Genomic DNA, 288,358 nt, shown 5'->3' on the forward strand with positions numbered 1-288,358 from the left:
AATCCCATCTCTGTTTGAGGAAAATGTCAAACCCCATGGGGATACCCAGTAATATGAAGACTGTGCCATGACTCATGATCCCATTAACACTATCTTGGCTGTAGCAGTAGTGAGAAGGAGTTTGATATAGGAAATGAACAGGGGGCCAAGGCCCGCCGTATCATAGCTAGAGTCTGAATGGTGAAGTCCCATTCAAGTCTATCATATGCTTTGTCAAAGTCAACTTTTAGAAAGCATGTCTTGTTTTGTTCCTCTGGCATACTCACATCCCTCCCAGATATTGATGATGGCTTCAAGAAGATGTCTGCCCTTTATGAATCCTTTCTGCTTTGGGAGCATCCACTTGGCCATTCTATTCTTAACTCTCATAGCTAGTGCTTTAGCAAATATTTTATAGCTACAGTTAAGCATAGTGAGAGGTCTCTAATTTCTTAGCTCAACCTTATCTCCTTCCTTATATGAGTAGGTAGATTCTCATTTTTTACACTCTCTTGCCATAACAGTAGGAGGTAGGAACCAACAGTGGGCCAAATTTTTTTGTAGAATTCAATTGGTAGTCCATCCTCTCCTAGTGTTTTACCATTTGCCATCACCTTGATAGCTTCAAAGAGTTCATCTATAGACAGAGGTTTTTCCAGGTACTTGTTATCAAAGCTGAGTACAGTGTTCTTTCTAGCTTCCTTGCAAAGTTCCCTGGCCTTGATCACTTCAGTGTCTACTTGTATATGGTGGAAGATAGTAAATTATGAAAGTGGAGTTGGATGAGGTCAATGTTTTCCTTAGTAGAGAGAGCAAAAGAGTTGTCAGCTTTTCTAAGAAGGGGAATCTCTTCATTAGACCTTTTCCTTCTAATAAGTTTGACGTCCTCTTTGGTAGGTCTTTCAGCTTTACCAGCCCACCAATCCCTGAAGTATATTTTGGAATCATTCAGAAGAATCTATTCTTGAATTCTAAGCTCATTTCTTTTAATAACCAAGTCTATGAATCCCCTTGTCTGGCTAAGGTCTCCAAGGAAAAACAAAGTTAGTAATTCATCCCCATGTCCACTAGACTTAGGTCTTCTTTCAAATCCTCCCACAGAGTCTATTCCCTGCCTCTGATTACTGTTCCTTTACCCGTCCATCTGTCAGTGGAACTTTCCACCATGTTAAAACCCCCCACCACAAAACATTTATTTCCTGCAAGAAGTAGTGATTCCCAACTCGCAATTCTTTCCTATGTACTGTTAGGGGCATATAAGGAAACCAAAGTGAAAGACTGACCATGCATAATGCATTTAAGCATAATCCATCTGTTCTGTGTATCCAGTTCAACACCTAGTATTCCATGAGCATAGTTACAGAGTATTCCAATTGCTACTCCACCCTTTCCCTCCTCATGCTGAGTGAAGAACCATTTCCTTCTCTTGTCAATAGCTATAAGTCTCTTCTCCAAAGAGGGTCTAGAGATTTTAACTTCTTATAAAGTAAGGAAAGTAGGGGAAAGAGTGTTGGTTCTCAGCCAATAAGCTAACTCTTCTCCTCTGCCGGGTCAATAAGTCCTCTGACATTGAGGAAAAGGATGGCTATTGGTTTACTTGACATTCTTCTTGGTTCCCTTTCTGGCCCTAGGATTGGAGCTGTTGATCTAGGGGGAAGCACTTTTACCTTGAGAGAGCTTTCTCTTGCTTTGCACCTAAGTAAAAGCCTTACCTTGATTCACAGTATCCTTTTCCATATCTGTGACAAGGTCTTGTTCAACTTCTAGGTCTTCCTCACTGATCTTGGTAGAGGTCATCTCATCATCTCTATTAATGTCCTCTTTAAAATCCTTTGACCAACCTGGCTCTATTTGAGAATCCAGATCCAAATTCTGATTTTTCTTTATCCACTCTTCAGTTTCACTCTCTGCCAGGGTATCAAATGCATTGTTAAGTGCTAAAGTGTCATCTAGCTTCCCTTTGCCTTTGTCAAGAGAGAGCACGGGCTTAGTAGGGTCTTCCTTCTGGAGAAGGATTTTTTCAGGAGTAGCTGGGACCTTGGGGATCCATCTTTCAGTTTGTTTACTATTGATAAGTGTTGGAGGATCCTTGGGTTTAGCTTTGGCTCTCCTCTATGGGAAGTTTTTAACTACATGGCTTGAGAGTCCACAAAGGAAGCACGAGTTTGGGAGATTTTTATAGAGAAGGGGCTGCTCCCTTTACACACTACCATTCCTTTTCACCATTACCAATGTGCTGGGCAGGTCCTCAACAATGTCCATTTTGATACAAACCTGAGGACTAGCTCTAGGATTAATGAAAATTTCCTTCTCAACTCCAGCTCTCTCTCCCAAACCACTGCACAGAGAGGCTATTTGGTTGCATAGGGAGAGGGGGAGATCTGAGAGCTCAACCCACACAGGGGTAATGGTGGACCTAGGTAGTCAGGATTGAAGTTTTGCTTCCACTTCTCTAAGTAGAGAGGTTGGTGTCTGATAGTCCACAGAGTACAGTTGAGAGTCATGGGAGACTCAAAGAGGAAGACAAAAAAACCTTTCCTCAGAAATCTAACATTGGTAACACTGATACCTTGTCTTACCCAGTTTGTTCTCACCCAACTCTCAATAAAAGCTAAAGGAGCCATGTGTCCTGGAAGGAATCCTATCAAAGCATGGGTGCAAAGCCATTCAATAGAATCAGATAGAAGATCTTCATTGATGAAGGTGGCAATTTGCTTACCTCTTTAAGTTTTTTGGCTCTCACCAATAGTAGCCTCTTGAAGATTTTTAGCTCTCACCAACAGTAGTCTCTTTCTCTTCAACAGGTTTGGAGGTGTTATCGGGGACCTATGGGTCATCATTTTCCTTCTCGCGGTGAACTTGCTTTTCAGTTCCTTCTTTTTTTCTCCCATGCAACCAGTCATTCCCGCTTCGGGGGTCTCTTTGGTTTGCGTTTGCGCTTGGAGATCCTCTAGCTCCTTTACTTCCTTTTCCGACTCCAACAGTTCCCTTTCCTCTTTCACCTCTTTCGCCTCACTCGAGTTCTTGAGTTCTCCATTGGGGATCTCTAGTGTAGCTTTGGAGCGGGACTATCACGTCCTTCCTTGTCTTCTCGTCTTCAATCCGTCTAGGATTGGCAAAGCGAGAAGTAGTCTCCTTTCTCGCTGGGAGGGAGAAGAACCCTCCTCTAGCCTTCTGCGCTGTTGCCGCGTAAGATACCGTGGCTCCCCCTCTCCCAACTCTAAAAGCTGACGGGGAGCATCCATCTCTGTACTATGGTGCTAGAGTTTCTTTCAAGTTGGAAGATACTCTGCCTTGCCTAAGGGCCCCTGTGCCACTTTTCAACGTCGACTGGCGGCGTTCAACTGCGAGTGTTCTCTCCTTGGGAAGTTCAAGGAACGCGTCTTCAAAAGTCACATCAGCAAACCACTTTGGATGGGATCGAAGATCCTATCGACTCAGGCCATCACTTCTGTTTGCTACTTCCATGTCATCATCATTGTCTTTTCCCAGATCATTTCCAATGTCGGATCCAAGTGGTAGGCGGGGGGATCTAGCCTGAATGCTCCCATCCTCGTCTCCTTCACCGTCGTCTATCTCCATTTTCGAGTCGTTATTACATTTGCATATTCACACCTCTTTGTGATTACAAGTGTGGATTTGAGCACATGCATAGGCTGAATTCAAAAGAGGAAGTAGGTGCCCACAATGGTGCGTTCTTGTAGCTGCAACACCAGGATGAGGGGTGCACTGCACCAGAATCTGTATTAACTGTTGGAACAAGTGGGATGGATTGGAATTCACACATCATGACATGAGCTTTGCCATTGTTCATGTCACAGGCTCACAAAATGTGGAATTTATAGCACTACCAAATTTGCAATGGGAATCCTGATGTGGGTGGGCTTTTTGTGTTGGTCAGCACAGCTGATGGCACCAGGATATGAAAGTCTTTACAGTGTGATGTTTGTAATTGGGGGGTGGATTGGGGTGGTGTACCGATTGAAGGTTGACAAGCTTGTTTCTGTGGGCTGCAGGTGGCAGCATTGACACGGCGCCAGTATAGAATGGGATTTGGAAAGTAGTGCTATATTATACATCCTGAGAGACTACAATGTGATAATTAGAGGGGTTAACAACATAGATCCACACGATGTTATTAATATTTTGTAAAATACTAAAAGACAGTACAGATTTGATGATAGTAGATTCATCTGCAATATCTAAATTGCAAGGAAATGCCATCCAATGCACGTTGATGAAAAGTACGAATTTCTGACCTAGCATCATAATTGCAAACCAAGTATGTGCTGCCTTTAATTTGTGAGAGCCTCTCCACAAATCTTTCAGCCAAACTAGATCAATGATACCAGTGTTCACAATCATCGCCCCCAAAGAACTGTTTTCATGCAGAAAGGAAATTTGACACGCATTCCTTACATTCCTCTGAAGGCTAAGGGCAAAGTCAACTATGATGTCGACTATGTTGAGGACTAGCACTAGGGAGCAAAGCTGATCAAATATGGTACACTGTACATGGTCCTGCTCTCAATTTCCACATATTTATGTTTGCCAAGGGAAATTTGAGTTCCGATTTGAACTTCAACTGCACAGTGCCACAACACGGCATCCCTACAGAACTTAATCAGATATTGCAGTTCCCTCTGCTTCCATTAAAAATACATTTTGTCCAAAGTTCTTTCCTTCCTAAGAGGAGTCTCATGAGAAAAATTTTACAACACATGTGAAGCACTTCCACAAACTGTCCTCGTAAACCCTGTTCAAACATCACAGAATTCAAAGTCAATTTACAGGAAGCATCCTGCCTAAAAAATACTGTTACTGAACAATGAACTTAATGATACAAAATTACCTCTTTGAGAACTGGGCTTCTTTGCGTGAGAAAACTTCATTTTGCAGCCACGAAGATCAATAATGTAGCTCATCACTGGATTAAAGCCTTGCATAGTCCACCTACTATTCAAATAATAGCAAAGGCTCCAGTCAAAGAGTGTAAGAGGGACTTGACTCATGCCGAAGTGTTCACAGGCACGCATTTTGTCTACTCGTCATTTTTTGATACGCAATGGCCATTGCTAGTTTGACAAAGAAAACTGCTGCAGGACAAACTGCACTGCCCTTAAGAGTATCGTTTGTAATAGAGTGTCCCCAATAACTGTTGGCTTTTCAAATCCTTTGAATTGTTTGAGATTGATTCAAAGACTTTGAATTGTTTGAGATTGAAAAGTAACTCAGAAATTGTACAGTTGTATACATCCATCATCAGATGCAGTTGCCAAGTTAGCAGCTATTCCAGTCCTATTACTGGAGAAAGAGATACTATTGATGGCTCCATTGTGATCTTGAATGGGAGAACAGTCTGAGATTGACAAATTGCCATATGCCTTTCCACCATTACCTGGCCTTTCAAAATCAACAGGGCAGAAGTGTAGGCCACCAATTGCACTGTCAAAAATAAGACCCCTGATCAGATTAAAAGCTTTCATAACTTGTTTTTGTGTGAAAAAGACTTTGAGAGTTTCAATAAAATATGTTGCCACTTCAAACAGGTGAGAGGGAAAAAATTGGAAATCACCTTCATGGACCCAAGTTTTTGATCGTGAGGTTATAAAATAATGAAGACTCATTATGACTGTAATCTTGCAAGCACATGCATGCATGCGCGCGCGCACACTTTTTTTTTTGGGGTGAAATCTTTGATTGATTATATTATATGAGTAGCAACCTCAAAATAAGGTGCTACAATTACATTAACTGAAAATTTCAGTATATGCCAAAAAGACCTCATGATCTATGCAGCGGGTCTGCAAGCAATCAAAGAAAGATTGCTGCAGAGAACGCCTAAAAAAGCCAAACAAAGAGAAAGTAGGATCACCAAACACTTTACAATTCCTATATGTCCATAAAGTCCATAGTGCCCAATAGCGAACCCAAACGAAGAAAAGATGAAACTCCGGTCTAGATGGATGAAACCCAAATAGCTAGAAGAACTTCCCAAACGGAACAGATGGGAATCTCCCTCGCAGGCGCTGTGGAAGCATATCAAAAAACTCACGAGAGCACGGACAATGCCATAACAAGTGAGGCATAGTCTCCGAAGAAGCATAACATCTGTGACCAAGTGCGGGAGCAATGTGTCGATGAGCTAATAGCTGTCCAGATGGAAACACTCCCAAAAGAACTCACCAAAAGAAAATCTATTGCCGAAGCGCTACTTTATAGGCCCAAAGTTGCTGTAATCTTTTCCTCCACTACTTGGCTGGGTGATGCATTCGCCAAACAGAATCACCTCTCTCTGAACCCAAGGTTGAGGCAAAAGGATTTTATACAATGCAGGTACAATAATCTGAGATAGCCTCAAAGGACGAGAAGAGGACCCTAGAGAAGTCAAAGTCCAATCTTCCAGCTGGTCCTGGAATTCCAAAGGAGGAATCGAAACAAAAGGCGGAAGCATAGAAGTAATTTTTTGCCACAAAGGACGATAATGAGAGCCCAATCCATATGTAGTGGATGCTAGAGAAAAGGGGAGCACAGTACCAACATCATCTATAACATCAACAACCGAGGTGATGCCTTTAAACGAGACAAAGTAGGAACGTCGAGGTTCCTGTAAAGCCAAGGGAGCCTGAAAGACTTTCGACCAGTGAATGCTTTCAGCTCTCAAAGAATTCCCAAGCAAAGATTGCCGTCCATTCCATTCCAGATGAGAAAGAGCATGCTTCTAGTCAAGAAGCAAGCGGAAGACAAAAAGGGCAGCCAGGCAAAGTGCCATCAATACAACCAAAAAAGATATTCCAGTGATCGAGTTGCCAATGACCAAATGCAGAAATACTGATATGAGTGACCAAAGTCCTAATCATAAGAGCTCAAGAAATTACAGCAACATTTTCCCCCTGTGGGCAAGAATATGCACATGAATATCCATGATGTTCAATCCACCATGCATCTTGGGAGAACAAATGTGATGCATCGAAAGCAGCCTGAGACTTTTTCTGCCGTGTTTGGATCGCCAGAAGATTTCCATAAAGACAGACATGAAAGATGTAAGATCTGCCTTAGTGAACATGATCAATGGCAAGTAAAATTGAATATATGCCACAAGGATGGACTGCACTATTCGAAGACGAACGTGCAAAGGCCAAGTTGCCAGTTTCCAATACTCAAGCTTTTTCCGAAGCTTAGCCAAAACCCAATCAGTTTGTTGTCGGCGAGTGAGTTCCCACCCCAAAGGGTAACCAAGATGAACAACAAACTGAGTGGGTGGAATAATATCCCTGGGCCATAATAGACTATGTTAGTCTTTGGAATGCAAAGGGAGCAGCTTAGACTTTTGAAAATTAACATGAAGACTAGCTACCAAACCATAAACAGAGAGGGCCTGCATCAAGGCACCAAGATCATGGGGTGTATTCTTCGGGGCAAAGAAAGAATCATCAGCATATGCTTGAGCAACCATGCTGCGATTAGCATCCAATTCAACCATTTCAGCTTACACTAGCATCCGTGGAGCTCGGGAAGGGCATTGTGAAGCCATGTGCCCAAATTGCTTGCATTCAAAGCAAGCACCTGCAAACAGCCCCTACTTGAGCTTGTAAAAGGCACTCCCCATGGAAACATTATTCACAGTAACCGAATATGAAGCTGGAGTGGGATGATCCGTATCCCACAAAATGCGGAAGCGAATCGAATTTCCATTGAGTCACGGTCGACATACCATCTTACCGAGGGAAGCTGCAATTTTAGGTAGAAGAGAAGACAAGCATTGAGGAAAATCCACAACTTCTACCCAAATAGGGCAACGATGCCGAATCAATGCCTGATAATCCCGGGTGGGAGACTAGGACAGGACATGGACCATCTGCTGGCCATAGAAGAGAGGAGAGTGCTCCAGCAAAACCTGACGGTGCTCCTCATCAGCCATGATGATCTCAAAAAAGCCCCTCACTGCATAATGAACTTTTTTGACATAAGAACCACCCAGGGTTCGAGTCAACCAATTCCCAACATCTGCTGCAGCAAGCATCCGTCCTGGGAAGAAAATTATAATGGCATGCTTTGCATACTCCTTAATTGGATCAAATATATCATCCACTTCCACCATAATGCCAGTGGTGGGAAGTGGATCTTTCCAACCTTTGCGGGTGTCTTCAAACCCTTCATGCACAACCTCATAAACAAGCTGAGCCTCGGCAGAGTCATGAAGGGAATCATCTGAATCCATCACTTGTTTTTGTTTCTTGTTGGAAACCGACTTGTCTTTGTGAAAGGTTTTCTTATAGGAATAATCCGCCATTTGAGTTAAGGAAAAGGCTTGGAAGCAGCTACGCTTTACAAGGAGGAAAGCACAACAGGTACAAAAATGTACGGATTTTTCCTGGCTCGAGGGCGTCAAACTGAGGGAGAAACAAGCAGCTGCAGCGTGGGAGCACGAGGGCTAGCACGGGATCTCTCTCACACCCTGAGAACAATGGTGTTGGGGTTGAATCCAAAACTTCTTTATTAGATAGATAGATAGATAGATAGATAGAGAGAGAGAGAGAGAGAGAGAGAGAGGTTGGGATGGGCTGCCCAATGAGCTTTTCACTAAGTATGTTGATGAATTGAAGGCCCTCTTACATTTATTTTTCAGGAGGTTGAATACAAGTATCATGCCTATGCATTGGCAGATTGGGCTTGTGCGTTTATTGCCTAAAGTCCCTTCCCCAATTAATCTACGTCAATGGAGACCACTCACATTGATGGGGACAATGTACAAGATCCTTACAAAAGTCTTGGCCAATAGGTTACGGCACTTTCTTTCTACTTTGATTCATCACAAGCAATATGGATTTATTAAAGTTAGGAACATTTTGCAGAACAGATTGGAATTGATTATACACCGGCTTCACAGCAAGAGGTCGTTACGCTCAAATGGATATTGAAAAGGATTATGATTGCGTTAGTTGGTCTTTTCTTTCATAGCTTATGCAAGCTATTGGATTTGGGCGGATTTGGGCCTCGCGTGTCGTCTTTGATTTATAATATTAACCAACATGCAATGGCTAGGCTTATGAGTAATAGTGGGGTCACTAAGGCCATTCATTTGATGCGATCAGTCAGGCAGGGATGCCCCCTTAGTCCCCTCTTGTTTGCTATTATAATTTATTACAGATCCAATCTTATCTAGACAGGATAGGCTAGTAGAGGATGGTGTAGGGAAAGGATAGGCTAGTAGAGGATGGTGAAGGGAAGGGCTTACACTCCCTAATGGACAGCAAATGATAAACCAAGCCTTGGCAAATGATTCGTTCATGTTACTGACGGCTCAAAGAGATAGTGTTCAAGAGGCTATGGCTGTTTGGGATACGTTTGCACTTGCTTCAGGCCTATGCATTAATCTGAAAAAATCTGCTTTGATAAGCTGTATCGAGACTGATTTGCTCAGTTTGGGATGGAATGGGCAGGTCATATGAAGGGTCTGTAGGGCTATCCGATTGGAGTTGATGTTGATTCATGAGCTTTGCTAGCATGAATTTTCTGCCAGAATTCATGACAAGTTGCGTATTGGAAATCTCAGGGTTGACCTATGCATGTTCCGCTCAAAGTGGCACTATCCATTATCATTAATATTATCTCTTTTTTCTTGCCTTTATGATTAGCATGATCTCTTTTTTCCTGCCTTTATTGCCAAAGCTTTGCATCAGATACAGCAGCCCGTTAGGCTTATGCTATGGAGAAAAGCTAACAATAAGCCAGGGTAGACATGGATTTCTTGGGAACATGTGATTGCTCCTAAGAGGAGCAAGGGTGCGGGAGTATCAGATGTTCAATTACATATGGTCACTAGGAGATGGCCTTCACTCCAAGGTATGTGTGGATCTCGAGATCCATGGGTTGAATGGCTAAGGCATGATGGTACAAGGCGGGATGTAGTAAATGGTTCTCAACAGGTTTGGGTGCTTCACCTCTCCTTTCTCATTTGATAATCTCATGGATACTAAATGGAAGCCCTCTGATCAGTGGTTGCGATTCAAATCTATGGCACGTGAGGTGCTGGCTACTTCCCGACTTCTGTAGTGGCCTGACAAATAGAGCTATACTGCCTTGCAAAGTCTACACCTACACAGCCCTGATCTTTTATTAGTCAATACATAGTGCATGCCACAGTTTTTTATTGCCTGCCTTTTGAGAAAATACAAGATCTTTTGTTGGTGGCTCCCTTACCAAAGATGCTGACTTGAACTGTTGGTAGCTGACATGGAATGCTATCAAACTGGTAGTTCAGGTTTTTGGGATCCCAAAAGGAACCATAAGCTCCTTAGTGTAGCTTTTTGGGACCAAGCTCCGCTGGCATTGACACTTTTTGAAATCAGCTATATCACTGAGTAGGAAGCTTGGCTTTTAATAGCAATAAGATTCTTTTCCATGACCAAAAAAACAAAGTATGTAGATTGGGTGTCACATTTGTATATTGGTCCAAGGCCTTCCACCACTTGGTACCTCTCTTCCAGCTGAACAAGAGGCAACTGATAGGAAGGAATGCCTTGTTACTCAATGAGTAGTGGATCTTCTACAAACTTTCTTAATCTCTAGATGGTATCCAACCTTTTCTTACAATTTAGCATTGTCTGAAGGGAATTCGGGACTGACATTGGTAAAATTATGTCATCACAGCTTTGTACTTCTAGAGTCTTCCGGGGTTTGGGGGTATGGTGACCCTTTGTTGCTTTTATTTCCTGGATTCTTACCTTCAGGTATTGCTATTTCCACCTGACCTGGAAAGCATTTATCCTAGGAGGGTCTGACCTTACAACTTTGGAGCCATCCATCTTATTTCCACGTTCAGGCATGCTCGGAGAGAATGACAAAAGTTTTGTTCCCTCTCACTTGGGCTTTCTCTTTTTGAGGATCAATTTGATGTCTTGGATCATCACTAATCAGATAGAGAAGTCTTCCAAGCATCAGCTCAACGCGTGTAGAATTTGCTTTCTAGACACATTAAATTGCTCTCTACACATGTTGTTTTGTGGAGTCTGGACACCTATGAGATTCCCTTCTTATCTAGGAAAACAAATTGCCAGTAAAGAGTAGGCATTGCTGCTGAGGGTTTGCTTGGTAATATGATGCAAAAAAAATTCAAACAGGCAAATGGTACCAGAGGGGTATATGCATCTCAAGGGCTTCAAGTTGGTGCTCTAAGGTCATCTATGAGGGTGTCATCAATAATGATAGAGCAAATTGTGTAATTATCAAACTTATGAAGAAATCTCTTACTGATTTGTTAGTAATGCTCTAGTCTTTGTCAGTTAATCACGATAATTGTTGCTTGAGATGAATATGATCTCAATATGCACGAATTCTCAAAGATAAGCTCACATATCTAAATGACATATCTTCCAAGTTTCATTGCTAGAAGAGACACCCTAGCTTGTCATCTAATACCAGCCAAAGGCAGCCATAGAGTTCATGTCCCACGGGCATGGTGAGGGTCATGTTAAGCCTAGAGAAGAAAGAGCAAGGATACGCCATACTAAGAGGTTAGTCACCACCAAGGGGACTATCTGACAAATCCTCAATTTGATAACTCCTTTGCAAAGAAGGCCTCAAGAATCCTAACATTGTCAGAACGATGAGGAGTATGGCTGAAAGATAGCGAGAACCACCGGACACTCGCCGGAAGGCAATACAAACAATGCCTCCTCTATCTACAGCTCAATCATCAACATAGAATCTATCAATCTATGCATGGATGGGCCTCAAATGTCTCCTATTTGACGAGGAAAGAAATAGTGATGGTCACAAGCATGGAATGCATCAATCAATCCAAGAATCTTTGCCTCCAAACTGAAAAATCAATCCATTACAGGAAGCTCTCTCAAGAGAATGAATGCCACCTTACCTTCTCCCTCCTTCATCTGTGGGCAACTCCACCATGTTGAAGTCACCTACAATGATCCAAGAATTAGCTATAGAGGCCCAAGAGAGAAACCCTTTCTAGAACCTGATTTTGTTTCTCTTGTCCTTGGGAGCATAGATTTAAGAAAACCAATCTTACACCTCTATCAGTTTGTGCTCCTAGATAAAAAGAATATCAATGGGTCGTCCCGAAACACCTGGATGAAGCTGATTACAGAGGAACTAGTAGACCCTAGAATTTCTAGTGGAAGAAGCCTGAAATTGATTCCTTCGACTAGTAGTGGAAGCACCTAACCCATGTGTACCTGATCTCTTGGTATATGTAAGGGGAGGACAATCCATTGGAGAGAGTAATAATTTGCTGCTGGAGCCCAACAAAACATGATGAAGACCTAACACATCCACTCTTTAAAAACAAGGGAAGGGGATGCAAAGGACGAAGCAAAACATCTGTAAAGTCTCCACAATCAGCAAGGGAGTAAAAGCATTACGCTGCACAAGCTGAAAGGGGGTGACCACCCTTTGTGTGAAGGCCACAACGGTAGGAGTGGCCACCATGTCATGCAAATTAGAAGTCTCTACCTTGGTAGGAATATCAGTGGCCCTACTCCTAAAGCTAAGGCCAAGAGAGGTCCTCCACCTAAGGGAAGCACCTGCTGTGCGAAGGGAGAAAGAGGCTGCTGCTGAGGCTGAGATGATTGTGACCGGCCACACTCAAGGGGATCTTGGTCTACTCGACCTGCAACTGTAGACTGGCCATGCCCCACTAACACACACCTCTCCCATGGAGGTGCACGAGCAATAGGAAAACCTTATTGACATTCTTCTGGCCTCTTTTTCTTCTTCGAGAATCTTCGGCAAAGTGCCCAAAGAGTCTAAAAATGCGGGACTCATCCTGTCATCTCTAAATCTCAACACTTGCCTAAAAAGGGAGCCGTCTAGATACTGAAGCTCTATATGGTCAAGACTATAGTATTTAATTTTAGAATCTTATTATCTATACATGTTGATCCATGTTTGCCTCTAGGGGCTCAACCATAGAAGCAATTCTTATTTCATGGCATTGGCTCCCATTTCGAAATCCACCACAAGACTATTCATCGAAATAAGGAAATTCAAAAATAGAAATTTGTCTAGAACCTCATCTATCTCTGAGGAAAAACTTGTCAAAGCAGTAGAACTGATATAACATTAATGAGCACATGTGCAAGTCTTGGATAAGGAGGAGAAGAAACACGTGGGCCCCAATAGCCAAATTCTTTGATGCATTGGATGGACAAGCTAGAGTTTCAATTTGTGCAGCCCCAGGTAGAATATTCATGATTATTTCTATCTTAGCATATCTCACCATTTATGCTCTTAGGATAGTAATTCAAAGAGTAAGATTGATGATAGAAGTTGAGTACACTGGATGATACTACTAAAGGTGTACTTGTTTTGATCTAGCTACATTTACAAGACTGGGGATACCATATTTGCGTTGCACAATTGATTATAGATTCTGCCAAAAGTATGATTTTATGTAGCTAGACCCTCACTAGTGGCAAAAGGTCCATCAAATAGTCCTAGTTGAGCTTGGAGCATCCCCACTATGGCTTGATGCAGAATTCCAAGTTATCACGTACCTAACCACGTCAAAGACTATGGCCCTTGTACCACAGAGTCCCGTGAGGGCTTCTGCAGACGTTAATATATCTTTCTCTATTTGTTGCTTCTTTATGTATAAAAAATGTGCAATTTCTTATGCTCATCTTTGCATGCTCTCAGAAGTACAAGATTGGATAGATGCACTATTGCTACATGTGAAACTGTGTAGAGAATTCTTTGTCACATACCTCCCAGCCAAAATGACTTCGCTAGTTGCTTCGACGCACTTGAGTGAGGTGCCACACTCGTAAGTAGCCAAGAGTGAGCCAGCTTGTCGAATCTGCATTATGGAAAATAATCAACAAAGGTATCTGACAAAGTTTCAAGTATATTCATAAGAATCTTACATGTGCTGTATAAGTACATGCATGCACAAATGCATACATATCTCGACTTAAATTTAGGTGCACAAGTGCTAACTTTTTATGTATTTTTGGATTAAATGTGGGCTTAATCATTGTGAAAGTTTACGCATCAAGATGTGTGAGTTTTGCACATAGGAAAAACAGCCAGCTTTGCTAGATATGTCATCATGTAAACAAATCTAACCACTTTGCCCTTTGATGCAAAGCTGCAAATTGATTTATACAAGCTGGAATGATTAACTACTCCCTTAATAACCAAAAATCATTTTTTGCAAATATTATTTTCAATCATATGAACATGGAAAAGAGGAACTAGTGAGAATCATCAGTTTTTCATAAAAAGGTCGAAACCATTAAGTTAGCACCAATTAAGGTCATGATTGGCAGAGTACTTGGGATATTTTATTGGTGCATACATGCTATGTACATACTGTATGCTTGGATATAGAGGGCTGTTGAGAAGATGACTTGGCATCTTTAAAGGATGGATGCAACTTAAGTACAATCTCCTTGTATGGTGATATGAAGTAGAAGGATGAGCAGCCTGTAACATGAATGGCATCTCCCCGCAATGAAGAATAGTCTTCCATGAGCATTGTTGTGAATCTCTTCTCCCATTGTACGTTCAGTTTGGTATCAGAGCTGGTTTACTGATGGGGCAGAAATTACTGGAGTACGAGAAACGACGGTTTGATTTACAGCAGGAGGAAGGCTTCCTTAGCTAGTGCAACTTTGCATTTCTCTATTTATGATTTGAAGTTTGCGTTGCAAGCAACTGCACCTGTCAAACTGGCGAGGTTTTGTGCTCTATTGACAGAAAGGGAAGCTTGTGTAAAGACTTTGAAAGAACTTGGTTCTGTCACATTCTTGAAAGTCATCTTCGCAGTGGCCTTAGCCTGTATCTTACTTTTGGTTTCACCGTTTTGAGCACCCCCCTCCAAAATAACAGGCTTGTTAATTGCCATGACTAGTGTTGCAATCCCATAAGTCTTTGCAGAGATGTTTTGAGGGTCTAAACCTCAATGTTGAGGTGTTGCAAACGTTAGACCCTCAATGTTGAGGTAGTGCAAAGGTTAGACCCTCAAAACATCTCTGCAATGTTGGGGTATTGCAATAGCGCTTTGAGGCATGAAAGTGTTGACACTAGAGGTTTGAATGCCCGGTTTATGATTGGATATTGCCTAAACAGTAAATGCATGTTGAAGGATGCATATGAGGGTGTGAATGCCCACTATTCAAAGTGTTTGATGCTAAAAGAATGGAACAATTTTCAGATTTAAAAACCATAACAAGTGCAAATTTGGGATGTTTTTTAGGAAATTTGATGCCCTGGCATACAAAAGTGATAATTGCTACTCTTGCATAGTTAAACGCTTGACTTGATGCCCACAAGTGGCTTGGTGGATGCCAAAAAATTGATGCTCTTGAATGCCAAAAAATAGGGCAAGTTTATACACTTGTTGCAATTCAGATTTGGATGCTATATTCCTCACATGAAGTGAGTGGAAATTGGTGAGCAGAAAATTGGTTGCCAACACTTTGGGTGTTGTTGAATTGCATTTGGAAGCAATTATATGCATAAAGCTTGGGAATCAAGCATGAATGAAACCTCTCAAGTTATACAAATTGTGGGTGAGAAACTCACCAAAGACAACGATAGTGTTTGGTCTTATCACATTGAAAATTTCCCCATGGGCAAAGGATTATGGTGCTTGATTATGGGAGAAGATGAATGGCCCGAATTGCCATGGGAGGATCCATCGGATGAGGATAAATTGCCATATAGGACTTGGGTTGGAAAGTCAAGAAAGTTGTTGCATTAAATATCAATATGCATTTCAGAAACTCATTCCACATATCAAGAAGGCCAATACTCCAAAAGAAGCTTGAGATATAATTCAAAAAATGTATGGTACAACCACCGAAGCAAGGAAAAGCAAAGACTCCATGGAATGTGAAAAGGTAATAGAAGTATTACAGATTATATTACATAAATTCGGCAAATCACAAAGGATTTGGCTTCTATTAATTGCACAATTTGGAGGATGATGACTTGGTATCCATCACCTTAAATGGATTGGGGCCTCTTTGGACACATCTATGTCCGTGAGAGGTACTATGCCTAATTTTGAAGAGCTGGTTTCTTTATGCATGAGGGAAGAAGTAAAGCTTGGACTAAAGGGTCAAGTTGTAGGCCATCTCCTCCCGGTCGTAATGATGCCCTATGGGCCTTGGTATGTGCCTTGTAGGCATAGTTATAGGCACTTTAGTGTTTTAGTGCCTTTTATGCCACATAGGACATTTAGTCCAACGTGACACCTAGGACACTTAGTCCTAGGGTCTATCTTCATGTACTTTGTACTTTCATTTCTTCTATTCTAGTTGACGTGACAGCCTTCAGCTTCTACTCATGTGCTTGCTCCCATGCTCACCTCACCTATAGTGGTATCAGAGCGGGCATTACTCACTCCCCCAGCAGTCTCCAGCCTCCTTGAGCCCCTCCATTGCTCTTTGGGAGCTAGTCACTTGCTGGTCGACTGTTTCAACAGCTCGTTTTTGGGTTCGTGAGCAGTTCTAGGGACTTCCAGGAGCTTTTCATTGCGGTAACTTGGCTTCTCCAGCTTTCCCTTGATAGGCGACTTCACAGGCAGCTATTTACAGCACTTCGAAGATCTCCATCAGCTGGTTTAGGCCTTGTACGGCTGTCTTTTCACCTCAGATCACTTCTACAGCAAGCGTCTTAAAATCGCCACCTGTCTAGTGCACTCTCCAGGGTTCTCCAGCAGCTACATCTTCAGTTCGAAGCCTTTTTGAGGCAGTTCCAGCCACCTTGTAGCTGCTCCTTCATCTCGACTTGCTGCTGCTGCCCTTCTAGAGACTCTATTTACATTCTAGGTACCTCTCCTAGCTAGACGACTAGCTGGATACACTTTTCCAGCTCGCAATCTGCCCAAAGCTCTACTTCGTGGCACTTCCACGTGACAAATCATAATCTACAGCAGGTGTCTACTCCATGCGAGCTCTCTAGGAACCTCTCTCGGGTTGTCCAGTCTGTTCTCAACAAGATCTGCTAAGTTTCAGCCCCCCTTTGCTGAACCTACTGCATTTTGACAGTTTTTGACTGTCAAACCCTAATTTCCAACAGGAAAATTTAGGGCAACTGAAATCCTTCCAAAAATTGAAGTTTTCAGTCAAATTCAAGTTCAGGACTGTCACATTGTGCCACATCATCACTCAGCGTTTGCAAATTTGGGATCTACCAATGGGTGTATCAGATGCTGAAAATAATCTTTGTAACAGCCTTACATTATTTCATGAAATCCATTGTATGTGCACACTGGCCAAGTATATCTAGCAAACAAATCCCACACATCCATGATCATCTACTTCAAAGAGCTCTCTTGGCATGGTTCTCACCGTTCCTTTACACCATCTTTGCATGGTGGTGGTGTAGGGATATATACAATGATTTGGTGGTGTAGGATAGACTAGGACTTAGTTTATTTCAGAGTTTTTGTGTGCTCTAGTACTTGGACTATATATACCAAGTACTTGTACTTAATTTGGTTGAACATTTCAATTGGAGTTCACTACAATTGAAATGTTCAACCATCTTTGCATGGTGGTGGTGTAGGGATATATACAATGATTTGGTGGTGTAGGATAGACTAGGACTTAGTTTATTTCAGAGTTTTTGTGTGCTCTAGTACTTGGACTATATATACCAAGTACTTGTACTTAATTTGGTTGAACATTTCAATTGGAGTTCACTTCTTGTTCTCTTGTGTTCACAACTCTTCTCGTGTTTGGAGCTCAATTTCAGCTGGTAACTCTGTTTCTATACCTTGCTGTACATATTTTCAGTCTATTTGCTCTCTCTATCTTTGCATTTGAGCAAGAAAAGGCACCGTGTTGCCTTGAGGCCCTGTGGTGCCTCCTGAAAATATCTATTGTTGGCTTATAGGTATTTGGGACAGCAAGATATATTTTTGCAGTTGAAAGCCTTGAGGCTATTCTTTGGTCACTTTGTCAATGCATTTCTACTTGTACTCTTTGCAATGGTTGGGAACAATCATGATTTATTTGGCATTCTTCCTGAAGATGATAAGTTGGATGGCACCAACTATCCAATGTGGTCTTATCTCATGAAACATATTCTTGTTGCAAGGCACTTTTGGAATATTGTTTCTGGGGTTGATCTAAGGCCAGCCAATGCTACGGTGGCTATCCCTATTACTGGTCCCTCTGCAGAGGGTACCCCTCCTGATGCTTTAGACCCCTGTTGCTGCTCCTCCAACTCAGGAACAAAGAAGATGGGATGCAAGAGATGCAAATGCACATTCCTGTATTGCTTTGTCATGCAAGAGAATCATTATTCCACACATCCAGTCATGCAGGACAGCAAAGGATGCATGGGGAAAATTGGCTTCTCTTTATCAGATTCACAATGAGGCACGTGTTGCATATTTAAGAAGGCAATTGCAGGAAGTCAGTATGAACGAAGGTGACTCTATGGATGCATATGTGACAAAGGTCAAAGACCTCATGGAACAACTTGCCAATATTGATGAGGTGATGGCCAATTCTCAGCTTGTCAGTACCACATTGAATGGGCTGCCTGATACATATCAGGGGTTTACTACAACCCTTCGATTAGTCGCCATGGGTAATCAAAACCACTACTCTTTTGATCAGCTAGTCACTTTGCTTTTGCAGGAAGAGCAAAGTCGTGCTAATAGGCAAGCTACTATTCCTGATCATGCATTTGCTTCAAAGCAGATAGGAAAAGGCAAGGCTTCAAAGCCTATGGGCCAGCCTAAATATGCACCTAACAGTGGCAATTCATCCAATGCATCTAAAAATACAGCAGATAAGTCAAAGAAGAAAAGATGCAACTATTGTCACAAGGCAGGGCATGAAATTCCAGAATGCAGGAAGCACACTGCTTCGGAGAAAAAGAAAGCAGGATTGACAGTTAATGCCTCACATGCAATTCAATCTCACGGGCCAGCAGATGCCTCACATGCACATGCTCTCCAGGATGATTGGGCATGGGCTGTCCATTGCTCCTTTGATCCCTCCCAAGTTGATGCATTCTTTACTGCTAATGATGCTCAGTCTTGGTATTTTGAAAGTGGTGCTTCCAAGCACGTCACATCTTGCAGACAGTTGTTTCATTCCTTAGCTAATGCACCTCGAGGGAGGACTGTCACATGTGCTAATAATGCTTCCTATGCTGTAAAAGGAATTGGAGATGTGCAACTCACATCCATTTCAAGCCATCCTGTCACTTTGACAAATGTTCTTTTTGTGCCTGGAATTGAAGTCAACTTTGATTTCAATTTCAGCAATTGCCACTTCAGGTTTCAGAGTCATTTTTTATGGATATAGATGTCTTATATATGATCTTCGTGATGACAATGCCATAGTCCTCACTGGCACTTTGAAAAAGGGGCTTTATCACCTTGATGATCACTCAGTTGCACTCTCTATTGAAGCATTTGCTATTTCAGATTCACAGCTTGCTAAAACTCATCTTTGGCATGAGAGAATGGGTCATCTCAATTATAGAGCTCTTGCTAAGTTACATTCATAGGGCATGGCAAATGATGTACCTCAAACTCACAGTTTCCAAACGTGTGTGAGGGTTATCTTTTGGATAACATGCATTGGTTTCCTTTTCAAAAGAATTGTCCAAAATTCTCACAAAGGAAATTGCAGCTAGTGCACATGATGTCTGTGGCCCAATGAGGACAAATGCCATTGGAGGGTACAAATATTTCATGACTCTAATTGATGACTTCACAAGATATTGCTGGGTATATGCTTTAAAAGCCAAATCTGAAGTATTCTAATGCTTTCAGAGTTGGCTAAATATGGTTGAGAATGAATCAGGATGCAAGCTTGTCACCCTCAACACGAATAGGAGGGGAGAGTATATGTCAAAGGAGCTTGATGCATTTTTGTCTTCACGGGGCATTGTTCACTCATGCACACTACTCCTTACACTCCTTAGCATAATCTTGTTCCTAAAAGGAAGAGCAGGTTCACTATGGAGATGGCCAGATGCATGCTTAAGGCCAAGTCCTTGCCCAATAAATTTTGACTTGATGCAGTGATGTGTGCCAACTATGTGCTGAATAGATCACCTACAAGGGCATTGAGGACTGTTACACCTTATGAAGCATTCACTTTCACATATAAGAGTTTTTGGGTCTCTTGCATATGTTCATGTACCATCTCATTTGAGACATAAGCTTGATGATAAGGCAATCCAATGCATATTTATTGGTTACAGCCAGGAGAGCAGAGGGTATCGGTTGTATCAACCAAATACTGGGAAAATTATTGTGAGTAGAGATGTAATCTTTGCTGAACATTCGGCTTCTCCTCTTGTGGACTGCAAAGCTAAGCCAGAAGTTAACATGTTCGATGCCTTTGACTCTTGGTTACCTCTGCTTCCCTTAGAGGGAGACTTTGACCAGCAACATGAGCCTCCTACAGGCCCTCCAACAAGCAATGATCAGCCCACACCCCATGCTGATTTGCAGGTTTCTCTTCCAGCACAAAATGATCCCACTATTCATGATGCAGTGATTGAAGAAAGAGCTGTCAATAGACAGCAAAGACAAGTTCCCAGATGGCTTCTTGACACATTGAGGGACAGCAAACAAGATCAACCTCTTGCTGCCCGGACAAGATCAAGGAATAGACAGATGCATGGTCATTTTCTTGAGTTTGCACTCCTTGCTAAAACTTGCAATGAAGAGCCTTTGTGCCATAAAGATGCTTTTGACAGCAAAGAGTGGATGGATGCAATGAGAGCTGAGCTAGAATCTATTGCCAATAATGACACATGGAAATTAGTAGATCTCCCTCCTCACAAGCATGCCATTGGTACCCGGTAGGGTCTACAAATTAAAAAGGAAATCTGATCGCAGCATAGATCGACACAAAGCCCGTCTTGTTGCAAAAGGGTATGTCCAACAACAAGCATAGTTAGGGGAAACGGAAACGGGGAACGGAAACGTTTCGGGATTTCTGGGAGGGCTGAAACGGGGAAACGCCACGTTAGCAAGGGAGGGGAGTAGATGATGATGGAGGACTGAAGCAGGCTGCAGGAGAGAAAGGAGAGGAAAGGAGTGAATGGGGCTGAAGGAGGGCTGGAAAACCTTGAGGATGGAGAGAGTATGAGGCTGAAGGAGTGGAAGGAGCCTGGAGACCAAAATCAAAAGCAAAAAGACAAAAAATGTGATTTTGGAGACCTAGCAGCCTGTGTTGTCTGAAACGGCACGTTTCAGGGCTTTGAAACGCGTTTCAGACTGGCTGAAACGTTTCAGCCAGCCGTTTCAGGGTCCTGAAACGTTTCAGACCCTGAAACGCGTTTCAGGAAACGGGGCTTCTCTGAAACGGCGTTTCAGGCCTGGCTAGGCTCTGAAACGCGTTTCAGCGTAACTGTGACAACAAGGCATTATGTCCAACAACAAGGCATTGACTTTGAGGAGACCTTTGCTCCCACTTCCAGGATTACTACTATTAGATGTGTTATTGCCATTGCAGCCCATCACCATTGGCAAGTGCACCAGCTTGACATCAAGACCTGCCTTTCTTCATGGGGATCTGTAGGAAGAAGTTTATGTGACACAACCTCCTGGCTTTGAGGTTGTTGGCTGTGAAAACAAGGTATGCCGGATGAGAAAATCCCTTTATGGTTTGAAGTAGGTACCCAGGGCATGGTATGCCAAAATTCATGCACACTTACTGTCCCTTGGTTTTCAAAATAGCCCCACAGAGCCCACTCTTTATGTCTGTGGGAGTGGATCTGATTTTTTAGTGCTGATTTTATATGTGGATGACATGCTGATCACGGGCCCTGATAGTCAGCATATTGCAGCTTTCAAGGCTGATTTGCAGCAAGCTTTTGAAATGTCAGACATGGGACAGCTGCACTATTATCTAGGCATTCAATTTGCTCATGTTGAGGGGGTATCATGATGTCCCAGTCCAAGTATATTGGACAGCTCCTTGATCGTTTTCAGTTTGAGGATTGCAATCCAATCTCTACTCCAGTGGACCATGGCTTCAAATTTTCAGCTCATGATGGGAGCCCACCATGTGATATCACTCTTTACCAGCAGGCTATTGGATGTCTGATTTACTTATGCCACACCAGACCTGACTTATAGTATGCAGTATCCCAGCTCAGCCGGTTCATGCACATGCCCAGTTCACACCATTGGCAGGCAGTGAAGAGAGTCTTCAGATATCTTAGAGGCACTCAGGATTTAGCCCTCTTCTATGGTGATCAGGGTTCACTTACCATGCATGCTTACACGGATAGTGACTAGGCAGGTTGTTCCGACACCAGTGTCACATACCGGCAACTGTTTTTGGCTTGGCAGTTCATGTATCTCTTGGCTCAGCAAGAAGCAACCCACGGTTTCACATCCAGCTGTGAGGTTGAGTACAGGGCAGTAGAGTATGTTTGGCTTTGACAGTTACTTACAAATCTTGGAATTCGCCATACATCCTCCACTATGGTCTACACTCGCAGTCAGAGTGCTTTGGCCATTGCGCGTAATCCAGTGTTTCATGCGCGTACGAAGCACATTGAAGTTCACTATCATTATGTTCGAGAGCGGTTGTCAACAGGAGACATAGAGTTGTCCTACCTTCCCACACAGGACAACATAGCAAATATGTTTACAAAGGCACTTCCTCGTCCCAACTTCAAAGTCTTTCGACAGGCTTTACACTTGGTTCCCTTTGTTACAAGATCTGACATACCTTGTACATTCATAGGTGGCTATATCCTTTTGAATGAACATGTGCCACCATGACCAGAAGATACCAAGTATTCTAAGACGTTTCCAAAATACTTCAGCCCATACCATGGAGGGGGTTTGTAGGCCATCTCCTCCCGGTCATAGTGATGCCCTATGAGCCCTGGTATGTGCCTTGTAGGCATAGTTATAGGCACTTTAGTATTTTAGTGCCTTTTATGCCACATAGGAGATTTAGTCCTATGTGACACCTAGGACACTTAGTCCTAGGGTCTATCTTCATGTACTTTGTACTTTCATTTCTTCTATTCTAGTTGACGTGACATCCTTCAGCTTCTACTCGTGTACTTGCTCCCACGCTTACCACACCTACACTAGTCGTGGAAGAGAGAATTTATTCTACCATATGGGAGGTAGAAGTGATTTAAGAGGGCGGAGTGGACCCTCAAGAGGCTGTGGGAGGGGTCCATATGCTCATGAACACAATAGAGACATAAATGATTATGCGCCAAGAGGCCGTGGTTACATGCAAAGAGGAAGGGAGAGAGCCCCAAACTGTGGTAGAGGAAGGGCCAGCCATGTGCAACAAGCTGAAAATTGCCATTTTTGTGGAAAATGTGGTCATTTTGAGACAGATTGCTATGCCAAGCGAAATTCCAACCGTAGAGGCAGTGGTGGAAGGCATCAATATAACAATTATGTTGGCCAAAGGGAGTATGATTATGAGCAAAGGCATGGAGCTCATTTATTTAGCATGTTATGGACAACATATCAGCCCCATCACAAAGTGATGATTGTGAAGAACTAGACTTCTGAAGAATGCAAATGTGTGCAATGTATGCAGAATTTGAATGCCAATTGGCCTTCCAATGGGGAAGAGTGCCCTCGTGAGAGTACTTCGACCTACATGCAAGGTGGAAGAGATAAGGCAGATGAATGCAATGTGGTAGAGAAAATGCTACGTGAGATTCACAATGAAGGGTGATACCCTTTCATTAATGTCCCTTGAGATCACTCAAGTTCCATCTTCCCATTTACACCTATCCTTATCCTATGACCCATGCACCTACCATTCAATGCACTCTAATGCACCCTTCCCTTTCCTATTGCCCCTAGGACCTAGACACGTGTGTGCACATCTTTATTACTAATCATTGGCCAATGTTACATAGTTTGGCGGTACTATTTACACCGCTTGATTGATCATAAATACAAACATATAACTGCACCACCAAATTCACGCCTAACAATAATAAGGTTCTAATGACTATTAATTAACTAAATAATCATTTCTCTTGTCATGACACTCCCTCCTGCTTGAATGAGCAGAAGTCCTCCTCTGGATTATTGCTTGTCTCTTCCTCTTACGTGCACTTTCTCTTGTTACTTCTGCAATTGGATCACCTCTTTATAATCTGCAAGTATTTGTGGAAAATTTGTAAAGAACTCTTCTTCCATCCATTTTGCATCACTAGCTGGCCGGTTTTTAAACTTCAGTGAATACATATATCTCTTCTTTCCATGAGTACTCTTCTCTTTATGGTACACAGTCTGTTCTGGAGTAAGAACTTCAGTCCCATCTTCAAGTTCACGTTCTTCTTGATGCTGAGTATCCAAAAACGCAGAAGTATCGCCATGTATCTCTTCAAATTGGTCACATGAAAGATATTCTTCATATGCTAATGGGCAGGTAATTTCAGCTCATACGCTTTGGATCCTTGTTCTGGATGTAAAGCTGCTGAAATCTGAAATGGACCATAAAACTTCGGTGCTAACTTGACATGTTTTGTACTTCCTCTCACTGACTAGATTCTTCTTTTACCAATCTTTAGTAAAACCCGATCTGTAGGCCATCCTCTGGTGGTTCTAGTGATGCCCTATAGGCCATGGTATGTGCCTTGTAGGCATTAATAAAGACACTTATAGTGTTAGTGTCTTTTAGGCCACATAGGACACTTAGTCCTAGGTCTAGGTACTTGTACCTTGTACTCCTTTGTTTTTGGTTTATCTAAGTTTGACGTGACGGGTGTTCTTCTGCGACCCTTTGCTACCTGTACTCTCTCTCTCTCATTCGACCCTTCAATGGTATTTGTTGTCAATTGACAGCTCCTTCAATGACTGCATCATGAATAGCGGTATCAGAGGCAGGATCTTCTTCCTACGCACCCTTTTCGTACAAATCGTACTAGTTGCCCGGACACCTGCTGTATTGTGCTGTACCTGCTCCATCATTCAATAGGTCTGCTATCCTGCGCCATTTCTCCGTACAGTCCGTACAATAGTACGGACGTCCGTACAGACATGTACGAATACCGTACATTTCTTGCAGCAGCTGTTCCAAGGACTTCCAGGAGTTTTTCATCGGCGACTTCACAAGGGTCTGTCCGCACCACTTTGCAGATCTCCATCAGCTAGTTTAGGCCTTGTATGGCTGTCTTTTCACTTCAGGCTACTTCTACAGCAGATCGCGATCTGTCTAGGACACTCTTCAGGATTTCCAGCAGCTACATCGTTAGCTCAAAGCCTTTTGAGGCAGTTCCAGCCATCTTGTAGCTGCTCCTTCACCTCGACTTGCTGCTGCTGCTCTGCTGGAGACTCTATCTCCATCGCAGGTACTTCTACTGGCTAGGCGACCAGCTGGATACAAATTTTCAGCTCGCAATCTGCACTAGGCTCTATTCCGAGGCACCTCCAAGTGGCGAATGCTCATCTACAGCAGGCGCCTACTCCACGCGAGTTATTTAGGAGCCTCTCTAGAGTTGTCCAATTTGCTCTCTATAGGATCCTACAGCCTCCCCTTTGCTGAACCTACTGCATTGTGACAGTATTTGACTGTCAAACCCTAATTTCCAACATAAAAATTTAGGGCTTTTGACATCTGGACCTTCAACCTGTCAATACAATATTTTGGACAAGGTTTTCCAAAAATTGAAGTTTTCAGTTAATTTCAGGTTCAGGACTGTCACATTGTGCCACGTCATCACTCAGGTCAACAAAATTTGGGGCTTTTGTGTTGGGAGCTCAATTTCAGCTGGTGTTTGGGAAAGTAAATCATACTTTTGCAGTTTAAAGCCTTGAGGCTATACATTGGGTCACATTTGCAAAAAATTCAGCAAAATTTGGGGCTTTTCTGTATTTGCCCTCTTTTTGGCCTATTTGCCCTCAATAAATTTGGGGCTTTTGCCAGATTTACTGTTTTTGCAGTGAACATTGCCTGCCACAGTCACATTTGGGTCAGATCTGCATTTGCCCTTTGATTTGGGTCAGAAATTTGCAGATATTTGCTGTCATTTTTGGACAGCCAGATTTTTGCAGTGATAGCCTTGAGGCTTTTGGGTTTTCAGGTCTTTTTCAGGGTATCACATTTGCTATGGCTGGGAACAATCAAGATTTACTTGGAGTTCTTCGTGAAGATGATAAGTTGGATGGCACCAACTATCTGATGTGGTCTTATCTCATGAAACATATTCTTGTTGCAAAGCATCTGTGGAATATTGTTTCTGGGGCTGATCTGAGGCCAGCCACTGCTACAGTGGTTGCCTCTACTGCTGGTCCTTCTGCAGGGGATACTACTCCTGATGCCTCTTCCTCTAGCACTCCTGCTGCTGCTCTTCCAACTCAAGAACAGTCAAGATGGGACGCAAGAGATGCAAATGCACATTCATGCATTGCTTTATCATGCAAGAGAATCATTATTCCACACATCCGGTCTTGCAGGACAGCAAAGATGCTTGGGATAAATTGGCTTCTCTCTATTAGATTCGCAATGAAGCTTGTGTTGCATATTTGAGAAGGCAATTACAGGAAGTCAATATGAATGAAGGTGAGTCTATGGATGCATACCTAACAAAGGTCAAGGACCTCATGGAACAGCTTGCCAACATTGATGAGGTGGTGCCAAATTCACAGCTTGTCAGTACCACATTGAATGGACTGCCAGATACATATCAAGGGTTTGCTACAACCCTTCGATTAGTGGCCATAGGTAATCCAAACCACTATTCTTTTGATCAACTAGTGACTTTGCTTTTGTAGGAAGAGCAAAGTAGAGCTAATAGACAAGCCATTATTCCTGATCATGCATTTGCTTCACAGCAGACAGGAAGAGGCAAGGCTTCCAAGCCTATGGGCAAGCCAAAATCTGCGCATAACAGCTGCAATTCCTTCCATGCATCTAAAAATACAGCAGATAAGTCAAAGAAGAAAAGATGCAACTATTGTCGCAAGCTTGGACATGACATTTCAGAATGCAGGAAGCGCATTGCTTCGGAGAAAAAGAAAGCAGGATTGACAGTTAATGCCTCACATGCTATTGAAACCCATGAGCCAGAAGATGCTTCACATGCACATGCTCTTCAGGATGATTGGGCATGGGCTGTCCATTGCTCATTTGATCCCTCCAAAGCTGATGCATTCTTTACTGCTAATGATGCTCAATCCTGGTACTTTGATAGTGGTGCTTCCAAGCATGTCACATCTTGCAGAAAGTTGTTTCACTCTTTAGCTGATGCACCTCGAGGGGGGACTGTCACATGTGCTAATAATGCTTCATATAACTGTAAAAGGAACAGGAGATGTGCAGCTCACATCTATTTCAAGTCATCCTGTCACTTTGACAAATGTTCTCTTTGTGCCTGGAAATAAGTCAACCTGATCTCAATTTCAGCAATTGCTAGTTGAGGTTTCATAGTGATTTTTGATGGCTACGGATGCCTAGTTTATGATCTTCGTGATGACAATGCCATAGTTCTCACTGGCACTTTGCAAAAGGGGCTTTATCACCTTGATCATCACTCAGCTGTACTTTCTATTGAAGCATTTGCTATTTCAGATTCACAGCTTGCTGAAACTCATCTTTGGCATGAGAGAATGGGCCATCTCAATTATAGAGCTCTTGCAAAGCTACATTCACAAACGATGGCAAATGATGTACCTCAAACTCACATAGTTTCCAAACATGTGTGTGAGAGTTGTCTTTTGGGTAAGATGCATCGATTTCCTTTTCAAAAGAATTGTCCAAAACTCTCACAAAGGAAATTGCAGCTAGTGCACAGTGATGTCTGTGGCCCAATGAGGACAAATGCCATTAAGGGGTACAAGTATTTCATGACTCTCATTGATGATTTCACAAGATATTGCCGGATATATCCTTTAAAAGCCAAATCTGAAGTTTTCCTATGCTTTCAGAGATGGCTAAATATGGTTAAGAATGAATCAGGATGCAAGCTTGTCACCCTCAACACAGATAGGGGGGGAGAGTATATGTCAAAGGAGTTTGATGCATTTCTGTCTTCATGGGGCATTATTCACTCATGTACTACTCCTTACACTCCTCAGCAGAATCTTGTTTCTCAAAAGAAAAAACAAGTCCACAATGGAGATGGCCAGATGCATGCTTAAGGCCAAGTCTTTGCTCAATAAATTTTGGCTTGATGCAGTAATGTGTGCCAACTATGTGCTGAATAGATCACCTACACGGGCATTGAAGACTGTTACACCTTATGAAGCATGGAAAGACAAGAAGCCTTCACTTTCACACATGAGAGTTTTTGGGTCTCTTGCATATGTTCATGTACCATCTCAGCTGAGACATAAGCTTGATGACAAGGCAATCAAATGCATATTTATTGGTTACAGCCAAGAGAGTAGAGGGTATCGGTTATATCAACCAAATACTAGGAAGATTATTGTCAGTAGAGATGTAATCTTTGCTGAACATTCAGCTTCTCCTCTTGTGGACTGCAAAGCAAAGCCAGATGTTTACATGTTTGATGCCTTTGAATCTTGGTTACCTCTGCTATCATTAGAAGAGGATCTTGACCAGCAACATGAGCCTCCTGCAGGCCCTCCACTAAGCAATAATCAGCCACAACCTCATGCTGATTTGCAGGTTTCTCTTCCGGCACAAAATGATCCCACTATTCATGATGCAGTCATTGAAGAAAGAGCTGTCAATAGACAGCAAATGCAAGTTCCCAGATGGCTTCTTGATACATTGAGGGACAACAAACAAGATCAGCCTTTTGCTGCCCAGACAAGATCAGGGAATAGACAGCATGGTCACTTTCTTGAGTTTGCACTCCTTGCTACAGCTTGCAATGAAGAGCCTCTGTGCCATAAAGATGCTTTTGACAGCAAAGAGTGGATGGATGCAATGAGAGCTCAGTTAGAATCTATTGCCAAAAATGACACATGGGAATTAGTAGATCTCCCTCCTGGCAAGCATGCCATTGGAGCTCGGTGGGTCTACAAATTAAAAAGGAAATCTGATGGCAGCATAGATCGATACAAAGCCCGTCTTGTTGCAAAAGGGTATGCCCAACGACAAGGCATTGACTTTGAGGAGACATTTGCTCCCACATCCAGGATTACTACCATTAGATGTGTCATTGCCATTGTAGCCCATCATCATTGGCAAGTGCACCAGCTTGACATCAAAACTGCTTTTCTTCATGGGGATCTGCAGGAAGAAGTCTATGTCACACAACCTCCTGGCTTTGAGGTTGTTAATTCTGAAAATAAGGTATGCCGGTTTAGAAAAGCCCTTTATGGTTTGAAGCAGGCACCCAGGGCATGGTATGCCAAAATTCATGCACACTTACTATCCCTTGGTTTTCAGAATAGTCCCACAGAACCCACTCTTTATGTCAGTGGGAGTGGATTTGATTTTTTAGTGCTGATTTTATATGTGGATGATATGCTCATCACGGGCCCAGATACTCAACAAATTGCAGCTTTCAAGGCTGATTTGCAGCAGATTTTTGACATGTCAGACATGGGACGGCTCCATTATTATTTGGGCATTCAGTTTGCTCATGTTGAGGGGGGTATCATGATGTCTCAGTCCAAGTATATTGGACAGCTCCTTGAACGTTTTCAGTTTGAGGATTGCAAGCCAAACAGTGGACCCTGGCTTCAAATTCTCAGCTCATGATGGGAGCCCACCATGCGATATCACTCTTTATCATCAGGCTGTTGAATGCCTTATTTATTTATGTCACACCAGACCTAACTTGCAGTATGCAGTATCTCAGCTCAGTAGATTCATGCACATGCCCAGTTCACAGCATTGGCAGGCAGTGAAGAGAGTCTTCAGATATCTCTGAGGCACTCAGGATTTAGCCCTCTTCTATGGTGATCAGGGTTCACTTACCATGCATGCTTACACGGATAGTGACCGGGCAGGATGTTCCGACACCAAAGTGTCACATACTGGCAATTGTTTCTTGCTTGGCAATTAATGTATCTCTTGGCTCAGCAAGAAGCAACCAACAATTGCCACGTCTAGCTGTGAGGCCGAGTACAGGGCAGCTTTCACCGCTGCAGTAGAGTGTGTTTGGCTTTGACAGTTACTTAACAGATCTTGGTATTCGCCAGACATCCTCCACTATTGTCTACACTGACAGCCAGAGTGCTTTGGCCATTGCGCGTAACCCAGTGTTTCATGCGCGTACCAAGCATATTGAAGTTCACTATCATTATGTTCAGGAGCGGTTGTCAGCAGGAGACATAGAGTTGTCCTATCTTCCCACGGAGGACAACATAGCAGATATGTTTACAAAGGCACTTCCTTGTCCCAAGTTCGAAGTCTTTCGACAGGCTTTACACTTGGTTCCCTTTGTTACATGATCTGACATCCCTTGTACATTCATAGGTGGCTATTTCCTTTTGGATGAACATGTGCCACCATGACTAGAAAATACCAGGTATTCTGAGACATTTCCAGAGTACTTCAGTCCATCCCATGGAGGGGGGTTTGTAGGCCATCCTTTGGTGGTTCTAGTGATGCCCTATAGGCCATGGTATGTGCCTTGTAGGCATAAATAAAGACACTTATAGTGTTAGTGTCTTTTAGGCCACATAGGACACTTAGTCCTATGTGACACCTAGGACACTTAGTCCTAGGTCTAGGTACTTGTACCTTGTACTCCTTTGTTTTTGGTTTATCTAAGTTTGACGTGACGGGTGTTCTTTTGCGACCCTTTGCTACCTGCACTCTCTCTCTCTCATTCGACCCTTCTAGATCATCCTCCTTGTAATAAACTTCTTTTCTTTTCTTATTGGTTGCCTTGGATTGTTGAACCTAGGCCTTCTTAATATGTTCTTTTACATGCTCAATAACCTGTGACATATCCTCAGCAAACTAGTCAGCAGCAAAAATTCGCTTCCCCAGGTGTGTTATTGGAGTGGGTAAACATTGCCCATCTATAATTCCAAATGGGGCTTTCTTGAAAGATAATCACGTGTCATCTCATGAGGATCTCGAGACTTTGTAGCCTAGAGCTGCTCCTCTCCCCGTGAGCTCTGCTGCCCCCCTCCCCCCTCTCCTCTCTCAGCCAGCCCCTTCTCCCTCTCCCTCACCCTCGCTGCCCCCCGTCTCCCTCCCCTCGCCAGCCCCCTCTCTCTCTCTCCCTCTCTCCTCCTCTCCCTCTCTCCTTGCCAGCCCCCTCTCCCTCCTCCCTCACCCTCCCGCTCCCCTTCCTCCTTCCCGCCCTCCCTCTCCTTCACCCGCCAGCCCCCCCGCCCCCCTCCTCCACCCCTGCCCTCTCCCTATTGGAGATAAGTGCACACTAAGTGTACTATTTCCTAGTCTACAATAGTCTAAGTCTAGTCTTTATGTCTTGAGTATGTGCCATGTGGCACTTCTACAATTATCCCATAAGCACTCTTGTTTTATGTCTTGTACTTTGGCCCATATATTCAATGGGTCACATCATTGTAATCCATCAGTCTAGCTTGTGTCTTGTCTACACTCTTCTCAAGGTATTTCTTGTCTTTCAGTCTTGTTATTTCATTTCTAGTTTCTAGTTCTAGTTCTTGCTTCCATATTCCAACATGATACCCGCAAATAAGCTAGCAAAAAGTTGTAGGGCCAAGAAGGTGGAGACAGCAGAAGGAATAAGTGGAGGAGAGGGAGCTGTCAAGGTAGGCTGAGTGGCTAAGGGTGGGACGAGGCAGTGAGCATGAGTGATCCAGGGACACGTCACTAGCAGCACTTGCAACGCTAGAGACAGATACTTAGCTCATGACAATAAAAGTAAGAGACTTTACCATGCAATCTTGTCCTAGTCATGATATCAAGCACAAAAGTTCATTTCTGTGCATTTGATGATTTTGCAAAGACCTGAGCTAAGTCCTTGTAACACCAATATCCCAAGATTACAATGAAGTATATGGTGCAAAAAATGGTATTAGAAAAAGACAACTCAAATTAGATGTCAAACTCATTTGCTAGCCCTAAAGATGCCTACAAGCTCCAAAAATAGAAAAGGATCACAAAATGGAACTATGAGGAAATAATATTACATACTAAGGATATGTTCTGATTACAAATAACGTGGTGTCATTCAAAGGATTATTTGAAATCGCACGTCTTGGTCAGGCGAATGATGGTATCAAATCGAGATACAATATCTATTTTGGGGAATTCTCTTTAGGCACAATTAAGTTCAGAATGCAACAAAAGGTAATAAGAAGCCTTACATCCAACAAATGGACATTGCCCTCTGCAGATGCCACTACAAGTTTTGTGCCGTCTGTAATAAGTCGAATGCCAACAACAGGCCCCTTAATTACACCATATTGCCATAGCATTGAGTTCGGATTTCGGAGATCCCAAGCAATAACAGTACCTATTAGTAAAACAAGCATACAGAAAATGAGAAGTCAAAGGTAATATAAATAAACTGGTGCTGCTTATGACATTTTGTTACACTAGTACAAATACATAAAATTTAATTGAATATTAAATTTGTTCTTAAAAGGTCTATGAGACAGGGGTGTCCTGTTGCTCCTCTACTTTTTGCAATTGCTGCAAACTCTGTGGGGTGGCTTCTATAGCATCAGAGCCAAGAAGGAAAGGTAAAAGGCATTGAGCTACCCTCTAGCAAACACCTTATATGCCAACAGTTTGTTGGATGATACAAATTTAACCCTCAAGAATGATACCTAGGATATCAAAGAGGCTATGGAGTCCTTGATATATTTTGTAAAGCTTCTGGCTCAATCACACTAAAACTGGATATGCAACTCTCAAAGGGGAGGAACAGGCTTTTTTGGAAGAGATGGGATGCCAAAGAATCAAACATTGTAGGCTTGGGGCAGCTGGGCAAACAAAAGCTTAGCATGTTTCAAGTGTTAAGAAGAGAAAACATACAAATTTGATCGATTGAGAAAAGTGACTCTACCAATGCAAGGTATAAATTTAAAAAGCGAGAAAGCAGTTCACCATATGCTTCACTAGGTACTGAAAAAGGCCCATGCTCCAAGTGTTCAACATACGTCATAGAGAAAACATATACCAGAGCCAATTAAGATTTGGCCTTTTAAGAAGAGGGATTTTCAAATGGCTCCAAACAATTAACAAACATAAATATTATAACGTTGTGAGAACCATGTAAAACTCACCATCTTCTTCACCTGAGACAACAAGGTAGCCATCCTGCTCAACATCAAGTGACAAAACAGCCCCATCATGTTCAAGAAATTGCCCTTCAGGTATACAGGCTGCCATTGGAACAAGATCATGTTGATGTAGCCTTCCCATTGGCAGAAGCAGACGCTATTCCGTTTGTAATTGATATAAACTACATTTAAAACGTGAACATAACTGACATACCAGATTCACTATTGGTCGTGCCAAGACCAAAGCCTGTAGACCAGCCACCTCTGCCTTCTTCCATGGTCCAAATTTTAACAGTCGCATCCCATGACGCTGTGATCAGCCTTTGAAAGCTATGATCAACTATTTTCACACATGACACAGTCTCTTCATGCACTCGAATCTGCACTTAATGGAAAACCTGAGTGATTTGCAATCATTACCATGAACTTTTAGCAGCATGCTTCCCATTTGTTTGGTCCCTCAATGGAATAATTTTAGTTAAAAACTTTTACCTTCCCGAGTGCCCGGCCATAGTCCACAGAGTAAGCGTACAAGCAATTATCATATGAGCCTGCTAACACTATCTGCACACGTTAAACACAATAAGACTGAGGTCTTCATTGGGAAACCTCACGCTCTATACACTGAGATCAGAAACGCAAGGAACTTATCTTCTTAAAACATACCGGATACTTATCACAGCTTCCAGCAAGTGTGAGAGCTGATAGAGGCAAATTCCCCAACTTTGTTGCACGTATTTGGGAGCCTTCGTTAACAGAGTAGACCTATGAAGGCACCATCACAATGGTAATGTTCATATTTTCTGATTTCAAAGAAATAAACAGGTCTTTTAAACACTCCAAAGAACTTCCATACCAAAAAAGGAAAGCTAGTTCATTATAGATTCATATTAATCCTACAAAATGACTTAGGACTTACAGGATAGAGACTATTCCATGAAATTCCATGGAGAGCATTCGTCTATTGTGAACCTACCTACAACTCAACGCACTCGATAGTATATACAAAATGGTAATTGAAGATTCAGATCAGCCCTTAACTCTACGATGCAAAACAAAAGAACCGAAGTATGTATGTCAAAATAGGACAAAAATGGATTGGCATAGAGATTATATGATGTTTGCTTGATTTATGCACCCATGGTGTTACACAATGTAGCCTTATATAGCAGCCTCTTGTGAGCTACGATTGCCTCTATTGCAAAGAAAGCTGCTTGGGTAGCAGTCCCTAGATTCTAATTTTTCTGGGAGAAATCCATCATAATAAATATGAGTTATCATACCTTGATGAAGCCATCCTGACCTGCAGAGTACAAGGTTAAGGATTCTGAGGCATTTTCTTCAGAAAGAAGTACTGCATTCACTGGACCTCTGTGGATCCTTAATGAGTGTGATTTGGATAAGCGTTCTCTGAATGTCCAGGATCGGGGAGACCTGTTACCTACACATCTTTTATCCTGATGCAAATAATGAGAGTAAGACTCACTGCCTTCTACAGCTACTTGAGTTGCCAGATTTTCAGGCATTGTAGATAAACCCCCTGCAGCTAGCCCTCCTGCTAAAACCATGCTCATCTCAAATTCCTGATGCAGGTCGACAACTTCTCTGCTGGGCTTCCAGTCACTACCTTTGACTTCAGTCCCGGGACTTGGAGACCACTTATCCCAGGAATTATATTCTGACATTGCACTTGTAAGCCTCATGAGCCTTTGCTCTTCTGTGTTCCTTGCACTTGCAATCCTCAGAAATTTTTGCTCTTCTACTGCCTCTACGTTTGCCTGCCTCATATATTTTTGATGTACATCCCGTGTTTCAACTCCTCCCCCACTTTCGACAGCTTCTGATAACCATGGTGTTTGGTCTGGGAGATTAGACAAATTGACACTTGGAGCGTTAACCACCCTATTTGGACCAGCCACTCCATCCATTTGAGAATCTGCCTTAAGACATGATGTAGATGGACTTTGGACTTGCGCTGAGTTGAGTACATGTTCCATCCTGTTATCTTGAGCTGAAATTACAGACATAATCTGTGATAAAAACTGTGGGTTCACACCTCTAAATATGCCTTTGTGCGAGATTCCATTGGATTCTCTAGCAACTTTGTTGCGTCTTGTATTTCCTCTCGACCTTTGTGGGTGTGGTTTGGAGAAAAGCTGCCTTGGCACCTGACCAAATTCATGTATCTGGAAAGAAAAGAAAAGAGAAGAGCACATGAGCATTATTATATTAGGTAAAATAATAACATTTCAGTTGGACGCTTGAAGCAACACTCTGTTGTAATTGCAAAAGCTGTCAACATGGAAAGTCAAGGAGTTTCATTTCATGGGCAGCTACATTTATTTTGAAAAATCCAATCTTAAAATTCTCAATACGATGGCAAACTGAAAAACATTGAAAAGATGGGAGAGAGCTTTGGACCATGGCCTCTGGACCATTAGGAATCAACCTCTATATTTAGAAGGTGGTCACCTAACTTCTCTCCTGACAATCAGAGATAAACTAAGACTCCTGTATGGGTGGAATCAGCTGCCAGCTCTTTGTAGTAGGTCCGGCAAAGTTACAGTAAAGCTGAGACCTTTAATTTCACATTGGACTGCAAGGCTAGACTACTACTTCTCTGATTCTATGTATTTTCGGCATTCAGAGATATCTCCGAAGTATTACCACAGTTGTGCTTGAGTTTCCTAGAAGGCTTTGTCATTTTTACATTACATTTATGATGGGTAGCAAAGGTCCTGATCACCTGAAATAGAGACATTTTGATTAGCATGGCTTTGCTCTTCCTGCAACAATAAAGCAGCCAACTGATCAAAGCTGTCATGGTTGGGATGACCATGGCCATGGTTGCAAGCCCTTGATATGAGTACGGAAGTCCAAAAATCAGTATAATCAGACTATCTGGCACAACCTCATGAATGTTGTCCAATCGCTCTTTAAAGGCCTTGATCTCTGCCAAATAGGCATCCATGCTTTCCTCCTCATCCATCTTCAAGGCATCTAACTGCTTCCCCAAGTATGCAACCTGTGCTTCATTGTGTATTTGATACAAAGGGGCTAACATATCCCAAGCATCCTTTGTAATCCTGCAAGACCTGATGTGGGGGATTATCATCCTCTGAACTGACAATGCAATTAAGACGTGAGCCTGAGCATCTTTGCCATCCTATTTGGACTATTTCTGAGAGGCACTAGGGCAGCAGTGACAAAAGATGAGGAGTCGATAACATTACCACCACCCGTAATGATGGGTAGGTGCCTATTACAGAGGTCTCAACCCAAAAGCTGCAATGATATCTTGGCTACAAATACATGAGACATCATGTATGACCACATCAGTAGTTGGTGCCATCAAGCTTGCCAAAGAGGCCACTGTTTGTATCGCGGCCAAGGCACAAATTCGAAAACCCAAAGAAATATGACTGAATCAAATGATTGCACTAAGGTAAGTGCAAATGTTTGATTCTGACCACACAAGGTCAATAGATTGCACAAAACTAGCGCTTTGGCCTCAATCGTACGAAAGATGCGTCAATTGTACGGACGTGTAGGAATGACATGCATGTATTGAAGCCGTGTAGGTACAAGCGTGTATAGACGACGATGGCTGTATGGATGATTCCGTACGTTGTACGGACGGATGGCGCAACTTTGTACGAGAGGTGTCTGGCGCTGATGCAAATTGTACAACGCTGACCTACAAATAAACGACACACGTACGCCTTAATGCAAAGACAAAAGCCCCAATATGCAGAGGGAAAATTTGCAAAAAAAAGGCCAAGGCAGGCCTAACTTCTTTACAAAAAAGCTTGCATAGCAAGTGCAGCAGATGCAACAAGATTTAGGACTGAGATTCCTATGCACCGAAACTGACTGTAGGAAAAATTCCACTCCGAGTAAAAGTGACTGCACAATTCCTTCCATAAGGATCCAAACTGAAGAACACAATGCTGAACTGCCTCGACCAGTCTGAGCAGTAAACAGAGCTGAAATCTACCTCAAAACAGAGGCTTCAACCCCAAAACTGAGATAACCGGTATCAAAATAGTGCAAAATGAACTTCTACAGATAGCTTCCCCACAAAATTACATAAAAAAGGGCTTCGAAATGGAGCAGTGCAGCTCTGAAATGCACAGGAGCAGGTGTCTCCTAGTAGACGCCTTCCAAAAGGTGATTTGCTGGCTGTTAGAGCTCCAAAACAGCAAGTGTTCCCCCCCCTTCAAGGGCTACACGAGTCCCTCCTGCACCCCGCACCACCTCTTGCCCACAATGGGTTCCAGTCGCGGTTAGGCCCTCTACTTCAGGTCACACATCCACCGCTTCGGAGGCTACCCCCTTGGAGCCTTGGGAGGAGACTAGTGTTCAGGAGCCTTGTTCGACTCCAACCCAGGATCATGCTATACGTTCCTCAGCAGCCCAGGTTGTTGGCGCCTCATCCGCAGCACTTCTTGGTCAGGACTCAGTACAGGTGCCTCCTTCTGTGGATAGAGGGAAGAGGGTCTTACATTCTATCCTTGCTTCGGTAGGAATCCTTTGCACCCCCTCCCCAGGACTGGCTCAGCGAAACTCCTTTTTCGCTCTGGAGAACTTCTCTGACCCCCCAGATGATGATTCTGTACCTTCCACTTTCGGAGAGCCAGTTATCGGCATCCCTCTTGAGAGATCTTTCTCTCTCTCACCTGTGGACTTTCCTCCCCTTGGACCTCGTGTGTATGACAGGAGGTCAGCTCCGGTGGAGGGTTCTTTTTCCGCCACCAGGTTGGGTAAGGTATTCCAACCCACTTCCTCCCGCCGATGAGGATAGCCAGTTGGAATATATAGGGATTGGGCAGCATCCCTCATCGCCGTCGCAGATAGCTAATCAGGAATCAGCCCCATCCAGGTGTTTTAGGTGGTTCCCTAGACATGCTTTTTCTTCAGGAACACAAACTGGATGTCAAAGATTACTCCAAGTCAAGTAAGCTACTTTCAGGCCGGACTTTTTGGCTTCCTGCCTTGGGAACCGGAGGAGGTACATGCATATCAGTTTCAGATTCTATTCTCCCTCTAATCATTGGACACGGTACCATTACCCCCTCCAAGGCCCAGTGGGTTTTACTTCTGATTGATGGACGTAAGGTTGGTTTCCTCAACCTCTATGCTCCGAACAACAGAGGGGACCGCGTTCTATTTTGAAAAGAGTTGCTCTCGTGGGCTGACATTGCAGATTCGTGGATTATTGGAGGTGACTTCAACATGGTTGAGGCACCTTCTAATAAACAAGGAGGCAGAGAAGGTGGTATTCATTCCCTCAAGAGAGCAGCTTGGGATGCCTTCTCGTTCAAGTTCAGTGGCAGAGATGTTTGGTCAGAGGATGCATTTCATGTTCAGTGTCAGTCACTTTTGTTTTCATGGTCGAACCATAGGGTGCAGATGCCTACCCATGCCCAGATTGACAGATTCTATGTGGATGATTGGGCTCTTGATAGAGGGGGGACAGTTTGCATTGCACCTGGTGTTTCCACTTCTGACCATTTTCCATTAGTTTTTTCCATCTCATAGCCCATCAAAGAGGACGGTCTCACAGTATCAGGATCCCCGATGCCTTACACACGGATGAGACCCTCACAGAGGCAGTCTTGGAGATCTGGGTTTCTCAGATGCAGGGGGGGTGGCCGGTCCCTCACATGTGGCCACAGCACTTGCCAGTATCAGCGACTTTTCACTCCATTGCTAGTGCTCGGCGAGGTGAGATACTTAGGCAGGAGATTGGTATCCGCCGGCAGTTGGCAGCCTTGCAGAGGGAGGAGCAGAAATGACCATCTGATGCTTGAGTACAGGAGCGCCTTGCTACGGCAAGGGCTCACTTGCAGACATTGCTTGATCAGAGAGCAGAGTATGCCTTCCATGTAGGGGAGTCCTATTGGATACAAATGGGAGGGAGAGTCAATAAACACTTTTTCTCTACACTTGGTCCCAGACATAGTAGAGAGAGTGTCACGCAGCTTATTGACTCTGACAGCATTTTGCAGTCTCATCCGGATACCATCATGCACTTAGCAACAACTTTCTATGCCTCCCTTCTTTTCGCAAATCCTGACACACAAGCCAGAGATGTGGCTAGAGATCAGATTTGGCAAAGTTTACCTGTGTTGGTCACACTAGAGATGATATGCTCACTTGATGCACGTTTTACCAACACAGAATTCAAGAGTGCTATCTCCATCCTTCATAAGGGCAAATGCCTTGGTTCCGATGGTCTTACTCCTTTTTTTACAGCCTTTTGAGATATGATAGGTGATCATATTACTTCAGCCCTACAGGGCATTTGGGAATCGGGTGAGATGGTTGACTCACTAATCGAGGGACTCATACACCTTATCCCAAAAGGTGGCAACAAGAATTTTGTATCCCATTGGAGACCCATCACTCTTTTGGGCACTCTGTACAAAATCCTGGCCAAGGAGATCAGCATCCGGTTGCAGCCCCTTCTTCCAAACCTTATCCATGATACTCAAACATGCTTTCTGCATGGCAGGAGCATATTTGATAATATATTTTCCTTTTGGGAAGCCAGAGAGTGGGCTATGTAGAGCGGGCAGAGGATGGCAGTTCTACTCCTCGACAGCTGCGGGGGCACACATCAATTGGCATAAATCCTTTGGCTTTTGGATCAGTGATGAGGATACTCCAGGCTGGGAAGTTGACATTGGCTTTTCTTGGATTCAGAGGGGTGTTCATGTCAGGTATTTGGGATACCAGGTAGGATTGGGCATCTCTCCAGCACAGCAGTTTGCCCCAGTATTAGAAAGTATAAGGAAAAAGCTCCTTTTTTGGAGCTCAGCCAAACTCGACCTTGCCTCTAGAGTTGTGGTAGTGAACCAGGTTCTCTTGGCCACCGCCTGGTTTGTGTGTTCTTGCTGGTGCCGGTCAAGGGATTGCATCACTCAACTCATTAGACTAGTCATGAATTTTCTTTGGAGTGGACTTGATGGCACGGCAGATGTTGCAGCGAGGGTGGCTTGGGAGACCATTATTCTCCCTACATGGGAAGGGGGACTTAATATGATTGACCCGGACTTGCAGTGCAGGGCATTGCTTTGTAAGGTGGTGGTGAGGGGACTCATGCCTGGGCAGGAACCTTGGAAGGATTTCTTTTTTGGACGCTGCTTGCACACCTACCTTAGGAGATGATTGAGTGGACAGCCCTCGCTGGATTTTTTCTTCCGCCTCTCTCAAGTCTCCTGCCTCTCCTCTCATGACTGCCATCCTCAAAGCTTGGGGGAGCTTCAGGAACACTCTTCGAAGGGTTCCGCCCTCTACCCTTGAAGAGATTGATAGGCACCCGATCATTTGGAACGATAGTATACTTGATGAGCATGGCAAACCTCTGGGCACTTCCCATTATATGCAGTGGTCTGGATGGGAGAGAGGCCCCGCCTACACAGTAGGCACTTGGAAGGCTTTTATCAAGCTACCTGAGGATCAGAGACTACAGTCCGTGAGTCACCTCAAAGGGGTAGCACGCAGGATTCAGCAGATAGATGCAGCCATCCCGATGGAATGGACAGTTCAGGTGCCTATTACTTCCACCACTTGGATGGGAGCTTTTTCAAGGACATCAGTTCCTCTACAGGTGATCGCTCTTCGAGGTTTCGGGGAAGATGCTTTGGTCTTTGACGTTGGGAATCGAGGTATACTCTCTAGATCCACAATATTCTTCTAGAGGTTGCCTTTCAGCCTGTCAAGATTGCTGGTTTTGTGAACCACGGAGCGGGCTTGCAGTGGTACTTAGACCCCGACCCTCTGCTCTTGGCCCTAGGATCCTGGAGGTTGTGGTTATATGAAGGTGCACCTATCAGGTGCTTGCAGTGGGACCCAGGAGAGTGGGAGTGGATAGATCATGGGTACCAAGAGAGGGGGATTCCCTTCTTTTGTTTCACGGTTGGTAATGCCAGGAGATTTCAGCTAAGCAGTAGAGGTTGGATTCCCTCCAGAGCCCCCCATTGGCATAGCTTCTTCATCACCGCAGATTTGCGTAGGAATTTCTGGAGGAGGCTCTGGAAATCCCTCAGAAATAGAAAGATCACTCTTTTCTTTTGGCTTTCTATTCATGGAGGGATTGCAGTGAACCTATGGAGATCACGATTTGGGGCTGATCCCACTTGCCCTCATCATCATTCTACAGAGGAGTCAGTGCGACATTGCCTTTGGGACTGCAATCAAGCGAGAATTGTTTGGAAAGGAGTTGCTCGGATACTCAGCATTTTTCATACTTCCCCTTTCTTCATGACTTGGGGCTCGGTCGCATGGTTATCCCTTACTGGGCCCCAAGTGTTTTATGAAGGTGAGCCTTCTTCTTGGGCACTCTCGATCCGCCGACAGGAGATAGAGCCCTGCTCTCTTCAGGATGTACCACATACTCCTTTCAGGGCTTCACATGTTTCAGTGGTCACCTCTTAGGAGATTTTGGCTAGCATTTCTTCTTGGCACATTTGGAGAGCCAGATGCACAGAGGCCTTGGATGACACCCAGATACACCCATCACAGGTGTTCACTGGTATTTGGAGTGACATGGTTCACACTTCGATAGCCATATAGGCTAGCATGCAGGGCCCTTCACGGGCAGCCTCTTCTAGGAGGACTGTATTTCTTTGAGTTTGGAGGGGTTCTCCCTTTTTCTCGGACGTTGCTACCGGATTGAGATGGCACTATCAGCCCCAATCCTTTCTTTTTGGCTCTTGAGCTTTTCATGCATTGCATGGTGTATCCTGAATTCCCGTATGGAGCTTGCTCTAACGGTTTTCTTTAATACTTAATAGAAGTCTCATTTTTGCAAAAAAACAAAAACAAAACAGCAAGTGTTGAGCTTAGAAATGGTCCACCTACAGTCAAACAGCATAGAAACTGTTCAAGGCTGCTCCAGAAAAGGTCGCACAGCAAGAAACAGCTCAAATCTGCTCGAAAAGAAGCCGTACAGAAAAGAAACAGCTAAGGCTGTTCCAGAATCCAGAGAAGCCGTACAGCAAAAAGGCATCTCCAGGAGGAAGAAAAGAAGCTGAGGGTGGCGGCTGCAGAAAGGAAGCTGAGGGTTAATTGTGTATGTGCAGAAAGGCACCTCCAGGAGGAAGAAAGGAAGCTGAGGGTCGTGGCTGCAGAAAGGAAATGACTCGTCTTTGTGCAGAAAGGGAGTCGAGGGTGGCACAGCAGGTCGACAGGGGGTGCAGCTCCAACTTTCACATGACAAGAGAGCTTCAAACAGGTTGAGAAGCACAGTGGAGGGCTGAAATATTGCTTTGGTACTATAGGGCTGTGTGGAGGCAGTGGAGTAGAAATGCGAAGCAAGGAAGCAAGAGTTGAACCTGGACTGAAGTGTATTTCTGTATAAGTGAAACTGGAGTGAGCCTTCATAAGGCTAGCCCTAAATCTTGACTAGGCAACCCATGGGGCAATCCATGTTATAATGAACTAATAGGACTAGAACTAACTAGTACTAGCCTACAACACCATACCAGGGGCTCGACCTAACAAACATTATGCCACTCAGTCCCTCCCATTATCAAGTAGGACATGGTTCACACCCTCATGGCCGCAATTCAGAGCTCAATGCACACCACAATGGCCATGAGAGATTCCTTCATGAGAGTGGGACCCATGGTCTTTCTTCACATATACATCACACGATCTTCATGGGATTTGCACCCTCCAGCTTAGTTATAATAGCCTCTGTTGAAGGCATAGCCCTTCCACCCACCGGAACACTAACCATGGGATAGGTTAAATACACCTCTGGTAAGAGGGAGTCATTAGAACAAGGTAGTGGGGATCATTTTTAACTGAAGGGACAGTTGTAATCGTCCCTAACAGCACTCCTTAGTGGCCTGATCCACCACATAATGTTTTTTACTAGGACTCTTACATTTTGTAACTTATTGTTGCCTTACAACAGTCGGACTGATATCGGATCCCTATAAAAACTTGTATCAGCTCCTGTTGAGTGTTTGAGTTGTTAGAGTTGATGTACTCTCTGTCAAAACATAATATACAAGAAGCATACTACTTTTTGCATTTTTACATCTTGTGATAGTCTTTTATAGTCCGACTATACTCCGACTGCTGGCATCTTGTTGTCAGGAGTGGAGATGTGCTTGTGTTTTTCACTTGTCTGAAGACACTCTGAACACTATTAGCGATCCTGTAAGCGTTCCTATCCCGAATTGTCGGTTTTCACTAAACACACAACAACAACCACTGTCAATTACGACGTGAAACAACAAACAGAGAGACATCCAAACAACAACTCTAAAAAACATCAAGCGCACAATTGTGTCGTAGGATCGCACATGTGTATACAAAGCCGACGAATATGCCCACGATTACAAACGGCATTAGAAACCGCATACGGTAGCAAATGTCGAAAAATATAGGAAAATCTATACTAGTGAATACACTAGTAGAGGAGGATCTCTAAACGGTACTTCAACATACGTGCATATCCGTATTAAAAGCACTACTCCGCCAAGGAGCACTTGGAGTAGATTGTATGTAAGTTGTCATTCAGCGGAACTATAGGAGCCATGGTTTGAATCCAGCAAGCGCATCAACAATCAAAAGACAGCTGACAGTCGAACTCCTGTTAGAAAAGCGATGTACGGCAACAACATCAACAACGCACCAAAACAAGCACAGTACATCACAATCGGCAAAGAAGATCACATCATCAATATTACACTTCCAATGTCAGGACAGCATGCAAAGCTTAGCTGACAACAGCTCATTTCCACCACCCGGTAAGCTGCTGTAATCCTCCATCTCCTTTTCCTTTCATGGAACAACTAGCTCATGTCGAATAGCTTCGGAGAGGAAACGTCGCCTCGCCATATTGGTATAGCATATTTTACACGAAATAGAGCTCGGGTAGAGGCTGCTTCTTACACAGATGATCCAGAGGATATCTTTCACGACCCTTATTATATTCCTAGTGGGACAAGTTCCTCTGATAATTCCGTACATAGCCAGGAAGTGCATGAAGCAAAAACTGAGCTAGAAAGATTGATGCTCTCCACTCCAACACAGGAATTACTCCAAAGGACACTTGCCACTAATATTGCAGGCAGTGTCTTTGTGACTGCAAGGAAGCAATTGAATTTCAACCCTCTCCCACCACCTCCAAAGAAGAAGAAAAAGAAGTCTGTCAAAGTTCAAGCTCAAGCTCAACCTCAGCACAAAATGCAGAACCCATTAGTCAAAGCTGCAAAGTTTACTTGCAAGAAAGGTCAAGATCCTGACAGCCATGTTCGGCAATTTGAGACAAGGTGGACAGCTAGTGGATTTGGACAACTGCCAGATGAGACCAAGAAAGAGCAATTTGCTGCCACATTCAATGGTAAAGCATTGAATTGGTTTATGTAGTATGGTATTGCACATTTTAACACTTATGATGAATTAAAGATTGCTTTCCTAAGCCGTTTTCGAAAAGAGAGAACACCAGAGGACATTTTGAAAAAACTGAGAACAATGAAACAAAAAGATCTCATGGTTGAGGACTATTCACAGATGTTTAGAAATCTCAACAGAAGACTAACAACAAATCAAAGACCTACCCAAGAGCACCTAGGAGACTATTTCTGCAAAGGATTAAACAAGAAGTTGAGAACTGAAGTAGCTGGCAGGGACCAACTGGGAGGAGCAAATGACTTTAATAATATGGTGGAAGCTGCCCAGAGAGCAGAGAGAAGGCTTGGTACAGCATCAAAATCCAAGAAGACCAAAAAGAAACGCCATTCAAATTCAGAGACAGACTCAGAAACAGACACGAATAGTGAAGCAGAGAAAGATACAGATGAGGAAGATGACTCATCAAAATATGATGAGGATGATAAGGAATAATCAAAGAAAAAGAAGAAAGACAAAAAGCAAAAGCTGAAAGAAAAATCCACAGCAAAAAAGACAACATAGAAAATCTCCAAGTTGGAAAAGATGATTAAAGACCAACTACAAAGCTTAAAGCCACCCCCACAACAACAAAACGTTCCATGCGAATTCTGCAAAAAGGACAATCACGATAAAGAAAGATGCTGATACAACCCCAATTACAAAGGCAGAGTACCACCTTACATTCAGCAACAATAGAATCAAGCACCAGCAATACCTGCTAATCAAATAGCAGTAGCAAGACCACCACAACAAAGATATCAAAATGCAGCTCCAAGAAGGCCAAATCAACAACCATGGGGGAACCAGCAGCAAAGGCAAATGCAAGATCAAGCCTGCACCTACTGTGGTATGGATGGCCATAGGCAAGGCCCACCCTGAGAGCTTTGGTGCAAGCACACGGAAGAGAGAGGTATACCCATCATTCAATATGACGGAAGAAATAATCAAAATCATCAGCAACAACCTCCTCCAGGAGTACATATGGTCTATCTCGAGCCCATCCATCAGGAGTACAACCACAACAATCAATGCCACCAAAGAAATGTTCAGGCTTTGGCGGTTACAAGATCGAAGAATACAAAGCCACTACCTGGGCTAGCAGATGCCCCAAGGGAAACAGCCAGGCCAATGAACTGGCCAAATCAAACTGAGACAAGAAACTATTAAAATTATTATTATATTCTAGCAGTGACCAATGTAATGTAATAAGTAGGTTAGGGGCACTTTTCCCTCATTAGAGGTTTTTTCCCCTAGCCACAATTAGTTCACTAACTATGGTTAGTGAAGGATAAGGTTTTGTCACTTAGACAAAACCTTTCCCTCTTGTTGTATTCAGTCACTTCATCTATTGCAATCTGACGTTCAGCTCTCTTGCTCTCTCACTCTCTCTTTGTCTAACATTTGGTACCAGAGCTTCCGGCCTAGCTCCTGGCTCCCAGCTCCCAGCCCGTTACACCCAGCCTGAGCTACAGTTCGCTCACCTTGCTCACCTTGATTATCTCCGTACAATCTGTACGGACGATTCCATACAACCACAGTTGATTGTTCCGTACAGTGGAATCCGTCATACATCCAGCGCCAATCTGCTCGTCCGTACATTTTGCGTGAAGCCCATCCGTACAAGGGCTGTCATCCGTACACTACAGTACAACGCCTTTACATCTGTATGTGCATTGTCTTTTGAACAGTGCTGCTAGGTACAGGTACCTACGTCATACCTTCGCCGTACAATAGCTGTACCGTACTAGTAGTACCAGCTCAACGCCGTACGTATCTACATCAGCTTCAACACCGTACAAATCTGTAGTCCGTACAACTATTCGATGTCTGTACTTGTTTCGTACATGATTATCGATCAATATACAAATTCAAATCAGCAGATACCACAGTCCAACACAGATCCGACTGCTGCAGAACAAAACAAGGTCGGAAACCACTTGGATCAAATTTTCACAGAAAAAAATACAACAGCCAATTATGGATTAGCCTACCCTCTCCTCCAAGTCCCCCTCAACTCCCTCAACATCCATCAGGACTCCGTACTCTACAGTTGCAGCCATGACACCCTCTCCATATGCACGGAATTACCTCCTCGAGCAACAGGATAAGATTTTTTATCTACAGCAGGCAGTGAGAGAGCTACTATTGGAGCTGGCAGAAGTAAAGAAAGGGCCTGGTCAGCAGGCAGTAATTGATGAGGCTGTAAAAACTTGTAAGGATTCCCCCCCTACCCCGCAGCTAGTCTCTATACTCAAAGATCTTGTTCACACTGAAGTACAAACTGCTAAGAAGAAAGTGATTGTGGAAGTGGACAACAAAGCAAGTAAGTCTGATATTCAAGCAGAGATTAAGAAACACGAAGCTAGATGTGATAATGCGCTGAAGGTACAAAGAGGAGGACACATATAGTGAAATATTGACAAAGATTAAAGCAAGCTTGCCCAACCTTGAATGGGTGAATGATGATGTGCAATATGATGACAACTCCAAGCCAGCTTGTATTTTGCACGATAGAGGTCATGCAATCCTTACACTGAAGTCAGAAGATATGCGGATCAAGCTTCTTCAACAATCTTACAAGTTGAAGGGTATGGATAGCAAAGGAGCTTACACAAGCTCAACTCAAGATTAAGGCAACTGAATTAACTAAAGTCAGGGCTGCCAAAAAGGATGGAAAATGGGCAGTTTACCGTGAAGGCATAGCACTAATCAGAGAGTTTAAATCAAAACCAAAGGACTCTCAGTCTTAAACTGATGTATGGCTGTTTACTATTCCAGAATATCATGTAGGTACTTTAAATAATATGGGTTGCTTTTTGCACTCCTTGGGAGCTGCCATGTGCCCTCCCTAAAGCAGATGTACTAGAGGGTTTCTTGCTGTTGTAGGTCATCTTCTCCACGTTCTAGTGATGCCCTATGGGCCCTGGTATGTGCCTTGTAGGCATAGTTATAGGCACTCTAGTGTTTTAGTGCCTTTTATGCCACATAGGACATTTAGTCCTATGTGGCACCTAGGACACTTAGTCCTAGGGTCTACCTTTCAAGTACCTTGTACTTTCTTTTCTCTAGTACAATTGACTTGACGGCTTATCACTCTTGAATCTTGTGCTTGCTCCCACGCTCACCACACCTTCAGTAGTATCAGAGCAAGTCTTGCATTTGTCTTCCAGCTCTCCTCAGCCCCGAGTCCTCCATTGCTCATAGGGAGTCTGCTGCCCTGCTGGTCATCACATTTCCAGCCTGTTCGAGCCTCTTCAGCTGCTGTCCAAGGCTTCCAGAGCCTTTTTGTCGCCATAACCTGCCTCATTGCTGCTTCCCAGCTGAGGCGACTGCTTCTAGGTCCTGCTGCAATCTTTTCGAGGTCTCCTACAGCACCCGTCGCCATCTGTCACCATTTTTGTGCTGCAGATCACTTCAACCAGCCTCAGATCCAGGCGCCCAGCTCCCGCAACCTCTCCAGAGCCATCCGCATGACGCCGGCGTCCTGCTGTCGCGACCTGTTGTCCAGAACCCTCCACAAGAGACATTTGCAGCCACGCACACATTTCGAGGCGTCTAAGGGCTGTTCCAGCTCTGCTCCAGCCGCCTTTTGCACTTCAACTTGCTGCAGCAGCTCCATGGTCTGTCATATTCTACCTACAGAGGTCTTTTGGGTCTCAGCCTTCAGTTCAGGGGACCAAAAGCTGATTTACAAGAAACATTTGCTGTCTTTTACTGTTTTCTGACAGTATTTGACTGTCAAACCCTAATTTCCAACAGGAAAATTTAGGGCTTTTGACATTTGGACCTTCAACTTGTCATATACAACATTTTGGACAAGGTTGACAACTGAAATCCTTCCAAAAATTGAAGTTTTCAGTCAAATTCAGGTTCAGGACTGCCACATTGTGCCACGTCATCACTCTTTTATCATTTTAGCAAGAAAAGGCACCGTGTTGCCTTGAGGACCAGTGCAGCCTCCTGGAAATATCTGTTGTTGGCTCACAAGTATTTGGGACAATAAGACATATTTTTCCAGTTTAAAGCCTTGCAGCTATCCTTCGGTCACTTGGTCAGTGCATTTTTACTTGTACTATTTGCAATGGGTGGTAACAATCATGATCTATTTGGCATTCTTCGTGAAGATGATAAGTTGGATGGCACCAACTATCCGATGTGGTCTTATCTCATGAAACACATTCTTGTTGCAAGGCATTTTTGGAATATTCTTTATGGGATTGATCTGAGGCCAGCCAATGCTAAAGTGGCTCCCCCTATTGCTGGTCCCTCTGCAAAGGTTACTCCTCCAGATACCTTATCCTCTAGCACCCCTGCTGCTGCTCCTCCAACTCAGGAACAATCAAGATCGGATGCAAGAGATGCAAATGCACATTCCTGTATTGCTTTATCATGTAAGAGAATCATTATTCCACACATCCGGTCTTGATGGACAGGAAAGGATGCTTGGAACAAATTGGCTTCCCTTTATCAGATTCGCAATGAGGCACGTGTTGCATATTTAAGAAGGCAATTGCAAGAAGTCAGTATGAATGAAGGTGACTCTATGGATGCATACCTGACAAAGGTCAAGGACCTCATTTAACAACTTGCCAATATTGATGAGGTGGTGCCAAATTCTCAGCTTGTCAGTACCACATTGAATGCACTACCAAATACATATCAAGGGTTTGCTACAACCCTTCGATTAGTGGCCATGGGTAATCCAGACTACTACTCTTTTGATCAGCTAGTCACTTTGCCTTTGCAAGAAGAGCAAAGTCATGCTAATAGACAAGCTAATATTCCTGATCATGCATTTGCTTCACAGCAGACAGGAAGAGGCAAGGCTTCCAAGCCTATGGGCAAACCTAAATATGGGTCTAACAGAGGCAATTCCTCCAATGCATCTAAAAATACATCAGATAAGTCAAAGAAGAAAAGATGCAACTATTGTCGCAAGTCTGGGCATGAAATTTCAGAATGCAGGAAGCGCATTGCTTCGGAGACAAAGAAAGCAGGATTGACAGTTAATGCCTCACCAGAGTGTCACATACCGGCAATTGTTTTTTGCTTGGCAGTTCATGTATCTCTTGGCTCAACAATAAGCAACCAACAATTGCCACGTCTAGCTGTGAAGCTGAGTATAGGGCAGCCTTCACTGCTACAGTAGAGTGTGTTTGGCTTCGACAGACTTACAGATCTTGGTATTCGCTAGACATCCTCCACTATGGTCTACACTGATAGCCAGAGTGCCTTGGCCATTTCGCGTAACCCAGTGTTTCATGCGTGTACCAAGCACATTAAAGTTCACTATCATTATGTTCGAGAGCGGTTGTCAGCAGGAGACATAGAGTTGTCCTACCTTCCCACAGAGAACAACATAGCAGATATGTTTACAAAGGCACTTCCTCGTCCCAAGTTCGAAGTCTTCCGACAGGCTTTACACTTGGTTCCCTTTGTTACATGATCTGACATACCTTGTACATTCATAGGTGGCTATATCCTTTTGGATGAACATGTGCCACCCTGACCAGAAAATACTAGGTATTCTGAGACATTTCCAGAATACTTCAACCCATACCATGGAGGGGGGTTTGTAGGTCATCTTCTCCTAGTTCTAGTGATGCCCTATGGGCCCTGGTATGTGCCTTGTAGGCATAGTTATAGGCACTCTAGTGTTTTAGTGCCTTTTATGCCACATAGGACATTTAGTCCTATGTGACACCTAGGACACTTAGTCCTAGGGTCTACCTTTCAAGTACCTTGTACTTTCTTTTCTCTAGTACAGTTGACGTGGCGGTTTATCACTCTTGAATCTTGTGCTTGCTCCCACGCTCACCGCACCTTCAGCTGTCCCATAGACCTTTTGGTCTCCAGTGGACGTTAATAGACTTTCTTTCTTTCTTTCTTCACTCCAATCACATCTGGTCTATGACAAGCACCTCTTAGTGGTGGCAGAAAAGATTGCAGCACATTTAAGCTTCAAAACTCCCCCTTCAACAAAAGTTTTTCTTATGCTGAGTTTTTCTTGGGGTTCTTCCATTTGGACAGACCTTGCCTCGTTGTCATATTGCTACTGCCACTTGTCGACAATGTTTGTCCACAAAATTTGAGTCTAAGAAGGGCAAAGGTAACACGACAAACAAGTATATAGAGTAAAACTCTAGCCGCAAAGCAAGCACACTTTCAACAATTACCATCTTATTTTACACATGCAATGAATGAAGTATGTATTTTTACCATTACTAACCTTTCCTTTCACCTCAACGTCTATAGTTTCCTCAATCATCTCTTTACATTTTTAAGCTTATATGTTTAGGCTAAAAATGTGAGACTTCTCTTTTTTAAGTTAATCTTTAGACCTAACTGAGACTGCAAAACAAGCATATACTCCTTGTATATTCCTCATAAGTTGGTTGCCATTTGGATATCCTGTGCATCAAGCTGATTGAAAGCTTTATGTTCTGACTTAAAATATGCCACAGGAATCATGTCTCTTGAGCAAAGATGTTGACGAGAATCTTTAAACGATGCAACAAGAGGAACAATTTGAAAGAGATACAATAGAGGAACAATTTTAAAACAACATTTAGCAGTACAAAAAAATGCTATGGAGAGCAAAGAAGCTACCTGAGCCTCCAGACTAGCACGTTGGACAGGGTCAACAATCTCTTCTAGGTCTACAGATCCCTCATAGGTGAGATGATGAAAAACATTATCTGCCGCTAGGGCTGCCTGAAACCATCACGACGACATCAACAAATAAATTTGCAACACCACATACATATATACTAAGTAGTTGAGCATTGAAATAGCTCCATCCCATGCATTCATCTATGGATTCCACCCCCTGCTCATCAAAGCAAGCAACGTTTCTAATATTGAAGTCACCTACAAGGGGAAACCAAATATGCCAGTACATTAATACAGCATCCTCACATCAACATAAAAAGCAATAAGGGTTATAGACCACTATTCTTAATATGGAAAACCTAAACAGATTAGTCGTTATAATAATAGACTTCAAGAGATAATGTGTGCAGAGAGCATAATCCAACCATTGTAACCTAGATTTAATGTAGTGCATTCTGCACAAACTCATTACATGTTCTAGAATTTTTTGGTTCACACAATACAATACCCAGTGGCATAGATTGATATGCCCTTACATAACACTGTCAAAGTTAGACTAATCCATCAAAACTAACCAAAATTTCCGGATTTTGGAAAACAAAAATTTTACTTTTATGTTACAACGTGATATCAGATAACCAATGATCATAAACACCTGAGAGGCATACATAGACCTTCATAAGACTAGACTATATCCAATCTTACAAATTGTATATTTTTAATAGAACAAGCAAAAGAACAAAGGAAAGAAGGGAATTTGTAAGCGACTCTAGACAAAATTATGAGTACATGAGAAAAATTAAAAATAATAATAACTTAGTAAGCAAAGCTACACTTACGTTCTCATCAGTACCCAAGCATAAGATGCCATCTGGGTTTTGAAAGATTCTGGAATCTCTTGAGTAAACCCAGTACTGACTAAGCTTTGGAAGCCCAACCAAACAACAAAAACTTGGAGCAAAAAGAAAGAAACAAAGTAGAAGTAAGAATTTGTAACATCCATCTAGGGACTGTTCTAGCTTCCTGTGAAGCAGGTCTCTTCTCCATAGTTACCAGGGAATGGGAACATTTCAGTAACGTCTGACATTAGAACGAGAACTATTATGACCCAAAGGTCATAGCAGGAGCTGGCATTAGCATTGGAACCTTTAAAAGGGGTCAATTAGAACACCTGGCGTATAGGTTAGATCCAAGCTTTGGGCCGCTTAAAAGGGATTAGTTCAAACACCCAATGTATGGGTGCCCTTAAGGTAGGGACACCCTTGGGTAAGTCTATAAATATGAGCTGTCGCTCATTTACAGGGATCCCTTGGGATGGACTCCTTGGGATACCAAGACCTTGGGCATGCCTATGCCTAGTCTAGCCAAACACGTGGATTGGTGCACTCCTGTGGTATGGGATGCAGGGGTTGTAATCATGGACATGCCATAGTGCTAGGCTAACCTTAGGCTTGGAGGGTGATTTATACTGGATCTGTGGTTGGATGGTGAGCCTGTCAGCTCCCTTCTATGGTCTTTCTAATCTATGATTGTTTTGCAGGTCTTAACATCAGAGTAGAACCTGGATTACACCCAGGCATGGGCCTAGCTAACCCTCACCTTGGGTACTCATTTCAGTTGGTATCAGAGCCCCTCTGTTGCCATAAAAAATAGTGGCAACCTTCGTTTGCATAAGATCTTGTCTTTGTGAGATTCATAGCTCATCCGTGGAGGCTTGTCCCCCTGGATGCAGCGTTTAGAAGCTGATTGTGGAGGTTTTGATTTGGTACAAAATAGTACAAATACCTCTTTGCTTCAAATCATGGATTCGATGTAATTACAAATTCGTATATAGGAATGAGAATAGCAATTTGAGTTTTTTGAAGGGAGCCAGATGGTGAAGTAAATTTGTGAGTGGTATTCACAGTTCAATGCGACTCCCGTATTTTACGTGTGACTGCCTTGAGCCTCTGGGGTCCAAGGGTCTGGCCATGGGGCGAGACTTGGGAAATTAAAATTCCTAGTGGGCCCTTGGAAATAGTGAATGTGTGCCTAGTTACTAGGCAATTAATTCCTAGGGCCAAAGTGTGCAACATGGGAGCCCACTAGGAATTAATGGAATTTAATGCAACAAATGGGTCACATGCAGGCAATGGTTGCACAATTAATTTGCGGCAATTAATGGAATTCAGCTCATGCCAAGCAATCATAATATTTCTCAAGGACATGTATAAGGTGAAATTGAGGACATGTATGAGGTGAAATAGTGATGCGAGGATTTGTGACCTTTGTAAATCATGTAGATGGTTGAGGGGGATTCAGTTCAAAAGCACATCATTAAGATGGAGGTGGTGAGGGATCAACTCTCAACATTGGTTAGACGATGGATTCGGCAAGAATGGCTAGGCTCTTGCTTGGCATGCTCCCGAGAGATACAAGAGTTTCGTCACAACTGTGCTTGCAGGGCTTGCTTCTATAGGAGAGAGCTTGGGAAAAGAAGTATGACGGATCCGGTGCAAGGCCTTCAATGTCAAAACCAATGATGTATATAAAGACAACATCAAATTTGGTAACCAGTGAAGAACTTTTCTTGGTGTCATCTCCATCTCTTACAGAAGTAAAGTATGCATACCTTGGTGTTTCAGTAGCTCCACCCTTACTGTGATTTGTATCAGGTTTTCTTTCAGTCTCATAGACCCATCGGTCTTCCGAAGACTCTAATAAAATTTCTTTCTTTTTTTCTTTTTCTGATATTGAAAGGTGGTCTAGTGAAGGTGAAGGACATCAAGGAATGCTTAGATTGTCCTGAGTCGTGATCATGAAACAAAGCTCTACATCATGCATATTGGATGAGGAGGATTCAGTTCAAGAGCACCTCAATAAGATGAAGGTGATAAGAGATCACCTCTGTGGAGTTGGTCAAAAGACGGATTCAACATGGATGGCTAGGCTCTTGCTTGGCATGCTTCCGAGTAACTACAAGGGTTTCATTACAAGCATGCTTTTAGGGCAGCGGTCGGTACCAATCACTTCTGAAGAACTAGTGCCCCTTATTCTACAAGAAGAAACTCAAAAAAAGAAATTCGACGGATCTAGTGACAAGGCCTTCCTTGCAAAAGGTAAAGGAGAGAAGGGTAAGAAGGCAAGCCTAGCAGCGACAAAGACTCAAAAGGAACTGGGATTGGGAATGTTTCTACTGTGAGAAGCTAGGTCACATAGAGAAGGAATGCAGAAAGAAGAAGGCAGTCCAACACTGAAATGAAGGCGCCAAGCCCAAGGAGGGGCCAAAATCAGATTCAGTGAACATGGTGAAAGAGTAGCTCTTTCTGGTCTTACTGAGCACTGCTCAGCTCACACAATGAGTGAGAACAGTGATGGCTGGTATGCGGACAGCAGAGTCTCCAAACACATGGCCAACAACAAGAATAGGTTCTACAACCTACACCTCCGGATTCACATGCGACCATTCAGGACAACAGAAAGTGCTCAGTGGAAGGAATGGGGAGCATTCCGTTCACTACAGATTCAGGTGAAGAAAAGGTACTCACTAGTTTTCTTTACCTTCCAAATCTATGCAAGGATCTTGTATCTGTCAGCCAGATGACAAAGAACAAGATGAAGGCTGAGTTTGATAATGGAAGAGTGCCGATCTGTTCAAAGGAAATCGGAAAAGTACTGGCAAGAGGAACATAGGAGCATGGGTTGTACAAGATTACGGCATTGATGCTCAAGCAGATACATGCAATTCAAAATTGTGGACTGAAACTTAAGTAGAAGATACAACACGTAGAGAAGAAAATAGCTCAATATATTTATCGGAAAAATGCTCAAGGATGAGCCAAGTACACCAAGCCAAGGTGCTGGGCAAAGTAGCAGTCAAGAACAGCGAGATCTACAAAGGATAATATCTGCTACATTCTACACAATCTGCAGGGCCTTCAGAGGCTTCAGTAACTGCATTAGAATGGCCTGAAGTACCCGCCTATTTATAGTTTATGAAGGTGGCCTGGACCCTGCCAAATCAATCAATCCAGTCTGCTGTAAACACCCAATTGGTCTACTGGATCTGTCCCGACTGGTTTGCTGGACCTATCCCGATTGATCTCGTGGAGAACCTGACCTGAAACTACTGGATCTTGTTGCTGTTGTAGGCGCCTATTGCCTGGGTCATGGCAGTTAGCCACATGTCATCGCAGTTATTTCAGCTCCTTTTCACCAAATGTTCTCTGTCCTTTAAACTTACTGCCGACTAGGCAACTGTTCAGTCCAGGTAAGCCTATCTCCTATAGTGCCGTGACCCAAGGCCTTGTCTCCCTCATTTGAGAGCTCAAAGGTGCGTTGATGACACTCCAACATCGTCTGGATGCTTAGGTACTCAGCATGTGCTTGCATGCAATGCATGCTATTTCTAGCGCATGCAATGCTTGCGCTTGTAGCTTCTTCCTAGAAGCTTTTTGGTCGGCCAAAACCAACCAGAATAGCAGCTTGTTGCTTTGTTGAACGGTCATGCCTTCCCTCACCAGAACATCAGCTCCCTGACTGAACTGTAGTGCCTGACCTGCACGTCCAAATCTTTCTAGCTCAAGACAGGTTTTTTCAGCCCACAATTTCTGTTCAAGCAGGCAAGATATCATGGCAGCCCTCAGCTCACGTCCTCGTGACAGACCCCCCTCTTGAAAGAAGGCAAACGTTCTTGATTGCCTGCAAACCAAAACAAAAAGAAATAGTAGCAATGGAAAAATCAAAAGCAAATGAAATAACCAAAGCTGAAATAGAAACAGACCAACCAAACCTGAAAAGATAGCGTACCAATACCGCCAATAGGTCAACCAACAATGAATATGTATCTGTAGAGCCTAGGTGACACATACATAATACATTGCACATAAGATGCATCGAAACCAAGTGGCTAGCACACCAATCATAGAGGCCCTCACAGCGAAGATACTGTCAACAACCAATACCTCGGGTGAAACAAAATGCAACTACCAAGTGTCCTCTAGCATACATGAGAGGGCCTGTACAACAAGAATGGAAGCGCTAACTCCCCCTGTGCATCAGGTAATGCTATAGACACCTGGCGCTCTGCTGAACCTGAATAAAAACCACGCAAAGTAGGCTCCAACTGAAAAGCCTCAAGATAAAGCTGTAACACCTGAGGAGTATCTACCAACTCGTCCTCCTCCATCCACTTCACATGTAATGATGAATAATTACAAAATTTCACCAAATAGCGTCGTACAACTTTACCTTTTACCTTCCTTTTCCTATGTGCTAGGATTTGCTCGGGTACAAGGATCTTATCCAAGTCTTCCACCTTTGGCTGGATCTCTGAAGGCAAACCCGTAGGCACATCACCTTGAAAAGGCTTGAGGAGACTCACATGGAAAGCATTGTGAATCTTCCAATGATCAGGTAACTGTAAGCGAAATGCTACATCATTAATCTACTAAGTTACCTTGAAAGGCCCATAGTACCTCATACTTAGCTTAGGGGATAGCCGAGTACAACCCCGTGTACTTTTCAGCCTTGCTTTCTGAAAACGCAGCAAGACATAATCACCTTCCTTGATGACAATGTCACGCCTGTGCTTGTCTGCTGCATTTTTCTGCTTCTCTCGTGACTTCTACAATGTTTGCTTCACCTTCAAATAAGCTATGTCCAAGCTCTCCACGTACTTATCAGCCTAAAAAATCTGATCTTTTGTCTGCAAGATGGGTGGAATCTTACGTCAGCCTTCCACTATCTCAAATGGAGCTTTACCTATGAAGGAATGTACCGTGTTATTATAAGCATACTCCACCAATTGTAAAAACTTATCCCACTGTGACTGGTGCTCCGAAACATAGCATTTCAGCAAATCTAGAGCTGTGGAATTAGCCTCCTCCGATTGCCCATCAGTCTGTGGATGAAAAGCAAAAGAAAATAGGAGAGTATTGCCCATATTCTCAAAAATTCCCCGCCAAAACAAGCTAGTCATGCGCAGGTCTCTATCACTCACAATGGACTTTGGCATACCATGATACTTGAATATATTCTGCATAAATAACTTCGTCATATGATCTGCCCCAATCTTCTTCCGTACACCAATGAAGTGTGCCTGCTTTTTGAAGCGATCAATGATCATCCATATTCCATCATTACCTGTAGGTGTCCTCGGCAAATCAAAAATAAAATGCATGGCTATGCTCTCCCATGGTCCATCGGGTATGGGCAAAGGATGTAACAGTCCAAGAGTCTTCCTGCGATCATACTTTGCCTTCTCACAGGTTAGGCATGTGCGAACATACTCATCAACATCGTGACGCAGCGTAGGCCAATAAAAGAAATGCTCCACTGCCTTAACTGTAGCATCAATACCTCCATGTCCTGCATACGGAGGATCATGTCATTCTCTCATGACCTTCTGCCTTAGCTACTTAGTTACACACAACCTGCCATGCATCATCATAAACCCATCCTTAAGCACATAATGCTCGTGCCTTTGTCCATTAATAAGTTGGTCATATATTTAAGCAAATTGCTCATCTTCCGCATAGTAATCCTTCATTACATCCAACTCATTGTGATAAGCAATTGTCACAGCTGAAACTTGTGGCTTCCTGGACAAAGCATCTGCTACCACATTCTTCTTGCCCTCAACATGTACAATCTAAAAATGAAACATTGACAAGAAGTTCGCCCACCTCATGTGCATCTCGAAGAGCTTAGATTGCGTCAAGAAGTAGTGCAAAGACTGATGATCCGTCTGTACTGTAAAATCAGCTCCCAATAGATAATGCTTCCAAGTGGATAAAGCATGAAGTACAGCGAACATCTCCTTCTCATAAATCTGTAAATGCAAATCAGCTGCCTGTAAAATGCGACTGTCATAGGCTACAGGATGCCCATCCTGAGTGAGAACAGCTCCAATACCATTTTTACCGCAAGCATCCGCATGCACATGAAAAGACTTCCTCAAGTCTAGTAAAATCAGCACCGGATCTATTGTAAGCTTGCGCTTCAACACCTCAAAAGGAAAGGTCTCTCCTTCTTGGAAAGCGCATGCATAGGAGCTGCAATTTTTGCAAAGTGATGGATAAAACGACGGTAGTAGGAACACAAACCCAAGAAACTACGAACCTCGTGCAAATTCTTTGGCTGTGGCCAACTCCATATTGCTTCCACTTTAGCTGGATCCATACGAACCCCATCCTTGGAAACAATATGCCCCAAAAAATGAATCTCAACCATGACAAACTCACTCTTCTTGGGGTTTATGAGCAACCTCTGCCTCCTGAGCTCAGCGAACACAATTGCGAGATGCTCCCGATGCACCTCCTCATCTTTCGAAAATACAATCATGTCATCAAGAATGTACCCACGAAGGCTCCGTGGTCTCGAAAGATCCTGTCCATCATACGATTGAAGGTGGTGCGAGCATTAGTAAGTCCGAAAGGCATAACCAAAAACTCATACAACCCAAAAGAAATCCTGAACGTCGTCTTATGCACATCCTCTAGACGTATGCGAACTTGATGGTACCCACTCTTCAAATCAATGCGGCTGAAAACAGCTCCCCCCTTCAACCTATCTAGAATATCATCTATCCAGGGTATAGGGAAGTGGTTCTTACTAGTGATCTTATTCAAGGCGTGGTAATCAATACACATATGCCAAGAACCATCCTTCTTCTGAACCAACAGAATTGGAGAGCAATAAGGCGATGAACTTGGCTGAATCAGCCCCTTCTCCAAAAGTTCATTTACCTGACTCATGATCTCCTCCTGCTACGCCGCACTAACTCTGTAAGGTGGTCTATTGGGTGGACTACTGCCAGGTATGATGTCAATCCCATGGTCCTCTGGCCTTTCTAATGGAAGCTCACTAGACAACTCATTAGAAAAGCAATCTGAAAACTCAGTTAGAAAAACAGCCCTTTGCTTTTCCAAACGGGAAACAGTATGCTCTTCATTTACAGGGGGTATCTCTGTAGCAAAAACCATGTACGCAAAAACATGACTTTTCATTACATAATTAATGGCAAAGCCGTTACGGCTGGGATAGACTCCCCTTTTAATTTTGCGTCATTTACATGGGTCTTCCCCTTATGCAAAACTGTAATTTTCCTCTTCTTGGCTTCGATCACCGCATCCCAACGATGCATCCATGGCATACCCAACAAAATGTCACAACCTACAATTGGCATAATATAAAAGTCTTCGCTGTCCACAAAAGACTGGATATGTAAGTGTAACTTCCCTATGATAGGTGTGACAGGAGTGGTGAACTCAAGGTTAGCCATGCCGGCTTCACAACTCGGTCCCATCTCCTCAGCTCGAATGCCCAATCTCGCTGCCATCTCGAGAGAAATAAAATTGGCCTTTGCACCTAGATCAAAGAAAACAAGAGCCGTTTGGTCCCGAACCTTACCCCAAGCTCTGCATAACTCAGTTTCCTCACCTTGAGGCTGCTCACTGATCACATCAGGCATCAACCCAGCCATGGTCTTCTGTTTCTTCCCCTTCTGATCGCCTTTGCTTGCCTCAGCCTTCTCCTCATTCCACTTTGGGAAATCCCGAGACACATGACCGGGTTCTTTGCATTTGAAACACTTCTTTTCCTCATAGAGAGTTCTCTGCTCCTCTGGACTCAAATATGTGGATGCCTTTTTATTGTTTTGTCGCCTCCCTGCAACAAACGCAGCCTTCTGATGATTGGCCTTCTTCTCTATTTTGGAAAATCAAAACCCTGCTTTCTTATTTGTGTCATCTTTCTTAGCTTCCTACTTTTGTCCACCTTTGAACCCTGAAGTCCTCCCTTGCATCAAAGCATATGCCATGCTAGCATTCTCGATTAGCTAAGACATATTGGAGACTTGAGTCTTCATGCAGTAGTCTCTCAACTCCTTAGGCAGCCCGCAACAATATTTCTCAACTTGCTCAGTGAAGGGAACAAGCTGGTAGGAGCTAACAAGCAACAAAGCCGCCCAAAACATTCTGTTATACTCCTCTAAATTGCGGCAATTAATGGAATTCAGCTCATGCCAAGCAGTCATAATATCAACTTCAAAAGTCATGGTAAGCCATGCAGCCGAAAACACCTGCTTGAAACCTACCCACGTGTTTGGTGCATTGTTTTGCATAAGCATAGTGGTCCACCACTAAAGTGCATTCCCCTTTAGAAACTTGCAGCCCGGCATACCTTGGATGACTCTGTGAAATTCCCTCCTGTGTAGGCTGCATCGAACTGCTGCAAAAAGGTCGAGGCCTTAAGTTTGTCCTACACCCCACTGAATGTCTCAAATTTCACGGCTGCACCTACCTCTTTAAAGTCCTTCAACTTCCCTTGAGGTGCCAAATAGTCATAAATAGGTGCCTGGGCAAAAGGGACAGCAGCACTCACTCTATCCCCCATGCTACCAGCATTAGGAACAGCTGTACTATTCAGACCAGCACCCGAATTTTGCATATTTCCCAAAGCAAGGTTACATGTTGCTGCATTAGGCATACATGTTTGCATCCCTGGGGCTGCTCCAACATTTGCATACATCATGTTCTGTCCCATGGGCTGTAAACTAGGCTGAAACCCAACTGTTTGACTAGCAGGCATACCCGAAAATTGGGCTTGTGAACTGACCATAGCTTGAAACACTGAACCACCACCAAAATACTAGCTGAACCGGGTTTGCCAAAACTCCTTGCTGTCCGGAAACCATGGACTGAAAATTATTACCTTGAGTCGGCCCCGGAATCGTATTAGATTGTTGCTGACCATAGGGGATTTGAGAGGGCTGATCCTGAACACGTGGTCGCTTGTTAGCTTCAACATCCCTATCCCCATCATCAGGCTTCCTTTTCTTCGGCTGCACATCTGAGTTCATCATCTTCTGGAAGCGAGGATCCTGTGTGAACTGTGTGAAAACACTCATGAAACTCAGCATCTGTGCCTTGAATAGTTCCACATCCTCCTCATCCATCCGATCATCCTGATGCTCTGCAACATGCCTAGTCTCCTCTCTTGCACCTTGGTCACCACCAAGGGATTGAGACATCTGCTCTTCCTTCTCAGTAAGGCTCACGGATCTCTCCCTGTGTGACATATTTACAGCTGTCTTCTTCACCTAGTCTGTTGGACTTGCACCAAGCCAACCATAGGCTCCCCTCTTGAAGAAGTTAGATGGATCCCGGCAATGGAACCACTGAAACCAGCCTCAACAACGTAAAGGGTGGTAGGATCCACTTAATTACAGCATACACAGTAAATTGACAATCAATGAAACCGGCCTCTAATCACTCAGAGGGCAGTGGAACTAAACCTTTAGCATATATCACAACCATAAACCATTGCATGATCACCATTTGGCATTTACCCATTTGTTCACAAACAAAACCACTGAAAAAGGGATGGAGGCTAGAATGCCCCTGCTCAACAAACATAGACAAGTGCACCCGATTGGCCCCAAACACCGTGGCGCCCCTTTCGGTATTTCTTTATATTTCACAGTGAAATGATTACAAGTTGCATCTGGGAGACCTTCCTTGCAACTGAGCACGCAGCCCCAATTCACTAAGCCTTCGCAAGGCTTTCAAGCATAGAACACCATCACATAAGTGCACTTAACCCATAGGATCAACCCAAAGGCATTCTCTTTTTCGAGTGCAATTCCATTGGTTGTCCAGATGCAATCACACTGCACCCCAGCTGCACTCTCTTTGAGTGGTTTCCAGATGGCATTCACAAAGCTTTTCAAAGCTCCAAAATAAAATCAGCAAAGTACCCAACCAAAGAATGACTCATGTAGCACTGCCTGGGCACCTGTGAGCCAAGAAAGAGGCGGCACATGAGGCCAACCAATAGCTTATGGCAAAAAGAAATTGCAGTAGCAAAATCACAACTCACCAAGCCCTGAAAACTCGAACCAAGTCCTCAATCACCAAGAGGACATAGTAGCCAATGCCCAATTGCATTCTCAGCCAAAGAGGAGTGCAAAGGCATGAAGAAAGAGCATTTACAAGAGCCGACCAGCAAGAATTCCACTGAAAAATGCGAAAAGAAGCACTTCTATCGCGAAGAAGTGGGAGTTCTTGGGCTCAAAAGAAGCGTGCTTCAGAGAGGAATGCATTGAGAAGGTTTTGGAGAAGTTTCATCGCTGGAAAGTCCTCCAAATTTGAGAAAAACCAGTCAACCAGCGTGTGGGACCTCTCGAAATTCGACATAAAGCTGTAGCTCTGCAAGAGGAGAGGCCCAGGAGGCGGTAGAAGCAAAAAGGTCCAGAAAAAGCCACTTTTGCAAATTCGACCAACAAAAGAAGTGCTCAGCTCTGCCCGTTCTACCAAACGCACGGAGGGAAAAGCATATCACTACGAAGGGGAGGCAGAGGGGAAGCCATCGGGCCAAACGGAAGTCAAGGAATCCAAACGAGTGAGGAGTTACGAATAAAAACGGAATTCAGCTGAAGGAGGCTCAAAAACCAGTCCAAAATCTCAACAAAGGGAGAAGATGAGAGAGAAAACCACACATGTGAAGTTTAGAAGACCCAAGAAGGTCCAGGAATGGCAAAGAAGCATGTAGAAGGCACTAGAGCCACCTGGAACTCTAAGGGGGCCACTGAAGGTACATGGCCCTCTAGGGGGCCCATTAAAAATGCCACATCATCATTTCCCAACAACCACTCTTTTAATTCCTTGGAATGCCTTTGGGCCTAGGGATTAATTACGCTTATGTGCTAGGCACCATGCCACGTTTAATTACACATTATTAAGCCCACACTTGGACTTTTAAAACCAAAGTTGTCACGGTCTTGTAGTATATTAAAGTACTTAGAATTTCACGCCCCCGTGACAAAATATGCACCACAAAACAAATCATAGAGGAGCTAGAGCGCTCCTACTCAAAAACAAGGACACCGATTGGCCCCAAATGTTGGCGCCCCTTGCGGTATTTATTTGAAGCCAAGCAGCTGATTACAAAGGTCTCTAGGAAGCTGCAACACAGGCAAACCAACGCCTGCAGACTCCCTGTCCAGCCCACCCTGTAATTCCCTGCTCAACTTCAAACGGTGAACGGCATCCAGTCACTAGACAATCATGTAACCTCATCCAATCAAAGCATGCAACAGAGACCCCAATAGCATCCACTCTCCGAACCACTCCTGCAATCGCACAACCAAGTACCCAATCAGCTAAACACGGCTGAACCACTGCAAGATTAAGCCCTCAACAGCTGAACTCTGGTGCAAGCAAACAACCAAGCACTTCCCAACGGGTTGCTTCAATTTATAGCCTCCCTGGCCACTGCCCAACAACATAAATCAACCCTTCTTCGCGAGGAGAGAAACCCAAACGCAATAACTAGCCAGCAACCAATCCGGGAATGGCAAAAGCAGGCAAAGACAAGCCTTCTTCTACCCAAAATCCACAGAAGAAAGGTCACCCTGGCTGAAAAACCCTAGATCCTACGGAGATGAGCTGATTCTGCTCTGGCACAGTCCCAAAAGCAGCTTAGAAGCGAACACCCACACCTGGAAAGTTACCAAAATCAGCTGGCACAGCCCGGAAGCCTCTAGAGATCAGATCGCAATCTTCCTGCACAGCCTAGACAGCCTAGAAACAGATCGCAATTTCCATGGGACAGCCTGGACAACCTGGAAACTCCTGAAAACAGATCGCAATCTCTATAGTAGTCCGAAAATACCTAGAAACAGCACCAGAACAGGACACAGTCACCTAGCACAGCGCGAAGGACTTGGAAACAGAATCGCAATTTGCAGCAGACACCCTGGCAAAAATCGCAATCTGCAACAGGCTCTGAATTTGGTGCATTTTCCTCTAGCAGGCTCCAGAAGCTCATGGTAATATGCAATTTTGCTCTAGCAGTACCTAGCAGGCTCTGGCAGCTCTCAACTGATGATCTGGGTCCTTCAGGGATTGATTTGGCCAATTGAACCCAAAATAAGAGCTCTGGGCCCTTTTTGTAGTCATATGCTAAAAATAGCAGTTTTTAAATTGCACCACTCTTTTGGCCCGCCTATTGCACACTTTGGTCTTAGGAATTAATTGCCTAGTAACTAGGCGCACATTCACTATTTCCAAGGGCCCACTAGGAATTTTAATTCCCCAAGTCCCGCCCCATGGCCGGACCCTCGTGCCCTAGAGGCTCAAGGCAGTCACGCATGAAATACGGGAGTCACAAATCAAAAGTCCCATAATTTCACGTCCTCATGAAAGAAATGGTGTTGACTGGTTACTGGTTAGTTTTACTACCGTTTGATTTATTGAAGGCCAGTTTTAGTTTACCTCAGAGCCTTTCGATGCCTACAGTAGGAAGAAGGGCATAGCCCTACAGTGACAAAGTGCCACAATCACTCCAATGGGTCATGCATCCGGTCTGGTGAGCATGTAAGGAAGGTTTCCTAATGTGATCTATGCCTATGTACACTAATGAGTCTGGCGTGTCTCTAACTCTAGCTCGGGTCCTCGCGATCGCAGCCGCCACCTCCGTGAGTCTTGCTAGTTGGTGCTATCTAGCTGGAAAAACTCAGTGGTCATGCTCTGAGTGGAGTCTGGTTGTGTGTCCTGATCTCCCCTATGTCCCTTGAGCAACCCTCCTTGTGTCGTACAGCCGCATGAAGTGAAGGCTGCCAAGCAAGAAGCTGGGTAGGGATCTGAAATCATCTTTGGAAAGGCAATGATACCGACCTTTGATCTCATAGTACGCAGGGTATCTGAAAGAGAAATGCTCCTCTCGATCTCCGAGGAATTGCACAAGGCATAGATGTGACCTCTTTGGGTATGCCCTCCGTCCAAACACTCTCAATACGAAGATGGTGTGATGAGCCCTGGAATTGCCCAATTGAAATCCTCATGCAGTGGGGGAGGTGGATCTGCGTGTATCTTGGTGGGTCGATGAAGCCCTCCGTTGGAATCCGTACGCAGTGTAGGAGATCCTCTCGGATGACCTAGGATGACCTAGTTCTCCGTTAACCAAGTTGGTGTAGGAGATCTGCGTGTATCTCCTACACCAACTTGGTTATCCTCTCGGATAACCTAGGATGACCTAGTTCTCAATGTAGGAGATCTGCGTGTATCTTGGTGGGTCGATGAAGCCCTCCGTTAACCAAGTCCTAAATGTATGTAATTGTAGGAGATCCTCTCGGATGACCTAGTTCACCTCGTGTGAACGGGATAAGGGGAGCCTCAATTCGATACTGAAGGTAGTAAGCCTATATATGTGTAGCCCCAAAATTTCAAAAATTTGCTTGTACATGCATACAAAAACCTCTTGTCACTCTCGGTTGCTAGTGCCATGGAGGACGATAAGGCCAACAAGGAAGCCCTGCGGTGCAAGATCCATACAACCTAATGCGGAAGAGAGATGTGATGACCTGAAATGGTGCATCGAGTTGTGGTGGGGACACTCTGAATTCAGCCAAAACTATCTGATGTGGGATTGAAGGCTTACTGCGAATCATCCATGAAAGCCTGAGAACCTGAAGCCTCCCACTTTGTCTTTGATAGATTTGGCCCTTGAGGGCTGCCATACATACCTGCTAGTTGGACCAAAGAGTCAGAAAGTTTTGGTCTGAGGGTCCTAGAAGTGAGAATGAAAGCTCGCCCCGACTTTGGCCACTGCGGCATACTCCCTGCTCAATGAAGCCTGTCATGAGGACGTGAATTTATGGGAATTTTGATATGCAACTCCCATAATTTATGTGTGACTGCCTTGGGCCTTTGTGTCGTGGAAGTCTGGCCACGTGTGCCGGACTTGGGGAATTAAAATTCCTAGTGGGCCCTTGGAAATTGTAAATGTGTAGGCTAATTACTAGGCAATTAATTCCTAGGGTGAGTGTGTCCAACAGAGGGGCAAAAGAGTGGTGCAATGAAAAATTGGCATTTTTGGCACGGGACTCTAAAATCAGCACACGACACCTTTTTGGCATGCAGGAGGCCATAAAGCAAGCAATAAAGTCGATTTAGCTTTCAGGGCTGTTTTCTGGACCACAGAAGAACAGGGGAAGGCAAGTCACATGTTGGAAAAGTGCTTCAGGGCTACTCTATCACATTGCCTTGCTGATTTTTGACTACCAGGGCAGTTTGTGGGCTGCTAGAAGCTCAAAAACGAAATTCGTTTTTGTGCCAAGAGCCTCCAGATCAGTTCGTTTTGTGCTGCTTTTCGGGTTGCATGCAGGCTGCAGGAAGCAAGACGATTTGATTTTTGGCTGATTTCTGTCACCTGCTGCTGATTTTGAGCCTTTTCCAGGTGGGTCAACCTGTTCTGTGTTGCCTTCGGGCTGTTCCAGGGTTGAATCATCAGCTCCTTGCTGGATTCAGGGTTAAATCATCATTTCCATGGGTTGGTTATTGCGTTTGGTATTGTTTCCAAGCACGGAAAGGATGATTTATGCTGTTGAGCAGTGGCCAGGGTGGCTACAGATTGGGACAAACTGTTTTGGAAGGGTTTCCTTGGTTGGTTGTGCCAGAGTCGGTTGTCCTTGTCTTTTTTGCAACTGTTTAGCCGTGCTTGGCTGGTTGGGCACTTGGTTGTGCAGGTGTAGAGGACAGAGAGAGTTTATGCCTTTGGGATCTGTTGCACACTTGGTCAAAAGGAAGGATGTGTGATTGCCTATTGATTGATTGCATATTCGCCATATAAAGTTGGGCAGGAATTGCAGGGTGTGTAGGATATTGGGAAGTGTGTGGGCAGTGGTTTGCCTATGTGCAGCTTTCAAGAGACCTTGTTATCAGCCTCTTGACTTTAGATGAATATTAAAGAAATACTGCAAGGGACGGGCCCAAATCGATGTCTTTGTTGTTTAGTAGGAGCGCTCTTGCTCCTTGTGATTTAATCTGTGGTGATTAATAATTTGATTATTTAATGTGTATGCTGTGGTTAAAGTGGATTCTACCACCCTTTGATTAGTGAAAGTTGGTTGCAGAGCCTCTACCGCTGATTGCATCGTAAAGATCGGGCCAGAGAACAGGACCCCTAGGTATGTGTAGGATGCAACTACCTCCTCTAGCAACCCATCCAAGGTAAAGTGCTCTCTGTGCATGGCTGCCCCGGATGTGTTGCTCTTGGCACTGTGTCAAAAGCCTTGCAAAAGTCCACAAAGCAACAATACACTCTTTGTCTCCGTGCCCTAGCCTCCTCGATGATCCCTTGAGTTTAAGTATATGATCCATGGTCCTGTGATCGGGAAGCCTGCCTATCCCATGGCTCTGAATCCCCGAAGCTCTCTGTCAAGTTCTGATACATAGACCTTGGACATAACACGTGCAATCATAATGGTCCCATAAATTTTTGGGCTCATGGGATCTCCTGTCTTGTGTAGGGTGAGATGGTGTTAAGGATCCCAGTGTGTGGGAAGCCTGTGCAAACCTCTTTCATTGGAGAGGTTTGCTAATATCGGGGCCAAGGTATCTATCCCGTATGCAATGAATTTAATGCGTATGCCCTCATGATCTTTCGCTAGGCCGTCGTGAAGCTTCTAATCTATGTGTTTGACACCACCAACTGTGAAAAGCGTGCATGAAGTGGGGCATGGTACATGTGAGAGATCAGGTGCTGGCTATTTAGGGACATCATATAGTGTGCGTGCGTAGGAGTGCCAGGTTGTGGTGTTCGTGAGAGGGGTGGGGCTCTCTACTCAAGGAACCTCCGCTAGAGGTCTTTAGAGTTGTTACTAAACAATATGTTTATTAACAACTCCGCGCTTCCGGTGGACAAAAGCCTGCTTCTTTCGGCAAACTAGACGACGCCTCACCTGGAAGATGATGCTTGGATTTGAATAGGAATTGTCGACGTAAAGCCTCACACTCGTCATCGTACCAACTATTGTAGGGTCCTGAACTGAGGGGTGGAGGATGCATGGATCGAGTGGTGTATGGGAAAGTGTGTAGGGCAGCCTCATGGAGAGATCTTGTGATCAAGCTCCATTTGTCTAAGAGCGGTATGTGGTCGATGTCTCAAAGGAGGTCGGAGAAGAGTGCGGAGTACGCAGGTCTTAGTTTGTGGTCAAAGTGTATGTCATGGTATGTATTGTGTGTAAGTGGTGTCGTAGTGTGTGATGTGGGCAATGGTGTGGCAATACTAACAAACAGACAGGTGCGATCTGCTCCTAGAGGTAGTGGTGAGATGAAAAAGTTAGTAATATGTGAAGTGAAGGCAAGAGATCCCATGAGATAGTCGACTACGCCGGACACCCCCCCCCCCGCATGTGGAAAACAAGTGTACCCACCCGAGGAGGGCCAGGGACTTGGGCATTATAGATGATAAGATCATGTATCCTGCCCATGTCTAGTAGTGCATGTCCATAGGATGTGACTGGGGCCTGTCTGTCCGGGATCGAAAAATGAAGCCATGTAGATGGAAGGAACAGGGCTAATGAAAAGGTTGAAAGGAGAGGGTGAAAAGAGGAGAGTTCCAGCGAGGTCTATGAGAAGAATAACGAAATAGAAAAAGTACACAGATAGCAACGCGAGTTGCTGAGCAAAGTTGCCGAGGATGACAAATTGTAGGCAAGCAAGGGACTCTCGCAAATGGATGAGTAGGAGCAACACTGATAGTGTATGAGCAGCAAAGAAGGGCTGATGAATTTCTCCTATAATTGGCCAAAAAATCTCTAAATTTGGTCCAAAAGTAGCATTGGGAAAAATAGTAATGAAGAATGGCCGCCAACTAGTGAGACGTACAGAAGAGAATATCTGCCACATTCTACACAATCTACGGGGCCTTCAGAGGCGTCAGTAAATGCATTAGAATGGCTAGAAATACCCGCCTATGTATAGGTTATGAAGGTCGCGTGGATCATGCCAAATCAGGCGAGCGGGTTGTTGTAAACATTCAATTGGTCTGTTGGATCTGGCCGTCTGGTCTGCTAGAGAAGCCGACCTGGAACTACTAGATCTTGTTGCTGTTGGAGGTGCCTACTACTTGGGTTGTAAATGGTCTTGGTAGTGCACCATACTACTGTAAGTCTTGCTTTGTGCTGCACAAACTGCCACGTGTGATTGAGCTGTTCCAGATCCTTCTCCAAATGTTCTCAATCCTTCAAACTTACTATAGACTATGCGCAACTGTTTAGTCCAGATAAGCCTACCTCCTACAGTGCCCTGACCCTTGGTTCTCATTTGGGAGCTCACAGGTGGGTCAGTGACACTCCAACACCCCTTCTTTATGACTCCACTATGGGCCAATGCCCATGCTGATGAGATGCTCCAATTGCTCTCTAGGAAGAGAGTTGGTAAAAATATCGATGATGCTCTCCATTGGACAATAAAGCAGCTCCACAACCTCATCCTTGATCAGCTCCCGAATGAGGTGATATTGAACATCGATATGCTTCATACAAGCATGGAACATCGGGTTCTTTGCAATCACCATGCAACTGATGTTGTCGCACGAGATCACCGTCATCTCTTCCTGAAGAACTCCCTTGTCCTCTAGTATGCATTTGAGCCAAACGGAATCGCATGCTACCAAACAAGCTGCCTTGTATTATGTCTTTGTAGAGGATAGTGCAATTGTAGGTTGCTTCTTGCTTAGCCAAGATATGGCACCCTCTGCAAACATGAAGTAGTAACCTGAAGTTGAGCACCGTGTATCCCAATCCCCAGCCCAATCCGAAGCATAGAAACCTCCAAGCTTGCTACTGGAGCAATATCTGATTCCATAGGTAGTTGTGCCTTTAAGGTACCTTAGAACACTGGAACTTGCCTTCATGTAATCCTCCCTTGGTTTGGTTGAGAACTGATAGAGTACTCCAACTGCAAAAGCTATGTCAAGCTTAATATTAGTTAATTTCAGCAAACTACCAACTATTCTATGGTATACCGCTGCATCTACCAAGTGAGATGTGTTGTCATTGCTCAGCTTGGTCTTGGCCTCCATTGGTGTTGGTGCTTCTTTACAATCCTGCATTTAAAATCTTATCAGCACCTCCTAATAGTATCTATCTTGAGAACTGAGAATGTTGTCATTCTTTTGCCAAACTTCAATGCCAAGGAAATAATGAAGAAGTCCCAAATCTATCATTTCGGACCCCTGCATCAAGAGTCCTTTCACTTCCTGCAACTTCCTTATGTGATCACTTGTGATAATTAAATCATCTACATACAGGATTATGATCATGGTCTTACCTCCTTTTAGAGGTTAGGTTTAGATGGACTACGAGATAATCCAATCTCATGGAAGTAGTCATTGACCTTCTCATACCATGCAGTTGGGGCTTGTTTCAGCCTGTATAATGCCGTGCGAAGTCTGCACACCTTATTCCCATTACTTGGATGTCGAAACCCTTCCGGCAATATGTACTTCTACTTGAAGTTCACCATTTAAGAAATCTTCACATCCATCTGAAAAATAGGCGGGCTGCCAAAGATATCACCATCCGAATGGTTCTTATCTCTCCATAGTCAACTCCGTCTGCCTATGCATATCCTTTGACAACAGCTCTTGCCTTGTACTTATCCAAAGTGCCATCCGATTTGTACTTGGCGTAGTAGACCCACTTGGTTTCAATAATCTTGGGTCTATTAACAACATCCCAATTGTGCTTCTTTAAAATGGCATCCATCTCTGCTTTCATAGCAGCCTGCCACTCTAGGACTCCCTTTGCTTCTTCGAAGGTTTTTGGTTCCACGATCTTCTAGATTTGAACCATCAAAGCATAGTTCAGGTAGGGTCTTTTCTTTGAGACCTCCTTACATCCAAAATGCTCTCTAGAATACTTGTAACGCCCGATCCTCCAAGGTCTTCATATAACACGTTGGTAACTTTCCTTTCCTTTGTCGGGGTTGGTCTTGTTGGTTTGGGTGTCTTAGATTCTTATCTCTGATTCTTCAGCTTCTAGAACCTTTGTCTCCTTTTCTTGTGTGATAGCAAGTCTCGGTGTCTGAAGAACACCCGAAGCTTTTGTTGAAGCTCTTCGTGGCTTTGAATCTTTTTCTCACCACTAGCTTCTTCGTTTCTGGGTCTTACATCTGATATGCCATTGATTCTTCACTGTGCCAAATGAAAATACACCTCTTGCTTGTTTGCTTTGTTTGCATGCACATATGCATTAGAAACGAAAACCTTTAAATGAGAAATTACAAGCTTCTCACCCCAAAAAGGTTTGGGATGCTTCCCTCAATCTTAGCATACATAAGCCCATTTCAGGGATTTTCTGGTTCTTCCTTTCAAACACCCCATTGTGTTGGGATGTGTGTCCACCAAAAAAAACTATTAGTATCATTCCGTACGACCGTCCGCACAGTGCGTCAGAATGTACAATTGTGCGGATTTCCGTACAGTTCCATACTTGGGCATCCATACAGTTCCGTACCAACCGTACCATTCCGTACCCTCCGACGCAGACATTGCAGCAAATCTGTAATTTTGTTGTGACATTTGGGGCTTTTGCATTCGGGCTACGATTTTGCAGGTAGATTGCAGATTTACAGACAATTCGGGGCATTCCTCCATTTTTGGCTTAGTTTTGCTCTACAAATTGGGGCTTTTGGGTCCATTGCAGGCAGATTGCACAATCTTTCCAATTTGCATTGAATTTGGCAAGAAATTGCAGGCCCGTTGATCACATTTGCAAATTAGAGCTTATTTTGGGGCTATTTCAGATTTGGACAGCAAGTCCTATTTTTTGCAGTTGCAAGCCTTGAGCCTCTCTTTTGGGTCACTTTGTAAGCGCTTTTTGACTTGTCCCATTTGCAATGGTTGGCAACAATCATGATTTATTTGGCATTCTTCGTGAAGATGATAAGTTCGATGGCACCAACTATCCGATGTGGACTCATCTCATGAAACATATTCTTGTTGCAAGGCATTTTTGGAACATTGCTTCTGGGGTTGATTTGAGGCCAGCCAATGCTACAGTGGCTTCCCCTACTCCTGGTCCCTTTGCAAATGCTACAGTGGCTTCCCCTACTCCTGGTCCCTTTGCAAAGGGTACTCCTCCTGATGCTTTATCCTCTAGCACCCTTGTCGATGCTCCTCCAACTCAGGAACAAACAAGATGGGATGCAAGAGAAGCAAATGCCCATTCCTGTATTGCCTTGTCATGCAAGAGAATCATTATTCCACACATCCAGTCTTGCAGGACAGCAAAGGATGCTTGGGACAAATTGGCTTCTCTTTATCAGATTCGCAATGAGACACGTGTTGCATATTTAACAAGGCGATTACAGGAAGTCAGCATGAATGAAGGTGACTCTATGGATGCATACTTGACAAAGGTCAAGGACCTCATGGAACAACTTGCCAATAGCGATGAGGTGGTGCCAAATTCTCAGCTTGTCAGTACCACATTGAATGGGCTGCCAAATACATATCAAGGGTTTGCTACAACCCTTCGACTAAAGGCCATGGGTAATCCAGACCACTACTCCTTTGATCAGTTAGTCACTTTGCTTTTGCAGGAAGAGCAAAGTCGTCCTAATAGGCAAGCTACTATTCCTCATCATGCATTTGCTTCACAGCAGACATGAAAAGGCAAGGCTTCGAAGCCTATGGACTAAATATGCGCCTAAGAGTGGCAATTCCTCCAATGCATCTCAAAATACAGCAGCAGATAAGTCAAAGAAGAAAAGATGCAACTATTGTCGCACACCAGAGCTTGAAATTTTAGAATGCAGTAAGCGCATTGCTTTGGAGAAAAAGAAAGCACGATTGACAATCAATGCCTCACATGCAATTGAATCCCATGAGCCAGCAGATGCCTCACATGCACATGCTATCCAGGATGATTGGGCATGGGCTGTCCATTGCTCTTTTGATCCCTCCAAAGTTGATGCATTCTTTACTGCTAATGATGCTCAATCTTTGTATTTTGATAGTGGTGCTTCTAAGCACATCACTTCTTGAAGACAGGTGTTTCATTCCTTAGCTAATGCACCTCGAGGGGGGACTGTCACATGTGCTAATAATGCTTCCTATGCTGTAAAAGGAATTGGAGATGTGCAGCTCACATCCATTTCAAGCCATCCTGTCACTTTGACAAAATGTTCTTTTTGTGCCTCGAATTGAAGTCAACTTGATTTCAATTCCAGCAATTGTCACTTCAGGTTTCAGAGTGATATTTGATGGATACAGATGCTTAGTATATGATCTTCGTGATGACAATGCCATAGTTCTCACTGGCACTTTGCAAAAGGGGCTTTATCACCTTGATCATCACTCAGCTGCACTTTCTATTGAAGCATTTGCTATTTCAGATTCACAGCTTACTGAAACTCATCTTTGGCATGAGAGAATTGGTCATCTCAATTATAGAGCTCTTGCCAAGTTACATTCACAGGGCATGGCAAATGATGTACCTCAAACTCACACAATTTCCAAACATGTGTGTGAGGGTTGTCTTTGTCTCATGACTCTAATTGATGACTTCACAAGATATTACTGGGTATATGCTTTAAAAGCCAAATTTGAACTGTTCTCATGCTTTCGTAGGTGGCTGGATATGGTTGAGAATGAATCAGGATGCAAGCTTGTCTCACACTCAACACAGATAGGGGGGAAGAGTATATGTCAAAGGCGTTTGATGCATTTTTGTCTTCATGAGGCATTGTTCACTCATGCACACTACTCCTTACACTCCTCAGCATAATCCTATTCTTGAAAGGAAGAACAGGTCCACTATGGAGATGGCCAGATGCATGCTTAAGGCCAAGTCCTTGACCAATAAATTTTGGCTTGATGCAGTGATGTGTGCCAACTATGTGCTGAATAGATCACCTACAAGGGCATTGAGGACTGTTTCACCTTATGAAGCATGGAAAGGCAAGAATCCTTCACTTTCACACATGAGAGTTTTTGGGTCTCTGGCATATGTTCATGTACCATCTCAGCTGAGACATAAGCTTGATGATAAGGTAATCAAATGCATATTTATTGGTTATAGCCAGGAGAGTAGAGGGTATCGATTATACCAACCAAATACTAGAAAGATTATTGTCAGTAGAGATGTAATCTTTGCGGAACATTCAACTTCTCCCCTTGTGGACTGCAAAGCTAAGCCAGAAGTTGACATGTTTGATGCCTTTGACTCTTGGTTACCTCTGCTTCCCTCAGAGGGGGAGTTTGACCAGCAACATGAACCTTCTGTAGGCCAAGCAATGATCAGCCAGCACCCCATGGTGATTTGCAGGTTCCTCTTCCAGCACAAAATGATCCCACTATTCATGATGCAGTGATTGAAGAAAGAGCTGACAATAGACAGCAAAGGCAAGTTCCCAGATGGCTTCTTGACACATTGCGGGAGAGCAAACAAGATCAACCTCTTGCTGCCCGAACAAGATCAGGGAATAGACAGCATGGTCACTTTCTTGAGTTTGCACTCCTTGCTACAGCTTGCAATGAAGAGCCTTTGTGCCATAAAGATGCTTTTGACAGCAAAGAGTGGATGGATGCAATGAGAGCTAAGCTACAATCTATTGCCGAAAATGACACATGGGAATTAGTAGATCTCCCTCCCGGCAAGCATGCCATTGGTACCCGGTGGGTCTACAAATTAAAAAGGAAATCTGATGGCAGCATAGATCAACACAAAGCCCATCTTGTTGCAAAAGGGTATGCCCAACAACAAGGCATTGACTTTGAGGAGACCTTTGCTCCCACCTCCACGATTACTACTATTAGATGTGTCATTGCCATTGCAACCCATCACCATTGGCAAGTGCACCAGCTTGACATCAAGATTGCCTTTCTTCATGGGGATCTGCAGGAAGAAGTTTATGTGACACAACCTCCTGGCTTCGAGGTTGTTGGCTCTGAAAACAAGGTATGCCGGATGAGAGAAGCCCTTTATGGTTTGAAGCAGGCACCCCGGGCATAGTATGCTAACATTCATGCACACTTACTGTCCCTTGGTTTTAGGAATAGCCCCACAGAGCCCACTCTTTATGTCCATGGATCCGATTTTTCAGTGCTGATTTTATATGTGGATGACATGCTGATCATGGGCCCTGATACTCAGCATATTGCAGCTTTCAAAGCTGATTTGCAGCAAGCTTTTGAAATGTCAGACATGGGACAGCTGCACTATTATTTGGGCATTCAGTTTGCTCATGTTAAGGGGGGTATCATGATGTCACAGTCCAAGTATATTGGACAGCTCCTTGATCGTTTTCAGTTTGAGGATTGCAAGCCAATCTCTACTCCAGTGGACCCTAGCTTCAAATTTTCAGCTCATGATGCGAGCCCACCATGTGATATCACTCTTTACCAGCAGGCTGTTGGATGTCTCATTTACTTATGCCACACCAGACTTGACTTACAATATGCAGTATCCCAGCTCAACACGTTCATGCACATGCCCAGTTCACAACATTGGCAAGCATTGAAGACAGTCTTCAGATATCTCAAAGGCACTTAGGATTTAGCCCTCTTCTATGGTGATCACGGTTCACTTACCATGCATGCTTACACGGATAGTGACTGGGCAGGTTGTTCCGACACCAGAGTGTCACATACCGGCAACTGTTTTTGCTTGGCAGTTCATGTATCTCTTGGCTCGGCAAGAAGCAACCAACAGTTGCCACATCCAGCTGTGAGGCTCAGTACAGGGCAGCCTTCACCGCTACAGTAGAGTGTGTCTGGCTTCGACAATTACTTACAGATCTTGGTATTCGTCAGACATCCTCCACTATGGTCTACACTGACAGCCAGCGTGCTTTGGCCATTGCACGTAATCCAATGTTTCATGCGCGTACCAAGCACATTGAAGTTCACTATCATTATGTTTGAGAGCGGTTGTCAGCAGGAGACATAGAGTTGTCCTACCTTCCCACAGAGGACAACACAGCAAATATGTTTACAAAGACACTTCCTCGTCCCAAGTTCGAAGTCTTTTGACAAGCTTTACACTTGGTTCCCTTTGTTACATGATCTGGCATACCTTGTACACTCATAGGTGGCTATATCCTTTTAGATGAACATGTGCCACCATGACCAAAAAATACCAGGTATTCTGAGACGTTTCCAGAATACTTCAGCCCATACCATGGAGGGGTCTTTGTAGGCCATCTTCTCCCAGTCATATCGATGCCCTCTGGACCTTGGTATGTGCCATGTAGCTTTAGTTATTGGCACCTAGTACTTTTAGTGTCTTATGACACCTAGTACTAGTGGTACCACTAGGACACTAGGTCCTAGGGTTCTCTTTCATAGTACTTTGTTCTTTCATATTCTACTAGTTGATGTGACGACTTCCACTTCTTGCTCCACTCTTGTGCATCCTTTTGCTTCCGTGAGCTTACAATAGATCATTTTTTGTCTTTTGAAGATTTTTAATAAACTTTCTTTCTTTCTTTTTTCACAAATGCCTATGGAGCGGGTGCAACATAACGAATCTCCCCGTCCTCGATCACCTCTACTAGAAACATCGGTGACTCAGAATATGGCTCATATCGATTATATGAGCCAGATGGTTACTTATTTGCAACCACAACAACACTATCTATAGCAAATTGTGATGCCCTCTGTGCCACAAGGGCATCCACTGTATCCTCTTGATTCGTTTATTGAGGAAAAGAAGGAAATGAAGTTGGAGTATGTGCGCTCCTAGCTTAATCATTGGGATGTGCACTTTTCTTTGGTCAACTATTCGAAAGTTCATCATGTTATTGCTGTTGAGGCTTGCTTGCTTGATAATGCAAGTATCTAGTTACATGATTTAAAGAGGATATGGGAAGCCCCTCTTCTGAGGTTAAAGTGCAGGTCACAGAGATATTTTCGAAGGAGAACTCGAAGGCTTGTTATGATGGGTAAAAACTTTGGAAGTGTAAAACAATGAATTTATTTTATTGTAGTCCAACTTTGTCCCTTTTTCTGACCAGGTATGGTGATTATTTCATTATCGTGGTCTCCCACGAGATCATCAAAATGATGTCCGCTGTAACAAACTTACGTCCTTGGAGGATAGACTTTGCTTCACGAAGATCTACGTGATACCATCACATCGCATGTGACAAAGGTGCACTTGGTGGTTCGTCAGAGGGTGGTTTTAAAGGCCACCACCAAAAGAGGAATAACCGAGCCTGCACCAACTCTACTCCTGCTATGAATATTCCTCGAAAGTAGGAGCAAAAAGATTCAGGAAAGGACAAAAAGTAACTCTTGTGCTTCTAATGTCACAAGGCGAGTCACGTGGCCAAGGATTGTGTCTTTCTGGTCCCCAAGAAATGAGGTAAAGGTAAAGCAGTTCATGCGGATGAAGTTTCTATGCCAAGTATGTCTACTGAAATTTCCAGCATTGATCTGTTACTTCTACATGAATTGTTAGTTCTGACTTTTTTTCCTTGACATTTGGACCACGGTCTTATACTTATGCACAAGTCCATAAAAAGATGTCAAGTGAATGTCTCTTTGATTATGCAAGTACTCTAAATTTATTGACGTGTTGCGTGCAGGAATTGAACCTACCTATGGTGGGCACTCTTATGTGGTTATATTTTCCCAAGGGGGCTCTAAAGTTTGGAATTGTAGTATACCTACGGCTGCTTTGCAGATCCAATAATATGAGACAATATTTCTTTTTCATATTTCACACATGAATCCCATAGATATATTGTTTGGCAAAGAGTTGACTTCCCAACGGAACTCTCATGTGGATTATGTGGGCCAGATTATTACTGAGGAAGTAAACAATCACAATATGCCTTTGACTAATAATTTAAATTTCCATTCCAAAAGACACAATATTAAAAATACATTTTCCTTCAATTCCACCAACCTATAGGGCATGGGCATGCACAACAAAAGAACATAATGAGAGGGCGTCTTGCGCAATGGAAGTTCGAACAATCAGAAAATTGCATAAGATTTGCTACCTTGTTCAATGTGCCATTCGAGCTTCTTTGTATTTCCAAAACAAAAGGTTTACCGTATAATATCAAAAAAATGTTTTATGTGGATACCAAATAGGCCATATCCATATCATAATTTTTGCACTATACAAATATCGAAAGTAACTAAGATATCGTACCTCACCACGTTGTTTAAAACCAAAGATAAGATCAATCCACAAATGCAGGTTCTTTGAAACATGCTCACACTCCAATGCCTCCAAGTGTTTTGTGATAAAGTCATCAGGACTCTGGGCCCTTCGAAAACCATAAACAATTGTAGAAAAGATATTTTAGGTGCATTCTCTTTTGTTTCTGAAAATCAGAGCGTTGTAAAAGCATAAGACTGATACAATGTATATATGCTTCTGAAAAACACAAAAAATAGTTCATTTATCAAGACTGCAATCTCTATCCTTACTGTGTTAGCAGAAATACTTCAATCACACACCATGATTTGTCATTCGTTATGGTTGAAATGCACCCCCTAATGTAGAAAGAGGCGTGAAGCCATATTCCAAGTTGCTATTGTTCATTCAAACACAAAAAAGACGTTTTATTTCAAAGAGATAAGTGTAAGGGCACTCCCGACTGTGGGTATTCTCTATCTCATATTCAAAGCAAAGCCTTTATTGAATCAAGCTCCAATCAAAAGAGCTATCCTTGCAGAATTTTTTACTTATTAAATGAAGAACTCAATACAACATCAATAAACAACAGATACTTAAATGGAAAATTCCCAAGAATGAGAGGGGGAAGTGTGCACACACACCTGCAAACCTATGCATGCACACACATGGGCAGAAAATGTACCAATGTTTACAAAAGTCAAACTCAGTCATTTCATTTGCGACTAAGAACTTTCTTGAAGCACCTCTCTAAAAGGACAAATAAATTTAAGCCAAATCCAATATTCCAAGGAGATTGAGGAATAGAATTTATTGAAACCTAATTGTACGTACAATGTTAAAATGAATACGGCTAAAGCACCAATATAAATGTTAACACTACTTAGAGAAGAGACTGAATTACAGTGACATATTTAAGTACCGGTGACACATGCATGTAATTTATTAAGTCTTCAAAAGCCCAAAGCTAAGGGAGGGCCATTAAAGCAGGTATCCTGCTATATCGACGAACAAAGAGGGATTTAAGCTGTTATCCACCCAGCCGCGACTCACTAGAGTGCTCCCTTAATTCCATCTCATTCATTTGTGGAGCCTCTCTCCAGAAGTCTCCCTTGCACCCAACACTTGCCAGGTGGCAATTAACTTGGTGCCATGTGTCCCTCAAAGGAATTTGCCATTTAGGCCCTCTTATGGACTCCCCTTTGAACATCTCATTAATGCCTAGGCTTAACATAAACCGAGATCTAAACAATAGAAGCCCCCAACTAATTGCAAGTGTTGTCAAGCCCTCTGATTTCCCATTCACCATAACCGGGCCTTAGGCCTCTAAGATTATGGCTAACATAACATTCCCTTCCCCTTAAGAATGGTTTACGTCCTCGAAAACAAAATTGGGAAACCTCCTTTGGAGATTTCTTACCCTTTCCCAAGTTAAACTCACTCTATCTTTCCACTTAACCAGACATTCTTGCCATATTGTATGTCGTGTTCTTTTTTCTTATCTATCTAAAATTCTTTCTGGTTCATGTGGTAAAACAGCAGGTTCAATTAGTTCAACTAAGACTTCATTTCCAATGAGATTGTCATCCTCTCCAAACTTTCTTTTTAGCTTGGAAAACTAGATGTACTCCTCATCCCTCGGGTAAGGCTAATTTGAAAGCAAGTTCTCCATTTCTCTTAAGTATTATAGAGGTCCACAATACCGAGGAGACAACTTTGGACATTTACCGGTCTTTAGGGATTCTGAAGATGTACCCTGAGATGGACTTTCTCATTTTCTTCAAACTCCAACCTTCTACGGTGGGGGGTTTCCATAACTTCTTGCTCTATCTTGAGCCCTTCTGATGCTATCTTTAGCTAACTTAAGCATTTAATTCGTATCCTCAAGAAAATATTTGGATGCTTGAACCTTCTCTTTTTTGAGTCCCACTGCAATAGGGCTCTAGGTTGAAATCCATACATCATTATGAATGGACTAAAAGCTGGAGCTGAATGCTTAGCACTGTTATATGCGAATTCTAATATGGGCAAATACTGTTCCCAATTAGTTTCCGTTCACTTACATATACTCGAAGCATAACCTCAATGACCTGATTGACCCTTTTAGTTTGACCATCACTCTATGGATGATCCATGGTGCTCATATTCAAAGAAGTTTCCAACCTCATAAACACAGAATGGCTATTAAATTTGCTATCCCGATTACCGACTGGTAACCCATACAATTTATAAATATGCTCCACAAATAGCCTTGCTGATTCTAGAGTTTTAACCTCTTCATTGGTTGGAATAAAGTCAGCCATATTGGTCAACCGATCCGCAATTACCCACACAGAGTCGTGCCCCCCTATATCCTAGGTAATCCAACAACAAAATCCATGGAGATGCTTTCCCATTTGCCAGATGGAATCTCCAATGGAGGTAGGAGACCTCCTATCTTAAGGTGTTCCACCTTATTGACCTGGCATTTTTGGCGCTTCAACACATAATCTTGGACGTCCTTATCTATTCCAGGCCGAAAGAATTGCCTTCTCAGAAGCACATACGTCTTCTGAATTCCCGAGTGTCCAGCACTCAAACTATTATGGCAGTCGAAAAAAATTTGACGCCTATGATCTGGGATGCATATTCTACCCTTGTAGAGCAAGTAGCCATCTTCAATAGTATAGTTTTCCATTTGAGTCCTTTATCACCAACCTATGGTGTGTCACCATTTTCATGTGACTCCTCAGTGCAAGCTCCTCGATTAGTTAGATTCCTCTTCAGAATTGCTTTCCATATTTTAGAAAAGTGAGGATCAAACTCACATTTGCCTTTTAAGGACTCTAGGAAATCATTTTGGACTTGAGGAGAAATCAATTCATTAACAATTGGCATTTGGCTTAGGAAGTCTAACTGGCATTTGGCTTAGGGAGTCTGCTACCATATTTAACTTCCCCTTCTGACAATTGAATATCAAACTCTTGCATTATTTCAGCCCACCTAGCTTTTCTTTCTTTAAGCTCCGACTGATTGCGAATCCACTTAATGCTTTCTTGATAAAAAATGATCTCGAATTTGGCACCATACAATAAGTGCCTCCGTTTCTTCAAAGCATAGACTATGGCATACAGTTCCTTCTCATATGCTGAGTGATTCTGTTGGGCACGGTCTAACTTTTTACTTTCACAAGCCATCGATCGACCCTTTCGTAAAAGTACCGCCCCAACAGCAAAGTCACTGGCATCTCTTTTAACCACGAATGCTTCATTGGGATCCACTACCTTTAAGACAGGAGCAAATGCTATCTCCTGAGTGGAAGAAACATGTGATTATCCTCTGAATGGGTTTCAACAGGCCAACTTTGCACAAAAAGGAAATGTATGCCTTTGTACACATGTTGCTTGTCCTCTCAAAAAAGGGAGATTTGGATGGCTACATGTGTCAAGGACACTGCCTTGTGATCCCCTCCAGTGAGACCAAAAGGCCCCTTTGTCAAAACAAGAACCACCACCTGCGAGTAGCGGGAAGAATGGGAAACGAATAATAAGGTGAAAAGGAGGGAGAAAAAAAGGGGAGAAAAGGGGTTGGAGGGGGAGGGGATGCCATGAAGGACATCAAGGCCTTTAAGGGGCTCGGATGAGCAGCCCTAGGGACTATGAAAGGGCTAGGAGGGGACGGCCTGTTCAAAGCCTGCCCTCACCCCAAAAAAAGGGGGTGCAAAGGGCAGACCTAAGGCTGGCGAAATAGAGCAAGGGGGGGGCAGGAAGGTAGGACAGCGGCGAAAGAGGTTGGGGTGGCTGAATAAGGTGGAGGGCTAGCCAGGGCTGGTGCAAACAGTGGTGGAAGGCAGCAAAAATAGGAAGCTCTAGCACAGCTGCAAGTCAGCCCAAAACGGGTTGTGACCTACCCAGGCTGGGGTCGTGAAGAAAGGGGGTGGCAAGGGAATAGCAAAAAGACAGAGGTATGGAGAGGGAAGGAGGATGACGGCGAGGCAGGCTTGCAGGTTGGGAGGTGAGTAGGGAGAAGCTACCTTCATCTCTCTCTCATTTTCTTACTTTTTATGAAGTGCTGCTTTGTGTTCCCTTCATTTACATAATTTAGGAGCCCCCCTAGCCCTTTTGGGGCTCAAAGATAAAACCAAAGCTGAGCACAGCAAAGCAAAGGACTGGTGGGTTGGAAATAGCAAGTAAATAGGCTAAAGATTCAATAAAGACTTCTTCTCTATTCTTGGCGGAGGCATGGCAGAGTCCTTTTGGATTCACATGGGAAGAAGAGCCAATAAACACTTCTTCACTACTCTTGGCCGAGGCATGGTAGAGAAATTGTTTCTCAGCTTAATGACTCTGACAGGGTTTTGTAGACAAATCCTAATGCCGTCTTGCGTATAGCTAAAGATTTTTATGCCTCCATTCTTTCAACAAATCCTGACACACCTTCCAGAGATGATGCTAGATATAGAGTTTGGTAGGGTATTCCAGCATTGGTGAAACTAGACATGAGAGTCTTATTTGATGCACCTTTCACCAATCCGGAATTTAGCATTCCACTTCTTGCCCTTCACAAGGGCATATGCAAGGGATTAGATGGATTGACACCTTCATTTTTTATTGCTTTTTGGGACATGATTGGGCACCATGTTACCTCAGCCCTGTAGGGCGTTTGTGCAAAAAATGATCTCCCAATGGAGGTCCATAAATCTTTTGGGGAACTTTTACAGCTTATGGCTAAATCTATCAGTCTGCATTTGCAGCCCATTCTTACAGATCTCATTCATGATACGCAAACGGGGCTTCATGCATGGCAAAATCTTTTTTATGATATCTTATCATGTTCGGAGGCTTCACATTGGGGTATGTGAAAATGCCAGTGGCTTGCCATTCTACTCCTGCATTTCGAGAAAGCTTATGACTAAGTAGATTGGGATTTGTGGAGGGTAACCCTCTACGCGTTGCATTCTCTAATGCTTGGATCAGAGGGGTTCCTCTTTGTAGAGATCAGCCATAGTGCTTATCAGAGGAAACATGGGAGAAAGAAAGAAAGAAAGAAATTTTATTAGAGTCTTCGGAAGACCGATGGGTCTATGAGACTGAAAGAAAACTTGATACACATCACAGTAAGGGTGGAGCTACTGAAACGAGCATCATCATCCGTGATGAACCCTAAGTCTGATCATACATAATCAAATACATCTGGATGTAACAATGAAAAGAAAAGAAAAGGACTAGAACGGGGTGGAATCCTCCGTATGTCATGTCGCCCTGGCTAGTGCATAGCCGGTGATGGGACGCTGACGCCCGTCAAGGTGTGCCGTGCGTCTCGGTCTCTTGGACGAGGCTCGACACAAGACCAGAGCCACCGTGACTCCCATGGGACGTATCCCGGGTCTAAACAATGACAGGAGGTCCCCCAGAGTGATCTGTGTCCCCCCTCGATGTCTCTTGTGTCGTGCTGTGGTCGTCGGGTCGGGGTCTCTGTCATGTCTGCGGCTAGATACTCGACGATCAATGTCACTCGATGGGAAGAACTCTGTGATCCTGCTCTGAGAGGTGTCTGATGATGTGGCCAAGCCTCGTCACCTGAGTAAGTACTCTCTCTGTCGGACCCCCTCGTGAATGAAGGCCGTGAGGCATCTCTGATCTAGGTAGGCGAGGAATCTGGAAAGGAGCCCGGAGCCATCTTTGAAGAGGCAGTGGTAGCAACCTCGGATCTCGTAGTACACTGGGCACCTGAAAATAAAATGCTCCTCCGACTCAACCTCCTGAAAGTCGCACAATATGCATAAGCGATGCTCTCTAGGAATCCCCTCTACTCTGCCGCTCTCTATGCGAAGGAGGTGTGATGATACCCGAAACTGTCTGATGGAGATCTGTAGTGAGTGAGGCATATGAAGCTCAGTGTACCCCGGTGGTGTGATGAATCCATCCTCCAAAATACAAGAGAGATTTCAGATTTCTACACCCTTCGCACGCGATGCCCTCTTGCCCTCTTCTTGTATTTATTTGTGGCTGAAGCAATGAGCATATTTTGAGATCTCAAGCAGACATTATTGGGCCTCTAAGACTTTCCTTGAGACGGGATGAGGAGCTCTTGGATAGTGAGTTGGCTGATGACACTGGGGCTTTTTGGCATGCCAGTCCAAAGAATCTCACTTCTTTCAAAGCAAACTTGAATTTATTTTGCTCTGCAATAGATGCACATATTAATTGGAGTGAGGAGCTCTTGGATAGTGAGTTGGCTGATGATATTAGTGCTTTTTGGGATGCCACTCCAAAGAATCTCACTTCTTTTAGAGCAAATTTGAATTTATTTTGCTCTGCAGTAGATGCATCAGTTTTACTTGAAATCAGAGGGGTTCTTTCTAGCAAACACTTGGGCTGCCAGGTCAATGTGGGCATCTCTTCTTTGCAGCAATTTGCTCCTGTGTTAGAGAGTATCAAGAGAAAACTCCTCTTTTGGAGTTCATCCAACCTTGATGTAACAAATCCTAGATTTACTATATTTAGAAATGTGCTAAGGAACAGAAAGGAGACTGAAAAAGCAGAGAACAAGGAATAATTGTATTGCTTGAATGTCTGTAGGGTATCCGTTGTGTGTCATCCATACAATTGGGCCTCTCTTATATAGAGAGTGAAGAGTCACACATGAAAAGGTGTGTACTTTAAAGTGTGTGTGCATGAAGAGGTGTGTACCCCTTGTGAAGGGTGTGACCCTTGATGAGAGGGTACATTACAATAGGAATGTCTCTTCAATAGAATGTCTCTTGTGAAGGGTTGTGCCTCATAGGAAGTGTCCCATCGAAAGGGCAAGGGTTGTGCCTCATAGGAAGTGTCCCGTCGAAAGGGCATACCCTTCCACAAGTGTCCATTCATCAAACCATCCATAAGTCTAGAAATAGAGAAAGGAATACGTCACAGATCGTGACATCCCCTCCCACTCAAAATAAGACCCTGGTGGAGATAATGAACTGATGTAGAAAATATCACTGTAAATTCTGAAAATACTGCTGTAAAATGTCAGGGTACTGCTGTAAGTCTTCATCAGATTGCCAAGTAGCGTCGGAGTCGTCCAGATCTCGAGCGTTCACGACTGGTTGAGTAAAGATATACTTTAGAGAGTGATGGTCTGTCTTAGCCACCGAGTCGTCGGCTCCCATGAGATAATGTTTCCAAGAGCGATAAGCATGTACAACGGCAAGAAACTCCTTATCATAAACCGGGTATCGGGTTTGGATATCGGAATGTTTATGGCTGTCAAAAGCAATAACTCTGCCTTCTTGCATCAAGACTGCTCCTGTAGCGATGTCGGAAGCGTCGGTCATGACCTCAAATGGAAGGTTTGGGTCAGCAATAGCCATAACTGGTGTGGTAGTGAGTGCTTGCTTGAGTTGTTGGAAACTATACTCTGTTTCGGGAAGCCACTGAAAAACTGCTGTGCTTTTCAATAATTCGGACATAGGAGCTGCGATTTCGGAAAACTGATAGACCTTTGTATGGTAGAAGTTTGCCAATTTGAGAAAAGAGCGGACATCATGAAAATTCTTAGGAGTAGGCCAGTTTCTGATTACCTCGATCTTCTTGGGATCCACAGAGATGCCTTGAGCGGAAATAACATGTCCCAAATATTCGAGTTGGGTCTTGAAGAACTTACTCTTCTCAATGTTGATGTAGAGAGAATTTGCGTGGAGAACTTCAAAAACTTGGTGAAGATGTTGTTTGTGCTCATGTAGGGATCTGCTGAAAACGAGGATGTCATCGAGGTAAACGATGACGAACTTATCGAGGAAAGACCTGAAGATGTCGTTCATGAGTGTCATGAATGTGGCCGGGGCATTGTTTAACCCAAAGGGCATGACCAAACATTCATAGTATCCATACTTTGTTCGAAAAGCTGTCTTGTACTCATTGCCTTCTCGTATGCAAATTTGATGATAACCTGAACGAAGATCAATCTTTGAGAATTGTGTTGCATGTAGAAGTTGATCGAAGAGGTCATCGATGCAAGGCAATGGATACTTGTTTTTGATAGTGAGCTTGTTGAGGGCTCGGTAGTCGATGCAGAGGCGCATTGACTTATTCTTTTTTTTCCACAAGTAGTACAGGAGATCCAAAAAGGCTGCGACTGGGCCGAATGTGACCTTTGTCGAGTAGTTCGGTGACCTGTCTTTGGATTTCTTCATTTTGAGTGTAAGAAACCCGATAAGGAGATTTCGACGGTGGATTACTGCCGGGAATAAGTTCAATTGGGTGATCCACTGGTCGTCGAGGTGGTAACTGCTTTGGCAATTCCTGTGGAAAAATATCCACGTAGGGCTGGAAAAAAGATTGGTTGAGGTATTCAGGAGGATCCTTTGTTGGTGTCTCCTCTACTGCCGTAACCAACAGAAGTGAAGTCTTTACTTGACGTTTACGAACCCACTTCTTTACTTGTAGGACAGAGGCAACTGGGATTGAAGGAGAGTCCCTAGAACCAGTTAGCTAGATAAGTTTTCCCTGGTGGACAAACTGGATAGTATGGCTGCGAAAACTGATTGATGGATCATAGTCGTAGAGCCACTGTTGTCCGAGTATGACATCGTACCGAGAAAGAGGCATGATGTCGAAGTTCAACTTGTCCGTATAATGTTGGATGCGACAAGACAAGTTTTTGATCCTGGTGTTGCACAAGAAAGTAGTTCCATTTGCGAGTTCAATCTGATAATCCATGAGACTAGGACTGGTGGTCAACCGAAGTTTGTCGACCATAGAACTAGCTAGGAAATTATGAGAGCAGCCACTGTCGATGAGGATAGTGACCGTTGTTCCACGAATCGATCCTTGAACACAAAGTACTTGAGTGGCCAGGGAAGGTTTGGGGTTGCTGGCAAGGCTCAGGTGGATGGTATTCGCCATTCGAACAGCTTTGCCTTTCTTGTCTTGTGCTGGGGTAGCATGTTCTGTCTGGGAAGTGCTAGGTTCCATATTGGAATTTTGCTTTGGTCGCTTGGGACAATCGAACCATCTATGGTCGCCTGTACAGATGGTACAAAGTCCTTTTGTGCTGGAGTTGTTCTTCTTGTCAGTGGCCGCACCTTTATGTTGGGGATGTCGGTAATGACTTTGTGAAGAAGAAGAGGCGCGATCCTTGGAGGAGTCCTTCTGTTGGAATCCAGCATATGATTTCTAAGTCTTCTGGGGATCTTGAGACTGTCGCTGACCTTGATTACCGGAGTTTTTTCGAAACCTGGTGTTATCTTGAGGGCGAGCACCTTTGGCCATAGTAGAGTTATGTGTGCAATTAGCACTCTGCTTCCCTGTGTTTTGGAAATCTGTAATGCGCTCTGCGTAAGCAATAGCGCCAGCTGTGGTGGTGATGTTTGCTTTAAGGATGGCAAAAGTGTGTTAACATGGGAACGTTTTGAACACGTGCTCCGTAAGCAGTTCATACCTGCCAATGCGGACTTCCAAGCACGTTCAAAACTCCGACAGTTGGAGCAAACGGGCTCCCTGTCTTCCTACATCTCTCAGTTCACCACATTGGTGTTGGAGATTGATGATTTAACTGAGGATGATCGCCTTCATGCTTTCATATCAGGCCTAAATCCCTCGTTACGCATTGATGTGAAGAAGATTCGGGCTGCTCCCTGAGGTCATGTTAGAGGGGGCAGGCGAGGCAGGATGGAACCACCCGTGGAAGTCTGGTAAAGGAGGTCCTGTCTGAGGTAACACTGGTGATGCCGAAAGTGGTGTTACTGCTCGTGAGAGTACATGAGTAGGTTGCAGAGTCCACGGATCTGAGAAAGGATAAGGAGCTGCTGTCGGAAGTGGAGGATATCCAGGAGAAGGGGTGCCTTCAGAGTGTAAATACTGTCTTGGAGAAGGTACAACCTGTATAGGAGGATATCTGGGAGCTGAAGGAGGTGGAGAGTACCCTGGAGATGCCGAAGGTGAGGGGTAAAATTCTCTCCAAAGATGGACAGCAAACTCTTGAGGAATATCGGGTTCTGGGTATCTTCGTGTCTCGTGGAACACAACCTGGACTGTGCTGAGGAAGTAATGTAACTGAGGTGCCTCACGCAGAAGATATAGGATGTGGTCCAAATCACTAGGAGGGCACGTGACACAGAAGACCCACGATGCAAAAGCTCCGAAATGGGCTGGTTGTGCAATCTGAACACGATATTGTGTGGTAGATGATGCCTGAGGTGTCCTTGAATTGCCGGGTGAATTACCAGGGGTTTCCATGCTTTAAGGGAGCGTCTTTCATTTGCTGTAATTTGATAATGACAAGAGAATCCTTAAAAGCAGAATGGAAAGGCTCCACCTGGCAATGATTTAATCTACCAAATTGTTGCGTAGAAGAGGCCTGCAGATTTCTGTCCGGAGGTCCATGTTGCAATGGGTGGCGAGGAGCAGATCTGGGCTTTTAATAGGCTGTCTTCATCGCGATAGGAGGCTGAAACTGCTGCTGATCTGGCAGGAAAATGTAGCGAACCAAGGAGAGCAGGCTATCAATGGCACAACAGGCTGCAGGTACCCGATTCTGGATCGCAATAGGGGCTGGCACACCAAGCTGCTGCTGTCATGGGAGATTGGCGAAACAAAAAAAGGGATGCGGGCTGTCAATGGCGAAAATCTGGTTGCAGGCTGTTTTGCGACCGAATGGCTGGCTGGCGCTGTGCTCACGCTGTAGGCTGGAAGGGAAACAGGGCTGCAAAACTAGCGGGGCTGCAAATCGCAAGGTGGCTGGCAGCAAAATAGGCGAGGGGCTGGCAGCGAAAATGGCGCGGCTGGCAGCGAGATGGCGCGTGAAGGCTGGCAGCGAACCTGCGCGGGCTGGCAGCGAAATGGCGAGGGCTGAGGGCAGATCCTGCGTGGGCTGACAGCGAAATGGCGAGGGCTGAGGGCAGCTCCTACGTGCAAATCCGTATGATGGAGGTGGGCCTGCATGCAAATTCGTATGGACGTCAAAGGGTGCATCCCTTTTTCGTTGGTGGCTGCCTAGGTTGGGTGGTTGCCCAAAAATTAAATGGTAGCTAGGGTAAACCTAAGGTTTGGGGCTGGGTTTTCCATTTTAACCCCTCTAGGTACCCTTTTATAGGTGCTTGGTGCCTAAAAGGTGTGCCTATTCGAAGGGGTGTGACCCTTGGAATAGGTGCACCTTTTCATGAAGGGGTGTGTCCCTGTTTTTAAAAGGGGTGTCCCTACATGAATAGGTGTGTCCTTTTTGTCCACGATGGGGTGTGTCCCTTGGGTGAGGAATCGAGACTCTTCATCAAAAGGTGTGTCCGATGGTGGAAAAGGTGCATCCCTTGGTTTTGGGACAGCCCAAGCACCTGAAAAGACACGATTTTTGTCGTGTCCATTCACATCAACTCGTGATGTGTGGGAGATGGAGAGGCCATAGATGACTTTAGGCAACGTTGGCGCGAAAAATTTTTATGCTCATCCTCTCCATCTCTTCCATGCACAATGTGCACGGGTATCCTTCTAGCTGAAAAGATGTATCAGATCGGCGCTAGAAGGTGGGGGGCATTTCCTACACGCAGGAGCGAATTTTGCTCTGATACCACTGTAAGAAATCCTAGATTTACTATATTTAGAAATGTGCTAAGGAACAGAAAGGAGACTGAAAAAGCAGAGAACAAGGAATAATTGTATTGCTTGAATGTCTGTAGGGTATCCGTTGTGTGTCATCCATACAATTGGGCCTCTCTTATATAGAGAGTGAAGAGTCACACATGAAAAGGTGTGTACTCCAAAGTGTGTGTGCATGAAGAGGTGTGTACCCCTTGTGAAGGGTGTGACCCTTGATGAGAGGGTACATTACAATAGGAATGTCTCTTCAATAGAATGTCTCTTGTGAAGGGTTGTGCCTCATAGGAAGTGTCCCATCGAAAGGGCAAGGGTTGTGCCTCATAGGAAGTGTCCCGTTGAAAGGGCATACCCTTCCACAAGTGTCCATTCATCAAACCATCCATAAGTCTAGAAATAGAGAAAGGAATACGTCACAGATCGTGACACTTGACCTTGCTTCCAAGGTAGTGATGGTCAACCACATACTGCTGGCCATGATATGGTTTGTTTTCTTGTTAGTGCCATTCTAGGGATTGCATCACTTAGCTCAAAAGGCCTATAAGCAATTTTCTATGGAGTAGACTACATGGTTGGCACACACCAGAGCTAAGGTGGCTTTAAAGACCTTGATTCTTCCCACACAGGAAGGAGGACTTAATATAATGGATCCATCCTTGCAAAGCATAGCCTTCGTATGCAAGGTGGTGGTCAGAGGGTTTTTGCTAGGACAGGAACCTTCAAAGGATTTTTTCATTCAATGCATGCAGTCTTGTTTTCCTTACACAAGTGGAGATTGGATGGATAGGTGGATCTTTACCTCAGCCCATCTCAGGGCGCCCTCCTACCCTTTTATGACTACCATCCAAAAGCTTGGGCCAGCTTTAGGAGTACTTTTCAGAGAGTTCCTCCTTCCTCTCGAAAGGAGATTGATAGGCATCCCATCATTGGAATGATGGTATATTGATTATCATGGCACACCACTTTGTACTTCTCATTACGTGTTGTGAATAGATGGGGGAGAGGTCCCGCTTCCTCTATGGGTTTCTTGGAAGTATTTCAAAAAACCTTCCAGATGGGCATAGACTCCAATTACTAAGCCACCTCATAGGAAGTGCAAGGAGAATTCAGTAGATTGATGCAGCCATACCATTGGATTCGGTTCATGGAAATGACAGGCCTCCGTTTCGGTCTACTTGGCTTGAGGCCTTTACGAGATCAAGCATCCCACTTCAAGTTCTAGAACTACAATGATCGAACGGGAATGCCTCGGTCTTTGAAGTTCATTCTGGGAGCACGTTGTCCAAGTCTACGGATGTTTTTCTTATGGATATTGCATTTCAGCTTGTCAAGGTTATAGGTCACGTCCAGCAATGTTTTTATGGCTTCAAGATGGTATCTAGACCCTATATACCTAGATGAGTCCAAGCACATGTCCAAACTCTTCCTCTAAAAACACTACATAGTGTAGTTTCAATCTCATGATGGTCACTCATAAGGTTGAAAACCATAAACTCCATCACGCATAGCAAGGACTAGCTACTATGACATCCCCACTGACGTCATCAGCGCCCAACAATGCGTGTAGACCATAGTATAAACATATGCTCTCACACATACAAATCCACACACCCACTTTTTTTTTTGGGTGAAATCTTTGATTGATTATATTATATAAGTAGCAACCTCAAAATAAGGTGCTACAATTCCATCAACTGAAAATTTCAGTATATGCCAAAAAGACCTCATGATCTATGTAGCGAGTCTGCAAGCAATCAAAGAAAGATTGCTGCAGAGAACCCCTAAAAAAACCAAACAGTGAGAAAGTAGGATCACCAAAGACTTTACAATTCCTATATGTCCATAAAGTCCATAGTGCCCAGTAGCGAACCCAAACAAAGAAAAGATGCAACTCCGGTCTGGATGGATGAAACCCAAATAGCCAGAAGAACTTCCCAAATGATGGATGAAACCCAAATAGCCAGAAGAACTTCCCAAAGGAACAAATGGGAATCTCGCTCGCAGGCGCTGTCAAAGCAGATCAAAAAACTCACGAGAGCACGGACAATGCCAAAACAAGTGAGGCACAATCTCCGAAGAAGTAAAACATCTGTGGCAAAGTGTAGAAGCAATGTGTCGATGAGCTAATAGCTGTCCAGATGGAAACACTCCCAAAAGAACTCGCCAAAAGAAAACCTATTGCCAAAGCGGTACTTTATAGGCCCAAAGTTGCTGTAATCTCTTCCTCCACCACTTCGCTGGGCGATGCATTCGCCAAACAGAATCACCTCTCTAAAACCCAAGGTTGAGGCAAAAGGATTTTATACCATGCACGTACAATAATCTGAGATAGCCTCAAAGGACGAGAAGAGGACCCTAGAGAAGTCAAAGTCCAATCTTCCAACTGGTCTTGGAGTTCCAAAGGAGGAATCTGAACAAAAGGCGAAAGCATAGAAGTAATTTGTCGCCACAAAGGACGATAATGAGAGCCCAATCCATATGTAGTGGCTGCTAGAGAAAAGGGGAGCACAGTACCAACATCATCTATAACATCAGCAACCGAGGTAATGCCTTTAAACGAGACAAAGTAGGAACGTCGAGGTTCCTATAAAGCCAAGGGAGGCTGAAAGATTTTCGACGAGTGAATGCTTTCAGCTCTCAAAGAATTCCCAAGCAAAGATTGCCATCCATTCCATTCCAAATGAGAAAGAACATGCTTCCACACACCCACACATACTTGAGCATCCATTTATACGAACTCTTCATATTGAGTTTATGTAGCCACTTCGGAGGTGAAGGGCAGACTCAGCCATGACAAAGGCTAGTACTAAAGGAGAAGGCTAATCTAGACCCTAACCCAGATCACATTCCATTGGGTACATGGAGGATTTGGCTCTATGAGAATGCCCCCATAAAATACTTACTGTGGGACTCCTAGAGTGGGAATGAGCTTCGGTAGTAATGCCAGGAAGCTTTAGCTCAGCCTTAGAGGCTGGAAGCCCACCAGGGCTCCTCATTAGGAGAATTTTCAGATTCCTGCCGACTGGTAGAAATCCTTTGGCAAGAGACTCTAAAAAACCCTCAGGAAGAGGAAAATCGCTCTTTTCCTTTGGCTTTCTATAGGGATTGCAGTGAACCATTGGAGCCTGGAGGTCCATGTTTGGGGCAAACTCTACTTGTATTCATTGCCTCTCTACTGAGCATTCTGTTCAACATTGCTTATGAAAACAAAACATTGCTTTTGGGGATTGCTAGTTTATTGAGCATCTTTTCAAAATGTACAATGAAATACCATGGAGGTAGCTTGACATTCCCCACTGCCTCGCCACCTTGTCTTACTCCAAGTTTCAAGCCCTCCCTACAAAATCGACAAGGGGTAAGATATAATTTACAGTGCAAATAACATTTTAAAAAAGCAATAGCAGGAAACAGTACAACAATACAAATGCATCCAAGTGAGCCTACAGAGACTTCAAAAAGACCAAGGCATTTTCTAATGTTCTACCATTTTTCGCATGTTTCTCTTCTTTCCATGCATTGTCCCTTCTTTTAACCTTCCCTCTAAAAATTTCTCAATAGCTCCCCTCATTCTTTTGTCCTGATATCAGGCTTAAAAAGTCACCTAGATATATAAAAATCCAGCTCACTAAACTCGACACTTTATTTACTACCATTAGGCAAAACAAAAACCTCTGGCCAGAATGGCAATAAACTGTGAAGGCAAGATCTTTCAATGAGAGAGTAATATATTACTTCTTAAAACAAAAAGTACACAATAGGGAGGGCTACAATACGGCATCCCATACCTAAGTGAGACTCCCAATGACCAGTTACAACTTGAAAGAACCTTGTTCAGTCAAAATGTGCACCTTAACCTTTTACCCTTTTTCTGTACACATGGTATGGTAGCTTCAAAACCATAGAAATAGTTCAATGGATGCTGCATTGATGCTCAAGAATCCATACATATCTACAATTACCAACATACCAGCTTAAAGGTGCAATTTATATCAATGGCTGCCATAACAGTGACTGATACTTTGTTGTGCCTATGTGATGCAGTATGCAAGTGCTTATTGTTGTAGGCTTGAGTCCTGCCCACTTTCTCTGGGCTCTTTGTGCATCAAAGATCTACACACGTCTTTTCTCCCCTCTTTTAAACTTGTCTGTATGGTTTTTAGGCACATCGCAGTGTGCAGTGTGCGATGTGAAGAATATTGTGCATGTGCTATGCATTGTGCAAGAGCCCACTGTTGTGGATTGTGATTTACGATCATACATTCCAGTTCCCCCCTACCCCCTTGTTGAGTCTCCACTGCGCTTCAGACAAGTATACATTGAAATGTCCATTGCAATTTGTGCACTACCACTGCCAATCCAGTCACATTTTGAGTTTTGACTCTCAAAGAGTTGAATTACAAAGCTGTTGGCACCTGGGCCCATAAATTGAAAACAAAATTACAAAGTCAAATACGAAACCTTTTTTCTCAGAAAACAGCTTGCAAGTTAGAACTTGAAAGCTGCAAAATATGTGATTTTGTCCCCACGTCAAGGCTAGTACTAGTTACTAAGTTAGAACAGCTTACAAGTTAGAAATTGCAAGCTGCAAAATATGAAACTTGAAAGTGATTCTGTCCCCACGTCAAAGCTAGTAACTAGTTACTAAATAGCTGGAGCCCGGTAGCTAGTAGGTAGCATCTAATACTAGAACAAGCTGCAGCATGCAACCCTAGGACCTGGAGAGCAGCAAACGTCACAAGATTGGAGAGAGAGCTGTTGCTTTCAATGCAGGAGGTACGGATGCCATCGCAAAAGTACAAGCATCAAAACGGGCATGAAAAAAGAGGCGAATCTGCATAGCTTAAGACTTTAGGGTCTTTTCAAAACGTCAATTTTTTTTTAACGTGGGGTTTTTCAAACGTTTTCAAATTTTCCAACTTGTGCATGCAAAGCAAAGTTTGATTGAAGTTTCCAAACGCGTTTGATAGTAACTATGCTTGTGGCTAGATGTGCAAGGATTGCATCTCTTGTAGAGAGCAAGTGCAGAGATGAATGCACAACTCATGGTGGGCAGGTTGGTGTAGTTTGAAGATCTTACAATCTACTAAGACAGGCCAACCTTTTGTATGACCAGTTGCTGTCATTGTGAAACCATTTCTTACAAAGAGCCTCCTCCCTCATTAACTCAGCTTTATGGTTATCTCATCACTAAGGAAGTCAAAAGGTAGAGTAAGAAGTTAGGAAATTGGGATGATATTGCCTATATGGCTAATATTAGAAAGCAAAACTAGAAACCCCGATTCAGCCCCAAACCAAAGCACAACTTCGCTTCCCAATATCATCATGATACCAAGATCAGCATGATTAGAATGACACCAAGAAGAACGGACCCTACTATTATTGTGAAAAAGCTTGGCTATTTTGCATCCGAATGTAGGAGTAAAGAGGCAGACATTGCTAAAAGTGGGTCTAAACCTAGTGGTGAAGGTTCAGCCCTTTATCCAAGGTAAGCGGTCAGCCAAGTGGATATCCTTGTGTTTTCTATTGTACCCTTCATTGGGGGGCTGTATTTTGCTTGGTGTCCATGTCACTATGGATTTTAGAATGTCGTTTTCTCTCTTAAAAACTTGGTAGTAAAGACTCCACTAGTGTAGCCACATGCCATATTGGTAACGCTGAGAAAGCTTTACCTATCTCTGAGCCAAATAGGCCTAATCAAGTAGATGGTTTGTGGACCACTGACTCAGGACCTCAGTCATTTCACTCTACATAAAGAACAGTTTTCCCATCTTGAGAAAAGTGAAAATGACCATGTTGAACTAGGAGACTGGGATTTCTGTCATACCAAGCTTGATAAGGTGTAACCACTTTCAATGTCTTGGTGGGACAGCGATTCAGCACATCATTGACGCATAAATGCTTGCATCCAAAAATTTGTGTAGCATCTCATTTGCTTTAACCATGCATCTAGCCATCTCCATGCTTCCATCCAAAATTTGTGTGGCAACCCCTTCGCTTTAACCATGCATCTAGCCATCTCCATAATTGACCGATATTTACGTTCAGCCACACAATTTTGCTTTCAAGTGTAACAAAGCCATTTTGGGCTCACTTTATCCAAAATTATCTACATCCCTTACTTTTTACAAAGCCACTTTGGGCTTGCTTTACCCAAAAATGGTTTATGTCTTCCACCATAAATATTGGCCTAGGTTTTACAATATCAATAAAATACAACATTGGCTCATGGCCATATAATATGCACCATGCGACACCTCAATCGGCACCCTCACACTAACTCCAATCCTCATCATTAGTTCCATCACCTGTACTCGCCGCCAATTACATTAGTTGTTAACAATGAATTGGACAAATCACTGAATCAATCAATCCCAATATAATTGCACTCAAATGGCAAATAATAGGTTAGTTAGGCGTCCACAACTAAACCATGCAAAGCATCCACTGGGACCCTCGCCGCGTCCAGTGCGCTCCTACCGAATACTCTGCCATAGTCAATACGACTAAAAATAAAATAAAATCCATAGCAAGAAATATCGGAAATACAATTCCGTAACAGAAAAATTTGCAACTGCCATGCCCAACTCCCTTGCAATTCTCTTTGGACACTTAGAGATGTGGCTGACCTGGCTTTGTGTAAACATGGCATTTGCCCTTTTTTGTCAAGTTATTTCTATCCTTCTTGTCCATTTCAGACAATTGTCCTGCATCATGCTTTAGCTAAAACCAAAAAACTTGGCTTCTCTTTGTACTTAGCGGCAAATGCTTACTTCCTGCTTCTCCACCACGCATACTAGCTGAAATTTTTTCCCATGTCTGCTTCTCATGAAATAGAAGTCCCACAAGCTCTTGAAGGCGAGTGGGTTTGGATTACCCCTCAGGGACAGATTGAACGATGTATGAAAAGACAAATATGACTCCGGGCAAGGAGTTCAACGTAGTGTAGACAAGCTGAGATCTGGAATAGCTTTATCAATATTCAGGAGTTGTCTCCTGAGATTGAGTCCCCTTCATGCATCCTTACTGAATCAAGTTCCCATTTCCAAAATGAGACCTTGCCTCACTACAGGCTTGGTACATTGCTTCCAAAGTGTTCCATACAATCTTAGAAGTTTTGCAGCACTTCATATGAGGTATAATGAACCTCTTCACTAAAAGTGCAATTAAAGACAAAGCCTCTGCATCTCGGGCATCCCATCTTCTCTGATCCGGTGTTGGTTAAGCCACTGCTTGGCTCAGAGCTTGCTGCCCACCACAGCCAGCACCTCAACCAGCTCCTTGTTGTGGAGGATTGCCAAGAGCTATAGCTCCAAAGAACGCATCATCACCTATCACAAAATCCCAAAGTCCCTTTCCAAATCAAAAGATTCATAATCATAAAGCTCCAAAAAGAATAGTTGTTGCCATGCAACTTATCCTCTTGAGCAAGGACTCCAAATAGTTGTTGCCATCCAACTTATCCTCTTGAGTGAGGACTCCAAATACATCACTGACATTTTGAGCCATCTCAAATATATGCCCTCCAAAAAGTAACTTGCTGTGAATTAAATTGCATCAAAAAAAATTCCCTGCTCCACAAGCCAATGCTTGGCCAAAGTCTTGCACAATCTGGCTGAAATCTGACGTGCTTGCAAATAAAAATGCTCTTGGCACGAGGGCCAAAAAATGCAAGCAATGGAGCCTAAAAGTCCCAGATTTCTGAGGGCAAAAGACACTCCAAATGCAAGTAGAATCAGGTTAAGCTCAGCAGGAAAGTTGCGCTTGTAAAATCCAAAAAAAACAGCATTATCCTCCTCCAAAGCAGCTCTAGAACAAGTTGAAATGTTCAGATAGCAGCAGATGTTGCTTCTAGAAACATGAGGCAGCCTACTTAAAAGCCTTTAAAAAGTCCGAAACCCTCAAAACTGATTTGAACAGATTCAAACCCTAAAAACGGATCCATAATTACTCCAAAACAAGTTTCCTTCCCTGTCCAGGTACAATTGCAGCAGGTAGAACTGCTCTTAAATAGCATAGAAATGACTGCAGCAGGTGGCAGAGCGGCGCAGGACAGGACAGGTCTGTACAGCTGCTACACAGCCGTACAGCAATCTAACTGCAAGAAACAGCTCCAGGAGCTGTAAAACAGCCGCAGCAGTAGAAACACCTCGAAAATAGCAGAACTGAAGACTCTTCACAAAATAAGGTATGGCCTGAAGTAGAGCAGCCCTAAGAGCCCTCCCAATGCCAAAACTGAAGGTAGCTGACTGAAAACGAGTTCTCTAGAAGGGTTTCTCACAATGGAACTGAGGGTTTTTGCGATATAAATGCTTCCCAAGGACGGGGAAGGCACAGGGTTGCGAGAGACAACCTGTTTTGATACCAATTTTGCAAGCTAAAATAGATCACCTAAGCATATTTGGTTGCGCAGCTTATGCTCGCATTCCTAACTCCAATAAAAAGAAACTTGATAATACATCAATTGAAGGGACATTTGTTGACTATAGTAATGATCACAAAGCCTAGAACATCATCACTAGTAGGGATACAATCTTTGAATCGATTATACTTCAAACAACAAGATACGTCCTTTTTATCCCTATCATTGATCAAGTTGTAGAGAGAGAAACCACATGTTGCTAAAAAACCTCTCATAAGATATTGGTGAGGTTAAATGTCATGTGCACGGATTGGTACCTGACATGTACTCGGTACACAAGACTAGCTCAGGTAGCCTGGGGAGGCTTAGGACTAGGCACGCTTGATTCTCGGGTTGAGTGGCAAGGGTATGAACCAATTAGAGGTCTTCGCTATTTTTGGCGCATGGGGCCCGAGTCTATATAAGGGGCCCAGAGGTTCAATTCTCGAGGAGCCGATGGGAGCAAGTCTCATTCCCAAGTGCTAGGTCTGATCCTGGATTGCGGACGTGCACTTGCATCATAGCGTAGCCCAAGGCCCAGCAACAGATCCCAGGCTTCACAGTGCCACCTGGTGGTATGGGACACCAGGCTGGTTAGGATCTAGTTGGGAGTTCGTGCTAGTAGCTCAACTCGTGGCTCGGAGGGGACATCTCCTGATTTGGGATCGTATCCCGTACGTGTCATGGTTGGGTAGTGAGCAGCCTGCTCAGTTTCCTCATGTTTGGTGTGTTCTTGTGTTTGCTTGCAAATCAGAGGTTTCAGGAGTGCTGGAGTCCTATCAGTTGGTATCAAAGCCAACTTCTGAGGTAGGAACTTCTGTTACGAGAAATATGGACGAATTTTTCTCCAGGTATGCCTCAATTTCAAAATTCATGTTCATTGAGAGAGAGGATGAACTCGAGGCTGATAAGGGGGGTTAGGTGAGAGAGAGTGAGAGGTGTAGCTTGGAGAGAGTGGAGAGGATTGTAGGGGAGGCATGAGAGGAGCCGCTAGGCAAGCGATGGGCTAAGGGGAACCCCACGGGATCCCATGTACGGTCGACGCTGCGCAGAGGTTAGGTGACGCCATGCAGGAGAGTGTCGAGGGGTGCGCCATAGACTGGAGCAGGATCGCGGCCAGGCTGCTGTTTCGGGGAGGCTGGACGCTAAAAAAAGCACCATCCCTCCAAGTTTAGGAGGGTGGGCTTTCTTAGAAAGCTTAGCTTTCTAAAAGCTGTACATTCCATGTTAAAGCCTCGCGAAACCACAATTCTGCCCCAACTCATGCTTGTGCGCATGAGAAGACCCCTCCACACCCCTATTGCGGATTTCGTCACTTGGGTACGGCCTGCAGCAGACATCCGTACGGCACAGCCAGCAACGGGAGTATCCGGGTTCACAGACTCGAGCTAATCGTCAGCTTCGCACCTCTTTCATCGGCCAGCCTCTCTTCTCTTTTGTCACCTCCTATCTGGACAGCTTTCCTTTTGCACACCTATGGCAATGCATAAGCGGAGGGCTTTGGCTTCACTTCGCACCCGATCACACCAGCTGCAAATTGAAATAGGAGGATGGAAAGACATGCCAAGAGAGAGCAGAATATGCCAATTATGTGACCAAGGTATGCCAGAAACAGAAGAACACATGGTAATGATATGCCCTTACTATGCACACATTAGGAAAAAGTTCAGCTCTCTTCTTGAGGGACATAACAGACTAGGCCGATTTTTGGTCTTCGGAGGATGATAATATATTCTTCTTCTTCTTCTTCTCCTCCTAGCTCCGATCCCACCTGTTACTTCTCTTCTCTAAGTTTACTCCCTTCATCAGAACAGATTTCAGATTTATCTGATTCCGTAGACCCCATGCTCACTATGGGTGATGAGGATATGAACTACCAAGCAGACGATCACCCTCTACAATAATTTGATTACGAAGACAGCCTTCAGTGAATTCACCACTGCTCTCGATGAAAAGTTCGAGCGAGTTAATACGAATCAAACAGGGTTGACACAGCAACTCCAAGGGATTTAGACTAACTCTCACTTTTGACTAGCACTGTTCACGCACTCACGCATGTGGATGCTTTGGCTTCAGTGTTAGGTCCGAATATCATTCCAGATCCTTTTCCCGGAGATCAGAAGTCTCGTACCAAGGAGGTGGTTGACACTTCGTTGCACAAGTGGCAAGTACACTTCCAGTTTCACCCTCACCCAGATGACAAGAAGATGCAGCTTGCAACAGGGTATATGTCAACAAAGGCTTTATTGTGGTGGAAGGAACTCCGACCCAAGCCTATAACATGGATAGAATTCGAAGAGGTCTTCAGGAAAAAGAGTTTCTGAAGGAGGAGGAAGATTACGATATCGTAGGCAAGCTCAAGGCCCTCGATATGTCCAAGCTGACTAGAGCTACAAAGATGGATCCAATGACCTTGTTAGGTTTCTTTGTGGATAGTTTGCCTGACTCGTACAAGCTACATATCAAGAATAACAAGTGTACCACTTTGCAAGAGGCCATGAATTATGTGTGCATCTATGATGATACCATGGCCAACACAAAGGGAACCACCATTGCCCACACGAGTGGGAAGAACAAGAGGAAGTTCTTCCAGTCTACCACTGGTACCGGGAGTCGAAGTCTCTAGACAACGCCTCCAAGAAGAACTCGACTCAGACGAAGAATGTGCATGCCCGTTTCCTCCGCACATTGAAGTTAAAGAAAGAAGGGCGTTGCTTCATATGCGAGGAGCGGGGCCACACTAGGAATGATTGTCCTAAGTGCAAGAACGAAATGCAAGCGCCGGGACCGAAGCTCCATGCGGGTCCAGGTACCAAAGGCAAGGGAGCTAATCAAGTTTCGATGACATGTATTTCTGTAGATGTCATTACCTGCCCACTTTCTTGTAATTGCACTTTTAATAATTCGTTATTTGGTTCCCATGACCTTTTCTGAGTTTATGGAGAAGTAAGGGACCAAAGAGTTCACACTCTGTTTGACCCAAGCAGCTCTCACAATTTTGTTAGTTGCAATTTTGTGCAGAGGATGGGGCTGTCCATGATACCTAGCGATCACACCTACGAGGTGCAGCTTCCAGCTGAGAAGCGGTTTTGGGATCGCAAGATTGAAGCACTTTCTATCCAGATTCAAGACTACACAGCTACTCTTACGTGCTATGTCATGCACTTGGAACATGTGGACTTGTTAATCGGAATAGAGTGGTTTAAAACATACAATATTCGGATTGGATGGAAAAAGCATACACTCTCTTTTTTGAATAAGGACACCCAATTTTGTATTCAATGTGATAATATTCCCTCTTCTTAGGGCCCTATTGTATCTACGATGCAGCTTCGGAATATATTAAACACTTCTCATTATGATGTGTATCAGTGTGTTTTGATTCCGCTTTCTTCATTTGTTGTCTCTGTTAATAACAAAAATGATTTATGCGTGTTTGAACACCGTGAATTGAGAACGTTGTTGAATGATTTCATGGATGTATTCCCTGCTCAACTGCCGGAAGGTTTACCTCCAGAACGGGCAGTAGATCATCGCATAGATTTAGTACCTGGGGCTCAACCTATTAGTGTTCCACCTTATAGGATGAGCCACCTTGAGGAGGATGAGTTAGCTTCACAGCTACAAGATTATCTGAATATGGGCTATATTCGCCCAAGTAAATCACCTTGGGGAGCACCTGTCCTCTTAAGAAAGAAGAAAGATAATTCGGGGAGAATGTGTATAAGATTATAAACGATTGAATAAAGTGACAATTAAGAATCGATACCCTCTTCCTCCTTCCGATGATTTGATAGACCGTTTGGCTAGAGCGAAGTATTTCACTAAGATTGATTTGCATACAAGTTATCACCAAATCCGTATCTATGCTAGACACATAGATAGAACCGCATTCCGAACTAGGTATGGCCACTACGAGTTTCTCGTTTTACCTTTTGGTTTGACCAATGCTCTGAGGATCACATTGGACACCTCCGGATTGTCTTAGTTATTCTAAGACAGCATAAGCTCTTTTATTGGCCTAAGATGCGTGCATTTATTGAAAACTATGTGGTAGGTTGCCGGGTTTGTCAGGTTACTAAGGCAGAACGCCTTAGAAGCGCGGGTCTATTACAGCCATTGCAAATCCCGGGTAATAAATGGAAAAGTATTTCCATGGATTTTATTACCGGATTGCCTAGAACGCGCAAGGGTCATGACTCCATTTGGGTCATAGTGGACCGACTCACAAAAATGGCTAGATTCTTACCTACTAGAACAACCATCTCAACTGTTCAGGTGGCTCACAAGTTTGTGGACCACTTGTTTAAGCTATATGGTTTGCTGTCTAACATAGTCAGCGACGACAGGGATTCAAAGTTTACAAGTAGCTTCTGGATACTTGTTTTTGAGAAGTTGGAAACTACTCGAAGTATGAGTTCCTCAGATTATGCACAATCTGATGGCAGTACAGAGAAGGTCAACCAATTAATTGAAGATATGCTTCGGGCATATGTTTCTAAGAGACAGTCTTCATGGGAAGATTATCTACCTATGATAGAATTTGCTTATAACAGTGCAAAGCATTCGAGTACTGGTTGCAATCTTTTTATGCTTATGTACCGGTTTCAACCTAAGTCACCAGTTATGGTTGGGTTAAAGGGAATCAACGATGCTGCAAAGACATTCTTACAAGACATGCAAGAAATGTTGCAGTTTGCCAAGGAGTCTATTAGAAGTGCCCAAGATCGGGACATATTTTATGCTAATAAACATCGTTCACCTAGAGAGTTCACTGAAGGAACGATGGTATATTTGCGTATTCCCAAGGAATCCAAGAGCCTAAGTACTGGTTTGGTTCCGAAGTTATCCCCCAGATACTGTGGTCCGTTCAAGGTTATTAAAAGAATTGGACCAGTTGAATATAAACTAGAATTGCCTCCTGATGTTAAAGTACATCTAGTATTTCATGTCAGTAGACTGAAAGAGTTACTGGGTGCAGATGATCAACTTGTTTCTCCTCAAGAAATAATAGAAGTTACAGATTTGACTTTTATTCCACACGAACCTGAGAGTATTATTGAATTTCGTGAAAGACAGATTCGTAATAGAACTATCACGGAATACAAGATCAAGTGGAAGGATCATGTTGAGGAGGATGCAACATGGGAGACATTAGAGAACCTCCAGAGGACATTCCCGGGTTTTTTAACGAACTTAGGAGTGAGTTCTTAGAGGAGGGGAAGTATGTCATGTGCACGGATTAGTATCTAACGTGTACTAGGTACACAAGACTAGCTCAGGTAGCCTGGGGAGACTTAGGGCTAGGCACGCTTGATTCTCGGGTTGAGTGGCAAGGGTACGAACTAGTTAGAGATCTTCGTTATTTTTTGTGCATGGGGCTCGAGTCTATATAAGGTACCCAGAGGTTCAGTTCTTGGGGAGCCGATGGGAGCAAGTCTCGTTCCCAGGTGCTAGGTCTGATCTTGGATTGATTCGCCGACGTGCACCTGCATCATAGCATAGCCCAAGGCCCAACAACAGATCCGAGGCTTCATAGCGCCACCTGGTGGTATGGGACACCACGCTGGTTAGGATCGGGTTGGGAGTTCATGCCAGTAGCTCAACTCATGGCTCGAAGGGGACATCTCCTGATTCGGGATCGTATCCCGTAGATGTCATGGTTGGGTGGTGAGCAGCCTGCTCAATTTCCTCACGTTTGGTGTGTTCTTGTGTTTGCTTGCAGATCAGAGGTTTCAGGAGCGCTAGGGTCACGTCATTAAACCTAAGTAAAGAATTTTGCCTAGAGATGGTATTATGAAACCATGAAGGTCAAGCGATTGATTGACCATCTACAAGTGAGAAAGGACTTAAAAGATGTAATAGTGTCCAAAGGGCACCTGATAGGCTCAATGTGAGTCATGCATTGATGATCACTATCAAAGTATGACTGAGCCAAAAAGATATGAGACAATCACTAGAGCGCCAAAACCATGAAAGAAGGTAATGTTTTCACAAGGAATGCATGAGACAGCTTCACCAACTGGTCCGCAACTTCCTTTTGGTAGAATCATATGGCTAGATGGCTTGGCAAACTGTCGTTCTTCCATAGTTCCTGGAAAGACTGGCATCATTTGATCTAGAGATGCAAACTAGCCCTCTTGAGCAAGCACACGTGTGAGGCCTCACCCCCATGCTTGGAGCCTTGGAAGATCCTACTCCAACTTGGTCTATTTAGGAACACCCCGAAGACGGGGCAGACTTAGCAACCTTCTCACAAATGGACTTTTTCAAAAGACCCCCTCATTTGGAAGAGTTTCCTAATGATTCGGAGATTGATGAGGCTGCAACGCCGCCTTCACACGTGTCTTAAGTAGACACAAGATACAAGATGAAGTGACATCAGCTATGTGCTCAAGACAGCATCTCTAGATCCACAAATCTCTCCATAGATTTCTCCATCACACAAATCATGTCATCAATCATACCTACCATCTACACACCTAGTGGTCACACATGGACAAGCACGCGCACACATGTTTGCCTTAACTAAACCTATCAAGGTTTGCCCTTCCAACATCTTTCCCAAACTAGTCCATGCATTGAACTGAAGAGAACATGCTCAGCATAGTTTTCATGTTTATCGTTCCTCCGAATCCTAGTTAGGGATTGTAAGTAGAGACACCTTTGCTTCAGCTTGCTCTCCTTGAAGTTGGAAGGAAAATACACTCCCCTCAATCTAAAGAGCAAATAGACAAGCACCCACTCATACAACACCCTAAGATAAAAGACTAGGACTAGTTAATCAGACTAGGACCGGTTAATCATGGATGCTAGGATGTACACTTGGTGGCCACACCCACGTCTTGGAGGGCACACTTTCTAGATAGAGGCGAATTCTCTTGCTTAGTGAGAGCTTAGTGAGAGTAGAGAGAGTCCTACGCCAGGAGATCCACGATGCCACAACACCTTCTAGGCAACCCCCCTCGAGCTTTCTAGACGACAATGCTTTGGCAACTATAGCCAGCATCAAAACCTGATGTATTGGTAGTTACGGCCTTGGGACGAGGGACAATGCACTCGGCCTACAAGCACAAAGGGTCCAAAAAGACCATGGAGTATTGTCAACATTTCTACAAAACTTAGCTTATAAGCAATCCCCCAACGAATAAGTGATTTATTGGTTGTATAGTCCATCACATTGGCTGTTCGCACATACTACTCAATTACCATAGGTAGTGAGTCAGAACCCTAAGAAGCACATTGCAAAGCAGCTAATCGCTCCTTCTTGTCAAGAGTTGATCTTGTATAAATGCTGAGCACATGCAAGATAGTACAGCAATGACTGAGGCAATCTATGGAAGAAAAACACGGTCTATAAGATCATTAATGTTGCTCCTTGAATGGCTTTGGCTAAAAACACACTATATAGCAGGTGATTCTGCACCAGTATCACTTCATCAGAGAGCACCACAAAGGGTATGTATGGACCTGATCCATGATTGGCATGAACTATTACACACATGGAACGGTTTCAAGCACACAATAATGACCAGGCATCAGGTTAGCTCGCGTTATTCCAACAGAATTGAACAATTGGCAAACTAAGTGATCAATGCCAAAACGAGGCAGAGGGTCTGGATTTCAGTAAAATCTTTGGGTTATGCTCAAAAGCTGTAAGCTTGACGCAACTCAACTAGAGAGGACATGAGACATGCACAAAAGAATTGAAAAGAAATGTCTAATTGGTCATCCCTTAAATAAATAACTCAGTCCATCATGAAGTTCATGTGAAACTCTGATCCACTATGACAAGTTAGATAATTTGACAGCATACAACTAGCCATTTTTCCAGTACATGCTACTTTCAAAATACTAAGACAAACAAAGACGTCCTGAAACTCATAATATCAATCACCTTCGCCAAGAAAATATACTTTCAGGAAGAGAGCTTTGTCACAAGAGGATGTGGACTTCATACCTCATAACAAGGAAGTCACCCAGAAGAGTAAAAAACTCAGGAATCAGCTCCTTCAGATCTGCAGCGTTAGTCATGACACTTTCCCACGAGTCCATGATACTGACAAATAAGCGATCAGGATCATCAAAACGCCCATTCTGCCAAAAAAAATTGCCATATTCATAAATATTGGCTGTCAACTAGTCATTAGGGTATGTATAAGAATTTTGTACAGATCTATTTCTCTAGCTGGCATTGCCAAAATACTTGCATATATGTGTTCCAAAGAATAAACCAGACTACCACGCAGATGCAGCCGAGTGGGTGGCAGCAAAGAGAGCTAGAAAAGTAAGGAATCAAGCATGAGAATGAAAGACTTGCACACACACATAATTAAACTAAAATTGTGGGCAAAAGATCAGGGGTGACAAAGTAATAAAGGAACGCAACTAGAAGCATCAAAGCCAGTCCAAAGGAAGGCAACCAAAACAAAAGAAAGAAAGTTTATTAAAAGTCTTTTGAACAAATCCTCCATGTATCAGATGGCTTCATGGATGAAAGCAGCAAGGCATCTCTGATCTCGGTAGGACAAGAAACTCGATAGTGGTTCAAAACCATCTCTGAAGAGACAATGATGGCGACCTCGGATCTCATAGTACGCATGGCATTTGAAAGCGAAATGTTTCTCCAACTCGATCACTTGCTGACCACATAAAGTGAGGATGCGACCCTCTTTGGGTATGCCCTCAACCCGTCCAATCTCAATGTAGAGTCAATGTGATGAAACGCAGAACTACCCAATCGATATCCTCATCTCGGGCCAGCAAGCTTATTATCACAGCCTATAAATGTAATTACACGCCAGCAAAAAGAGGCCACCAAGGGCCCTGATATTCCAATTCAATCAAGAAGACCTCTTCAAAAGAAAGCACAAGTGCCTATACCTCCACCAAGCCATGAGCAGCCAAGCTCATCCGCATTAGCTCCCGATCCTCAAATAAAAGAGATCCGTGTGTATCTTGGTGGATCAATGAAGCCCTCTGCTAAAATATGCAAGCAGTGGTCTTTGTTACAAGTAGCTCAGCTTCACAGGAAGCTCGAGAGGTGCTAACTAGGTCCTGAATTAGGGATTAAGAACAATTACTTTCAAAGGTTCTTGAAGGAGAGAGGGATTATGCATCAATGTACAACACCATATACACCTTAGCAAAATGGAGTTGCTAAGTGAAAAACTAAGTCTCTGATGGAAATGGCTAGATGCATCATCAAAGGGAACATGTTGCCACACAAATTCTGGATTGAGGTGCAGCACATATTTTGAACAGATGCCAAACCAAGGCCATGACAATTGTGAATCCCTTTGAGGCTTGCTATAACAGAAAACCCAAGGTTGATTACCTCCAGGTGTTTGGCTGCACACCCTATGCACATGAGAAGCAAGCTGGATGATAAGGCCATTAAGTGCATTTTTGTTGGCTACAGCAGTGATAGCAAAGCTTACAGTCTCTATAATCCTAAGATAAGAAGGATTTGTGTCAATAGAGATGTGATTTTTACAGAAAACTTAGATTAGTGCATGACTGAGTTTGATAGACAGCTCTCAGGATGTGTTTAAAGGGATGCTTCCACTAGCAATTGAAGCCACTTCACAGCAGCAGTAGAAGATTACAATATTCAGCTTTGTTTCAGCTGTACATAAACTGTAAATATGCTTTCACAAATCAAATGTTTGACACTTAAAGTACAGGGTTTGTGTGATGCTAGAAAATGGAAATTAGTATGGGTGTATCTCAATCATTTACAGCCTGACATAGTCGCATTACAAGAGCATAATCAGCATATGTATGCGGATCAACATGGTCATTTTTCTGGCTATGACATTTTCTATGCTGGACAGCACTCCTTTTCAAGAGTAGCTTTTTTGGTGAAGCATGAACTTCTGCACCCCAATCCTCTCACAGTAGAGGTTTGATTTGGGATGACATGCAGCGCTATCCCTCGAGACAACATGCTTTTCTCTGTGGTGATTTCAATAATGCCCCTCAGCCGGGAGACAATACATCTAGTCGTACTCAAATGCTAGCTTCTAAGAGGCATCATTGGTCACAATTATTATTTCAATTCAGTTTTGTTGATCTGCGGAAGGAATCACGTCCTTCACTGCCAGGCTTCACTTCTCAGCACAATACACGATCTTCTTATCAGACTAGACTGGATAGGCACATCTTTATGTCAGGCTAGATACTCTGCTTGCAAACCAGTGATCATAGAAAAATCATTAAATGGGAAACAAAAGCACGACAAAGGGATTTCCTAGATAAAGGTTGTTCTTCAAAAGAAATTTTTAAAAGTCTGCACTACAAGAGATAGTCTACAAATATTTGCAGGGCCCTTACGCCAAATGGTATTTGGACTTCCTCTCCTGCTCAACTTGCTGCAGCTTGTGTTGCTCACTTTTCTAGGCAATTTGGGAATGCATATCTTCCTTCACAAGAAGTTCTTGCAACACAGAATCAATTGTTGCAGCATGTTTCTCCCATTGTCTCTCCTGCACAAGATTTCGAGCTAGAAAGTCCTTTCACGGAAAGATAATTATTGGATGCAGTAAAATCATGTGGCAGATGGAAATCTTCAGGATGGAATCGCCTTATAGTTGAATTCTTTCTTGCATACTCGGATATCCTTAAGTCAACTTTGTTACATATGATTAACTTTGCTTGGGAAAAGCAGCACATGCCAGATTCTTGGAAAAAAAGGCTTGTAAAACTTCTTTGCAAGAAGCAAATATGTGAATCATTGGCTGATTGGAGACCTATTGCTCTTATGCCTGTTATTTACAAGATCATCACTAAAATGGTGGTTGATCGTATTAAAGGGTATTTACATGATGGCCTTCATCCTGCGCAATATGGTTTTGTTCCTCGCAGACATATCACTGATAATATTGCAAATGCCTACGTTGGAATAGAATATGCCAAATACACTCAACAGGATGTCTTATTACTACAAGTTGACATTGCCAAAGCATTTGACACAATTCAATGGGATTTTATATCGCAAACCATGCAGGCATTGGATTTTGGATAGAAATTGTAGCAGATCATTTATTAGCTTTACAGTGACAGCAAAGCCGCTTCCATGCTGTCTAGGGATATCTCTGAAGCATGGACTCTTCGATGTTCCGTTCGTCAGGGCTGTCCGCTTAATGCACTTTTATATGCCATAGCCACACATCCCCTGCTTCAATACATGGATCATCTGGTAGCAACCGACATGCTTCATGGCTTGGAAATTTAAGGAAGCAGTGCTTTGATTGCTCAAGCTCATGCAGATGATCATTTTTTACACCTCAGAATACAAAGCAGGATCTCTTTTTCTTGATGCAAACATTATCTTTATATGGTTTAGCTGCCGGTCTTCATGTAAATTTTCAAAAATCTAAGTTGTTGCCATTGCATTCAAAAGACTAGCATAGTGTTCTACGGCCAGGGGAAATTGTTCAACCCACTCGATTGGTTCATCACCTTGGTTATCCTCTGGGTTGGACGATTACTCGTTGTCAACAAGCTGACTGGATACTTGCAAAACTGAAGAAAAAGCTTGAGTATTGGAAGTTGGCAACTTGGCCTCTGCACGTCCGGTTACGGATTGTCCAATCTATTTCGGTGGCTTATATTCAATTCTACTTGCCTCTCATTCTGTTCAGCAAAGCAGATCTTACATTTTTTATGTCCACTGTTGTAGAAATTTTCTGGCGTTCAAAACATGGTAAGAAGAGCTTGAGATTACTTTCGGCACAACATCTCTGTTCGCCAAAAATGGATGGAGGAATGAATATTCTAAACATTCAAGTCCATATTCGTTCCCACAAGGGGAAAATGATGCTGCACTTTTTAGAGGGCTTTCAGCCTTGGGCTGCTATGATATGTCACCTGCTTTTACAACTCATCACTCCTACTTTTGGACACTGGCAGCTTTCACAATGGGATTTTCTTTTGGGTTGTGTTTTTGGCAAGATCAAAGGTTGTCCTTTGGTCTCAAATATGTTACTAGATTGGAAGCATGTCCTCTCCCATTTAAAATGGCATGGTCGGGATTCATTGCAGGGAAATTCTCTCAGAGCTGAGAGCATACATTGGTCAAAGGCTTTTCCCCTTGCATTGGCATTGCAGGAGCCTAGACGGTCATATTTCCTCAGTTTGAAAGGTATCCATTCAGTTCCAAATGTCATTCACGATAATGGAACTATCCTTTCTCTCCCTCTGGCTGCTGCAAAATTTGGTTTTGTATTGCATTACCGTCCCATGTGGCAAACTATTACTGGCATGCTCCAGTCTTTTCAACCAGTTCCGCCATTAGAGCTTGAAACCATCTCCAGGATTGGACTCTGTCTTCACCAGGGTCATCTTGCCGTCCTTTGAGGCTGTTACATATCACTGTCTCTTCTTATATAAAGTACTTTTACCTTCGCCATGGGTTTCTCAAACGGCCAATCAGCTTTGGCAAATGAATCGTCCTACAAAGTAATGGCAGAAGAGAAGAGATTGAGACAGATTTGGAATTCAAAAATTCCCCTCCGACAATAGGTTTTTACCCTCCTAGACTACTCTCATATGGTCATCTTAAGCAAGGCTTCGCCTTACCAAAAGAGCATCCTTTGTATGGCATGTCCACAACTGAGGGGTAAAACTATCACAACTAAGCATGATTTGTGTATTGCCCAAGGATTTTCCCAATGAGTGTGATTCGTTAGCAAGAATAAGTGCATTCTAGCATGGTGGTATAATGCAGCTTCTATGAATCCATGTGTCTATGAGGCCAAATGAGGAGAGGCAGTGCTGCCAGCAGTTGAATAGTTGGTTGCTAGATACGGATTAATAGGTCACAGAGAGTATGAAAATGGCCTGACGAGGTTGCAAAGAGATATCTCAACAAACCTGTGTCTTCACTAAAGCAGCATGGGTTACTTCTAAGAGTCAACCCTGGTGAAGCAAATTTTGTTTATACAAATAAATCCATAAGTGAAAATGTGTATAGATTACAAACTATTGTTTGCATGGCCAATGCGAATTCTCTGCACACATGCATGTATGGCAACAGCATTTCCCATTTTAAAATCCTTGATTCCAAATATACAAAGAGCCTACCTGAAGTCTGAGCATGTGTGCTGGAGCAGTACGAACAAGCCAGTAAAGGACATACCTAAAGCAGATCACACCAAAATAATCTGATGACTGTACTTGTAATTATTATAGCCTGTGTTTGAAACTGACTCGCATATGATCGCTAAAGGGGCATTTGGACAAACAAGGAAGTAAACATTAAGCATCATACCCAGGAGTAGAATAATGAGTTCCGTACAGAAATGGAGGATCTGGACCACCTTCTTCCTGCATCTGCACATTCCACAGATATGCTTTGCCTTATGTATTCCATGAAAAGAACATTGTTTTCAACTCAAAACACATAAACATGCCTTTAAATGATCTCTTCACCTGCAAATAACGTTCTTTGAAGGTGGAGAGACGCCCAGGATTCAAGGCTCCAATAGGCTGACATATTTCAAACCATAGAATTCAGTCTAGCAAGAGCAGAAATCGTAACAGGTTCGACAACATAGTAATGCCTCAGCTGGAAACAACAAGTGCAAAGTGAAAGGACAGCAAAATTTTCAGCAAAATTATTTTACCATAAGTATAAAGTGCTTATTGTTTTGACCACCCATGTCCTACCGAAAATGAGCACTACTGTAGATATTCTCACCAAGATCGAGCCACTAGATAAATAGATCTCCAAAAACTACTGGCCCAACACAGCTAGGGAAATAGTATAGCCCTAGCACGCCCAATAAGTTCCTCTATTTCCCTTGGCACCAGACATGATCTTTACAATTGCACCTCACTATGTATTTCCACCCCAACCCAAGGTGGTGGCTACTTCCTCTTCAGCCATACCTGCATGAGCGTAGGGTGAGGAATAGGGTGAGCCTGGCCTAGTTCTTTTCAATATCTAATCTGGCTTCCCACACTACACCATAGTATCCATGCAAAAGTAGGGGACCTGATACGTACAATTTCTAATCTCTCTGGTTTTCGTTGATTCACTGGCTAGCTCACAGGCGATGGCATCCGTTTTTCCTCCCAGCCTCTCTTGTGGATTGCATGCAACACAAAGATACGTAATTTCATTCCTTCATGCTTATCCACAAGCCCACAATTCCCTAGATGGTTCCCTCCTGCCACATGTCAACATTTCAGACTTTTAGCTTGGTACACCATTTACCCCTCTCTTGGGGCACAATTAAAACATTTTCCCCTTGGCATTCTCACACATTTAGGTGCACCTAGGAATGAGCACTTAAAACCACCTAGTCGATGCCAATACACCCTCACCTAGGACCTTGGCAGTTACTTCCCTTGACCATTTTATTTACGCACATAAAATATTACAAAAGTCGGTCATCTAAGGGAAAATGCCCACCGATCTTTTCGAGGTCATGCTATCTCAGCTAGAGCATAACATTCCTTCCCTCTTCAAGCATCAGCGTCCTCGATGATGAAATCTAGGAACACTCTCCATAGCTGGTATACGGATTCCTAGGTAGCTTCCGATAGAGGTAGACCATGCCATGCAACCAACACCGTGGGTATCTTCCGATTGCGCACTTGCATTGTTCCTCGGTCCAGGATTCTTGTTGGTTTGCGTCTTGCATTATCCTCTATCTCCTGAAACAAAACAACACCTTCAATTAGTGAGTCACCAATATGCAAAAATTTCTTTAAACGAGAAACATGAAACACTGGATGCACCTTACACCCCGGTGGTAATTCTAATTTATAGGCTACCTTGCCTATTCTTTTTAGAATTAACCATGGCCCACAATATCGAGGTGATAACTTAGCACACTCTCCTGTAGTCAAAGACTTAGAGTGCGAAGGAACTCTGAGAAAAACTTTTTCTCCTTCCTTAAATTCTCTAGCGGATCGGTTTTCATCCGCATACGCCTTAGCTCTATCCATAGCTTGGCGAATGTTAGTTCTCGCAAGTGCTAGCATCTCCCGCATCTGAGCCACAAAGTTCACGGCACTAGGAACTTTCTGAGGTATTCCAACTATAGTTGGATTCGCCGGCCTATAACCATAGTTTAGCTCAAACGGACTGAACCCTGTGGAGGAATGTTTTCTATCATTGTAGGCAAACTCTAACAATGGCAACCACTTGTCCCATGTATGTTGCCTCAATGACACATATGCTCTAAGCATATCCTCTAAAATTTGGTTGATTCTTTCCGTCTGACCATCCGTTTCTGGGTGATCCCCACTACTCATTCCCAACTCAGTCCTTAGTGTCTCAAATACCGCAGTCCAAAAATGACCTGTAAATTTGACATCTCTGTCTGACACTATGGATTTGGGTAATCCATGCAAACGAAATATGTCTAATAAACAAATCCGCCACTTGCGGGGCACTAACAGACTCTCTAGTTGCAATGAAGTGAGCCATCTTGGTAAGACGATCAACCACCACAAGGATAGAATCATATCCACCTTGTGTCGTAGGCAGCCCTACAATAAAGTCCATGGAAATGCTCTCCCACTTACTTAGTGGTATCTCCAAGGGCTGTAAAAGTCCGGGTGGCTTCACCCGCTCTGCCTTACTTACCTGACATGAAAAACGTGTCACATATTCATGAATATGCTTTTTCATCTTTGGCCAAAAGAAATCTCGCTTCACGAGATCATATGTCTTCTCGACTCCTGGATGTCCCGCACATGGACTATCATGGCATTGCCGAATGACTCTCTGCCTGAGATCATTCTGACTAGGTACTACTACCTTGCCATTTCTTTTCAGCATACCATCCCTTATGGCATATCTTGCATAAGTTTGGCCTTTTTTGGATGCCAGGTCATCCTTTTTCCCGGGTTTTAACATATGAGCCTTAGGCCATAGACTCTGAACAAACTCGTCCACCTTTTGAGTTTCTCTAATCTCGATCATTAGAGCACTCTCTAATACCGTGAAACTCATGTTATGCATAATGCGTGACAACGCATCAGCAACATTATTATCCTTCCCTCTTCGGTACCGAATCGTCAAATTAAACTCCTGCATGAGTTCTGCCCACCTAGCTTGGCGGCCTCTCAAGTCAAGCTGTTTACAAAAATGTTTCAGAGTATCATGATCAACATCCACATAACACTCTGATCCATACAAATAATATCTCCATGTTTTCAAAGCATGGACAACAGCATACAACTCTAATTCATGAGTTGGCCAATTTCATTGAGAGGGAGAAAGCTTCTTGCTTTCAAAGGCTACTGGCCTTCCCTCTTGGAGGAGAACTGCTCCTACCGCAATGCCACTTGCATCGGTTTCAAGGAACAACGATTTCTGGGGATCAACTATTTTTAACACCGGTCCTGTGACCACAGCTTGTTTTATGGTGTTAAAACTTTCTTGTTGATTCTGTCCCCATATAAAAGGTACTTTATCTGAGGTCAGATCAGTCAATGGCGATACTATTTCAGAATATCCTTTGACATGCCTTGGATAAAATTGGACAAATCCCAAGAATGATCGCAAAGCGGTCAAACTCTGAGGGATTGGCCAAGTCAATCTCGCAGCCACTTTCTTTGGATCCATTTCTACCCCCTCTGGAGTAATTATGAATCCTAAATATTCAAGTCTAACCATATACAGTATAGTTTTCTTCTTATTTACATAAAGACTGGCTTTCCTCAAAGTACTGAACACTATTCTTAAGTGTTCATGATGCTCAGTAACACTTTTACTGAATACCAGAATATCGTCAATAAAATGTACTACAAACTTTCCGATATACGGACGTAGTAAATCGTTCATAAGCATGACGAATGTAGCTGGAGCATTGGTAAGTCCAAAGGGCATTACCAAAAACTCATAATGACCAAACCTGCTTCTAAAAGCGATTTTATGCACATCCTCGGCTCTAATACGGATCTGATGGTAGCCACACTTAAAATCTATCTTACTGAAAATTACGGCCCCATGTAATGCATCTAGCAAATCATCGATCCGAGCCATCGGATACCTGTGCTTAATAGTGATATTATTCAATGCTTTGTAATCTATACAGAGACAAAAAGTATCATCTTTCTTCTTCTTTAATATCACTGGCGAAGCAAAAGGTGAAAAACTGGCTTGAATCTGCCCCAGCTTGAGGTATTCTTACAGTTGTCTTCGCACCTCAGCTTCTTCTGTAAAGCTTAATCTATAGGGAGGTCTATTTACAGGTTCTGCCCCCGGGATAAGCTCAATTTTATGCTGAACATTCCGCTCTGGAGGTAACCCATAAGGTAGCTCATCCCTAAAACAATCAGAGAACTTCTCCGATATCTCTTTAGCCAACTCGGCCATTTCCCCATCTTGGATAGCCTCAATGCTAGCCGATGCATCATCAATCGACTCTACCGATGCTATACACAGACACAGAAACTCTTTCGAAGTCTTCCGAATTTCCATTGCTGAAATCAATGGTCCTCGAGGTAAATCCTTTTCACCTCGCAAAACATATTCTACCCCGTTCATCTTGAACTGGTAAATATGCTTTTTCCAATCAATGGCTGGATTTTTCCAAAAATGCCAAGCCATGCCTAGGGCTATATCTGCGTGAGCTAGCCTGGTCAATTCAAAGTCGAGCTTCTCAACATAGTCCTATATTCGAAGTTCCAACTGGATAACCCTTTGGTCCCATACTTCAGTTGAACTTCCGTCCGTCATCCTGACCGTATAAGCATAGTCAGACGAAGTAGTTTTCAACTTGAGCCTCCTAATAAGCTTCGAGTTACTTACATTGTGCGTTGACGCTGAGTCAATCACATCATGATTGGCTACTTGCCCTTTCATTTTAATCAACTCGGGCTCATCGAAAACCGTATACCCCGTTGCTGCGGGCTTTGAAAGGATGTTATCAGGTGCACCGCTAACTAACTTAGTAACAGAAACACTTAACAACACAGGTACTAACCTCAAAGAAGGTCCCGCCAATTGCATCTGCATATGTTCTGCATTGGGACTCTCTTGCATTTCCGCGTCGCATTCAGATATTATCATATTGGCCATGCGACGGTCTTTGTTTAGTGGACAATCTTTCCACTGATGTGCACCGCTTACTAACTTAGTAATAGACACACTTAACAACACAGGTACTAACCTCTGAGAAGGTCCCGCCAATTGCATCTGCATATGTTCCGCATTGGGACTCTCCTGCATTTCCGCGTCGCATTCAGATATTATCATATTGGCCGTGCGACGGTCTTTGTTTAGTGGACAATCTTTCCACTGATGTCGCTGAAGGCAGCCGAAGCACAGTCCTTCTTTCCTAGCTTTTTCTTTTTACTCAAGGGTCAACGAGGACTTTGACCAAGCCCAGGCTGCCATTGGAGTTACTTTTCTTTTCACCCCAACGGTGGTACTTGTCTTTGCTTGTCCCTCAACCGGCTTCACCTGCTTGGTTTGGCCACTTGGCTACGAGACATTTGCCTTTGAAGTCCATTTCCTCTGAAATTCCCCTTTTCTCCGATACTCATGCTGAGTCCCTGCCTGCACAAACCCACTAGGTCTGCCTCTGGCATCCTCATAGTTCAGGGCTACTGCAATAGATTCATCTAATGTAGTCACATATTTAGCCCGAACTTCCATCTTAATCTTGTCGTTCAGTCCATAGATATAGTCTTTCAACTGAACCGACATAGGGAGAGGGTCTATTATTTTCATAACACATTCCCTGAACTTGTCAGTATACTCTACCACCGACAAATTCCTCTAGCGAAGGTTTCTATAAGCATCCCAAGCTCACGACTCTTCGTCAGGTGGAAGAAAGTGTTTCTTGAATTCAGCCTTAAACCCTTCCCAGGTGGTAGGGACAACCTGATCTTTCTGTTGCTTTATCCAACACCTATCCGCTGCCTCAATAAACAGGTGAGTAGTCTCGCGGATTTTCTTTAGATCAGATCTGATTTCACAAATGGCGAAGGCTTCTTCCCACTTGTGTAACCAAACCTCGATCACATCAGAACTGGGCTCGGTCACCCGACCAACGTACTTTTCCGGTCTATAGTTGGCAATATTAGGTACCTTGACCTTCGCATGTTCTGATGAGTGTATACTGGGCTCTGGCTCTGCTGGAGCCTTGCCCTTTTCATTTCTAGATGGTCTAGCCGACAAGGCTTGCACCATCTCTCTAATTTCATTTTGACTAGCATTCACTTGAAGCTGCTGGTTCATGATCTGTTGTAAAGCATCTTCTAATACAGAAATCCTACCCACCAGAGTAGGCGTTGTGTGATGGTACACTTCTTGCGTAGATCGCGCTCTAGATTCACCAGGATTTACCCTGGAATCTTGTCCCTCTGCCTCCATTCTTTCAAAAGGAAAATAGATTTTGTTTTTTCACTTCAAATTCCCCTTTGCTGTACAGGAATAATAAACTGCAAATTGAAAATTTGTATAGAAGGGAAAAGAACTGCTCCCTGGAAGCTCCACGTAGCTCGAATTTGGACGCCCTTCTTTCTCAGACGTAGTCGATGTTATTTGAACCCACGCAGTTGACCGAATATCAGAAAGCTACTGTTCTGTAGGTAATCGTACCAGCCTGGTCTCTGTTTCGAAATCAGTCTCAACCCAAGGGCTAGTTACGTGACCACTGGTGTTGACTCTAGCTCGCCCACGTTCACGACTAAGGCATAAAGACCTGAGCTCTAAAGCTTCTTTTTTTTTTCCCAAGCTAGTAAAGTATATTACATCAGCGCCGGTCGTATGCCTAGCTTTGGAATTGAAATTGCAGCGGTCTCAAGTGTAACTGCCATTTCCAATGACATAATCGATATGTTTGTGAGCGAGTCTTCCTCCCCTTCACCAAATTCTCATAAACAGACTGAGAACGTCAAAGCTTGCGCATCTGGTAACTATGACGTCGATGTAGCCCACGTAATTGAAAGGCCTATAATAAATCTCGACCTACTTATGCGCAACGTTCACAGTCATAGCTCTCCAAGGTCAGACAATAAAAGCCGAGCGACAACCTCGCTATTAGAATTTAACGTAGCTTGCTTTTGTGCAACGTTCGTCCACCTTCATCCCTCCTTTTCCGATAACCAGCGCTCTGATACCAAATGATACGTACAATTTCTAATCTCTTTGGTTTTTGTTGATTCACTTGCTAGCTCACAGGCGATGGCATCCGTTTTTCCTCCCAGCCTCTCTTGTGGATTGCATGCAACACAAAGATACGTAATTTCATTCCTTCATGCTTATCCACAAGCCCACAATTCCCTAGATGGTTCCCTCCTGCCACATGTCAATATTTTAGACCTTTAGCTTGGTACACCATTTACCCCTCTCTTGGGGCACAATTAAAACATTTTCCCCTTGGCATTCTCACACATTTAGGTGCACCTAGGCCTGAGCACTCAGAACCACCTAGTCAATGCCAATACACCCTCACCTAGGACATTGGCAGTTACTTCCCTTGACCATTTTATTTACGCACATAAAATATTACAAAAGTCGGTCATCTAAGGGAAAATGCCCACCGATCTTTCCGAGGTCATGCTATCTCGGCTAGAGCATAACAGGACCCAATGGATCTAAAATTACTACTGAACAATGACCATTCGCCACGCAATGGCGAAACTATGTGGGGCAGTAAAGGAGACTTTTATATCTGTATATGAAAGAGAGATACCGGACAGGTCAAATTCTGTCGTTACCACTCTAAGGTGGCTCACATATTCTGATCCTTAAGAAGAAAGAAAGAAAGAAAGAAAGAAAGAAATTTTATTAGAGTCTTCGGAAGACCGATGGGTCTATGAGACTGAAAGAAAACCTGATACAAATCACAATAAGGATGGAGCTACTGAAACGAGCATCATCACCTGTGCTGAACCCTAAGTCTGATCATACATAATCAAATACATCTAGATGTAACAATGAAAAGAAAAGAAAAGGACTAGAGCGGAGCGGAATCCTCCGTATGTCATGTCGCACTGACTGGTGCATAGCCGGTGATGGGACGCTGGCGCCCATCAAGGTGTGCCGTGCGTCTCGATCTCCTCGACGAGGCTCGACACAAGACCAGAGCCACCGTGACTCCCATGGGACGTATCCCGGGTCTAAACAATGACAGGAGGTCCCCCAGAGTGATCTGTGTCCCCCCTCGATGTCTCGTGTGTCGTGCTGCGGTCATCGGGTCAGGGTCTCTGTCAAGTCTGCGGCTAGAGGCTGGACTAGAGGAAACACCATCTCACAAAGCATGCCATAGTGTCTTGGACTTTTATGAGAAATTCGATGAACGATACCCTATGTTGACGAGCTCAGCAGACTTCAGGAATCAGGAGCTAATCACAAGGAAATCCATTTGGCAAAGTGGCTCTATATGAAGTGTCTTGAGATGTGTATGCATAGCAAGGGGATAGACGGAGGAGAGAGTTAGCATCATTGGAGTCACACAAGAGTCAGGAGTGTGCTTCATTGCCCACCTTGTTCTCCATTCTTATTGATAACTGTTTCGCTTTGTGGATCATTCAAAGGAGAGAGGTCACCCTAGCTCAGTCACTAATTCTGATTTTGCTATATGCAGATGATATGGTTCTCCTTTCATCTGGCATTGAAAGGCATATAAGTGCAATGCAATGCCCTTCTATCACTAGAAAACGATTAGGAACTAACTGGAGGAGAATGCCATATTGCTTCCTTTTGTGCATCCACCGGAGATCGTACAATAAGGCTCATCTTTCCTATTATCACAAAACATGCCTTGAAAGAGCACAAAAACTAATAAGGGTATTTGTAGCAAGGAAGAAGGATTGCTCAAAAAACGCTTTGCTATTAAAAAAACAAAACCTTGGAGAGGTCTCGGAATGTCTCTTGCTCTTTCAAGTCAAGAACTTGTGACTTGTAATCTTTCAAGATCCATGGCATAATTGGCCATTGAGTCAAATCGCAGAAAGTTCGCCCCGCTGCCAAATTGAGATAGATCAAATAGTCATAATTTGAGACATGCCCCTCCTGCATCAAAACATCCAAACAAAATTACATTTTATAAATTTTATGAATGCTTGTAAAGCGTTTACAATGTAAGGCTGCAAGGCAGGAACAATACAGAAAACTTCATAGCCATTTATTGGTCTCATCTTGCATTTAATTTATTGCTATTCTGCCTTAGTTTGTATTTACTATGGTACATTAAAATCAACTAGGCATACTGTCTATTGATCTCTTGTATTCTTAATACCAAACTAAAATGAATTGAGCTAAGTAGAATTTTGAGGAAAACAAGATGTCGATTGACCGCAACCACCTCTGAAATAGATCATACAGAAAATGACAACTTTGTATCTTCACGCAAACATCATTGTTATTGTTCATGAGTGAGCACACCCTTAAGATGATGCAGTCACAGCAATAATATAATTAACAGCAGTCACAGACACCAAAACCAAATGTGATCATTGCAATTTTCCTAATTCTGATTTGACAAAGCAAAATCTTTCATGAATATGGACTACACTTGTGATCATTACGAAGAAGGAATCAGAAACCTGACTGTGATCTCCGGCTACACCAACTGTATGATATGACTCTTCAGACACCATCGATATCAGATAGAGTGCATCCTGATGTGCCAGTGTGAGCAATAGTCCTACCTATGTATCAGGTCATTTTGCCCAGCTTAAGCACAGTCATTACATCAAACACCTAAAAAGGATTAGTTAGTGCATGCATAGCGGACATTCAAGTGAGAGCTAGGATTTTCCCTGGTTACAGGATAAGAGTAGGCATGTCATGCAAAGGGATGTCAGTGAACAATTGCTTTAAAGTACCATCTAAACATAGATTATGGTTGACTATACGTAAGCAAGTATGAGTCATTAGTTATAGCAGCGATCGGTTTGAGCTTGAACAAACCCCAGAGCATGATCAACTTGACCTTTCATGGTATATATGTAGGTATGAAAGAAATAAATAGCACAAGTGTGAGCAAACAGAATGCAAAACTGATGTATAGCTGACAGGAGGTGAGCATCCAAGAGTGGAGGTGATGCACGTACAAAACTATCCAAAAAATAGGACTGAAACCCTAAAACGGAATTCTGTGTCCAACCCTAGTGGAAGCCTCTTAACCAATAGGAATGATGTACCAACCATCTCATTGATTCTTGATCAAATATTTTATATTTTCTTTAAGCCTAAAGATTCTTCCACTTTACAACCTTATCTCCTGTGAATCCCTTTATAAAGATATTTCCTGAATTGTCCTCAAAAGAACAATACACCCATTATATCTTCCCACTCTGCAGGCTTTCTCTGATGAATGCTAATGGACCTCAAATTTGCTTAGTCCAGAGATGTAGGCAAGGTTCGTAAACATAGCTATACAACTGACTGCTGTACATACTAAGCACAGCATGCTCCTATTTTTCACCAAAATCCTCCCAGAATAACAAATCCATATACATTCCGAAGCTACTGCAGTAACTGCCATGTACTCAATCTCACTAAACAGAAATAACAAGTGTGAATAGCCCTTTGCTGCACCAAGAATCCAAGAGTGAAACAATGTCCTGAAGTGGCATCCCTGCTCCACACAAACCAATGTGTGTGGATTAATAGATCCCTGCAGAGGGGGTGTTCTGGCTCAGTGGCTGAGAGAAAATTCCTTATCTCCGACTTTTATTGCAGTTCAGGAAGTAAAATGCACCAATAATGATCTTGAGACTAAGCTTAAGGTGACAAGAGAAGGACTTGGTTCTTCACTGAGCATGAGGCAGGCAGGGGGGGTACTGCTATTGGTGTAATCAGAAACATGAAGGAAGGAAGGACGCATGAGTGGTGAACAAAACCCTTAAAGTTGGGCATTGTTATTACTATATGCACTTGCCTAGGTAAGAGCCACCACACGGTTGATAGTCACATCTACCTCCAGCCTAAACGTGAGATTTTGCAAATGCGGGGTTAAGATTTGAAGATTGCATGCTCTTGAAAACTTTGCAACTCAATTTTGTCATAAATGCTTATGGGTCTCTCTTTCATATTACAATGGGAGCTTGGATTCTTTAAACTGAACCAGACCCACGTATCTTGGTGCTCCAGCAAACTATCAACAAGGAACCCATGACCACCTGAGTCACTGCCATGGTGGACATCGACGACACTTCCACATATGCACCAGCAGAAGGCGTGCATCAATACTGCATAAGACAAGCCTAACACCATATGATGGGTCAAGTCTTAAGTCATCCCGAAAGCATTTTTGCTACAGCCACGTTAAGACAGAGGCCTTTCTCTGCAGAGCTACCCCAAAAGTGTCAATCTATACAACGTATGTGTGCATCATCTTGTATTGCCAAAGAATCATCCTGCTCAGGGATCTGCTACTTATATTCGCCTCTCCTCTCTTGCAGTGTGCTGGCCATATGTGCCTGAATAACTCAACTATAGAGCAATTGCACATGTGTCTGGCTCACCTGTAAAAGCACTGTCGTCAAATCGCATGAGCCTTAACCCCTACAGAAGGAGGTGTATCCAAGTGGGAAGGCATTCCAACATGACCTTGATGCACAGTAGATCTTTTGCAGATCTGAAAAACAATTATAAAATCAAAAAAGCATGCAGATATGAAAACAAGCGAACGTGTCTTGCACCTTGTACTGCTGTACGGCCTGATCTATGGCTGTAAGGATTGGCTAAAGTACCTCCTCCACAGTATGGATTGGTAATCCCTTTCCTACTTGACTCTGTTGGAGCTTAAACATGTCCCAAACCTAAATCTGATACCATGAATGAAAGGAACTTGCTTCCTCAGCAAAGCCCTAAACTCAGCGGAAGCATACATTGCCTAGGATCACACACAAAACATTAGATCCTATTGAATAAACCACGCACAGATCTGTAGGATTAGACCGCCAGATAGATAGCCAAATTTTGTGAAAAACAAGGTCCAAAATAGGACAACAGCCCTAAACACAAAAGGAGCCTCTCACAGACGATATCCTGGACAGCAAGGTGCTGTTCAACTGATGTCAATGCTACTTTACTGCTTCTTCTTCCTCCAGCATTCCTCACTATTAGAGGGGTATGTGGCTCTGGAAGGAAGCCCTGAGTCACTTGGTTGCTCTGCTGGATCTGCCTCAAATGAGACCCTAGGTTTCCATTTTATAGGGAGAGATCCCCTGATATGTTGGCCGACTGGAGGCCCTAAATCTGACCAACTGGCCTTCTTCTTGGGCTGACTGGAACAGCCACGTGTCATATTGGGAGATATCCCATAGACATTGTGACTTTCTAGAGTCTAGTGGCACACTATATAGTGTTGTACTTGTCTATTGTCTATTACATTACTCAACATCAAGCTTTATATCATGTGAGTATTTTGGTTATGATTGCCTAGCACTTGTTCTTTCATTTGCTTTCCCTTTTGCCTTTCCATTATGCTTTCCATGTTTCCATTCTGTTCCTAGTTAGCTCCATGCCTCTTCATATGGTATCAGAGCCTTCCTTCCTAGCCCTTCCCTTCCTCCTTGCTTCTCCATGAGGTAGAGGGTGGCCGGAAAGAGAAGCTACCCTCTCTTCTCTTGGAGGAGCTCCCCTTCCCTTCCCCCTTCTTCCTTTGCCTCTCCATCTTGAGCTCTTCTCCTCCAATGTTGTCTTCTCCAACTTGATCTTCTGCCACCTCTCTTCCCTTTCCTTGGTGAGCGCTTCTCCTTCCTTCAGCTACAAAGACATCTTGGAGTGGTGTTGTTCACAACTTTGTGTCTTCAGGAAAGTTGTAGAGGACCTTAAGTACTACAATTTTCATTTTTACATCATTGCAATCCGAGTTTTCTATGAAAAGATATAGCTCCTGCAAAAAGTGATGAAAATTATTCCTGCGTGCAGATTTTATTCTTGAGCTCACGAGATGATAGTTTCCAGCCTACTATCACTATCTTGATCTCCACCTCCATCTTTTGCTGCCCTAGTTGATGCCCATGAAGCTAAGCTGAGCTGCCCATGCTATGCTGATCCATCTACCCTTTCCGCTCAGCAAAAGGCCCGCTATCTTCTGCAAATAGTTCGTCTGTGCTCTCTGCCCACCATCTAGCAACCCACGCAGCTCCTGCTGTCCACGCTGCCTCTATCTTCTCTGCCCGTCACTTGATGTGAACTCTTGACATTACATTGCGGTGACTCCTTCACGTGACTACTCCAAACTTTGGTGAAGACTTCCCGAGCTAGATGTGAGTTCTCCGATACTACTTCGACACACTCCACTAGAGTGATCTCTCTTATTAGTGCATTACATCGAGCTTGTGTAGACCACTCTACATCAACAAGTGCCTTCTTCAACATTGCTTATTCGATCGGTGCCTGAGGTACTTCACATTGATTGACTTCCCGATTGGTCGTGGCACTTGAGGCTTCTACTTCGACATTGGTGACTCTCTTTCCGGCATTTTGAGAGTCATCATGTGAGTGCTCCATGTAGCTACCCCATGGACTTCACCGACGCATATTTTGGGGCATTCCTACCTAGCGCTTCATCGACATCGTCATCGACTCGCAGGGATGTGCACACATGTGCAGTGGCTACTTGGATGACATCTCTTATCATAAGAGATCTATTTTTTTTTTTTACTACATGCTTGATGTTATTTTGGGGTCCTCTGCCCTGGGTAGTCCCCCTAAAATGATATGTATTGAGTGGTTGGTTTTCATTGAGTCTAAAGGTCCTCTGCCTTGGATAGTCCTCCTAAAAAGATGTATTAGTTTCCTATTTTGGTGTGTGCCTTCCTAACATGCCCTGTTATAAAGCCAAGGGGAGATGTACTGTGGGAGCCATGTATTGGCTTTGATAGGTTTAGAGGGGGATGTATTGTGGAAGCCATGTATTGGCTTTGATAGGTCTCGTTATCAGGCCCGGTCGAGTTCCAGGATGTTGGTGTATTCCTAGACCTATGAGCTGGTCATGTAGCCATGCTATAACGTGAGCCTCTGAGCATGTTGAGTCTCAAGCCATGAGAGTGCTTGGATCAACCTCTGAACACGCTCAAACTTTAGCCTCTGAGTTACATAGGGTGCACAGTTTGATGACCGTCATTGTCATGTTCTGTTCTTGGTTCCATTCCAATAGTCCTTCACCTTAGTCCGCCATTGTCATGTTCTGTTCTTGGTCTGTTCTTGGTTCCATTCCAGTAGTCTCTCACCTTGCCTTCATGGGGGGGTGTTGGAATATGAAGCCAAAGTGAGTCTAAAATAAGTATTTTAGGTGGTCTAGGTGTGGTTTTATAGTCTAGTGAGTCCTAGACATGCCACGTGTCATATTGGGAGATATCGCATAGACATTGTGACTTTCTAGAGTCTAGTGGCACACTATATAGTGTTATACTTGTCTATTGTCTATTACCTCAGTCAACATCAAGCTTTATATCATGTGAGTATTTTGGTTATGATTGCCTAGCACTTGTTCTTTCATTTGCTTTCCCTTTTGCCTTTCCATTATGCTTTCCATATTTCCATTCTATTCCTAGTTAGCTCCACGTTTCTTCACAGCCTTGTGCCCATAGTTGGCCCCCTTGATGCCAGCCCATCTGTCCTTGCCTTAGGCCCATGGATAGCCCCATACATGGGCATACTCCATGGCAGTCCCTTGTGGTCTGCTTGGGCTGACTGCAACCTAATCCAACAACGATATGTGCTATGCTTCCCCTATGCCAGCATGTCATCTTCCCACATGGCATGCCATAATTGCCCCTACATGGCAGCCATGATGCTGCCCACCACCAGATCTGCCCACATGGAATGGTGACTTTTGCCCATGTGGCAATCCTCTAAATCCCTTGCCTTCTTGAGCTGTCACTCCTCCATGTCCTCATGTGGGGGCTCACAGCTGCCCAATCCGAACTACCCCCAAGTACTATTAGGCCTAGCCCTACTAACTTAACTGCCCATTTACTTAGCCTAGTTGTGACCTTTATTTCAGACTGCATTTTCAGCCGCACTACCCAACATTATGGCAGCCTTTAATATGCATATTAATATTGACCCACACAGACAGCAGAGTAACTGAACTTTCTCAGATGATAGATATTTCGCCTCATCATCAGGAGCAAGCCACCACCTGATCATAGACAAGTTTCTAATCAATACAATTGCAATGAAATTTAACAATTCACATCTTGCTCCATACAGCTTCTTTCATTCCCCCCTCTTTTATCTAGAGTCCCCATCAGTCATGAAAGGTACAAAGAGGTTAGTGTTACTCCTTCAACATCCAGTTTGTACTTATTTTCTATAGAACATCAATATATCTGAACTGCGTTGTTGGTGTTGGGCTTGACATACTAAACATTGTTTTCAAACTAGAATATGGTCTGCCAAGTTGGCGGCCTGTTTCACACATACCACTGATAGCAACCCAACCATTTGTTGAGCATTCTCACAGATACATATACTGCGCGATCTTAGTAAATCACTTGCAAATTTTAAGGACAAGATACCATCACATTATTTATTGTACAGAATGTACTCTACTCAGGTAAAAAACAAGTCTCTACACCAAGCACGTTAGCGAAAAGCTTGTACTGCTTCTCAAACTCTGCATTACAAGCTTATATGTCTACATTGGATTTTGATTTTAGAGACTATACAGTGCTGCTACACATCAAGTTTCGGATGCAAAGTGTGCACCACATATTATCCTATCCCTTTTGGTGTCAATAACACTCTGCCCAAGGCTTCATTGACTTTCCCTTTCCTTATATACCTAGATAAATCCAGGAACATTCCCAAACTCATCCTCTAAAAACACAACATAGTGCAGTTTCAATCTCATGATAGTCTCTCACAAGGTTGAAAACCATAAACTCCATCACGCATAGCAGGGACTAGCTACTATGACATCCCCACTAACGTCATCAGTGCCCAACAGTGGGTGTAGACCATAGTATAAAAATATGCTCTCACACATACAAAACCACACACCCACACATACTTGAGCATCCATTTATACAAAGTCTACGTACTGAGTTTCTGTCGGCACTCCGGATGTGAAGGGCAGACTCAGCCATGACGAAGGCTAGCACTAAAGGAGAAGGCTAATTAGAAGGTAGTCCAAAATCTCTTCATTCAAGCTACGACTGCTTGTGAAGTCTAAACGTTTTCATTTTAGTCTCTCCCAAACGAGCATCTAAATCTAGCTGATAGGGCAACACACCATTTAATATAAAAAGAATTATCGCAATACCAACAGGCCGCAACTTTTTCCTCTTTCCTTATATGAGAAGTTTCCTTTTTGCAGCCCCTATCAAAGCTTTCTGAGCGTTAAATCTAAGCATAACAAACAAGATTCACACATGATCTTCCTATGCTGGCCAATAAAACTGTCATATACTTCTACCCAGGACAATTGTTGGGCACAGCTTACCAGCACTGGACAGCCACACAAAAATGAGATTTGCACTACATACTGAGAACTGGATTATGTAAGATACTGTCTTTGCACTACATACTGAGAACTGGATTATGTAAGATACTGTCTTCTTGTTTTCCTTTGTCTTTGCAAGACTTTCCACTACATGAGGAGAGTCAAGACATGAATCCACTTGCCTTATCATGCTTCCACATTATGATTATTGAAGCTTTGATTGAGGAACAGCATACATCATTAGCACCTTCATGAGTAACCCATAAGAGGAGGACAACCATATAATGACAGACGCAGAGAAACCAGAATTGAAGCAACAGAATGAGCAGCAATTATTCCACGCACTTTGTTTTTTGGACAATTGGCATGCATGCATGCTGAAATTTCCATTTTGAGTGACAAGCCTACTGTGGTATACCACTGCTACACCATCACACGAGCCATGTGATGTGCGTGGTGCTTGTGCAGGCGAGAATGAAGGAGATGGAAATGTATCTGCTTGTGCAGATAGATTGTGCATTTGTGGTGCAGGCGAGTATGTGGGAGATGGAAATTGGTCTGCGCGTACGGTAGGGGGCACAAATGGAGAAGCAAAAGATGTGATGAAATGTGGTTGTGCATGTGGTGGGAGATGTGGACCGGGAGGAGCAACTTCTTCTAGGTATGGAAGATCTTGGAAAAAAGGGATATGGGGAAAGACATGTTGTGGTCGATGCACTAGTGCAAACGCGTGGCGTGGCTGCAGAGGTGATTGCGACTGCGTTGGGTGGAATGTGGCATGTGACTGGGGACGTGGGTGCATTGGTTTGTGGTTGCAGTGGATGCAATGCGGCATGTGACTGGGGGCGTGGGTGCATTGGTGCTTGTGGTTGCGGCTGTGCTTGGGGGCATGGGTGCATTGATGGAAAGGAGGTCGAGGTAGCTGCACATGTCAGGCACAACTACATGGTGATGAAAATCGTCTATGGAAGATCTTTAAAAGTCAGGGAACGTGAGGAGACTCCAACAAACCAAAGCCCCTGGGCATCCTTGGCAAAAAATTTATTGTCTAGAACTCATCACAGTGACAAAAGGAGAAACTTATGCACTCAAGCCCAGATAAAAGAACAAAATTACAAGGAAAAAGCACAAGATAATACCTGCCATGCATGCATGACACGTTCCAACCATGGACTATCTGCCTCCACAAGAGATCCTATAGCAGCTGTCATGCTCGTGTCACCCTGCTTGTTTGCCCCCACCAAGAGGACCCTGGTCAGAAAAAATCTGAAGGCATGAGGAGCAAGAGACCAGAAACTCAGAGCCTACACAGCATTGCCTCTGCAATTTCTGAATCTTACTTAAATCTAAAGCCACCGCTCCAGTATGAAAAGACCTTTTGATCTAGAAGTCAAAAGCTTACCCCAAGCTGTTTCAGCAACTCTGATGCAGCAAGATCTCTTTGTTCAACTGTTCCAAAGGTAAAGAATGCACTTCCACCATCCGCAAGCCCACTACCAGGTGTGTTTCTTGAGACCAGATCGAGCTCCGTGAAAAAGATTTCTAATCCAGTGTGCCTAAGTACATGGCGCCTTCTAGCAACAGCAACAACGGAGTTCAGTGGTTGCGATCGCACTGGGCTATCATTGTTCAGATTGTGCAATGGCTGCAGAAAAGCAAGTACTCCATTAGCTTTAGCTGTAAAAATGCATTATTAAGGACCCTGTTCCCAGGTATAAGCTTGTGCTTCCTAATAATAGGAAACCCAAGCTAAAGATAGTCAACATCTCAATAAAATTATCTATCTAAAAAAGGTAACACAGCCCTGCATAACAAAGTTTTCCAGAAGTTCGATAGAAAAACCCTCTTTCTTCCTCCTTTTCTCAACCCAAAATCCAGAATCCTTTATTTAAGATGTCGAATCCTGCTACAATTTGTCTATCCAACCAATTGTGGAACTCGTAATCTTGCCATCAAGGAGTAAGATCATGACCTAGCCTAGAACAAGCACCTCCATTTCCATACTACTGCTCTTGTTTGAAATGTCAAACCTAACTCTTTCTTTCCCTAATGCAGTAACCAAAAGTCAAATTTTAATAAGCTAGATAGATAATCGAAAACAGTTCTTTGAATTGCATGAGCAACAGTTGCAATGAGTTTTGAGCCTGTCCTGAGTTTTAGTGCCTATAATCCATTTTCTGTGACACTTGTGTAGGTCTCCAAGTAAGAGTCAAGACATACCATCTACCTATAAGATATACCAGTATGTGCAAAACATTCATTGCCAAATCTTAGCAAACCTGTGCAGGAACTTGTAGACTTCTCTCATATTCATGCCATTGGAATATAAGGGTCAATGGCCCACATGTGAGCCCCCATATGAGGAGAACAAATGAGCTTGACACCTACAGCATGATGGGTACATGATATTGGTTCCACATTGTTACATCGACCATAATCAAGGAAGCCTATGGTATGGTTATGGTGAGGCAGGAAACCAAGAGGACTCAACAGCGTCTACCAAGGTGGGATGTTAGCATGATATTAGTGTAAAGAGCTATGGTCAAGAATTAATCCCTAGGCCTGGGCACTAATTACAGGGTGGCTCATGTGGCTGTCCCAAACCTAAAGCAAGAAGTGTAACAGCGTGCTACCCATGTGACAGCCTGCTTGCTGCCCACATGGCAGCTCCATTCCATCCCCCTACATGCACCCATGTGCGAAATGACAACAAGAAGTTGGCTCTACTTTCAATTAACCTCCCAGCCTCGGATTCCACGATCAGCTCGCATTGCCATATCCTTTCTTACTCCGTGAGATCTCTTTTCTATTTTGACCGCCTTCCATCAAGAGCTCCACTTCCAAAATCCTCCCCTGAACCCAGCTTCTCCATCTGGGGCCTTCATTGGGTGCCATGTGTCTTTTCAATCAAGTGGCCCTTTCAGCCTTATGCACCCAGATCTGACAAAGGGCCGGCAATTGGCCCTCGATTAGGGCACATGGGCCGGGGTAATGCCTAGCCAAAAGGCGCCACCAGTGGGAGTTTTACAGGCTCCAAGAAGAGGTTGGTCTGCCAGAATGGATACTAAGGTCGACCTGCAACAGCAGGGTCAGGGCCCACAAAAGGGTTACTGGTAGGGGCTGTTGAAAAGGTCGCAGTAACCCGGTCTATGGCTAGAAGATGCCTAAGTATGGTTAGCAAATGGAGGGTCGATCACCAGGTCTGGTCAGCTGAATTTAAGGCCTAGTCAGGTATGTTGTTAAACGACGTAAAGTTTATATTTTTAAAATAATGCCATAATAGCGTCGCTATAAGCAAGTTACATCGCAAAACAACGCCTATAGCAACATAAACACTTGCATTACAAACCCAAGACCTGGTAGCGACACATTAGCTAGCAAGTCGATTCAAGGCTTCCGTCATAGTACAGGCCCCTGTAGCATCGAACACAGATGTCAACAGGGCTAGGCTGGTGGAAAATCGATGCTCTCTTCCTGACACCTAGAACTAGATGCTCAACATGTGAGGTCCCCCATATGAGGAGAAGTCAGATAACAATAAAATAAGTGATGATAGACTCATCCGTCTCTAGTTGAGGTGTGGACAGTGCAGATAGTCATGCAATGCTTGGATTTCCCAAGCATTGATGGGTCTCCAAAGGGTAGATAAGCATTATGACAGGATGCTGAACATCAAAACAACCATCTGTCACCCTGTCAGGTTTGTTGATCATGTGGCATGCAGCTCTGCGAGCAACGTGGTGGCAGGTGTATCCATTGCTGATGTGGCAGTTGGCTATGCTGAAATGGCAATTGAAAGATGATGTGGTCGGCTGTTATTATGTGGTGGACAGTTGTGATAACATGGCAATCAATTCTGCAACCAAGTGTACACTTGGCAGGTCAGCCATGTTGAGATGGCTGTCAGCCCTGCATCATGTTGGTTGACTTACTAGCCCTCCATGGGCTTCACAAGTGAGGGCTGTATCGTCCTCTCTATACCATACAACACTTGTGTGCACTAGTGAGTGACCAACACTATCCTGCCTTAGGAAGGATCTTTGGAAGCTACTAACATCTAGTAGGGAGAGCATGGCTAGTTGTGTTGTGGAGCTTTCAGCTTGTTTGGGCAGCATCTATTTAGATAATCCTTGTTCATCTTCATCCTCTGCATGTGTGTGTGCTTGACTTGCATTATATCCCTTCCACTACTATGCATATGTGCATGGTGCATCCTCTCACATGGTATCCAAGCCAAGTGTGTTCACTAGAGAGGCCTTGAGAAGGGTGTCTACGAGTAGATGAGTGGAATTGACTTAAATTCCTAGTTCTACTCACAAGTGATGCATCTATTTCGGCTGATCCACGTGAGCCACGTCTTCAAGAGCTGAGACCAAAATAAAACTAGATACAATGAAAGCTAAGGGTTGGGGCCACTAAACAAGCACCCATACACAAGGCAAATTTCTATGACAAGAAAACGAATACCTTGCACTGATGCTGCGAGAAACAAAGCTTATCAAAAGCCTTCTGAAGAACAAAGGTTTTATGAGACTAAAAGAAGATGATACAATGAACTGAGGGGTGGAGCCTCTAAGTGGGCATCAACACCCATGACGAAATAAGAAAAACTCCATAATCACAACAATGCCAATACATAGAGAGAACTCTCGAAGCTCATGGAGAGGATGGGGGGTTGGTGGCACTATGGTGATGGAAACTGACCGGATGTCAAGCCAAAAGGCGGTCAGTGATCTGCGAGGCTGCTGTGGCGGCATAAAACCTGTGATGGAGCGTTGGCAGCTGCCAACGTGACCTGGTTTCACCTAGTGTATCAAAGAGCCACCCCTTCGTCGGGGGATCCAAAAAGTGTGCCTAGAAACACTCTCTCTAGTCGAGCTAGAGCCCCCTGCCCTCGTGTGAGTCATGCCCGAGCTGCGTGTGTCATCGTGAAGACACGCCCCGCAAAAACTGCTCCAAGATAGGTATATGACTATACTATCTCCATTGGCTCCCCTTGGTATGTGAAACTATGCCGCTGAAGTACTACTCGTGATGTGTTGAAGATCATGACCTTGGCCTTGCCAAGGTTGACCGTCAAGTCTCTCTCAATACAAAACACATCTAGAGCCTCAAGATGTCACTATAGGCTTGCCGCAAAAGAGGAGATGAGAACTAAGTCATCCGCATTTAGTAATATCCGTATCATCAAATTTGCAAGCCAAGACCCCTCTCCTCCTAGGAGGTCAATGAACATTGTAATCTCATCAATGTAGAGCCCAAAGAGTATCAGAGAGAGGGGGCATCCTTGCTTCACTCCGATCGTGCTCTCAATCCAATCTAGCAAACTGCCAGGCGACCCTCCCTCTTACAGACTCATATAAGCTCATCACACCCCATATCATGACTCCCAATATCTACATCTCTTAAAGTCTCCGAATCAGGCGGGCTCGTGGAACTATGTCAAAAGCCTTTTAAAAGTCTACGAAGCAATCGTAGACTTTCTGGCATCTGGATCTCGCCTCCTCAATGACTACCGGTAAAGTGAAGATGTAGACGAGGATGCTACATTGCCGTTGAAAACCCCCTGTCCTAGTTCCCGCTGCCCATGTGCCTCACTATAGGAGCTGATCTCTTGCTTTAGCACCGATCCATATATCTTGGCCAATGCATGGCCTATCATGAGTGTGTGGTCATTCCCCATATCCACAAGGTCCCCTCCCTTGTGTATCATTACAATAGTAGTTGTGCTCCAGGCACGAGAAAAGCGCATGATTAAACATCTATGCTAGGATCGAAGCTAGGATCTCATGCCAATCTACAAAGTATTCCGTCCTCAATCCCTCATGATCCATAGCTTTCCGTGGAACGGACGTAGTGCAACACGTACATTCTATGCAGTGAACAAAGAGGATGTGGTGGACCTAGGTAAGGAGGCCAAGTCCGGCACATTAGGACATCATAGAGTGAAAAAGCATATGTGTGCCAGACCCGTGGTGGGATTCAATTGCATGGGAGGCATTGACTGTCAATCCTGCTTTCTTTTTCTCCAAAGCAATGCGCTTCCTACACTCTGAAATTTCATGCCTTGGCTTGCGACAATAGTTGCATCTTTTCTTCTTTGACTTATCTGCTGTATTTTAAGATGCATTGGAGGAATTGCCACTGTTAGGCGCATATTTAGGCTTGCCCATAGGCTTGGAAGCCTTGCCTTTTCCTGAATGCTGGGAAGCAAATGCATGATGAGGAATAGTAGCTTGCCTATTAGCACAACTTTGCTCTTCCTGCAAAAGCAAAGTGACTTAACTGATCAAAGGAGTAGTGGTCTGATTACCCATGGCCACTAGTCGAAGGTTTGTAGCAAACCCTTGATATGTATCTAGCAGCCCATTCAATGTGGTACTGACAAGCTGAGAATTTGGCACCATCTCATCAATATTGGCAAGTTGTTCCATGAGGCCCTTGACCTTTGTCAAGTATGCATCCATAGAGTCACCTTCCTTCATGCTGACTTCCTGCAAATGCCTTCTTAAATATGCAACACGTGCCTCATTGCGAATCTAATAAAGAGAAGCCAATTTGTCCCAAGCATCCTTTGCTGTCCTACATGATGGGATGTGTGGAATAATGATTCTCTTGCATGATAAAGCAATACGGGAATGTGCATTTGCATCTCTTGCATCCCATCTTGTTTGTTCCTGAGTTGGAGGAGCAGCAACAGGGGTGCTAGAGAATAAAGAGGAGTACCCTCTGCAGAGGGACCAGCAGTAGGGGCAGCCGCTGTAGCATTGGTTGGCCTTAGATCAACCCCAAAAACAATGTTCCAAAAATGCCTTGCAACAAGAATATGTTTCATGAGATAAGACCACATCGGATAGTTGGTGCCATCCAACTTATCTTCACGAAGAATGCCAAATAAATCATGATTGTTAAATGGGATACCCTGAAAAGAAAAGACCTGAAAACACAAAAGCAAGGCTATCACTGCAAAGAGCTGGCTGTCCAAAAATGACAGCAAATGTCTGCAAGTGAATGTCCTGCAAATTTCCAGCCCAAATCAAAGGGCAAATGCAAATTTGACCCAAATGTGACTGTATCAAGTAATGACCACTGCAAAAATCAGCAAATTTGGCAAAAGCCCCAAATGTAATGAGGGCAAAAAAGCCAAAAAGAGGGCAAATACAGAAAAGCCCCAAATTTTGCTGAGATTTTGCAAATGTGACCCAATTGTCTTGCAATCTGACCCAATGTCCTGCAAATGTGACCCAATATCTTGCAATCTGAACAAGAAATTGCAATCCAAATCCCAAAGCTCCAATGTCTTGCAAGAAATTGCAACCAAAAGAAGGGAAATGAACTCAAAACCCCAAATTTGCCAATGTCTTGCAAAAGCCCCAAAACTGCAAATTTCTGTAGATGACAGCAGTGAGACCCAAAATGGGTTGTAGCAAGCAAGAACCTGGTTCACAGCCAATGCCAAAACAGCCGGAATGGCTGTAGGCAATCTATTGGCAGATTCGCACGTGCGGAGCTTGTACGGAACACCTGCAGATGGCGCGGAGCAGGTACAAGCTGTACGGACAACTAATCTACGGGTACACCTGTACGAAATGATGTACGAAGCAAGTACGCCTGTACGGGGCAGGTACGCCTGTACAGAGCAAGTACGGCTGTACGGATGGCGCGGGACTGCGAGCAGATGCGACAGGCAGTTGGCAGAAGGCACGAAGCTGTACGAAGAGGCGCATGACCTGTACGGACTGTACAGATGGCACGCGACTCGAGCTATTGATGGTTGGGAGCAATGCAGGTTCGGGAGTAGGGGAGCAGGTCCTCTGATACCACTGTAGGTGCGTGGAAGTGGAAGCAAGCACAAGAGTCGAAGCAAAGAGCTGAAAGCTGTCACATCAACTAGAATAGTGGAAAATGAACGTACAAAGTACATGAAAGAGACCCTAAGACTAAGTGTCCCAGGTGTCACATAGGACTAAATGTCCTATGTGGCATAAAAGGCACTAAAGCACTAACGTGCCTCTAACTATGCCTACAAGGCACATACCAGGGCCCATAGGGCATCAATACGACCGGGAGAAGATGGCCTACAAAGGGTACAATCCTCCAGACGTCACTTGCCTGAACATGAGCCTTCCCTCGAGTACAATCCTTCAGACGTGGAAGCTAATTCTCCCGAGCAATGAACCAAGTCGTCCTTGAGCAAGGTCCTTGCCTTCAAGCTCCACTTCCATTGAACTTCCATCAAATGTCCAATACCATGTTAGAAAATGAAAATCCCACCAGAGGTATCCCGCAGTGGAAAACTAATAGATGAGCCCAAGAATTACACACGGAAGTGTTTCACTATGGAATCAAACTTCATTAACTGTGTGTACTTCACAACCATAGATGTGTGTGCAGGCCAATGATTAGATTGTGCATCCATGACAAATATAGAAGCAACACTTATATATTTCTGTCCATCCACAAACTAGACACAATACAAAAGGGCATGCAGAGTCCCAACAGTGACCAAACCTGGTCCTCTGATGTTAACAAAATGTCCTCCTACTATTTGCCCGCCGGCACCTCTAGATCTCTGAGCTAGCGTGCTCCTCTGAGCTTAAGTAGACTCTCTGTCCAGTGATCCCTTTCACTTGCTGTCCGGATAGCCAGCCTAGGTGGGCAGCTCTTGCTGAGCTAAGTCTGCAGGTCTTCAGCCTAATTCACCTCCTGGATAAGGCCCAACTATTGCTGCTTTTGCTGCTCCTTCCTGCTCCTCAAAGGTTGCTCCAAGTGATCCCAATGGAGGCCCCTACTCGCCGACCCAGTACCAGCCTATAAAACCCCCTTGGGGGGCACACATTTTGAGGGCTGGCTGGCCCAGCCTAGCCACATGGCAGGCTGCCACTGGCCCAGGCCTGACCCACCCTAAACCGACCCCCAAACATGTCCTTTTCCTGCCCAAGCTTGCCACGATTGAGGAACCTTCCTGCTGCTGCATTTCCACATCCATCTGGACCTCTTCCATGCACCAGAACAGCTCCAATCAGATCCGTACAGGCTGATGAAGGCTGCCGTACACTTGCTGACATCACCCCCGCCTCTTCGCAGCTGTTCTCTGCTGGATTCTTTGCACAATCTGGTCCTCTCCAACCACTGACAGCCACATCGCAAATTGCCTATGTTCTGCCCTCCAAGAGTGACCCCAACTGCCAGGTCCATCCACTCTCTCTCCGCTGCTCACATGGCAGCCCCATGACCATCCTATTGTCCTATGGTCCACCCCCCTGATGCACTCCTCATTTGCGGGCTCACAGGTGGGGAGGTGACCAACCCTAAACCAACAGGGTCTCACTGCAACCTCTGTGAGGATAATGTCATGTGCAGTACATCTCTTCCCTTGGACAACATCATTACCTGTAGCCTCTCGAAACTAGTCCATTCGTCCTCTCTAAGATCTACTGGCCAAACATATAGGCCTGCTGGTCAGGGACTAGGGAATCAAGGAGGAGAGATCTCGTGTGTATGTCAAATGTGTCTGGAAACACTGTCTCTGCATGCTCTCCAGTCAACCATGCCTTTGTTGCCGATTTCATGGTAAACTTGGGGCATCTGAAAATGCACCCCAAGTATACACAATGATTTGACTATCTCAACCAGCTCCCTCCAAGTGTGAAAGCCTCGCATTCAAGCTGAGCTTCATTATTACAGATCATAACCTTGGTTTTAACCTTCCTGTCTCTACTCTCACAAAAGGCCTACAAAGCTATCAACATCAGTACTACATCAAGTACATATAGCAAGATAGGTATGACAGTCTGTGCCAGGATCAAACCTCAACCATCTAGTGTGTCCACAAAAAAAGCTAACTCATGGATGTGAAGACCAAAGTATCGGAGTAATATATTAACATGTCCATCTAGTGCAAGTCCTAGCCTTTGGTACCATGTTAGATCACACAGCAGAAAATGAACTACTAACAACATCACAGCTGAAAACTCTAGATTCTACTCGGGATGTACGCACATACATGTAAATGTAAATCACCCTCAGATCTGGAATAGACAGCAAGATATGACAACAAATACTTGAATAAGAATGTCCAAGAGAGGACCCAAAATGTATTACAAAATGGTGCACTCACAAACCAAACTGCGTGAAAAGCAGGGTACTGCCCACCAGTGCTGGATCTGAGGCCACATAGTGTTGCTCTAATCCACTGCTCTCTCCTTTTGCTGCACACCTCTGTTGAGGACTTCAATGGCTATGGGAGGAGCCCAAAACTCTGTCAGCTCCCCTTCGACACGTCTTGTCATCTGCTCACTACCTGAGTCTGTTAAGGTCTGCTACTGCTGGTGCCTTGCTGCACCCTGCTGATGCCTCTGGTCCACTTCCTCTATTGCCTGGTGTGCACTCTGATGGCTGGATATGGACTGACTGCTGCTGCCTTATCCTGCTCCTTCTAGAGCCATGGAATGCACTCCTGAAGGGCTGTATTGCAGCCTGCAGTGCACTCTGCAAGTATCACTGCCCCCAACAATGGGGCCCTTATATGAGGGCTGGTAGCCCCCTGATCAGGCCGACTGGTCTGTTGCCCAACCAACCCAGTCTGTGGACTGGCCCACTGGGTCTGCTGGCTGGCCGACGACTCGTCAACCAAACCATCCCTTGGGGGTCTATAAACCCCCTACTGCATGGGTCTTTGCCCACTCATGCAACCCACACATAGGGCTGTATTGCAGCCTGCGGTGCACTCTGCAAGTATCACTGCCCCCAACAACGGGGCCCTTATATAAGGGCCAGTAGCCCCTTGATCTGGCCGACTGGTCTGTTGCCCAACCAACCCAGTCTGTGGACTGGCCAACTGGCTCTGCTGGCCGGTCAAGGACTCGCCAACCACACCAGCCCTGAAAAATGTCCATCTAGAAACTCTTCCAATCTCCATATCAATGCTCCCTGTGAGCAATCCTCAGGTTTGGACCCTGGGTCTTCCAAAGTCATCTTTGTACTCTCCTCATGCTCTCTTGTCTCCGACAAGAAGTTTTGACAGAGTCTGCTTCGTAAATATCCAGAATTGTGCAGCTAGAACTCTTTGGGAAGGCTTCTTTGACAACCATCTTTGTCAGCTCTGTGTCCTCCAAGAAGTCCAAGTCCCATACTCAGTCATCATGCAGAAGGCATCGCATGCCTCTACTCTAAAGCTAGCCCCTCTAGATGCATGGTGGGTCTCTTCCTGTTTAGAACTCCACACCAGCCATGGATTCCATAGAATCTTGCTGAAATCATAAAAGAATAATGAGAATACATATCTTGGATGTATATCATCATGTTGTTCCCTACTATTGCAAAAAAGCACAGCACACTTCCTAAATGCCATCCTGCTGTGATTTTGGAGCCATGCAACAGTCTTGGTCATTCTAAACTTCAAATCTGCACTTTGTGTGTACACATTGCACAATGCACATGCATCTTTCCCCTCAGTATCGACCGCCTCATCCTCCTTCACAATCTTTGCTCTGAGTGACAAACGCTGTCCTCTACACAAGAAAAAGAATTAGTCCATAAGCACTCAATGCTTGACACTCTTACGGTCATCTCCCTATCTGCAAATGCTGGCTTTCAGGTGCTTAGGGAAACCACCAAAAACAACTCCTCTTTTCACTGCATTGGCTGTTGGTTTGTCCTTTTGGGACTGGTCCTCCTTCCTCTTTTGTTGATCATGTTGGAATGGTCACCTCCCCATCTGTAAGCCCCCATATGAGGAGAGCATGGGGGAGGTGGACCTAAGGATGTTAGACTGCCACATGGGCAGAGAATGGGGCTGCCACATGGGCAGCACATGATCCGTCATGTGGACAGCACAAGAGACCTTGTGCAGGTGAGATGGCGGGGGCATGTAGCCCTAGATCTAGCCTGGCAAAAGGGAACCTCAGAGCAGGTGTCCGACCTGCAACAGGGCCCTGTCAAGGGCCCGCCTTTTTAATCCCGCACGTACGTACCGACGATTAGCGCACCACGCAAGCTAAACATCGGCGCTTAATCATTGGAATAAGGCCCGTGTGTAGTAGTGGTAGAGAGTGGTTAGGGTATAGGAGTTTTTTATACAATATAAATAGTATAAGACATAAGACCTTCAAACCACATTCCCTCTTCCTTATTTTTGTTGCATACACAACATAGAAAATATTCAATTCTCTACCATTTTGTCTTTATAAAGAAAGAAAGATGGATTCTTTGTCAGTTTTATCAATAAAAATGATAATATTGAATACTCCCACGTGTAACGTCCACTCTACTAATTGTGATATGTAGTATTCTATGAATGATATTTGTCATATCATTGCTTGGTATTTCATCAATGAATAGAAGCTGACATCAGCAGGGTATGGCCCCACTGTACAGGGCTGTACGGAGGCCTACTGGATAGAGGACAGCACTGTTGGTGTCCTGACAACAGGCGGGATCTACAGTAGGCAAAGGCGCCTGCATGGCAGGGCCTTTGGACCTTGTATGGAGCCTGCAACAGGTCGGGAACAGGGCCAGCAGGTGAGCAGAGAACCTGGGCCTATGGCAGCAGGCTGCCACATGGCCAGGCGGGTCTGAAGAAAAGCCCCAACCAGATCGGTTTTACAGACTTGGGGGGGGGGGGGCAGACTGGTCAGCCCTACTGGTTGGTCCATTTCAGGGCCCCTTGGGCCTACAAAAAGGAGGCATTTGGCCTCATAATATATCATCTTCTGGAGCAGCAAAACACCAGCAGTCAGGAGCAGCAGGAGACCTACTCCTGGAGCCTATTCCCGGAGGACCAGGAGAGAAGGAAGAGCTGCAGACTGAGCTTGGAGGACTGCCTACCTAGGCTGAAATTCAAGGCAGCAAGGTTGAGAAGAACACTATAGACAGAGAGTCTACATTTGCTCGAGGTGGAGCACGCGGGCTTAGAGATCTAGAAGTGCTTGACATCTAGTAGGAGAACCTTTTGGTATTGTATCCTGTCCTACTTTGTGGACAGACAGAAATATAAAGTGTTGCTTCTATATTTGTTTCTGAGCATTGTCTATTTACTGGCTTGCACATCTATGCACATTAAGTTAAGAAGTCTGTGATTCCACACCCCATACCACACTGTGTGAGGTCGTGGGCAATACTAACAGTCTTCCGCTGTGCGTACCCCTCTGTTGGGTAGTTTCTAATAGATCAGCCATCTTCAATCTGCAATATTTTGCTATGTATCCAGGCCTGTCAAAGTAGAAGCATTTTCTTTCTTTCTTCTTGAACAGTCACCATCAGTCTTGGGCTTACCTTGTCCAAGTTCACCCGTGTTTGCCTTTCCTTTGCTTCACGCAAAAAAATCCTTGTCTTGCATGTTGTCGTCCCTGTACTTCTCTGTTGCATGAGCATCGGACCTAGCTCCTCAAAACTAATTGGCTTGGATCACTCTACACTGGTTAGCATCATGACCAAACCTTTGGACCTCTTGGGAAGCATATTTAGTACTAACAATGCAAGTTGATTTGTGTCGGCCTTCTGACCTACAGCTGCTAGCTGATCTTTGACAACCTTGACTTTAATGAAATGCTCACTAGCCAAATCTCCCTCCTCCATCTTTCATTGCAAACAAATGATTCTGAAGCGTAAGAATTTGACCAGTTTTTTTGTCTCGTACAAGTCTTTAAGTATGGTCTAAGCCTCCCCCGAAGTATTTGCCAACTTAATGTGAGGAATCACTGCATCTAACATTGTGGTACTGATCAAAGGTAACACCTCTGCATCCTTCTCCTCCCATTCTTGCACATCTTCTAGGTCAACTTTCTTTACTACCTACCGACGGCATCCACTAGATCCTCCAGTTTCAGCTCTTTGCCGTGGCTACCTTCCAAATCTATTTAGCCACATGGTGGGTCCTTATCTTCACTTTCTGGATCAAGTAGTCACTCCCATCCAGCTTACCATTATCCCAAAAGTTGGGTAACACCTTTTCCTTTTCTTTAAAGGCAACAGAGAGTTGACTTCTATTTCACTCCTATGTTGTCGAGATGTGAGTCCTTAGAGCTCAATCACCTTTCTTGGCTCTTACATCTCTGAACTGTGAGCTGGCTCTGATACCATGTTGGTGTAATTTCTGAACATGTACATCTAGCTCAAGTTATAACCTTCGGTACCATATTAGAGCACGCAGTGGAAAAGTAAATTGCTCACAAGGTCACACCAGAGAACTCTAGATCCTACTCAGGATGTGCACACATCTGTGGGAGAAAATAGCATGCTACGATGTACATGTCCGTGGTCTATGGTCTCAGAGCCAGATCTACATGTATCGACCATGATCATCTATACCAATAGCTACAATCTATGCCTAGATATAGGAGCGAAAAAGGATTGCTACTCTTCCAAACCCTCGTACCCCTCCATCCGAATGGGTCTCTGGTCAGTATGAGATTTGTGCCCCAAAAAATCTCGGCAAATTTGCTTGGCAAAGCCCATAATGTCCCATTTCCATTCCAAAGGCAAGTGACAAAACGCAATGGTGGTTCCACAGGCTCCATAACCCAATTTGGAAGAGGGGTTGGTTTCCTTATCCTAGATAATGACCCTCTGGCCACTTTTCTTTCTCCGTGGCTTGCATGCCTTCTTTCCTTTGCTCGATTTGCGTAAGTGTAAGGTACTCATTGATGTTGTAAACATTGGTACCATTTAGGTTGGCTCAGACATCATGTCTCATTTGAGCATATCGCTAGATGCATCCAGGAACATGCCCAAACTCAGCCTCTAAATATTACAACACATAGTACAGTTCCAATCTCATGATAGTCACTCATAAGGTTAAAACCATAAACTCCATCACCCATAGCGGGACTAGCTACTATGACATCCCAATTGATGTCACATGCACCCCTGCACTTGGGTGCAAGGTGACACACTGGCTACATCGACAAGTGCATTATAGTTCCCAGATAGGAGATTTTGTCGTCTGTTGTGACCACTTTGTGAGCCCTTGTCCAAGGACAATCAGGCACAAGCTACGTAGGTCAGTCTCTTAGCCTTCGGTCAAGTCAGTAAGTCGGTTCTTGTTCACTAGTACCCACTGGAGAACAGTAGTGTTTCCATCTTATAGTTTAGGTCTTAGCCTAGGTTAGGAGTCCCTTTAGGGTCCCCAAAGGCTGGACAGGTAAGCAGGGAAGGCAGCCTGCAAAGGCTGCCCAAAAACTCCCCTGGCAAATGAGCCAGGGAGGGCTTTTTATAGGCTGGTTGTAAGCCACAACCAGTCTGTAAAACAGACCGACTCAGTCAGCTGTTTACAGACTGAGTTGGCTCAGTCCAGCCCTATAAAAGGGCCCCTTGGCCGCCCTTTTTCCTCATTCAGTGCTCCTGCCTTCAGCTCTCCTACAAGCTCACTCCAGCCTCCTTGTGCAGCCCCTGAGATCCTCAGTTCTGGCCCTGCTCTAGCCTCAGTCCCTTGGCCATCAGTTCAGCCTGATCTGAAGGTGTCCACGCAGCACAACAGTCGGAGTCTTGGACCAGCAAACGGAGAGAGGTTTGGACACTTTCTCCTCACTTCTTAGCTCTAGTTTCTCAGTCATATCTCAGCTCTCTCTCAGTATCTATTACTCTCAGCTATCACTCTCTCACTCACGCAATAACCCTGCATTTCCGGTAGACAGCACAAGCCTCTCCCTTGCCTTGCAAAAGTGTCCTACATCGCCAGTGTGGACAGCATCAAGGTCTCCGTATTGGTCGGCATTGCCTCTCAGATCTTTGGGTCTGCTATACGTGTGCACAGTGAGCTCTTCAGAAGCGCGTTCCGTGCTCTCTCAAAGAGTGTTCTTTGTATTTCTCAGTTCTCCAAGAATAAAGTAAATTCTCCCCTGATTGGGGGAGGGGGCCCTCAGTGGGTACAAGGACCCAATCGGTTGTCGACTCTACTCTCTCTCTACCCTCATCTCCTTTCTCTCTCTATGGTAAACAACGCTCATTACTCGCTAAAGGTTTAAAGAAGGTCTTGCTGTGAATTACACGATCAGATTACCGTTACATGTTACATTGGTATTAGAGCTTCGGTCTGTATCCAGCTTGACTACCGCGAGTGTATGGTTGTGTTGAGATCTGGAAAGGACACACAATCAAGCGCCATGGAAGGGTCAAGAAAAGATTTCAACCTCGAAGACTTTGAAGAGGAGAAAGACTACCAACAAGATGCGCTTCCGCCAAATGCTCAAGAAGTGATGGTGAACCTTCTAGAGCAGATCGGGTCCTGCTGCAGCAACTCAAAGAACATTCATCCCAACTGGAAGAAAGCAAAAGAAAGCTGGACCAGACAAAACAACGTCTGGAGAAAAAAGAAGTAGAAAAGCCGCTAGAAGAAAGAGAAACCACAGATTTTGAAAAACTGCACTTGTTGATGCATGAGGAACGCAAAAATGAGAAGGCACTGCGACGCGCAAAGCTCGCCCAGGCAGAGAGGCAACAAAAGCTAGACCGAGAGGCGATGCTTCTCCAACACAAACAGATGTTAGCCGCTATGTAGGCAAGTTTGAGTGTAGCGGCCCTCTCTCCCACAGCTTCGCCATCGACAAAGGTAACACCACTCACTCGGTCCACTCCAAATTTTGTTAGGTATGATGGTAAGTGTGACCATTCAGCAATTTTACAATTTATTCATCAGTTTGTAGCTCATTTTCCGTTAGCACGGATTCAAGATGAGCAAGATAAAGATGTTTGGGCAACGTTTGTGGCTGACCTCAAATCCCGTTTTCTCCCACCCCAATATATGCTTAACCTCGAGGATGAGTTTGCTCGTCTCTCCCAGAATGGTTTGCTTGTGTTGTCATACAGTAACAAGGTCATCACGCTGACGCAACAGTTGGGTGTGACGGAGAGCGCCAAAATAAAGCAATTCATTCGAGGATTGGACACGAGCATATGTTTTACCATTCGGAACTTCGACCAGCCACATTACGAGCGGGCGCTAACTCTCGCACAAAATCAGGAGATGATGCTGAACGGGAAAAAGCCCAAGCAGGTCCAAAAAGATTCCAAAACCCCCCAACAGTCAAATAACACAGCCGGTAAGGATCAGAAAAAGGACAATCAGTTCCAAAAGAAAGACGGCCAGGCTTCTGGTCAAAAGGAGGAGTCCAAGCCAAAGATGACCCCGGATGAGAAGGCTAAAGCGGGTATTACAAGAGGCTATCTACCGCCCGACGAGCAGAAGCGGTACCACCAAGAACATCGCTGCTTTCATTGCCACCACATCGTTGGGCATGGCAAGAAGGATTGTCCGAAGTGGCTTACCGAAAAGGCTGCGAAAGAAGACCATCCCCTTCTTTCGTTACACGGTCAGTAATGCCAGGAGATTTCAGCTCAATAGTAGAGGCTGGAGACCCTCCAGAGTTCCTCATTGGGAGACTTTTGGTATTACTGCGGATCAGCAGAGGTACTTCTGGAGGAGGCTCTGGAAATCCCACAGGAATAGAAAGATCACTATCTTCTTTTGGCTTTCTATTCATGGAGGGATTGCAGTGAACCTTTGGAGGTCCAGATTCGGAGCCGACCCTACTTGCCCTCATTGCCTTTCTGCTTCGGAGTCTATTCAGCATTGCTTATGGGATTGCAGATAGGCGAGATTGATTTGGATGGGGATAGCCAGGATCTTCAGTCACTTTGCCCATTCCCCACTTTTTATGACTTGGGGCTCGGTGGCTTGGCTTTCTCTTACAGGACCTCAGGTTTTCTATGAGGGACTTGACTCCTCTCGGGCCATTTCGGTTCGACGTCATCGGGTTGAGTTCTGCTCGTTGGATGTGATTCCACACCGTCCTTTTACAGCTGTACATGCCTCTGTGGATACTTCTTGGGAGATTATAGCGAGCATAGCAGCCTGGCATATCTGGAGAGCCAGATGCACAGAGGCTATGGAGGGTACTCAGGTTCACCCCTCGCACACATTGGCTAGTATCTGGACAGACATCGTACACACTCTGATGGCCGTATGGACGGGTATGCAAGGGGACTCCCGTGCAGCCTCAGCTAGGAGGGCTTCTTTCTTCAGGGAATGGAAGGATTCTCCTTTCTTCTCTGAATCTACTACAGGGTTGAGATGGCACTTTCAGCCTCAGCCTTGGTTTCTTTCCACCTCACTCTGAGGGGTTTTTTATTATCCTCATGATTTCATGATGTATTCCGCTTTGAGCTTGCTCTCGCGGGTTTTTGTTCTTACTTAATAGAAGTCTTTTTCATGAAAAAAAAAAAAAGGCTGCGAAAGCACCTACTTCGTCCGTCACCAATGTATTGGCTCTTCTAGTCCCGCCTCCATCCTCAGCTACGAATGCCGTATTCCCTGCTTTGAACGCCGTTCCCACGGTGGTCTTTCAAGGTAAGAAGGAGGGCGACTTCTCAGATCAAAAGAAGGTGCTCATTCAAGCGTACGGCACAGCTAACGGGCATCAGTTTATTGTCATGTTCGATATGGGGAGTTCAGATTTTGCCATCTCCCCTCACCTTGCCAAGACAGTGGGGCGCACCTTGGTGCCTCACGAGCTTGCAGTGGACGGGTTCACGCCTAGCTTGCGCATACACATCACGCATAAGGCCATCCAGTTCACTTTTTCAATTTAGAAGGCCATGTTTACGCAAGATTTTATATTGACTTGTTTGATGGGGTGTGACATGATCCTCAGGATTCAGTGGTTCCGTGAGCATGTTCTGACGCCTGATTGGCGGCAAGACACCTTCACGATTGTGGAAGGTTTACCTGAGCCTGACGTGACACCCAGTGATCGGAGCATACCAGGGATTCCATTAATCTCTCATATTCAAGCAGGTCGTGCCACCCGCAAGGGTGCCATGTGTGCACTTGTCTATGTCCAGTGCCAAATCACTGCAGTTCCAACCGCTCCTCCAATGGGGCAAGCAATGGTGGATCTACTCCAAGAGTTCAAAGACATCATGCTCCGGGACGATCTGCCACCCCAGCTGCCTCCCAACCGACCGGAAAACCATCGCATCAATCTACTCCCAGACTCGACATCTCCAAGTAAGTTCCCTTATCGACTTTCAAAGTCTATGGAGGGGGAGTTAGAGCATCAATTGTCTCAATTACTGCGCGCAGGGTTTATTAGACCTTCTTCTTCGCCTTTTGTTGCACCCATTCTATTTGTGACAAAGAAGGATAAGTCCGCACGACTATGTGTCGACTACAGAGCACTCAACAAGCTTACGGTAAGCAACAAGTTTCCTATGCCCTGCATCAAGTATATCTTGGAAAGACTCAATGGTGCAAGATTTTTAGATTGACGTCAAGAGTGGCTATCATCAAGTCCAGATTTTTGAAGCTGACATCCCAAAGACAGCTTTCTGAACTGAGCGAGCTCATTACGAGTTCGTCGTCATGCCCTTTGGTCTAAAGAATGCACCACCAACATTCATCAAGATGATGTCCCGGGTATTCGCAAAGTATATTGGGAAGTGCATGTTCATCTTTCTCGATGATATCCTTATCTTTTCCGCGATAGCCGAGCAGCATCTTAAGGACGTGCGATGTGCCCTACAGTTATTACGTGATAACCAACTATATCTCAACGCAAAGAAAAGTGAATTTGGATTACTGAAAATTCAGTATTTGAGCTACATCATTAGTGCTCAAGGGATTCGATTGGACCCTGAGAAGATCCAAGCTATCACAAGTTGGGCTATCCCCACGACGGCCCAAGAGATCCGATCCTTTGTGGGTTTGTGTCAAGCATACAGCTCGCACACGAAGGGTTTCTTAACATATGCAACCCCTCTTACAGATTTACTCAAGGGGGTAAAGACACGCAAACAAAAAGTTCAAGTCACAGGCAAAGCTTTGCAGGCCTTCCACAACTTGCAACGGTTGGCCACGACAGCACCAGTTATGAAGATTGCCTCTTGGGATGATCCATTTCTGGTAATCATAGACGTTAGCAATGTCACCATAGGAGCAGTTTTACAGCAAGAGGATAGACCCATGGCATACTACAGCAAAAAGTTTAACGATGCCGAAAAGAACTATTCAGTGTATGATAGAGAGCTCCTCGGTGTCATCCAGGCATTAAAACATTGGAAGCCTTTCCTATACGGATGGACTTTCACGGTGAAGACAGATCACCAAGCCCTTAAGTGGCTTCAGACAATGCCTAGTACGCAATAGAGTGATCCGTAGCAACGGTGGAGTCACATATTCCAGCAATTTGGGAAAATGATCGAGTACGTTCCCAGCAAAAACAACACCGTTGCAGACGATCTCAATCGGAAAGGTTTCATTCAGACCATTGAGCACGCCAATGTGCTCGAAATCAAAGGAAAGGATCTTGATAGCATGAAGGCACAGTACCCGGAGTCAGCAGAGTTTGGCACACAGTTCTAGTTAGCTACGACGCTTGCTCTAGGCCATTACTCATTAGAGAACGGTTGGCTTTTCTATAAGAAAAGGTTATGTGTACTCAAAGACAAACAGCAGTTGCTTCTTCATGATGCCCATGACGCCCTTACCGGTGGTCACAAAGGTATCAACGGGACTTTGGAGAAGTTAAAGCTCTATTTCTATTGGCCAAAGATGCGGAAGGGCGTATACGGCTATGTGCAGAATTGTCAAATATGCCAAAAGGTCAAGGCTTCCCACAAGAAAGTGGCAAGCTTACTTATGCCATTGCCAATCCCCGACGGTCCTTTCCAAGACATAGGTATGGATTTCGTGGGACCACTTCCAGCATCCGCAGGTACGCATAATACTCAATGTCTTACTATTGTTTGTCGCTTTAGTAAATATTGTATGCTCATTCCCTGCAAACAAACAGCCAGCGCTGAAGATGTAGCTCGTTTGTTTATCAAGTATTGGTATCCCATTGGAGGGTTGCCAAAGACCATCACATCCAATAGGGACTCCAAGTTTACGTCTAACTTTTGGCGAGCCTTGTTTGATAATTTTGGTTCTAAACTGCAGATGTCTAGCGCTTTCCATCCGCAATCGAACGGCGGGCAGCCGAGGGGCCCTTTTATAGGGCTGGACTGAGCCAACTCAGTTTGTAAACAGCCGACTGAGTCGGTCTGTTTTACAGACTGGTTGGCCTACAACCAGCCTATAAAAAGCCCTCCTTGGCTCATTTGCCAGGGGAGTTTTTGGGCAGCCTTTGCAGGCTGCCTTCCTTACTTACCTGTCCAGCCTTTGGGGACCCTAAAGGGACTCCTAACCTAGGCTAAGACCTAAACTATAAGATGGAAACACTTAACCTACTGTTCTCCAGTGGGTACTAGTGAACAAGAACTGACTTACTGACTTGTCCTAAGGCTGAGAGACTAACCTATGTAGCTTGTGCCTGACTGCTGTCCCTGGACAAGGGCTCACAAAGGGGTCACAGGATACGACAAAATCTCCTATTTGGGAACTATAATGCACTTGTCGATGTAGCCAGTGTGTCACCTTGCACCCAAGTGCGGGGGTGCATGTGACATTCCATCCTTATTAACTTGGCGGTAGGTTCATTGCTTCCAAGTAGTCCGCCAATATCTGGGGAAACTCTTGGAAAAAATCTTCGTCCAACCACAGTGCTTCATGGGTACCTCGATCACGGAACTTGGTGTAAAACTCACGGATCCTGCGTCCTGACCCATGCTTGAATTTATGAAGAAGGATCTATTCTTGCTGCAAAACTTCGGCTTCATCAAGAACTTTAGGTTGTTGCTCGTCGGAAATCTCTGAAAAAGGAGGTCCAAAATATGGCTTCAACCAAGCTACATGGAACACGTTGTGCATAGTCCAACTGTCTGGTAGGCGTAACTTCATTGAGACATCGTTGATCTTTTGAATAATAGGGAATGGTCCGAAGCTCCTGAAGGACAGCTTAGGGCATTGCTTGCCCACCTGCTTCAATCGTTGCTTGATAATCTGTAAATACACCCATTGACCCTCTTTATAATGGACATCTCGTCTGGATTTATTAGCTTGGCATGTATACGATGCTTAAGCTTTGGCGATGTGGCTTTTCACGGACTCCGTAATCTCTGCCATGGATTCGGTGGTTTTGTTGGCTTCAAGAGATGGAGACACCATCCGGGTGAGGAGTGAGGTAAATCGCCATCCAAACGCTGCTTCATAAGGTGTGTGACCAATACTCGAAGAAAAGGTATCATTTAGAATGGCCTGCACAAGTGGAAGAAACTGCTCCCACTTTCCCTGAGCATCATGACAATATGATTTCAAAATATCAACCTCATTCAGTGCTCCTGCCTTCAGCTCTCCTACAAGCTCCACTCCAGCCTCCTTGTGCAGCCCCTGAGATCCTCAGTTCTGGCCCTGCTCTAGCCTCATTCCCTTGGCCATCAGTTCAGCCTGATCTGAAGGTGTCCACGCAGCACAACAGTCGAAGTCTTGGACCAGCAAACGGAGAGAGGTTTGGACACTGTCTCCTCAGCTTTTCTCAGTTTTCTTTACAGGCTACACAGCCTACTTCTTAGCTCTAGTTTCTCAGTCATATCTCAGCTCTCTCTCAGTATCCATTACTCTCAGCTATCACACTCTCACTCACGCAATAACCCTGCATTTCCGGTAGACAGCACAAGCCTCTCCCTTGCCTTGCGGTGTGGACAGCAGCAAGGTCTCGGTATTGGTCGGCGTTGCCTCTCAGATCTTTGGGTCTGCTATATGTGTGCACAGTGAGCTCTTTAGAAGCGCATTCCGTGCTCTCTCGAAGAGTGTTCTTTGTATTTCTCAGTTCTCCAAGTATAAAGCGAATTCTCCCTTGATTGGGGAAGGGGGCCCTCAGTGGGTATAGGGACCCAATTGGTTGTCGACTCTACTCTCTCTCTACCCTCATCTCCTTTCTCTCTCTATGGTAAACAACGCTCATTCCTCGCTAAAGGTTTAAAGAAGGTCTTGCTGTGAATTACATGATCAAATTTTTGAAAACTTGCTTTGATCTAAAAGTCCTAATTTTACTCATTTGCCCAAAATATTATTAACAAATTTAAAAAAAATCAAAGAAAATATTACATTATTACACAAACACTCTACATAGATCCAAATTATCAAGAAGAATTATAGTGTCCAAAGGTATTGTATTACTAGAAAATATTTACAACCATCTTTGCACAAAATTGCTTCTGACAACCAAGATTGGTGTCCATAGTCAAAACAATAGCAAAAAGTCACTAAATCATACACCAAACTATCTATGGCCCTAAGTAGTGGCTAGCTGCATGTCTTTTGTCATGATCATAACCCTCTTGGCATGGATTGCGCACAAGTTTGTGTCCTCAAGAAGGTTGCATGTTACAACTGAGGTCATCAACGCCCAACAGTAGGTGTAGACCATGGTATATAGTATATACACATGCTCTAACAGATACAATCCACACACCCGCACATACTTGAGCATCCATTTCTACAAAGGTCTTTGTACTGAGTTTCCGTCGGCACTCCAGAGGTGAAGGGAAGACTCAACCGTGACAAAGGCTAGCACTAAAGGAGAAGGCTAATCAAAAAGAGTCCACATTCTCTTCATTTTCATTTGAGCATCTTTGAATTTGACATTTTTCCCTACCCTCCATGCATTTTGAATTTGGGTTCTGACAAACCCAAATTTGGCATTTAAAACATCTTTCATTGTACTTAACAAGCTGATTGCATCCGCTTTTGCCCAATCATTTTTAGGTTTGAGGCTTTGTTCCTTCTTCTATTTTCCTCCTCAAAAATGTCCTAGATTACCCATTGGGGTTTGTGTCCATTTACCCCACCCGACCAAGTCTTGGCCTCTTTGGTACGCTTTTCCATTTTGGCCTCCATTTTCTTGAAATCCTCCATCTAAGCGAAAAATTCTTAGAAAACATAATTGACAGAGCAACATACCACTTAGGGTAGAAAGAATTTATTGCAATATCAGTAGGCTATGCCATGCCTATAATGCTTGCTTGTTTCTCTTATGCCATGCCTATGATGAATTCTTGATTGATGCTAATACATGATGTAAATCTTACTTACAATGCTAGCATTATTAGGAAAACAACCACGCTTGGTTTAGGTCTTGTTATAGACCATCAAGTACACGGATTGCATACAAGCCCTACCCACTAGGCAAATTACACAACTTGGGTGTGGGCAAATCTGTAAATACATATGGAAGATACACAGGATAAGATAATGTACATATAAACTATAGAGCCATAGGTTAGGTTCAAAAGAACCTTATAAAACGACTCCTAGAGATCTTAATGTAAAGTGGTAGAGTTCATCTATAAGTGTACACTGGTCAAATCAGTCTTACATTGTGATAAGAAAAAACTTAGATATTTACAATGCAAGTTCTCAAGACAAATGAACACGACAATCATGTCATCGTGTGCTTAAGTACAAGTGTTAAACACATTTAAAAAATAGTAAACCCTAATGTCACTAAGCAAAATTTGCTCTCTAGATAACCTAGACATTAAAACCTCCCGTCCAACTTTCCAAAGCTCAGTTTCACATGGCTGAGAATCGTGACTTGCTCCTAGAGCTCTAATGCTTGCTCTCATCCATCCTAAATCCTCTTCAACGCTCCCTACATGTAAAATTGCAGCTTCTACTTGCTATGACAACCTTGCTACTTCATGATTTCAGCTTGAATAGCATGTCGAAATTGTACAATTGCAGCCACCTCAAACCATCTTCAAGGACAAGTTAGACCTCTCTAGTCCCCCCAATTTCAGGTTTCTATTATGTTCTTCACCTCTAGCTTCACCCAGCCCTCTGAAATCATCACTTGGATGCTTCTGGGCACAAATAGCAATTGATATCTACTCCTGACCATATTACCAGGGAACACCGTTCTGTCTTCCAGAATGCCTGATTTTTTCTTCTTTATTTTGGGGCGGCCGCAGGGGCGAAAGGGGGGGGGGAACGTTTCCTGATATGTTAGGGATACTAGAAAATGGCTTCTCATTGTTGGAGTTTGTATATTGACCTCCTATCTGTAAGCCCCACATGAGGAGAGCATGGGGGTGAGCCAAGAAGTGATGTGGCTGCCACACGGGCAGCACTTTGACTGCCATATCGACGGCATACACAGAGCAAATTGTGAAAGCATGGAGCTGCCACATGGGCTGCCATGTGGGCAGCACAAAGTAGAGCTTACCTGGCAGAACAAGAGCTCCTTAGAGGCCTGGAGCTGTACAGATATGCGATTCAGTGCACCTGCAGCAGTACGGTGGGATGTTGGGCAGATTTGGGAGCCTGGACCAAGGCATGTGGAGCACGGGACACTGACTCATGTGTACGGATTGACTGCGCCACTGTACGGAGCAGTACGGAGGGGTGCAGGGTATTGTACGGGGCATGGACAGGTGTCCCAAGGCTGGAACAGAGTCTGGACAGAGGCAGAACAGCAGGGCCATGAGGGCGACTGTTTGGAGAGGTAATAGACCAGGTAAAAGGGCCTGGATCAGGTTGCAGTATGAGCATGACTGCCTGGGCCAAGTGGCCGCCTGCCACATGGCCAGGTAGGACCTGCAAAACCTCAGAAAAGGTGCCCCCACTAGGTTGGTTTACAGACCACGTGGGTCAGTTTATGAGGCTGGTGGGTCGGCCTAAATCACCTACTAGGTCAGGCCAGTTTTGGGGGATCTCAGCCCCTAATAAAGGGGAGCCCCTGAGGCTCATCGACTAGAGGAGCAGTTGAGGAGCAGATTGGAGCAGGACACAGCCAGCCAGAAGGGCTTCCACAAGACCGAGGAACTGCAGACAAAGAGCTCACATGAGGCTGCAAACCTAGGCTGACAGTCAGGGCAGTAAGGTGTAGGGATTAAGGCATGGAGACTAAAGTCTTTAGAAGCTCTATGAGGAGCATGCAAGCTTAGGGATCTAGAAGCGCCAAGGACATAGTAGGACAACATTTTGGTAAGGATAGAGGACCACACTCTTGTGGGACTCTAGACTCTTTTGTATTGTGTCCATTGGATGTAAATATATCTTTCTGTTGGTTCTGTATCTCTCCTGAGCATTGCCTATTTACTGGCTTGCACATATGGATGTTGAGTACACAAAGTAAAGAAGTTTTGGATTCCGTAGTTAAACACTTCTGTGTGAATTTCTGGGCTCTCTATCAGTCTTCTGCTGCAGGCACCCTCTGTCTGGTTAATTTCTAACACTCATATAATAGGGAAGCATTTATTTATCCATGTACACGAAGCATAGACTGTGAAACATTTCAAAGGTGTATTTTTCAAAGTTGTAGAGCTGAAATGGAAAGTTCAAAGCTGTAAAAAGTTAGATCCTTTCATGTTCTAGTATAGTTTTATGTCATATGATTGACAGGTCGTACGACGTCTCGTATGACATGTCATATGACATGTCCGGTTCTCGTTCCCCCTTCCCAAAATGTTTCCGTTGCGACATCCGATGTCCTAGAACGTTCCCGTTCCCTCCTGACCCTGTTTCTTCAAATTGCAACCACCTACTTGCCAGCTGGACGTTTCTATATCGGATTGCAATCTTGTAGACATTATTAAGATAAAATCGCAATTATTTGCACTTGACAAACTTTAAATTGTGATCATTTGGAGGGACACGGGACTCCCCTAACCAAATTACAGTTCGGTGGAGGGCACCATGTATTATGGGGTTGAAATAAGGATTAGGCAATGGGATAGAGTCTAAGACGGAAGCCACCAAGCTCTCAAGTATGGACTAATGGAGAACAAAACATCATGATGAACGAGCTAATATGAGAACAAGAATAAATTCTCAAGCCTAGAAAAACATTACTAAACATTAGAAGTCCCTATATAGATCGCAAGAGAGGAACCAAGAAAGAGAAGAAGCCATTGATGTTTGCCTCTTGAGAAAAGCAGTCAAGGAACAAAGAAAGTATCGAGGATCCCATGATAACCCCAGAGCACTTCAATAGCCTCAAAAACAGGAGTAACACTATTTGATCCAAATTATTATTTTGTGTGTGTTCAAGCTATCTACTATGAAAGGATTTTCATGTTGTGGCCCCCTTTACACCTTCATTATTGCCGTTTTCAGCTCTAACCTGCCCCTCTCTTCTCTCTTTCAGCTCCCCTTTCCTTCACTTGCCTCTCAACCACTGGCCTGTGACATTGCCAGCTCTTACGGCCTATCCCTTCTCCATTTTGGACCATTCCTCTCCCACTCTCTTCCCTCATCTTGATTTAATCACTTATTATGTGTACAAGTGTAGACTTTGCACTGCAGTTTGTCTATGTGTGCGCAAGTAAGCACGTGTATGTGTGTGAACAAAGCGAGAAAGAAAGAAAGTTTATTAAAGTCTTCGGAAGACCACTGGGTCTATGAGACTGTGAAAATCCTGATACAACGAGCTGTGGTAGTGGACCTACTAAACGAGCATCCATACCAATGCAAAATGCAAAAATGCAGAATGGCAATACTAATTCCTAAGTACAACATAGTCATGTCGATGGTCGACTATATATCAATCTCCGTATCATCATCCATATCATCATCATCATCGGCAACAACAAGATATCAGGATGGATGAGGCAGTGGAGGCATGAAGTCGGCAATAGAGTGTTGTCGGCCACTCAAAGGTGCGGTCCTAGCACGTCTCATGGTCGTAGCTCTGCGTCTGACCAAGGCTACTGTGACCCCCGTCGGTCGGGCTCCCACTCTAAACAAGGAGGGGATGTCCCCAAGTGTGATCTTTGTGTCGACCCTCTGTCTGAGCTGTCAGGTCACACGCTCTGAGTCACGATCATGTCGAGGCCTCGTCTCGTGGGGGTCCATGTGATCTAGCTAAAAAAACTCCGTGATAGAGCTCTAAGAGGGATCAGCCAAGGAAGAAGTCTGCTCTTGTCTCCGTGCTCGGAGTATCCTCTCGCGGTGTCTAAGTGCCTCATGAATGAAACCTGCCAAACACCGCTATTCTGGATAGGAGAGGAAACAGGCCAAAATCCCATAACTATCCCTGAAGAGGCAGTGGAAACGCCCTCGGATCTCATAGTACACGGGACACCTGAAGATTAAATGCTCCTCTGTCTCAACCTCCTGCATGTCACACAGTGTGCATATGCGTCTCTCCCTAAGTAGTCGCTCTGCTCTGCCGCTCTTATGCGAAGTCTGTGTGAAGAGACCCGAAACTGCCCAAGAGAGATCCTCAGTGAGGGGGGTAGGTGAATCTGCGTGTATCCTGGTGGGTCAATGAAACCCTCTACTGTGATATGTAAGAAGTGATCTCTGTAGAAGCTAAGCTTCACTGGGAGTTCACTTGTCCCAACTAGGTCCGAAATGTGTGTAGCTGTAGTAAATCCTCATGGATAACCTAGTTGACCTCGTGTGATAGGAGGGGAGAAAATGGAGCATCCATGCTGTACTGGAAGGGAGGTAGTCTATCCATGTAGAGCCCCAGTCGCTCAAACCATCTCTCTGTATGTGCAAACCAGCACCTCTGGTCTCCTCCTGCTGCAAGTGCCATAGAAGAGGATAGAGCTATCCATGGTAGCCTGCTATGCCTCTATAATCCCCATATTCCCTAACTCGGTATAGTTTCGTGCTGACCTGAAATGCAACATCTAGCTGTAAAGGGGGTGATCCAAACTCAGTCTGAATGATCTGGTGAGGAACAGATGACTTACCACGAATCATCTGTGACAACATGAGAACCTGTAGCCGCTCCACACGGGCCCACTCTGTATCCGACAAGTCTGGCCCCCAACAAGGGCTGCCGTACATCCCCGCTGGGCGAACCAAGGAGTCAAAAAGCAACCCCTTGGTGCATGGATCCTGAAAGTGCAAGCAAAAGCACTGCCTCTCTAGTCTATTAAAGAAAGAAAGAAAGAAAGAAAGAAAGTTTATTAAGGTCTTTGAAAGACTGAAGGGTTTATGAGACTGAAAAAAACCAGATACAATGAGAAAAACCTGAATAGGTGGGGCCACTAAGCGAGAATACACACCCAAGATAAATACTAATATCTGAAAACCCATGAACAACAAAGATAGATATACAGCGTGATATCACTGTGACAATCCTCTATATGCTATCTGAGAGCAACCAGCTGAGAATGGACAGAGGGTCTCAACGGGCGGAGGCCGGCCTCACAACTCGCTGTGTGATAAGACCCATGATGGAGAACTGTTGATAATTGAACTGCAGTCATCTTTTTACGATGACTGGTATCCCCATTCTGTGATGATGATATCACCTCTCCATGGTGATGGTACATCATCTTTATGATGATGTTGGTAAGTCAGGTCTAATGTATGTGGCGAATTCCATTTCATGAAATCATGGATCTTGGGAGTTTTTGGGCAAGCCCACAACCTTTTATAGAGTATGTGTGCTCCTAGATACCCTCCAAAGTTGGTTTGAAATGTAGACACTTTATTCCACTTCATCTAGTGCAGGTATACAAGATTTGGGGCTAATCAGAGATCTATAGCCTAGTTATTCGCCCTAAAGTCCAGGTCACATAGAACCTACAATCGTTTGAGTATTGTCTCTTGCAATTCAGCACGTATTCCTCGCCTTTACATCTGCACGCTTTATAAAAGGCTTCCTTTTTTGGCATGTCTTGACAGCTTGAACACCTTTGCATTCTGCCAGTTACTAGCAGTGAGACATTGATGCATAAGGTAAACATGTCCGATATCTTTAAGGCTTCTACTATCTTCAATGCAAAGCATACCACCTCTTCTCTATTAGGTACCTTCTGTTAGCTTTGCCTCAGTTTCATGGCATTGGATTTGAAACTAGATATTCATGAGGTACAAAAAGAGACATGAGAAGCTCCAGGAACAAAATCCAAGGCCTCCTTGTTGCAAATAATGTACCTTCTTTTATTCTTCTTTTTTGGAGCAATCTACCTTAGGAGTATATCTTAAAAATTACGATGTCACAATGCTGAAGCTGTGTATAGCCTTTACATAAGTTTTTTTCCATCTCTGGCCGGTTGTGTAGCATCTGTTTTTACCTCACTTTTCAGACATATCACAGACGCACTCATATCTGTTACCTGCAGCTATATCACACTCAGCTAGCTGAAACTTAAGCCTTATCCACAAAAGACTCACTGACAAAGATCTAGGAGACGTCAAACAAATAAGGTTTCTTGTTTGTTCCTCTTCTAACAACCTGTGCTTTCTTGAAGTAAGAACTTCGCAATTATGCTTGATATTAAACCATGACTTGCTTTGCAGCAAAACAAGGAAATTAAGAGACAGATACACATAGTAAAAAGAATTACCTGAAAATAAAGACGAGTCTGGGTTAGCACCAGCCTGCCAGGTTCTCGAACAAGAGGCGTAACCTGAGAGACCAACAGACTTGATCATGAACAGCCTTTACCTCTGATACTTTAATTCGCAAGTGACAAAAAAACATATTTTGTAAGTATAGGTACTCCCGTTTAAGAGAGCAAAGTGTACTAGGATATCCATTGTATTACCGTCTTCTGCTCAAGGAACAAATTTGCTATCAAAAGCCTTAGATATATGAGTCCAGTGACGAGAGATTCTAAACAATGGTGGCACATTCATACAGTGTGTCCATTTGTGCTAACTGTTACATCATGGATGTCTTATGCAAACTAGTATATTATGTCACTCTTGCCTTCTCTTTTAAACTGCTTGGAATCATAAGTCTCTCAGATAGTCTGCAGTTTTCAAAATTCCTTTGAGAGAAAGTACGGGAAAAGAGGGGATCCAAAGAATGTGCTCCATTCAGACTCTGGCCGACTTCCTTCAAGGTTGACAAAACCCTTTGGCAGCTATTAAGTAAAATTTCAACATCAAAACATACAGTGTCTTCAACATGTTGAATGATCATGTTAGGATGTCTTCCAAGAAAGCTCGTTGGGGCAGCAGCTCGATAACTCAAGTCATATCTATGCATGGCCTTCAAAGCCAAAATGAAGCTAGCCTGCTCCGAGATTTTTCTTGAGCAGTAAATGCCAACATAGTGAATAAAACTTGATAAATAGCAAAACAAGAATATTAACCCCTGATACTTACCTTAGACGTGAACTAATAATTATCCTGGACAGAGATGGCCTGTTCTATGGGTCAAAATGGAAAGCAGTACCAACAAATTTAGAGTCTACACCAAACACAGGGCAACACCACCCCGCACAAAGGACAACCACAGGCCCCTCACCGTGAGTGGTCGGTCTCACCAGAGTAATAGTAGCTCTTCAATCTTCGACCAGAGGTGGTGCCTCAGGACACAAGGCAAGTTCTGTTGACAAAGGTTCAGGCAGCTTCAAAGAGATCCCTCCCTCCTCTGTCCTACTTTTCTAGTCACCGCCCCAAAGCTCCACTCACTTCTTCACCATACCTGGCCGACCTTACATGTAGCCAACGGATAAATGGAGGTTGGTGCACCGAGCATACACTCTTTTAGAAGGCAGTTTAGGTAGTTATTTGGATTTGTAATCGGCAGGGAAGAGAACAAGAGCGCAGTGTTTTGAGCTCTCTTCCTCTGACATGAGTTGATAGGTTAGGGAGTGTTCATTACAAGCCGACTTGGGGGCTACCATTACTTTTCTACCTTTGTGGATGACTTCGCCAGGTTTGCTTGGATATATGGCATGAAGGCCAAATCGGATGTGTTCCCATGCTTCAGATATTGGCTTGCCATGGCTGAAAATGAATCAGCGCACAAGCTCCTTACTCTACGCACTGACAGAGGGGGAGAGTACATGTCCCATGAATTTTCTGATTTTTTGGCTCGGGGTATTATTCATGTACAGTGCCTTATACTCCGCAGCAGATCGGGTTGGCAGAGAGGAAAAACCGGTCAGAGATGGAAATGGGCAAGTGCATGCTCAAAGGGAAGTCTTTGCCAAATAAGTTTTGGCTGGATGCTGTCATGTGCTCCAACTATGTGCTCAATCGGGCACCCACAAAAGCATTTAAGACTATCACACCTTACGAGGCATGGCATGGTCGCAAACCTAAAATTTCTCATATGTGGGTGTTCGGGTCATTGGCTATGCTTATGTGCCATCTCAGCTGAGGCACAAGCTTGGAGACAAAGCTGTAAAATGCATATTCATTGGTTACAGCGCAGAGAGCAAGGGATACAGGTTGTAACACGGGCAAGGTCATTGTCAGTAGGGATGTTACATTCGCTGAAAATGTGCCTTTACCTTGGCTGGAATGCCAAAAAAAAGCCTATTGTTGATGCCTTAGATATCTTTGATACATGTTTCCTCTCTTTCAGTCGCCCACAGATCCAAAGCAGCCAGTGCAGACTGTTGTGCGATACACTTCTAGCAGTGCACATCCTCCACCAATAGCTCCTACTCAGCCTGATATGCCTTCAATCGATGATCATGCTATTGAACAGGCAGCTGCACAGGAGTGTGCTGTCATTAAACAGCAAAAATCAGTCCCAAGATGGCTTCTAGACACCCTCCAGGACAGCAAACAAGCTGAGCCTCTGCCAGCCCGCACGAGAGGTGCGCATAAACAAATGCATAGCAACTATTTGGCTGTAGCTTTGGTTGCTACTGGTTGCAATGAGGAACCTTTATGTCACAAGGATGCCTTTGACAGCAAGGAATGGATGGATGCCATGAAGGCTGAGCTTGAATCCATTCATACAAACAAACTTGGGAGTTGTGTGACTTGTTAGAAACAAGTGTGCCATAGGCACAAAGTGGGTCTACAAGGTGAAAAGGAAAGCTGATGGCAGTGTTGACCGCCTCAACGTTCCCATGCCCCAGGACCCACCTCCTCCGGGAGTACGTTCCTTCCCATCCATACCTGTTGCACCGATGAATGCATGCCGTGGCACATCCGTTCCAATGCCCATACCAGCAACTACGTGGATACCACCACCAAGGCTAGGCTTAAGGCCAGCCCTACGTCCCGTTAGGCCCACAGCAACACCACCCCCGCCAGTCGCTCAAACAGTGTTAACTGACGAGGCAATGCACATCTTGGTGAATGCCCTAGAAAGGGGTGCCACACCACCTCCACCCGCCCTAGTGCTTCCCGCAAGGATTGCGAATCCCTCAAGGAGCCGACCCATAGCAATCTCCAAGTTAATGACCAAGTTCCTTGGAGAAGGAGACCCGGTCTCCCACATGGAGCGCTTTGAGCAAACCTCCTTTGTCACTACGCTCCCCAAAGTCAAAGCAATGGAATGGAGGCTTAACTGTTGAAGCCTTGGATACCTTGAGATGCATGCCATGCTTTCTCGAGCTGGGATTTGTTCAATTTGTAAAGTTTATGTCAATACTTGCCCTGGGTTCCTTCATTCTCTCATAGTTGTCCATCTTTTATTAATATGACATATGGTGTTTCCCCATAATGTTTGCATAAGCTCCCAATGCCACTTTCTTGTCATGGAGTAATAAGAGGAATGGGCTTCTCTCCATCCTATCTCTCACTACTCGTGTTTATTAAAAGGGTTGGGAGAGTGTTCTATCAATATTACCAAGCGGCACAAAGCTACTGAATAAAAGATGCCAACTTTCAATAATTTGTTCCCGCCCGCTTGGTTGCAAAGGGATATGCACAGCAGCACGGTCTTTGACTTTGAGGAAACCTTTGCTCCCACCTCACGCATTACTACTATCAAGTGTGTTATTGCTATGGCATCTCATCGGCATTGGGAGGTTCATCAGCTGGACATCAAGACTAGCTTCCTTTATGGTGATCTTCAAGAAGAGGTCTATGTCACTCAGCCACCTGGTTTTGAACAATTGGGTTTTGAAAACATGGTTTTCCGGCTTAGAAAAGCCCTCTATGGATTGAAGCAGGCACCCGGGGCATGGTATGCAAAGATACATGCATTTTTGACAGCTCGTGGCTTTCAGAACAGCCCAACCGAGGCCACTCTTTATGTCTGAAAGAGTGCATCAGAATTTTTAATTCTGATTTTATATGTGGATGACATACTTTCACTGGGCCAGATATGGAACAAATTGTAGATTTCAAGGCTAATTTACAGCAGTTTTTTGCCATGACAGATATGAGCCGGTTGCACTATTATTTGGGCTTACAATTTGCATATGATGAGGGGGGTATAATGATGAGTCAGTCCAAGTATATTGGACAGCTCCTTGATTGCTTCTAGTTCGAGGATTGCAAGCCAGTTTCTACTCCATTGGAGCCTGGCTTTCAATTCTCCTCCAAGGATGGAAGTCCGCCATTTGATGCATCCCTTTATCGGCACGCTGTTAGATGCCTTATATACCTTTGTCATACCCGGCCTGATCTTCAATATGCCATTTCCAAGCTCAGCAGGTACATGCACAAGCCTAGTACGCAGCATTGGCAAGCAGTGAAGCAGGTCTTTCGAAACTTGAAGGCCACAAAGCATTTAGGTTTATTATATGGTTCAAAGGCCCCACTTGTTTTGCATGCATTTACGGACAGCGACTAGGCACGATGTTATATCACTAGGGTGTCACACAGCGGCAACTATTTTATGCTTGCAGCTTCATGCATCTCTTGGTTCAGCAAGAAGCAGCCTACAGTTGCCACATCCAGTTGTGAAGCTGAGTACAGAGCAGCTTTCACAACTACAGTAGAGTGCGTTTGGCTTCGCAAGTTGCTTGCAGATCTTGATATCATTCAGCCCAACTCTACTACGATCTACACCGACAGCCAAAGTGCTTTGGCAGTTGCTAGAAACCCAGTGTTTCCTGTGCGCACAAAGCATATTGAGGTCCACTATCACTATGTTCGAGAGCAACTGTCTGGTGGAGACATCCAGTTGTCCTATGTTACCACCGAGGACAACTTGGCAGATCTCTTCACAAAGCCTTTACCAAGTTTGAAGCATTTTGACATGCTTTACACTTGGATCCTTTTATTACGTGAGGGATTACTCTGTACTTATCATAAGCTGCTATATCCCTATGGGACGAATATGTGCAGCCATATGTCGTTTCCAGGTATTCCTGAGATATTTCCAGGATAATTCAGCCATACCATGGAGGGGGGTTTGTTAGCACTTAGCCCTGGTATGAACCTTGTAGGTCAGGTCAACTCTATGAGTTGACTTCATTGGTCAACCATATGGTTGACTTGGGGGCCATATAGGCCACCCTTTGTATTTCCCTCTTATCCATTTGAGCAGTACCACGTTTTGCTCCAGCTTGTTGTTTGCTTCTTGCACTCCACTCCCATTTCATTGCTTCCTACACCCAACAACTTGCATGATATGTGGTGGTTCCATCATAGAATTTACTTGTTCCATACTCCAAGAGATGCATTCTTGTCCAATGGCTGTTATAATTAATCATCCCCTACTTGTAGGTCCCCATATGAGGAGGGCATCAGGGCAAGACTAGGATAGATAACATGCCCACAATCGGCTACATAGAAATAGGTTTGGCCTTAAGGGAGCACGGGCCAATCTAGGGTTGTGCAAGTATGGACTGTTTTGGAGCCCTTGCATCGGCTGTTTTGCCAAGTAGATTGAGGAAGATTGACTATAGAATGGGGCCTCTTGCTTGATGCAATATATGCTCTCCAATGTATATGCCATTTGTATATCCCACTCCCGTCTTATGCTTACGCAATTGAGGTCTTTCACCACATTCCATGGAGTCCCCTTCTATTTTGTCCCTGGCACCCACATGTTTTACTCTCCAATCAGGGTCGTCTCTCTCAACCCACTATACATGCACAAGCTAGGTTGGGATATCTCCATGTAAGCAGAACGATACAATGCCTACGATCGGGTGCAAGATACTTAGTTGAGAGGGGACCTGATTTGAGCCCATCCTTGACCCGACCAGGGTCAGCATATGGCCCAATCCAGATTGGTAGATCTGAGGTCTGCTCGGCAGTCAACGACATGTTGGTGACTTTCCTGGTGGAGGCCCAAATGACATCGAGACCGATTGTTTTGATAGCAGAGGCGAGACCAAGAGGGCTCGTCGGAGTCCAACCAGAGGTTGATCACAGACCTCTTCCACCCTGGTGACACGATGCAGTCAAGACCCAAAGAGCATGACATGACAGACTTGCCCTCGAGTTAACTCATACATGAGGATTCCAAGTATCTCCTCTTTACTATTCAGCTTGGGGAGATATACTACTGCAGTCATGGTGGCACTTGCCAGCAGACGAGCTGTCTCTCTAAGACTACAGAGGGGAGAGAGGAGCCCAGACTCATCAGGTTGAGCATAAGGCATTCTACTATTAATTTCCTTCCATTTCACTACTATTCTTCCCGTTTCACTAATTAATAGAGGATTTATTTATCTTTTGCTTTAGCTACTTTAAACTATCCCGTAGCAGGGATTATAGTGGTTTTTCCACCTTGTATTAGATAGGATTCTTGCACTTGCAATTTAAATCTGCAATTCTGGCACTGTCCACAACTTGGAATCACGCTTCAGAAACCTCCAGCTCTACACTTTACTTTCTCTTACATACCCCTTTGTGCGTGCAACCCTCATGCTCTTCCTATCCACATTGACTTTCCCTTCTGACATTATATGTATGCTACAACCACCACTCACATTATCATAGTCAGCTAACGAGAGGACACACAATCTAAGTCAAGTTCAGTACCTCCCCTGTCCATTTCATTAGTTTGCTAATCGATTTCATATTTGTATATATCTAGATGATGAATCCAGGAACATTCCCAAACTCATCCTCTAAAAACACAACATAGTGCAGTTTCAATCTCATGATAGTCACTCACAAGGTTGAAAACCATAAACTCCATCATGCATAGCAGGGACTAGCTACTATGACATCCCCACTGACGTCATCAGCGCCCAACAGTGGGTGTAGACCATAGTATAAAAATATGCTCTCACAATCAAAAGGTAGTCCAAAATCTCGCAACTTGGATGAAAACTTCACAAGGTGAAATTTGCATGTCCGCTAATACGGCAAAAGCATATACCTAGATGAATCCAGGAACATTCCCAAACTCATCCTCTAAAAACACAACATAGTGCAGTTTCAATCTCATGATAGTCACTCACAAGGTTGAAAACCATAAACTCCATCATGCATAGCAGGGACTAGCTACTATGACATCCCCACTGACGTCATCAGCGCCCAACAGTGGGTGTAGACCATAGTATAAAAATATGCTCTCACACATACAAATCCACACACCCACACATACTTGAGCATCCATTTATACAAAGTCTTCGTACTGAGTTTCTGTCGGCACTCCGGAGGTGAAGGGCAGACTCAGCCATGATGAAGGCTAGCACTGAAGGAGAAGGCTAATCAAAAGGTAGTCCAAAATCTCTTCATTCAAGCTACTTGTTTTCATGTTTAGCCTCTAGTTTTAAACTGGAAGCATGGATTCTTTAGTATAAGCAAGGTGGAGGTTCAATCTCACTTTTACAATCGTGTGTCAATATCCAACTTATGCCCAAAGATCCTGCAATACAAGATTAAGAATAAAAAGATCGTGGGCGTCCAAGGTAGCTAACCTGCGCAGCAGCACAATCAAGAAGGATCCCCTCATTTAAATCAGCAAGACGACTAGTGTCAAATCGTCCTTGAGCCTCTTTCTGTGCCATGGAATTGCGAAGAACCATATCTCTCTCAGCTGGTGGCAAAAGATTGACAGATAGAAGAGACTGGGCCTGCAAAAGAAACTGACCATGCAATATCCAAAGCATTTAGAATTACCCACATAAGAATCAAGAAGTTGCCAACTAAATAAACAACAAAAATGCACCAGAAAATCAGAAAGCCTCCAGATCCTATTGAAAAGATACAATTCCTTGTTGTTTGATTCTGTGCATCTAATTTACACATTATAAAAACTGCAATGACTGATTTCAATGAGAAAAGCAGGACATGTGCACTATCTACAACATAATCTGAGACATTTGATTTCGAAAGTTAACAAGAGGACTTCGAGAGAACAGTGCATATTATTTGTGAGCTTGCCACGGAGGTCTGAAACTGTTGATGAAGGAAGGACTACATAAACAATGCAAATTAGATTACGTGAGTGATAGGAAAGGGTAACAAGAGACTAGGCGATGGCATTGAGATAATGCAAATCAAAAGAGGAAATTAGGATAGAAGTAAAGGTAAGCATTTAAGCTTACCTGCTGTACGGGTGCAAATTCCAAAGAAAACCACCACTTGCTTTCCTGCTTCTCAAAGACATAAGGGGCATCAGAACCGCCTTCCTTCATTTTCACATACAAAGTGGTCTCTAACATAAAACCTTCTTGTCTTCTACTCCATTTGCTGTTTGCAGGACTTGGTGACATAGGTGGCTCAGAGACACCCTCAATTTTCTTCACCTTGTTAAATGGAAACATAACGATCGGTGCACTTATATTGTCAGGCTCAAAGAAAATTGACTTTGAACACAAACGAAGATGACCCTTAAGTCTGAGGTGCTGCCGAGACTGAAGTTGCATGCCCGACCGACATATTGCCATCCAGTCCTGTATGTAAAATTCTCCTTCATCTAATAGAAGATACGAAAATCGTTTGTTGGGCTTCCCCATCTCTCAACATCAATCGGAATCCTTGCCCATAAATATAACTGTCAACTTGCCTGCACTTCAATGAAGCTTTAAAAATTCATCCCCCGACACGTCAAGGCAAGTCGGAAATTCACTGCCACACTGAACAGAGTGTGGAAATGCCTTTAGCCATTTCAAGCTATTGATTTTTCTTCTTCATTCAACTCGGTGCGCACCAAAAGGAACGTTGAAATAGCTGAGTATCGCATTACTCTCTGGGCATGGGCACGACTCCTTTGACTTTGAAATTAAACTTAGCAACTTGAGGTTACGGACTCTTAATATGAAACGACTGAAATTTTCTCTTCATTCAACCCGGTGCGCACTTTCAGAAAGCGTCGAAAAGCAGTATGAAGTGGAGAGCTGTGTCTCGACCAGCGCCTGATGCGAAGCTGACAAACTTCCTAAGCTGAACACCCAAGAGGATCCTCCCAATTTACAAGCCGGACTTCCGATCGAGTAGATGCGCATAGCAAAGCTCCCGAAGACTGTGATTCCACGAACATCTGTGAGCTTAGATTGAGCCAAAGAATTCAATTGACATACCCGACGCATCTCATCGTGCGTAAATCATCACGGAGTAAAGCGCAAATCGTCCTGAAAACCGAGTCTTGACGCAGCCAAGTTAGATGATGATCTGAATCGGAATCGAAAGGACTAAACATTTGTGGACAGCAAAATGCAATGCGGTCCTTTTGGTTGTCCAAACTTACTGATCAAAAAAGAGAAATTCTGGAGATGTAGCAATTGGCAATCAGGGGAAAAAGCAAGAGATCTACCTGAGTTTGAAGGAGAAAATGAAGGTGTCTTTGAAAATTAATCTCTTCTTTTGTGAATGATATCAAGGTCTAAAAGTGAATCATATCACTCACTAAATAAGTTTCACCAAACAAAAGTGAATGATATGATATCAAGGCAAATTGGTTGGGGAGGCTCATTTGTAGCTAATCCATCCCATCCAACCACCACTTTTTATCTCGTATCTTTTTCCCACTTCTTACTCAAATTGCATAAACCTCACATTGCAGTCACATCATAGAGTGGGAATCGGGTGTCGATTGTGTGATGTGCCTCACTCTTGATTATATCTGCTAATTTGTGACCAACTAAAATAATTAAATGTGAACATCTTGTCAAAATGCACAATAAATAATAGTTGAATGCATATTCACTTATCAAATCATGCAAGCATAGAAAATAATAGTTGTATGCATATTTACTTATCAAATTACGCAAGCATTTTTTATGCTTGCATATGTACTTATCAAATTGTGCAAGCTAAATTATAACTAAGAAATGACACAATAGTTTTGAAAAGCAAAAATACTTTTAAAATAGAATGACAAAATCATCGCCACCCTTGCATCCATTGTAGTGTGAATCGTCATTACACAAAAATCATGATTTAAGAGCATACCCAAGTAAGTACACTAGCCTCTCTATGTACAATCTTTAATATATTTTTCATATTTACTGATTGCCTCATTATTGAATGCTTGGGACTTGTTATTATTGCCCTCCATCATGCCTTCGTGATGGTTGTGAGAGGCCTTTTCTTTTTCTTAAATTCTGAACACTTACACAGTCCGTTTTTGTTATGTTGCACTCACAATTTAACCTGCTTGGTTGCATGCGTGATATTAATTTTTTTGGCAAGGGATGAACTCGATTTGTTGTATGAATAACCAAAATCCTCTAAAAAATAAAGTTCAAGTGTATAAGTATACTCTAAGAGACTCCATGCTTCAAATCCTTCAAAGAAAACAACGCCAGGTACTGTAAGGTAGGTATGAGTCTTATGGGTTTTTTATTTTATGGGAATTGCATTACAAGGAAAATAATGGTGACTAGCTAGTAAGTTATGACGAAATGAAATTAAAGGTAATAGGCATGAACAATAATGTAATATTTACACAAGTAAGAGGCAAATTGAGAACATCCTCAAGGGAAAACTTCAATAGCAAAGATGAGAAAAACCAATTGGATCACACTCTCATAAACTTCAAAGCATAAAGATTTCGTGATTCTTGTGGTTAAAATTTTAAAAACCCTATCTGTATCCAACTAGAAAGCACTTCAATATAAATATGAAGATGCAAGTACACAAACGGCCTTGGTTATAAAAATATAGCTTAGTAGCATTAGGATGCATGAAGGTAAGACTATAAGATAACATCTAAGCCAAGTTTAAATTTTGGATTAGCTATCCATGCACAATAAGAAGATTCAAAATTAACAAATAGTTGATCTTCTTCTTAATAAACAACTTGTGGGGCAATCACGATGCTCTCATATCCCACTTCAACCTAACTTCATGGTTATCTCATTATCAAGGAAGCAAAAGATAAAGTCAAAAAAATAAATAGCAAGGACCACACATCTTTATTAGCAAAAAACAAAAACAATATTTAAAACACCGATATAGTCATTAATCAAATAAACATGGTAATTCTAAATGTCATCACAATGATAAGGATAGTCATGATCATAAATAACCCAAGAACAAGGGCGTAAAAAGGGTCTTTGATTTTACAATGGGAAGCTTAGCTATTTTGCCTTTGAATGTATGAAAGAAAAGGTGAATGAAGTGGTAAAGCTATAGCAAACCTTACAACACCACAAAGCTAAAAAAAGGAAACACCTTGGCTCTTCAAAACCAAATTAGTCTTATACATTTGATGAGTCAAGTATTGTTTGACTCAAAGGATTCTAGTCATTTCATTCCTCATAAAGAATTCTTATCGCACCTTCAAAAGATAGCAAAGAGGTCCTGCTGCACGAAAGTTTTGGCCACTCAAATCGACGAAGCCTAAGTCCTAAAAAGGTTTACCTTGTCTTCAACATAAGAAGATGATTTGCAAAGGACATATCATTTGAAAAAATATCCATCTAAGTTTTCCAAAGAAAGCTTGAAGATGAAAAGTATCTTTGAATCGACACATTATGACCTTTGTGGTTCATGAAATTTAGATCCATAGATGGGCATATTTCTTGAACAAAAAATCTAATAACCTTATGCATGTTAGGAGCTTGTTGCCATGGTTGAAAACCAAACAAGAAAATGAGTCAAGACTCTTAAATCTAAGACAATAAGAAAATATGAATCCATAGAATTCATTTAATTTTGTAATAAAAGGGAACTTGTAGATAGCGTACTTCATAACCAAAGTGCAAATAAAGCTACCCTAAATAAAATTAACGAAGAGACGTGATTATGTCTACATAGATGCCAACATGAATAAAATGGATATTTTTGGCTATAGTGATGATCAAAGCTTACATGATTTGGAATCTTCAAGCATTAGACATTATCACAAGTAGGTATGTGATTTTTTTAAAGGAGGTACTATTAGGAGATACATAATTCTTTCCTATCTAGAGAAAAGCAAAATGAACCCATTATGGCTAAAGAACCTTTGTCTATAGCCAATGAAGAAGAGCCTTAGTAAAATAATTTGTCTAGATGGTTTTAGGAAACTCTTTAAAAAGGGCAAATTATGCATGATAATCCATTAGCGAGGATGGACTTAGGAGATCTATTAATAGGGGCTGCGAAGGACATTTGATAGGCTCAATACAATAATGATGACATAAAAGATATATATAAGTCTAGAAAATATGAGGAAGCCAAACATAACCCCAAGTGCCATGCGGCCATGAAAGAGGAGTATGATGCCAGGATATTAAAAAAGGACTTTGAAACTAGTTGACTTACACTAAGTAGAACTTCCATTAGAAACGAATGGGTCAGTTGCATTAAAGCCAAGATGAGACGTTTGCACCTATATCCAACATAATACAATTAGAATGATCGTGTCTCTTTCATTTCAATAGCCTCTCCATCAGATAGGATGTTAAAATCATAGTCCTTAATGGTAATGTAAAGAGTAAGTCTATATGGACTACCTACATGGTAATCTAAAGAGTAAGTCTATAAGGATGTTAAAATCATAGTCCTTAATGGTAATCTAAAGTGTAAGTCTATATGGACTACCTACATGGGTTTCAGGTAAAAGGAAGGAAAATAAGGTCTATAAGTTGATGTACAATTTGTATCATCATCATGATTAGGTTAAGGACCTTGAATTGATATCAATCCTGGAGTACAAATTCTAGCTAATGAAGTTTAAAACATCGACAAGGAATGTACACAATAGCATTGAAAGTCAAAGCTGGCTATGTGAGGATAAAAAGTCATGTAATGGGAGCTTAAGCTTCTACCAGGTGATCATATGGGAACAATGAGTGATAGGGTAGGTGATAGAATCCTAGTGGACACTTTTATCATATGGGAACAATGAGTCATAAGGTGGGTGATAGAATTCTACTGGACACTCTTATCATTTCTCCTTCTTCTTACATTGTAGATATTATGAGAGAGTTATCTCTGCAATAACTCAAAAATATTAGCCAATGGTTTAGAGAGGTATAATTCAAGCTTCGTCCCCTACCTCACTTGCCTTTGTTAGAACCAAGATTCCAACTTGCTTTAGGCAGTGCAACGTGGCTAACAAGTGGTCATATTGTGCAATCTTTATAAGCAGAAGTCTAGCCATGCAAGTGGCCCCTAGCAATCTTGATGGGTCTTCTTCAATGCCTCATTTTTGTGTCAAAGTAGGTGGTCAAAGCTCTAGAGGTACCAAAGCTAACATGGGAACGAAAGTTATTGTAAGCACGAATAGACAGGTGATCCCAAAGGAAATGTGGTCTCCCAAATTCAAGACCAAATGTAAAATAGCAATGGAAGAGAGAGACTCAAATCTCCCATATTGACTTTTACCATTTATGCAACCTTGATAGAAAGAGCACCTCCTGGCAGCCACAACGTAGGTCGTGGAACTAGGGAGCACAAGGGAGACTCTAAGTATCAAGGCAGATCCCAACTAAGAAGCCATATGGGTTTTGAGACAACAAGTAGAAGAATAGGAGCTAATCATTAAAATCAAGGAACTTTTCACCCGAAGGAGGTGATGCAATACTACTTTAATTATTTGCTTTTGGGTAACAAAAGTCATCATCTTGATCCAAACAAAACAATAACTTACAAGTAGAAGAATAGGAGCTAATCATTAAAATCAAGGACCTTTTCACCCGAAGGAGGTGATGCAATACTACTTTAATTATTTGCTTTTGGGTAACAAAAGTCATCATCTTGATCCAAACAAAACAATAACTTACTAGCACTATAAAAGATCCATTGTCGTGCGAGAGAAACACCAAGAGGTCATATTCTAAGCCTTGCCCTTTTGCCCTCTATGGCATAATTTTTGTATCTCCTTCTTGAGCTGAGTGAGCTAATCATTAGGGGTGCATGCTGTTGGTGTCACCCACCACAAGGGAGACTCTTCTGTAGATACAATGTGAGCATTCTCCACTCGAGTGTCCATTTCTTAGGGTTGCTCAATTAAGGCCATTTGACAAATTTTCTCTTGGATCTTTCATCGGTTGGCAAGTGATAGCTCTCTCATGACCAACCCTATGATGAATATTGCACCTAGATCAGAAAGTAGACAATATAAAAGAACTTTGACTCTCATAACGAAATAATGCCCATGGCTCCGCTAGACTCATCTTGAGCAAATCAATATCTTACATAATGAGGCCATAGAAATTAATGCTCAGAATGTCCTCAAGAAACCTTCCTTGATATCCCTTCAATTGACGATGTGTCCAGCCATGATTGGATTGTACCACTTGTCATACTTCCTCCAAGGTGGAGGGAAAGAGTATAGGATAATTGTCCTCCCATTCCACTCCCTTATATTGGCATGTATACAAGAACCTTCAAAATTGATCATCAACATCCTCTTGCTACCTCTCACAATCTTGTTCACCTTCCTCACCTCTCGTACTGCCTCCACCTTCCTCACCTCTCATCTCCCCTAAGTCCCCTCCCCTTGCACAACCTCAAGTATTCATTACTCCTTTGTGTCCCCTTTCACCACCCATGAATCCACTTTCTTAGCTTTTTGTAAGGGTCGCTATCAAGGCATCCAAATCCAAAGGGGCTTTGATAGAGGATGTATTATAAGAGGAGGGTGAATGAGATAGAGAGGCCACCAAAAGAGAGAGAACCTTTCTTGGTTATTCCCAAGGTCTTCATCTAGATATTCATACCTTCTCCCAAGGGACTCACCATGATCTTGGGCTTACACTAAAGAATCACTTGCACATTTGTGAGGGGAAAAACACCAACTCATAGGACAAAGTCCCACTACAAAATTTTGGTGGAGCAATAATCCACTTTGTCAGTCTCTTGGTTGTATTTCCTTCTATTTTGCCCTCTCTTGGCATAATTCTTGTATCTCCTTGAGCTAAGTGAGCTCATCATTTAGGGGTGGATGCCACTGGGCTGCCCACCATGAGGGAGACTCTTGTTAAGGTACAATGCAAACAGTCTCCACTTGGGTGTCCATTTCTTGTCATTTGTCAAGTGTGGCCGTTTGGATAGAGAGATAGGTAGGGTTCTCTTGGTGACAATAGTATGTCAAATTAATTTGAGTGACCACTTAACTACTATCAACATACCTAAATACCACACAACCCATGCAATCAACATATCCAAGACTTTGCAGCGCATTCCTATGTATCCACATGATTATCCACAAGAAGGAACACATGCAACACATGGAAGTCAACATAGAGGAAATGAAAGAGAAGTTAATATTCAAGAACTCTGCTATAAGAAGATACAAGTCCATAGGTTGCATCGAGCATTTCTTGTACTAGTGCTTTTTGGATGCACATAGAAGTTTGTAAGCCTTGAACTCTACTCCCTCGTTCCCAACCAACCAAGAGCATGAGATCACAAGCACCACTTCCTACAACCTCTCAATACCACTTCATGAACTCTTGCTCCAATATGTAAGTCAATTGGATTGATTGATTGATTCCTACTTCCTCTCCCACACACCTTATCAAAGCAAAGGGTTGTGTTTCCCATGCCCACTCCTCCATGGAAATTGGGTTCTTGTTCTTGAAATAATGGAGAGTGGACAAGCTAATAGCTGATGGATGTTAACACATGGCATCAGGTGGCACCCAATGTGTGCATACAAAAATGTAGCTCCTAAATATTACATGAGCCAAACAAATGGAGATGAACTTTGAATGAACTAAAAAATCAAATGAGTGATGCTTATAAAAAGGAGGAGCCCTCCTAACCCAAGTAAAGTGATCTTGGTATAGATTTTAGGTATAAAGAATAGTACTTGGTATAAGGAATCTTGTGAATAATTCCCACCAGCATATATTTTGTTTTTATTTGCCTAGCTGATGTAAAAGAATATCAATATTTGTTGTGGGTTCTCTAGGAAACATCTTTATATAAGGCAAGAATTAGGGCTACAATGAAAAGGCATGCTTGAGATGAACAATTTTTATGCACTATAGAAGGGATTGTAACATGCATTCCATATCTACACAACTATGTTAGAATATGAAATGAACTAGGAAAGATTGATATACATGGATATTTAGACAAATGGAAGGTGGGGATTTACCTAGTCACTGATAACTCATAACATTTGTTGCTTGATGAAAGGATCTATCATGTATGTAATGGGTACCCAAAACACATCTTGCAAGACGACAACATTACATCAGTATTATTACTAAGCACTGGGTTGGGGTGCATCACAACCTCTTGCTTGTCTCGATAGATTTTGTCAAACTAAGCAATAGGTTGCGACTTTCCCAACCTGTTGCTCAAGCAGCAGGTTGGGATGCAACACAACTATTGCTCAAATTGACAAAATATATTGATTTAAGCAAGAGGTTGTGATACACCACAACGTGTTGCTAAAGTCCCAACTTGTTGCTCAAGCAAGAGGTTGGGATGCAACACAACCAATTGCTTCAAATCAATATATTTTACAAAATATACTTGTGGTTTAAGGTTTAGGACCTAGGGTTTAGCTAACGATTCTAGGATTTTAGGCTTTAGGATCTAGGGTTTAGAATTTAGGGTTTATGATATAGAGTTTAGAGTTTAGGGTCTAGAGTCTTGGGTCTAGGGTCTAGGGTCTAAGATTTAGGATCTAGGACATGCTTGAAATAGAGAATGTAGAAAATAGTTGAAAACATGAATAGAATGGGCCTCTAGGTTGAAATCCATACATCATCATGAATGGACTAAATTTGTTAGCTGAATGCTTGGCACTTTTATACACAAATTCTAATATGGGCAAATATTGTTCCCAATTAGTTTTACTTTTACTTACACATTCTCAAAGCATATCCTCAATGGCATGATTGACCCTTTTAGTTTGATCATCACTTTGTGGATCCACGGTGCTCATATTCAAAGTAGTTTCCAACCTCATAAACATAACCCTCCAAAAATGACTATTAAATTTGCTATCCTGGAATATAACAATACTAGCTAGTAACCCATAGAGACTATAGATACGATGCACAAATATCCTTGCTAATTTTGGAGTTTTAACCTCTCCATTGGATATATTAAAGTGAGCCATATTGGTCAGCCAACCCACCCACACACCTCTGTGTTTGAGGTAATTCAACAATAAAATCCATGAAAATACTTTCTAATTTTATAGATGGGATCTCCAAGGGATGTAGGAGACCTCCTACCTGAATGCGTTCAATTTGAATGTAGGAGACATCCTACTTGAATGTGTTCAACCTTATTGACCTCGCATTTTTGGCACTTCAAGAGATAATCTTGGACATTCCAAGCCAAAATAATTGTCTGTTTAGAAGTGCATACATCTTTTGAATTCCTGCATGTCCAGCATTCGGACTATCATGATGCTTATATAGAATGTGGTGCCTCATTATTATTAAGGCACATACTCTACCCTTAGAGCAAGTAGCCATACTCAATGCTATATTATTTTCACTTGACTCCTTTATCACAAACTTATGCTGTGTCACCTTCCAAGTGACTCCTCTGTGAAAGCCCCTTAATTTTTTGGATCCCTCCTCATACTTTATTTCCATATTTTAGAAAAGTGAGGATAAAACTCATATTTTCCTTTCAAGGACTCTAGCAAATAATTTTGGAATTGACTAAAACTCAATTCATTAACCATTGGAATTTGGCTTAGGGAATCTAGTACCAAATGAAACTTTCCCTTTCGATATGCCAATTGGATATTAGACTCTTGCATTATTTTAGCCCAGCTAGATTTTATTCCTTTAAGCTATGGCTGATTGCAAATCCACTTAATACTTTCTTGATAAAAAATGATCTCAAATTTGGCACCATACAAATAGTGCCTCTACTTCTTTAAAGCCTAAACTATAACATATAGTTCCTTCTCATATGCCGAGTAATTCTATTGGGCACAATCTAACTTCTTGCTTTCAAATGCCAGTGTTTGACCTTTTGTAAAAGTACCACACCAACACCAAATCACTGGCATCTGTGTTGACCACGAATTGTTAATTGGGATCCACTACCTTTAAGACAGGAGCTAATGCTATAGCTACTTTTGACTTTTCAAAACTCTTTGTTGGAGGTTCACCCCATGTTAAGGTATTTCCCCTTAAGCTGATCCGTCATCGGAACAACAATCTTAGCATAATCTTGGATGACACTCCTATAAAATCTATACAATGAATCCCTTACTCAGATATAATGTGTCCCAAGTACTTCACTTCTTTTGAAAATAATTCACACTTTGATTCTTTACAAAAAAAAGGACCATTTTCCTCAATTTTTCATATGTTCTAAACTCATTTTACTATATATAAGGATATCATTTAAGAATACTACATCAAATTTTCCTAAATGTGTCCTCAAGACACTGTTCATAAGTGTCATTAAAGCTGCTAGAAAATTTGTTAAACCAAATGACATTACTTGGAGCTCACCATGCCCGTACTTATTAACGAAATAATGTCTTAGGGGCATCCTCTTCTCTAATTTGTATTTGGTGATATCCCAATTCTAGTAAAATATTTTTCCCCCTTGAAATTGATCAAAGGGATCATCAATGTGAGGCATAGGATATTTATTTTGATTATTCAAAGCTAGGTTATCTATGCATAATCACATGGTATCATCTTTTTTCTTTAATAGTAAAGCTAGTGAAGACCAAGGTGAGATACTTGGTTGAGTTTCGTCCCTTCCTAAAATATTTAGCTAATTGTCTTTTGACCTCATAGTCTTTCATTTTTCTAAGTCTATATGGTGGTTTATGCACAGGGGTAGATCTAGGAATTCTATCTATCTTATGATCTACTTGTCTCTCAAGGGCCAAACCATCAAGCAGATTAGATAGGAAAACATCTATAAATTTAACCATTTAATCATTGAAAGAAGATCTACACTTTTTAACAATATAAATATAAAATTTACTTGTTTCAGATGTAGAAGAAATAACATCACCAACTAAAGTAAGCTTGTAGTAGAGATATACATCGCATTCTTGTTGGTGTAGAAGTTATTCCAATTCCACCAAACAAATAAGGGAAGAATTGGGTAATCATATTCCCTTGAATGTGGAAGACTCTACCATCTTTTTAAAAAATTATGGAGTTATGTAAACAACTCCGTTGCAAGCTATGCCCAAGACTATATAACCATTCTCAACCACGAACAACATCTATTCTATCAAGATGCATAATTTGAGTTAACCAATTTGCTAACAATATGCCACTACTAGTTAGTGATGCCATTTGATTGATAGTGGCAAGTCCATAGAGCTAGGATTGTGTATTGGAACCAAATAGGTCCAAGTTGATTTTGTAAAGAATGAGGAAAGAGAGTGGTATAAAGAGATTAGGGTTGTTCCTCCTTTCAAAAGGTGACATGTATAAGAGGCCAAGTGATTGCCTTTGGTCTTCATTGTTGGATGCAAAAGTTTGGAATACAAGCTCCCTCTTCTCTTCCAAGAGTGTTTTTGGGTGTTCTCTTGTTTCCTTTGTAGTTCCTTTGTGTTTGCCACTCCATCCCCATTCATTCTCCTCTTCTTATTCCCTTCTCTCTCTCTTCTCCCCTCTCCCCTTTCCCTCCTTCTCTCATGGAAACACATCAAAAAAATCTGAGAGCCGCTTGAGTGACACTTGCAGACGACTCGTGCTTTGCATTGCTCTCACAAGGAGTAGCTCAGAGTGGAGGATCCATCAACATTCCTTCAAGATCCCCATGACATGTGAGTCACCATTGAGACTACACAACTTTGGCGTTGTTGCTAGGGAGTTCAAGGTATGCTTTTGCATCGCACTTGCTTTCTCTCATCATCTACCCATTGCTCATTACTTCAAGCTTAACTTGGAGCTTTGCTAGTGGAGTTGTAGGAGAGGAATGAGTGGAGAGGTGTGAATTTAGGAAGAGAAAAGAAGAAATTGCCATTTTCTTTATAGAAAGCTTTTTGGATCATTTGAAGCTTGGTTTTTATGTTTTTTAGTATTTTAAGTTGGTAGGAAGATAGTTTGGAAGATTGCTAAGGAGTGTATGGTGTCAAAGCTCACAAAATACAACAAATAATGAGGAATCATGCTGAAGATAGAAGTGGTTTTAAGTGTTGATAGTCACCTCTTCAAGAAATCTCTCATTTTGCATTCAAACGTTGTTTTTCTTTCTTGTTTTTTGCATTGAGTAGGTAGACTAGGTAGTATAGCATCCCCTATCACAAAAAGACCTGAACATAACTTCAAAATCATAAAAAATCATCAAAAACTATTTGGGAAAACTACGAGTTTCTATCCCCACACCACCCATCACCATAGGTCGGTATCCCACTGGCCCATTGCCTTTGATCCTATCCTATCGAGACTGACATGTGTCAACTACCAAACCCACCTACAAAATGTATGGTTTGATAGGAGGGTTGATCCGCTGCTATAGCCATATCCCCCCGAACAAATTTATGGTCTGAGAGGAGGGTTGACTCCGTGTTATAGTTGTATCCCTCTGACCAGTGCCATTCGTCTATCCCACCAATGGGAGCCATATTGATCATCCCGCCAACCTGCTATCCCTTTGAGTACTTGCTTCAGCTCTATTCCACTAGGTCGGTGCCTTATCTCTATCTCGTTGAGTTGGTGCTTTAACGCTATCCTGTCAGATCATTGCTTTAACTCTATCCCACTAGGTCATTGCTTTAACTCTATCTCGCCGAGTCGTTGCCTTGACTCTATCCTGTTGGGTTGTTGCTTTAACTCTATCTCGTCGGGTCGTTGCTTTAGCTCTATCTTGCGGTCCAAAGGGATAGCTATGGGAACACAAAAATTAGGAAAAAGCAGGGATATAAGTGTAATCTAGCTCCTGAACGTAGGGACCTCGAGCATCAGGAAGCCACAAGGGGCTGTCGCCCCTTGTGCATCGAGGTAGACTCAACCTAGAATTGGGACTTTAAGTGTGCCAATGAACACATGATCTTGAGATCAAGGAGAGTCCTACAAGCTCACCCTGAGCCTGAAGATAGTGCCTCAAAGTCCATCTTGTTGACCTCCATACCTAACTTGGCATCCTCAGGGTCAGTAAGCTCAAAACTCAGTTCTCACTCCTTGCAAGAACCACCACCAGGTGAATTATCTAGCTCATAAGAGTCCATGAGTTAGAACATAGACATGGGTGAACCCTCTAATGTTAGAGCCTCAGTGGCTCTAAACTCCATCCCTAATAATCTCCACTCTCCCACCCCATCTATAGCTACAACTACATTAAGGGAAACCTTTTCCAATATCATGGGAAGGTTTGGATTGACAGACCTAATAGAATTGCTAAACCCATTTGCTAGGTAGACTAGGGCAACGCTAGAGCCTCAAATGCGGGCCCAACCATAGATATCACAAGCAATACTCAGGGAACCAAGTCCCACAATACCTAATGGCAATCAACCCCATTATACAAATTTTTTGATGATAGGCAGTCCCATGGAGATGGATTTGGACCCAAAATCTAATAAGGGTCCCAAATGCTAGAACAAAGGAAGCAGAGGAGCAACATCAAAGGCCCACAATTAAGACCCTCCACCTTGAAAGCCCCTATGATTCCTTCTTGGCAACAAAACATGGGAGATATTCCCTACCCAAAAAATTTCCCCTTGTAGGCCTATGCCTATAAGGAACATACCATTCCCTAGAGGACCTCCAGTCCATCCGGTTAGGCCCAACCAAACCCTAGACGACCTCCAGTCCATCTGGTTAGGCCCAACCAAACCCAAGTCACAATGCAAATGTCTAGCGAGTCTGGATCCTCCCATCCCAACCTTATGTAGTCCTTATGGATGAAACTATGAGAATCCTAGTGCAAGTGCTAGGAAGGAGGGCCACCACTCCACCACCAATGTTTCTAGGAAGGGATACCAACCCCTCAAGGAGAAAGCATGTCACAATCTTCAAGCTTATCACCAAGTGTGTAGGAGAAGGAGACCCAGTCTCTTATGTTGAAAGATTTGAACAAATCTGTGAGACCTTTGGTAATATCGAGGATCTAGACAAGGTCAATGCTTTTGGATTAAGCCTTGATGGCAAGGCTGGACAATGGTTCATATCCTTAAACCTTGAGGAGAAAAAAAATTGGGACACGTTGCGTAAATCTTTCATTGTGGGGTTTGTTGCCCCTAGTGGTCCCAAGTGGAGCTCGATTAACCAGCTTTATGAGGTGAGGCAAAAGGAGACCGAGTCCTTAAGAGGCTATCTTGCCATGATTAAACATATCAACTTGCAATGTGAACCCCATGAGAGGATGAGTGATGCGCAGCTTATGCCACGCTTCCTCATAGGGCTAGGGGATGCTAAGTTGCATGATCGTTTGTTTGCTATGAATCCCACATCGTTTGAGCTGTGTAGTAGACAATGACACGCCTAGGGGATAACATGAGGGAGAAGCCCCAAAAGGATAAATCCTTAGCTTCCTCTGATATGTCCCAAATGACAAAGGATTCAACCTCTGAAGCAACTAAGGATGCAAGCATGATGCCCGAGATGCTAAACATGGAAGAGTTGGCCATCGATCTATCTAATGAGTTGGGCCAACAATGGAAGGCAAAAACATTGAAAGAGGCTCCTAACAACCCTCATCTATTTCCACAAAGAGATAAAGTATGCTGTGGAGTATGCAATGGAAACCATCCCACTAGTGAGTGCCCTCATCATAGAGCAAGGCTAGCACTCTGCTGTGCCCATTGTGTTTGTTGGGAAAATCATGACATGTCCCGATATCATTATCCTAGGTTGATTCCTCAATCCCTCTATACACAAAGGCCACAACTAACATTGCTTACACTACCCAATCTATCCAATGAGTCTCAATGGTAATACAAGGATCCACATAAGCCAATCAAGGGCAACTTAAGGCTCAAAATATTTAATTACCCTGCTAGTACTAGGACCTCAACCACCACCACCACGAATTACTCCCTTGAATCAAGTATTGGTGGAAGAGCTACCTAGTGATTGGGGTGACCTTGAACCTACCTTTAGTGGAAACAACTAACCCTAATATGGTGAGAATGCAAATCGGTCCAACATTATAAGTCACTGCATTATACAAGATGACCAATATGTTCCGATCTACCAAACGGAACCGATTTCTCAAACAATGGGAGATATGAACAACTTAACCAAGATACAACCCATTCAATGCCATGTGTGTCAAGGGCCACACCCAGCCAATGACTATCCATATAAGGGGCAATCTAATCAGCTAATCACATGTGCACTAGCATCAAATACACCACCACCATTGTGCACTTGGTGTGGTGTGGACCATGTTTTAAAGGATTGCTTGATGAGAAGGCCATCTAAGTCCACAAGCCTTAACTTCTTAAGTGTTGAAAGAGGCCAAGTGTCATTAGTATCCTTGAATGTAATCATGAGGTTGCAAGCTAAAGCCCTTAATATAAAGAGCTTTGCAAACAAGCCAAAAAGGGATAAAGCTAGCATGTTACATCCTAGGGAGGCAACTGAATCAACATGAATAAGTAGCAAGGGTCCAATGAAGATTGGGAAGGGACACAAGAAAGTCATCATCCAAGATGGGTCGGATGAAGACATGGCCTCGCTAGCAACATCATCTTCTTCTAGTGGCACCTTCTCAAATGGTAGCAACAACAAGCACCTACATAAGGCAAAGGAGGGAGCGATAAGGATCTCATCCCATGGCCAAGCCGCAATGCCCAAGGGTCACGGTGAATATCCCAACCCATGGTGTGGGGGTTAAAGGCCACTGTACCTTAACCTCGGTTATGTACAATACTCAAACACACATATATATGGATGACATAGAAGATTAGGGTGTGTTCTGCACCCACCAAAAACTGGTGTGACTCTCTCTTGTAGCTCTCCCTTTCTCTCACCTTCTTCCATTCTGCTTCTGTTGTTGAGATCTCTCAACTAGTATCAGAGTGCGGGTGACCTCAAAGTCTGTTGCTACATCTCTGTGGGAAGAAGGAGAAGCTTCGTTGGGTGTCTTTACCTGCATCCATATGTGCAAAGATCTTGTAGAAACCTTTGGAAAGTTCTCTGAGTGGCTAGATCCTAAGTCTAGGAAATGCATCTTTCAGGGTTATGGCGAAAGTGGAGAGATGGGCTATCGTCTCTGGGATCCAGAAGCAAAGAAAATCATATGAAGCCATGATGTGGTCTTCAATGAGAAGAAGATGCATAAGACACCCATGAGGGATGTGGAAATGAGGAGAATCACTTTCCAGGATGTGAATCCACCTGCATATGTTGATAGACAGCAAGTCATCCATGCACCAAATGTGCAGGAAATGGTGCCACCAAGTACTCCCATAGGTACATAATCAAGGGCAGATGATGGATAATCTATTAGCCAAATGTGGTTCATATGCAGGTGGGATAGCAAGCTGAAATGCCCTTGAGAAGAACATCTAGAGTGTCTAGACCACCTGAGAGATTTGTTCCAGGGGTAGACTATGTGATGCTTACTCATTGCAGGGAGCCTTCTTGCTATAGAGAGGCTATGATGTGCAAGGATCAGTGCAAGTGGGAGTATGCTATGCAATTAGAGATGAGTTCACTCATAAAGAATAAGACTTGGGACTTGGTTTCTTTGCCACATGGAAAGAAAGCATTGCCATGTAAATGGGTCTACAAGATGAAGGTCACATGTGATGATGTGCCTAAGTATAAGGCCCATTTGGTTGCTAAAGGGTTCAAGCAAGAAAAGGGTGTGGACTTTGATGAGATATTCTCTCCAGTTGTGAAGATGACCACAATTAGATGTGTACTTAGATTTGTGGCAACAATAGAGGATATAGAGCTTATGCAGATGGATGTCAAGACAACTTTCTTGCATGGGGATTTGCTGAGCAAATTTACATGGTACAACCGAAAGGCTTTGAAGAAAAGGGCAAAAAGCTTTGGTTTGCAAGCTGAAAAAGAGTCTCTATGGCCTTAAGCAAGCACCTAGAGAATGGTATCACAAGCTTTTAGTCCTAGGGTTTCAGAAGAAGTGAGATTGATCCCTGCCTCTACACTAAAAGGGCTAAGGATAATAGCCTGATACTCTTGGCACTTTATGTGAATGATATGTTATTGGCTAGCAAGAACACTTACGAGCTTGATGCATTGAAGGCCAAGTTGCATGAGGCCTTTGACATGAAGGATTTGGGACTTGCACGTCATATTCTATTTGATTTACACTTCACCTTGTATACACATTTATATCCTATTGTATTCTTACCCTCGGGTAGTTTCCAAGTATCATTCTTGACCAATGCACCCATATCTTCATTCATGGCTTCTCTCCAATTTGAATTTTTTATTGCTTCATCAAAGAAAGTGGGTTCCACATGTCGCATCATTGTAGTCATATATGAATAATACATCCTCATGTATCCATTGTATGTCAATCTATCAATGGATACTTAACCTTGTTAAATTTTCTCAATGGTTGTGCTCTTGACAGCTCTGGTCTAGCATGTGGTGGTGCATACTTTGTTGCATGTCTAGTACCATGGAGGTAGCATGACTTCTAACTTGCTCTAGTCACTTTCTTCAACCACACTTTCTTCTTCTTAACTCTTATCAACATATATCTTTTTCTTCCTTTTGCCCACTTGCTTATTTATCTTGAGTTTTCTACTCCAAGGGTTAACATTATCCACACTTTCTTCATTCTGAGATGGCATGACTTAGCCTTACTTGATGGATGCATGCATCTTTAACCATAATTACTTTGGGATGGTACCAAGACTCATACTCACTAAATTTGACATGTCGGCTGATATGCACTTGCCTTGTGGTGGTATCATAGTATTTATACCCTTCCACTCCAAGGGTTAACACTTTCTTCATGTTGAGATGGGATTGACATAGCCTCACATGATAGAACAATTTGTTGTAATTCAACATTATCTTCCTATGGCATGCATGCATATTCAACCATAATTGCCTTGGGCTGGCAGCACTAAATTCGACATCTTAGTTTGCCTTGTGATAGGATCAAAGCATTTATACACTTTCCTTTCTGTGGGATATCCAAGAAGTATGCACTTTACCGCTCTTGGTTCCATCCTCTTTCTCACCTCATTAGGCACAGGCACATTAGAAACGTAGCCAAACACTTTCAAGTAAGCCGAGTTGGCTTGTACCCATAATGCTTCTCATAAGTAGTAATGCCATGTGTAGCAACTGTAGGTGTTCTATTTATGTCTAACAGCTATATGTACTACCTTTGCCCAATATGTCAAAGGCATATGCATCTCATCCATCATTGCTCTAGCGGCATCTACAATCACCCTATTCTTTCTTTTTGCTACTCCATTTTGATGTGGAGTATACATGCATGCAATTTTCCTTCTTATGCCTTGATCATACAAGTAGTCATCAAACTCATAGGAGATATATTCACCACCATTATCCATGTGAAGACATTTTATGTAACATTCAAGCTCTTTTTCAACCATCTTCTTATACTCATGAAACACCTTGATTGCATCACTTTTGCCCTTCAAAACATGAACCCATGCATGCGGTTGAAATCATCAATGAAAGTAATGTCATACCATGCACCATTGGTGTCACATTATTAGTGGGTCCCCAAACATCTGAATGGACAATTTTCAAAGCTCTCCTACTCTTTGCAAATGTGAGATGTGCTGAACACACATAACTAAAATCTAAATGGCCAAAAATAGATAGTTCTTTGACAAGCTCCTTCCTCTACATGCCTTTTAGCCTTTTATAATTGACATGTGCAAGTATATTATGCCAAAGTTCAGTTTCTTCATATTGTTTATGGCCACTCTTAACAAATGTAACTTGTTGTATACAAGGTTTTCCTACATCAAATGCAAACGATATCCTTTTCTTGTGACCTTTAGCAACCACTTTCCATCATTGCTATTATGGAAATATTTCCACAAAGCATCCATAACTTGGTGAACCTTGATCAACCATTTGACCCACAGATGAAAGATTTGGTGGCAACATACAACACACCACCCAAAGCATTTTGTACACAATTCTTATCAACTAAAGGAATATTTTCAATATGTATGATCTTATGCATTGTGTCATCATCCATAGCTACATACTCATCCGTATGCATCTCATCTTTGTGAGTGAACCATTCACCATGATAAGTCATATGATTGATGGCACCCAAGTTTAAAAACTAACCAGCAATATGTGATTGTTTTGACATGCTTTTATTAGCATGCTCCATTCCATAGACATGACCAACGAGTCTATGCTTGTACGCATGGTCTCTTTGACCAACATAATTATTGTATTCGTGCTTTCCATCTCTACCTCTGTGGCTATGGCACAACCACGGCCTAGGAATCTCCCCCTACCTCTATGCATATTTCCATCACCTCTAGGCATATACTCACCTATATTTACATGATATCCATGAGCATGAGACTCACCTCCACAACCTATGGAGTAGCTACTCCTGCCTCTGGGACCACCTCTACCTCTTCTATAGTAGAATACAATATCTCTTTTACCACTACTAGAACTCCTGAGTCCTAGTTTCACTTCCTTTTTCATGCATAAAGATACTGACTCTTCAAAATCCGGCATAGAACTTCTCACTGAAATGGAGGTATCCAATGATTGTACGATGGTCCTAATCCATTTAGAGTGATTTAAACTATATCATTATCATCAACATTTCAATTTATATTACCTGAATCCTCTGTGATATGTTCTCTTTCAACAACGTAATTTGAAATATTTGTATTGCCTCTCCATATTCCATGGAGCCTTTGCCTCAGCTATATTTCTCTAGCCCCTGTGCTAGTACCATACATTTTCTAAATTATGTTCTAGGTCTCTTTTAGAGTGTTGACCTTCTTGATATGTGGAATAAGAATTTTTGAAATACAAATGGATATCCAATGCAACACTTTCTTGGACTTCTCAATCCAAGTCCTATATGCCTTTCTTATGTTCCTCTGATGCCTCGTCATTAGGCAATTTAAGGCATTCATCATCTCTCATTATTAGATCCCATACTTCTTTACCCATGAGAATTTGTTCCATGTGGTGGGACCATACACTATAATTGTCCTTGGCAAGCTTGTCACCCACAATCCAAGTAATCTATGTACTCTCATTTCTCAAGAGCTTAGGCTATTGTATTTGGTTACAATGCAACCTTCTACAATGGGGTTTCAAGATAGAGTAGAGAAAGAGAAGCATAGGTTGCACTCTTAGGTTTTTAAAGATAAAAAAAGGTCTCAAGGTGAGTATTCAACACGGGAACATGGCTCAAGCTATAAACTTGCATCCTAGAAATTGAGCTTTATTTCCTTCACATTGTACGTATATTTTAATGCATCATAACACTACATTGTTATTTACTTGTTGTTGGGAAGCATTCTTTCCTTCACATTGTATGCATATGTATGCATCATAACTCTATATTGTTCTTTACTTTGTGAAGCATGCTTTCCCTTGCATTGTATTCATCATAAGACTATGTTGTTCTTTACTTTTACTCCATCATTTTTGCATTATATCACTTTGTTTGTCCATTCTGGTGTGTATGTGAGTGCACAAGAGAGCTGCCCATATTAACATGTGTAGGGAAGAGAGAGAGAGAGAGAGAGATTTGTGTGTGTGTAAGTGCACGCATGTGTGTGTGTGTGTGTGTGAGAGAGAGAGAGAGAGAGAGAGAGAGAGAGAGAGAGAGATCGATCTTGCTTATCATTGCTTGGTTTTTGTCTCGTTTTTGTGTAGACATGTTTCCTTCCACTAAAGTCAAAATCCAACTCTTGGGGCATCTCACATGAACATTTTAAGCTTTCTATTAAGACATTAGGGAGTTAATGGTCTTAGAGTGAAGTCTTGTCTCCTTAACAAAGCCTAGGACTTACTTTTAGAGATTTCTAGAATGCATTCTACCAAGTACCTTAAAGAGAAGGTGCATATGAAAGCCTCTAAGTGCTTCCTCTTCCTAGTGTTGATAGTCCAGATTGACCTCTTCTTGATCCATGCAATGAGATGAAGATGAGGTTAGATACTCAATCGTCATTTAAGTTTACTTGGTAATTGCTAGTTCTTTAGAGGCTCCAATCAATACAACATGGGAATGTTAGCAAGGAAAAGCTTACCTATTAAGAGAAATGTTAAAAAAAAAGAAAAGAGACAGATACTACAAATAGTAATAGAGAATCAAAGTCCAAGCATCAACTTAAACCATGCATCTCTCAATACTCACTCATCCAAAAAAAGTGGACATAAAATGTAATAGGTGGAGACTCCAATGTTCACCTCAATGTCTCTCTCCTACCTCCTCTAATGTCCACTTTTAAGTGGTTTGCCCCTAATAAATGCCAATATTTCTTTCCTATGTCCTAAATCCACCAACCTCTAATTCTATTCCTAACTAATGGTCAAAAAGTCATGTGCTGAGAATATTTTTCTTCGTAATGTTTCTTCCATCCTATTGCAGGAGGAAGCACATGATTTGCAATTGCCTTTCATCGATCAAGAATTCAAAGTGGTCTTGTCTAAGTTGGGCCACTGCAAATCTTTGGGTTGGGTGGCCTCATGGTTGAGTATTTTATTGAGTTTGTGGATCAGCTTAGCCCTGTTCTATTACACATGATTAATCATGCTTGGGTTTTTGGTTGTATGCCTTCGTCATTGAAAAGGGCGTTTGATTCCCAAAAGGTCTTTATGCCAACGTTTATTTAGGTTGGTGACCCATCATGCCTGTGGTGTATAAGCTCATTTTTGAAAATGCTTGTCTTGCGCATTTCGCATCGCTTGTTCATGGGCTTTCACCCTTCTTAATATGGTTTTGTGCCACAAAGATAGATCATGGACAAGATTGCGAATGCTTATATTGGCATTGAATATGCCAAATAGACCCATGAGGATGTCTTGATCAAGCAGATGGATATTTAAAAAGCCTTTGATATTGTCAGATGGAATTTTATTACAGATGTCATGAGACGGTTGGGCTTTGGTCCTAAGATGCGAAATGTTGCTTATAGGTTTTATGAAGATAGCACAACTTCTTGTTTATTTCTGATTCCCTCTCTTCATCATCACTAGGCTTCTTCATGCCCCTCTTTTTGCAATTGCTACAAATCCATTTTTGATGCATATGAATGCTTGTTTCGCAACAAGGATGCTTGCATGGTATTGACTTTTTAAGAGGCACACCATTTTCTTGCATGGTATTGACTTTCTAGGAGGCACACCATATGGATGCTTGTTTCACAAGGATGTTTGCATGGTATTGACTTTCCAAGAGGTAGGGCCTTTTTCTTTCTGCAAAACTCAAAAACAAATGTTTGATATCTTATGGAGGCCTTGGATCTTTTGGGTCTCACAATTGGGATAAAAGTTAATTTTGCTAAATCAACCTCTTCATGAGTGTGATTGGCATCATCTTTTGTGGTCAAGCCTCTTGCTTCCTCTTGATTACGTGGTGCACCATCTGGGTTGTTTGCCATGTGCATGAATTGTATCTAACATGTGCTTTAGGTGCACAGGACTAGCTCAAGAAGCTTGGGGAGGCTTGGAGCTAGGTAGGTAGTCCTCAAGTTGAGTTGGAAGGGTACAGATGGATAAGGGTTTGAATTAGAGTTTTTCCTATTTTTAGGAAAGTTAGATTGCACCTATATAAGGAACCCAAGGGTTCAGTTTTCAATGGTGCAAGTTAGAGCAATCTTAGCACTTCCTTGTCGGTCTGCTTCCTAGCGTAGCTCAAGATCCAACAGTTAATCCAAGGCCCATGGGGCATCACCTAACCTAAGTAGCTCTCCACTGTGATGGTGTTGGCATCCCTCCTAGGGACCTTTTGTAATCATGGTGCAATTGCGAAATATATTGACAACTTTTTATGATGTGTTCCAATGTGTCTTGATGCCACTTTCTGAGAGTGCTCTCAACGGAAGCAAGAACGAAAGAAGGAGAGAGAGAGAGAGAGGGAGACAGAGAGCCACACAAGTTTTGGTGGGTGCAGAACCACCCTAATCTTCTTTTTCATTCATTTATATATGTGTTTGAGTATTGTACATAACCGAGGTTAAGGCACAGTGACCTTTAACCCCCACAACCTCCCACTTAAAGGACAATGTGCCTTTAAGGGAGAATAACTAGTGAGCATACTATCCAATGCCCATCAATACACGACAATACTCAAACCGCTGTGACTAGGTAGACTCTTCGTCAGCATATCTGCAGGGTTATCATCTGTATGAACCTTGACAAGCTCTATGCGCTTGTCCTCAAGTACCTCCCTGATGAAATGGTACCTGACCTCAATGTGTTTGGTCTTTGCATGAAAGACCGGATTCTGTGCTAGCTGAATAGCACTCATGGAATCACTATGCAATGTCGGTACACCTGTATGAATCCCCAAATCTCCCACTAGCCGATCAAGCCATATAGCCTCCTTGCAACCCTCTGTGGCTGCAACATACTCAGCCTCTGTGGTAGACAAAGCAATGCACTTCTGTGCACGAGACATCCACGACACTGCACCACCTGCAAAGGTGAACACATAACCAGAAGTGGATCTCCTACTATCAACATGCCCTGCACAGTCTGAATCTGTGTACCCAAGTACACGCATGTCTCCTTTACCAAAGCAAATGCACATCTCCTTGGTACCCTTCATGTACCTCATGATGCACTTAACTGCCTCCCAATGCCTCTTTCCTGGATTAGCCATATAGTGGCTAACAACTCCCACTGCAAATGCAATGTCTGGTCTAGTAGCTATCATAGCATACATAAGACTCCCAACCGCTGATGCATGAGGAACCTTGGCCATCATGGCCCTCTCCTCATCTGATTTGGGACTATCTGTATGACTCAGTTTCACATATGGAGGCAATGGAGTACTCACTGCCTTCCCCCCCTCCATATTGAAATGCTGCAATACTTTTGTAACATACTCTTTTTGTGAAAGCCAAAGGAGTTTCCTACTCCGATCACGCGTGATGCGCATACCAAGAATATGACCTGCAAATCCCAAATCCTTCATATCAAAGGCCTCATGCAACTTGGCCTTTAATGCATCTAGCTCATAAGTATTCTTGCTAGCTAATAGCATATCATCCACATATAGTGCCAGGATTATCAGGCTACTATCCTTAGTCCTTTTAGTGTAGAGGCAGTGATCAATTTCACTCCTTCTAAAACCCTGGGACTGAATGAAAGCATCAAACTTCTGATACCATTCTCTAGGTGCTTGCTTAAGACCATAGAGACTCTTCTTTAGCTTGCAAACTAAATGCTCTCTGCCCTTTTCTTCAAAGCCTTCCGGCTACACCATGTAAATTTCCTCATGCAAATCCCCATGCAAGAAAGCTGTCTTGACATCCATTTGCATAAGCTCCATATCCTCTACTACCACTAGTCCAAGCATGCATCTAAGTGTGGTCATCTTCACAACCGGAGAGGTCAAAGTCCACACCCTTCTCTTGCTTGAACCCTTTAGCAACCAAAGGGGCCTTGTACCTAGGCACATCATCACCTGTGACCTTCATTTTGTAGACCCATTTACATGGCAATGCTTTCTTTCCATGTGGCAAAGAAACCAAGTCCCAAGTCTTATTCTTCATAAGTGAACTCATCTCTGATTGCATAGCATACTCCCACTTGCGTTGATCCTCACGCATCATAGCCTCTCTGTAGCAAGAAGGCTCCCCGCAATCAGTAAGCATCACATAGTCTACCCCTGGAACAAACCTATCAGGTGGTCTAGACACTCTAGATGATCTTCTCAAAGGCATTTCAGCTTGCTGTCCCACTTGCATTATCAGCCACATTTGGCTCATCATTTCCACCAATACATGATCCATCATCTACCCTTGATTGTATAGCTATGGGAGTACTTGGTTGTACCATTTCTTGCACATTTGGTGCATGGACAGCTTGCTGTCTATCAACATATGCAGGTGGATTCACATCCTGGAAAGTGATTCTCCTCATTTCCACATCCCTCATGGGTGCCTTATGCATCTTCTTCTCATTGAAGACCACATCATGGCTGCGTATGATCTTCTTTGCTTCTGGATCCCAGAGACGATAGCCCATCTCTCCACTTTCACCATAACCCAGAACGATGCATTTCCTAGACTTAGGATCTAGCTTCTTTCAAGCTCTTTTGGCACATGTGCATATGCCTCACACCTAAATATATGCAAATGAGAGTAAGAGGGCTTCTTGCCACTCCATGCCTCTTCAGGAATACCACCATCCAAACTCTTACTATGTGATCTATTGATCACATGCACTGCAGTCTTCATTGCCTCAGCCCAAAAACCACTAGAAAGACTTGCATTGGAAAGCATGCATTGCAACCTTTCTTGAATGGTACGGTTCATCTTTTCTGCAACTGGATTTTGCTCTGGAGTACGAGGGGATGTGAGCTCCCTCTTAATCCCACGTGTATCACAAAAATGCTGAAAGTCATGAGAGAGATACTCTCCACCATTGTCAGTCCGTAGGCATTTAAGCGTTCTACCTGACTGATTCTCAACCAAGGCCAGCCATTTTTGAAATACCTGGAACACATCACTCTTTCGAGCTATAGCATAAGCCCACACTTTCCTAGTTGCATCATCAATGAATGTCACATAGTATTCAGCCCCGCCTAATGACCGTGTAGGCATGGGACCACATACGTCTGAATGCACCAAATCAAGCATTTCAAACTCTTTCTTTCCCCTTCTTTTATGGGTTGATTTAGTCTGCTTCCCATAGAGACAATGCTCACAAAATACAAAATCAGAGAAACTCAAATGCGGTACATAACCCAAACGGCATAAGAGTTTCATTCCATTTTGGCTCATGTGCCCCAACCTGCAATGCCACAAAGAAGTGCTTGGCTGCTCGGTTATTGCAACAACATGATCAAATACCCCTGATACATGTAAGGGATACAAAGTCCCACACTTGGCACCCCTGGCCAAAAGCATAGAGCCCTTCTGAATTTTCCAACTCTGAAAGCCAAAAGTGGTATGAAAACCAGCATCATCTAGCTGACCCACTGAAATAAGACTCTTGGTCAGCTTAGGCACATGTCTCACATGTTTCAAAACAAATGCAGACCCATTTGCAAAAGAAAACTTTATGTCACCTGCTCCCACTATGTCACATGCATAGTCATTTCCAAGATGCACACAACCTGTCTTTCCACTATCATAAGTGGAGAACCATTCCCTATGGGGAGTAACATGGAATGAAGCACCAGAATCCAAAATCCAATCCTGGGAATATGCATCATCTGAAGTGGTAAGCAACTCTGCAGATAAAGTAGACATGAAGAGAACATCATTGTCACTATCATGTATGACTGCATTGATCTCCTCGATCTTCACTTTTCCTTTGTCCTCCCTTGGACTCTCTTCCTTTTGATTTGCACCCCAATTTGCATTCTTTTTCTTATCCTTTTGCTCTCTTTTCAGCTTGTAGCAATCCTTTTTCATATGGCCCTTCCTGCCACAGTGGTAACACTCAATGTTTCGTGCCCTGGATTTGCTACGAGACTTCCCTCTTTCTTGGGACTTTCCCCTGAACTGTGATCTGCCCCTTTGCACATTTAAGGCTGCATCCTGCTTGTTGCCATCCATAGACTTCCGTCTAATCTCCTCGGCCAACAAGCTACCTACAACATCATCAAATTTCAGTACTCCACCAGGTGCAGAGTTACTGACAGTTGTACGGAAGGTATCCCATGAGGATGGCAATGAACATAAGAGAAATATTGCCTTAGTCTCCGCATCAAAATTCATTTTCTGAGCCTGAAGATAGCTGAAAATAATATTGAATTCATTCAAGTGAGAAGCAATGGAGACCCCTTCCTTCATCTGCAGCTCAAACAACCTCTTCATGAGGTAAACTTCATTAGAGGCAGTTTCCTTCTCATAAGTGGCACACAGTTTCTTCCACAAATCTTCCGTAGTCTGCTCATTTACTACTGTGAAATAAACTGACTCTGCAAGATGAAGTCTAATAGTAGACTTTGCTAATGCATCCAACTCATTCCAATCATCCTCAGACATATTTGCAGGCTTAGCTTCAATCCCTGCCAAGGGTTTAATCTGCTTCTTTTGAATAAGCACATCCCTTATTTGTTCTTTCCACAAAGAAAAGTTTGTCCCATTAAACTTTTTAATGCTGAAAAACTCATTTTCAGGCATGGAAGAGGATGCCATGATGCAAATGAAACAAAATCCCAAATGCTAGTCCCTGCAAGAGAGAATCACACCAAATACCAAGTGCACCCAAATGTGTATGCCACAATAGACTGAAATATCACAAAAGACTCAAAGCTCAAAGCATCAAAAGATGCATCTGACTCATGTGCATATACTATGCATCCATATGAGCAAATCTGGCCCAAAAGAAAATGCCAATAAGTGCCAAATGACTCAAGCATAAACACCGTCCACTGGCATATGCATCAATTATATCTCATCCAAGAGAGCATAGCACTATCAGTGCATTACCAACAGTGTGTCAAAGCTGTCCCTCAGCATAAAATAGCATTCATGTGCAAAGCGTCCATAAAAAATAGCATCCCACAAGGCAATTTGGGCCTATCAGCGCATCCAACAAGGACCGCAATGCATCCAAATGGCCTATAAATCATCCATTGCAACCCAATGCATACCACGAATGAGCGCACACTGCTCAAACTGCAACCAGAGTGATCTGCATAAGGTATGCTCAAGAAATCATAGTCCCACGGTAATGAGCGCTCCTGAAAATAGAACCTGAGATGCCTCAAAACATGGGCACCATTGCATAATCGGAATCAGCAAGAAAATCTGCAAATATCTCTCTTCTGCCAAAACTCCAAAATCCCAACCGATGAGTGAGAAATGGGAGTCAACACTTATCCACTGCCATGTGGCATAAATCTAAGGTTTCAAAACCTTAGTATGAAAAATGCATAACAGAGAGACGAAATCGAATACACAGAGATTTATAACTCTGAAAATCCTCCACCGAATCACGCAAGAATTGATAGGTAGGGGTTTTTGGGCATCCGAAACGCAATGGGACAGACAGTTTTGGAAACCGTGGTCTCAATCACTGGGTCCAACACACAGACTGAAAAACGTTTTTTGAAACAGAGCTGTTTATAAACTCCACCGGAATGCGAATGATGAGCAATATAGAAGTCTTAGGACCTCTTGAGTCCACCGGAACTGATAGATCTGCAAATGGTTGCTCCAAACTTGAGTTCCAACACCCGGGCGAAAAACGCAGGAACTGACACAGTGAGTCAGAAATCCACTAAAATGATCCCAGATTCAAGAATGAAGGTGTTTCCAAGCTCCTGAAGTAATGTGGACACCAAAAGCAAGCAATAGTTGCCTCTACAAGTCAATACGGAGTCTCTATCATCGAACGGAACAGGAAAAAGCTCAAAAAACGACTTTTTCTTTGAAAGCTCTTAACAGGCTCTCAAAACCACTTCGCAAAGCCAAAGTGACTTTTCCAAAGGTTCCTCCAAGGTCTCTGCACACTCGGATGCAAGTAAAGTCACCCACAAAGCTTCCCACAGAGCTTCTCCTTCCTCCCACAGAGCTGCTAAGCTTCCAAGCATTCACGCACGCTCAGCTAGATCACCCGGGCTCTGATACCAGTTGAGAGTGCTCTCAACGGAAGCAAGAACGGAAGAAGGAGAGAGAGAGAGAGAGGGAGACAAAGAGCCACACAAGTTTTGGTGGGTGCAGAACCACCCTAATCTTCTTTTTTATTCATTTATATATGTGTTTGAGTATTGTACATAACCGGGGTTAAGGCACAGTGACCTTTAACCCCCACACTTTCTTCATTTGTTGTTTCTATTTATGAGAAGAATGAATTAAGTGTGTTTGAACAAACAAAATTAAAGAAGTGTTAATTGCATTTAATGATGTATTTCCACCCCAACTGTCGAAAGGTTTACCTCTAGAAATGGTAGTAGACCATCACATAGATTTAGTACCTGGTGCTCAGCCTATAAGTATTCCGCCTTATAGGATAAACCAGTTAGACGAGGATGAGTTAGCTAGAAAAATTGAGGACTACTTGAAGATGGGTTATATATGTGCAAGTAAATCATTCTGGGGTGTCCCTATATTATTAAGAAAGAAAAAAGATAATACATGGAGAATGTGTGTTTATTATTAAGAATAAGTATCCTCTCCCTAGATCTGATGACTTGATTACCATATTGGTAGAAGCGAAGTATTTCACTAAGATTGATTTGTGTATTGGTTATCACCAGGTTCATATTTACATTCAAAATATAGAAAGGACATTCTTTCAAACTAGGTATGGTCATTACAAGTTTCTCATATTACCTTTTGGTTCGACCAATGCTCCCCCAACCTTGTAACAAATGATGAATGACTTGTTCTGAGATTATTTGGGCAAGTTTGTCGTTGTGTTCTTGGATCATATGTTGGTTTATAGCAAGACATTAGAGGATCACCTTAGTCCTCTTTGGATTGTCTTAGTTTAACTTTGACAGAATTAGTTGCTTGCCAAGATGAGTAAATGTGACTTCTTAATGAAGGAGATCATTTACTTAGGACACAAGATTTCTATGAAAGGTGTTAGCATTGATCTAGATCATATTCAAAAGGTTTTGGATTGGCCGACACCTTAGTCTATGAAATAACTTCGATCTTTCCTAGGATTTACTGTCTTTCTAAGAAAATTAGTACGTGATTATTCTAAAACCATGGTCCCCTTAATAAACATATTGAAAGTCGTGGACATCAGTCCAATCAGTCTACCACTTCGAATAAAGAGTTGAACAAGGATTTTTACACATTGAAAGTTTATGTCAAGGAAGCACCCGTTCTAGCGCTATCTGGTCCTACTCCCCCTTATCTTTTGGAGGCCAATGTGAGTGATTATGTGATTGGGGCTGCATTATTCCAAGAGGGAAGACTAGTTGCTTTTGAGAGTAAAAAGCTCGTTGGCCAACATTAGAGAAGGAACTTTATGCAATGGTGTATGCTCTTAAGGTTTGGAGACTCTATCTGTATGGTTCCAAATTTGTGATAGTGATTGATCATCAGTCAATCAAGTATGTGTGTGATGGGACATATTTGACGGGGAGAAAGGCTAGATGGGTAGAGTTAATGCAAGATTTTGATTTTGAGATCAGTATCAGAAGGGTTCATTAAACAATGTAGTAGATGTTCTAAGTCGAATTAAGATGGCAAATGCTATGTCATTTACAGAGATATTCTCTTATCTATTTCAATTCCATGAGAGGGCTTTGCGCGACTAATAGTCAGTTCAGTCCTTATTGGCAGAATGTCAAGGATGGGAGCTCCATGGTTGGTTTGTATACCGAACGTGTCGGATCTTAGATCCAAGATTCTCCGAGAGTGTTGATGCACCTAATGCAGGACATCCAAGACACTCTCTCTAGTGAAGCATACTTTCTATTGGCCTAGGATGCGGGAATTTGTTCAAAACTATATAGTAGGTTGTTGAATTTGTCAAGTGACCAAGGTTGAATGCCAATGGAGCCCGGGTTCACTACAACCATTGCAAATTCTTGATAGTAAATGGGAAAGTATTTTCATGATTTTATCACGGGTTTGCCAAGAACGCACAAGGGTCATGATGCCTTATGGGTTACAATAGATTGCCTGACAAAGATGGTCAGATTCTTACCGTTACAGCAAGTTAATTGGCTCAACAATTTGTTGACCAATTATTTTGTTGGTATGGGTTACCTGCTGACATAGTTGGTGATAGGGATTCCCAGTTTATGAGTTCGTTTTGGACACTTGTCTTTGACAAGTTAGATATGACTCTTAGTTTCAGTTCCTTAGAACATGCACAGTAGTAAACCAAGTTCTAGAAGATATGCTTTCATCATACGTTTGCAAGAGACAATCTTCATGGGAAGAATTCTTATCCATGGTTGTGCAAAGCATTCAAGTTTAGGTTTCAGTCCTTTTAAGATTATGTACAGATTTCAACCTAACTCACTAGTAATGGTTGGATTCAAGGGGGGGGGAAATGATGCTGTAAAATCATTTTTGCAAGGTATGCAAGAAATGTTGTAGTTTTTAAAGGATTCTATTAGAAGTGCCCAAGATCGATACACATTTTATTTTAATAGACATCATTCATTGAGAGAGTTTTCTAAAGGAGCAATGGCATTTTAACGTGTTCCCAAGGATTCTCAAAGATTAAGTATTAGTAAGGTTAAAGAGTTATCTCCCAAATATTGTGGTAAGATTAAGAAGTTATCCCCCAAATACCGTGGTCCATTTCTGATTACAATAAGAGTTGGACAAGAGTTTATCCAATTTTCCATGTGAGTAGACTAAAAGTACATGAGAGCCTGAAAGTAGTCTTGGATTTCGTGAACATCCAGTCAAAAATAAGGCAATCACGAAATATAAGATTAAGTGGAAGGATCGTGTTGAAGAAAGATTGTACATGGGAGACTTTGACTAACCTTCAAAGAGAGTTTCCAGACTTTCTTCTCAACTCAGGAGTGAGTTCTTAGAGGGAGGGGAGTATGTCTGTGTCTAAGGTGTACTTTTTTAGGCACACAGAACTAGCTTAGGAAGCTTGGGAAGCTTGAGGCTAGGCAAGCGATTCTCAAGTTGAGTTGCAAGGACGTAGATGGATTAGGATTCAAATTCGAGTTTTCACTATTTTTCACGCACATGGCTCAAGCCTACATAAGGAGCGCAGGGGTTCACTTTTAGTGGCGCAAGTTAGAGCAAGCTCAACTCTTCCTTGATCTAGATTCTGGATCATGCTTCCTAGCATAGCCCAAGACCCAACAACTGATCCAAGGCCCATTGGGTGCCACCTAATGGGACACTAGGTTGGTTTGAATCTATCTGGAAGATTTGCAAAGATGTGCCAATGACTCAACTCATGGCTTGGAGGCCACGTCCCAATTCCTCGAGTCTCTCTCGCAGACGTCATAGTTGGGTGGTGAGCTAGCTTGCATCCATCTTCGTTGTTGTTTCTATGGTTGTTTTGCAAGTCAAGTGTTTGTTTTGCAAGTCTCCATTTTCAAGAGCCTTGAGGTCCGTGTCAATTATCGTATTGGCTCACATATTTGCCTACTCCAAGAGAGTTTAGGTACTACAAAATCATTTTCATAAGCTAGACTATCGAAAATTGTCAACGTGATCATTGCCTATTTGCCTTGGGATTGTGCAATCTATCCTTGTTGCATATGTGCAATTTTATTGCTCTTAAATACACTTACATCTAGTCACCTAGGATGCATGGCGGTTTGAACATTCTTAACATTCACATTCATATGTTGGCTCCTAAGGCCACCCTCTTGCTCTGCTTATAGAGAAATGTCAAAAGCTTATCACCAAGATTATGCAATGTCTTTGGCGCACCAAGCATGATCATAACGTGCTTCGCCTTCTTAAATACACTTTCATCTATTCACCTAGGATGCATGGGGTTTAAACATTCGTTTTTTTTATTTTTATTTTAAAAAGAGGGGGGTTTGAACATTCTTAACATTCACATTCATATGTTGGCTCGTAAGGCCACCCTCTTGTTCTCCTTCTCGAGCAACGTCAACTATGGGTAGCTATGCCTCTCTTTTGCACCGATGCTTTTGGGCATTGGATTCAAGTTGTTTCAAACATTATATTTGGACACATACGTAATTGGCTACCCCTTTTCTTTTTGCCTGGTACATGATTGGCAACAGATTTTGGCTCATTTGCACTTGCTGGATCGTCCTCGAGATCCAGGCAATTCCTTTCAATTGCACAGTATTCATTAGAGCAAGGCGTTTGATCCTCCCTTGGCTCATCTTCAGCCCTGAAAGGCATGAATTTCCTTCATCATTTGGGTGTCTCTACAATGCAAGATGTGGAGGATGATCAAGGCTGCAATTTCTTTTCCACAAGCCAAGAGACGACACTATTTGGGTTTGCATCACATATTTGTTTGGCATACTCTTACAGCTATGTTGTAGCCTTTTCAACCTGTCCCCTTCCTCTGTTAGATTGGAAGTTTGATTGAGACTCTCTGGGCTATATATCTCCTTTTCATTTGCAGATCCCTCTGCTTTGAAAGCATATCACCTCATGCTTTCAGCTACTATGACAAGCCTCTTGCTTGGTGGAAGGCTCGTCTTCAACGCATTTGGCGTGGCAAGCTTCCTCTCAAACAAGTCTTTTTGTGGCATTGTTTGGGTTCATCATTAGTTGCTCAACATATTGCTTCCGCAGCCTGTCCTGCTTGTTCACATCCAAAGGAGACCATGCTACTGCCCTTTTGGACCTGTCCTACTGCTCAGGACTTTCTTTTTAGGCTGAGGACAGATCTTCAAGCTCCTTTTCCTAGGATTACTTTTGACACAGAGGTTGGTCGTTTTGTCAATATGCTTCTAGATCAGACTATGTTCGTTTCTTTGCTGGTGTGACTTCTGGACTCTATGGTCTTTATATCATACCCATAACATTTGACTGTATGGGTATTGTACTGGTTATGATTTTCATTTCATTTGTTCATCCTTGCTTCCGTCTCCAATATGCGCACTTTCCTGAACACCTTCCTCTGGCCTAGTTGGAAGCTTTCTATCAGTGTTTAGTGTTTGAGTAGTGCGTTGTTCCACTTTGGGACAGCTAGTCTTTGAATAGTCGCTGTTCCACTGTGGGGTGGTACTGGTTATGATTTTCATTTCATTTGTTCATCCTTGCTTCCGTCTCCAATATGCGCACTTTCCTGAACACCTTCCTCTGGCCTAGTTGGAAGCTTTCTATCAGTGTTTAGTGTTTGAGTAGTGCGTTGTTCCACTTTGGGACAGCTAGTCATTGAATAGTCGCTGTTCCACTGTGGGACAGCTAGTCTTTGAGTAGTAGCTGTTCCATTTTTGGACAGCTATAAATGTACATTCTTCTTAATGAAATGGCTTTCTAATAAAAAAAGTGTGCACACACACATAAATGTGACTTTTAAAATATCCAGAAAACCCATTTTTGACCTCACAATCACCAGTTCATGCTTTTATTTCACACCCCATGTGAGCACAAAATGCAAATACTGCCTCCACCATAAAGAATAAGTACAGACAATTCAATGAAATGTAGAATTACAACCAAAATACTGGCCCAATGGAAATAATTTACAGAGGAGCTGGCGCAAAGACAATCTTAATAGCAGGAATTCTACAATCCTAGAAAAAATCACCAGTGCTGTTGGTAGCTGTATTTGTAGACTCCAGTAATGTATCCAATGGTGGCTGAGGGTCCAAGCACATACAGTCTGGCACTGGGTAAGTGTAGATAGAAGCACTGGCCTTCCGAAGCTCATGCCCCTTAGAATCACTATGATGCCGCATGATCTGCATTTGTTTTGTAAAAAAATCCCATCTGCAGCAAACTCAACAACATCGGGATCAAACCCATCAGCTCGTTTCCATGAATCCCCCTGCAACCCTCGACACCCAGGGCAAAAACGAAAGCGCCCCACTGGTGGAAAGATAGGTGTGTGCACTGATCATCGCGACACAGAACCACAAAACAGTTCCAAAAATCTAATATACGCCATTAACATGACACCACTTTTCTCTCAGAATTTAACAGGCTTCGGGCAAGAAGGGACCTGATGTTAGGTGTATCTAATAGTACAGCCAGTTTTCGCTTGTCAGGCTTGATTGTCTTGGAATGCCCCTTGTTTAAGAATCGTCTGTGCCCAATCAGAAATTGAGGGAAATTACCTCCTTGAGTTGTAACAAAAACTTCACTGTGTAGACACACTGTATAATCCAATGCAGCCATTCGGGAGGAAAATTTCTGCAGCCAAACAGAATACGTTATAATCATCAGAAAGCCAGAAAAACTGCCTCTAGGCCTTATTATCTTAACCTTATATTTGTAACAAAAGGCTATTACCAAAACCTCAAAGAACAAACAACTTTATAGATCACAAGCATTAAGAAACAAAAAAGAACACTAGAACCTATGCAATGCGTAACTTATAAGAAGGTGCCTATAAATAAACTCTGAACAGAAAGTCAATTTTGAAATGTAAATCAGGGTGGAAGCCGTAAATATCAAATGTATGCACTGTATAGACATAAAACTTTGAGCATGCAGTCAATGTCAAACCATAAGTAGACCTGAAAAGGTTCAAGTTCCTCAGGTGAAAGCAGGGTTTCCTTTGTTTGAAGGAAAGGAAACATTTGGAGAAGAGGAGCCATGTTTTTTTCCGCTTTGTAAATCTTGCCTGCTGCTAAAAAAATGGGAGTACTATTTTGAAATCCCATTCCTCTTAACATAATGCCAACCTGCTCAAAATAAAATGTGAGCAATTAGGCATCCTGAATACAGTCACCCTAACATGCATAGATGCTCCACAGCTCTGAAGTTTTATTTTAAAGACTGTACAAACTAATATACTAAAGGTCTACCAAAGCCCAGAAAACTTTCGTTTATGCACAAGCAAGATGTTTCTTCCTAAACAAACAAAAACAGGTGCAGCCTAAATCTTTCATCCATTCCCAACCTAGAAGGGAATGGGAGAAGGGAGAGAGGAGTTTCGAATTCTTAAGTGACACCATCACAAAAGCACCCATTTCAATACTTTATTTAGGCTGCTAATGCAATCTAGGAATATATCGCAATATTAATAAGATCCCTACCATTAGATATTTACAAGTGCAGTACAGACTAAATCCTCTCTCTAAAGCATGGTACAACAATCACAGCTACCATAACAGACGTGGGTTGGAGAACTTCACAGCTCTTTGAGAAAATCGCATACCTCTAATGGTGTCAAGGGACATTTTCCATCCATTCTGATTGCAGCTGGGTTAATTACACGACCAGTCTTATTAAACTTCCCCCTCCATCCTCTCTCCCTCACAGCATCCATCTCTTGCCTTTCATCTTCGCCTCCCTCGTAAGTGCAGCATGAAAAGGCTACCATGTCCTGTTACACCATAGAAGCCATGTGTTTAACAACATAAACAGCAACAGCATCAATAAAAGAAAGAAGAAACTAGCCATAAAAGGGTTGCATCATGAAACGATTGTTACAAGCAGACTGCGAGATGAAGTTAAGTACAGATATAGACACCTCCTCAAATCGAAGATGTACAGCAACGTATTTCCCTTTAGTATTGGCACTATGTTGGATCATGCGATCAACTAGCTTCTTCCCAGTAATTGAAATTGGTTGTGCAAATCTTAGTGACTGAAAATTTGCCAAACATCTAAGCTGCTGAATTCTAGGAGGAATCTTGTCAAAGGATAGTCGATTTGCAAAAGGAGATATACGAATAACCCTGGCCAACCAAGCAGACAATAACATTGCCAGATCATTCTCTTGATATGGTCAGATCAAGGGGTTGCTTTCTGACAAGCAACCACTCAAAAGAGCACAGAATAAGGAAACACTCTCTTAAGCATTATTCTTCTCATGGAGGACTAGCAATACCAAAAAACCAGTAAGGAAACACTGTTTTAAGCACTCCTCATTCTGCTAAAGACTTGCCAGAACCCCTTCCCCCCCCCCCCCCCCAAACACATACACACACAAAAAAAAAGGACTTTCAACAACATACAAAATGGGAATTCAACTTTCTTAGCTCCTTATCAGCCCTCCACAAAAGGAATTTTTGTGAATGATACTAAAATCCGTGTGATTTGCTGAGAATCTATCTTAAAAAGTAAAATATGCAAATAATTGTATTGTAGCACAAGATATACCCGGTCTCAAGTAGCTTGGGAAGAATGGTTAGTAGGTAATAGCTTGCAGGAGCCCATGCCTTGACCCTAAAATTATGAACGAGGCTTATGTTGTTTCCAATGCTCTCCATGATGTACTCTGGTAGTTGCCTCACCACTCTGACATCGTCAGCAAGAGAATTGATGAAGTGCTCCTCGTCATAAATGTCTCCAAACAAGCTGAAAAGTGCAGCAAAATGCACAACTCAAAATAGTATTCCAAATGGAAAACCAAGCTCTCTGCAACTACACACAAAAAGAGCGCACTCACAAATCTCACCTTGGATCTTGCCAAACACTATTCAAATGAAATGTTGGAATGACAAGAGTTGCATTAAGCAGGCCAGCAACAGCAACAGCATTACAAATCTGCAATAGCTCCCATAAAGAACAACTATGTGAGGCCAAAACCTTTTAAGGACTTGTGTATACTGGTCCGTTTTTTAATCAGCCAAACATGAAGTCTATAAAACAAAAAAAGTATGTGGTATTATGATTTCCAAGACAACCCATGTCTTTTAGGCCAGCAACATACCGATGACCGTTGCTGGTTCAAACCACCATTCGCTTCAATTATTATAAAACCACTCGATTCTTGCAAGCCTGGAATGTCAACCAAACATGAAGTCAATTTTCACTGAGACCACAAAAGATACACCTAGGTTATTGACCCATGTTTGCAAACGAAAGATCCTTGTAGCTCACGGGATCAAAAGGCAAACTGTAGAGAAGTGATTATCTATTGGAGTGATTGAAATAAACCTTACAGGACAATGCATACGAGAATATACCTGTAAAACACATGTGAATGCTTATATATCAATTAGATACAATCAAACGGTATAATGGAACTTCATTTGACACAGAATACCCTTCTCTAATATCTGACGTTTTGATTCCAAGCAACACCAAAATACATCCAAGGAATAAGGAGAGTCGTACAAACACCAAGTTAGGGGATCAAAAAGCAAACTGTAGAGAAGTGATTATCTATTGGAGTGATTGAAATAAACCTTACAGGACAATGCATACGAGAATATACCTGTAAAACACATGTGAATGCTTATATAGCTGGCTGTTTGTCCACAATACACAAATTTTGCATCTTGTTCTTATAAAAAGCAGTCTAAATACGTGAAATGTAAAAAGCAGTCTACAAATTTGAAATATCCACCACCCTCTCTACTAGCTCTCTTTGCCTATTTCCACCCATATTCCTACTCCACTGCCTCCATTTCGCCTCTGATCTGCCTCCCTTCGGGCCCGATTTGGGCTGCACTTTTGGGCCACTCCCACCCCATGTTGGGTTGGTTTCCCCCTCACACAAGCTTGGCTTCCAGCTGTACTTCATGCCATGGAGTATCAAAGGTTCGCTTAATCGTGGAAGACTTTGACTCTCTGTTCACGTTCGAGACCTTGTGTGGGGGGTCTTCCACTAGCAAATAGAGATCTAAGGGGTCTATTGGGATAGCACCTACATTGAAAACCAAATGGCATCTAGCCAAGGCATGTCACTGTGTCATAAGTTGAACTCTGACCTCAATCCTCTACAAGTCGTACTCTTGTCGTTGGAAAAGTCAGTTGTTACGCTCAAGTTGAGATAGCATGACCTCGGAGAGGACAGTGGACATTTTCCTTTAGAGGACCAACTGTCATACTTTATTTTATTGCACTTCAAGCATACGGTTAAAGGAATTGCCAAGGGGCAAACGGAATTTAAAGAGAGGGGTAAATGGTGCACCAAGGTTGACCCTAGAATTGTGACATGTGGCATGTACAATCATCTATGGATTTGTGGGCTTTGTGTACAGCAAAAAGACATGAGAGACGTGCATATGAGCGCTTGCCATCACAGAGGTTGGTCGGAACCGTTTGTCACCGCCTGTGATATCTGTGAGGTCGTTACATTTTAACGTATCATTTCATATTAGAGCGTAGGGATGTGTGTCTTCATGGCTGGTTGGCTGTTGTCACAAAGAGAGAGAGAGAGAGAGAGAGAGAGAGAGGAGGGCCCTTGGTAGCTTACTTCGTTGTTAAGTTGAAGGCTTGTAAGACTTTGTCGTACAACCCGTTAAGGATTTGTCAAGGATAACGTCCGCTTTGTCAAGCGATGCCATAAGCCCAATTGAAAAGAGTTTACAAAGATTGTCAGGATCTGGGAGTTTGAGTGGTCTCACAATGTACGAGCCTAAAAGGGGACGAATTTAGCTTCAAGTGAAGCCCAGGAATCTATGTATATAAGCCGTAAGTTTCAATTTGACGAACTCTGGGGCAAACGTAAAACACATCGTAAAGCTAAGAAGAAAATGAGGTCCTGATCGAGGGATTGCAGAATAGACACTATGGCTCAAATCAACGACCCAATCGTTCAAAATTCTGCAGAGGGCCCCAAGCTGTCACGCTTTTCACTTGTGGAGCTCCATTGGTAGATTTGCTATTAAGATTAGGAGGTAGGGGTGCCCGAGCTCAGCGCAGAGGATTTAGTACTCCATTCATGAAGCTTTTAAGTCGCCAATGGCTTCCTTCTTCTGTTTGTATTTGGCTTTCACTTGCCAAAGGTTGTACGTCAAAAAAGGGTGCTCTCTATTCCCAGTGAAGTGGTCTGGTCATAAGGCTACTCACAAGTACATATTGGACATGGTTTAGAAGGGCAATTTGACTTCTTGACACAGCATAAGTAGATTTGCTATTAAGATTAGGAGGTAGGGGTGCCCGAACTTAGCGCAGAGGATTTAGTACTCCATTCATGGAGCTTTTAAGTCGCCAATGGCTTCCTTCTTCTGTCTGTATTTGGCTTTCACTTGCCAAAGGTTGTACGTCAAAAAAGGGTGCTCTCTATTCCGAGTGAAGTGGTCTGGTCATAAGGCTAGTCACAAGTACATATTGGACATGGTTTACAAGGGCAATTTGATTTCTTGACGCAGCATAAGTAGATTTTCTATTAAGATTAGGAGGTAGGGGTGCCCGAGCTCAGCGCAGAGGCTCAGCGGAGAGGATTTAGTACTCCATTCATGGAGCTTTTAAGTCGCCAATGGCTTCCTTCTTCTGTCTGTATTTAGCTTTCACTTGCCAAAGGTTGTACGTTAAAAAAGGGTGCTCTCTATTCCCAGTGAAGTGGTCTGGTCATAAGGCTAGTCACAAGTACATATTGGACATGGTTTACAAGGGCAATTTGATTTCTTGACGCAGCATAAGGACAAGGGGCATCTTCTCTCTTTTCTTTCGAGTGATTATATTTTAATTGTTTTGCAAATTTGCAATTGGAAGTTTAAATAATCGAAGGGATTGTTGTATATGCATGTACAATTGTGATTTGAGAAGTTGTTCTAGTATTTGGAATTATGCCAGTATAGAAAGGATAAAACAACAAAGAGATGGAGTGGCATCCACTACTTGGGAGGGTTCAAGGAAGAATTTAGAAAACACTTCTTGCCTCCTAACAAAGCATCCCGAGCTTGGGATCAATATAGAACCCTTCGTCAGAGAAATTTATCAATGGCTGAATACACTGGTAAATTCAGAGAATTTGTAATGAAGGCTTATGAACCTCTTCCTCAATTTGTAAGGGTAAAGGATTTTATTTCTGGACTGAACGATAGAATTAAGATGGAAGTTCGGACTAAGTACGCGAATACTCTAGATGAAGCAATTGCCATAGCCTTGAACTATGAGGATGCCAAAGGAAACAGACCAAGAGGGTTTGTGCACGATGGGGCTCAGTATGAGAACCCAAAGAAAAGTGGGTTTAAGAAGAAGTCGGTTAGTAAAGGGAGTGTCTCACAGGCTACTGGCCAAGCCAAGCAGGCAAAGCTAGTTGAGACTCCCTCTAAACCAAGTACCACTATTCGGGTGAAAAGAAAAGTAAATCCAATGGCAGCCCACGCTTGGTTAAAATCTTCTTTGACCCCAGAGCAAAAAGAGAAAGCGAGGAGAGAAGGCTTGTGCTTTGGATGCCTTCAGCATCATCAGTGGAAAGATTGTCCACGAAACAAGGATCGTTGGATGGCTGAGATGGTGATCTCAAAGTGCGACGTGGAGATGGAGGGAAGTCCCAAAGCAAAACAAATGTAGATTCAGCTAGCGGGATCTTCTCAGAGGTCAGTACCTGTTTTACTATGTGTGTATGTTACTAAGTTAGTAAACCGTGCATCTGATAATATCCTATCAAAGCCTGCAGCAACGTGGCATACAGCCTTTAGCGATACGGAGTTAATTAAGATGTGGCCAATCATGATGCTATTGTGTTGTTTGGCTCAGCGTCAACGCACAATGTAATTAACACCAAGCTCGTAAAGAGGCTGAAATTAAAGACTAGTCCATCTGACCATGCATATACAATCAAGATGGCAGATGGAAGTTCAATTGAAGTATGGGACCAAAGGGTTATCCAGTTGGAACTTCGAATTCAGGACTATGCGAAGAAGCTGGATTTTGAAATGACCAGGCTTACTCACGCAGATATAGCCCTAGGTAAGGCTTCGCATTCTATGAAGAATCCAACCATTGATTGGAAAAAGCACACTTATCAGTTCAAGAAGGACGATGTGCAATATGTCTTATGAGGTAAAAAGGATCTACCTCAAGGACGGTTAGTTCTCGTAATGAAAGTTCAAAAAGCTCAAGAAGAGTTTACGTTTCATTGTACAGCATCGGTAGAGCCAGTTCATGGTCCATCAGCTAGCACTGAGGTTACCCAAGATGGGGAAGATGGCCAACTTGGCTGCTCAGAAAGCAGAGGAGTTCTCTGACTATTTTAGGGATGAGTTGCCTTATGGGTTACCTCCAGAGCGGAATGTTCAACCTAAATTGACCTTATCCCATGGGCATAACCTGTAAATAGGCCTCTCTATAAATAAGAGTTTGTGTTTCCTTGTACAGCATCGGTAGAGCCAATTGATGGTCCATCGGCTAGCACTAAGGTTATGGCCATGTTGGCTACTTAGATAGCAGAGAAGTTCTCTGACTGTTTACGGGATAAGTTGCCTTATGGGTTACCTCCAGAGCGGAATGTTCAGCAGAAATTGAACTTATCCCGTAGGCATAACCTATAGGCTATAAATAGGCCTCTCTATAGGTTAAGTTTTACTGAAGAAACTGAGGTGCGAGACAACTGGAGGAATACCTCAAGCTAGGACAAACTCAGCCCAATTTCTCACCTTTTGCTTTGCCAATGATATTGAATAAAAAGAAAGACAATACATTCTGCCTCTGTATAGATTACAGAGCACTGAATAATATCACTGCTAAGCACAGGTATACGATGGCTCAGCTCGATAACTTGCTAGGGCCTATCTCTCCGAGTTTAACCGCTTTACGATCATTCTTGGGATTTTATTGGAGGCATATCAAAGGATATTCCGAGATAGTATCACCATTGACTAATCTGACCTTATATAAAGTACCTTTTATATGGAGACAAAATCAACAAGAAAGTTTTAATGCCATAAAACAAGCTATGGTCTCAGGACCAGTGTTAAAAACAGTTGATCCCCGAAAACCATTTTTCATAGAAACCAATGCGTGGTAGGAGCAGTTCTTCTCCAAGAGGGAGAGCCAGTAGCCTTTGAAAGCAAGAAGCTTTCTCCCTCTCATAGGACTTTTACAGTAATCGAGGGCGTTGTTTTGTTGTAGGAGATAGAGGATACTGCAAGGCACAAATCAACAAGAATCCTAGACCGAGGAACAATGCAAGTACACAATCGGAAGATACCCACAATGTTGGTTGCATGGCATGGTCTATCTCTATCTGAGGCTATCTGCGAATCCGTGTACCAGATGCAGAGAGCATTCCCAAATTTTATCATCGAGGACGTTGATGCATGAAGAGAGAAGGAATGTTACGCTCAAGCTGAGATAGCATGACCTCGGAGGGGTCGGGGTGGACATTTTCCTTTAGAGGACCAACTGTCGTATTTTATTTTATTGCGCTTCAAGCATATAGGTAAAGGAAATAATGTCAAGGTCCTTGGTGAGGGTGAATTGACACTAACTAGATGGTTCTAGAGGTCAAGGGTCTAGGGGCGGACATCAAATTGTGTATTTTTATTTATTTTTTGGCCGAAAAAACAGTGCTGATTATATTACTTCGAAAACAAGATACATGAGGTCAGCTTTGCAACTGACGGGACTGCGTTCACAAATCGGACGCAGCCCAAAAAGGAAACAAAAAAGGAAAGCTCTCTCTCACGGAGGGATCAGGCGAGTGTGAATGAACAGCCAGAGAGGTGGTGAATAGCGCCACTGAAGGCCCTGCGAAGTATGCTCGAAGAAGAGGCCTTGTGTGTCCCAATCACGGAGGAAACGTCTCCGCTTCTCTCGGCCAGTCCGAGAGTCACCTTGTATCTGGTCCCACTCGCCTTTGAGGGTGTGTATAATCTCACTCCAGATGTCAGTCATGACCTGGGCAGTCGAAAGGGAGGTGCCACCAAGGATCTGCGCACAGCGCGAGGTCCAGATGTGCCATCCTGTGATGCTGCTAATAATCTCCCAGACTGGCTGCCTCTCCTGAGAACCTGTGTCAGCCTTTGCCAAGTTCGGCGGAATGCTCTCGAGCGGCCCCCACGTCCCCTGTGTGATAAGGAACGTGGGGTCCTGCGGACATGCCTCGAACAAGTGATGGAAGCCAGGTGCGGTGCTGCACCAGCATAACGCGTTCCAAGTGATCATACATAACTCCGGTGCTGCACGAGTAAGGATCCCGAAGGTCCACCTCCACACTTCCTGGGCGCGAGTGCAGCTCCACAGGCAGTGTTTTGGTGACTCCTCGTCCTCATGACAGATCTGGCAGCGTCCATCGTGACCCACCTGCCGCAACCAGCTCCCCACTGGAAGACCTTTGTGGGCGAGAAGCCAAAGGAGGTAGGAGATCTTCCGCGGTCGCCAGCTCTCCCACAAGGCCTTCCAGAAGACCTGCAAAAATAGCATGGAAATACCCTGAGCATACCAACTGGGTCGCTGGGTGGGCGGGCGGCTCTGCATCCTCCCGAGAACTCTCCTGCCCAATGTCGTGCTGTAGGCGAAGAAAGAGGTCGGCCCCTGACCTGTCACAATCTCTGGCCATCTCCACTCTCCTGGGTCCCAATCAAGCTCTGATAAGGCCCGCCCCTCCCAAAGCCAGAGTCGCCATAACTGCAGTTGATCCTGCTCTATACTGGGATCGGTCCGCCAAACCTTCCCCACGAGGCCTACGACCCGAACCCTCTGCCATGGGAGTAGTGGGTCGATGAGCACATCCTCTCTCCTGAGTCGGCCGTCTCCCGTAACCGCGAAAAAGAAAACCGAAGTGTCGTCCATCCGACCTACAACCACCAGTGGGATGCCACGGGGGGTAAACTGTCCCAGCCAACGGTCATCACCAGGCATAAGAGTCTGAATCTCGGGTGGAACCAACCAACCGGCTGGAATCGCTCCATCTATCTCCGTACGTCTCACCTGAGCTCCACGGGCATCTCCAGCTGCGACTGCTAGAGCAGCGGTATCCAAGTGTCTGTACGTGTCCCTCCAAACTCGAAGGGACCGGGCTGGCCTCCACATCCAGCCGTCCCACCTGATGTGTGATCTCTCTCCCAGCTGAAGGCCCTCGGCATCTCTGACTTGGTCGTTCCAGATGAGCAGCTGGCGATCGATCTCCTCCTGACAGCTAGGAGGGGACTGAATGAGACTGAGGCGGAGCCGCCTCCAAACCATGAGAAGGCTACGAACGAGTGGGGAGCGGGACTGAGTGAGCGGGGCAGAAGTGAAGATCCATCTGAGGGACGGTATCCACTCTCCACCTCAGCGCGGGACATAAGAACAAACCCCCTGCTGAAGTAACATCTTCCACGTTTGCCCCCCGGGGGTCAAACTGCGGATAACTAACTTGCCCAGTAGGGCCTGACTCTGAAGCTCAGGATCGATGACCCCCAGGCCACCCTCAGCCTGCGGAAGAATGACTGTCTGCCAGGCAACCCTGGCTCTGGTATCTCTGAGATCGTCCTTTCCAGACCACAGGAAGTTTCGGACCAACCTCCTAAGCTGTGCCACGCTGGATCTCGAGAAACACCAACAAGAAGCCACATACCATGCCGTGGCTAGGAGAACCTGGTTGACGACAAGAGCACGACCTGCGAGAGAGAGCTTAGCAGTGCTCCAGAAAGCCAGCTTCCGTCGAATGGAATCTAGCACCGGGAGAAACTGCTGAGCTGGCATGATATCCAGGCCGACCTGAAAGCCGAGATATCTAGCTGTCTGTCCCCGCGGGATCCACCTAAAACCCAAAAACCTCCCCCACTGTGAGCACGCCCCGGGATTTGTGAGAAAACCAACTGATTTGTTCCAGTTGATTTTCGCACCGACTGCCGAGCAGAAGACCTCTAGGGCCAGCCTCACCCTCTCCAGCATCATCTCATCATCCTGAACATACAGTGCTGTGTCATCTACATACTCCGAATCCAGGAGCTCCGTGTCCTCCCTGATGGGAAGGCAAACACCCCGGATCTCGATCGACCTCGCCCGAAGGTAGTATGTCATGGCCTCGACGAAGAAGAGAAACAGGTAAGGAGCAAGGGGGCAACCCTGACGCACTGATCTCTCCAAACGAAATCGCTCTCCCATCCTGCCGCGATGATGACCCTGCTGGAAGCCGTCCTATATAATGCTGAAATACCCTTAATCCATCCTGCTGGGAACCCTAGTCGCTCTAGAGTACCCTCCAGGAAGGACCAGTCCACTCGATCGTAGGCCTTCTCAAAGTCAAGAAGTAGGATGGCTAAATGTGACCCGCTGTGCTGAGCCCACTCCGCCGCCTCTGAGAAAGTGAAGACATTATCTAGGATACTGCGATCTTGGACAAAGCCTGTCTGAGTGTCATGAATGAGGTCAGGAAGTAGAGGCCGAACTCTGGTGCTGATCATCTTGGCAAGGATTTTGTAGGCAGTGGAGAGGAGAGTGATCGGGCGCCACTGACGGATCTCCTGTCGATCTCCTCCCTTCGGGATGAGGCAAATCAGTCCCGAGGAGAGGCTCTCTGGCATATATCCGCTGCTGAAAATCCTCTGGAGGGCTGCTAGGAGGGGCTGATAAATCTGATTCCAGAAGCAGGTGAAGAAAGCGCGAGAGAGCCCATCCTCGCCAGGGCATTTCTGCCCATCGATGGCCATCAAGGCCTCCAACATCTCGTCAGTAGTAAACGGTGCCAACAGCGTCGCCTGCATGCTGGGCTGAACCAGGGCTGGAATATGCCTCCACACCTCCTCGCGGGAACGTCGAGTGCGAGAGGCAAGCTGCTCCTGCTGGAAAAGGGTCCTGTAGAAGTCGGTAGCCAACCCCAAGACCTCACCCGGATTAGTAACGATGTGCCCCTCCGCTGTCCTCAGACTCCATAGCTGATCACCTGCTGCTCTCTGGCCATGCGTCCTGAAGAACTCCCTGCACATCCGGTCGCCCTTCCGAGCCCAGAATGAGAGGGAGGCGTGATAGGAAAACTCTGAACGGCGCTGAAGAGTCTCCTCAAGAAGGGCTCTGGCTCGAAGGGCCTGGATCCGAAGCTCCTCCGAGCCCGGGGCTGCCTGCTGGAGTCGCTGAATGGAAGTGAGGTCCCTACGAAGAGCTCTCTCTCTGCCCCACCACTCCTGTCGAACCTGAAGGGCTGCGAGCTGGCAAATCTGGCTAGACTCCTGCAAAGCCTGCGCCACCGAATCAACCAGATCCACGCACTCGCCCTAGTCTCTGTCCCAAAGGCTACCGATACTACTGTGCACGTCCTCCCTCAAGAAGATGGAGTCGGGGATCCGGCACGAATGGGGAGGAAGGGACTGAGCTGCCGAATCTAATGATAAGAGCATAGACGCGTGGTCGGAAAGTGTCGTCCCTGGCACTATACCCGCCTGACCGCCTCTGCTGATGGCCCAATCACTGACATAAAATCTATCCAGTCTCTCCAGGAGTCTGCCTCCTTCCCTGCGGAAGCCCCATGAGAAGTCCAAGCTCCCGTGCCAACGGCGGAAGGACGGGTCTCTCCAGCTGTCCCTACCTCCTGTCGCGAAGATAAAGGAGTCCCAAGCGGACTGCTCTGCCTGAGCCATACCTGTAAACTCTGATCCTCTGCCCTGCTGGTTCTCCAAGGTCTCCAGATTGTTACAGTCACCTCCAACAATCCAGGAATCCATGTCTGGGAGAATCCCTGTAAGTGTCCTCCAGAAGGTGGCTCTGCATCGGAGGTCTGTGGGAGCATAGATGTTGAGGATCCCTATTTTGGAACCCTCCAACTCTAGGCCTACCCAAAGGGCACGGCCTGGGATCAACATACCATGACCAAAAACTCCCTGGGCTAACTGCTCGCACACGGAAGTACAAACACCGCCACTCCTCCCCTGTGCGCCGAACGAGGGCTCCCAATAAGTGTGAGAGCGTCCAGGGAGAATCTTCCCGTAGCTACGGGAATGAGCCACAGAAAGCTTGTGCTCCTGGAGCAGAAGTATATCCAAGCGACCAATCACTGCTGGCTGAAGTTCGTGTCTCAAGATGAGCTTCCTAGGACCACGAGTGCCAGAAGAATGAAACCCGTTCACATTCCAGGAGAGAAGGTGTAGGCTCATGGTGAGGACTGGTAGGCTGGGAACAACTGTCTGCTCGCGGCAGATGTCGATGAAGAAGCTGACGTGTCGGAATGGAGGCGCTAACGCTTATGAGAGGGTTTGGAGGGGGAGGCGGGATCGTCCTGCCCGTTCTTCAACACCTTTAGCAAAGGCGTAAGGCCTTTAGTACCATGAACAAACGCTTTCTCGAGCCAACTCGAGATCTCTGAAGTAGTCATCCCGTAGAAGGCCGGAGTTTTTGAGGGGTCCAGGCTCTGACATCCTGGGGGAGGGGCCACGACAGAGGGGGCCTGAGGATCACAATTAATCTGAAGCGTTTGGCGGCGCAACGCCACCGCAGGCACACGTCACCCTCGGACCACTGAGTCTCGAGAAGCTGTCCACCGGACGGGCCTATCCAGGAGCAAACCTGAGCGTGCGTCTGCTCTCTGAGAGCCTCCAAAACCGAGTCGTCTGTCCAAGTCTCGGTGCCGTCGCTGAGGAATGTGAAAGCAAAGCTAGGGCCATCCCTCGAGGCCAAGGCTGCGATCTTTCCATCCGCCCCTTTACGGAGTAGGAAGATACTGATGTCGAGACAAGCAGGGAAGGTCCCAAGGTCGGCCACATCCAAGTAGTCCCAGGGGCCAGATTTGTAGAAATCGCGAGGAAGCTCTCTCTCCTGAAGCTGAGGCCCACCAGAGTCTGCAACTGAGGGGCTAGCAAACAGGGAAGACTGCTCCAGTGGTGGTGTAGATTCAAGGTGACCTGCCTGTGGAGGGGAAGGGGGAGGTGGCTGGGGGGTAGGCAACTCAGACTCCACGGAGGCGACTAGCGGGGGGGGTGGAGGAGGGGGAGTGGGGAGGACTGCCCGCGGCTGAGGAACCATCGGTACAGCTGACACTGCAGGAGAGCTGAGAGAGGCGGGGGGGGGGGATGGGGCTGCACCTGGGACTGGGGTTGAGAAGGAAGAGGAGGAGACTGAAGAGGAAGAGGCGGGGGCTGATGCTGCGGGTCGGGAAAAGGGGGTGCGCCTTGGGAAGGGGCTGGGACTGAGTGGAAGGGGGCTGGGGAGCGGAAGAGAGGGGGACCTGAGGCTGTGAACGGCGGGCTACCGTCGAAGAAGAAGCTCTCCCAGGACCCTGGGGCGGCTGCCTGTCAGGTCTCTGAGGCGCTGCTGCAGGTTGGGTAACCTCTGCCTCCTTGCCTTTTTCGGAAATCTTCTTATTCTTTCCTCTTTTCCTTCTGACCTCAGTCCAACCGCCAGCTATCTCTGGACCGGACTCCGGCTACCTCTGCTCCTCCTGACGTGGCTGCCCGGAGGGAGGGGGAGGGGGCGAAGGGGGAGGGGGCGGGGGGGGGGCCGAGAGGAACTGGAGAATCGTGGACAAATAGCAACCAGGTGCCCAAAGCCGTGACACCTCAGGCACTGGCCTGGCTGTATTGTGACTACCATGCTCTGGGTAATGCTGCCGGCATCTGTCACGATCTCAATCACTGGAGGGAGAGACGCAGGGTCCGCCACAGCCACACGGACTCGAGGGGCTCCTGCCGTAGTAACCGCGTCAGTGAAAGTGTCATGCATAACCTAGCCAAAGTGGGATCCCAGGTCCCTGACAATCGGCCGTAGCTCAGCAGCAAGGCCTGGAAAAACTAGCGTCACTGGGTGGCGAGGTATGCGAAAACGAGCATCAAAATCCGCTGCACTGAATCCACAGTACCAAGGGACTATCATAATGATCTTTCCATCCACAGATGTGGGGGAACCAGCAATCAGGTTGCTCGCAGCTTTCGCAGTAGAGAGTTTGAGCCAGAAGATGCCCCTTCCCATAGGGGCCACCTCCTCAATGTGGCTGTCCTCTAGCATGAGAGTGGACTGGAGCCAGTCCCTGATGGCTGATCTGGAGGGGGAATGTCCAATGACTCTGCCATAGACAGAGGTAAGGGGCAAAGTCATTGGCAACCTCCTGTACCCGAGACGATTGTTGCTCTGTCAAGATAACGCGGTAGGCATCTGGAGAGGGAGGGTCCGACTGGGCCTCCGGTTCCGGGCAGGGAGCCGCCATACCGCCAAGACAAACTGCGAGACCTCCATTGAAGAAGAGGCTGCCACCCAAAAAGGGGGGGGGGGGGGGGGGGGGGGTAGACGAGGGGGGTGGAGCCTGGGTGTGATAAAGAAGGGTAAGGCGAAATGGGACGAAGCGAGTCGGGTGGGGGAAGCAGAGGCGCAGGTGGGGGCGGAGGCGAGAGTGGAGGCGGGGGTCGAAGGTGAGGGGGAGGGATGGCGGTGGAAGCGAGGGCGGGAGGCCGGGAGGCGGAGGGGACGGGGGTGGAGAGCGGGGGTGGGGACAGAGGATGGAGGGCGAGGGGGGGGTGAAGAGGCGAAGGCGGGGGACGGCTGAGGTGGGGCGAGGCGGGACGGAATGGCGGGGGGGGCAGGGCGAAAGGACGGGAGGGGCGAGGGGGCGGGGCGGAAGGACGGGAGGGGCGAGGGGCAGGCGGGTGGGGAGTGTGGCGAGGGACGGGGGAGACGTTGTGCGGGCGAGGTGGAGAGCGAGGCGAGGGGCGAGGGGGGGCGGGTGGAGAGCGCAGCGAGGGGCGAGGGGCGAGGGGGGGCGGGTGGAGAACGAGGCGAGGGGGAGGGGCGTAGCGAGGGGGGGCGAGGGCGGGGGAGGGCGAAGCGAGGGGGAGAGGGGAGGCGGAGGGGCGAGGCAGGGGGTGGGTGGAGGGCGCAGCGAGGGGGTGAGACGGGAGGTGGGGGGGTGAGGCGAGGGGCGGCGAGGGTCGAGGGCGGAGAGGCGAGGGGGTGAGGGCGGCCGAGGGGGGGGTGAGCAAGGGGAGGTAGAGGCTGCGGGAGGGAGGGAGAGGGCTCGCAGGAGCTCCGTTTTTAATAGAGCGCATTTCTTCAAATTGTGTAATTGCCAAGGGGCAAACGGAATTCAATGGTACTCCAAGAGAGGGGTAAATGGTACACGTAGAATCATCTAGGGATTTGTGGGCTTTGTGAACAATATGCAGGTGGGAAAAATTATGAGAGATGTGCATGCGAGCGCTTGCTATCACAGAGGTTGGCTGGGAGGAATAACCGTATGTCATTGCCCGTGATATTTGAGAGGTCGTTACGTTTTAACGTATCATCAGTAGCATATATGGATTAGTTCATTGGTTCAATCTTGAGTGATTAGTGGTTAGGATTATTAAAAGGTTTGATAAAGTAGTACTTAGATCCTAGGTAGACCACCCATGACCTTATGTCATTGGTAGGTGGTTAGATATTTTTAAGGGGCCACATGAGATGGCATACCCCCACATGCATCCACCATGGATGGAGAGGATGGATGCCACATGGCATCGTTCTATAGGTCTAACCTAGGTGACTTTGCCACATCACACACGCATGCACTTACCACTTCACACACTGTAGGAAGGCCAATCACATGTTGCTATCATATCCACACATGTATGTTAATGCATTCTAATTGGGCACACTGAGTCAATGCCACGTAGGAGATTTGACCCTAACTTTTTGAAAGATCAAAGGGTGTCTCCTCCGTCTCAATTTTTAAACTAGGCTATGAATTGAATCCAATATGTTTTATAGTTATATGCTGCATTTTAATTTTGCACATCTTATAGCTAATGATTGGGATTTCTACTGCCACAATTCATTGTGTGTGCATTAATTTTGTTTAGGGAAGGAAGGCATCATGGTCGAAGAAGCGTCCCTTTTTTGTTTCATGGTATTAGAGCCAAGAGAGCATGTGAAGGGCTGAAAGATACAAACTGAACCTTCATTTGCTAAAGCCTAAAAGTGATACTTGATCGACACTACAAGCAATATATAAGTTAGCACGAGCAACTATGCATAGTAGCAAGGCTTCTTACAAACCGACCTGCACAAAATTTGATGGAAAAAAGCTACAACTTGTGCAAGTACCAAGTTAGAACCCTGCCTAGATGTAGCACAAAAGCTAAAGCAGTCGTTTGCTCTAAGAAAGCAAGAATTTGGAGGTCTGAAGATTGCCTTTTTCACATAGGAGTGAGCTACACTAGCAAACCAAAATGGTGTTCTTATAGTCATTAAGCATTCCTTTGCAATCCAAAGGAAAGCCACATTAGAGGGCTTATCAAAGATGTGTGCTTGTTAGCATGTTAGCGTGTTAGTCTCTCGTCTCAAAAAACCCCTTTTCCATTATAATCTCACCTTTCTGAGGATAGCTTACGATAACCAAGGATCCTCACACTAAGAGAAGAATACTTGTCTGCTAGGAGCTAATTGTGAGATAAGGGAAACCATGCACAACCCCATGTATGGGCATGTGCTGCCTGCTCTACCTTTATCCTTCTCGTATGGAGGGCTCACAGGTAGCAGTGACTTTTCAAACATCCTCAAGGCCTTAGCATTGAGGATAACACAAATCAACAAAAGAGGTCTCCATTCCGCCCTTGAATTTCTTAAAAATTCGAGTGATATACAATGGAAGTGATCTACAATAGCAAATAAAAACATATACCTTCGTAAGACTAGAATATCTCCAATCATACAAATTCAGATCTTTGTTGTTCTAAAGTCCTAAATTCTACAATGAAAATTAAAGCGAAAACAAAATAGAAGAAAATGAGCTTTTTTTTTTTTTTGAAAAACAAAAGGTAGACATACCTAGCAAGCAAAGAAATGTGTATGTCCTCATCAATGCCCATATAGTGGGTCTAAAGACCCGCGGAGTCTCTTAGGCAAACCCTATGCTTACTAAAATACTTTAAATAAACAAAAGGGAAAGAGAGAGAACAAGAAATAAAGAAGAAAGGAAGTGACTAAGCAAAAATAAACAAACAAATCAAGAAACCAAAGAGATCAAAAAACAGGAATAAAATCTCTCTCTCTCTCTCTCTCTCTCTCTCTCTCTCTCTCCCCCAATAGCAAATAACAACAGTGTCCTTATAGTAATTAAGCATTCCTTTGTAATTCACAAAGGAACACCCCATAAGAAAGAAAGAAAGAAAGCAAGTTTATTAGGTCTTTGGAAGACCGAGGGGTCTATGCGACTATGAGAATATACCTTTGTAAGACTAGAATAAGTCCAATCATACAAATTTAGATTTTTTGTTGTTCTAAAGATAAAAAATCTACACAAAAAATAAAAGAGAAAATAAAAGAGAATATGAAAGAGAAGAAAAAAGAGGTAAACAAAAACTTTTATGAAAAACAAAAGGAAGACATACTTAGCAAGCAAAGCAACACTTATGTCGTCATCAGTGCCCAAGCATAAGCAGCTATACTGGGCTTCTAAAGACCCGCGAAGCCCCAAGGATGATCATGGCACTGAGCTTGGTGGCAAAAGAAAAAGTATGAGATGCTTGCAGCTTTGTTCTTCAAGGAATCATGCAATGCAGAGGGTGATATCTAAGGCATCGTCAAGGCTAAAATGAGCAAAGGTTTGCTACTTGAAGCAGCCAAAAAGAAGGAAATTCTTGGAGCAGGTGAAGGAAGCTTAAAACGCTCTGTGACAATGCTAGGCGAGCGGCCAAGCGATCTGGACATACAACCAAGCAGTAAGATTTTACTCTACTAAACCAAGAAGCATCGCATCTTGTCATGGACACCCTTCTGTAGCTATGAACAAGTTCTCTCTTGTGTAGCCTCCTGCACAGCCCTCCCTCTCCTATACCTCTTCTTTCTCTGTAGCTACTAGCTATGAACAAAGTTCTCTCTCTTTGTAGCCTCCTGCATAGCCCTTCGTAGCCCCCTGTCTGGTGTTCCAGCTCAGTTTGTAGCCACCTTGTCTAGTTCTTCGTCGCCTCCGCCTCCGCCCATAGCCTAATACAAGTAACTTGAAAGGGTGAAGCTACTAAACGAGCATCAACACCCATTCTAAAAAGCTAAATCATAAAAATATCAATGGTAGCATTATATCAATATCAATATGGCCATATCCATCATCGCTACCACCAAATGTCATCAGAGTATAAGACGACATCTGGTCTAGTATCACAGCTGCAGCCCTCCTCCGTGTAATCTGTGTATCCGTTCTTTGTTGAGTGTGTCGTGTCGTCGACTCTGGATCATGTCCATGTCGCAGCCCCGTGGGGTGAAAGCCTATGTGGTCCGGATGGAAGAACTCAATGATCATACTCTGAGAAGAGTCTACTAATGTATCTCGTCCCTGTCTCTGTGATCTAAGCTAGCTATCTCGGTATCTGACTGTCTCATGAATGTAAGCGGCCAAAACAACTCTGGTCCGAAAAAAAGCAGGATAGCATCCCGGAGCTATCTCTGAAGAGACAGAAGTAGCACCACTAAGCATCTAAAAATGAAATGCTCCTCTGACTCGATCTCCTCTAGATCACATAAGGTGCATATGCATCTCTCCCTGTGTACTCCCTTAACTCAACCACTCTCAATGCGGAGTCAATGGGAAGAAACTCGGAACTGCCCGATAGCGATCCTCAATGAATGGAGAGGGCTTGTGAAAGATGGGTGCTTGTTAGTGTGTTTGACCATGTTCTCGTACGACCAATGTGCTTCTGTTGCCCTGCTGTTAGAGTTGCAGAAGGAAACGGGGAGGAAGAGAGACACGAATAGCATAGCCTGAGCAGCTCTATATATACAAACAGCTTTAGACAGCTAGTCATGGCCTGGACACATTTTCTAATACCTTTTTTGGACATTCAGCATGTCCAGCACTATATCAATGGGTAGAAAGATAATGCCAACTTCCTTAATCTCGAAATACCAACCTAATGTCCTTTGAATGCGCTCAGTGATATAAAGCTACTATGCAGATCTCTTTTATTTGCTTGTGCTGAACACTCGCCACAAGAGCATGTTGCGATCATATGCAAATGTATAAAGCTGCTACATACATGAGACAATTCCTGTCATTGTATCAAATATAGAGTAATTGCACCAATCACCCCGACTACAAGAATTACAAGCGCATCGTCCCATTACACACATTTTCTGACATGAAAGCTCTATCTTATCCTCCTAATACTCAAACAAAGTGCTTTAAGAAACAGTTCCACTAGACAATGAGCTTCAGTTTCAACAACAGTTTCTATGACCTAATTTCTACAGACAAACAGTGCAACGGACAGTTCCTATTGCAAAAAATCAAGCATATCAACTAATCTATGGAACATTTACACCTATTAAGTTGTCATCAATTCAACTTCAGAACTGCTGAGAACTTCATTCCTATGAAAGGAAAGAAGAAGATACCTCTTACAGATCTTGTGCGGTTGATACAAGGTATCCAATGCTCCCCTTTCTTAGGATGCTGCCAGGCTTCCACAACCTGCAAACACAGGGATAAGTCCACAAGAGCCCTACCTCAATACAAAAGATGCATGAAGCAGCAGACTTTCATACAAAATTGCATCAATAAAGAATGCCTCTCTCAAGACCACCTGGCAATAGTTTCTATATTGATATGCTCTTCAGTCCCAAAACGAAAACACTCTCTAGAGTAAAGGAGAGCCTCTCAACTTTATCATAATGTCTTCGTGGTACTAGTCTCCTCTTTTTGCTCCCTTTACCTTGCATCTCTCCAGCTCCAAACTGCCCTCTTACCCTTCGCTCTCACAGCTTGATGTTCTTCTGCACCCCTTCTTATACAAGAGCTCAGTTGATGGACAGTCCTAGGAGTTGATACACCAAAATGTCTAGAGATGTACCTAGACAATGCTCCTTTAAAGATGAGCAACCACAATGCAATAACAGCAACCGCTGTTAGAAAGTGATGTTTATGTGGCTTGAGATATAGCCTGAGATATACTACGGCTATGTGAATCCGACTATTTGTCATTCATATTGGTCATTTTACTTTTACATGATCTATAACGGATGCAACACTCTCATATTATATTGTGGCAATCCAGGCTGAGAATTAGAAAAGAGTCCATCACCTGGACTTGAATTTTATCAGATGGCATTTCTTGGAATAAATAACCTCCTCCACATGGCAAATTAAAGCAAGATTTCCAAACACTAGAAGTCAAGGTGCAATTGTGAGTAAGAGAGTTGTTTCTTTCTAGTTATCAAATATATACCTAGATGAATCCAAGAACATTCCCAAACTCATCCTCTAAAAACACAACATAGTGTAGTTTCAATCTCACGATAGTCACTCATAAGATTGAAAACCATAAACTCCATCATGCATAGCAGGGACTAGCTACTATGACATCCCCACTGATGTCATCAGTGCCCAGCAGTGGGTGTAGACCATAGTATAAAAGTATGCTCTCAGACATACAAATCCACACACCCACACATACTTGAGCATCCATTTATACAAAGTCTTCCTATTGAGTTTCTGTCGGCACTCCGGAGCTGAAGGGCAAACTCAGCCATGATGAAGGCTAGCACTAAAGGAGAAGGCTAATCAAAAAGTAGTCCAAATCTCTTCATTCAAGCTACAACTGCTTGTGAAGTCTTAACGATTTTATTTTAGTCTCTCCCAAACGGGCATCTAAATCTAAATCTAGCTGATAGGGCAACGCACCATTTAAGATAGAAAGAATTATCGCAATACCAGCAGGCCGCAACTTGGACGAAAACTTCACAAGGTGAAATTTGCATGTTTGCTAATACGGCAGAAGCATTCCCAAACTCATCCTCTAAAAACACAACATAGTGCAGTTTCAATCTCACGATAGTCACTCATAAGATTGAACACCATAAACTTCATCACGCATAGTAGGGACTAGCTACTATGGCATCCCCACTGACGTCATCAGCGCCCAACAGTGGGTGTAGACCACAGTATAAAAGTAGGCTCTCACACATACAAATCCTCACACCCACACATACTTGAGCATCCATTTATACAAAGTCTTCCTATTGAGTTTCTATCGGCACTCCAGAGGTGAAGGGCAAACTCAGCCATGACAAAGGCTAGCGCTAAAGGAGAAGGCTAATCAAAAAGTAGTCCAAATCTCTTCATTCAAGCTACAATTGCTTGTGAAGTCTAAACGATTTCATTTTAGTCTGATTTCATTTCTAGTTATCAAATAGTCTGATGTTTAACTTTTCTAACCCTTGTGGAGATCGTTTGTAAGTCTTCACTCTTCAAATCAGATCCCCATAATGTGCTCATGTATTGATCTATGGATCAACACAATTGGTGATCCATGGATCTACACACAATTGCACCACATATTTTCTTTGACAAATAATTGAACCACGTTTGGGAAACAATCATAGACTTATGATTCCTTTGTGCAATTAATATTTTGGAGTTCACTAGTATGCAATTGTGTCCAAAGATTAGCTAAAGTAAGATTGTCCTCTTTCTCATATATAGTCGATATGTATCCTCCGTTCAATGTTCGAATTCCCGAAAGAGGGGTTATATTATTTGCCTAGAACTATTTGTGTTAAAGCCTTTTGTGATTGCTTCAATGTGGTTTTAAAGTGATCAAGTTGACACTGACAAATTACCTAAGCTAACCATGTCGAGGTGTAACACTCCAAGGTGACAAATTCATGTAGGCATCACATATTACCTAGGGTGCATAACCCTGGAGGCTAAAGGACTGTGTGCTTGGGAGATCTAGACTTTATGATACATTCACAGTCCTAAGTTAGCCTATTGGTACTATACATCATCTGGTACAACAATCCACTTGCTGATACTTCAACAAAAGGTACTAGAACAATAATCCTACTGATACTGCCACCGGGGCAACGTCTACTACCCTGCTTGGGCCCCTGTATCTCAGAGATACATAGCCCCCTCTCAAGTCCAAACTAGTACACTGTCGCCAAATCGATGAACTTCAGTGCTCCAAGGACAACTGGCAAATAATAGCTCACAAGGATCAACCAACTGTGTCTGGATTCCCGCACTGACAATATGCTGACCCATCCAGATCTCCAGTAGCTCATTAGACAATAAATGCAGAGCAGAACACTAGGAGACTCCCGGTGGATCTGCCAAGTCATAATGCCCAAACAAAATACATACTAGTAACATACTACCACCTGAGTCAGCGGGCAACTTCTCCTACCTGAAAGCCTACCTCTATGATAGACTCCCTTCCTATTACACCTGACTAGGAGGTCCCATTGCAAGAAACAAGCAAACGATCCTCCATCTGGATCCGGAAAGCCTACTGGCAGACTGCAGTGCATCCTGCCTTGTGTGACTAAAAGGTTGAGTAAACATTGTCGCGGTGGTAACATTGGCCAACTGGTTTTTGGGCCCCTCATCGTTCCTTTGGGGAAACTGCCACCAATTATGACCTTTCCGGCCACATCGCTTACACGTACAGGATGGCCTTGAGTGCTTCTCATTCCTCAACTGTCAACTGCTTTCTGTCTTTCTACTCAGCTGCCAAAGCCTCACACTGACTCTCATAGGTACGATCTACAAAATGCTCCTCTTAGTCAAGCATCATCAGGACCAATACATCCTAGGTTAATCATTCATCCTTCCATTGGTTATCAAGGATGGATAGAAGCCCCATCCTTCCATTGGTTATCAAGGATGGATAGAGGCCCCCTTACACGTACAGGATGGCCTTGAGTGCTTCTCATTCCTCAGCTGTCAACTGCTTTCTGCCTTTCTACTCAACTGCCAAAGCCTCACACTGACTCTCATAGGTACGATCTACAAAACGCTCCTCTTAGTCAAGCATCATCGGACCAATACATCCTAGGTTAATCATTCATCCTTCCATTGGTTATCAAGGATGGATAGAAGCCCCATATTAGGATGATAATTGGCACAATAGAGTTATGGCCATGTTCTCGGACGATATCTCCTTCCCTATCTGGAGGATCTCCTACTGAAGTTCCTGCAACTTCTTGTTTCTTGGGATCCAACAACCGCATTTGGACTTCCAAGGAAACCCTCTTCATGAGAGGTTCGATTATACAAGGACGCCAAGTGCTCCCATATGCTCTTGGCCATTGTCATGTGCTTCACATGGTTAATCATCTGAGAAGTACAGTTAAAAAAATGAACGATCCTACCCTTGCATTGACACAGTCCCAGAGCTGAGATAGGGTCTTGGCCTCCTTCAGTTCCAGGATGCCAAGATTGGACACAAGGGGATCTGGTCTGGCAACACCTATCAATATGAAATATGCTAGATCGTATGATTGTAACACAGACTCCATCATCACCCTCCAAACGCCGTAATTGAGCCCATCCAACTTACGATCAACCGGGAACATGGGCAACACTGAAATTCCAGTCTTGTTCTAACTTCTCTGCCATCTCGGACAAAGTCGCCATGTCAGGGAGAGAGCTGAACTGAAAGAGAAGGTGGATGGGGTAGATAGTGACAGAAGGTGGAAGAAAGGAGAGGGCTGGAGAATAGAATGAAGGTACTGACAAACCTGCTCCATCCCTCGGGAAGACCTCCTCTCTGATCTGAAAACACCCTTCAAAGTAACCCCTTGCTGGGCACCTGAACAGTCTACACCTCGCACACACTCCTCAAAGACACCTTCGAACAGCACCCTAAACCTCCTCTCTGTGTGCTGGCTCAACACTCCCTCCGCTCCTCGGGTCTCTAGCCAACTGTGGCTCTAATACCATGTGAGAAGTGTAGTGGAAATGAGCAGAAATGGAGAGAGAGAGAGAGAGAGAGAGAGAGAGAGAGAGAGAGAGAGAGAGAGAGAGAGAGAGAGAGAGAGAGCACCCCTCACACACACCACACTGAGAGGGAGAGAAGGAAACAAGATAACTGCAACTGATCTCTGGCAAAAGCCCCTGGGAAATCCCTCTGCACAACGGCCTGCTCAAGAGCCGGGAACACTGCTCAACAACCTCCACAACTGAGATGAACAAGGATGGAAGAACTGCTCCAGCCCAAGGCTGGAAGGACTGCTCTAGAAGACACCTGGGAGAGCTGCTCCAAGTGATGCACAAGGGGCTGGTCCATGCTGGAAGAACAGCACCATCAGAAGATGAAAACAAGGAGGAAAGGGGGCCTATATATAGGCAGCCTCCCTCTCCCTAGTCAGCTGATGTAGAAGGGGGGACAACCCCCTGCTGTAGGGGCCGACCAGCCTAGGTGGGCCGCCCCACCTTTTAGGGCTTCCGACAGCCCTATAAAGAGGGCTCACCCCCAGCCTATGGAGGGCTGCTCTCCAGCCAAGGTGGCCGACCGCACCCCCTGCTCCAAAGCGTGCATCTGGTGGGGCCTATAAGAGGTGCCTCCAATGGCAGCACAACAGGCCTGACATACCCGCACAAATCCGCACCCATCCTGGGATCCTCCATGGCCATTGTGGCAGCACATCACGCAGTCCTGCTCTCTATCCTCACGGGGGGGCGGGCACACCCACAATGAGGCCCTCTCTCTGGACTGACCTATCCTCATACTAGGCGGGCACTGTTAAGCCAGGCAATCTCCAAACGCAGAAGCCAGGGCCAAACAAGTGGCCAGAAAGGCCAAAAATGGCCGACCATTACTGGCCGACCAGAACTGGCCAACCAGAATTGGCCGACCAGAACTGGCCGACCTAGAATTGGCCGACCAGCTGGCCGACCTCATGGGTCAGGCCTATAAAAGGCAGTAGCCCCCTGGCTACCAGATTACTTTTGGAACAGGCTGCTGCACACCTGCGCTCCAACATCTCTGCCTCCTCTGCCTCCGCTCCTGCATCCTGTCCAGCATCTCTGCCTCCTCTGCCTCCGCTTCAGCATCTCCTCTGCCTCTGCTCCAGCATCTGCCTCCTCTACTTCCGCTCCATCATCCTCTCCTGCAGCTGCTCCAGATCAGCATCGACTTACTTCTCTATTGTTGCTGCCCTTCTTGCAGATCTGCAGCAAACCTTTGCTCTTCTAGCAAAGGTTGCTGACCCAGATCTGGTTCAGTTCCAACTTGTGGAGCTAGTGCAGAGCCCACTTCAGTTGACTGCTCTGGAGGACTGCTGTTCGCTCCATCCACAGTTTCTTTCGCAGATATCTCTTCTCTTGTATTGAGTTCCTTTGGTGATATATATTTCTTCTTCAGCTATCTTTCGTCTTCAGTGTTGTCTTATTTATCTCCAAGAACTTTCTTTATATGGTATCAGAGCAAGGTGTGCTTGCCGACACCTGAGCCTTGACCTGGAAAGCTTGGAAGATAGATCATCAACTGAAGATGTCTTCTCCTTCTTCCCCGAAACGATCTCAGCCCGAATCAACCTCTATTCAACCACCACCCTCATCATATGTCGAGAGAGAGTCTGCAAGGATCGAAGGTGATTAATACCTCTCCAAACTCTTTAAAGAATTTGCTGAATTTCAGAAATGGAAGGAACTTGAAGCAGGTACCCACACACCTCGAGCTTCTTCTTCTCCACGGCTTTCTCCGATACGTCAACAAGGACCTCTATTCAACTCGGAAGAAGCGGAGCAACATTTCAAGTTCGGTGCCAATGAAGAACAAGTATACCCTGACGAAAGAGGACAGGCCGGCATGAGGCCAATGGGTTATTCGACAATGCCTATCCCACAAGAATCAGTGCAAGGTATGTTGCCCTATCCCCTTGGTGCAAATCCATCTATTATGCAAGGCATAGGAACGAGTAATCACAAGGACACATATCCATACATGCATGTAAACACTCATAGACGAGAAAGGAGAAATTCGTCAGGCAATGAGTTTGCTTTTGGTTCTCATTCTTCCTTCCCTCCCATCCCTCTCATATCTTCCGCTGCCATCTTCCCTCCAGTGGCTTCTCATCCTCCATCTTCTCCCATGCCACTGGGCTCCTATAGCCTTTTTCCCTCTATCTCTCCTGCTGCCCCTTTTTCCCCTCTCATGTCGTATCCCGCCTCCCATGTTTATCCCTCCCCCCCCTCAGGGCCTTCTCCGAATCCTTTTGTTCCTCCGGTGGTGCCGCCTCTCCCATCTTCTCACTCCGCTCTTGTCTTGAGTCCTCTCATGCATCCACCGGTTGCTTCTCCCTATCATTCCCTTTCTTCCTCTCACCCGGTCTCTGCAACAGCCAAACATGCTTTTGCTGATATGACTCGTTTTAACGGTTCTAATTATACCACTTGGTCAAATCTCATGCGCCATGTGCTTGATTCTCAAGACTTATGGGAACTCGTTCAAGGTACTGAACCGCAACCTGATCCTCATGTTTATCCTTATCAAGTAGTTCGCTCGTGGCGGCATCGTAATGCCACTGCCATTGTCGAAATCATGCAAGGGCTTTTGCCTGAATTTCACTCTCAATTGCAGCATTTTGACCTTGCCTCTGAGCGATGGGCACATCTCACTGACCGCTATGCGGCCCGAGATCGTACTCGTCGCATCAATCTTGACCACGATCTCCAACAATTCCAAATCACTGCTACTGATGATCTCAAGGTCAAGCTGGCAGACTACCGGCGGTTAATTGCTGAATTTGCCACAACTGGTCCTCCCAAATCCGAGGATGACCAAGTTACTTTCTTTTTGAACAAACTCCCACCTAAGTACTTTAGTTTTATGCAGCAAATCATTTCTCAACCCTCCCTTCCTACCTTTTATGAGTTTGAATGTCAACTCTTGCGTTATGCTCGTCTCTACTCTCAGGTTCACCAAAAACATAGTGTTCCTGCTTCAAAGGGGGCTCTTCTCTCCGGGATTCAAAAAGATCAACTCAACTCAAGGAATCCAATCCCACTCCTGACTCCAATAATTCCTCTGGTATTAAACCCGCCTGACACAACCTTCCCAAAAAGAACTAGTTTTGTTAGCATTGCCAGAAAGTTGGGCATGTTGATGACGAATGTCGCTCCAAAGCCAAAGGCATTCTCCCACAACCCCCCACTACGACTCCTCTGCCACCTCGCTGGCACCCTAGGAATGGTCCTCCTCCACCTAACGCTGGCCCTTGGAGACCACAGGGCCATGTCACTAATCAGTTCACCCCATCCCCTCCCTTCATCACTCCCGAAGGCCTGTCTGACTGGTCCACTGGAGATTCTCTAGACTTCACTTCCCAGGCCTTGATCCATATCACCGAGCTTGACTCCTCCCCATCCATATCTGGATCAGCATTTCATACTCTACCATGTGGCCATAAAGCCCCTTGGATTGTGGATAGTGGAGCCACTCATCATATGACCCCTCATCGTGATCTCTTCATTTCTCGCCAACCGGCAACAGGGGGAGTCCGCTGTGGCAATAACTCTGTCGCTCCTATTCGTGGCGTTGGTTCAATCAAATTTGATACCGACAAAGGTCCCAATCTTGCTCAGTTGGATCAAGTGTTTTATGTCCCCCAATTAGGGGTCAATCTTCTTTCCGTCCATCAACTTTGCCTTCTTGGCCGCGCGGTGCTATTTACAAAGACGCATGTCGAAATCATAGATGAGACATCGGGACTCCTTTTAGCTCAGGGCGAAGCCCAACCTCATGGTCTGTACCTCATGACACATTTTCTTGAGACTCCCTCCAATACCGGCTCTGAGTTTTCATCGGCTTCATCGTCTTGCTACCCTGAAAGATCCGACTGACACAGAACGGTTGTAGCATTATCGTCTGGGACATTTGTCCTATGACTCTTTATATGAAATGTCTCAGGATCATTTGGTTGATGGCCTACCTCAATTATCACGAGCCAAAGATATTTGCCATCCATGCCAATTAGGCAAACAAAGTAGAACTCCTTTTCCTCCTCATTCCACTTCTCGAGCCAGTGAGATATTGCGTCTAATCCACCTTGATATTAATGGAAAATCTCATGTTTCTTCATTGAATGGCTCACAATATTTCTTCTTAATTGTGGATGATTACTCTCGATATCAATGGGTGTTCTTCATGAAAGAGAAATCTGACACTTTTTCCTTCTTTGCTACTTGGGCTCGATTGGTCATGAATCAAACAGGGAAGCCTATTGGGATTGCTCGTAGTGATAATGGTGGTGAAATCATTTCCCATGAATTCACTCACTTCCTTCACGAGCATGGTATCCAACGCCATCTCACATCTCCGAATTCGCCCGCCCAAAATGCTCGTGTCGAAAGGAGACAGCACACAGTCATGAACATGGCACGCTCCATGCTTTTTGCAGCCGAGTTGCCCGAACGTTTCTGGCTGGAAGCCGTGAACACTTCTGTCTATCTCCTTAATCGTTGCCCTACTGAGCCATCCCGAACATGACGTCTTTTGAGGCTTTCTATGGCTACCGACCCTCTATTTCTCATATCCGCATCTTTGGATGCCGCGCGTACACTCATACTCCCAATGATACTCGCGATAAACTAGAACCTCGTGCTGAACTTCTACTTCTCGTTGGCTACTTGGCTGAAGCCAAAGCTTATCGCTTATTTGATCCTCGCACAAACAAAGTTTTGGTTCGCCGTGATGTGGTCTTCGATGAAAGAGATGTTCTGAAAAATTCCAAAAAAGGTCATAGGAACAAAGTGGATCTTCCGAACAAAACTCAAAGCAGATGGAACCCTGGACAAGTACAAAGCTCGCTTAGTAGTGCAAGGATTTTGCCAAAAACATGGTATCGATTATGAGAAAACCTTTGCACCTACTGCTCGGTTGACATCCTTTCGCCTCCTCCTCACTCAAGCCGCTTATCACAGCTGGTCTATCTATCATATGGATGTCAAGAGTGCCTTTCTCAATGGCTACCCCGATGAGGAAGTCTATGTGGCTCCCCCACCGGGTTTTTTTCCTCCTGGCCATGAAAATAAGGTATTCCATCTCCGCAAAGCTCTTTATGGGCTTAAACAAGCACCTCGGTCCTGGTTCCACCGAATAGACACCTTCCTCAAAACTAATGGGTTTCATTCCACTCCTTTTGATCCGAATTTATATATACATCAATCTTCAGAGGGGGTCTGCTTTATCTTACTTTACGTAGATGATCTTTTGCTTTTAGGCTCTACCACCACCACACTTCAATTCATTAAAACACAACTCAGCACCACATTCGAGATGACCGATCTCGCTCTTCTCTCCTATTTCTTGGGCATGGAAGTTGTCCAGCATTCTGGTGGTATCTTTGTTTCTCAATAGAAATATGCTCTTCAACTCCTTGATCAAATCATCCCCCACGAGCCTAAGCCAACTGCCACTCCCTTGAATCCCACAGTCAAGCTCTCAAAGGACTTGGAGTCTCCTCCCTTTGATGAACATCTCTATCGTCAGGTTGTTGGCAAGCTACTCTGGCTCATTCACACTCGTCCGGATCTTTCTTACTCAGTTTCTATTCTCAGTCAGTACTTTAATGAACCCAAGCACACTCATTGGCATGCATGTATTCGTATCTTACGGTTCATACGTGGTACTTACTCTTATGGTTTACATTTCAGACCAGGACTAACACTACACGGATACACTGATTCCGACTGGGCTGGTGACTCGGACAATCGCCGTTCTCATGGCGGCTACATTTTCTCGTTCAGCTCGGCACCTGTTTCTTGGTCCAGCCGTAAACAAGAAACTCTTGCTGGATCTTCTACTGAGGCTGAATACCAGGCCTTGTATGATTGTACCACAGAGGCCATATATCTCCAGCAGTTTCTGGCAGAGCTACACTTTCCTTGTACTGAACCAATGGTCCTCTACGTCGACAACAAAAGTGCCATCGCTCTCGCCAGCAATCCCATTTTCTCCAACCGCACCAAACATGTTGGCGTACACTTTCATTTTACTCGCGAGCAATATTAGGGTATTTGTTTTCTCATGTCTCGCATGATGTATTTTTCCATTGAGCTTTTCTCTCGGCGTTCCTTTCATACTTAATAGAAGTCCTTTCTTTGGGAGGAAAAAAAAGAAAACCCCATGTCCAGATTTTAGGCCATGAATCTGGAATTCAAGGTAAGGGATAAAACATCTCTTACTGTCGCTCCATTCAATGGTCGATAATCAATGCACAATCTTATTGAAATTGTCCTTTTTTACAAGAAGTGGCTCACTTGCCTAGGGACTCTTCAAATGTTGCACCATACCATCACAAACCATTTCTTTTACTTTGTGATCTGCGCATAGTTGCAACTGAAATCGACCGGCTGTCTCTAATTGATACTTCAAGTACTATGTCAGCATATATATTATATTTAGATGAATCCAGGAAAATGTCCTCTAAAAGCACAGCATAGTGCAGTTTCAATCTCATGATAGTCACTCATAAGTTTGAAATCATAAACTCAATCACGCACAGGAGGGACTAGCTACTATGACATCCATTTGCAAAGGTCTCTAGGAATTCTGACAGCATTTAGTGTATTTGTAGCACAAGAGCATTAATGGAATCAATATCCTAGATGCACAAAAGAACTACGAGAGAAAAAATATATATATATATATATATCACTTCAAGTCATGATTGATGACTCCAGAGTCTGGTATACTCACACAATTCCTTGTGGATGACTTGGTACCTACCTACACGTGCTTGTAGGTACACATTGAGGAAAAAGCCACATCCAAGTTTACAAATATGGTACGGATGATGCTAAAAGTTTCACTAAGACATTTTCCATATCCATTTCGAATGGACGGAGCTCACTAAAACTACTTCAAAGAACATTGTGTAAAGCATACTATGTGAGAAACAAGGAGCTCTGAGATATGGATGATCCCATTCTACAACTTGAGCTTTAGCCTTCTACAACTTCCATCGCTCTATGTTCTAATGTTACTCCTCGAGGATTAAGGTATGTGGCCAAGCCAGGAGGCTTTAACTTATTCAAGTCTTGGAATGAGTCACTAGAACAGTGCCACCGACCTGTAATGGGAGGGTTCGTGAAGGACAGATACCAAGAAAGTGCTCTGAACTCACATCCCTAGAAGGTTAACCAATCTTTATCCTCTACTACTGTCAAGCGCAAATGCCTTTAGCTCTTCCATATTATATGTAAGCTTATGTTGTCAACTTTATATTGTTCGTGATTTATATCATTCCTTAACCTGTTGAATCGAGGTGCCTATCAAGTACCCCACAAACGAAGAAAATAATGAGCCTACCCAAGATTAGTAGAAAGCAAATAGACGCAAGGGAAAAGCTTGAGTCTTATCAATACACGCATAATTAATGCTTCCGAAATTGGATTGGGCTCATTCGCCCCTTTCATTTAGTTTCAAACATTATCAACTTAGAAAACCAAAGTTCTTGTCGTTATACTTAATCGGGGAACATTCCCACGATGGCACGGGGGTTTTTCATGAGGCGTCGTATAATGTATATGAAACACTGAAACGTAGACTCCCCTGAGTAATTGACAGCCATAATCACGGCAGGAATAAAAATTTGGCACTTTCCTGTAATAGAATATACTAAGGGTCCTCAGCACATGGCTGGTTTAAGATGGGAATAGGATGGGTTTGTAATTCCAACGCTAAACGGAGTGGAATACGCCATAATTTTTCCCCGTTGTGAACAGACCCCAAGGTATTGTGTGGGTTTGTATAATTTGAGAAGCAAATGACCGTGTCCATCGTATTCCCATAGTAATGTCCACTGGGTTTTAGGAACTGAACTTTTGTGAGCAGTATTAGAAGCAAACGAGCTAGACTGCCTCAGAAAAGGGCGTTTCAGAGTTCTAAACGTCCTCTTTCGTTTGGAATGGACCCCTTCAAATATGAGGCGCCACCCAAAAAATTTTCAAAAATCTCTACGGCAGGTGCCGCTAATTAGTATGTTTCCCAACCCATCATCATCGCCACCAACCTGTCAAGATGACAACTCACCCCGTAAGAGCCGTTGGCTTTCTGCATTTCCGGCCAAAGGCGCCTGAATACGTCAGGGCTGCGATACGCGGATCCTGGTGGCGCATTTCTGGCAACTCCGGGCACTTCAAAGGAGATCGTACCCATGTAGACAAGCATGCCCGAGATGTAAAACAAGGGGGCCAAGAGGAAGAATCCATGGCGCCTCAGCAGCAAGGAGAGGAGGAGGCAAACGAAGCGCTGAAAGAAAGTCCGGGGGGGGAGCAGGTGGGGGGGCATACGGCCACTCTTGGAACGCCCATATCGCAATCGGGGGGTGAGGAGGCGAGGGGAGGGAGGGGGGGGCAAGCGAATGTAAGCATGCATAGGCTCAGAGGGCGGCATCAGGGGGGGAGGAGGAGGGGAAGGATGGTGGGAGCCATGATCAATGGTGAAGATGCATGGAGAATGAGGAGGCAAAAGGTAAGAGCTTGCAAGATCTGGCTATGGAGGGATGCAAGAAGAAGCTGGGAATGGAAGCTGAAGCTCTGGCTATGGAGGGATGCAAGCTCTGGCTATGCAAGCTCTGGCTGTGGAGGAATGCAGGCTCAAGCTCTGGCTATGGAGGGATGCAAGCTCTGGCTATGCATGACTATGGAGGACTGCAAGCTGAAGCTCTGGCTATGGAGGGATGCAAGCTATGGCTGTGCAAGCTCTGGCTATGAAGGAATGCAAACTGAAACTCTGGCTATGGAGGGATGCGAGCTATGGCTGTGCAAGCTCTGGCTATGGAGGAATGCAAGCTCAAGCTCTGGCTATGGAGGGAGGCAAGCTATGGCTGTGCAAGCTCTGGCTATGGAGGAATGCAAACTCAAGCTCTGGCTATGGAGGAATGCAAGCTGAAGCTCTGGCTATGGAGGAATTCAAGCTCTAGCTATGCAAGCTGTGGCTATGGCGGATTGCAAGCTCAAGCTCTGGATATGGCGGACTGCAAGCTCAAGAAGAAGATGAAAGATCTAAATTGACCACATTAGCTTCGTCGGATTCCAAACCCCATTCCAATCCACTTTTTTTTTTTGCCCTTTTGGCCTTTTTCTTATTTATTTGCGCTTTTTACCGGCTCAGCGCGCCACGTGCCGGTCTCGCCACGCCCTTTACCGTTATTGTTTGGCCCCACGTGGGCCCTCCGTCCCACCTGTCATGTCCGTGCTGGCAGTGCAGTTGGCAAACAGTTGTCCTGCACACGCGTCCGTGATTCCCTCCTGACACGTCATTGGCCCACGTGGACCCCGCCCCACACCTAATGCTCCATCAAACTCTTCCATGAGGCCCAGTTGGCAACCATTTTGTGTCCTTCATAACCTCCCCTTTTAGTCGCCACCTTCGCATGAAGCCTCTTTATAGAGTCGGCCAAAATCATCAAATTTGGCAACCTTAATAACCTCCTCTTTTTAGTGATGAAATGGTCACTTCGCCTTCACTTGAACCCTCTTTTATAAGGTCCCCCTAAAACCCCGTCCCCATGGACTAGTTGAGCAAGGTCCCCCCTGCAAATCACTTTCGTTGGCCATCAAATGCAGGAGCATCAAGGATTCAAGGGACTTAAGGCCCCATGTAAAACCGAAAATCACGAAAACACTCCATGCATTTCAGGTGGCAACCAGTGCCAACCTGCGGTGGTATGGGAAGAGGGTGACGCCCCTAGGGCAAGAAATCATGACAAGTCAGTAGCTCACCACCGACACAAACCAACCATAGCCCAATTTGGGAGCAAGAAAGACGGAGTATGAATTTCGGGTTGCCAAGCGGTGCCAAGAGACACCCCTTGAACTGGCTCGTAATATCCGTTCAACGCCCTCCACAGAATCCGCAAAACAAGGATGTGCCTAGTTTCATGGGTCCTCACAATTGGCTCAGCATCTTCAGTCGAGTGGAGTCTGCCGCGGTCCATGGGGACTGGCACTAAATTTTTTGAGAATCCGAGCAACCTATACCATCAAGACGTTACACCTATTCGATAATTCTTCTACCCCTATTAGGAGTCTTACAATTTGAATTCCCCTTTCGGTGCAATTGTGGCAAACCCCCCGAAAAACAAGGTTTGAGTTTTTAACCCTAGTAGGAGTGTATGCAATGGCCAAAGCATTCAACACCTTCTTTGCCATCTCTTGAAAATCAAGGGATTATATTCCATTAGCATGTGTTCAATTAGCTCTTTAGGTATATATACATGGTTTTATGACTAATGCTTTTCTTAATTGTCAGTATGTGCCATCTTTTTGGATGGCTTATTCCCAATTTCCTCAAAATTGGAATCTCCATCGTAGCAGAGCTCTAATGACTTGCCACCTTATTTTTAAAAGGTTTTAGTTTGTTTGTGAGATTGTTAGTTATTTAATTAGCAGTTTACCAAGTGGCAAATTACACTATCTAAAGGCTTATTAAATGAGCTCATATTCTTGAAGCTATTGTTAGCCAGGTCAAGGGAATCCTACAAGACCTGGTGTGGGTGTTGACAGAAAAGGATCTAGTAGTTAGTAGGAACCTACTGATGATTAGAACCCATTACAACATAGGCTGAGGGTGAGTAGCCCAAGTTGTTAGCCAATTTTTGTATTTGGTCTTTTCCTGGCTTCACTAGCCCTATAATATATTCAGTAAGTTTAATCCCAAAAAAAAGAGAGCTCATATTTTAGTATGATGGCACATGTCAAGTATAAACATTACACTCTTTAGCCTTGCTTCAGATGTACTTACGTAACAATTATCTTCTTCCACAACAAATGATCTTTTTTCACATTGCAGTGCTTAGTAGGGAAAACGGTGGTTCAACTACCTTGTTTAATGATTTTCAGCTATATGCTTTGTTAATTACAATTTGCATACCACATTTGCGGGCTTTTTCCATTCCCTTAGTAGATAGTTCATTCAGGTACTTATTTCTAGTCAAGTTAAGCATGTGGGCAACTACATAACTCTTCTTTACATCAGCTTTAAATCAAACAATGTGCGTGAGTCAGAGTGCTCCATTGATTCAATGTGCTAAATTGCCTCTTCGAAACGTACTCCTTTGGCTAGGAACTTGAGTACATAACTCATAAATTTTCAAGTCACATCAAGTATATAGGCAATGAAGACCTAACAAAATTATTAGTGTTGAAGCATTGTGGTGACAAGATAAGCTTTTAACTTTTTATCAACTTTAATATAAGGGAGGTGCACAACCATCATGCTCAATAAATGTTGCTCTTGCTCATCCTTGAAGCATTTCACATGTTTGCTTAAACTATTAGTTTTCGAATGCAAGCAAGTAAAAAAGTCACTTCATATGACTTGTAAGAGAGATATCACTATTGTCCCTCACTACTGAAAATGTGGCTATCTTACTAAGTTGAGCAACTAAGTGAACTTTCAACTAGCTGTTTAATAAGCAATTCTAGGATAAGCATTCATAGGTTGGGTTAATGCAAACAATAGGTTATAGAAGGGGAAGGAAATAGCTCCTCTTGTTAGTGATGGCTTTTGAATGATTATGTACAATGCATGTGGACTACTTACCTTATATGTCTCGTGTGATAGTATCCTAATGTTGGGATAGCCATCATGTGAAGCATATCTAAAGAAGGAAAAAGCACTCTTCAATGATTTTTTCTCGAGGATGTTTCCTAATGTTCAAGCTTCTCCAAAGCATGGAAATATTAAAATAAGATTTGACCTAACATCAATAGGGGTTCCTAGATTATCCTTGACATGAATTAATGGATCGAGGGAAGTCCCTTTGTTATAATCAAATTGTAGGCTCTTCTAATATTGTAAAATTCAACCACTCCATTCAACTTACATGTGTGCATTGACCTCAAAGAAATATCATCCATTTGTTGCCTCCACTTCTATGCGTGTTAGCCTTTCTATTTGACCCAATTTTACATAAGTTGAAACTTCAATACAAAAGCATCCTTTTGAGAAATGCAATATAAGGATGCTAAATAACAACTCATAATGTTATGTCACACTATATACTCTCCATAATAGGTAGCAATTCTATGCTATCTACTCCATGCGTGTCTTTTCATCAATTTGAATTCTACACTATCAAATCTCGACTGGTCTTTATCGGGTCTTTACACCATATGCAAATCTTAGATTGGTCCTAAGAGGTCATATTTCATGTGATATGCACATATGCATGTCTTTTTTTTGTATGAAAAGGGAGAGAATCATCCACTTGGTGTACAAAAATGTCACCTTCAACTCTAAACCAACCAATCATGAAAAGTTCAAATTCATACCTTAGGTGGAGGGCCTATTGTGCTAGAGCAACTACATGTCTACGACACAAAAGGGAGCCCAATACATAATTGCAAAATGGTCCCCTTAAAAGCAAAGGCTCTTTCTCATTTTGCAATAATTAGGTGTCACTAGCAAAGTGACGGTTCCAATCGTGTCAAAACTCTAACATTACAGGGTATCAACACTTTGCATCTTGGCCAATGAATTTGAATTGTCTTGATACTATCAAACTAGTTGCCTCTAGGCATGTAACAGGTAATATTTTTTATTTGTATGGGGTTCTCTAAGTTCCATTCAGCTTTACTTACCCATATGGTAAGTGTTGTAACATGTGCAAAATTTAGTGATAACTTATCATCAAGTTGTAATTGTATTACTATGAGTGACATCATTTTGTCGGTCACTCTTGCTTGTTGAGACCAACTCATATGCCATTTGAAGCTACTGCACATGAACTAAAATACAAACAAAAAGAAAATCCAAAGAACAAATTGAACAACCTTTAATAACAAACCATTATCATCATGTGGTAATCATATTATTGTGGTTGATATTAATATGTTGGTCACTCATGCTCGTTGAGAACACGATTGACTTCCTTTAATTTAGTGTCTTTCACCCCCTTGAATCCGTCGTTTGATTTTTGCTTTAAATTTTTAGAATTCTAGCTATCATTCGCAAGAACCATTAACATGATCAAACGCCTTCATTTTGCTATTTGTGAAATTGTTGCTTTGGATACTTTTATGGAACCTAGAGGTTGACTTTGGATGATTTAATCCTTTTGCTCCCTCTAGATCCTCTTGAGGTTTGGATTCATTCTCGTCTCTTGACTCTTTTGCCGGGAGCTCCAAGTTGTATTTTTAAGCTTTTGTACTTTATGTTGGGTTTACACTTCTGCTAAGGTTTCCCACATAGTAATATAAAACATTACAAAAAGAAAGCCGTGTGTGTGTGTGTGTGTACATGTGCATATATGTGTGTGTGCGTGAGCGTGCACATGCATGTGTGCATGTGCCTTTATGGATGCATGTGGGTGCATGCATGCGCATGTGTGTGCACACACTCGCATGTGTGTGTGTGCGTGCAAGACATGCAAACCAATTTTCTACAATATTGAACTTTAACTCAACAAATTGTAACAATATAAATCAAATTCTAAGCATCATTTTGTATAATAATACAATGCTTCAAATTGTCATGCGGTATTTCAATCGAATGGTAAATTTCTTTTTCTAATGCTTTCATTATAGAACTTTCCAAAAATCTAGATATCAATCGAGATAATATTGATTATATAAATACCCTGCCTTACTCATCGAACTTTGTGAAATTTGTCATATTAATTGAAGGAGAGATACTAACCTGCCACCATCCACCATCCACCATAACATTTTGTTAGAAAAATATATGCTATGCTAGGAAGGAAGGTTTAGAATGCATCTCCCCAGTTGTTATCCATGTCACAACTAAGTATAACAAAATTCACATATAATAATGTTATGTCTAGTGAACATCTGTTCGGTTTTGTCTTGTCATGTGATTCGACTTTGCAAATACATAATACTGGGTATGCCCAATTCTATGTGTCATCAAATGTACCTTGTCCAATGCCATTTTGTTGCTTGATTTGATGTAGAAGTTGTTGATGATTGTAATGACGTCACTAGACAAGATGCATTTTCCAATATGACATCGCATTAATTGTTCAGTATGTATTTTGAATGTCCAAAATGTTAAATGCTCATGTTTAATCATGACTATGGGTTTTAATCCATCATTTTGGGATGATCGAAGCATGCAAACTAGAATCACAAACCAAGGAGGAGAAATCTATCATCTATAAATAAAAATAATTATACATGTGCATAAAAATAAATAAATAAATAAATAAATAATACTTTTATATATATATGTGTATAGCAGATCAACCAGACGTGGTAGATAGCAGAGGTCGCTGAGCCATGAAGATGAAGTCCTTGTCAGAGTCAGAGCACATGGAGCAGCACAAGACACTCGGGATCATGCTAAAAGTTGAACCACTCTTTACGTAACACTAGGATATCATGCATAGAATGGTCGACTAAACAACTTAGAAGGAGGAGTGCAAGACAGGCCGCTAGATAAAAGTGAAGCGAGACCTTGAGCCAGCTAGAGGATCTACCAACAACTGAGGATCTGAGAATGAACAACAATGCCAATCAGGGGGCCAACTAAGCTGCAACCTCCAGCAAGAAGACTGGGCAAAGTTGTCTACACTTTGAACACCTACCAAGATGGAAACTTTGAGCACAAAAGAGCGAAAGTAGATGCCAAGCTGACAACAGCAACGGCTCCCCGATTAAGCAATCTACTAGAAGCATAGCAAAGGCAAAAACTCAAACCCTAGCAGCGAGCAAACGGAAGCATCAATGGAGATAAGTCCACGACCATTCTGAAGGAGCATGCACCACGTCAACAACAAAACCATTAAACTAATGCCAAAGCCCTTTAAGCATACCTACTAGCAAGAAAGAGGTCATAGAGTCTTTTAGTTTGAAAGTAACAAAGCTAAAAATTAGACACTATGGTCTAACCAAAACATAGTGACACGAGAAGGAGGTGAAACACTATGCGCCTACTCAGTCGACCACTAACAAAAATAATTGGCACGTTAATACTACAAAGCCCAAAATGTAAATATGTAACTTCTTCTCAATTGATTTTTTAGGAAATTGTAAACAAATGCAATGACTTTTTTGGTTTACTAGACCCAACAAACTTAGTGTTCTCTAGCAATCGAATACTACACTTTAGACTGCCTCCATTAAGCTCGAGAGCTCAAACAGGATACACGAAGCAACGACCACATACCACCCCATTCTTTTGATAAAAAATTAAATTGTTAGCTTAATGTAATTACACTACTTTAAATCAATCAAATTTCTTAAAGAAATTCAATAATGGGCCCTTGAGCTCTAAATCAATTCTAAAAACCTTAATGAATTAAAAATTAAAGAAGCACAAACTGAAGCATGAAGCCACGACCAACAACCATCCTTCTTTTGAAGTTGCCACTGCACTCTCTAATATAGCAAATTGACACATGATTAGCCAACTTGTTAGATTCAAAGACATAACATAACAAGTTAATTGAGCTTTTCACAAAACCGCACTAGTACTAACACTAAACCAAAGCCTAGTCAACTAACAATAGCGTAAAAGTAAAATTAAGATATAAAATGAACTCTCCTCCCCATTAATAACTCATCTATGCTAATCTCTATTAACAATTTGAATTGGAACCAACTCACCTTGAGAGACAATTAAGAGTGCATAGCATCAATCAAAACTTATCACCATCTAAAAGGACCTAACTTTAAATGAAGAATTTGTACATATTAACAAAAAATGGGCACATACTCTAGCCTTCTTTTTTATAACCAATAAAACTGAAAATCAATCCCTTTCAAAGAGAGTCACTTGAATACAATCTACCCTAAACCTATAATCTAACTTTAGAACTTTCATATACTACCAATAAACTAATGTCAACCAGCAAGCTAGACCAACCATATGATAGTCACTAGAATGTCCATTGCTAAACTTAGAACATTATTAGTCAAAGAAGGAAATAGTACATCTATTAAGTAAATACCTAATCATTGAAAACAATCAGACAAAGTCTCAACAATGGTAAAGCACCCCAAAATAGGATGACGTCTAGTAAACCTCAACCAAGCCAAAAAATTTGTTCCATGGAACATACAAGAGATCAAAAGGAGGAGACTGACGTCAAAAATAATGTTTAAGTAAACTTGATAAATATCCCTTTAAATCCAATCAAGAGGCTTACTTTAGAATAGCCATTTCAGACCACCTATCATTTACTAAACATTAACCAAAAAGCACCCACAAAGTAATTAAAGACAAACAAAGCAACTGACTGTAGTCAGTAAGATGATCAAAAACCACAAATCCAACCATATATGATCTTCGTGTAGCAAAGAGTGGCATAGTAATATATAGATGAAATATGTTTCTGGAACACTTTAAATTGTTCACAATGGATATCATGTGAAAATTATCTGACGTTCACATAGTAAGCATGAAAGTTTGTTGAACTTTGCAAAGATTCATAGGGTGGAGTTTGATCCATCACACCCCATGAAACACACTTGGTTATGGTCTTTTGTAGTTGCATTGCAATCTCCATATTTTTTCTACATACCATTTTGAAGTTAGTAGTATCCTGGAATGTCTTTTTAATTTTGATCTTGGCTTGTGTGTGTGTGTGTGTGTGTGTGTGTGCACACGTGCACGTGTACATGTGCATGTGCGTGTGTGTGTGTGCACATGTGTGTGTGTGTGTGTGTGTGTGTGTGTGTGTATATGTGTGTGTGTGTGTGTGTGTGTGTGTGTGTGTGAGAGAGAGAGAGAGAGAGAGAGAGAGAGAGAGAGATTTTATTAAAGTCTTTCAAAGACTAAAGGGTCTATGAGACTGCAAAAAGATCATATACAACCTTGATTGGTGGAGCCACTAAGTAGGCCCTCACACCCATGACAAATACATCTTAGGTGACTTTATGTACTACATCGGTTATAGATTGAGTGTCTCCAGATCTACGTTAGTGTCCTAGCCAATTTAAATTCACAGATGAGAGCAATGCCTTCACGATAAGCTGCCCATTTGCCATTCTTTCAAGCTTCCCACACTTTTTGAAGTTCATTAGTCTTCATCTTAAGCTGTTGATGGGTAAGATCTGCTACCGCATCTTAGTGCCTTTCAAGGCATTGGCTTGGCAAAGAATTGCCAACATATCCTCTTGTGTCTTGAATGTGACGATGGCATGATTTTGTGATGTGTGTTAGAATGCATCGATTAATGTAGTGTCCCAAGTGAGCATGGGCGTGGCAGTCACTATATTGTCAAGGTATTGCTCAATCAATTTAAATCTTCACTTCATTAAATGCTCTAGGAAACCCCCAATCCACATGTTAAGTGCAAGCTTCTCTACGCACACATTCTTATGATGACGTTGTCAGGCAAAGAATTGCCAACCTATCCTCTTGTGTCTTGAATGTGACGATGGCATGATTTTGTGATGTGTGTTAGAATGCATCGATTAATGTAGTGTCCCAAGTGAGCATGGGCGTGGCGGTCACTATATTGTCAAGGTATTGCTCAATCAATTTAAATCTTCACTTCATTAGATGCTCTGGGAAACCCCCAATCCACATGTTAAGTGCAAGCTTCTCCACACACACATTCTTATGATGACGTTGTCATACGTCAAAATTATGGATGTGATATATAAGCAATACAAGATTGGTTAGATGCTAAGAGCGGGAGAAATATGGATGCCATTGTTTTTTAAGTTGTGAATGGGCACCATAAGGCATGTAAAATGCCTTGATGAACCTTATAGAGCATGGGATAAAGGGATAAGTATAGATGACTAGATGATTTTACAAAATTCTTTATATAGAGGGTTTAACTCACACAAGGAATGAGGACAATTTCTCATACTTTATATAATCAAGGGTGGATGAAACTATGGTTTTGAGGGCCATGGTTAACTTATTGTAAATAAAGTGAAGAGTTGGGTGGAAATATATAGGCTATAGTTGGCTATTATTGTGCTATACAAATCTGGCCATGCAAACCTTCACACAAGACTAATAGAAGCAATTTTCTCGGTGTCTACCTTGGCTCACTCACCCCGTCTTGTTTCCACTCTCTACATGGTCCATGAGACATTGGCAATTCGACCAAGAGAACATATATATATATATATATATATAAAAGAGAGGCCCTTTTTTATTACCTTAATTTTATAGCTTTCTTGCCCATGCAATGTTGGTGATTCGACCAAGGTATAACATGCATCACCGACTGGTCTTACGAACTGGCTAAGTATTTGCGATCATACTTTTTTATGAGCTAATCTATGCTACATAGCTCCTTGGATCCTCAGCCACCGCCACAAAATACACTTCGAGTGTTAGATGGGTGACAAATTCTTCCTCTATGACTCATATGAGGATCGGCTGCCATGTTCAGGACCAGTCTAATGAACAGCTACCTTTATTCACTATTATTATTGGTAGAGGAGAGTCTAGCACCTTTTGCAAAGTCTATTTTCGTTGAGATACTAAGCTATGATCGGTATTGAATCCACTTATATAGCCTGCGGGATATGATGCCATATATGATTTTCTTAGAGTGGCCTTTTTAAAGGAGCATAGAGTTTGCATATATATGATGCCTGCAAATCAACGCTTACAAACGAGTTCACATTACAAAGTTGATGCCAAATCAATCTGTTGGTTACAGAGAGATCCAAATTGATGCTTGCAAATAATTTCACCTTACAAGTTAGGGTATGCTTATATAATGCATATTTTTATACACATATGCATGTGTTGAATAAGACCTTTTATACTTTTATCCTCCCTAAAAAGATGATCCATTGAGGCTCTTGTATACCAATGCTCTTCTATAACTAGGCCTTAATTTTTAATGACCCTGCATCTTGTGTCTTGAATGTCTTGGGCCTACCTATCCTTTTGTGTCTTGAATGTGACGATGGCATGATTTTGTGATATGTGTTAGAATGCATCGATTAATGTAGTGTCCCAAATGAGAATGGGCGTGGCAGTCGCTATGTTGTCAAGGTATTGCTCAATCAATTTAAATCTTCACTTCACTAATGCTCTAGGAAACCCCCAATCCACATGTTAAGTGCTTCTCCACACACACACACACACGCGCGCGCGCGTGCGCGCGCGTGCACACATGTGCACGTACGCACGGACACACACACACACACACACACACACACACACACACTCCTCCCCTTGGGGACCCCTGTGATCCCAAGCTATACATGTTGAGAGCATAGGCTATGGTTCCTCACATTGGGATGGGCAAAGAGTCTCTTATGATCTTGATTATCTCATACAATTATATCAATGTCTCCTATAATAATTCTATGAGGAATCAATGGATATAATGGAGATATGATGATCTTATTGATATGGAGAATGCAAGGACCATCATATTGATAAGATGATATTATGGAAATACGCGGTAGAGAGATGGTGGAGCCTTGGAAACTAACCCCTTTTGAAATGCACGAGATGAAATTAGTAGGACCACATAGTAAGTTTTGTATTATGTTGGTTGGGGTTGGGATTTGTATTGAAGAAAGGGAGGGAAGGTATTCCATGGGGGGAAGAGATCCCATATTGATATGTTCTAAATATTATGGAAGGAGCTTTTTGCACTTGAGAAGTTAAAGTTCCACCAACGTGCTTTATTGGGGAATCGATTGCATGGGGATGTACATCTTCCCTTTCCTTCCATCCTCGAGAAACTTCAGGAGCACTTCCCTTCCAACCTATATTCTTGAAGTGAACACACTTTCGAAGCTCCAACGACTTACCAAGCTCTAGCACAACCTCAGTGACTTGCAATGCTTTGGCTAACTACCGCTGACCTCAGTGACTTGTTGTGCGGTATATCAAGCTCAGCAACAAAAGATCTGGAGCATCACGAAATACCACTTATGAATTGTGGACAATGGAGCCCTGCGTCCCAGGTGTGGCAACTTTTCTATTTCAGTTTCTTTTTACCTTTGGACCTGTGTAGCTAGGAGACCACCTTTGATGCAGCTCACTTTTGTCAGCTCGGTTGCCTGCCAATGGATATCGGGTTGCCTAAGTCTTACGAGATGCCTAGGTCTACCTAACGTCTCCCTCCTTGCATCTGAAGAGAACTATGGCAAACCATATAGCTTAGTGCATCAATGGAGCCATGCCGAGGTCTCCAACATTCGGTTGTATAGCAAAGCACTGTGTTGATGTAGACATGGGTTTATAGCTTCAATCAGCGAGCTCTCTTATGGTTTAACACCTTGCTAATAGTTGATTTGAGCCATGGCCCCAGCGTTCACAGCATTCCCTTGCGTTGTATTCCACGGCCCCAACGTTCACTGGCTTCTAAATGTAGCCAAGTTTAGACTCAGGTCCTTCACCAGATGCTCTTTGGTCCTTTACCAGAGCTTCTCCAAGACCACCAGCCCTTGGAGAGCATGAAACAAAGGCTCCCCGTCCGAGCGTAGCTCCCTATATACGACTTGGATCCTGTTCTGTTTCATTGAGGTAAGCTGAGGCATGGATAAAGTCATGATGCTCCCCGCATGACTACTTATGACTACATGAGAAAACTCTACAAAGAAGCTTCCTTAGGTTTGATAAGCCTCTTCCTTTGATTGTCACTCTTGTTGGACGTGGCTCTATAGCTTGTAGTAGCCCTCCTTTTTTATGCCTTCCAATAGGAGCTCCACTAGCTCTCGGCTCCTATATTACAGACCCGAGAATGACTATAATAAGTATTGCGTGGGATACAGAGCTCCCAGCGAGCTGAGTCCGATAGCTTACAATAGCCAAGAGACATCGAATAGTTGACCCACTTTTGCCATTGTATTTTGCTAGCTGCATAGTTCATTATGGCTTTCTCCCACCTAGTTTCCTTTCATCTCTATATTTTGCATTGCATGCTATGTTATGGAGCTACCTGCTTATGCTATAGCAAATTGACGTTTAATACTTTTCTCTCTGTCTCTCTTTAGACTCTTAATGCTGAAAACCATGGATCTCGCTTAATGTGTTCTCTTGGTCCAACCAGCTTGTTTCAAGCCAATCGAGTAGGCTCTGTTCTATTCATGCTTCTACTATAGCCAATAGAGCCAGTGGTGCTGCTTCTACTAGAGTTAGTACTTTAACTGGTTCATGACTGTGAGCCTTCTCTACTATCACTGGGAGCCTACCTTTTATGAGTCCAAACTACATCTGTATCATTAGGATTTTGACTTTTGTCGCCTAACACTTCCTCGACATAGTTTCGACCTTGCGTATTTGGATATCTTGAGAAGAAACTTGAAAACTTGTTAGTACCAAGTCCTAAGTCTATTACAATAGGAATTCTAAGCCCATGGCATAGATACATTAAAGGACAGCGGCTTATATACTTGGATGTATATATATCTCATTCGCCTTGGCACATATACTCGTATATATATGTATATACCTCTAGCCTTGGTTTAAATTCTATTTAGACTTTCTAAAAGGTCTGTTTTGTTCGCTATTTGTGAACTAATAGTGGATTTCCATTGAATGATTTATGGGATCTATTTGGAAAAGATTCCCCATTTTTAATAGTCTCAAACTTGGAAATGCTCATAGGATTACTTTGGATGGCCATTCATATAGATTGACAATAGCCATTCAATAGATCTTGGCATAGCTAGGTGGTACTTGGATTTGAAGGGACAATTGGGACTTTATGACCCCTTATTTTTATTGGACTTTGATGTTTAAAGCATGGGGCTATTACCACCACTCCAAGTACATACAGTTGGAATAATACTTTATTGACTAAGGTTTACTTATTCTTCCTTGAGGATCTTTTCATTAAATAGCAATGGGATTCTTTTTGTTAGACCGACTAAGATTGCCTATTTTTGGGTTTCCAAAGTCCACTTGGAAATGTCTCTAGCGATTTATAGCATTTCTTTAACTTTTTGGATCGAGCTATTTATTACCATTGGAGTATTAAAATGAAAAAGGCCATCATTTCTCGTGTATGTATCATGGGGTGCTAACTTGAAATTTAAGGTAAATTTCCATGGGTAATATGTTACCCTTAGGATGGTCTTGGTTTCTAAATACCCTCCATATTGGAGTCTTGTATCAGGTACTTGTATGCAAGATCTATTTTCATTACTTTCCTTAGACTTGGTATTGATTTCTTCCTTTGGAGTATGAGAATCCCAGGATTTGATTAATGCTAATTTTGACCAGATCCCATGCTTGTGGGGTTTCATTGAGCCCATTGGGATTCATCTACCATTGGATTTCCCTTTAGAACTTCATGGATATGATTGGTTAGTGAAACATGGAATTGTCTTGGATATGAGCTGAGTCAAGACAGTTTTTACCCTTGGGTTCTATATGCAGGTTTCTATGCATCATTTTTTCAGGGTTCTTGTTTGTAGATCTAAGATGATTCAACATTATGATTGGATAAGAATTGAAAATAAAGGACAACAGGGCCTGTAGTTATTCCATATATCCCCTTGAGAATTACTTTAATATTTTATAAGCATTTCTTTAACTCTTTAAATTCCAACCTCCGATCTTTTTCGAATACTAGAATGCCAAGATTTGATATTGCTAGTCTAGATAGAGTGACATGGATAAAAACTATGTGCCAACATTGAAGCTTGCAGTCCCAGAGTGCATTGTATTCATGTTCTAACATGCTGTGCTTGTGGATGGATGCAGGTGAGATGGCACACCTCTCCATCGGATTTGCAAGTAGAGTCTTGGGCATGGTATTGTGGAAAAGTATATTGGCAACCTTGAAGGATACACTTGGGTGACTTATGATGAGAGATATAGTACTCTCGACCCTATCATGCACACTTATAGAAATATATATGTTAGCAATGAGAACTAAAAATTGGACTACCTTGTAACTTGTTGAATTTAGAAACTATGTTATGGTTTTTACCATTGGGGAAACTGATAAGGAGTTATTCTCTTGGATTCTCAATTAGAGATGCAGCTAGAATTTATTCTCTTGGATTCTCAATTAGAAATGCAGCTAGAGTAATTAGATAGAATTTTTATTGCTCGGTGATTCTCTTTGCTACACCCTTAAGCATAAACATAAATATAATCATGATGAAACAATGGTTGTCAGGGGCTTTCAAAGCTATGACTAAGAATGTTTAGTAGGAGAGTTACATTCATTGAAATAGTATAACACACACACACACACACACACACACACACACACACACACACACACACACACACACACACACACACACACACAGAGAAGGGGGGGAAGGGAGGGAGGGAGGGAGGGAGGGAGGGAGAGAGAGAGAGAGAGAGAGGGGGGGGGGCAGTGTCAGTGAAAAAAATGTACAACATGCAATGCACTCTATATATGCAGCTACACAATCTTTAAACCTTTATCTCCCTAGTATTATGTATTTCTAATTGTTGACATGAGAGAATGGCCAAACACCGATGGTGGTAGCATGTGAATTGTAGCTTGATGAAAGTCGATGCAATTGAGAGAAGTAATGGCTTTCTAATCCAATGTTGATAACAATCAAACAACAAAATAACTCTAGCAATGAAGGTTTGCAAACATCCAATAAAATGGAAAGTGCCATAGCGACAACATCAAATTCATTGCATGCGAATAGGAGTGCAACCACACCCACAAAGCTAATAGTTCACAGGCAGCTCTAATGGGCAATTACCACATGTGACAATAAACAACGTTGATTTCTCTAGAAAGGTCTTCACCACTCAACCTTTTTGTTCATTTGTGAACTTATGTGTAGCTTAGAAGTTATGTGTACCAAACTTACCAATGCTTTTGAAGAGGCTTACCTATAACTTTGTGACTCTATGACCTAAACGATTAACTTGCCCTATAATAACCATATGATAAAGGCCCTAACTATAATATGCCACAAGTACATGATCAATTGAGTGACAAGTTTTTTGTATAAGCTGCATATAAGCAAGCTTTGGTATTGTCATTGTTAGGCCCTTTTTGGGCAACATACGTATCAAGATTGCTAGTAAGCAAGAGAGGAATGGACTCATGATGCATTAAACAAAGAGGAGGACATGGCAGTACAAGAGGGGTGGTCAAAGGAATTCAAAGATATCAACAAGAAGATGGTCAAATGATGTAGGGTCCAAAGGATGAAGACTTGAGGAGGATATGTCAATTACCTTCCAAATGCCTCATGGGTTATAAGAGTAGTTATTAACTTACACACTTTGTGGGCATAGCTTCTACACAAAAACACCTCCACAATGAAATCAATTTGAGATTCTTAATGGATGAATCATCCTTTTCTAGATGCAATCTATAACCTTGAAACTTGCAATACCAAAGGAAGTGAGATTTTGAGGATTATCTAAGTGAGCCAAAAAAAATGAGCGATACAAAATAATAAAAGATTTATAAATCCCTTATATGAGTATCGAAAAATGAAAATTCCATATGTTTCCTCAATGCTAAAAGGTTAAATATGCATATAACTTTAAAGCCACTAACACTAATTTCACATCCCCCATAAGAGAGTTGGTATGTTTCATTGCCAAGTCATCATTAGCATCAAAGACAAAACCTATTGCAATCAATCTACCATAGTAATTGCGATCATCAATGCAACCTTCCACACAAGTGGGGTGGTTCCCCGAACTCCCTGAATGGATTAGTCTACATTCCATGCATATGTAAATGCTTAGCTTTTTAACTCTATTCCATGTTTCTTTGTTATTACTGCAAAAACATCCCTTCCCAATGACTTACTCTTACATCCCACCAATGAGTGCAATAAATTGAACATAAATTCATATTTTGGTGCATGATCTTTTACTGGATGGTTCAAAAAGGCATAAGAATCATCTAAATCATGCCTTGCCATGATATGTAACATGACCCCATTTGGACTTGTAAATCAAAAGATATAGGGATGTGAAAATGTCATATTTTGGGCCAAAACTAGGAGCGGATTAACGCACTCCCAATTTTGGCCCAGAAGATAACATTTTCACATCCCTATATCTTCGCAAATTGTCAAAATTTGGTTGTTTTGTCCCAAAAATGAGTTTTTGACATCCCTTCATCTTTTTCTTATCAAATCCAAATGGCATAAAGTTACATATAAAATCAAATGACAAGGAATGATTTAGATAAATATCATGCCTTTTTGTACCATCTAAAAAAATTACATGCATTAGAATATGGATTTATGATTTTTTGGCTGATTGGTTGCACCAAATTTAAAGCAAGGTTTCCCAAGTAGGGAGTAAGAAGACATTGTCTATTTTGCCAAAAAAGAAGCCAAATTTTAACATCCTCTACCTTTTAATTGCACTTGGGGGGTCACTCTTCATAAACCCATAAAGCATGTGTTAAAAATTACCCCTATTCAAGCATTTTTACATTTTTTCATGTAATTGGTTAAACCCTATATGTGTTTACATTTTCACTCTTAAAATTGTGACACCCTTTCATAAATCTACATATATAAATTACGTTAAGTTGCTATTTTCTAAACCCCCTCATGCACTTAAATGGCATGCAAGTACCTCCATTAAAACCATACCCCTTAGTGCACTAAAGTGCTATGTTACATGTTTATGAGCGACCCCCTAGGTAATTGCCAAACCCAAATGGGGTCACATTAAAATAGTCCTTAACTTTGGACTACTCAATTTCAAGAAATGTGTCACATAACCCCCCTTCTGAATACTTTCTACTTCAGGCAATTTTTTTTTGGCACAGATTCTTTTTTTGCTTGCTTGATTTTCCTACCACTTCAACAAAATTTCGCTCGCTTGCTTTTTGCTGCGTGCTCTATCAATTGCCTTTGAGATTTGGAGATCACTTTGGTTAGCCTTTAAGTGCCATAAAATCCAAAATTGTACTTTTAGGAAAAAGAAGCCTTTATGAGTATTGACTCCATTGGCTTTTTGTAATTTTTAGGAGGGAAACATTAACTAATAATGATATTAATAAGGCCGATGCACTATTCATAAAAGACCTCCAATCATGGGGCCAACTGTGGTGCAAAGGTGATCTCAAATAGGAAACATGACCTAAAATTAAAAAGGGATTTTTTCTTCCCAATAGTGATAGAGAGATGATCATGAATAGGTTGTTTTTGTGGCATGAAAGCACTCAGTGGGGAAAGGATGGAGATCCCTACTCTATGAAAAAGAATTCAATTGGGTGGACAATTTTTTTAATTCCTATTCTAACCCTCAAGGCTAACCTCGGTGAGTGTAGGTTTTGAGCTAGAGATGGAAGTGTTCTTGTCATCAATGGACCTAGAAGATAAGATTTTCAAGGATTTGGCACAAAGACCCCCCTAAAAAAATATCTATATTAGATTGGTTCATCTTACACAAGGTAGTGTGGACAAACAGTCAAGGAGAAGGGAAATGCAGGAAATGTGCAAGACACAAAGAGGATGTCTCCATCATTTTCTAATGTCCGCACGCAAGAAGTTCATGGAAAGTTCTCCAAATGGCCCAAGCAGAACCAATTAGCTAGATTGCTATCCTCTTAGGGGATTCACTTAAGGCCAAGTGGGAAGAATGGTCTCTTTGGAGAGCATATGGTTTCTGGGACCTGGCACATTTGAATTTCCAAAAGGAGTTGTCAATTTAATTTGTTAATTTGAGGACATGTTAATTTGTTAACCCTTAACACTAAGGAAGTGTTTGTACATTGGTTGAACACAAAAAAGACATATGCAATAGATCTAGGTCTTAATGGGCTATTGGCCAAGCTTATGTATGATATTCAAGAGCACTAGTAGGTTCACTAATAATTTACAAGTCAATCCCACTGGAACAATAGACCTGCCATTTGTCTCTTGTTGGTGTGATATCCTTTTATTTCTAGATAGTCTATCTTTTTTGGTGGGCCTACCAATTCTTTTTGAAAGGATTTCTAATTCGCATTCTCTTTGCTACTATAGTGGGTTTTTCTTAAATGCAAGCTTAAAGGCAACTTTTTTTGGAAAATTAAATATATGGTGCAATTTATTTTGCTCTAAATGTAAGAATTTATCTTGATCACTTATCTCTTTGATTTGAGCCTCTTGCTTGTGCATAATCCAAAGTCTACTAACTTGACCTTCGAATCCCACAATCCATTCTTTCTTCCACTATTGATATCTTTGTCAACCACAATCTTTTACATTATTTGGTCTTGACATTCATTATGAGTTGGTTTGCATTAGATGTTCCCTTTAATTCATTGGCTCATCCACAATGTAGACCACTTCATTACCCAAGAGGATCATTAAGAATCTTAAATAGGAATTGTGATCGACATGAGGTCATAAATTTCATTCGCTCTAGATGTTGCAAGTAGATTTCCATTTGCAAATTGCCAAATGAAGTGTGCATTTGATGCAAATTTTATGCTACATGGAGCAATGAATGGACAAATAGTCAAATGCAAGGCAAGTAAACAAGAGTTTCTCAAGACAAGTGGAAACAAAAAGAGAAGTAAAGAAAATGGAATGATAGTTTTATTTGTATCACTTTGGAAAGCCTTCTCTATAATGGTAGTACAATCGACGTGGTGGCCAAATACAACACCCATTACTTGCAAAAAGGAAGACCCTATCTATCTTTGGTTCACTCCCTTATATACATTTCCTTTTGATAGTATGTGGCAGGTATCATGCACCCACATTTACATTCATCCACACCTACCCCATCAATGGGGTAGGTGCCATTATGTCCAAATCCAAAATGCTTCTAACACAACTAGCCCTTGCCGCTCAACTTGGTGGTCATCTAGTGCAGTCTACATTGTGTTGACATGGCTAAATGGATCTCTCCTCTCTTTGTCCAAACCCTCTTTGTGTTGTGCACTTGGTTGATGTTGTGCTCATCATTCAGCTTTGGCTTCATTCCTTCGGTTGGCTTTCTATTGAGACCCTTTATTCAAGGGTTCAATAATGATGAAAAGATTCATACTATATTCCTAGCCATCGGAGAGAAATTGATGATCACAATGAATGAGAAGGAGATACATTTGATCATATAGTCATTCAAACCTTATGCTAGCATAAACACCTTCCAATTACCTTAATGCAATCTAGGTCATTGATTCAATACCCTTGTTATTTCAATAGATCTCCATCCAATACTAACAATCTTTAAGTAAAATAGGCAAATTTATGGACAATCAATAGTGAAATCCTTTAGTCAAGCAACCCATGGATCTACCATCTCATGAAGATTCAATTATAAGTCCAAGACTACTACTAAAATATTGATAAAAGCTAGTGAATTGCTCAAAGGTATTATCATGCCACATGTATTTTGTTGGAAGATCCATTCACAAGTTGAATATATAAGGTAGCATTAGTGCATAAGTAAGTTGCCAATACTCCTAATTGCAAGTAGAGAGTTTTCTAAGTTAGGCTTAAGTGGAGGCTCAACTTGGTAGTACCTTTGGTGGCTCTATGGCTATTCATTGTCTTTAGTGCATATCATTAGTCCCAGTTTCAGATAGCATTTATCAATCCATTGTCTCTCCATAGTTCATACAAGAGAAATTGTTATTGCACCTAGAATCCAACACTTGAAGAAAGGTAACCTCATAATTTGACATTTGAAATAAGTGAACCTAATATCCTTGAACCCAAGATTCAAAACTCAAGATCCAAAATTTGGAATAAATAAATCTAGAAATAGTTACCTTGGAACAAGTGAACCTAGAATTAATGAGCTTAGTATACAGAACCTAGATATTAGAGAACAACTCAACCTAGAACTTGGAACATGGAACAAGAGAATTTAGAACCCAAAAGCGGTGTACATAGAACTTAAAGCTAAAACCTGCAGGAGGCATGAATTTGGAACAAGTCCATAAACCTTGGGCAAGTATGTGAGCAAGCTTCTTGAAGATTATTCAAATCAAATGACATGTGACTACAAAACAAGTAACCCCAAAGTTCAAAACCAAAATTACATGAACTGGGAACTCAAAACTAGTAAACTTGACACCCAAAATAAGTGAATCTAGAACTCATTATTCAAAACATAAAATAAGTGAATTTAAAACCTAGACCATGGAATTCATGACAAGTGAACCCAAAGCCAAGGTAAGTCAATCCAAAAGCTAAAACTAGTGAATGTAGAACCCATTTCCTAGAAGCTATGAATCCAAAACATGTAAACAAAGACCTAGGGCTAGTATGTAGGAAAACTTCTTTTCTTTAATGTAAATCAAAGTTATACTCAAAGAATAAGCAATCTAGTGTGTGTGCACACATGCATGCACACATATGTGATCCCACTATTCTTTCCACAATAGGTCCATTCATCTTCTTCCATACACAAGGATGGTCTACAATCAATCCTATGACCATAGAAAGGGACTCTTAAAAAATCAAGAAAAATTTACTTACAAATCCTTCTGTTGACCTATTCAATCCCCACTCAAGCTCCTAGGAATATCCACTTGAAGACCTTCAACATAGTATTTCTAGAGTAATTCATTCTTGGGATTGGAGGATTTGTTCACAAGTGGAAATTGGTAAAATATGCTACGTTTTTAGCCAAAAAAAAAAGATAAATTATGCTACATCTATATGCTATTGCCAGTAATTGGGTTAGGAAGAAACATTTTGTTTCTCAGATTCCAACATTCTGTTCAAAAGAAAGGGTCAACATAGATAGGAAGAAATGCTCCTATCTTCTTATTTCTTATGATAAACCTTCAAAGTTGTAATAGTTGTGCTAAGATTGCTGCATCACTATAGGTTGCATGAGAGAGGAACATATCAAACCCAAAAGTTGTAATAGTTGTGCTAAGCCTACTGCATCACTATAGGTTACATGAGAGAGGAACATCTCAAACCCAAAAGTTTGGAAGAAAGTGGTTCTTGCCAAGAACGCAGCCTTTAAGAAGTGTCCATCTATCATCTTCCATAAGATTTTCCAAGGATCCACACTAACAAAATGTATTTATAGCTGAAAACATAAGATTTTCCTTTTTAATCTCATCCATAACATGTAGCAATCATCCTCTTATAGCTGGACATAAGATTGTCCCTTTTAAGCATCAATAACATGTACCAACCATTAACTGCAAGCCACATTAGTAGAAGCCCATGTAGTTTAGAGTCCATCCATTAGTTCTTTTGTGTCAAGCATTTGTGGTATCCAATGAAATCAGGATGATTAGAACATAGCTAGCATTACTTAGCAAGCTAGTGAGGGCACATGCCAAGGATTTTCATAGATTTAGTTATCATCTCATTACGTTAGGAATTAATCTGCAAGCATTGGGAACATAAGCTCTCATGACAAGGTCATGGCAACCCACAAGCTTATATGGGTGTATGTTGCGTATAACGAGATTGTGGACTAGTCAAGCTTGACAATGCTAGTTCAAGTCATACTTAAGATAATGAATCACATCCCAAAACAAAATTAGTTCTAGCAAGGGATCTAAGGGAGCATGATCTCATGTCCACCATCCTTTAGTAGACAGAAAGAGTATGACATTATCGTACTAAAATTTCCAAAAATCTCATACATTTATGAGAATATAGTTGATGCTTATGGTTGAAACTTATTCTTGGAAAATCTAGTAAACATTTAATCTCTCTTAGATTATGAAAGATAAATGACAAAAAGATTAGGCATGGGTAAGGACCGTTTGCTCTACGAGAACAAGTGTTGGGACCCTCTCTCTCTCTCTCTCTCTCTCTCTCTCCACACACACACACATTTTAAAACATATTTTAAAAAATGATATAGTATCACTTTGAAGGCCACAAAGATACTAATATGTCTATGATTTGATTAATGATTCCACCAAGGTTACTACTAATACATAAATTTGGGATCTATTTGCTTCCTATAAATTGGCTATGTAGGGATCGAAAAAGATTCCATTTTCTAATGAAATCTACATAGAATGAATTGGGGTAGATGAGTATTATGACAAATTGAGCATTCCTAAGATAAGTTCTATTCTTGTTTGGAATATAGATAGACTTTAGGAATCAGCTTGTTTTTCCAATGTCAAATACTTTATAGATCAATTAATATTTGTAATTAATTTATTTTACAAGGTTTTGCCTTTCTAAAGTCTTGTATAAAGAATTTGAAAAAAGAAGAAGCAGCTAGTTTTTGTAAGAGAATTATACCTAGTATAAACATGTAGTTCCAAAGAAGATTTTCTTTTGGTGGATGCACAACTTATGCCATGACTTTGCAATATGTTGACTTGGGAAATGGAAATTATTACTATAAAGCTAGCAAAGAGAATTGAGACTGATACATATAAGACTTAATACATCCCTCTCTTCGATATTAGTATGCTGATTGCATAACACGTATTGGCATTGGATTGGAATTCTTCCCTTAAGGATAGGAATAAAGATCATAGTTTTTTTTCTTGTGGACATGTGGTGACTATAGTAGAGGATATGGAGGATATGGTAGGTATCTTACTCTAATCTAACTAGTCATCGATTTAATAGATGAATGTTAGGAATATTACAATTAAGAATCTGGTATTTTGTGATTTGAGAATATGAAACTCTTTAAAGGTTATTTGGGATAAATTGAATATGACTTTGAGATCTCATGATGAGTGTTAACTTTGTGTCAGCATGACTCAAGTAGCACATAATGTGTGTGGAGTAGTGGCAAAGCTCTGCTTGTACTTGCACAAGGCTAGGAATAATCTCTCTTAGGAATCCAACATGCATTTTCTAAATGCAAGTTCTACATACAATTCCTACATGAAACTCCTACATGCATATTCTACATGCAAGTTCTACATACGATTCCTCCATGCAACTCAACTTTTGGTGGTTAGGATTTTTGATTTGTCGAAAAGCCTTAAGACACAAACCCTTTACATATAGTATTCTTTGCAATAGTTCAAATCAATTCCTATGCTCTCCCTTCTAGTGATTAAATCAAAGTCTTCATCACCTCTTACTTCAGTAAATTGACTGGTAGCACTCTTCTCAAAACATTCCCCTTCTTTGTCTTCAGGTGTCTTCTCAGGTCCACAAATTGTGTTATGCTTCACTATGCTACAATATTGAGCTTCAGGCTCTTTCTTGTCTTCATTTTCCACCATGTCTTCATTAGCACCCCACAATAATCTCCATTGGGACAGCTGCCTCTATGCCATACACCAATTTGAAAGGAGTCATACCAGTGGTTACCTTGAAAGCTATTCTAAAAGCCCAAAGAATTGAATCTAGCTTCTGATTCTAGTCCTTAGGATTATGCTCAACTGTCCTTCTAAAAATCTTCACAATAATTTTATTGGAGCTTTCAGCGTGTCCATTTCCCTATGGGTAGTATGCTGTAGACTTCTTATGCAACATCATGTGTGTCTTGGTTAGCTTTGCAATGACCTTATTGATAAAATGAGTACCCTTATTAGATACTATTTCAATTGTTATCCTAAACCTTGTCGTGATATTATGATATAAGAAATTTGCAACACTTCTTCCCTTATTATCTTTCAAAGCCACTGCTTCAACCCACTTAGTACAATAATAAGTAGCAACAAGTATGTACTTATTATCTGTGTACCTGGCTGTTGGCTTGATTGGACCAATAAAATCCAAGCCCCATTTTTGAACAGGTTCAAGTGGAACGATTGGTTGACAAGGCATCCTCTCTTTTGGTCAAGGTCTACCATCTCTTTGATATGCTAAACACTCCTTTGCATATTGATGAGCATCTTTGAACACTATTGGCCACCAAACTTGCATAATCTTTTGGCCTGTGACCTCCCTTGAGAAGTGTCCAACATTTCTAGCATGTGCCTTTGTCAACACAGCCTGCTGCTCATGAAGTGGCACACAACTTCTAATCACTTTATCAATGCCTCTCTTATAACGTACACCAACAATAACCAAATAAGGCTTACTTTGTAGCATCATTTTCTTTTTCAGATCCCTTGACAAAGAATCAGGAATTAGTCCATCAGTAAGGAAAAATAGCATCCGATCATACCAATCAGTCCATCAATAAGGAAAAATAGCATCCGATCATACAAATCTTTTGGATCCTCCATTTAGACCACGAACAAGTTTGCATCTGGTACTCCTATAGGATCTTGGGCCTACTCAAATAATCAACAATTGCATGTTGCCTTCTTGGTGTATGAATTAACTGATAGTCAAATTCCTGCAACAACAACATCCACCTTGCAAGTCTTTCAATTAGTTGTGGTTTAGTCACCAAATAGATCAAAGCCTAGTGGTTAACATAGAATATAACCTTATTACCAAGTAGGTAATGTCTAAACGTATGTAAAGCATATACTATTCCCAAAGCTTCTCTTTTAGTGACTACATACTTCTTTTTAGCTTTTGTCAATACTTTGTTGGCATAGTACACAACTCGAAACCTCTTTTTGTGCTTATCTTGCATCAATACTACTCCAACTTCCACATCTGATGCATCCACAAACACATGAAAGGGTAATTCCCAATCTGGAGGCTGTAGGATAGGAGCTACTACCAACTTCTTCTTTAAAACATCAAATGCTTGCTGTTGCTCCAATCCCCATTCATACTTCACTCCTTCCCTTGTCAATTTAGTGAGTGGCATGCACACATGGGAGAGATACCTTAGAAATCTTCTATGCCATTTGATCTTGTCAATAAACCTAAACAATGCTTTTAGACCATCCTAAGCGCATATGCGCTTTGGGACACTGCTACTGGGGTGGACGTGAGGCCAATGCGAGACCAGATCCAACCAATGCAGGACAACATATAGTACCAACTGCAGATGAGATTCTCACGTGGACAAGAAGAAATGCAGATGCACTGTGTTCTATTGTCTGCAGTGTTAGTGATTCTCTCATGGTGTTAATTCAACATGTCACCACAGCAGAGGAGGCATGGACGGTCTTGAAAAATCAGTACGAGACCACAAATCAGACGCAGATTTAGAATTTGGAGACTCAACTCGCGAACGAGAAGTTGTCTGAGTCTGAAGCGGCAGAGAAGTTCATCACCAGGGTGAAGAATCTACGCGATGAGATGACTGCGATTGGCATCACCATCACCAGCAAGAATCTAGCACGAAGGTGCATGCGGATTCTCCCACCAAAGTACGACGGTTTTGTTACGGCACTGAATACGCAGAATAGAAATCCGCCCCTCAACTTTGAGGATTTCAACACGATGCTTCTGGAGGAGGAGATGAGTTAAAAGACAAGGACTGGAGAAGATTCGGCTTTTTGGATCAGATCAAAGAAAGGTAAGGGTAAGGACTCTGGTAACCCATCTTCTTCTGATGATAAAAAGAGAAAGAAGAAGATCAAGTGCTTCTATTGCAACAAGGCAGGGCATAAGCAGAATGAGTGCCGAAAGAAGATTGCAGATGAGAAGAAAGGAGTAAAGAAAGAGTCCAGCAACAGTGGGTAGGCAATACCAGTAGAGCTATTCGTCGTAATTGAGGAGATTTGCACGGAGGCAGTTCATGTACCTGCGGATGAACCATGGATCATTGACAGTGGTGCATTGCGCCACATGACCAGTCGGAAGGATTGGTATACCTCTCTACAGCCGGTAGGGAATGACATCCTGGTAGCAGTTGGTAATGATGCAAAATGTCCAACAAAAGGAAAAGGTACGATTGCTCTCAAGTCAGATGGAGTTGTAAAACAGTTGTCCGATGTTCTTTATGTGCCAAATATCAAGAGGAACTTGTTGTCCGTTTCCGCGATCACGGATCGGGACCTCAAAGTTCAATTCGATAAGAATGGTGCACAGATTCTAGATCTTCAAGGGAAGGTCATTAGTAAAGGTACACGGCACAACATTTACGAACTCTCAGTTTTCAGTGCTCGAGTGGATGTGAAGAACACTAAGTTGTGGCATGAGAGGTTTGGTCATCTAAACCTTAGTTCTTTGAAGGAGATGCATAAAAGTGGAATGATTGCTGACCTACCAAAAATTTCAGATCTACTCGATGTATGTGAAGCTTGCATGATGGGCAAGCAACATTGGCATCCCTTTCCTAAAGAGGCCAGCAGGGCAAAGGCTCCTCTAGAGCTCGTTCACATGGACCTCTGCAGAAAGATGGAGATGGAAGCTTGGGCGGTTCCTACTACTTCATGACGCTGATCGATGACTACAGTAGAAGGATATGGATATACTTCCTGAAGAGTAAAGACGAGGCTTTTAGTAGGTTCAAGGAATGGCATGTAATGGTCGAGAAAGAAATGGGGAGGAAGGTGAAGAAGTTGAGATCAGACATAGGTGGAGAGTTCACATCAGCTGAATTCAAAAGTTACTGCAAAAGTCATGGAATCAAAGGCAAAAACCCCCGCCACATACATCACAGCAAAATGGAGTAGCAGAATGCAAGATGCACGTCATCTGCGAAATGGGCCTTAGTATGATGAAAGGGAAAGATTTGCCAAAGACTTTCTGGGTTGAAGCATGTAACACTGCAGTTTACATCCTGAATCATAGCTACACGAAGGCTGTGAACGAGATGACTCCACTACAAGTCTTTTCTGGTAAGAAACCTTCAGCTGCACATTTCAGAGTTTTTGGATGTGACTGTTTTGTGCATGTCCCTGATGCTACCAGGACCAAATGGGAACCGAAGAGCTAGAAATGTATTTTCTTGGGTTATAGTGAAGAGGCAAAGGGTTACTGTCTCTATAACCCTGTTACCAAGAAGGCAATTGTAAGTCGCGATGTGGTCTTCTCAGAACAACCACATCAATTGGAGGAGGATGCTTCCTTCCCAGACAACTAGGACCAGGATATCCATCCAGTACTACCACCAGTAGCAGACCGAACTCCCCCAATGGTGCTTGGGAGGATTCAAGACAAAGAAGATGAAGAAGAGCCTACAGAACCACAATGGCAACGGCCATTCCCGAAGTGGGTAAAGCAGCTTTTGGATGGTAGAGAACCTCTAGCCATTGAAGAGGAACCATCCGAACACCGCCGGTCCAAGAGATTAGAGGAGCAAAGAAGGGCGCAGGAACACTTGGTCAACTATGCTTTGATGATAAAAGTGATCCGTGCTGATGAACCCAAGTGTCTTGAAGAGGCACATGGTGATGATAGGTGGATGGAGGCTATGCAATCGGAGTATGGCTCCATGATGAAAAACAACACTTGGGACCTTGTGGATCGACCGCCAAAATGCAAGGTAATCGGAACCAAGTGGGTGTACAAGACCAAGTACAAGTCCGACAGCACGTTGGATAAGTACAAGGCTTGACTCATGTCAAAAGGATTTGCACAGGTACATGGTTTTGATTATCAAGATACTTTTGCTCCCACAGCTCGACTAACCACAATTCGCAGTGTTTTGGCTTTAGCTGCTTAGGGAAGTTGGCTCGTGTTTCAGATGGATGTGAAATCCGCCTTTCTGAATGGAGATCTCAAGGAGGAAGTATACGTGGAACAACCACCAGGTTTTGAGATCCTTGGTTGAGAAGGTAAAGTTTACAAACTAAAGAAGGCACTTTACGGGCTGAAACAGGCCCCACGAGCATGGTACCAGCGAATTGATGCCTACTTTCTGCAAAACAGGTTCAGGAGGAGCCCATCTGATGCAAATTTGTATATCTTTAGAGAAGGAGGTAGGTGTATGATTGTGGTCCTTTATGTGGATGACCTGTCATAACAGGGAACCATGAAGAGAAGATCTTGTAGACGAAGCATTTGCTAGGAAGAGAGTTTGAAATGACAGACCTCGGACTGGTGCATTTCTGTTTGGGGATTGAAGTTTGGCAAGAGCCGAAACAGATCTTCATTTCACAGCTGAAGTATGCTTGGAGAGATACTGAAGGCATTTGGCATAGCTGAATGCAAGACAGTTGGTACCCTATGGAGGTTAACGCGAAGCTCTCAAACGAGGATTCATCACGACTGGTGGACAAAGTGAAGTACAGAAGGCTTGTGGGCAGCTTGATTTACCTATGTAACACACGGTCGGACATCAGTTTAGCGACTGGTGTACTAATTAGGTTTTCTAATAAGCCCCGGGAGAACCATTGGAGGGCAAGGATGCGGGTGCTGAAATACATCAAAGGCACACTTGATTATGGCATCACCTATACCAAGGGCAACATCTTAACCGGATTCTGACTCGAATTGGGTAGGAGACGTGGATAGCAGGAGATCAGTGACAGGGTACTATTTCTCACTTGGATTTGGAGTTGTGTCATGGGTCAGCAAGAAGCAACCCATAGTTGCTCTTTCTTCTACCCAGGTCGAGTACAAATCTACATGCTTTGCTTCTTGCGAGGCAGTGTGGTTGAGGAGGATTTTGGGGGACATTGGTGCAGTGCAGAACAAGCCTATGCAGTTATCATGTGACAATCAGAGTTGCATGGCGATTGCAAAGAACCCGGTGTTCCATGCTCGCACAAAACACATTGAGATTCAATATCACTTTGTACACGAGCTCATCATGGATGGAGAGGTCGACTTGGTGTACTGTCTGACTACAGAGAATGCTGCGGACATCTTCACGAAGGCTCTTGGAAGAGACTTGCTGGAGAGGCATCTTCATCGACTTGGCATTGGGCTGAAAAAGTAAGTTCACTTGCAGGTGGACATTGAGGGGGGTGTTAGATATCAATGCTCCACTCTCATGTAACTATGCGGGAACCAACTAACTCTACTTGTAAGCCCCCCATATGAGAAGGCATTTGAGTAGCTCGGTTATCCGGTAGGTCTTGGTTTGGACACCAGACAGGGGCCATTTGTGGCCTGATGGCTAGATGGCTTCAGATAGAGTTGGCACACTGCCAACTAGGCTACATGCAAGTGTGGGAAGGCATCCCTTAACTGACCGCACTTAGGGTAGACAGAGCATTTCTCGGGCCAGCCCACTCTCGGGTTGCAGGGCCCGTTTGGAGCCTCAAATGATCCCATATGGCTCTGGGCCAAACGGAGACCGTAGGATAGTTGCTCTATTTTGTGTACCGGTTCTATCATATGGTCGGTGGCCTATTTTAGGACCGACCCCCAGTCGACCGTTTTGGGCGGACTGGGTCGGTCATCCAATTGAGCCTAACCGACTACGACTAGTGGCTATATAAGAGCAAGCCCGTGAAGCCCATTTCATCATTGGCTACAGCAACCCTAATTCCTTAGCATCCAGCCTCCGTCTTCTATTATTTCCAGCATGCCATCGAAGCTTTTTTCACAGGAGCGCATGGTTGGGAGGCAGCGCCATCTATTGTATCAGTTCTACAATAATCAAATTTTTGATTCTCCATACTATTATGTTTTCTCTCTTGCGTACGAGATCCTGTTATCTGTTGAGCACAGACGTTGTATTATTTTCTTACAAAAACTTATTGTAAATGTGAGTTGCCATATACTGATTTGCTAACCTCTCACTATACCCAATGGTTAAATTCTCCTTTGATCAGCCTTTCTGACCTGAAAGGTGCTGGGACCAATTCATTCTCACAAAAGCACTTATACAGCTCAGAATGTTGACACCAGATCCCCCATTAATAAGTACTTATAGAATTGTTTGGGTTAGCTTGTGCTCCCACTTGATTGACAACTACTACTTGGGTAGCCTGCCCTACAGGTTGTATATGAGGAGGCAACCTCCCCCTGTAGTTTGGATTACACCAAGGCTTTTCTTTATCATGATTATCTTTTGACTAATGCTTACATGGTACCTTCTCTTTCTTTCACTCTACTCTGATACTCTTCATCCTTGATTATCTTCTCAAGCTTAGAGTCTCCTTTACAACTCCTTTCTTCTTTTTTCTTGGATTTAGTTTTAGACTTTGCTTTAGACTTCTTATATTTTTCTTTTTTCTTCCCCTTTTTTCCTTCTCCTTCCTCATCCGAATCTTCATCGGAACTATCATCTTCTGAATTATCACTCTCCTCAGCCTCTGAGTCGAAATCCTCCTCCTCATTAGATTTTGAGTCAGAGTCATTATGCTTTTTCTTCTTCACCTTCTTTTCTTTGTTCTTTGAAACACTAAATCTTATTTTTGCCCTTTGAGTACCTTCAACTAGATTATTAAAATTATTTGCTCCAGCAAGTTGGTCATGACCTGCTACTATGGTTCACAACTCCTTGTTGAGACCTTTGCAAAAATAGTCTCCCACTATTCTTCAGAAGGTTTTTGCATTGTTGCAAGCGTTCAATTTAGGTTTCTAAAATTTTGTGCATAATCTTCCACCAATAAGTCTTTCTGCTTCATATTGCGAAGCCTTTTAAGCATTGCCTCTAGTGTCTTTTCCTTCTGAAATCTTCCAAAGAAAGATCCCTTCAGATCATCATATGTAGCAAAGTGTGGTAGCCCATGCTGCATGAACCAACTCATTGCTCTCCCTTCCAAATTGCTCCTTATTTACTGCATCTGTTAGTCTTTGGAAACTGCTCACATTCCATCAAGTTCAAATTGCCCTACATGACTATCAAGGTCTTGTCCTTTCTTCCCTTTGAACTTTGTGGCTTTCACTAGTGGATTTGGGTTTGCCATGATGATAGGTAGCGGAACAGGTTGTCTCCTTCTTGGTTGAGGTGGCAATGGATTGAACAAGCTTCTTTGAGCTTGAATACAAAGTCTTGCTACTAGAGAAGATCCATAGGTAGTTCTAATGAAAGCTTCGGATGGCAAAGCTGAGGTTAAGTCTTGGATTTGTTTCTTCCACATCTACTGCTTCCTCCACTTCTAAATACTCCAAACTACGAGTAAAATCCGTTGAAGATCCTTCTCTACTCGGCACATAGTCAACATTTTCACTGCTTTCTCCATCTTGATGTTGGAAGTTGGTTTGAATCAAGGCCTCAGACTTGGCTCTTGCCCTAGTAAAATAGGTATGGCCTCTATGGGTAGGAGTCTCCTGTTCTCCTATGTCCAACATTCGCTACCAGATCCTCCATGAAGGCAATAATCACCCTTAGTCGGAATTCAATCACCCTTGTCTAGTCTATTCTCCATGTACTATCTTTCAAACTAATTGCTTGTAGATCTCTAGCCTTCCATCAATTCACTCCCAGGCTCCCTCCCAAAAATCTTGGCATCGAAAATCACATTTGGAGCATGAAGGCAACCTCTAGATTGTTCATTTGCACATAGCAAGACTCCACATTTCAGCAACTAGTCAACATCTTCCCTTCATTCGTGTTCTTCTTCACCACTTTCAACAAGATCTTCTTTAGAAGTAGATCCGCTCTTTCTGCTTGCCCATTCCTTGTGGGTAGCAAGCCTGTGTCTGCTTCATCTTGCTTTCTTTCTTTTTCACCTTGTAGTTGTTCCCGCACATCTTAATAGCACTTTTAGATTCATGGCATCAAACTTCATTGATCCTTTTCATTTTGAAGACTTTTTTGGACCCGAACCAACTGTAGGATCGCCAAATGTGTGCAAGGTGGTTATGCCTTAAGCACTTGTGAACTATGCATCATACAAGCACTTCCCATCAGATACTCAAACACACTATCGAAAATAGATCAGAAACAAGTCAGAATGGATAATCATTCAATTTCGCATTGGAAACAACAAATATAGATAAAAAAGTACTTCCTTGTATTCATCATAATCATATCATAGCAGAAGATGAACATAGAATTCGATAACAAAGTATGATTGCATTCCGACCAATGTTAGATTCTCATCAGAGACTGCTGTAGCTCTTAACACGAGTACCAAGAAGTTACATGTAAGTAACTTATCACTATTTTTGCATGCTGGCTATGACAACTGAAAGATAAGACTACTACTTAGGACTAGACTTAGTTATTGGCGCCTAGCTAACCTCGAACTTAGTTATTGGTGCCTAGCTAACTGAAAGATAAGACGACTACTATGCTTCCCCTAAACCCTTACCCTCTTAGATTAGTTCCTCAACCCTTGACCTCCATGATCTATGAGGGACACGAGTTGTCCACCATGTACTCTACTCTAAACCCTAGGTCCTCCTTCTGGCCCCTTCTAAACCCTGAAACCTCCTTCTAACACTGAAGCCTCCTTGTGAACCTTAAAATTCCTTCTAAACCTTAAAACCCCCAATGGAGGCAAAAGCCTTCATTCCCCCAACCATGTTGAAGAATGTTCCTTTCACACAAGCATGCACGATGTTTGCTCCCCACACTTGAGCCTACATCTCTGATTGGAATACAACTTGAGATCCTAAGTTACACTTATACTACAACAATGATGATATTGATATATCTGTAGGTTCGGGACCCTACAACCCACCCCCTTCTCCTCTTGACCTCCCCCACCCCTTGAACCCCCGCCCCCCTCTTCTCCTATCTCTCTCTTTCTCTCACATCTCTCTCTCTCTCTTCCCCCCTCATCACTCTCTCCCTCCTCCATGCCTCTCTCTCTCACCTTTCACCCTAACCCTCTTGTTCATCCAACCTCACCCCCTCCCCTCGTTGCATAGGCTACCTTGACAATGGCGCACAAAGGCACCTGCCTACTTAGCGGCATGCCGATCGGTGGCAATGCTTGCCTCATCAGCGGTGCGGCGACAACGATGCCCACCCTGCCCACTTCCTCCCCCATCTCTGTGCCCCGAACCCAGCACACCCACTGACCAACCAGTCACCTGCACTGTGCCCCTTCCCATCTCCACCTGTTGGTGACTCTGGCACCACTAGCCACTAGCTCGCGCTGCCCTCCACCTTCAACTCGCACCACCCTCTGCTGCTCCACCACTCTCCCTACCCCTCCCTACATTGTTTGTGACCCCTCTCAATTCCCTCCTCACACTCCTCCCACCCCTCACACTCCTCCCTCCCACCACTTGTCCCTGGCACCTCCCCTCCCCCACACGATCGTCAATTGATGGTTGTCGCCCCCCCTCTGTAATTATCGGCCATGACCAAAAATCTAGAAGATGAAATAATGCAAGCAATGGAGAAAAAGCTTTACGTATCTCAATTGCAACCTCCAACATATCTAAGGCACAAAAATGTTTAGTGTCCGCATTGCATGCTGTTAACATCCACAGAGTATAGTCGCCAAATGCAGGGTAATCAGTGATTAAAGGTGATTAGGCTTTATGATTTACTTCAACAATTACAGCCATGGAAGGAGTACAGTACAAGCTTAGGGAGTTTGATCCCCAAATACCCCAAGGCCAAAGATTACAGGCAATGTGCACAAATTGTATGTTCCAATTGCCAAGTTGTAGGTTCTAGCAAGCTACAAGTTGCGATTGTCTCATGGGAGTTAAGCCTCGCCACTCTAGGTTTTGAGCCCCATACATGGGGTTTCAACCACAAATGGCTTAAGGCTTGGAGGCACTCAGGGACTTTGAGCCCCAAATAGCCTAAGGCTTGGAGGCACGAGGCTAACACAAGCGCTATTTGGGAGTCGGTTAGGAACACCTCCTAATTCCAGGTTTGGTCCCAAGTGCAAGTGCTATTTCCACTAGTAGGGAGAGATGGAAAGAATAGCAATATGCCTTAACACCCTATGGGCCCAAGAGCCTTTCATGTAAAGAGAGGGAAAGTGCTAAAAGGAAAAGGGTTGGCCCTCCCTTCAAAAGGTGACATGTATGAAAGGCCAAAGTGTTGACTTTGGTCTTCATTGTTGTTTGCACAAGTCTGAATACAAGCTCCCTCTTCTCTTCCAAGAGTGTTTTGGGTGTTCCCTTGTTTCCATTGTAGTGCCCTTGTGTTTGCTACTCCATCCCCCTTCACTCTCCTCTTCCCTTGTCCTCCTGCCTCTCTTCTCCCCTCTCTTCTCCCCTCTCCCCCTTCCCTCTTCTCCCCTCTCCCCCTTCCCTCTTTCTCTCGTGGAAACACATTGCAACAATCCAGAGGTGACACTTGCGGTGGATGGCTCATGCCTTGCATTACTCTCACAAGGAGTAGCTTGGAGTGGAGGCTCCATCGGCATCTCTTCAACATCCCCACGACACGTGAGTCATCGTCAAGACCTACACATTTTTGGCACCACTATCGGAGAATGGAGGTATGCTTTTGCATTGCACTTGTCTTCTTCCATTATCTACCCACTGCACAAGGCTTCAAGCTTAGCTTGGAGCTTTGTTAGTGGAGTTGTAGAAGAGGAAAGGGTGAAGAAGTGAGAGTTTTGGATGAAAAAGTTAGGAAAGCTGTCATTTTCTATTAGAAAGTCTTTTTGGATCATTTGAAGCGTGTTTTTCATGTTTTTTAGTGTTTTGAGTTGGTAGGAACTTAGTTTGTAAGATTGCTAAGGAGTGTATGATGTCCAAAAATGCAAAAAACAATAAAAAATGATGATTCTTGTTGAATTTCAAAATGGTTTTATGTGGTAAAACTCACCCCTAAAGAAATCTTGCATTTTAACTTGCAAAAGTTGTTTTTCTTTCAAGTTTTTTTCATTGAGTAGGTAGAATAGGTAATTTAGCACCCCCTAGCATAAAAAAACAAAAAAAAAAGAAACTCAAAAACCCCCAAAAATCACCAAAAACCAGTCGACGATGTAGTGTTTCACTATCCCCATGGGTCAACACGTTAAGAGCTATCCTGCCGACTGGTCAGCAGGTCATGACAGGGATTTGGGAGCAGTCAGAGATGGCACCGTGTGAGGGTTGGCCGATGTTATTCAAAGGAGCACTGAGGAGCTGCAGGCTCATGCCCTTAGTCGGAGGAGGACCCTTCAGGAGCATGAGCGAGCTTTGAGGAGAGACCTCGCCAGCATCATGGCTTGGACCATTTGGGTGGCTCGCTGCAGTCTTGTGATGGGTGAGCACTCGGTTCCACCCTTGGCTACCCTAGTTGCCATCTAGCAGGATATCATTTACACTCACGGTCCACCTGGGAGCGTGGGACTCCAAGCTCCAGGGCAACTATCGAGAGGCATGCTCGTTTCTGCAAGGCTTGGCCTGCAGGTGTTTTCTACATCTTCACTCTGCGAGGGATTCGCTGACTGTATAGTTCCCCCACTTGGCTGTTAGCCCCAGTTCCAGAGATCCCCTAGGCAGTGAGCTGGGTTTCTCTAGAACAGGCCGGTTTCTTTCTTTCAGCCTTTTCCAAAATTTAACTTACTCAGCACCTTCGAGGCTGCTGTCTTGTATGAAATCTTTCAAGCATTAATAGAAGGTTCCTTTCATTGCCAAAAAAAAAAGAGCAGGTTCTAAAACTTCTGAGCTAAGGTGGCTTGGCCACAAGCTACTTGGAAGTTGCAACCAGAGCAACCTTTTAGATCTGTTGGAATGTTTCGATCAATGGGCCTTGACCATGGATGTATTGGTTAGAGCTGTAAAAACCCAAGATGGGCCTTAGGGACTAGAACAGGTTGAAAATATCGAAGAAGACCTTGGAGTAGACCCGCGATCAGCCCCTGTATTGCATCAATCTCAACTGCAATAGTAGAGGCGGTTGGTCTATCAGTATCCCATAAGATGCAAAAATGATTTTTATTACCTGTGGGACAAGGGGGACATATCACTTGTCCCAATGTCATGGCTAAGCGTGGAAGCTCTGTTCTCATATGTAATCTGGAAAATCAACCACTTCAACCCATACAGGGCAATGATGGTTGATGAGATTCTGATAGTCCTTATTAAGGGACCAGGGCATGATGTGCACCATTTGACGACCAAAAAACAAAGGGGACATTTCCAGCATCTTTTGTTTTGTCAAGGCATCCAAAAGATGAACTTCATAAAATCCTCGAGAGGCAAAATAGACTCCTTCTACATAGCATCCACCTAGGAGAGAATTCACCTATTGTCCCACATCATTAGCCGAGGGTATTTTGCCTGGAAAAAAGATGATAACTGCGGTTTGAGAGAGCTTCTTCAAAGGATGCACAAGAGAAGGCAACTTCATCTTGTAAGTAAGATCCGGAGCAGGTAGAATCCATTCTCTTCTACTTTGTTAAATCCTCATTCAACATGTCAAACACATAGGAAGCATCTTCTGATGAAGAAGCTATGGGGGGCGAAGTTTCCCTAGATTGTCTTTTAGGTTCAGGAGAGAGTGCTCTCTTGACATAATACTTGCTTGTTTCTACCATTGAGGCTAAAGGATTGAACAAGTACCAAATGGAGAGAAGCTAACGGGGCACGAAAAGGACTGACAGGTTATACGGTAAACCAGAGCAGGGACTGTACGGAGAAACCTGACTGCTTCCGTATAGTTGTACAGAAAACTGTACGACAAAGAAGACAAGAAAAGACAACTGTACAACAAAACCTGTGGATCTGTACGGGAAGCGAAACGGGTTCAAACGTTGAATCTGTACAGCGACCGTACAGATGTACGAAATCTGTACGGATGGAAACAATGATTCTCACCACGAAACACAAACAGAAAATGAGGGGCTGCAGGAGGCTGAAGACTAGGTGAAAAGAAAACCACGATACATGCAAGAAAGCAAGGTAGAGGCGGGGAGAAGCTCTGGATGTATGGCTGAAGGCAGCAATAAGCCTACGGATTTCTTATGTTTGGGTAGTGCTACATAACTACAGTCGGTGCACGTTTCAATTTGAAGTGTTTCTAGCCCCTACAGAGGTTGATAAGTCTCAGTTTCTTTTCTACTTGTATCACATGGTAGCATGATAGATGCAACAATCAAAATGATGCAATTGTTTGAATTTTTCATACGGTGTTTACATTACATAAAGCGTATCTTGTCGGTGACCTGGTGCATTAGCCGTATCCCACCGACCTAACTTTTGACCATGGCCTAACCTACCACCTTGATTAAATGCGTGTTCGAGTTAATTATCCCGCCATTGACCCGTGGCCATAGCATTATTCCCACGACCGTTGCTATATCGTTATTCAACCGACCGATGTGGTAAGCTCACCCCCACATCTGTGGCCATATTCGTATCCCACCGATCTAATTATTCTATTGCCCGTTGCATTACTCCTATCTCGCTGCCTGTTTCTCTAATGCTCATCGCCATAATTATTGCATCGATCAGCATGTAGGCGCTATCCTGCTGACCCCATTATCCCTCCGCCCATTGTCTTAAACTTATCCCTATGTTCGTAGGGATACCATCTGCATCTTATCCCATTGAACACATGGCACGATCTATTTTGCTGCCCGATGTGATAACCTATCCTGCCACCCGTCACTCTACTAGTATCCCACCACCCGGTGCGATAACCTATCCTTATGGCCATCACCATAGAGCTATCCCTATGACCATTGGGATACCTCTGGGGTAGTCCAGAATATAAAAATTCCAGAACTTCAGTTCAGCCTGAGTGTGCCTAGTTAGAGGTCTCATACATGCATTTGAGGTCCAAGAGAATTTTGTCCAAGGATCCTGTGCCAGAAGATAGTGCTTCAAGCTATGCTTAGCCCACCTTTCGTCCTAGCTGGGGATCCGAAAGCTCAATTCCTAGCTCCCACTCGATAACAGGCCCTTAACAGGAAGATCTATCTAGCTTCGACGAGATGGAGAGCTTGGACGAGGTAATGCAAGACCCCTCGAGTCCAAGGGCTTCTGAAGCCCCATTCACTAGTGTGGCCTCTCCCAACTCTCCCACACCTTCAGTAGCATCCAGGCTAAGAGGTACATTCTCCAACATGTTTGGATGTTTAGGCTACTAAATAGAGTCGGAAGACATGGAGAATCCCTTCGCCAACATGTGTGTAGGAAGGGAAGGTCAGCAACATCTAGCTCCCAAAATACAAACCGGGACAAAAACCACCCTCGTGGACCTAGGACCCTCCTCCTTTGCAAGACATCCCCAATGGGAATGCATGGATGAGGAAGATCTATGGATGAGGGAATTTCGAGGGCAAGACCCTAGCCGAAGCGAATGTAAGAGGCTTCCAAGGAGGGGCACCGTATGAGCCCCCAATAGCCCATGTGCCACCAACTTTCGTCAACTATGGGGCTCCACAGTTTCCACCTTATCGCCCATTGCATGGAACCACTATTCCCATGCCCCATGACCCACCTCCTTCGGAGTATGTCCGTTTCCATCCATACCAGTTGCACTGATGATGAATGCACGCCTTGACACATCCATTCCAATGCTGGCACCAGCAACTACATGGATACCACCACCATGCCCTGTGTCCCATGTCAGACCCACAATGGCACCACCCCCACCAGTTGCTCAAACAAAGTTAACTGATGAGGTAATGCACATCTTGGTGAATGCCCTAGCAAGGGGGGCCACACCACCTCCACCCACCCCAGTGTTTCCCACAGGGATCATGAATCCCTCGAGGACCTGACCCATAGCTATCTCCAAGTTAATGACCAAATTCCTTGGAGAAGGAGACCCAATCTCCCACGTGTAGCAATTTGAGAAAATTTGCGAAGCTTTTGGTGTTCCCACGGACCTAGAAATGGCCCCACACCAAACGTTGTCTCTCCATGGAAACAAGTGGGGATTGCTTGGCGCCTCCTTGGAGTTCCTCACCTCCACTACTGGCCTAGCTGATTTAGCAAATTGGAGGCAAGCTCACTCATATCCAAGCCCTTGGGCTCATTGGTCTCCTTCTTTACCATTTCTACATTGGAAGACCTAACTGATGGAGCTATTTTCTGAGGGATTCGGGGTTTTATCCACATTTGCCTTGTCCATCATGTTGTCACTTATATGGATGGCTACCTTGTTGCATAGGTCAAAGGAGGTAGGATTCATCACCATTAGGTGGTCGTGTAGCTTTGGTTCTGCCAAACCGATGAGGAAGTAGGGCAACAGTCATTTGTCGCTCATCCGCTCATACGATTCATAGCAGGCATTGAGGTGCTTGATCCTAGCAATGTACTCCAAAAGGGATTCCTTGTTATGTTGGGGGCAAATCCCACAATGAAGGCCTTTCTCAATGTCTCCCAGTTGACTTTCTCTTATGGGGTGAGAGCCCTATACCATTGGCCTACTTTGCCATCCAAGCTGAGACCAAACGCATTGGCCTTGATGAATCAATTGCATTGTCAGCTCCAGCCGATGCTCATCCAAGAACTCCACAGTAGATCCTACCGCCAACTACTGGCAAAGCACCGATGCTAATAAATGGAACAACCACCCTCTGCCAGTCAATACTATTGAAACTACGAATCCGTAGCTACTGGAGATGAGCATCAATTGATTGGGAATCTATATACACCAACGAAAGATGCAACAACAACCATCCCTCCAATGAGTGTCCGCACTTGAGGGCAAGGCCGTCATGCTATTGCACACACTACCATAGGTGAGGAAACCAATATACCTCCCAATGTTGATTTCCAAGGTCCCTTCCCCAACCCATGTATCAAATGAGACCCCCATTAGCCCTAACGGCTCCGCCTAACCCTCTGAATACATGAGGTGGCCCTTTGGCTAGTTCAAGCCAATACAGAACTTAGCCTGCTCCGTTACCACTGCTAATATTGGACCCTCAACCTCCACTACCTCGTATAGCTCCGATCAATCAAGTGTTGGTAGAGGAAGTGCCCAATGACTGGGAGGAGACAGATCTAGATCTTGGACCCCACGACTACTACCCTTAAAAGAAAGGAAGTGGCACCCTAAGCCACTACCTCTTATAGGATGATCACCAAGTCCTCGTGTTCCAGACCGCTCCCATGAACTCAAGGGTGAGAGACCTAAACTCAGTCACCTGAAGGCCCTCGATCCAATGTCACACTTGCCAGGGCCTCCACAGAGCAAACGAATGCCCCTACAAAGGTACATCGAACCCTTCGGTGTCCTACTTCAAGTGCCAGGGGCCACATTTCTTGAAGGACTGTCCCTATAGGGATCATAACCCTGTCGCTCCGCCCACGACCAACCCGACACCCTTGTGTGCAAGGTGTGGGATCGACCATCTGTTCCCTTGAGAAGACCGACAACCCTGATCACCCTGCCAAAAAGCACCAGCCTTAACCTTCTTAGTATCGAACAAGGCCAGGTGGCCGCAATGCCCCTAAAAGTCATCACAAGGATGCAAGCCAAGGAATTAGGCAAGGCAATGAGGAAACTGGCAAGGAAAGATAAAGGGTCCCTACCACAAGGCCCTGAGATCCCTCAACATCCACTGATTGGGTCTAAGAAGGCCATAAGGGTAGGTGATGGGTCTGACCAGGTGCTCATTCAAGATGGTTCCAATGAGGAGACAGCCACTCTCGCCACCTCCTTTGCCTCCAAATGTGCTTCCACCTAGGGTGATTCTGAGGTACCTCTAAGCCTAGAGGTAAACAAGCTAGTGCAGGCCCAAGGCCTAGCACCCCTGCCCTCCTATAAGGAGACCTATCTTGACCCGGTCCTAGAAAAGCAATACGTAATAGAGGCTCAGAACTTGGTCCGGGACTGCCACCATGAAAAGTTTGAACATCGACTCAAGGCAAGTAGAGGGTCGGATACTATCCATCTAGCCCACCTAATGGGCCACCGAGGGGCAAAATCACTCAAGGTGCCAGAAAAGGTGGAAGAAGAGGAACATTTCAGCTTCGATCAGTCAGAAGCTCTGGATCTGATGTAGAAAATGTTCTAGGAAGACCCAATGCTACAAAACCTATAAGAGGAAGGAGACCTTTACGATTTTGACGACCTATTATCAATGGAAGGAGAGTCTTCATAAGAACCCTGTGATAGTGCTGGGTTGGCTGCCTTCCTATCGACAAAGGTAAAACTGTTGATCGCCTCTCTGCTAAGAGGAAATCCCATCCTTTGGCACAACCTATCCAATTGGCTGAATAGACCACTCTTGCCCCCAGGCCCTGTCAGCCCTAAGGCCAACCAGTCATCGCCAAAAAAGGGGTAGAACTTACCCAAGTTTCCATCAACAAGCTAGGCCAATACTTCAAGGCCGATGACACGAACACCGCTATCCCCATATCTATCAACACCAAAAGGTTGATGCCATCTTAGATGGGGGGGCAGGAGTGAGTGTCTGTACCAAGGAATGCTGGGTAAAGTGGGGAAAACTTGCACATGAGCAAACCCATCTGGTAGTGAAGTTGGTTGATGGCAGAACTACAGAACCCTTGGGAGTGCTTACTCGCATAGACATTAAGGTATTCGGATTCATGTACCCCATCAGGCTCATAGTCATGGACTTCACCCAATAGCTAGGATATGAGGCTATCCTAGGCAGACCCTTCTTACGAACGTCTGGGCTCATACACGACTGGCATACTGATAACATCTACTTGTGTCATGAGGAACAAATCATGCGAGTGGACTTGCACACCTACGGCCCATGCATTGTCAAGACACCTTTTCGCCACCACAGAATCTGACACAACCACCCAAACCACATCTGTAAAGCTATTCCAACCTTGAGACAAGGAAGAGGATGAAAAGGAGTCTGATGAATTCTAGTATGCACCTCTTCCTGAGTCAGAATTCTCTTGGAACTAGATGCACATCTTAGCCAATATTTATATCCCAGAGAGAATAGGTTCCAGATCACCACCCCAGAGCTCAAGGGTCTGACCTCGGTGGTTCCCCTTAGAATGTTTAACATGCTCAAACCCCGAGAGGTAAGCAAGGGAATAGTAAGGGTCAAATCAGATCTCCTCTGGCTATCATATGTAGGTGCCATGACTGCTCACCATGAGTTCTCCTCTAATTGGGGAGCTAGGGTGAGTAAGATAACCTCCCTCATCAGCTCTATAAGTGCAATGAAAGAGCCCCCTTTAGGTCCAAAACTCACTGTATCCAAAAGCTCGACTAAGGCCAAAAGGACCACTTCTTCTGCAGAAATAAAGGAGGAGGTTGAAGAAAAGGAAGACCTATGATAGGTACCAGCCCACTACAAGGCCTACATGATCGAGGATTGCAAGATCTTATACCAACAAGCCATAAGATCTCGGGAAGACGGATGCTCCCAAGGGTACGACGGGCCAGCCATAGTCAAGGATGTAAACCTAGCCCCGAAAGGGCAAGACCCCCAACCCATATTTATCGTTGATGATCTCACCCCCAATGAGGAGAATGCTTTAATAGCTCTCCTATGAGAAAACAAGGACTGCATGGCCTGGAAATACACCAATATGAAAGGGGTGCCTGCTGAAGTAGTGCAACACACAATCCCCATGCTAGGCCATGGATCCAAGAGCGAGCCACAACTTCATCTCCTGAGAGGTATGGAAAAAATTACAGGTACCCCTAACCCTCACCATCGCTTCAGTAAGAGCTATTAACAATTGCCAACTCAAACAAACCTTGGGTTTTGTGAATTTAAGTCTAACAGTTGTTTGCCAGGCAATAGAAATACACTTTTATGTTCTCCCCATAGAAGCAACGGATGAACACATCATATTGTGAAGGACGTGGTGCTACACCATGAACTATCAAATCATCACATGGACTGCTTCACTCACAAATGGTGGTAGAACGGTGGTAGTTCCGCTGTGTGGACCAAGTCCTTGTCCTTCAGGTTCACCCTTGTCAGCCCACATCAACAAAGTTCTATGGGAGGGCAGACACGAAGCCCCATCCACCTCCAACCCCTCGACAAGATTCCCAAAGGGAGTAGAAGGCCAACCGCAGTGGCAACCCAATGCCATTGCCCATTTTGTCACCATTGCCGCCCTCCACTCAGAAAAGTCATGAACAACAAGTACAAGCGGCTATCCTCTGTGCTCAATGCTACTCCAACCAAAACCAATGACTAGAGGGGGTCCAAGCAACACAGAAGTCCCTAATCACTAGAGAGACATCTCTTTCAAAAGCATCTATGCCAAGAAAGACACGTTGCCATCCCGTGCTTTGGACTCCAAGCTCCAATCCTCCTCCTCAACTGCAATGAACCGCAAGGTCCCCACCAAGCACGTGGGAGACAAAGGACCATTCCACGCGACAACTAGTCACAACGCTAATGTGCCTCTAGCATCCAAGGTAAGACACAAGCTGGACACATGCTCTACATGGCTTTTAACACACTATGCGATAGCACGGCATCCATCCATACCACATTCCTTATAATCATCAAGTTCACGTCTAGGTGAGTAAGTATGATAGGCATATCACTCGATGCACCCGCAACCCACAAGTCACTACCGAACACACACACACACACACACATCCATGGTCAACACTAGGTGATTAGGGTTAGTACATTCCTTCTGCCTCCAATGGTTGGGCAACAACCTTGACAAATAGTCTCCAACACTTGAGAACTTGGAAAAACTGGGAGCTGATGATGAGCCTCACCTTGTTGCTTTAAAGTATGAAGAGACTTATTTACACTAGTCCATTTGTTAAATTTGTTGAAGTGCACATTTCCTCTTAACCTATGTGTTATTACACTAGATTGATATGGACCTTGCATGTGTTGTTAAGTCACTCCTGGGTACTACAGTCCCATCTTCAAAGCTACTTTTTTCAAAAGCATATTTTGCATGATAGTCTAAAGCAGCTCATTCATAGAACTCCTTCCCATGATCAAAGTGAGTTTGGGCTTGTAACTATTCAACAACACTCTCTCTTCTTAAGTCTATGATTTCCAACTATAGTGGAGCTCTATTCTCTACTGTAGCCTCCCCTTTGCCTCATCCATGAGCCTCATGACAATCACATCCACCTCAACATTGACAAATCAACCTCCATGAAGGTCCCAAATTTTCATGTACGATTGCATGGTAGCACAACTAGTTGTTGAGAGATATTGTGCCATGAGCACATAGATTAAAGGGCTAAGGTTTGGTATAGGAAAAAATTAAAGTAGCCACCCTAGGATGTGGACTACATGATGTGGAGATGTGGATTGAGGATATCCACAAGGAGAGATGTGGATGAGAGGATCCCACATGGTTTGACTATTCTAAAGGCTCTCTCTATATAAGAAGCCTATCATGTATTGTTGATTACACACATTGCAATAGATTGAGTGTTTTCTACCCTATGTCTCTCTTGTGGTGCTTTGATCCTCCTTGATCCCTCACTTTGTCATGGTATCAGAGCATGGTTCTGCCTTCTACTGAGGCGCCATCTTTGTGAGAGTGTGATAGTGATTGAGAGATTGAGAGCTTCTCGAGCGTTCTTGTGAGAGTTCACTTCTGTAGATTGTGTTGAAAACAAAAAAAAACTTCCGTTTGTTTCAGAAATTTCCATCCATTTCCATTCATGAGAGATCGAGAAATTTAGATTCATTCTTCACTTTATTCCCTTGAGAGATTGTGTGAAAGATATTTATGAGACACCTCTACTTTTCGAGAGAGACTGAGAGAGAATCCTCATGTGGTTTCATTGACTCAATGTGAAAGAGTTCTCATTTCATTGATCTATGGAGGATCTCTGAGATTCGTTAAGAGATATTGAGGGTTGAAGGTATTTGTGGTTCGAGAGGACTAGCAAGCAACCTATAACTCCAAGACTAAGGCTAGCCCTCCATCTATGGTCAGCTACCAGCCACACAAGGCTTCATTGACTCAGTGCCTAGGTGACGTGTAGTAGCAGACAAACTTCAACAACTAGCTCGACCATGGCTTCAACTAGCAAAGCTCGACTCCATGCTAGAGACTCAGCTGGATGCGCCTTCACTAGTCGGCACGTCCTCGCCAAATGACCATATCGGTTGTCCATCGGGGCTCGCACCTATAAGCAAAAGGAGTACAACAAGTAGTCGACCCTTGCGACCCTTGCTTTAGCCACCAGACCTGCCTATGCCAAGCTGTACCGGCCGCTATCAACCAGCTCTCCTACAATAACCCATTCTCTCCACAGCATTCTTCAATGCTCTAGTTCCAGCGCCGCTGCATCCGACTCGATGGACTGGCTCCCAGCACACAGATGGACGTCCTATGTGCTGTAGCTCCCAAGCTATGGCAGTCTCTCTTGCCCAGCCCATCAATGGCTGCGACTCATAACCTCCTGCATGGCCAGCGCTTCACGCTCCAGCTACAACTCACTGTCTCCAAAGTCTCACGAGCTTCACGACCATCAACAAACGGTGGCACTCAACGGCCGGTAGCCAACCATCCTCAAACTACAACCAGAAAACTGTGGCAAGGCCAAGCTTCCAGACTCGACTGCATCAGCAGCCAACGAGCCTCCTCCAAACGTGCAACCAGCGAATGGCACGCCGCCTTTAGAATCTCCATCGCTTGAACGCAACCTAAGGTTTCAAACCTTAGACCACCTAGCTGGAAGATAGAAACTAACCATAGTTAGGTTTATTTGACCTTAGGTCAACAATGGATAAGGTTGGTCAACCCAACCCTGATCAGCTCAATCCAATATGCCATGGCTAGGTTTAGGTTTAGGATTGGTTAACTGCCATATCATCATGCCACCTAAGCACACAGCCTCTTGTTAGGCACAGTTTTGAATTTTGCATGTGAATCCCTGTGCCACATCATCAAAGGCCCTCTTCTTCACAGAACCTTTGACAAGCCGTAACTTCCAATCCAGGAAGAATTTGGACACACTCTAAAAAGGAAAAGTGATCGTCTTTTTGAGCTCTATGCGTCTGTTAGATCAGAATCATCGTATGCAATTAGACACTACCAATATTGAAAAAAATCAATTGGTAAGACCTTTGCAACAAATGACAAATCAAAGCATGAATGCACACATCATCGTCATAAGCATGCCAAAGGCACAAGTGCATGAGATGACCATAGCAGAAAGCATGGCATCCACACATAAAGCATTAAGGCACATGGAAGAACAAAGCATCATGCATCATCTACTTCAAGCAAAGAAGATAAAGAAGCAACAACCTTGCCACCTTCAGCCCATATGTTTGTAAATCAAACCTGACCACCTGAGAGTAGCCATGTAAGCACCCAGGGGAGGTATTGACATGTAAAAGCCACACTTGACCACCTTGCAGTAGCCAAAGGATCACGGCACCAAGGGGAGGTATTGACATGTAAAAGCCACACTTGACCACCTTGCAGTAGCCAAAGGATCACGGCACCAAGGGGAGGTGATGAGAGATATGGTGCCATGAGCACATAGATTAAAGGGCTAAGGTATGGTATAGAAAAGATTAAAGTAGCCACCCTAGGATGTGGACTACATGATGTGGAGATGTGGATTGAGGATATCCACAAGGAGAGATGTGGATGAGAGGATCCCACATGGTTTGACTATTCTAAAGGCTCTCTCTATATAAGAAGCCTATCGTGTATTGTTGATTACACACATTGCAATAGATTGAGTGTTTTCTACCCTATGTCTCTCTTGTGGTGCTTTGATCCTCCTTGATCCCTCACTTTGTCACTAGTACCTATTGGAATTGAAACATAGAGAATGGGTGATACCCCTGGAATCAAGCGAGTACAAGCATTTTCCCTTCAATAGGTTTGTAGTCCAAAACTTCATCAGCACTTAGTCCCTTCACTAGATTAGCATTGCGAGCTCGACATGTGGCTTAGTATGCACTCCATCTAGCTTTGTAATCTATATAGCGTACAACCCAACACCACCAGATGTAACTAGAATTAGCAGATTCACCTTGCTGCCTCCTTGGTCTTGTCCAGTGTAGATATTTACCCTCACTTGCTATGGAGACTTAGTGGTTTTCTCACAGCCCTCATTTCTTGGCTTGGCTGTTTAGTTATACCGTTAATGCCTTCTTCGATTGTGATGAATGTGGCATCGGCAACTCCACTTAGCTAGACTATGCACGCTTCTTCATCGACTTAGCTTGCCTTAATAACTCAATTAGGAAATTGGTGGTCTTTTATAAGAGCAAGCACACAGCTTTCAGTACTGCTCGGTTCAGTAAGAAGTCATTGTGGAGCACCAGAAAGATAGCCTAGATTGCCAGCACCATTTCCTCATGCTTGTCATGCCTCTTATCCTTGAGATGGTGGAAAAGGAGGCAGAGGTAGATGACTTGAAGAGCAGCGATTGGCTTGCTAGGTGCTCCATCTCAACCACTAGTGATTTCACTACCTCTTGATGCTCTATTTCTTTGGATTCTTACCACCCAAATGCTCTCTCTTGATGATCAATGGAAGGTTGCATCGAGAGCACCTCGTATGAATCATTTTTGTGCAGGTTTAGGTGTAGTAGAATATTTGTTGCCTCCAGTATCACTTCCATTGTATGGTGCATATCCTATCTTTTTAGATCTAGTAAAGAAGCTCCGATGAGATATGAGAATCTTCATATTGATGCTTTTAGAGGGTCGAAGAGACCATTTCCTTAGCTCTACTACAAAATGTAAAAGCAAGGGAGAGAAGAAAAAAACACACACATTATGATACTCATGAACCACCTTCTTCCAATATGGGGATGCCACTCTTACAGGCTACACTATCCAAGCTTAGATGCCCTTCATCTCACATTACAATGACCTTGTCCTTAAGTCCTTTCATACCCATACTTTAAAGATGCCACCTAAGCAACTCTATATCCCATACAATATGTATGTATATATCACCTATACATCAACACATATCTTTCCCCTATAGAGATATGGAAGTGTAATTCATTGGGCAAATCTTTCCTACGGTAGATTTACAAATATTTGCCCATGCTTAAATGGATAAGAAATCCATCTATTGCTAAACTTCCCTAGCCTAGGAACTTTGTTACCAACTTTACGAATTCTCAGGGCTTCAATGGATTTAAGTATATATAAAGTTCATACACGCATTTTTAATAAGCTAGAATTTGAGAATTCTAACATTATAGATGGCTCTAGATGACTTATATTGATCAATTTGAGTACTTTAAGGGCTAAATTTGGACCTCATATGATGATATTATGTTAATTTTTGGGCAAATTTATTAGCCCCCCAATCTTTAGAAGCTTCCAGATTCGCCATTGGGCAAAAATTTGCCTTTAAAAATTACCTTGGATCGAAAATGTTAATATCTGCACTAGTGGAATGGATGGACCTAGGTGTATGTTCTAGCACTCCAATAAGGATCAACCTCATCATGAGTGTGAAAAACCTGCTAAATGTGCTACAACATCACAAATTGTTGATAATTGATAGTGTTATCTCTTAAAAACTTTCTTTGATCCACCATTTTAAGTCCATTCCTCCTTCATGGTAGCATTAGTTCCATACATATTGGGCTTATACCACTTGCAATGCAATAAGGTAGTTGAGAATGAACCAAAATCTATCTCTAAGATGTATTAGATATGACAAAGAAGCGAATTTTAGCAATAGTTGGATTTCTATCCTTTGCACTATTATGATTCCAAGTATCAAAATAAAAAGCCACCCCAGAGTTCTGTGTCACTTTGCTAATATATGCTTCATCTATTCTAAATGATATCCATTGATTGAAAATTGAGTATATGAGCTTGCTATTTGTAAAGGCCCTCTTGCAAGATCAAATAACATAGTATCCACATGATCTCCTTGCTCTGAATTTTATGCAATTTGTTAGATTAATATTGTGGTTATGAAATTTTTGTTGTACATGAGAAGTTGTATATAAAATGCCATGCCCAATGCATGTACCTTTGAAGCAAACCATTCGGGAAAGTGCTTCCATTTTCCCTTGGTCGAACCAACCATTCTCAAACTTTGAGAAAAATGTTTTATTTTAGAATTGAATATTCTGTTGAATTTTTAAAAAAATGATAAATTTAGCTTTAAATTATTAGTATTAATGATATTTCAAAGAAGAAGGTGTAAAGAATAGTAATCAATGGCTTACTCTTCCCATGGTCTGATAATATTTATGTTCTCAACAATAGAAAGATGTGCTTGCCTTTGCATAATTGGGGAAAGACAAAACCTTTTCACCTTTCCTTTCAAATTAAAGACAATACTAGGTTATGAAATATGGTGGAATACCTACAAAAATGCAAAAGATGTGGTATTATGGGAGAATGTCTTATCACTTTACATGAAATCTTAGATTTGGTTACAGCCTTCCAACGGCCCTCATTACATGTAGGCTATGCTTCTAAATGCTCATATTCACCATTATAAAGAATACAATCATTTTTACAAGCATGGATAATCTTATAATGTAGCCCTGATGTAGCCAAATCTCTTTTAATACTTTCTTTGCCTCATGCATTGATGATGAGGGTATTTCTTTCAGGTAGAAGATGGAATTTCAATAGTTTAAGAAGCTTAATAAAGGTTGCTTTTGACCATCCATGGACTACTTTAAATTGTAAAGTAATATTATTGCAAACAATTTGCTTAGTTTATGCCCATTATATAATGGCTTCTTTGCATTTCCCATAAGGCAAAAGAATTTAGATGCATCACCCTTCCTTTTATTTATATTTGTATGATGCCCATGCTCATCTTCATGATCACTTCAAATATCGTGATCCTCCTTAGATTCTAATGAAATCCTATTTGCTATCTCAAAAGCATCATGAATCATGTCTACCTGTCTTTGAGTTTCCTGACGTACTAGGGCTTACAATGCTCAAATCTCCTTTGCCAAGTCGAAAGGTCAAGGTCTTGAGCCATAAACTTCAGATACAACTTCCTTTGCTCACCCAACATGCTAGAAAAAAAAATCATTAAAACAAACACTATGTTTTCTGCACTAGTATGAGGAAAACAAACACAGGTATGTGAAAAAATATAGTCTAATCAAGCTAACTAAAAATTAAAGATACTAGAAAGCAAAACAATTTCATTGCTACAAAATAAAACAATTTCAACCACTGGGCTAGTTTAGGACAGACATATAACTGGTATCTATCCTATACTAGCTCGGTGTTCTAACCACCGGGTTGGTTTTAGACAATAACACTACTGATTAAACTAATCAAGCTACTAGAAAACAAAACGATAAAATAACTAAATGACAATCACATTAACCAGTTGAATTATATATTGTTGTATGATCACAGTCCAAACATGACCTGAATCAGCCCAAAAATTAAAATTAACTAATATTTAACTACTAGGAAACACATCAATGTTAACCACCATGCTGGTCATCATCTTGGGGGGGTCACTATGTATAAACCTTCTATATCACGTGCGTGCAAGGCCTATATTTAAAATCCCTTATCTGTAAATTTTTTCATTAATAAAATGTACCCCTTTTCTATACAAATCTGTAAAAATTTTCCAAAACTATTTTAAATAGTCCCTTATGTATATTTATTTCTGTAAATTTTAGAAATAGAAAATACCCTTCTGTTGAACTCACATGATAGGGTTACACATGATGAGTAACCCCCCCGAGGTCATCATTCAAACAATAACAGTATATTGTTGTTTCTTTTTATTGCAAAATATATTGCTTTTCCACCCACTGGGATGGTTCAAGACAATGACATTCAATCCAACACAGCCTAGTTTAGAAATGAAAGAATTAAACTATTCAAAAACTCAATCACAAACAACCACGGGGCTAGTGAAATATATTGTTGTTCAACCACGTTGGTTTAGGACAATCACATAACTAGTGTTTAACGTAAACCAAAATGGTGACATATTGCATGATGTTCCAACCATTGGGCTGGTTTAGGTCAATCACATTTAGTCCAAGCTAGCCCAGTATAGAAATTAAACAATTAAACTATTTCAAAACTCATTCACATACAATTAAACTATTCCAAAACTTATTCGCAAACAACCACATAACAATTAAACTATTCCAAACCTTATTCACAGACAACCACTAGACTAGTGAAATATGTTACTGTTCAACCACTTTCGCTTAGGACAATCACATAACTGGTGTTTGAACTAAACTAGAACGATGATATATTGCATGATGTTCCAACCATCAGCTAGTTTAAGACAGTCACATTAAGTCCAAGTTAGCCCAATTTAGAACTTAAACAAATTTATTCACAGACAACTGTCGGGTTGGTGAAATATATTGCTGTTCAACCACACTGGTTTAAGACAATCACATAGCTAGTGTTTGACTTAAACCATCATGGTCATACATTGCATGATATTCTAACCACCACGCTGGTTTAGGACTATCACATTAAGCCCAAGCCAGCCCAATTTAGAAATTAAGTTAAACAATTAAACTATTCCAAACCATGGGATATTCCAATGGATGAGCAAAAGTTAGATTATAGAATGTGGATTGAGCAGTCAAGAAAGGTGTTGCATTGGATATCAATTTGCATTTTAGAAAATGCTCATTCCTCATATTAAAAATGCCAATACTCCCAAACAAACTTGGGAACTAATTCAAAAAAGTATGGTACAAGCACCGAAGCTAGAAAAATCCAATTAAAGCAAGGCCTCCACAGAATGCAGAGAGGTAATAGAAGCATAATATCCTATGCTGCAGAAACAAGGCAAATCACGCGAAGGATTTGGCTTCCATTAATTGCAATGTGGAGGATGATGACTTTATCTCCATCACCTTGAATGGATTGGGATCTCAATATAAGTCTTTGGACACATTGGGGACACATCTACCTCCATGAGAGGTACTATGCCTAATTTTGAAGAGCTAGTTACTCTATGCATGATGGAGGAAGTAAAGCTTAGGCTCAAAGGATCAACTAGCAGTGGAAGAGAGAATCTATTCTACCATCGGGGAGGTAGAGGTGATTTTAGAGGGAGGAGTGGACCCTCTAGAGGCCATGGAGCCTCACTTCTCATGAACACAATATTGACATAAATGCATATGTGCCAAAAGGCTATGCTTACATGTGAAGAGGAAGGGGGAGAGTCCCAAACCATGGTAGAGGAAGGGTCAGCCATGCACAACAAGTTAGAAATTTCCATTTTTGTGGAAAATATGGCCATGTTATGAGAGGGATTGCTATGCCAAACAACATTTCAACCATAGAGGCTGGGGTAAAAGGCACCAATATAATAATTATGTTGGTCAAAGGGAATATGAACATGGTTATGGGCATGGTACACATTTATTTAGCATGGAGCATGTTATGGGCAACATGGCAAAGCGATATCTAAGTGCTAATAGGTGTATTAATTTTGGTGCCACAAATCACATGACTCACCATGGTGAATGGTTTATTCATAAAGATGAGATGCAAGGGGTGAATGTGCTGCTATGGGTGATGATACAATGCATAGAATTACTCATATTTGAAATATCCCATTGCTTGATAAGAATGGTGTGGAAAACACTTTGGTTGGTGTGTATCTTTCCCTTATCTTTCCACCATTACCAAAAATCTTGCATCGGTGGGTCAAATGACTGACCAAGATTGTCAAGTGAGGTTTAACAACTTTGGATGCTTTGTGGAAGAATTTCATAATGGAAAAGTCATAAAGTTGGTTGCCAAAGGTTAAAAAAGAGGAACAGTATTTACTTTTGATGCTGAAACACCTTGTGTACAGCAAGGTATGTATGCAAACATTGGCACCAAACAAGATCAAGAAGCTAAGTTATGGCATAAATGACTTGGGCACATCAATTATAGAAGGTTGAAGGAGATGCAAACAAAAGAGCTTGTGAACGGGTTGCCTATTTGGATTTCACCCATGTGTGTCCAACATATTAGTTTGCCAAGCAAACTAATTTGCCATTTTCAAAGAGGGGGAGAGTAAGTAGGTATCGTTTGGAAATAGTGCACTCTAATATTTGGGGACCTACAGATAATGTATCCTTAGGACAAGCAAGGTACTACATTCCCTTCACTGATGATTTCAGCTGCATGATATGGGTATATTTTTTGAAGGCTAAAAGTGAAGCATTCAAAGTATTTTTCCAATACAATAAAATGGTTGATAAGGAGCTTGAGTGTCACATAAAATGTTTCCGCATAGATAATGGTGAAGAGTGCATGTCTTATGAATTTGATGACTTCTTGTATGGTGAAGTCATGAAGAGATGGGTTACATGCAGTTATACTCCACAACAAAATGCTATTGTTGAAAGGAAGAATAAAGTGATTGGAAATATGGCTTGAGCCATGATGGATGAGATATACATATGCCTTTGACATATTGGGCTGAGGGAGTGCACATAGCGGTGCACATAATGAATATAGCCCCTATGGATGCCATACGTGGGATGACATCTTATGAAAAGCTTTATGGTGGGTACAAGCCAAATTTGACAGATTTAAAAGTGTTTGGCTACATTTAAGATGTGCATGTGCCCAGTGAAGTAAGAAAGAAAATGGAGCCAAGAGCCATGAAATATGCATTTCTTGGATACTCCACTAAAAGAAATGGGTATAAGTGATATGATTCCACCAAAAGGCAAGTGTATGAGAGCAAGGATGCCAAGTTTAGTGAGCATGAATCTTGGTATCAGCCTAAAGCAATTATGGTTGAGGATGAATACATTCCTAAGGATGATAAGGAAAAATTACAAGCTATACCTTCAAATAAGGTTATGGCAGGCCCATCTTAGCATGAAGAAAGTGTGCATATTATGAACCTTGGAGTGGAAGCAAGCAAGTGGACAAAGGGAAGAAAAAAATAGAGGTTGATGAGAGCATTGAAAGATGAAGAAAGTGATTTATAGGTTGTCAAAGTTCAAGATACCAAGCATGCCACAAAATATGTGCCACCACATGCTAGAAAGCAAGGAGAAAGCAAGTGTCAAATTCACATCCCTTGAGGAGATTAGAAAGGGTTAGATATCCCATGGATAGGCTGACATATAATGGCTATATGAGGATGCACTATACATATATGGTTAGTAAAGAGCAACATGTTGAGCCATCATGTTTCGAAGAAGATGTCAAAATTTTAGATTGGAGAGATGATATGGATGAGGAGATGGATGCCTTGGACAAAAACAATACATGGGCTCTTGTCAAACTTCTCGAAGGCACAAAGACTATTGGCTAAATGGGAGTGTTGAATGGGACAAGGCAAGGTTAGGAGAAAAGGATTATGCCCAAACACATGCCATTACATTATGATGACACATTCAGCCCCGGTAGTAGCAAAGATGACTACCATACGGATGATTGTTGCATTGGCTAGCATGTTTAGCTAGAATTTATGGTAGATGGATGTTAAAAATACCTTCCTAAATGGTTCATTACAAGAGAAGGTATATATGCTATAGCCAGAGGGCTATGTACGCCCTAATTTTCCAATGCATGTGTGCAAGATGAGGAAAGAACTCTATGGGCTGAAAGAAGCACCAAGGGCATGGTGTGACAAGATAACCAAAACCTTGCTGAAATTCAATTTTAGACAGGCCAAACCTAATTACTACTTGTATTGCAACAAGAGGAGTCCAAAATGGTGATCATAATCATATATGTTGTTGACTTAAACATCACGGGCAAGAATTCTAGCCATAAAGAAGAAATTGGCAAGGGAGTTTGACATGAAAGGCATAGGATAGCTCGTCCTCAAGCAAGTGCAATGTGGCCAAATTGCTTCAAAATACAACAAGGCCAAAGGGCACAGTATTGGGTTTGATGCTACATAGTATGAAATGCAATGACATTTGACATGCTTATGAGCCATATAGCAAGGAATTGCATGGAAAAAGAACTAATAAATATGTATAAAGAGTGCTGGATTTATTGCAAGACCTTTGCATATTTTCAAATTCTTCTATTCTAGGGTGAATCTAGATACTAATATCACCAAACTATCAATGTTTTAAGATCACCATGCAATAGTCCCACTAGTTTGGTTCCCTTTTTTCTAATTGGTTTTGATTTTTAGCAAACCAAGAAAAAGTTATTGAGCGCGCCCTCAAATCTATGTGCATAATTTAGCACAACATTGGAGGCCCCTTAGACCACATCTAAGATTCTCAATTAGGTGTGTCCTTTGGTTGAGGAGAAGCTCAGGTAGTGTACTTTTGAATGATTACTTGGTTGCATGTATGTGTAGAACAAAATTTTGATGTTTTTGAATAAATTATTCTATCTTATACTCTTTAGGATGCATACTTCACATGCAACATAGCACTTGTAATGCTTTAATGGTCTCATTCAAAATATTCATTCCTCTTTTATTTAAGTCTCATGTTACAGTTTGGAATGTGTACTGTAACTTGAAGACCAATGCATAAGTTATGAGTCAGGAAATATTCATATATACAAAAAATGCCCTGACCTTACCAAAAATGGCTACATCCAAGCAAACATCGACCCTCCTTCATTGATCAAAATGGTTAAGGATAAAGTTACAGTGAACAATGCAGGAGAGGAGGGGAGTTGAAAGTAAAGATGGAGGGGGAGGAGATGATGTTCAAGGAGGAGGAGGAAACGAGAAAGAGAAGGATGGAAGGAGGAGTTGGGAGGAGGAGGAGCGATAAAGGAGGAAAGGAGATGGAGGAGGGAGTGCAAGGGTATAGGTTGCAAGGGTGAGGGCCTTGGAGTAAGGTTTCAAATGGAGGGGTTTTAAAAATCAAAATTTAAGGTAACTTCATAGATGTTTTTACGTATGGGCTTTTATATTTTAATTTTGAAAAAAACTATAATTTAATATAAAAGAAGGGATCTTTTTATCCATGCAAAATTTACAAATAAAAGGTTTTTTATAGACCTCTTGAGCACATATTCTATACAGGGTCCCTTAATAGCATCCTAGAACACTTTGATAGTGTAAGGGAGCATGGCCAGATGGTTCCTCACTGACCACTTGCCGAACCCCTCCCCTCTATGCCTCCCCCTTTCTTTAGTCACCACACTTGTAGCAATGCTAGCTAAAAAAATGCTTGATGTGTTTGCA

The 288,358-nt window shown here is 43.3% G+C and overlaps 2 protein-coding genes across 3 annotated transcripts; both read right to left on the bottom strand.

The window, feature by feature from the left end:
• Positions 1 to 4,097: 4,097 nt before the first annotated feature.
• On the bottom strand, positions 4,098 to 165,989 carry LOC147895841 (uncharacterized). 2 transcript variants are annotated; one of them, XM_087382900.1, is made up of 23 exons: positions 165,353 to 165,989; positions 164,723 to 164,890; positions 157,544 to 157,606; positions 128,760 to 129,002; positions 128,497 to 128,580; positions 119,797 to 119,961; positions 111,408 to 111,464; positions 111,247 to 111,308; positions 111,060 to 111,114; positions 105,934 to 106,070; positions 92,847 to 92,912; positions 78,036 to 78,153; positions 51,098 to 51,202; positions 34,357 to 35,259; positions 33,740 to 33,838; positions 33,566 to 33,637; positions 33,288 to 33,453; positions 33,077 to 33,175; positions 32,153 to 32,301; positions 13,710 to 13,801; positions 5,162 to 5,424; positions 4,832 to 5,109; positions 4,098 to 4,735 (listed from the first exon to the last, which is right to left on the bottom strand). In XM_087382900.1, the coding sequence occupies exons 1-21, from the start codon at positions 165,761 to 165,763 to the stop codon at positions 5,211 to 5,213; spliced, it is 3,528 nt and encodes a 1,175-aa protein (XP_087239026.1). In that variant the 5' UTR covers positions 165,764 to 165,989; the 3' UTR covers positions 4,098 to 4,735; positions 4,832 to 5,109; positions 5,162 to 5,210. The 2 variants fall into 2 exon arrangements, with proteins under 2 accessions (XP_087239026.1, XP_087239025.1); XM_087382899.1 differs by having other exon boundaries at positions 4,832 to 5,424.
• A 33,174-nt stretch (positions 165,990 to 199,163) lies between these two features.
• LOC147895842 (protein ESMERALDA 1-like) lies at positions 199,164 to 233,047 on the bottom strand. The gene is made up of 10 exons (XM_087382420.1): positions 232,092 to 233,047; positions 219,667 to 219,742; positions 202,430 to 202,497; positions 202,175 to 202,263; positions 201,877 to 202,074; positions 201,245 to 201,452; positions 200,930 to 201,097; positions 200,286 to 200,453; positions 199,769 to 199,959; positions 199,164 to 199,536 (listed from the first exon to the last, which is right to left on the bottom strand). Exons 1-10 carry the CDS (start codon positions 232,452 to 232,454, stop codon positions 199,341 to 199,343), a joined length of 1,725 nt encoding a protein of 574 aa, XP_087238546.1. The 5' UTR covers positions 232,455 to 233,047; the 3' UTR covers positions 199,164 to 199,340.
• Positions 233,048 to 288,358: the final 55,311 nt, after the last annotated feature.

This window comes from Dipteris shenzhenensis, chromosome 12 (assembly GCF_047967505.1).
Source record: "Dipteris shenzhenensis isolate YYH24624 ecotype China chromosome 12, Dip_SZ_1.0, whole genome shotgun sequence".
Taxonomy (NCBI): domain Eukaryota; kingdom Viridiplantae; phylum Streptophyta; class Polypodiopsida; order Gleicheniales; family Dipteridaceae; genus Dipteris; species Dipteris shenzhenensis.

Excerpts from the sequence above, each read along its gene's own strand:
- LOC147895841 (XM_087382900.1), bottom strand. The coding sequence starts at position 165,763 with ATGGGGAAGCCCAACAAACGATTTTCGTATCTTCTATTAGATGAAGGA. Across the intron at positions 119,962-128,496 it reads GTGTCATGCATGCATGGCAG|GAGGGGCATGTCTCAAATTA; the intron begins GTATTATCTTGT and ends GTTTTGATGCAG. Across the intron at positions 111,115-111,246 it reads ACTCATTATTCTACTCCTGG|GTATGTCCTTTACTGGCTTG; the intron begins GTATGATGCTTA and ends GATCTGCTTTAG.
- LOC147895842 (XM_087382420.1), bottom strand. The coding sequence starts at position 232,454 with ATGCCGCCCTCTGAGCCTATGCATGCTTACATTCGCTTGCCCCCCCCT. Across the intron at positions 201,453-201,876 it reads CCCAAGCTACTTGAGACCGG|GGTTATTCGTATATCTCCTT; the intron begins GTATATCTTGTG and ends TTGGTTGGCCAG. Across the intron at positions 201,098-201,244 it reads TACATCTTCGATTTGAGGAG|GACATGGTAGCCTTTTCATG; the intron begins GTGTCTATATCT and ends ATGGTGTAACAG.